At 41.2% G+C, this 243,793-nt stretch overlaps 3 protein-coding genes and 1 pseudogene across 4 annotated transcripts; 2 read left to right on the plus strand and 2 right to left on the minus strand.

Annotated features, from left to right (window-relative positions):
- The first annotated feature begins 36,516 nt into the window (after positions 1-36,516).
- LOC132493310 (UDP-N-acetylglucosamine--peptide N-acetylglucosaminyltransferase 110 kDa subunit-like) lies at positions 36,517-40,720 on the plus strand. The gene is made up of 2 exons (XM_060103675.1): positions 36,517-39,898; positions 40,630-40,720. Exon 1 carries the CDS (start codon positions 36,517-36,519, stop codon positions 39,655-39,657), a length of 3,141 nt encoding a protein of 1,046 aa, XP_059959658.1. The 3' UTR covers positions 39,658-39,898; positions 40,630-40,720.
- An 11,483-nt stretch (positions 40,721-52,203) lies between these two features.
- On the minus strand, positions 52,204-96,953 carry LOC132494222 (ferritin light chain-like; annotated as a pseudogene).
- A 298-nt stretch (positions 96,954-97,251) lies between these two features.
- On the plus strand, positions 97,252-243,271 carry LOC132493270 (forkhead-associated domain-containing protein 1-like). 2 transcript variants are annotated; one of them, XM_060103621.1, is made up of 12 exons: positions 97,252-97,263; positions 140,673-140,737; positions 197,552-197,677; positions 197,939-198,043; positions 211,994-212,139; positions 220,872-220,946; positions 228,824-228,947; positions 232,591-232,721; positions 234,953-235,042; positions 236,068-236,172; positions 240,372-240,524; positions 242,193-243,271. In XM_060103621.1, exons 5-12 carry the CDS (start codon positions 212,137-212,139, stop codon positions 242,307-242,309), a joined length of 798 nt encoding a protein of 265 aa, XP_059959604.1. In that variant the 5' UTR covers positions 97,252-97,263; positions 140,673-140,737; positions 197,552-197,677; positions 197,939-198,043; positions 211,994-212,136; the 3' UTR covers positions 242,310-243,271. The 2 variants fall into 2 exon arrangements, with proteins under 2 accessions (XP_059959604.1, XP_059959605.1); XM_060103622.1 differs by lacking the exon at positions 234,953-235,042.
- LOC132494223 (NUT family member 2G-like) lies at positions 203,144-205,822 on the minus strand. The gene is made up of 2 exons (XM_060105230.1): positions 205,807-205,822; positions 203,144-203,862 (listed from the first exon to the last, which is right to left on the minus strand). Exons 1-2 carry the CDS (start codon positions 205,820-205,822, stop codon positions 203,144-203,146), a joined length of 735 nt encoding a protein of 244 aa, XP_059961213.1.
- Positions 243,272-243,793: the final 522 nt, after the last annotated feature.

Here is a 243,793-nt window from a genome sequence, read left to right on the forward strand (position 1 = left end):
GTTTATTGCCTCATTTTGCTGGATTATTTCTATAAATAGCTTAAGGTGTAGCACAGGAGGTCAATTTTTCAAATTTCTTTCTGTACAAAATATCTTCTTCAGCCTCCACTTATGACTGATAGTTTGGCTGGATACAAACCCCTAGGGTGAAAAGTATGTGCCTGAAAAACTTTGGAGGTATCTTTCTAATGCCTTCCAGGATCCATGGTGCTCATGACAAGTATGATAAAGTCAGATTTTAAATTTTCTTTTTAGGTAGCCAGTATTTTTCTCTCTGGAATGGATGTATCCTCTCAGTATTTTATTCTATTTTAATTTATTTTTTCAGTATTTTAAAGTTTCACAAGGAAGGGTGCCTAGGTATGAGGCTATTCTTGCTCGTCTTGTATAACTATTTTCAGTCTGAGGCCTGATGTCTACTTTCAGCTGTGGGGAATTTTGTTGCCCTTTGATAGCTTCCCTCCAGTTTTTTTCTGGGTCTAGAGTTTCTAATAGTAACATGTGGGATCTCCCAGATGCAGCCTCTCTAACATATTTCTATCACATTTTCCATTGTGTCTTTCTTTTTTATACACTGAGAAATTTTTTAAATTCCTACTGAATTTATTTCAGCAACCATATTTTCATTTCCAGAATACCTCTCTTGATTTCTGACCATTCTCTTTTTAATTAACTCCCTAGTCTTATTTTATAGTTTCTAGGTGTGTTTAAACCTCTCTCAGGATATTAATTAAGGTTTTTCCTTAATTTATTTTGTTCCCTAAATTGTCCCTGGTCCTACTAGGATATGTTTTCACTCTTTTTCCCCCTCTCTGATGTTGTAAGCTTTACTCAGCTATCAGGTAAATGACAGTTATTTTCTATTTAAGAATGAGTGCAGAGAGCTTCCCTGGTGGCGCAGTGGTTGAGAGTCCGCCTGCCGATGCAGGGGACACGGGTTTGTTCCCCGGTCTGGGAGGATCCCACATGCCGCGGAGCGGCTGGGTCCATGCGCCATGGCCGCTGAGCCTGCGCATCCGGAGCCTGTGCTCCGCGACGGGAGAGGCCACAGCAGTGAGAAGTCCCCGTACAGCAAAAAAAAAAAAAAAAAAAAAAAAAAAAAAAGAATGAGTGCAGAAAGCTCCCTGAAGTCAACGATTGATTGGCTTCTTATGCAGGAAGAAGCGGGGAGTAACTGTAACAGGATCCCCCCCAAACACAATTTTCTCGGGTGTAAAAACTCACACTAGCTGCCCTAGATCTCGCCAGTTTCACTGTTTTCAAAATGAAATCATCTCATTTCAGGAGGGTGAGAGCGGGGCTGGGTGTCCACTCCTCCAAACACAACCCTTCAATGAGCTCCCCTATTTCAGTCACACTTTTAACTAACCCCACCCTCTCTCATACATGCGCATCAAAGCACGGAGCTACTTCTGCAGGTGGGGTCAGAATCCTCCTCAGTTGCACGTGGTCCCTGTGCATATTCTAGGTGATGCTTTTCCTCTGTTCTACTGCTTCGGTTTCACACTCTTCCACCTGTCTTCCGTCTTCCCAAACTATGTTGAAATCTCTTGATTATTGTGGGCTTATATACTTAAACACTTTGATACCATCATTTTTGTGTCTTGTCAAAATGGAGAAGAGCTAAAAGGGTTCTCATGCATTCTGAATCTGCTATTCTGTGGTCCCAGTGTTTAAACTTCTTGGTCTTCCCCAGTGTCTATCACTGCTTTTAGAAATACAATCTCCTGGTCTACTCGTGAAGGAAATGAATACACCACATCTAAAATGACAAGGAATGCGGGTTACATGCTCTAGGGTCTTGTCGTACTCTGCTATTTACTAAAAAACCACTTACGTGCTACAAATTGTAGGTGCTCATTTATAAAACGAAAGGGGGTAACTCTACGTGAACTAAAGATTTCTCCTGCTCTAACTCATAATTTTCTAAGTTCTTTTCTTAAAATTTCTCTATATTATCATTAATTTTCATTAAAAAAATAAAAATCGGGCTTCCCTGGTGGCACAGTGGTTGAGAGTCTGCCTGCCGATGCAGGGGACACGGGTTCATGCCCCGGTCCGGGAGGATCCCACATGCGGTCGAGCGGCTGGGCCCATGAGCCATGGCTGCTGAGCCTGTGCGTCCGGAGCCTGTGCTCCGCAACGGGAGAGGCCACAACAATGAGAGGCCCGCGTACTGCACAAAAAAATAAAAAAATAAAATAAAAAAAAATTCTAACTTTCTCTTTTGAAAATCAAAGAGTAATTCCCATAGTCCTACAATAATGGGATAATTAGTTCTGAAACCTGTCAAGTTTCATGTTTCATATGAAAAGAAAATCACATTAAATAATTTTTAAATTTAAATAATTAAATTTAAATAATTTTTTTAAATTAAACATGGACTTTGTAGCACAAAGACAAGGTCCCCCCAAATGGTGTTGCTTTATTTACTAGAAGTGTTCAGCTCTGCATTGAAGTTGAAATAAAATAAATATATTATTTTTGAGGTGCAAAAATTTCTTATGAAAATCAATTTTTCTTTTCTGTCCATACAAACAAAAGTATGGAATGACATTAGAGGTCAGGTTTATTTGGTAATAGAATGTAGCTTCTTGATATTTTTGATTTTAGGAAAGGAGAATATCAACATCGAAACGTTTTTCAACTTTACTTTTATTTAAAATGAGGCCATATTTTCCTCTTATAAAAAGAGAGGTCAACTAGAACTGTCAATTTTCTCATCTTTAAACAAGAGCACTGAATCAGCTGACTCTACTCATTCAGAACTCAATTTCTTTATCTTATGATCACTAAGCTTCTCCCTAAATCTAATATACTAAGGTTCTAAGGAAAGGAAAATATATTACTAACGACAATTTTGATTTTTATTTCTTAGAGTTCAAATGTCCACCATTCACCTTGGTCTAAGTTTAAGGAACCATTCAAGGGGATACAACGCAGATGGGAGGAGAAAACAGAACCCTCACACAAGCTGTGCAGTGTTGCAGTCAGGCTTCCATTTGAAAAATAATCTTCTCTATAGCTTTAAAGTGATAACTTTGTACCTGCAATGCTTCTTGTTTCAAACGGATTTTCTCTGGCTCCTCCTGAACACGTTCTGAGGAAACGTCGACCTCTTCGATTTCTGTGGAGGAAGGACTCTCTACTGCCACAGCCACAGGAAATTCTGATGCACCTGAGTGTCTGAGGAAGAAGATAAGAAATCACAGAGTTGTTACACTAAAGTGCAAAGAAAGAAGACAAGATTGTAAAATAGATAACACAAGCCAGATCCAAATATGCAAATATTAAAGGGCATTTAACAAAAGTGATCTGCGGTATCATTATTTATAAATGTCTCTCACTGCTCCTTAGTCTAAAACAGGCAATGACTAAGTAAAATTACAGGAACTTATTTTTGCTATGTTACTGTACAGACCTCTGTTGTACATGGTTAGGATTAGTAATGGGAATTTCCCATATTATTTTATTAAGTTGCACTGTTGGTGGGAATGTGAATTGGTACAGCCACTATGGAGAACAGTATGGAGGTTCCTTAAAAAACTACAAATAGAACTACCATATGACCCAGCAATCCCACTACTAGGCATATACCCTGAGAAAACAATAATTCAAAAAGAGACATGTACCAAAATGTTTATTGCAGCTCTATTCACAATAGCCCGGAGATGGAAACAACCTAAGTGTCCATCATCGGATGAATGGATAAAGAAGATGTGGCACATATATACAATGGAATATTACTCAGCCATAAAAAGAAACGAAACTGAGCTATTTGTAATGAGGTGGATAGACCTAGAGTCTGTCATACAGAGTGAAGTAAGTCAGAAAGAGAAAGACAAATACCGTATGCTAACACATATATAAGGAATTTAAGAAAAAAAATGTCATGAAGAACCTAGGGGTAAAACAGGAATAAAGACACAGACCTACTTGAGAATGGACTTGAGGATATGAGGAGGGGGAAGGGTAAGCTGTGACAAAGCGAAAGAGAGGCATGGACATATATACACTACCAAACGTAACGTAGATAGATAGTGGGAAGCAGCCGCATAGCACAGGGAGATCAGATCGGTGCTTTGTGACAGCCTGGAGGGGTGGGATAGGGAGGGTGGGAGGGAGGGAGATGCAAGAGGGAAGGGATGGGGGAACAGATGTATATGTATGACTGATTCACTTTGTTATAATTAAATATAATTAAAAAAATAAATAAAATAAAATAAAATAAGGCAAAAAAAAAACCAGTCTGGAAGAAAATGTAGTTTTTCAGAGGAAAATACATCAGTAAAGGGACTGATGAATAATCAGAAAGTCAACATATCTAAGCTGTAAATAATAGACATTAGAATTTTAAAAAATAAATCACATACACATACACAACTAAAACTGACCCATCAAAAATTTCATCTTCTCACCACCCTTAAGCCAAAACTAGGGCAACAGTAATACAATTCTCCCATCAAGCTTTACTGACACTGCAATGTTGTTCAATAGGACATTTCCAAACATTTAAAAACTGACCTGGCCACAACCCCATAAAAGTCTACAGATCATAAAGAACTGTGCTGGGATTATATAACCACGCAGAAGACAAGTCACTAGGACATCATTTTGACAACAAGCAGCAAACCCTGCAGCATAGGAAAACCCTAACAGGAGAACGAGGTGCACACCCCTCTCTCTGGGAATGCAAGGCCAGGACTGACAGCCAAGATGCTCTTCTCTCAACCTCAGCAGTGGTGCCATTCACAGAGCAACTATGCAGTCTCCCAAGACCACTGGGAAGGAGAATCTGATACTGACAGTATTCACTTGCCACGAGGCCATAAGCGAGGGAATGTGTGTGGCCTTGGTGAGAGAGCAGAGGTTTGGGAGATGTTGCTTTATATTGGCTTTCAGATCAGGAATTTGTACATATAGCCCTCAAACAACGTTTCTTGAAAACATGTGAACATTCTTGAGTATGACAGCTCCATGTGAGGGGTCAGAAATGGCAGTCAAGTTCGTTTCACTGGGTAACAGCTGATTTGCGGACTGGAAAACAGGCTTCCTTGTTTACAGACATAACCACAAGGCTGCCATTTATGCGCCAAATCCACACAACTACACAGTTGCGTTGGGAGAGCGACCAAACATGTTTTACATGGATTTATTTCAGAGAGGGAAATGCTTCATGTAAGGCTCTGTCAGTTTAAAAAGCAAGAAGAATGACCATCCACCTTTCCCAATTCAAGCCCTATATATCATAAATATGATAGCTACACACCAGCAACTGATTACATACATCACAAGCTTTGATGAATGGAAAGCCCCTAAAAAGATATCAACAAGACGAAGTTAGATCTTCATGTAAATACATCACCAGTTAAACCCAGTTAATACAACTATTTAGTATTATGTACAGTATCCATACAGAATTGTGTATAAAAATAAATAAGCTCAAAAGAAGGACCTGGAAAGCTCTGCTATGGAGAAAACTGAACAGCATTAAGCCGACTGGCTTGGTAATAACTCTCTGAACAGCTGAGAGCCCCCTTCAGTTCCTATGTTCAGGATGGTTGAGATTTCAGTCTCACTTCTTTAAATGGTGATATTAATTGTTCTCTAATTTACCACTCTGTGTAACGAGGATGGACCTGAGATTAAGTGTCTCAGGAAGAAGATAGGAAACCACAGAGTTGTTAAACTCAAGTGCAAACACTGGGGATTCAACACTATAGTTTAGGCAACAGCAATTCACATCACCATTTAGTCATATTCTTTCTACAAAACAAAAGCTGCACTCACATGTATGAAAAGACAAAAATTAACTGCCATCTGTATCAATATGTTAATGTGCTTCAATCACATATGTTTTCATGAAAGTTTAAACATCAAATCACCTTTAAGATCTTGACCATGTGATCTGTTCCCTGCCATGTCAGATTATACCCTGTGAAGTTTACTGTCTTAACAGTGATAGAGTTCTTTATACCTTGACAAGTAACTAAAAGGAAAAAAAAACCACACACACAATAAGATGAAGAGCCTATACATTTGTCAGTCTTGACTTATTTGCTTTTCTTGAGTCAATTGGAGGTTTATAGCCACATTCTTAAAATCATTAACTACAATCTTCCCAAACAGGTAATTGATGAACTGATGCATCCTAAAACTCGTCAGTAACAAAGTGTTATTCCAGTTTACAGCAACAGTTTAATTCTATTTAGGTACTAAAACTGAATACACTGAATACTGCAAACTTTATTCCCAACCACTCAGTAAAGTACTACATACTTTTGAGACAAAGGAAAAAAAAAGAAAAACCTGAAAAGCATACGATTCTTCCGATTTTCATTTCCAATGATACATGCCAATCTTGATGATCAATCAGCGATTTAAATGTCAACTATAAACCCAGTATTTTATTAGCTGCTATGCAGTATACTAGAGCAATAGAAGAGAGAGGACCTCAAACTCTCTGTTCCCTCAGATTGAAAGGCAGGCTTCCTGACCCCTCCAGACCACTACTGAACACAGGGAAGGCACACTAATCTTTCAGGACCCTAATCAAGAGTCACCTGCTTTGTGATTACTTCCATGACACACCCTCACCAACACCACTGAGTTTGCTGCTCCTACGGGACGTTACATATATTTCTTCTTTTAACACATACCACGGGGCTTCCCTGGTGGTGCAGTGGTTGAGAGTCCGCCTGCCGATGCAGGGGACACGGGTTCGTGCCCCGGTCTGGGAAGATCCCGCATGCCGCGGAGCGGCTGGGCCCGTGAGCCATGGCTGCTGAGCCTGCGCGTCCAGAGCCTGTGCTTCGCAACGGGAGAGGCCACAACGAGAGGCCCACATACCGCAAAAAAAAAACAAAAAACAAAACACATACCACGGTGCATCATAATTATGATTGCAGATAGATGTTCTAACAATTGAAAGAGAATGATGACTTTTTTGCTCTTCATCTTGCTATTTCCCTTCCCATAATACTTCTTGAAGAGAAACCATAAAAATATAAACAAACAGAGAAAACAGAAAATATACAAAACATGTAGTTTGTGGCTTAACACAAACTTAAGTAAGATTAATTCTGACAGTATCCAGCATGACAAACTTCCATGGTACAAATGAGAATGGACCAAGGTTTGAGCAGGTACAGGAGACAATCCAGGCCTGAACACTACCAACAAAAGGTAGACAGGAAAAGGTAGACAGACATGGTGTGTAGGAAATCACGAGACCAGTCTGATGGGAAGACACTTAAACAAGACTGAAACCCACTTTCTAAACCTCCATCCCCAACTGGACAATTCACAAGACACAGGTGCACCAAAGAAGCCAATTATTCAATCCCTTTAATGGGGAGGAACAGTTTAAACTTTTACTGGTTTAGTTAGCCCCAAAAGCAACTATCAAATGTTGGCAGGACACAATGAAGGCTCACGTTTGTTAACATAGTTAAGTCTCTCTCTCACACAACTAGCCCACTTAGCTCCATGTTCCTTAGAGCACCCGACGGACATACACAGCATTTATGAGCTTTACACAACTGAAAGGTCACATTTTTATTTCTTATCGCAGGAACACGACTTCTGAAAACTCTTTTTCTGTCACAACCTAAAGCAAAATTATTGTAAAATGAGTGATTTAAACCATACATTTTATCATCATTAAAAAGTATCTAGGGGCCTCCCTGGTGGCGCAAGTGGTTGAGAGTCCGCCTGCCGATGCAGGGGATACGGGTTCGTGCCCCGGTCTGGGAGGATCCCATATGCCGCGGAGCGGCTGGGCCCGTGAGCCATGGCCGCTGAGCCTGCGCGTCCGGAGCCTGTGCTCCGCAACGGGGGAGGCCACAACAGTGAGAGGCCCGCATACCGCAAAAAAAAAAAAAAAAAAAAAAAAAAAAAAAAGTATCTAAATAAAAACAAAAGCATCTGCTCTGGGCTAAGGATTAGAAACGACTCCTGCCCTTAAAGCCTTCATTAAGGAGGAAGATGTATAAACTCAAAATTTCAATCACATGAGATAAATAAACGTAACCTTTATGCACAGAGCTTCCTATGGAGGCAAAAAGTTATATCTAAGTGACGGCTTCATGATAACCCTGAAGTACAGTCTGGAAAGATGAGACTATGCAGAGTTGGAGTAGGAGGTGCATTAGCTGCAGAGGGAACATGTGTGAAAAGACACTCAAGCCTGACTCCTGCTGGGCACTGTAAATACTGCAGGTGGGGATGACTAAAGGCCAGGGGTCCAAGTGTGAGAAGAGACAGAAATGAAAATAGAGATGTTGGTCCAAGCAAGCCTGGGAGAGAGCATGGCTTGTATTCCACAGGTGGTGAGACCTGGGGCTACCACTAGCTGAGTAAGGATGCCTCTGCTGATTAGAAAAAGGCTTCCTGCTGCTGAAGGACCGACTAGATAAAGGGAGTGATCACAAAAAGCTCCCCTTCCTCAGGGCAAAGAGCCCTATAAGGCTTGGCCGAGCACAGTTCATATTACACGCCTCCGTGCAGAGCACACGCTGGGCGGCTAGTATGCACTAACTCTGTGTGGGCAAGCCATTAGCAGCATTATTTTAAGCACATCTTTTTCTGTTAGAAGATCACTTAACCCGAGTAGGCAGATGAACTTAGAGGAACTGAACCCAGGGGCCGTGAAACCACCCAGGTGTTTCTGCCATAGTCTGGGCAAAATGTAATATGGATGAAGAAGCAAATTTAGGAGGAGGCCAAAATTTACAAGCTAGACCCACTGGATGCAAGACATAAAGAAAGTTCAGTGAAGGAACTCTGAAGAGAATGGGCTCTACAATAAATTTTTCTTACATTCAATGTCAAATATCAGGCAAAATTAAGTACAGTGGCCTTTAAGGTCCCTTCCAGCTCTAATTTCTTTTGATTTCTAACTTATTACTCTGGTTAAGTAAAGTCCCTTCAGAGGTACAGAACAGTTCTTATACCTGAATGGGATGCAAAGAATAATCTGACTTCTCTTCACCAGGGGATGAGTTGAACTATCCTTGCAGAAGAGATAACAGATGGTGTGAACCCCAGATCCTAGAAAAGGGCCAGGCACACGATAAGTATTCAGCTTTTAGAAAACAAATGAACAATCATTTCCTCTCCTAGATCCTCACACCCTTTCTCTGCTGGCTGCTTTCTTTCAGCTTATAAACATCCTCAAATATACCCACTTAAAAATCTCTCAGACCTATGATTCTTTGGATCTTCTTGTGGATAACCTAAGTCTCTACCATGCCTTCAAACACCTGTCCTCCCAAAAAGCCCAGATCTGTACCTTGGGTCCAGACCCGTCTACCAGGCCCCTCTAAAGCACTGAAGATGAAGTAAGATCCTCTCGCCAGCCCCAATCCCTTCCTACTGGGCTCTGTATCTCTCAAAAAGATGCAGCTGTAAACTGTCACCCACGCTTGCTGCCCTCCCTTTTCTAACTGGTCACCAGGCCCTACCCATTCTCTCTCAGATATGCAAAACCCAGTCCCACCTTTCATAACTTCAGTGGGACCCTCAGATTACAATTCACCCTGCACCAAATCAACTGCCTCCCACATGGAGGTCCGAGTGAGCCTCTAAACCCCAAGTTCATCTCACTGTTCTTTGGTGTTTCCCACAGCCTTCAGGATAAACATCCAAACTTCTGACAGGACAAACAAGGCCCCCTTCTCTTGGGCCCCACTAAGTTTCCCGTATCAACTCTCATTTCTCTCCCAAACCCTGAGTTCCAGTCCTGTACAGTAGTTTTGCCATATTTTCTTATATTTCTCAAACTTCAACACACACTGCTCTCTCCTGCCACCCCAGGAGCTTCTACATATCCTTAGAAAGGATGGCACCTCCTCCAAAAATCCTACCCTGAACTTTCCCTTCCAAGATTCTGTGCTCTATAGCACCAGAACTCACTTCTTCCAGAGCACTGACTACTGTGCTTGTGTTTACTTGCTGCCCAGTAGAAGGGAAGATTACCTAGGGCAGAAGCATCGTCTCCAGCAGCCCTTGGTTCTGACAACTCATTCAAGTGCCAGGATACTTTACACACATAACCTGCTTAATTAATTCTAAGAACCCACAGAAAGAGTGGTTGTTAATGTCATTTTACAAGTGTGGGGATTGTAGTGCAAAAGAAACCTGCCCAGGCCACAGACACCATAAGCCCTGGAATTCAAACCCTAGGCTGCCTTCACACCAGTGCTCTTTCCACTATATGATACGACTACTGAAAAACAGATTTTTTCTTTCCTGAGCCCTGTTTTAATGGAAAGGAAATGAAGCTGGGATATATCCATTTCCTAATCGCTTTGGTGTGTACCAGGCAAAGTCATTCAACAGACCAGGTAACATCTGTGCAACAATTAACGATGCTCCAAACTGTGCTAAGTGTTCTACTTTGTACAGTCTAGAAGCATTAACACAGTGCATCCTTGTAACCGCCACAGAGACTGGGTCCTGTTAAGCCCACGCTACAGATGACAACACTGAGACCTTGAAGCCTTAAGGCACTCGGCCGGGGTCACCGAGCTGGCAGGAGTCCTAGGCCGCATGCCCCGTCTAGTGCACGCACACCCGGTCACTGGGCGCTGGTTCTAGTGCCCACCCTCCACCTTGCACCATTTAAAACCCCGCTTCTCAGCGCCCACACGAGGGGCCCTGGAAGCGGGAAGTACAAACCTGTCTCGACAAGCCGTGGCTGGAAGAAGCTCTGGATACAGATCAGGGGCAGCGGGTGCTCAGGAGCGGCGCCCAGTGCACCCCGCGGAGGCGGTCGGCCTGAAGTCCAGCAGGCCCTCCTGTAGGGAAGCGCGCACGGAGGGCAGAGGCACCGAGTCCTGCAGCGCGCACAGGTCCTCAGAGCGCGGAAAGATATCGACCACGCTGTCCCGGCGCAGCTTCACCAAGGGATCATGGCCCGAGCGCGGCCTCGGGGACGCTGGCTGCGGACACGATGCCCACACCCGCCTGGGGGCCCCGGCTCGCCTCCCGGCCCCTCGGGCGCCCACCGCCCGGCGGCTGCGGCCCCGCAGCGTGCGCAGGACCGGCGTCGCAGCCAGAAGACATAGGGCCACGGGCCCCAGCTACGCCAACCTCCCCCATGCCACGCTCCAGACACCCCGCAGGGCCTGGTGTTGGCGCACGCATCTACGCCCTCCACGCCGCGGGGCTGCCCTTTAAGTCAGTGGGCGGGACCGTGGGGGCGGGGCTCGAGGACGTCAGCACGCTCGCCGTGCGTCGCGTCCGCATGCAGCCTGTCTCCCATGGTGACGCGGCCTGAAGAGTAGGGGCTTGAGCTCTGAGACTAAGGCAGCGCGAAACGTTGGAGGTGTGGAGACTTTGGGGCTTCCAAAAAGCGTTTGCTGACTCATCCAAACAAAAGTGAGACCTGGTTGTATCAACGCATTTGAAAAGTAAACTCCCGTAAGTGTCTGTGCTCCCCCCGCCCCGGAGAGAGCGTGTATTCCGTGAGGGACACACGAAAGGCTGAGTGAACGTCTGCCTGTGGTCCCTTACCTGGTGCACGGGTGTGTGAATTTATGCGGAGAGCTCTTAATTTCTGTCGTTTCTGCTAACTTGACACGGTAGTTGGCAAATGGTGACGTGTTCCATGCATTCAGGACATGATCGTGGTTACTAATAATCACTTTGTTTTGTACTGACAACTCCACAGAGAATTTACTACTGAATATCCACTTTACAGAAGAGAAAGTGAGGCGTAGGAAGTGAAGTGACCGAGTAAGAGGAAGGACTCAGACAATTGGTGTTAGTAAATGAACCCTGCAAGGAGGCCGTTAGCCTGCGGTGGCTCTAGTGATGTGGCCGCCTACGTAAAGCAACCAAAATCTAAGCCTGTCAACGCCTCAGGGTGACGCACAGCGCTGAGGACAACCAGTCACAAACCACCAACTAGGCTTTAAAGCGATAGCAAGTCAGTCATTTCCTTGCTTTGCTTCTGCCCTTTGAAACTAAAAATCTCTGCAGCTCCTGTGGCTGGAGCGCTCCTCACCACTTCCGCTTTGGCGGTGCCTGAATTGAATCTAGTTTTGCTCACGTAAAGTCTTGTTTTAAACATGCCTCAGTTTGTCTTTTAACATTGGCCGTAGAAGTTGGATTTGTGTCCAGTTTCTAGAACAGTGGTCGTCCTCTGGTCAGGCCTTAGGCGTTATGCATACAACGTTCCTCTTCTACCACCACCTTCTGGATGCCTCCACCCACTACCAGCTCCCGCGTATCAGATCCCCTAGATGTGGTCAGCAATGGCTTTCACATGCAGCGTGCTCACATTATAACATTGCAGACACCCCTCCGTCCTCCAGCCAGCGTGTGAACTGAAACATTACCATTCCTGTTGAAGAGCCTGCTGTGACCACTTTCCCAAACACAGCCACTCCCCAGCTGACCCTGGGTGACCACTCTTCTGAACTTGGTCTCCATCACTGCATGGATGTCTTTCTACTTAGGCTACATTTTTTTTTTTTTTTTTTTTTTTTTTTGCTGTACGCGGGCCTCTCACTGCTGTGGCCTCTCCCGTTGCGGAGCACAGGCTCCGGACACACAGGCTCCGCGGCCATGGCTCGCGGGCCCAGCCGCTCCGCGGCATGTGGGATCCTCCGGGACCGGGGCACGAACCCGTGTCCCCTGCATCGGCAGGCGGACTCTCAACCACTGCGCCACCAGGGAAGCCCTAGGCTACATTTTTAAGTATTCTTAAACCTCATATAGTATTCTGCTATGTTTTCTCTTCTTACTTGCTTTTTTTAGTGTTATCTTTGCTAGGTTCATCCATGCTGACACGTAAAGATCTGTCTAGTTCATGTACTTTCCTCACTATGTAGGATCCCCTTGTAGGGAAATACAATAATTTATATGTGCATTTTCCTGTTGATGGATATTTAAATTGTTTCCAATTTTCAGTATGATTTCTGTTTTAAAAAAATTTTTATATACTTTTTAAAGGTTACTTTACATTTACAGTTATTACAAAATATTGGCTCTATTCCCTGTGTTGTACAATACATGTTTGAGCCTATCGTACACCCCGTAGTTGACATCTCTCACTTCCCCACCCCGTATTGCCCCCTCCTCCCCCTCCGCACTGGCAACCATTAGTTTGTTCTCTGTATCTGTGACTCCCCTTCTTTTTGTTGTATTCGGTAGATTGCTGTATTTTTTAGATTCCATATATAGGTGATATCCTACGGTGTTTGTTTTTGTTTGACTTATTTCACTTACCACAATGTCCTCCAAGTCCATCTGTGTTGCCGCAAATGGCAACATTTCTTTCTTTTTTAAGGCTGAGTAGTATGCCATTGGTTATATGTACCACATCTTCTTTATCCATTCATCACTTGATGACACTTAGGTTGCTTCCATATCTTGGTAATTGTAAATACTGATGCTCTGAACATTGGGGTGCATGTATCTTTTCAAATACATGTTTTTGAAATCACGTGTTTTTGTTCTTTTTGGATTTATACCCAGGAGTGGAGTTGTTAGGTCATATGGCAGTTCTATTTTTAGTTTGTGAGAACCCTCCATACTGTTGTCCACAGAGGCTGCACCAGTTTACATTCCTACCAACACTGCACCAGGGTTCCGTTTTCTCTAAAAATTGTAGATTTTCTTCCTAGGGGTAATTGAGGTGATAGTTGAATAATAACATAAGATCAGACGAAGTCTAAAGAAATTTTAGAAAAGCTGGATAGAGTAGGAGAACTTCTGTTCGCTGGTGTCTGAATGTTAGAGAGACACCAAGACATGTGGGCCAAGTTCTGGAGAGAAGGGAAACACAGACGCAAGCTTGACATTTGGTGCAGCTTTTCTCCTTGGGGCATTTGCTGATTGAAATGTTACAGCCTAGGAGCTGAAAAGCCAAAGAGTTCAAAGGACTCTAACGACAGAAGCCAAACGGCAAGAACCGTTTTCCATTGATAAACAGCATTTTAACTATGTAGAAGCAGAAAATGAAAAGAAAGAACTTTGCATTACATTTAATACAAGTTTAGGGAGATCTTTGTGGTATATTAGTGAACTTATTTGTGGAAATTTAGCCATGTACATTGTGTTGGAGAGGCACCAAGAGTTCAAGAATTCTCACAATTTGAGGACACAGTTGCCTTAAATGTAGGCATGGTGGCACCATTTACATAATAATGATTTGGAGGATGTGTTAGTCAGCTCTTGCTGTGATAATGCTTTGGAACTAATCACCCCAAACTCAGTTACATAATCAAGAATTTATTTTTCTTGGACCTATGGGCTAGCTGCAGTGGCTCTCTTTTAGACCTCTAGATGGCTAGTTTTGCTCCATGTCCTGGGTCAGTTTGAGGTCTCTCACACACCTCTTCCTCTGGAGCCCAACTGTGAGGCCTCAGCTCCCAGGCCCTGTCTTCTCTAAAAGTTCACTGAAACATAAGAGGTGAGCCCAACCGCACAAGCCCATTTAAGGCCTCTTCTGCTCATTTAAGGCCATCATGTCTGCTCATACTTCAGTGACCAAAACATGTCACAGATCTAAGCTGTATTTAGAATATGTGTATTTGTTTAAAGTTGGGTGCTCTCACAGAAGAATATTGCATTTTGGACAGTGTTAGCTTAGCATTTCCATCGGCATTTGCAAACGTGATAAACGTCGTGTGCACTTTTTCACCTTTGAGAATTTTTTGAAATTGTGGGACAATTTCTATGGGGAAAGAGGAAGGTACGTTTTAGAACTCAACTCTAGTTATGGCAGTGTTGGGAGAAGAATTAATGAGATAAGGTCAATACAAATGAAAGATTTGGGATTCACATATTCATAATTAACATTAGCATTCGAAAGAACATTCCTGGAGAATTGTGATGCTTGCTTTACGTGATTTCTATCATAAATCATTATAATCTGACCAAGCCACTTCAGTAAAACATACATCATACAGTACATCGCATTTTAGTTTTTCCCACCACTGCACCACTTATCATCAGGCACGAAAGGCTACATATGGTTTGGTTCCATTTATGCGAAATGTCCAGCAGTGGCAGATCCATACACACGGCAAATATTACACATTAGTGGTTGCCAGGGGTTTGGAACAGAGGGAAATAGGGAATGAGTCCTTAAAATGGGTGTAGGTTTCCTCTTGGGGTGATGAAAATGTTTTGCAGCTGGACAGTGGTGATAGTTGCACAACATTGTGACAGTACTAAATTCCACTGAATTGTAAAATGATCAAAATGGTGAATTTTGTGTTCTGTTCATTTTACTACACTAAAAAGGAGAAAGAATTAGGGAAAGACTTAGAGTTTGGGAAAGTAAGGTGAACTGGTCAAGAAAAAGACAGCTCTACTGTTCAGTTTTCTCTCAGCTCTCCCAGTGTGTTAATCCTCAGCAAAAAGTAGCCTGAACTTGTAGATGATAGTCATTCAACACAGTGCAGGGAAAAGTAAATAAAATAAAAGCCAACTCTTCTTCTTTAGCACATCTATGAAAGGTTAACTTCCTGCTCAGCCACATGGACATTGATGAAGACGTTTCACTTTAGGTGTCCTCTACTTCAGTACTTTACTCACAGCTCATTCACACATGTAGGCAACAGCATTCCTTAATTTGATGGAATCTGCAGTGCTGGTTGTGATCAGTCTCATGAAAAGAAAGGGAAGGAGGAAACAGCCTCCACACTGACTTGGTGGTCTTGACAAAATGGATGCAGAAGACAGCTTGAGTGTCAAACTGGAAACTTTTATTTTCCTTTTCCTTTGCTTTTTATCTTTCCTATCAGGTCTTCTGCCCACTTCCCACCCCCTTCTTTCAAACGGGAGAGACACTAATTAGCTGCTTTTTTGTGTTTGTGCTAAAACAACTATTGTTTTGGGTTTCTTGTTGTTCGGTGAACGTTATTGCTTTTACTGACAAATGAGCTTTGGTGGTTGATGTAGGGGGTCTCTTGGGAACTTAACTTTTTCCAGTTTAAGTGGAAAAGCTTTTTTGTTTGAATGGGCTTTTACTGGGTGCTTCAAGGTTTGCTCTTGGCTCTTTGATGGGGGACTGGATAGCACTGTGTTTCCTTTGAGGTTCCGATAAATAAAGGATCCAATGTCCTCCTGGGCACTTTTTGTTGATTTTGCTGTGTGTCCTCTCTAATAGCCAGATACAGATTCCAGGAAAATGACATATAAATGAATATAAGTAATCTAATATTTTTAGAATTTGCTTTGGCCATACTCCTGGTCTTATTCTACTTGTAGCAGAGCATTAGTTATGTATATAATTAACTATAATATACCAATATTAAATATTATATTGATATATAAATGTAATATACTAATATTTATATTAATGTATAACAATTATGTGTTATATTAATATATATTTTTGCCTAGCATATATTATATACAAAATATATGAGTAATGAAATGTATTTATATGGTTAATATGTTCATAATATTAATATGATATATCCTGTAATATTGATTATAAAACAATTATATCATAATATATAAATTATAAATATATATATTTATATATATATTATAAATATATAATTATTATTATCTGATATAATACACTATAGTTAATATATTCTATATAACACAATACATAATGTATTAGGATAAGACAATTTACTATGTAATATAAATATAATACATCTATGAAACTATATATATTTTAATTATACATTACACATACAAGTATGTATAGCTATTTATAATTTTACTTACATAGGAATCTGTTCATCATAACAATTGATGTAAAAATATGCAATATTTTCAATCAAATAGGCCTTCACCTCACTACCTACACATAACTACTTTTACAATCGTGAACCCTGTCTAACTCATGCTTCCATATCTCTCAACCTGCTTTTCTACAGATGCACATAGACACACATTTATACACTATATATATGTATACTACCAGTTTTCAGTTCAATGTATATAACTATATAATATATATATAATTATATTCCTGTGTATGTATACAAATATAAATCAAAGGTATGTGTATAGGTATGTATTTCATATGTTTATATAACTATATCATACAAATAATGTATGTGTATATAAATACATGACTATATACATACATACACAGAAATATACTTATTTAAACAAAAGGGACCTAAATAAACATAATTCTCTAAGAATAAAACTAGTTATGTCTCACTGTTTCAATAAGAGTGTATAGTTTTCTACTGTATGTGCTTCTATAATTGTTATGAACAATTCCCATTTGTTGAATGTTAAGTTGTTTTAATTTTTTGCCATTATTAATGAAGCTCTAAAGAATACGGTGGGCAAGATTACTTGAAAAACTCTCCTAAAGGAAAAGGGTTAGGTATGCTAGGTTAAATGTACACAACTTATTTTTAAGTGCGTGGTTGATTTTTGAAGTATGCAGTAGAAATTTCCAGGACCCATGAAAGAAGGGTGGTACATGCGTGAGAGTTATAGCTATATTAGGAGTGGATTGAAGATCTTGATAGCTTAGAACAGAAGCTGGAAATCCTGTTTTTATGGAGCCAAGTGGCAAATATTTTAGGCTTTGTAGACCAAAGAGGCAAAATTGAGGATATTATTAAGGTACTTAGGTAACCATTTAAAACGTTACCAGTTAAAATGTGTAAATTATTCATAGCTCATCGGCCATAAAAATAGGCATCTGTCTGGATGCCTTAGTTTAATGACACACCTGACATAGAGACTTGTTTTTAAATGGCCATGACCACGTGAGAGGCAGGAGGTAAGACTCCATCCCTACTAGATGGGAAGTTAGAACTAAACCTATCTATCCCTAGCTTCACCTTCAATGAAAGGGTGTGCCAGGAGAAAAAATATCTGCTGGCAAAGGGAGACTAAGACCAAATTCTCTTGGCCTCTGCTCTGGGTAGGAAACAGGTAGGAAATCTTGAGAATTCTGAACCCCAGATCTGTGTTCCCAGTGTTTGGGTTGCAAATTTATGTGCGGTCTTGCAAACAGAAGCTAAGAAATTAACTTAAAATGCTCCCAAATCGGTGGTATTCCAAACACAAAACTAAACCCTTTCTGGAGAGGTAGACCTTCAACACAGGCCTATAGCATTCCCACAGATAAAGTTTAGCTAAACATGAGCTCATGATCTAAATTTACACAATAATGAAGAAATCAGCTAGAAGTGAAGAGAATCAGCAAAAAGCAATCAATACCAGAATTAGATTCCCAAGGCCATCCATCAGATGTTGGAATAATCAGGTGCAAGGCAGAAAATATACATAAAACTAGAACTGAAACAAGGAACAAGGATGTTTTAAAAGACTGGGTAGGATCTTTAAAACATTTGTCAAGTACATGTCATTGATAAAGCTAAAAACTCGAAGGTCGTGTAATACAGCAGATTAATCATGGAGAAGAGTGAATTTATGCTGTTTTTAAAAATATGGCAGATCAGATTTTCTGCCTAATTATATAAGTAGATCTATCTTTAAAAAATACACATTATTTTAAAGACTTATTGGCTGTAAAATAAGTTAAGGGTATTTCAAAGGGCTTCTCTCCAAAGAAAAGTGAGAAGTAGCAAAACACAGAAAGTTGAGGGTAAAAATGTCAATATATACATTGCGATAGGGTGAACTAAGCCTTAGGCTAGCAACAGTGTGGGCGAGCTGACCCTTAGATACAACTAAGCTGGAATCTTCAAAAAGTTCAACTATTTATAACTAAAAAGATTTCTAAAAATTAATAATCAAGTGTTTTAATTGATATCAGAAGAGTAAAACAATAAACCCTGAGAACATAGAAAAACAGATAATAAATACATGAGCAGAACTTAATAAAACAGAAAAAAGTATAAAATTGAGGTGATTTAGAAAGTCAAAGGAATATTCTTTGAAAAGATTTAAAAAACACACTTTGATTAAGCAAAACAAAAACATAAGTAAATAATATACAGAAAGAATCAGGACAATGTTATAGCAGAGAGTACAAACAGAGAATATATAAAATGCAAGTAAATTTGAACATTTCTGTAAAGTGGACAATTTCCTAGCTCCTAAAGTTTACCAAAACTGACACAAGAGGAAATCTATAGCTAGAGTTCTTTCACCAGTAAAGGAATTATGTCAATAGTTTACAATCTTTCACCAAGAAAATACCAGACCCAGCCAGATCATTTGGGAGGTCAATTCTATCGAACTTCTATTAAACAGATAACGTTAATATTAACAAAGAAAAACTCCTAGAGAAAGCGACGGAAGAATGCTCCTTTATTCATCTTATGAAGTCTATATAATCCTAATACTGAAAATAGATTAGGACTGTAAGGAAAAAGAAATTTACAGGTCAAATTTCCTTGTAAATATAAAAGAAAAAATTTTAAACTATGATATTAGCTACCCAAGTTCACTAGAGTAAGAAAAAGCATGAGCAAGTTAGGTCATCCAATGAATGAAAAGGTAGTTTAAAGTCAAGAATATATATCAATAGATTGAAATGACCACATTTTATTTCTTTCATCTGTCTCTTTAAAAAATTGATAAGTACTTATATTGATCTCTCTTGTACTAGGCACTGTGCTAAGGCACTTACATATTTACTCCTTTAAACCTTCTATCATCCCTGTGGGAAAGTTCTATTTTGCTTCCATTTCGTAGCTAAGACTCTAACCCCCAGGAAAGTGAAGCAACATTTGTAAGTTTTTGTGGATGGTCAGTGATGGGACCAGTACAGGAACATCCAAAGTCTGTGCTTGGAAACACTGCCCCATGTTGACACTCACATTACAGATGAAAGGAAAGGAACCATGCACTTACCATATGGATTAAATCTCACATTACAGGTTAAAGGAAAGGAACCATGCACTTACATTATAGATTAATACCCCCATAACAGGTTAAAGGAAAAAGAAACATGTGCTTCTCTCAAAAGTTGTAAACAAAGCATATCCATTTCTTAATATATTTCCCAATTTCTTTTGCTTGTTTTCTGACCTTTGTAGTGCATTTTGCCATGAGGCAAATTTTAATTCTTATATAATTAAATGTATCCTTTTTTCTTTGTATCTTAGAAAGGCATTCCTCATGAATACTTTATTTCATGTCTCCCAGGTTTCTGATACTTTTACAGTTTCATTATTTTTTTAACTTTTAACTAGTTGCTGTATCGAGAATTTAGTAATGATAGCCATATTTTCCCACTCTTGTTGAATAATTTTTGCTACTGATCCAAAATGTGAATTTTATTTTAATCTCAATTCCCTTATGCTCTTGCATTTAATTTTAAGATGCTTCCTATTCCACTGGTTGTTTTGTCTATCTAAAACAAAATGCTACCTTAATTATAATGTAATTATAATATAATAAATGTAATTAGTAAACATAATATGAAATATAATAAATAGCATATATAAAATAACAAAATATAATTTACCATATAACAAGGTCCAAGGAGAGCCAAACTATACAATCACTTGAAATAGCCCCCAAAAGATAGTTTATAAAATTCAATATTCATTTGTAATTTACAAGAAAGAGTAAAATAGGGATTGATGAATGCTTCCAAAATAAGAAGAAATTATATGTCTAAAAGAGAAAGAGGTAAATGATAAACTTTAGTAACACTGGCAATAAATGCAGGACAAGATGAGGATGCCTGATATAATGTTAAAGAAAAAGTATTATGTAACATTGTTTTTGCAGCACTGATGAGTTCACTGAAAAGAGAATCTCATAGAAATGAGTATCTCGTTCTTCTTAATGTCTGTACACTTGTCCATTGCATGAACATAACAGCTTATTTAGCCAATATGTTACTGATCTGCATCTGGATTTCTAGGTTTTCATGGAATTTTATGATGCACAACTGTTTCAAACACTAGGACTTCCTCTCATGTTTATATCTTTTGAAAGAAACAATATCTCCACAGATGATTTATCTGTGCTGGCTGCTAGCTGACTTTGGGTACTTCTCAGTTCTTCCCTTTACCTTCCTTGTCAATATGAAAATGGAAGGCAAGAAAGTCTCCTGTTTAGAGACTGTAAAGATAGATCTTGGTGATAAAGTCTTGGTGGTAAAGGCTAAAAGTATCAACCCAGAACAAACGTTTTTCCAGCTGTAACTATGTGTGATTCCCTTGGCTTGATTCCGTAGAGGATGTAAGACAACACTGTAGAATCTGCGTCAAAGTGCTTCCAGTAGGATGGGCTAAGTCAAGTATGGTGGCATATGTAATTCAAGACAAAATATAATGTCTCCTTTTCTCTCCTAGCAAAACTTGGTGGAGTGAATGTAGAAGTCACTGTATGCTTTGAATTAAAGGAACACAATAAATCTTGTTTTGGAAGGTAAGTATTCTGGTCTCTTTGTGGAGATGAATTGGAAATTGTCTAGAAGAAGGAAAATGAGGTTAACCAAAGTTAAACTCATAAATAATTGAGCATTAATTAAATAACTGTGGTCCATGTTTGTCTTTGATCATAATTTCTCCCAATTTATAGACCTCTTTGCTACTTGATGAATCCTTGTCAGAGATGCACTTAACAATGATTATTACTTGTGTATTAGGTTTTGCCTGGGCCCTGAAGAAACTACCCTAAATTACCAGCTATGATTGCCACTTGATTTCCTCACAGAGAACAATCAGAACTCCTTGTCTTAAGTGGCTTGGAATGTGAAACTAGTTAGTCTCTTAGATATTGTTAGAGGACCCTACAGAGCCCATTGGTGAAAGTTTGGAAAACATTGGGCTTCTTAAAATTGATTCTTGTAGTGCTTTAGGAAAGATCACTGAACCAAAAGGATAACGGTGTTTCTGGTTCTGTTGTTAGCATTCTCCATAGAAACATTGCTGAAGCTTCTGGACTCAATTTCCTTCCCCATGTGTGAATGTCACTGAAAATATCCAACTCCATTCTATCCCCATATAACTTCAGAAACTAAGCAAAATGAGGACTCAAAACTCATTTCAAATAATGAAATGAATATATAACGTAGAATGGAACTGGAAAAATACCTGGTTTAAATTCTGGAAAGTACCAACTATACAATTCTGGATAAGTTGCTTACTCTTGCTTAGTCTAATTTAATGCCCATCTCACAGGATGTTATGATGATTAATTTAATATCTTTGTATAACACACAGTGTTATGTAATTTCTTCTTGTTTTTCTTGAGTAAATTCATATCCTTAAGCAACTCACTGTAAACAATAGTTACTTACTTGCTTAAATTACTCTTATCTTCTATTATCACCTGAACTGTGTCCTGCTCAAGTTAATATGTGGAAGTCTTAACCCCCAATACCTCATAATCTGACTGTATTTGGAGATAAGGCCCTTAAATAGGTAACTGAGGTCAAATGAGGTCAAATGGGTGGGCTCTAATTCAATATGACTGGTGTCCTTATAAAAAGAAAATATTAGGACACAGACATGCACAGAGAGAAGACCATGTGAAGACAAAAGGAAAACATGGCATCTACAAACCAAGAAGAGATACCTCAGAAGAAATCAATGCTGTTGACGCCTTATCTCAGATTTCTAGCCTCTACACCCGTGAGTGAGTAAATTTCTGTTCTTTAACCTCCTCAGTCTCTGGTACTTTGTCATGGCAGCTCTAGGAAACGAATACAACTTTTTATGGCCTCCTTGTCTCAAGTTGAAAGTTCAATATTTGGCATCACAGCTAAGAAACAAAAATATCATCTACATTCCTTGTTGTAGTCTTTCTTCCCCATTCTCATTGCTAGTAATTTTCATATTTGGGTCTGTTTTCTGTATCTTGTAAACAGAGCATTACACTCATTTCTAGTCTTACTGCTAATATACAATAAATGTGCAGATACCGAATAGATTTTGGAGAAGTGCAACATATAATTGGTACATGTGTGAAATGTGTGTATTCATATAATTTATACTTTTTCTCTATTTTCTTCCTTTGGTGTGAGCTAAGATTCTCTGCTTTTGTGACTAGTGCTCCTGAATACTAATCCCTGAATTTAATTCACCAAAAATTGTCAAAAATAATAATCATATGGGGAAAGAGAGAGTGATAGAGAGAGAAGAACAAACCATCAGGCAAGGGCAGTACTGTGAATTATTAGGGTCTTATTAATAACATTATGTTAGTCTAGAGGAAATGACCGTAAGTATCATCAGTGAGCCCAGTTGGTCTTTACTGACTGCTAGACACATCCCTGAGTTCTGTTCTTAGTCTCCAACTGTATGATGACTACTGTCTGGAAGTATTATCTGAACAACTAAAGTCACTTAATGGAAAAGGAATATGTCTTTAGAGAAGCAACAGTAATTTTTCTATCTGATTAAAAAGCAATGTTGACTGTCTGGAAACCTCAGTCATATTTGTAAGCAGAAAAGCGTTGGCTATTAAAAGTGGATGATGTAAAGAGATGAGCAGAAACTTTGGTGATAGGTATACCTGGATTTAATTCTCACTTCTACCACTTGGCAGCTGGATGGCCTTAGGCAAGTTTCATACCTCCCTGAAATTCACTTAATTCAGTCTGTAAAATGGCATAATAACTTATTATAGCATCCTTTTAGGAATTTTAAATCAGTTATTGAAATAAAAGTACACACTATATAGACAAGTATGGATTCCTCAATAGGTGTTTGACCTTTCATTTCTCCAGTATCCCACCCCCATGAAATAAAGAAAAATACTTTTTAAAATTTATGAATATTTCATTGTTCTAAAATTAAAGCCATAAAAATAAAAATAATCAAATGGCCTACTATCATACCATTAGAAGAACAAAAAAATAGGTGTTCATGAGAGTTCCAAATTAGAATACAAGTTTTCATTAGGCACCTGTTTATGTATGCTATTCTGCTCTTTACAATAAATAATTAAATTTAAAAGACTTATTTCCTCACTTTTAAGACTTTATTAGTTTACAAATTACATATCGACCTATGCTAAAGTTTATACCGACCCATGCTAATGAATTCAGTACAGAAAACAAAAAACACTGCACTCAAGCAAACTACACATATATATATATTACTTAAATGCATTTATATCCTACCGTGTCTCATAAAGCATTGTGGTAACTCACCGGAATACAGACAATCAAATATAACTGCAAAAGCACTTAATATAAACAGGGCCAAGGATACATAGACAGAAGATGAAGAAAAGATGAGAGAAATGTGAACAGGAGGAAGTGTAGTTAATTGAGTTGTATGTTTTGACCTTAATATTCTCTGTGTGGGGACTTCCCTGGTGGCACAGTGGTTGGGAATCCGCCTGCCAGTGCAGGGGACATGGGTTCGAGCCCTGGTCTGGGAAGATCCCACATGCCACGGAGCAACTAAGCCCGTGTGCCACAACTACTGAGCCTGTGCTCTAGGGCCCATGAGCCACAACTACTGAAGCCCATGTGCCACAACTCCTGTAGCCCCAGCGCCTAGAGCCCATGCTCCGCAACAAGAGATGCCACAGCAATGAGGAGCCCGCACACCACAACAAAGAGTAGCCCCCGCTCACCCCAACTAGAGACAGCCTGTGTGCAGCAACAAAGACCCAACACAGCCAAAAATAAATAATAAATTTATTTTTAAAAAAAGATTCTCTGTGGATAAAACAACATGTAAATAATTGGTTACAAAGCCACATTATTTGAAGGTGCCAGACTGCACATTAACAGTCTGACACAAAAGGACAGCACAGGAAAACTATTCAAAGGTAAAGATTTTTAAATCTTTGCAGTTTGATCCTTTTAGAGCAACTATAATGAGCTCGACACACATTTCAACACTCAACATTTTAATCACATGTTCAAAGTATGTCTCAGAGTCATTGGAAATAGCTGTTGTCTCTGTCCCTGATATCCAAAACTGATCTGTGATGTGTAAAACTCAGGAGGTATTGATATCCACTTTTTGGCATCTGAACAGGAAACAAAGTTGTTTCGCAGTGATAATAAAGAATGAAGTAAATGCAAAAGGTTACAAAAGACAAAGTACTGAGGGAATGTATTAACAAAACGAGTCAAACTAAATTCTGGTGAAGTGGGGCCTACGATTGTACACACTCCATGGAAATACCCCAGCCTAAATACTGGCATAGGAGGAAGGGTACTGCGAAGCCCATCACAGTATAATCCTTTAAAATGTCCCTTTCAAGGTTGGCTCCACTCAACACTGAGTATAGGAAATCTTCCCATCAGGCAGAAACACTGGCTGCCCAATGATTGACCAAGAAATTAACACACTAATGAATAAATGATGCTAATTTATTTCTATCCCTGACAACGGAAAACAGCACACACTCTGGGTCAATGGTATGTCCTCTTTCCCACTTTTCTAAATGGTAAATTATGTTTTTCCCTTCATTGCTTTATATCATGTGTGGCAGGCATGATGGGAAATGGCTATCAATGGTTCTGTTATTGATTTCTACCTTCATTTCACTGTGGCTAAAGAAGATACTTTGTATGATTTCAATTTCTTAAAAATGTATTGGTACTTGTATTGTGGCCTAACATATGGTCTTTCCCGGAGAATGTTCCATGTGTACTTGAGAAAAATGTGTATTCTGCTGTTGTTGAGTGGAGTGATCTATATATGGCTGTTAGGTTTAGTTGATTAAATGTGTTATTCAGTCCCCCTACCTCTCTACTGATCTTCTGTCTAGATGTGTTTTCCATTATTGAAAGCAAGGTATTGATCTCCATCTATTATTTTAGAACTATCTATTTCTTCCTTCATTTCTGTCAATGTTTGCTTCACATATTTGGGGGTTGTTTGGTACATATGTGTTTATAGTTGTTATACCTTCTTGATAGATTGAACTTGTTATCAACATATAGTGGCCTCCTTTTCCTCTTGTGATAGTTTTTGATTTAAAGTTTATTTTGTGTGATAGTAACATAGCCATCCCAGATCTATCTTCCTTCCTTCCTTCCTTCCTTTCTTTTTCTGTCTCTCTTTCCTTCTTTTTTGTTACTATTTGCATGGGATATTTTATTCTGTGCTTTAACTTTCAAGTAACTTGTGTCTTTTGAAATCAAGTGAGTTTTTTGCGGACAGCATATACTTGGATTATGGTTGTTTTTAAAGTCCATTCTGCCAATGTTTATCTTTTTATTGGAGAGCTTAATCCACTTACTTTTTCAAAACTTACTGATGAGGAAGAACTTAATTCTGTCTGTTTCCTGCTTGTTTTCTGTATGTCTTATGCATTTTTTGCCCCTGATTTACTCCATTACTGACTTCTGTGCTTAGCCGATTTTCTTGTGGTGAACTCTTGATTCCCTTTTTTTTTTTTTTTTTTTTTTTGCGGTATGCGGGCCTCTCACTGTTGTGGCCTCCCCCGTTGCGGAGCACAGGCTCCGGACGCGCAGGCTCCGGACGCGCAGGCTCAGCGGCCATGGCTCATGGGCCCAGCCGCTCCGCGGCATATGGGATCCTCCCAGACCGGGGCACGAACCCGTATCCCCTGCATCGGCAGGCGGACTCTCAACCACTTGCGCCACCAGGGAGGCCCTTGATTCCCTTTTCATTTCTTTTTGCATATAGTCTATTGATATTTTCTTTGTGGTTCTCAAGAAGATTACATTTACCATTCTAAAGTTAAAACAATATAATTTCAATTGAAACCAACTTCAGTAGCACACAGAAACTCTGTTCCTCTACAGTTCCATTCCTCCTCTTTACATTATTGTTGTCACAAATTACACCTTTATACTTTGTGAGCCCAAAAACATGGATTTATGATTATTTTATGCATTTGTTTTTTCAGTCATGTAAGAAATAAAAAGTAGAGTTACAAGCCAATAACACAATACTGGCTTTAGTATTTGCCCATGTATTTATCTTTACTGGAGATTTCTATTTCTTTCTACAGCTTCGAGTTGCTGTCTAGTGTCCTTTCATTTCAACCTGAAGGTTCAATTTAGCATTTCTCCTAGGGCAGTGGTAGGAAGTTGTAAAATAAATGCCCTCAGCCTTTGTTCATCTGGGAATGCGTTAATTTCTCCCTAAGTTTTGAAACCAGTTTGGCCAAATATAGAATTCTTGGTGGACAATTTTTTTTCTTTCAGCACTTTAAATATGTCTGGCCTCTTGCTTCCATGGTTTCATATAGGAAATTAGCTCTAATCTTTCTGAGGATCCCTGCTTTGTAACAAATTTCTTTTTTCTTTCTCCTTTGGGAGAAAAGATTCTTTCTGTGTCTTTTGGCTTCTGAGAGTTTGATTGTACTGTTTCTTGCTGTGGGGTTCTTTGAGTTTCTCTTAGTCCTGAAATCAGCCAAAGATTTATAGCAACCAAACACATACTGAACCAGGGAAGAGGCAATTTGAAAATGGCAGGAAAGCTTTGTGGCATTTTTAGTTGCCCTTGCCCCATCCACTGTTAGTGTAGTGATGGTCTTAAAGTGGTGGAGTCTTAATGCAGTGATAGTCTTAAAGTAGCAGCAGACCATTCCTAGTATGGGACCCTCAATCCTGCTTCAGGAGGGAGCAGAAGAGACCGTACTGTCAGATTATCATGTGTATCTGTTCTAACCTGTCTGGGAGCTACCTGAAGGACTGACACAAGATGCTTATCTCTGCCTTAGCTAACTTGGAACACAGTCTGGAAAAGCAGCGGTCATTGCTCAAAAAAAGTGCAAGGTGAACTAACAAAGCACAGATGGCTGGGGCAGAAGACTGTGCATTGAAATACAATAGACCACAGAAGATGCAGGAGCCAAAGTTGGGGGAGATTCTTTGGGAAATTAGAACCTACAAAAAGTACACATGTGCCCAGAGAAATTCAGAAAGCCACATGCATACTCAAGATAAGATGCATGTTCTGAAAACACCAGAGGAGTCCCTAAGCTTTGACCATGGGTTGAGCCCTGAACTCAATGCAGGTCAGCTAAATGTTGAAGGAGTGATCCAGCAATCTGCACAATGGGCAGAGGTGTGTGGTTTTGAGTGTGCATGTGGATGTGCTTGTGTATATTTGTTTTTGTTTGTTTTAGTTGCAGGAATTCAAGGAAATCTCTGTCAAAACATTAGCTAAACATGAACTAAAGGAACAGAGACTTCAGTGCGTACATACAATAAGGAAAACAGTCATTGCAAAAATAGTTTGGAAAGGTCCCTAAACAAACAGACTACTACAGCCTTCAACAATCCAAAGCCCAGAAAACCCTGGGAAAGTGGGAGAATCTGATTTCCATAGATACCACATTATAATATTTGAAAGACAAATTTTCAACCAAAAAAATCACAAGGTATACAAAGACATGGAAAAGTATGGTCCATTTAAGAAAACAAATTAATTGATGAAAGCATCCCTAAGGAAGCCCAGACATTTCTCCATTGCATATTCTTGCCTCCTTTTTCATAGACTCATTGACCATAAGTGCATGGGTTTCTTTCTGGGCTCTGTATTCTGCTCCAGTAATTGATGTTTTGTGCCAGTACCACACTGTTTTGATTACTGTAGGTTTGTAGCACAGTCTGAAGCCAGGGAGCATGATTCCTCCAGTTGTGTTCTTCTTTCTCAAGACTGTTTTAACTAGTCAGGATCTTTTGTGTTTCCATACAAAGTTTAAAATTATTTGTTCTAGGTCTGTGGAAAATGCCCTTGATATGTTGATACAGACTGCATTGAATCCATAGATTTCCTTGGGTATGATGGTCATTTTAACAATATTAATTCTTCCAATCCATGACCATGGTATATCTTTCCAGCTGTTTGTGTCATCTTTAATTTCTTGTATCAGTGTCGTATAGTTCCCTGGGTACAGGTCTTTTACCTCCTTAGGCAGATTTACTCTTATGTATTTTATTCTTTTTTACGCGATTGTAAATGGGATTGTTTCCTTAATTTCTCTTTCTGATAGTTCACTGTTAGTGTATAGAAATACAATAGATTTCTATATATAAATTTTGTATCCTTCAAATTTACCAAGTTCATTTTTGAGCTCTAATAATTTTTTGATGGTGTCTTTCAGATATTCTATGTATCATGCCATCTGCAAACAGTGACAGTTTTACTTTTTCCTTTCCATTTTGGAGTCCTTTTATTTATTTACTTTCTTGTCTGATTGCTGTGGCTAGGACTTCCAAAACTACCTTCAATAAAAGTGGTGAGAGTGGGCATCCTTGTCTTGTTCTGGATCTTAGGGGAAATGCTTTCAGCTTTTCACCATTGAGTATGTTAGCTATGGGCTTGTCATATATGGCCTTTATTATGTTGAGGTATGTTCCCTCTATGCCCACTTTCTGGAGAGTTTTTACCATGAATGGATATTGAATTTTTTTCAAAAGCTTTTTCTGTATCTCTTGAGATGATCATATGGTTTTTAGTGTTTAATTTGTTACTGTGATGATGAGAGACCTAAGACAGCTACAGAGGCTAAGTGACCTTTCCTTCCCTGAATGGGTAGGTATCCTTGTTCTGCCTTCTAATTGAGTTAGTATCTGAGTAAAGAACTGCCAGGTGTCATTTAGTTCACAATACACTGCTGTGGCAATATAGAAATGAATTTGCCTAAATCATTTGGCTTTTCTAAATTATAGTAAATGAATATACTGAATGAATACTTCAACTTAAGGAAATGTTCTTAAAAATATATTAATGTAGGCAGTTCAGCAGAGAATTGAAAGCAAAACAAATAACTCAGGTAAAGGGTTGAAATTAAGGTACACTCAGTTGTATCCAGTTTCCTTTTGTAAATCTCTCTTTTTAATTAGAGTGGACAGTCACTGGAGAATATCTGACTTGGGGCTAAGGAAATCTAAGCCTTCTTGGCCACACTGTATTCTCTTATGTCGTTTAATAAAGACACCAGTTGGGTTGCTGAAAAAGTAGTGGGAAAAATCAATCCCTCACATCCAAAGGGCGGCTCTTGAAAATATGTGGATTGTTGTAGTCATTTTGCTCTTCTGGCCTCAGAAGTTCTAATCTTAACCTTAGCCCATCATGCAGAGAGACTTTTTAAACCAATTCCCACATTACTCATTATGTGACTGTTGAATAAGAGAAACCCAGCTCTTTTCTTTGTTTTTTTTTTTTTTTTTTTTTTTTTTTTGCGGTATGCGGGCCTCTCACTGTTGTGGCCTCTCCCATTGCGGAGCACAGCCTCCGGACGCGCAGGCTGAGCGGCCATGGCTCACGGGCCCAGCCGCTCCGCGGCATGTGGGATCTTCCTGGACCGGCGCCCGAACCCGCGTCCCCTGCATCGGCAGGCGGACTCTCAACCACTGCGCCACCAGGGAAGCGCCCCAGCTCTTTTCTTATGCTTTCAACCAGTTATCTTCTTCAAAAATTTGTTTGGATTGTTATACCTTAATCTTGCCTGGCAAGGGACTTATGGGAAGGTTCTTATTGTTTGAAAGTTTGGTGCCAGTATCTGCAAAGAAAGAAGAAAGTAAAGAAGGAAAGGTGTGTTTATCAAACATCCCAATAGTGACGGTGTGTGAAAGCAACTTTTGAAAAAGTTAATCTGTCAGAGTTTAGCTGTATTATTACATTTTTTTTATTCATTGAAAATAAATAATTATCAATGAATCCTTTCTAGATTTTCTAGTTTCCCAAAGTTCCCTGTATTCACATTCTAAGCTGAAAAATGGTATTTTAAGTCACTGCTCTCCACCTTATATTATTTATAATCACTCCTCATGACCTCTTCCTTCAAAGAAACGTGATCCTGAGAAGTGTCCTTTGTTTGTCTTTGTGGAATAAGTGATGGGGATGCATCCTGGAGACCTGTGAGATGTTTAAATTGTGGCCTAATTAAACTAGGATGGAGAGTTCTGGAAAGATCTGGAAAGATGGCTGGTAGAGTGTGGCCAGATGTGGGAGAAGAGAGATGTACAGAGAGAGGGAGAGGAAATTTTCAGAGGGAGAAAATTAAACAATTCAATAAGTTTTGTCGTGTGGTGTGGGATGCAAGCCTTTCTCTCTCCCTGTCCTTCACATTCTCTTTGTTAAAGACTGTGTTTTTCATTAGTTTTACTAAGATAGGATTTGCCGTTTTGTTTGGATACTGAGAATGGACCCATGGAAACAGTTACATTTGGGTTATCTCTGACTATCTTTAATGAAGAACATAAATATCGGCCACACTATCTATGCACATGCTATCACCATGCCTTTTTTCTTCTCTGTTCATATATCTAAGTCCTCTTCTTTAAGGTCAATCTCAAATCTCATCTGAAATATACATTTATTGATAGATTCAACCCATAATGAACTGTCCCTTCTTTGTCCTCCTTATGTTCTGATTATCTATAAAAACTAATTTTTGAACTTAGAAACTGTCCAATATGATATATTAGTTATTTTATCAGCATCTGTTATATCCTCAACACAGTTATAAGCTTTTGTGGGGCTGGGATCATACATTCTGTAATTTTTCTCAGTACTTACACTTACTTTTATAAAAAGCACATTCATTCATCTAAACATCATTTATTGAGTGTTAATTAAATGTCTCAACTCAGTAAATATTGTTTGAATAAATGCATGCATTAATGAGGGAGTATGCAATAAGTAGCCTAATGTACCGCCCAATGTGAAAAAACCAAAAACATAAACACAAAAGCAAGCCAAAAAGTGGACCAGGACTTTCTGTAAAATATCCTGCTTTTTGTTGGATGAGGCCATGAAAATCAAGATGCTCCTGAAAGGTCTTAAGAGCTGACCAAGAATAGTAAACAAATGAAATTCTCTCAGGCTTATTCAACCCTATCACTGGACACATTTATACCTCTCAGGAATGTTATTAAAATAAGAGATTAATAAAGCTTTTATAGATGAGTTGATAAACCTGTAAATATTTAAATCTTCATTTCCTCCTAGGTTTCTCTATTTTGGGTTTCAAAAGATTTCAAGAAACCACAGGATAATTAAAAAATTAGACATTATCTTTCTTACCTTCATGTTTTTTGATGGCAAACACCGTTTTATTTTCTCCATAGTGCCGCCCAATTTCCACCAGTACAGTTCTTAAGTGAATTTTGCTTTGGATGGTGGGATATATAAGATGTAAATGAATTGTTTGTATATGTTTTAGAATTCTTCAAAAGGGCCTGGCCATGGAAATGCATTGAATATTACGTAAATAACTAAAGTAACTTCCTCAGAATTATTATTCTTTTCTGGTTAGGATACTCTCTGCTCTGGTTTGTTAAAATTTCCCTCTAGAGTGGTTTTAATTTTGTTTCTGATAGGGTCCTAGGATTTATTGCCACACCCATCCTGCATCTGTTTTTCTTTGAATTACTCTCCTTGCAGTTTCTGATTCCTACAGGGCCTTCCAGGTTAGTGACAACCTGGCCATCACAACTCTGGGAAGGACAGGCCTACTTTTCAGAGGTGTTGATGTTTTCTGTACCTGAAGGTTTTCAAGAGATATCAGTCTTCCTCACCACCTCCCTTGGCCCTCTTAATGGACTAAGCAGTTCCTCATGAAATTTCTGTAGGATATCTGTACTAACTTCTCAATATTGTTCCATCCTGAGTCTAAATTCCTGGCCTCAAGGTAATGTTGGATTTCTAGCTCCAGCCCCTATTTACATAAGGCCTATACTAAGGAACGGAACCCATACACATCAGTCTGCTCTTATTTCTCTGGATTTAATTTCTCTGTTACTTTCTGAAACATGCAGGTGTTCCTTTCTTTCTTTTAATCTCAGCTATGTGCTTTTAACTTTTTCAAAATTGACCCAGAATTTACATGTGTCTCCAATAAGAGTACATTAAATTGAGCTTAGTCTGCTCTTCTACTGGCATATTTGATATCCAAATAATTTGCTACTTAACTGGATTCAGTTACCTGTATTTTCAGGCACCTAAAACTCACCATGTTCCAAATTTCCCCTTTTATTGTTAGTAATTTTCTTGGGAATCTGGATATCATTAGACAGAATAAAGTTAGTGAGTGGCCCAGGAATGCCTGAAATTTTGTTTGTCAGAGTGGCCAGGGAAAGTTAAGCAAAGAAGAAAACCAAATGAAAAGCAGAATCACATTATTATGGCTGAGACAAGATTCCATGCAGAGCTCTCTGTGGAGCTGGGTTGGGTCATAACTTATGCCAGAGCTCTAGGAGGGGTTGACACCATCTCATGCCAAGCTCTCAGTTCTGGGCTAATGTCAACTCTGGTCCACTCTATGGAGTGGAAACTTTGGAGGAATGGCCAATGTGTTCCACGGTGTAGGAAGAGGGAAATTGTGAATGTTACTTTCTAAATTGTGGAGGAACTAACCACTGTAGATGTGCCTTGAACTATGGTGTTTAATTTGACCAGTCAGATCAATGGCTTTCCCCTTGAATGAAATGCTGCTACGTATATGAGCAGAAAAACAAAACTGGTGTAAGGAATAGATAACTAGTGGGAAGCAGCCGCATAGCACAGGGAGATCAGCTCTGTGCTTTGTGACCACCTAGAGGGGTGAGATAGGGAGGGTGGGAGGGAGGGAGGTCCAAGAGGGAAGAGATATTGGGACATATGTATATGTATAACTGATTTACTTTGTTATAAAGCAGAAACTAACACACCATTGTAAAGCAATTATACTCCAATAAAGATGTTAAAAAAAAAAAACTAGTATAAGGAGATGGAGAGACTGGGAGTCTTATTTTCCCAGCAATTAAATTTTCCTCGACCATGACCTTCCCTTTGAGTCTCCTAGACCTTGGGGATGATGGCAACCCCATCTTCACTAGAACCTCTATAGTTAACTTTGATTTTTCCCACTCCGTCTATCCATCCCATGTATGCAGTCAGACATTTGATCTTGGACTTTTACTGACAAAATATCCTTGAATATAACCATTTCTTTTCACTCCCACTGCTACTGCTTTTGTCACTGCCTTAACTAGGGCTTTATCTTTAAGTCCTTTATATAAATATATAAATAAAATATACAAATAAATAAAATATAATATTAATTCTGATGATTTTAAAGTCTTTTCTTGATAAAGACTTTTCCTGATAAAGATACACAATATCTTATATAACTATTTTTGTATTATCTGTTCCTTTCTTAGAATTTTAGTCATATGATTCTATCTCTTGGTATGTCTAGAACTTTTTGATTGAATGCTGACTATTTTATTTGGCTTTTTTAATTTTTCTCAGTGGAAATGTTGTTTTGCTTCCAAATATTTTACTCTACCTGGAAGTAGCAAATCTTCAAATTACAATTTTTTAAATGCTTTCAAATATCAATACTATAGGTGTCACAAAATCTAGAAAAATGACATTTGAAAATTAACTACTGCCAGATGTGTCTCTATAAAACTTTTTCCCCACTCTTGTAGCTATATATTCTTTAACTGCCTCCTCATATGACAGTTTATGTGTTTTAGAAATAAAATTTTCAGAAATAAACTTTGTAGTTTATAGACATAGATTTCTTTTAACATGGTTGATTAGAGTTTGCTTTTAGTTATTAATAGTTTAGAAAAGTTTATTTCAGCGTCACAATTTATTATTGATAATGTCACATTAATTTTCATTGTTAACTTTGAGAAAACCTCTATGGATTACTTCCTCATAAATATTTACTCTTATAAATGCATTACTGATTTCAGTACTGCTATAGGATTGTGCATTACAGGAATTCTGATAAAATACTCATTCACACCATTCCATTACACACATTATTGATGGGGTCTATTCTTTTATTCATTTATTCATTCATTCATTTATTTATTTATTTATTTATGACTGTGTTGTGTCTTCGTTGCTGTGCGCAGGCTTTCTCTAGTTGCAGCGACTGGGGGATACTCTTTGTTGCGGTGTGCAGGCTTCTTATTGCGGTGGCTTCTCTTGTTGCAGAGCACGGGCTCTAGGCACGCAAGCTTCAGTAGTTGTGGCTCGCAGGCTCAGTAGTTCTGGCTCACGGGCTCTAGAGCACAGGCTCCATAGTTGTGGCACATGGTCTTAGTTGCTCCGCAGCATGTGGGATCTTCCCGGACCAGGGCTCGAACCCGTGTCCCCTGAATTGGCAGGTGGCTTCCTAACCACTGTGCCATCAGGGAAGCCCCTGGAGTATATTGTTTTTTGGTTTTTTCTTTTTTTTTTTTTGGTTTTGCAGTATGCTGGCCTCTCACTGTTGTGGCCTCTCCCCGTTGCGGGGCACAGGCTCCGGACATGCAGGATCAGTGGCCATGGCTCATGGGCCTAGCCGCTACACGGCATTTGGGATCTTCCCGGAACGAGGCATGAACCCGTGTCCCCTGCATCGGCAGGCAGACTCTCAACCACTGCACCACCAGGGAAGCCCTGGAGTATATTCTTGACAGAAGGAAATGTCCGTTTTGACTAAGCATTGAAGAAAACTGAATCTTTGACTTATCTTTCACATGCCTGATGATTGAAATAATTTTCCACAGAATAACTTCTGGTTTTATACTTTTCAGTTCTTTTTTTCTTCTTCAAATGCACATGCTTTGAGAGCTGTGAAGTGCAAGACATGGCTATATTGTAAGGTGGTTTTTGTCCTTACGCTTCTGTGTCTTGTGCTAGTTAAGTCAGTAGAGTAGTCAGTAAGAGTACTGGAAGTTATTCCTGTAATGGGATATTATATAGTCAATTACATATGGTGGTGTCTGAAAATCACATAATAGCCTCACTTAAAACATCTCCTTAGCCAGGTTTCAAAAAAGCCTGTGACCAATCCAATATGATCCAACATAGCAGACTATGATAGAAGGAAAATTGGCAAAGAAATAGACGCTGGTCTTACCTGATGGAAGTTAAAATATCTCACTTTTGACAATTTTGCAAAAACCTATAATTACATGAACTAATTTCTAGGGTTCTTCGTAGGACCTAAAAAGGAACCCATAGAGTTGTGGAACAACAATAGAAGCTACTGTGATGAGAAGCCCCGGCACCACAACAAAGAGTAGCCCCTGCTCACCTCAACTAGAGAAAGCCTGCACGCAGCACTGAAGACCCAATGCAGCCAAAATAAAAATAAATAAATAAAAATAAATAAATTTATCTTATAAAAAGTAATACTCAGGTTTGAGTCATGAGAAATTTATGAGGAGAAATTAGCTAATGTTTTCAGAACTTTTAAAATATCAAACTCGGTCTCTAAGATTTTAGCATCATATACAACATCGGTTACTTATTAGTGGTTTCGGAAGGCCAATTTAAAATTTTCTCATCTTACTGTATTGAAATTCATGGGCCTAATGTTTTCCACGTTGACTATATGAATGATGAAGAAAAGTCAATCATGTATTTCATTTCCAACTGGACAGAAAACAATATTTTAAAAAGTGTTTGGACTACTGACTTGATTTCTTGTAAGGCAAATGGATAGGTAATTTTTATTCCCTGATTAGGAGAAAAATGGTGGAAGAGGGCAGGGTTAAGAATTAAGATTTCAAGAGCATGAGAGGTAGATGGCCAACCAGAGTTCCTAAGGTTCGGTGCCTGTAACTGTTGCTGCCGCTTAAGCCTGCCAAAGCAGTGGTACGGCTGCTGCGCTTGTGTTTGCTCCCTCTAGAAACATTCTTGCCAGTAGTGGCGGCAGCGGGACTCAATTACCCCCTTTTTTCACTCTCTCCAGAAGCTCCAGATGGCGTCTTCTGTGGGCAACGTGGCCGACAGCACAGAACCAACGAAACGTATGCTTTCCTTCCAAGGGTTAGCTGAGTTGGCACATCGAGAATATCAGGCAGGAGATTTTGAGACAGCTGAGAGACACTGCATGCAGCTCTGGAGACAAGAGCCAGGCAATACTGGTGTACTTTTATTACTTTCATCTCTACACTTCCAGTGTCGAAGGCTGGACAGATCTGCCCACTTTAGTACTCTGGCAATTAAACAGAACCCTCTTCTGGCAGAAGCCTATTCGAATTTGGGGAATGTGTACAAGGAAAGAGGACAGTTGCAGGAAGCAACTGAGCATTACCGGCATGCATTGCGTCTCAAACCAGATTTCATCGATGGTTATATTAACCTGGCAGCTGCATTGGTAGCAGCAGGTGACATGGAAGGGGCAGTACAAGCTTACGTCTCTGCTCTTCAGTACAATCCTTATTTGTACTGTGTTCGCAGTGACCTGGGGAACCTGCTCAAAGCCCTGGGTGGCTTAGAAGAAGCCAAGGCATGTTATTTGAAAGCAATTGAGACGCAACCGAACTTCGCAGTAGCTTGGAGTAATCTTGGCTGTGTTTTCAATGCGCAAGGGGAGATTTGGCTTGCAATTCATCACTTTGAAAAGGCTGTCACCCTTGACCCCAATTTTCTGGATGCTTATATCAATTTAGGAAATGTCTTGAATGAGGCACGGATTTTTGACAGAGCTGTGGCAGCTTACCTTCGTGCCCTAAGCTTGAGTCCAAATCATGCAGTGGTACATGGCAACCTGGCTTGTGTATACTATGAGCAAGGCCTGATGGATCTGGCAATAGACACCTACAGGCGAGCTATTGAATTGCAACCACATTTCCCTGATGCTTACTGCAACCTAGGAAACGCTCTCAAAGAGAAGGGCAGTGTTGCTGAAGCAGAAGATTGTTATCATACAGCTCTCTGGCTGTGTCCCACCCATGCAGACTCTCTGAATAACCTAGCCAATATCAAAGGAGAACAGGGGAACAGTGAAGAGGCAGTTCGCTTGTATCGTAAAGCATTAGAGCTCTGCCCAGACTTTGCTGATGCCCATTCAAATTTAGCAAGTGTATTGAAGCAGCAGGGAAAACTGCACGAAGCTCTGATGCATTATAAGGAGGCTATTCGAATCAGTCCTACCTTTGCTGATGCCTACTGTAATATGGGAAACACCCTATGGGAGATGCAGGATGTTCAGGGAGCCTTGCAGTGTTATACTTGTGCCGTTCAGATCAGCCCTGCATTTGCGGATGCCCACAGCAATCTGGCTTCCATTCACCACGATTCAGGGAATATTCCAGAAGCAATTGCTTCTTATCGCACTGTACTGAAGCTTCAACCTGACTTTCCTGACGCTTATTGTAATTTGGCTCATTGCCTGCAGGTTGTCTGTGATTGGACAGACTATGATGAGCGAATGAAGAAGTTGGTCAGCATTGTGGCTGACCAGTTGGAGAAGAATAGGTTGCCTTCTGTGCAGCCTCATCATAGTATGCTCTATCCTCTTTCTCATGGCTTCAGGAAGGCTATTGCTGAGAGGCATGGGAACCTCTGCTTGACTAATATAGGTGTCCTTCATAAACCACCGTATGAACATCCAAAAGACTTGAAGCTCAGTGATGGTCGACTGCGTGTAGGATACGTGAGTTCTGACTTTGGGAATCATCCTACTTCTCATCTTATGCAGTCTATTCCAGGCATGCACAATCCTGATAAATTTGAGATATTCTGTTATGCCCTGAGCCCACATGATGGCACAAACTTCCGAGCGAAGGTGATGGCAGAAGCCAATCATTTCATTGATCTTTCTCAGATTCCATGCAATGGGAAAGCAGCTGATCGCATCCATCAAGATGGTATACACATCCTTGTAAATCTGAATGGTTATACCAGGGGTGCTCGAAATGAACTCTTTGCTCTCAGGCCAGCTCCTATTCAGGCAATGTGGCTGGGGTACCCTGGGACTAGTGGTGCACTTTTCATGGATTATATCATCACTGATCAGGAAACTTCACCTGCTGAAGTTGCTGAGCAGTATTCTGAGAAACTGGCTTATATGCCCCATACTTTCTTTATTGGTGATCATGCTAATATGTTCCCTCACCTGAAGAAAAAAGCCGTCATCGATTTTAAGTCCAATGGGCACATTTATGACAATCGGATTGTGCTGAATGGCATCGACCTCCAAGCGTTTCTTGATAGTCTATCAGATGTGCAAATAGTCAAGATGCAATGTCCTGATGGAGAAGACAACGCAGACAGCAGTAATACAACTCTTAATATGCCTGTCATTCCTATGAATACTGTTGCAGAAGCAGTTATTGAAATGATTAACAGAGGACAAATTCAGGTTACAATTAATGGATTCAGTATTAGCAATGGACTGGCAACTACCCTGATCAACACTAAGGCTGCCACTGGAGAGGAGGTTCCCCGTACCATTATTGTAACCACACGTTCTCAGTACGGGTTACCGGAAGATGCCATTGTGTACTGTAACTTTAATCAGTTATACAAACTTGACCCATCTACTTTGCAGATGTGGGCAAATATTCTGAAGCGTGTTCCCAATAGTGTACTGTGGCTGTTGCGTTTTCCAGCAGCAGGAGAAGCTAATATTCAACAGTACGCACAAAATATGGGCCTTCCCCCGAACCGTATCATTTTTTCCCCTGTTGCTCCTAAAGAGGAACATGTTCGGAGAGGCCAGCTGGCTGATGTCTGCTTGGACACTCCACTCTGTAATGGACACACCACAGGGATGGACGTCCTTTGGGCAGGGACCCCCATGGTGACTCTGCCAGGAGAGACTCTTGCTTCCCGAGTTGCAGCTTCCCAGCTCACTTGTTTAGGCTGTCTTGAGCTGATTGCTAAAAATAGACAAGAATATGAAGAGATAGCTGTGAAACTGGGAACTGATGTAGAATACCTGAAGAAAATTCGTGGCAAAGTCTGGAAGCAGAGAACATCTAGCCCTCTGTTCAACACCAAACAATACACGATGGAACTAGAGCGGCTCTATCTACAGATGTGGGAGCATTATGCAGCTGGCAACAAACCTGATCACATGATTAAGCCTGTTGAAGTCACTGAGTCGGCCTAAATAATGACTGTGTGCCCAGGAGAATTACCCCTGTAGCTGAGCCTCAGCCTTCTGGGGGAAAGGGAACTACTTTTTCAATATCATGTTGCAGATGGGTGACACACAATGATAAGAAATAGCACAGCCAGACTTGCTTCCTGCATGATCATGACAGGGAGAGACACAAGAGATGGGAAACTGCTGTTCCACAAGGAGATTCCATCGAATTTTGCCGCAGCCAGGTGTCTGGAAGGTCTGGAAGGTAAGTCTGGAAGGTCTGATCTCCCTTGGTCTTCCAGGGGATGGATGGTTAGTGTGGAAGGGAGATAGAGATTGCCCAGCCGTTTTGTGATTATCATGGATGGATTGAGTCTTCTGAATTAATTTTTTTCTTTCTATTTTGGGTATTGGAGCTTTTAAAAGTGTTTGGTTTCAGGTATTTTTATTCATGTGAAGTGTATATGATTCTATTGAGATCAGGTGTTAAGCTGAAATATTCCTTGTTTTAGTTTCTGAACTCTACAGATAAATGGGGACTTTGCTGGTGTAGTCTTTTTCTAGGTTTTATAAACCGCTTGAGCCTGTATCAGTCATTCTAGTGTCTGACATAACGTTTGGAACTCTCAGTGCTTTGTTGGTTTGTAGATGATGGCTTCAATTCTTTTTCTGGTCCGTTTCCTTCTTCCCTTCCCCCCACTTTAAAAATTCTCCTGTAACTTGGCTAACAAAAAACCAAGTCTGATTCAAAACCTCCCAGAGTGTTTCTCTTAAACACATCATCTGGTGCCAAATGAAGATTCTTAGGAGTGCTTATTAATTATGAAGGGCACAGTTGTGGTACTGTCACTGATGATAATAATAATGGATTTTTGGCCTAGAGTTTTGTCCTATTTCACCAGTGTTTTACTGTTGACTGCCCCTCTATGCTGCTTCCAGAAGTGATAGTGTGTGATAAGATGTTTACTTTCATTTCTAAAGTTTGTTTTGTTTTAGGTGAGTCCTGTTCTTCCTTTTTCTTTCAGCAGAAATGAAATTCCAGGTAAGTATAAGTATTCAAATATTTGATCAGTAATTCACAGTTATCTCCAGTACATTAAATAACTTTCATCAAAAAATATGTTATAGGTAAAAAGCTCTGAAGGACCAGCTATGTATATGATAATTATGTTTCAGGCCTTCTAGGGTATTATATATAATAACTTGTCTTCTGGTCGTGGTCTTGAAGTCTTTATGGATCCAGCCTCAGTAGTAGCGAACTGCACTGCTACTTGGTTTGGAGTACAAATTAGACTTTAACCCTCCTGGAGGTAGAGTTTTTGGTATTGAAAACCATAGGAATGAAATTATTGTATTTCAACAAAGGATCGAGGGCTTGAGGCTTAAACAAGCCAACATATGTGTGGGAAGCAGTCAGCCTTGAGAGCACCTTCGGACATGCCAGGCATGCCGCTGCTGCTCGAAGGGACTGTCCCTACTTGTTCCCCTCCTTGTTCCATTCCATGGGAGATAAATCACCAGGGCCCAGAAATCAGAAAGAAAGTAAAATGAGACAAGCAAAGCTGTCTCCCCCCTGCACATGCAGGTTATTTTGGATGATTCTGGGTTTATGGGTTTTCTCCCAGGGAAGTTAACCTTGAGCCGAGACAGTCATTAGATAATGTAAACCACCGTCTGGCAACCTTCCCTTTTCTAGTCTATATAATCTGCACCTGTAGCATAATAAAACTTACCTTGCAACCATCAGTTGTCTTGGTCCTTCTGACCCCATTCGTTGGTGCTACTTCAGTTCCTTACCCCGTCCCTTCTGACCCTGGGCGGTGAAATCCTCTTTCTGAGGCTGGTCCATGGCAAGTGGCGCCCGAACAGGGACCTGAAGCGTGAAGGCAATTAAAAGGAAAAGAAAGTGCAGGTAAGAGAACCCTTATGCAAAATATGTGTGGCCACGAGTAAAAGTGAAACTAATAGAGGCATAAGGCAACAGTCAGAAGTAAAAGAAGATGGGGCAAAAGGGCTCAAAGGAGCGTGAATTATTTGCTCAGGTTTTACTTTCCATGCTTATAGCTCGGGGTAATAAAGTTTCTACCTCACAGTTGACTGAATTTTTGCAGCATATCCATGATGTATCTCCCTGGTTTCCTGATGGCGGCTCTGTGACACAGAAATCTGGCAGAAAGTTGGAGAAGATTTAAAAACTTATTATGAGTCTCGAGGGCCTACTCATACTGCTGTTGTTACATTTAGTTTGTGGAATCTGATAAAAATATGTTTAGGTTCTTCTCATGATAGTGTTGATTTGAATGTAAAGTCAGAAAAACATAAGCCTTTGACAGAAGACAAGACTGTATTATCAGCTACTGTGTCGCCACTTCGTAAACCGAAAGAGCTAATTAATTTAAATATTTCAGATGAAGAGGAACATTTTAACTTAACCAATGAGGCTTTTAAACATAAAAGAGAGAGGAAAAAAAACATAAAAGAGAGAATCGTCCTGAGGATGATTTTCTAATGGCTATGATAGATAAGTCAGTGAAAAAGCTGCACATTAGTAAGGACTGTCTTCCTCAAAAATCTACATCTGTAAAAATGCTCAGTCTCTTGCAACGTGCTGTATAAGCAGCAATAAAACGAGGAGAAGATCCTATTTTCTGTTGTCCTGTCATAGAAAGACCTGATCCTAATCATCCTCAACAGGCTATTAGGGAGCATCAGGCTCTTCCTTTTAAAGTTTTGAAAGATTTAAAATCTGCTTGTGCTCAGTATGGGCCCACTGCTCCTTTTACTACTGCTATGGTTGACACTATTGCAGGAGAAGCTCTTTCCCCCGCTGATTGGAAGTCTATTGCACGAGCTTGTTTAAATGGTGGAGATTATTTAATATGAAAGTTTGATTTTTATGAACGGGCTGCTGAAGAAGCAGAAAAGAATGCTACCCATGATATTCCAGTGGATTATCATATGCTGATTGGGGAAGGACCATATATTTCTTTACAAGATCAATTAACTTATACCTTTGTTGCTTATCCTCAAATAAATCATTTGGCATTACAAGGCTGGAGGAAATTACCTTCTACACACAAAACTGAGGATCTTTCAAAAATGAGACAGGGACCTGATGAACCATATGCTGATTTTGTAGATAGATTGTTACAGGCGGTGGGGAGACTCATTGTGGATGGACTCACTGGTACAATTGTAGTTAAGCAACTTGCTTTTGAAAACGCTAATAATGCATGTCAGGCTGCGATTCGACCTTGGAGAAAACGGGGAACACTGGAGGATTATATTCGCCTTTGTGCAGACATTGGGCCTGCTTATATACAGGGTGCTGCTAGGGCTGCAGCATTAACTAAAGTGGGGTTTAAAAACAATCAAAAGAGAACAAAGACTAGTTTTCAATGTGGAAAGGCAGGTCATTTTGCTGGAGAATGTGGATCTTTTCATTGTAACCCTGCTCCTTCCTTCCCTACTCAAAAACCTCCAGATGGTCCGAAAATCCCTGGTTTATGCCCTAAATGCAATAGGGGAAAACGTTGGGCACGAGATTGTCGCTCAGTGGCCCACAGGGATGGGACACCACTGTCGGGAAACTCCTCCCGGGGCCTTCCCGGCCCCAACAAATAATAGGGGCAACGTCTGTGTATCCTCCTCAAACTATCAATCAGACATTAACCAAAACCAAAAACATACAATATCTTCGCTCTCCAGAGCAACAGCAGGAAGCACAGGACTGGACCTCAGTACCTCCGCCCGATATGTATTAACTCCTGCAATGGGTCCTCAGGCCCTCTCTCTGGGCATCTATGGACCTTTACCCAAGGGTTTGATTGGACTATTATTGGGAAGAAGTAGTGTCGCCATGAAGGGTTTAACTATTATGCCAGGACTCATAGACTCTGAGTACGAAGGAGAAATAAAAATCATGGCACAAACTATTAAAAATATAATAACGATTTCTCCTGGTGATAAAATTGCACAATTGCTACTTTTGCCCTTTGTACCTCATGGACAAATTTTACAACATCAAAAGAGAGAAACAAAGGCTTTTGGATCATCTAGTGCTGCCTACTGGATTCAGAAGATAGGGAAAGAACGTCCAGAAATGAAATGAACCATGAATGGAAAGGTTTGTTCAGGTTTGTTAGACACTGGAGCTGATGTCTCTGTTATGACGCAGATGCACTGGCCTAAACATTGGCCCGTTAGTCCTATTATTACAGAACTTCAAGGAATAGGACAGAGTTCTCCTATGCAAAGTAGTCAGTTATTATTATGGCAAGATAGTGAGGGCCATTCAGGATACTTCCAGCCTTATGTTTTGCCTGGGCTGCCTTTAAACCTCTTGGGCCAAGATATATTAAAAGAAATGGGAGTATTACTTTATAGTCCAAATTCTCACATCTCTAATATGGTGTTGGATCAAGGATTTCTTCCCACAAAAGGGCTGGGAACAAATCAAAAAGGAACTGTCTATCCTATTGATGTGAAAATAAAAAGTGATAGACAAGGTTTGGGTTTTTCTTAGGGGCCTTGGATTCTCCTCCACTCACTGCTGGTCCAATTACTTGGCTGAGTGATGACCCTGTATGGGTGGACCAATGGCCCCTCACAAAGGAGAAATTAGAAGCTGCAGAACAATTAGTACTGGAACAATTCGGGCATTTAGAAATTTCCAATAGTCCTTGGAATACTCCTATTTTTATTATCAAGAAAAAGTCTGGAAAATAGAGGTTATTACAGGGTCTAAGAGCTGTTAATAAAACTATGCTAATAATGGGAGCTCTTCAACTAGGCCTACCCTCTCCAACAGCCATACCACACAATTATCATCTTTTAGTTATAGATTTAAAGATTGTTTTTTCACTATTCCTTTGTTTCCTGAAGATAGAAAACATTTTGCTTTTAGCTTGCCTTCCTTAATTTAAGGAACCCATGAGGAGATTTCAATGGAAAGTATTGCCTCAGGGCATGGCAAATAGTCCTACATTATGCCAAATATATGTGGCTCAGGCCTTAACTCCTGTGAGAAAAAGGTTTCCAGCGTTATATCTCATACATTATATGGATGATATACTTTTAGCCACTGATAATATTTCTTGATTAGAGACTGCTTCTCAATTTTTACAACAATCCTTACAATCATTTAGCTTGGTCATTGCCTCAGAAAAAATTCAAAGACAATCTCCATTTTTCTATTTGGGAAAATATATTGATAACTCTACCATTAGGCCTCAAAAACTGCAAATTCGAGTTGATAATTTAAAAACATTAAATGATTTTCAAAAATTACTTGGAGATATTAATTGGCTAAGGCCTTCCTTAGAACTTACTACTGCTCAGTTAGAGCCTTTATTTGATATTCTTAAAGGTGACTCAGATCCTTCTACTTCACGATCTATGACTCCAAAGGATTTCAAGCTTTCCAAATAGTTAATAGAGCTATCAGCTCTGCACAATTAACTCGAATACATACTCACCTGCCAATGTCTTTAGTTGTTTGTCCAACACCTCATGTGCCTACTGCCATCTTATGGCAAACTGTTGGAATTATTGAATGGATTCATATGAAAACTCCATCCTCTAAAGTTATTAACCCTTATTATGAACTTATTATTAAGTTAATAATGCAAGGTAGAACTAGATGCTTACAACTTATAGGTATAGAACCTTCTCAAATTATTATCCCTTATTCAGTTAGTCAACAAAATTGGCTTTTTCAACATAGTAATGAATGGGGTCTTGTTCTTGCAGGATTTTCAGGTACCTTGGAATGCCATTAGCCTGCTGATAAATTGATCCAATTCAGCAAACTTAACTCTTATATCTTTCCTTCTATAATTAGGCAACAGCCTATTCCTCATGTACCTTTGGTTTTTTACAGACGGTTCTTCTTCAGGAGTGGCTACTGTAATCATTGACGATGGAACAAAACTCATTAAACAAACTTCCTTGACTTCAGCTCAACGTGTTGAACTGTATGCTGTCATTATGGCTTTTAAACACTTGCCTTCTATATCTTTTAATTTGTTTTCTGATAGTAAATATCTTATTAGCTTATTATTTCTTCTGGAGACTGCGACCAGAGGATATATTAATGACCCTGAATTATCATCGTATTTTCGTTTGCTTCAACAGCTTATTCGTTCCCACGATGGTCCTGTTGCAGCTCTGCATATCCGTGCTCATTCTAACTTGTCTGGTCCATTGTCTAAAATGAATGCGACTGCAGATGTTTTAACTCGATCTAAACGTGATCTTTATCCTGTGCATTTTCCTCCCAAAAATAAAGTTAAAGTTACTCTTCCTCCTCAATCTCTTTTCCCTAAAGCAGGACATATCCCAATTTACCGTCCTCCTCCTTTCCGTTCGTCATACTGTCAAGAATGGCTAAGGTATTGTATTCATTATCTTCATACTGTTGATACTCATGGTCCATGTCCTGGACACCCTCATATTATGGTAAGTTATGATCAAACTGCTTCACGAGCAGCACAACAATCGCATGCTTTACACCATCAGTCGGCGGCTACATTACGCAAACAATTTTCCCTTCCTCGTGAAGCCGCCCGACAAATTGTTAAGCAATGCCCACAGTGCTTACCTCACCTTCCTGTTCCACATTATGGTGTTAATCCTCGTGGATTATTACCTAGTCATTTATGGCAAATGGATGTTACTCATATCCCGTCTTTTGGGAAATTACAGTTTGTTCATGTCACTATTGATACTTATTCTGGTTTCCTCTGTGCTACAGCACAGACCCGAGAAGCTACTAAACATGTTATCACTCATTTATTACACTGTTTTGCTTTCATGAACCTTCCCAAAATTATTAAAACAGACAATGGGCCCACTTACACTAGTGTTGCTTTTGCAACATTTTGTAATTCATTACAAATTACCAATATTACAGGCATTCCATGTAACCCTCAAGGACAAGGTATTATACAACGTGCAAATAGATCTTTAAAGCTAACTATTGAAAAAATAAAAATGGGGGAATTATATAGAACAACACTACATAACCTTATAAATCATGCTCTGTTTATTTTAAATTTTCTCACTGTTGACAGGGGAAAGGTTGGTGGCTGAGCCAAGATTGGCCTTTCAATCTCTGGAGGTCCTCGGGAAAGATCTGCTAACCAGCCCTTGGCGTGGTCCTGATCCTGTGTTGATTTGGGAACGTGGTCACGTGTGTATATTTCCCAGATCAGCTCCTGGACCTCTCTGGCTTCCTGAGCGCTTGCTTAGTCAAGCAAATAGATGGCTCGCCACAGCTCACAACTAGTTCAGAAGATGAAGAAGCTCTGCATCTCTCCCGAAAATTTGACAGTGTTGATTCAGAAAAAGAAGAAGAAGAGGAGACCACTTGCCAGGACGACTCAAAGGAGTGATGTTCCAACTTGGGGACAAATTAAACAATTGGTTTCATGAGCTCAAGAGTTAGTGAAACAACAGAATAATCCTGTTACACCTGTGACTTTATTTTTGGCTATGTTGGCAACCATTTCATGTGTTCCCTCTGTTAATGCAGCAACTTACTGGGCCTATGTACCTGATCCTCCACTATTAAAACCCATATCTTGGTCTGAAGCAGAGTTTCCTGTATTTTACAATGATACTGTTTATGGGCCTCTTATTGGGAATATAAAACAAATCGATATGTCTATAAATTATACTAACTGGTTTAGTACCTATCCTGTCTGTCTTAGCCCATTGAATCTGGAAACTGGATGTGTAAAGGCTATTAGTTATGAGCATACAGATGTTTATGAGGGAACGGATCAATCGATTAGTTTGTCAGGCTCTCCATGCATCCTTCATTTTACAGGAACCAACATTACTCTTACATGCCCGGCTACCAGCCGGCGAGAGGATCTTAAGGATACAATCATTTGCTATAAAAATGGGCAACCTATTAATATTAGAGGTCAAATCTCATACGCCTCACCACTTAGGGATTCCGCTATTACTATAGCCAAGGTTACAGGTGAAGATTCAGGAAATTATTTGTGTATGAAGTGTTTACTTGGAGGACAAGGGATACTTATGGCTGGACATATGGTTACTATTCTTAAGAGAAAAATCAAAAAATCAATTTCCTCCTTTTATGACCATTAACTTTCCTGGATCCAATTTTGAATGTTGCAATGCATCTTGGAATAATAACCAAATATGGTGTACTATAGATTATACCAAGGGGTAAATTCTTATCTCTTGTATTCCCGTCATAGATAGGTTTATCGCATTTCAAAAGAACTGGGGTATATGGAAACTAGCTCTAACTTATTCCAGTACACCTGTTATAACTTGTGTCGCTCCTCCATATACACTTTTGATTGGTTCTATTAACATTGGTAATTCTTCCAAAGGAGGATATAATATTAGCTGTGTTCATTGTATTTTTACAGTTGTATGTTCCCTTCTGCAGGAACACAATCTGTGCTTATACTAAAGTAACCCATATATGTTATGGTGCCTGTACATCTGAGAGAACCTTGGTAGGAAGATACTGGAGTACAGGCATGGGTGGAACTCTCTAAAGCCTTGCAGAGAAGGAGACGCTTTATTGGGTGGCTAATAGTAAGTTGACTTGCCTTGGCTGCTCTGTCTGCTACCGCGGCTACTGCCCGTCTTGCTCTTTCACAGAGTATTAATCATGCTCACTTTGCTAATCAATTATCTCAAAATACCAGTCTTGCTTTATCTTTACAAAGTCACATAGATTTACAGATGAATAACAAGTTAGATGAATTTAAAAACGCAATTTGGGGGATTGGAGATCAGATGGCAGCATTAAAATTGAGGATGCGTGTAGCTTGTCATGAAAAGTATACATGGATTTGTGTTACTCCTTACAAGTACAATGACTGTATTTGGGAATGGGAAAAAGTAAAAATGCATCTGCTGAGTGTTTGGTCAGATAATAATATTAGTCTTGACCTTAAGAAATTAAATGCTGAAATTCAGGATATGCAAAATGCACATCTTGATGATATTTGGCAAGAAGATGTAATTAAAACTTTACTGGACCATTTAAAGTGGTTAAACCCTCAGTCGTGGATTACTGGAGGGTTGTCAGGATTTATTACCCTGGCCATAATTTGCCTATTATTGATAATAATCTTCTCATGTCTGTTTCGTATCCTCACGCAACAATATACTACTCTCGGCACTACGCTTCATGGAATTATTTTGCAGCAAAAATTAAAAAATAAAAAAGGGGGAACTGAGGGAAACAGTCAGCCTTGAGATCAGGCTACGGACATGCCAGGCATGCCGCCGCTGCTCGAAGGGACTGTCCCTACTTGTTCCCCTCCTTGTTCCATTCCATGGGAGATAAATCACCAGGGCCCAGAAATCAGAAAGAATGTAAAATGAGACAAGCAGAGCTGTCTCCCCCCTGCACATGCAGGTTATTTTGGAAGATTCTGGGCTTATGGGTTTTCTCCCAGGGAAGTTAACCTTGAGCCGAGACAGTCTATAGATAATGTAAACCACCATCTGGCAACCTTCCATTTCTAGTCTATATAATCTGCAACCGTAGCATAATAAAACTTGCCTTGCAACCATCAGTTGTCTTGGTCCTTCTGACCCCATTCGTCGGTGCTACTTCAGTTCCTTACCCCGTCCCTTCTGACCCTGGGCGGTGAAATCCTCTTTCTCCGGCTGGTCCGCAGCACATATGAATAGATGTTTTTGTCTTGCTGTACTGCACATATGCTGTCTAGTAACAGATATTTTGTCTGCTAGTAGTGTTGTAGATTATGTCTTTCCAAAGCGCTGAGGCAGTGCACCTATTCTGTAGTTGCAGCTGATGCCTGAATGTATCCTAGCTGACAAATTATTGATTAATAAGAACTTGAATTTCTAAAGATTAGTACTGTTAACCAAATCTGAGCAAGGAGTCTCAAATGTAATTCTTAGCCAGAATTACATGTTAATGAAACATTTAACAGTGTGAATCGAGGAACATCAGTGTAGGGATTTCTTTTCATTTATTTTTTACCTGTTTGAAATATCAGTTAAAGGTTGGCAGCTTGGTTGCAGACGAACGGTCATTTGAAGTTCACCAAACTACTTAATGTGGAATAGGATAACAGACTTCCAACGCCCTCAAGGCTGTGACCTTGCAGCCATTTTACACAGCACATCATCATCCTATAGGGATGAACCTTTCCCTGGCCCGAAAAGTAGCCGCTCTGTTGAAGCTTTGCTTATTGGAACAGGCTTTTGTTTCCAGGTTACATGTCTGTGGAAGACTTAATTCTGAATAGAGATATAGATATTACTGGAAACTAATTGTTTTTCTATTATACTCTGCTTTATCAAAAAAGTAAAACATTTAAATTGGGCTACAAAAATTCAGATGTTGTCTTGCAATCTTTAAACAATAAATGAATGATTTGCCCTTAAAAAAAAGAATTAAGCAGTTAAGCTGTTGGTCCCACATCAGACAAATCACCCTTATACCTCCTGTCAATATTGTTAACAGAGACTGTTATTTTATGAATCCTTATGATCCCGTGATTCTTTCTTTCACGTTTCAGGGCACAGCAGGTGAGAGAGTGGATTTGTTAAACTGGGTGGGTTTATCCTTCTTTTATGCGTTCATTCAATTTTATGTTCATTTACTTAGTATACACATATGGCAATAGAAGCTGCTAAAGCAATCATTGCTATTGTGCAAAACAACAAGGCACAGAAGCAGATGTCTTCTTTCCGAGATTTCTCCCCCCAGGATTATTGTGATTAAAGATACCTTCCCGCAGTTTCCTGGAGAGGACAAGGGGCTACTCGCTGGAGGTTTTTTAATGACTTGGAGAAAGGCTCAAATATGCCCCCATTATGGTAATCCACCCCAAGGGCAAACCACACAAGAATATTATGAATTTATTTTATTTTTCTATCCTTGCAAAGGTAATACTCAGCTCATTAGAATATGAAAACTATACTGTCAAATTTCAGAATTACATGGATGAAGAAAATCACCAAAGTGGCATCATATCATGTGTGTTATAGTTGTATTGACTATATTAACTATGTTGTGTTAACAATGTATTGTATAACTATATATTGAAAAGGCAAGATGCTGTACCTTATTTCAGAGAAAATAATTATGTTGGCAAACCCCAAACTGTACATTGTAGACGGGTCCTAGGAAAAGAAGATTTAATTCATAGTGGACAAGAGGTTAGCTTCTGTTTTCAGCCATGTGCTATTTCAAGAATTAAACATCATGAATAATACAGGATATAAGAGGAATAGTCTAAAGACGGAAAAGCACATTTTGATTAGGAAAGAGAATTTAAGGCTTAAGTCTTTATTTTTTTTTTGAGGAAAACTGCCTTATTACTATGAGATAAGAAAATTGTTTCCTTCTTTTCTTCCTTGCTTTCTTCTTCTTCTTCTTTTCTTTAACCTTTTTTACTTTGGATATTTGGATATTTGACCTCTAAGCTGAGATGACTGGAAATGCCTCCTCTGGGCACTAAATGCTGACACCTCCGGATAAGAGGGAAGCTGCAAAGTAGAAGAATTGAAGGTCAGTATGTTGATGTTGGTCTCAAGCACATTGATGTACATTTGTGTATTGGGGAAGGGGAGTGAAGCTTGAGAGTGGGCCAGTGGGGAGGGGTAAATATTTTGTGATGCTGTCTACCTATGGGCTTATAAAGTTTACAGCTGCATTAGGAGGACAAGCACTACCATTCGCATGAAAAGTAGGGCAGACGTCAGTTGCAAAAGCTTCTAGCCATACACATAGGGAAATACATAAATGATACACCTTATTGCATTCACCCATTCACCCTCCCCTGTTCACGCTAATTGGAAATTTCTATCCATTTCAGAAAAGTAACACAACTATCCATCATTTTCCCTGGCACGAATCTTCCAGGAGGAAGAAAATGGAACACGCCTAGCAGCAGAGCTCACGCACTAGCCCATGTGTCTTAGATTTAATATCTGATCACTAGCTGGATTGAAGCCAAGAGGTGGTTCACAAAGTTGCTGCATATTAGAATCACCTGGGGAACTCTGAGCCCTCCCTGTGCCCAGGCTCCTCCCTAGACCTACTGAATCAAAATCTCTGGGGCTGGGACCCAGACACCAAAGTTTCTCTTAAAAGCTCTTTAGGGGAAGGGATATGGGAACAGATGTATATGTATAACTGATTCAGTTTGTTATAAAGCAGAAACAATTTTAAAAAATATTTAATACTAAAAAAAAAAAAAAGAGCTCTTTAGGTAATTCATACGAGCAGCAAAGCTTGAGAACCAGCCCAATAACGGGAACAAACATATTTCACACAGATAAAGTGGGGCAATTCATATGTTAAAAGAACATGAATATATATATATATATATATATATATATATATATATATATATTTCTTTTTTTCTCTTTATTCTGTTTGTGTTTCAAATAGTCTTTTTTTTTCCTTCTGCAAAAAGCGTTATTGTTTCCATTTGGTCCAAGGCTTGGGAGAGGGCTCCAGGGTGGTTACAAAGCTGCCTAGTGGCTGCAGAGCTGGGCTTCAGGCAGAAGCTCTGACGCCAGAGGGGCTCCTCAGAGGCCGCTGGACTTCAGAGACTCCTGTTTGTGCTCGAGCGTGAGCCTTTCGAAAAGATACTCGCCCAGCACAGCCTGCGGACCAGCCAGCCTGCGGAGGTTGGTCAGGTGGTTGCCCATCTTCTTGATGAGTTTCAGCTGCTCCTCCAGGAAGCAGCTCTCCGGGAAGTCACAGAGGTGGGAGTCTGCGCGGGCAGGACCCAGGGCGCGCAGATCCGATAGTGCCTGGTTCAGGTTCTTCTCCCTAAGAATGGCGGCTTGCACAGTGTCCTGGGTTTTACCCCACTCATCTTGAGAAGGCTTACGCGCATCCTGGAAGAGGGCGCGGCCGCAGCACTTGTTCTGCATTTTCAAGAGTCGCTGGGCGCCCTCACACTTCTCTTCAGCCAGTTGGCGAAAAATGTGGCCCCCATTGTCCAGAGTCCCACTGTTGCTGTGGAAATAGAAGCTTAGAGAGAGGTAAGTGTCCACAGATGCATGTTGAACAGGCGGTGGATGGCGGCCTCCACCTCGATGGAATAATTCTGACGAACCTGGGAACTCGTGGTTGATCAGTGATAAGGAGCTAAGCTCCAAAAACGGTGTTGGCCTGTCCTGGAGGCTGAGGATAGCTGAGTGGCTGATTCCAAAGGTTGCGACAGGAAGAAATGTTGGAGGGTGGTCGGGGGCTGGAGCAAGGAGCGTCCCTGGGTCTGTTCATTCCAAACACCGTTGAAGCCAAAGACAGATCTGCAGGACTGCCGAGTGCACTGCCTCAAATAGGCTTTGATATAAATGAACAAGAAGTCCAAGCAAGGACAAAACTTACCCTTCCCCCCACCAAAATAGCTGGTGATACTAGAATCTAGATCTGGGAAGGGATTCTTCCATTACTTTAACATTCCAAGCCACTAGAGCAGTGGTTCTCAAAGTATGGTCACCTTGTAAACAAGCAGTACCCTATGGGGCCTTCCTAGGACAGACCCATCCCCCATAGCCTCTGCTGTAGTTCCTCTCTGAAGTACTCAGATAATAGTATCTCAGGCATATTTCTTGAGTTTTCAGATGCTAAAAACCACCACCCAATGGAAGAAATTAACTCTTTGATGATCATGAGCACACAGCCCCCAGACCTTCTGGCACCTCAGGATGGATAATGTTACCTGCCCTGTGGCCTCAACATCAGCCAGTCAGATGATTGTGCACAAGCTGATCACATTCCCTGGGACGTCCCTCCCTCACGTGGCCTTTAAAAATGCTTTGCTGAAATCCTTTGGAGATTTCAGGGTTTTTGGAACACGGGCCACCCCTCTCCTTGCTCGATCCTGCAATAAACCTTTCTCTGCTCCAGACTGCAACCTTTCGGTTTGTTTGGCCTCACTGTGCTTCAGACACACGAACATGCATTCGGTAACAACCTGACCAGCTTTACCAGCATCCCCTGATAATGTGTCAGATATTCAAGTTTCAGGGCCCTGTCCCAGCCCTATGGAATGAGCAACTCTAGTGGGGCTCAGTGATCTCTGTTATAACTGGCCCTCCAGATGATTTTTATTCACCTTAAAGTTTGAAAATATCTGCATTGTCAGCTGCCAAAGTGTCCACCAGCAGGTGAAGGGGAGAGACGCCTGGAAAAGATAGGGAGTAGCCAAGGCAAGTACAGCAGCATTTGCCGTGGTAGTAATGGAGAATGCCTTTTCTCCACTGGTTGGCACAGACTAGTATCTGTGGGCAGTGGCAGGGTTATTTAGGATGCTTTACATTTCAACGTAGACTGACCTCTGTCCTGGTTTGCCAGGGACTTCCCCTGTGTGAGCACTTAAAATCTCATCCTGGCAAACCCCTTAGCCCTGGATTTGAAAAACTTAGGAAATAACATGAAATTTAGGGGAAACCTGATCTAGGTTTTGGGCAAGTCACAAGTGCTAATTAAAGCTAAGCAAGTATGGACAACATCTGGCTTTCTTTACCCCTTTGCAGGAAGGTAAATCTGATTGAGTGAAAGAACCTATTGTTAAGAAATCTTTGTAGAAACATCCCCTTCTGCTTAGTCCGCTGGTTCTCACTTCTGGCTAGACAATGGCATCGTCTGAGGAGATTTAAAATGATTTTATTGGTTTAGGATGACCAACTATTGGTGTGAGGGTTTTTAAAAAGTGCTTCAGATGATTCTAATGTGCAGCCAAATTTAGGTGCCACTGCTTAAGCTTTTGAACCGCTGCTACATATTTTCACCTCATCTTCCTATGAGAATATCCAACTGTCGTTGGTTTGTTTTTTTTTCTTTTTCTTTTTTTAACTGTCTTATTATAAGATTTACTGTCTTAAATAAGATTGAATGTACAGAAAATCCTGCTAGTCCATCTGGTATAGCTGGATCCTTAGAATAATATCGTTAAGATATATACCATTTAAGTATTGTGATTGGCCTTTTAAAAATTAACATATGCATTGAATTATTACCATCTGTTTTAAAGCTGTCATGTTGGGTAGCTATACCTCTAATCTGCTGCCATTGCTAAATATCTGGACACCTCTTATTAGGAATTGCTTTTAAACATCTTTCGGGGTTAAAACCAAGATTGCTGTATTATTTGTACTGGGACCACAAAAACCTCACAAAGATCCCCCGCTGTACTTTCTACCCCCATCTCTAACCCTTGGCAACTTCTAATCTGTGCTCCATCTCCACAGTTTTGTTATTTTAAGAATAATATGTAAATATGATCATGAATTACTTAATCTTCGGAGATTGGCTTTTTAAAATTTTTCCCTCGGCATCATTCCCTTGAAGTTCATTTCAATTTTTGCATATATTAATAATTTGTTCCTTATTGTTGCTCGGTAGTATTCTATCATAAGATTTTATCACAATTTGTTTCAACATTCATCCATTGAAAGACATTTGGGTAGTGGCCAGTTTTGGGCTGTTATAAATAAAACTGCTATGAACATTTATGTGTAAGTTTCTGTGGGAACTTAATTAAGTTTTTGTTTCTTTTGGATAAATGCTCAAGAGTACAATTACTGTGTTGTAGGGTGAATCTACTTTTAGGATTAAAAGAGACTGTCAAGCTGTTTCTCAGAGTGGCTAAACCATTTTATTTTCCCACCAGTGATGTGATATCATTTTTCTATGTACTCACCAGCATTTGATGTTGTCACTATACTTTAATTTTCGTTATTCTCTGATATCTCATTATGGTCTTAATTTGCATTTCCCTAATGGCTAATGATGTTGAGCATCTTTTCATGTGCTTCTTTGCCATGTGTATATTCTCTTCCATGAAATGTCTGTTCCTGTCTTCTGCCTATTTTCTAGTTGGGGTTTTTTAAGTTGTTTGGAGAGTTCTTTGTATATTATAGATACAAGTCATTTGTCTCATGTGGGATTTTCAAATATGTTATCCCACTGTGTAATTTGAGTTTTCATCCACTTAAAATGATCTTCTATGAAGCATTTTTAACTCATTTTGATGAGATCCAATTTATCAATTTTGCTTTTATTGATCATACTTTCGGTGTCAAGTCTAAGAATTATTCACGTAGTTCTAGGTGCCAAAGATTTTCTCCTATTTTTTTTCCTAAAAATGTCCTGCTTTTACATTGAAGATTATGATCCACTTTGATTTAATTTTTGTGTAAGGTGTGGAGGTTTAGGTTAAGGTTCATTTTTTGTTTGTTTGTTTTTGTCGAGGGATGTCCAACTGTTTCAGTACCATTTTTTGAAAAGTCTATTCTTCCTTGATAGCTTTCACACTGCTGTCAAAAACAAGTTAAATGTATTTATGTCAGTCTATTTCTGGGTTCTCTATTCCATTCCATTGATCTGTGTATCTACCCTCCATCATTACTGCAAAATCTTGAAATTGGGTAGATGAATTCCTCCCATTTTAATCTTCCTTTACAAATTGTTTTAGCTATGCTTCAGCCTCTTCTTACCATATAAATCTTAGAATAAGCTTGTCTATATCCACAAAAACCTTGAGGGCCTTTTAAGAGTAACTCTGTTAAGCCTCTTAACTTGGGGAGAATTGACATCTTTATTATGTTGTGTTTTCTAATCCATGAACAAGGTATGTCTCACTATTTGTTTGGGACTTTTACATTTTTCTTCATCAGCATTTTGTAATTTTCAGTATAGAGGACCTATAAATGTCTTATTGGGCTTATATTTAAGTATTTATTTAGGTCAGTTGTAAATGGCATCACATATTTTTATTTAAGCTTCTACACATTTGTTATTAATATATAATTTGATAAAACTGTGTTGATTTGTACTCTAAAACATTTACAAACTAATATTATTTCTCAAGCTTTTTGTGGATTCCTTGGTATTTTCTCCATTTAGATTATCATCTCCTCTTCAGATACCGTTTTACTTTTCCTTATTTAATATAGTAGTATATATTACTATTCAACATTCAGTAGGATATATTCCTTCCTATTCAAAGTAGTAGGAATAGTCCTTTTATCTTTTAAATAAATGTTTTAAAATTTTAACTTTTAAATTTATGTATTTATTTATTTTTGCTTTATTTTCTTACTAGAACCTCCATTAATATATTTAATAAAAGTGGTGAGGGCAGATATCGGTGCCTTGTTTCTGATCTTACAGAGAAAGCATTCAGTCTTTCACAGTTAAATATAATGTCGGTATAGGTTGTTTGTAGATGCTCTTGATGAGTTTCAGTATGTTCCTTTTCTATTCCTAATTTTCTTGGGTGTTTTTTTCTTCTTTTTTAAAAATTTTTAACTTTATTATTATTTTTTACAACTTTATTGGAGTATAATTGCTTCACAATGGTGTGTTAGTTTCTGTTTTATAACAAAGTGAATCAGTTATACATATACATATGTTCCCATATCTCTTCCCTCTTGCGTCTCCCTCCCTCCCACCCTCCCTATCCCACCCCTCCAGGCAGTCACAAAGCACCGATCTGATCTCCCTGTGCTATGCGGCTGCTTCCCACTAGCTATCGACCTTACGTTTGGTAGTGTATATATGTCCATGCCTCTCTCTCGCTTTGTCACAGCTTACCCTTTCCCCTCCCCATATTCTCAAGTCCATTCTCAAGTAGGTCTGTGTCTTTATTCCTGTTTTACCCCTAGGTTCTTCATGACCTATTTTTTCTTAGATTCCATATATATGTGTTAGCATACGGTATTTGTCTTTCTCTTTCTGACTTACTTCACTCTGTATGACAGACTCTAGGTCTATCCACCTCATTACAAATAGCTCAATTTTGTTTCTTTTTATGGCTGAGTAATATGTCATTGTATATATGTGCCAAATCATGAATGGGATTGGATTTTGTCAAATGCTTTCTCTGCATTAATGGATAGGATCACATGACTTTTCCCCCTTAATCTATTGGATATGGTAGATTACATTGTTTGATTTTCAAATATTTAACCAACTTTGCATAACTGGAATAAATACCACTTGGTCATGATATATTATTCTTTTTATATATTTCTGGATTTAATTTGCTAATCTCTGGCTGAAGATCTTTACAGGCAATTTCATAAAACATATTGGTCTATAGTCTTCTTTTTATAATATTCCTGTCTGGTTTTGGTATCAAGGTAATACTGGCTTCATAAAATTAATTAGGAACAGTTCCCTCTACTTTTATTTCTTATCAAATCATGTAAAATTGGTTTTAATTCTTTAAGTCTTGGGTAAAAGTGAAACATCTAACCCTGAATATTTCTTTTGGGGGTTTTTAGATGAAAAATCAGTGTTTCTAATGGTTACAGGAAAATTGAGATTATCTATTTCATCTTGGCTGAGTTTGGGTAGTTTGGGGTGTAGAAGAATTGGCCCATTTCATCTACATTTTTGAATTTATAGTGTAGACTTGTTCATAATAACTTGTCCCTTATTAACCTGCAGGATATGTCATGGTATCCCTGGTTGCATATCTGATATCTGTGATTTGTGCCATCTCTGTTTTTACCTTTATCAGTCTTGCTAGATCTTTATTGATTAAATTGTTTATTTCCAAGAACCAGCCTTTTGTTTCATTGATTTTCCCCCCCATTTTCCTGTTTTCAGTTTCATGGATTTCTGTTTCATCTTTATTATTTCCTTCTTTCTGCTTGTTTAGTGTTTTTTCCTATTCCTTTTTTACTATTGTAATATAGAAAATGAGATTATTGCTTTGAAATATTTTATTTCCCAATTTAGTTCTATAAACTTCCCTTTTAGCATTACTTTCACTTCATTCCACAAACTTTGATCTGTTATATCTCCATTTTCTTTTATTCTATGCATTAAAAAATTTTTCCTTGACGCTGTCTTTTTTACCCATGAGTTCTTTGGAATTGTGATGTTTAGTTTTCATGTGATTGAAGATTCTCCTGTTGTCTTTCTGTTATTGATTTCTAGTCTGATTCCATTATGGCTAGAGAACATACTCTCTATGATTTTAATTCTTTTAAATCTGCTGTTTTTTATCACCCAGTATATGGTATATGAGTGAATGTTCCACGGACACTTGAATATGTATTCTGCTCTTATTGAGTGTGTTCTTTAAATGTCAGTTATGTCCTGTTGATTGATGATGTTTTCAGCTCTTCCATCTCCTTGCTGATTTTTCTGTCTGGTAGTTCTATAAATTGCTGTGTTGAAGTCTCCAATAATAATTGTGGATTTAAAATTTTCTCCTTTTACTACCTTTTTCAGTGTTTGCTTCATGTATTTTGAAGTTCTGTTGTTTGGTGCACACACATTTCGTATCACTAGGTCATCTAGGTGGATTATTCCTGTTATCTTTATGTAATGACCCTGTTTGCCCCTAATAATTTCCTTTGCTCTGAAATCTACTTTATCTGATATTAATTTATCCATTCCTGCTTTTTCTGATTAATGTTCACATGATATATCATTTTCATCCTTTTACTCTGAACTACCTATATCAGGATGTTTAAAGTAAGCTTCTTATAGACAGTGTATACTTGGATCATGCTTGTGATTTTTTAATCTACTCTTCCAATCTCTGTCTTTGACTTGGTTACTTAGATCATTTACAGTGAATGTAATTATTGCTATGTTAAAGATTAGGTCTACCATTTTATTTTTTGTTTTGTCTTTTACCTTAGTTTCTCAATCTTGTGTTTCTCTTATTTTGCCTTCTTGTGGGTTACTTAAACATTTTTTAATAAGCCCATTTAAATTTATTTATTTATAATCATTTGTGTATACTGTGTGTATAGTTTTCTTAGTGGTTGCTTTTGGCATTACAATATACATATGTAACTTATCATAGTCTACTGGAATCAGTGTTTTCAAAATTTCATTTCTTTTTATGGCTGAGTAATATTCCATTGTATATATGGGCCACTTTTTTTTTTTTTTGTGGTAAGTGGGCTTCTCACTGTTGTGGCCTCTCCCGTTGTGGAGCACAGTGAAGTTTCAAAATTTTACTTCCATTTAGGTCTCTTAATATTCCCCAGTTTTAAAGTATGATTTTCTGTAGTATTTCCTTTCTCTACATTGAGAACCACATCAGATGGTGTCATAATGTTTGCTTTGACCATCATATAGTATTTAAGAAACTCATGAGACTAATGATAGTCTCTTCTATTTACCCCATTTGTTTTCACCCATTCCATTGTTCCCCTTTTCTTTCTGAAGTTCCCAGTGTTCTGTTTTTGTTTTTTTATGTTTTCATAACTGTAGGTGATATCTGTTCTTTCCAGTGCCATTGGATATGAGTTTCAGGAAACCCTGAGCCTGGCTCACTTAATGCTGCTGAGTTGGAGGGTTTGTATAAGTGGGGCCTGTTGGCTCAGCAGATGCTAGCAGATTACACTAATGTTGATGGGACTAGTGCCACAGGAGGATGGGTTCCCATTCAGGCTATGCTGCTGCTACAGTAGAACAAGTGCCCCTCTACTCCAAGTGTGGGGCAATGACCTGCTGCTGTCACTGCTTTGTATTAGGCTGCTTTTCCTCAGGTGTGTGATGGGATCCCATGGAAGCTGCTGCTGTTGCTGTCAGTCACAATGTTAAATTCATTTCAGAAATACTTAAGTATAAATATATAGCCTGGCTCTTGTAGAACCTCTGTATTTGTTTTTTATTGCTTTCATACAAATTACCAAAAACTGAGTGACTCAAAACAAGGTAAATTTATTACCTTACAAGTCTGACATTGGTCTCAATTGAGTAAAGTAAAAGTGTTGGCAGGATCGACAGACGAATGGATAAAGATGTGGCACAGGGATTCCCTGGAGGCGCAGTGGATGGGAGTCCGCCTGCTGATGCAGGGGACACGGGTCATGCCCCGCTCCAGGAAGATACCACATGCTGCGGAGTGGCTGAGCCCATAATCCACAGCTGCTGAGCCGGGGCTTCCGGAGCCTGTGCTCCGCAACGGGAGAGGCCGCAACAGTGAGAAGCCCACGTACCACAAAAAAAAAAAAAAAAAAAAGTGGCCCATATATACAATGGAATATTACTCAGCCATAAAAAGAAATGAAATTGAGTTTTTTGTAGTGAGGTGGATTGACCTAGAGTCTGTCATACAGAGTGAAGTAAGTCAGAAAGGGAAAAACAAATACCATATGCTAACACATATATATGGAATATAAAAATAAAGAAAAACTGGTTATGAAGAACCTAGGGGCAGGGCAGGAATAAAGATGCAGTCATAGAGAGTGGACTTGAGGACACAGGGAGGGGGAAGGGTTATCTGGGATGAAGTGAGAGAGTGGCATGGACATATATACACTACCAAATGTAAAATAGATAGCTAGTGGGAAGCAGCCACAAAGCACAGGGAGATCAGCTCTATGCTTTGTGTCCACCTAGAGGGGTGGGATAGGGAAGGGAGGGTGGTAGGGAGAGGCAAGAGGGAGAGGATGTGGAGATATATGTATATGTATAGCTGATTGACTTTGTTATGAAGCAGAAACTAACACACCATTGTAAAGCAATTATACTCCAATATAGATGGTTAAAAAAGAAAAAAAAAGTGTTGGCAGAGCTACATTCTTTTCTGGAGGCTCTTAGGGGTGTTTCTGTTCCCTGGACTTTATCTGCTGCCAGCGGTCACTTATAGTCTTTGACTCAGAGTCCCCTTTCTCCACCTACAAAACCCAAAATGTTGCATCGCTGTGATTCTGCTTCTATTAAGTCATCTCTATCTTTCTCTTTCTACAGTTGGGAATGGTTTTCTGCTTTTAAGGACTCATGCAATTAGATTTGTTCCATGAGGTAATCCAGGATAATCTTTCTATCTCAAGGTCTATAACTTCAGTCATATCTGCAAAGCCCTCTTCACCATGTAAGGTAACATATTAATAGGTTCCAGGGATTAGGGTGAGGGCATTTTTAGGAGCCATTATGCTGCCTACCACACCCTTAACAAGTGACCTTGAGAAAATGACTGAGATTTTTAAAGCCTTACTTTCCTCAAACATAAAATGGAAAGAAAGATAACTAGTTAATATCATGAAAGTGAAACAGTATATATGAAATCAGCTAATTCAGAAAATAAGATTTCTTCTTTTTCTTTATGATTTACATGATTCTCAGAGTTCAGTTACTTGACGAGTTACTTTTTTGTAAACAGAACTAAGGAATTTCAGGGTTCAGATGCTGTAAGATTGTCTGAATTATCTGAGTAACAATTAGCTAAGCACAGGTGTAAAGCATTTGATTTACTCCCTAGTGTTCTTTATCTTCTCATCCCACTAAATGCATATCCCTTGTCTAGCTCCAGCCAGTGGAGTCAGAGCTTGTTTTACTGTTTAACTAAAGTTCAATTTAAATTCTCTCTACATCTCCAGATTCTCAGCCCTGGTTGCATATTATATTCACTGGGGAGATTTCAAGAACTACTGATGTCCAATTTCTACCTATCATGGATATTTGAGGAGGGACCTGGAATGAAATGCTCTAGCTTATGGCTTTGGGCGCCAAATCATGTTACCTGTAGAAGGTATCTTCTAGGTATGAAAATAGTTCAGATAAGTCAAATTTCTCAGTAAAAGATGCCAAAACTATGGCTTAGGTGGTAAATTTTCCATGTCAATTTGTCTGGGCCACCATGCGCAGTTATTTGGTCAAATATTATTCTGGATATTTCTGTGATGGCGTTTTTGTGTTTTTTTAATTCTTTCTTTCTTTCTTTCTTTCTTTCTATTTTTGGCTGCGTTGGGTCTTCATTGCTGCCCGTGGGCTTTCTCTATTTGCAGCAAGCGAGGGCTACTCTTCATTGTGGTGCACGGTTTTCTCATTGCGGTGCCTTCTCTTGTTGCAGAGCATGGGCTCTAGGTGCACGGGCTCAGTAGCTGTGGTGCATGGGCTTAGTTGGTCCACGGCATGTGGGATCTTCCCAGACCAGGGCTCAAACCCGTGTCCCCTGCATTTGCAGGCAGATCCTTAACCACTGTGCCACCAGAGTAGTCCCTGTGATGGTGTTTTTGGATGAAATTCATATTTAAATTGGTGGTGGACTTTGAGTAAAGCAGATTATCCTCCATAATATGGGTGGGCCTCATCCAATCAGTTAAAGTTCTAATAAAACAAAGACTGACTTCCCTGTGGCAAAAAGGAATTCTGCCAGAAGACTTACAGAAATTGAACTGCAACTCTTCCTAGAGTCTCTAGACAGCCTAACCTGCAGATTATGAATTTACCAAGCCTCTATTATTGTGTGAACCAATTGTTTAAAATCTCTCTCTCTCTTTCTCTATGTTTATATAGATATGGATATAGATCTAGGTATCAATATTGATATCTAGATCTATATATGGGCACATTGTATAGACCTGCTGTTGGTTCTGTTTTTCTGGAGAAACTTGACTAACATAGTGGCCCATATAAATAAAAGGATGAACCCAAGTTCACCCAGGTAGAAAGTAGTACAATGAGAACTGGAACTTAAGGCCTCATGACTCATTCAGCTGTGAACACTGACCCAGAACTGGGGTCCGCAAACTCTGGCCCACTGATCAGATCTTGCTTGACTCCTGGTTTTGTGCATAACGTTTTGCTTGAACACAGCCACACCCATTCATTAAGGTATCGTGCATGGCTGTTTCTGTGCTACAGCAGCAGATAGGCAATTGCAACGGATACGTATGGTACACAAAATCCAAAATATTTACTCTCTGACCCTTTACAGAAAAGATCTGCTGACCCTTGCTCTAGGATGCCATCTGATTTCTGATAGCCCCGAGGAGAATAATTCATGCACATTGGGATAGATTGTTAATCTCATGTCCTCCTTATGTCAAAGATCTCTTAAATGCTCACCCTTGCAATAGCCAGCTTGGGGAGCCCCGTTTGAGGATGCAGAAATATTTCTTGTCAGGTCTTTCCAATCCACACTGCTCCCTGACTATGGTTCTTAAAACCTATTTTTGAAAAAAACTTTATTGGAGTATAGTTGATTTACAGTGTTGTGTTAGTTTCAGGTGTACAGAAAAGTGAAACAGTTATACATATACATATACCCACTTTTTTTTTTTTTTTGCGGCACTCAGGCCTCTCACTGTTGTGGCCTCTCCTGTTGTGGAGCACAGGCTCCGGACGCGCAGGCTCGGTGGCCATGGCTCACGGGCCCAGCCGCTCCGCGGCATGTGAGATCTTCCCGGACTGGGGCACAAACCCGTGTCCCCTGCATCAGCAGGCGGACTCTCAACCACTGCGCCACCAGGGAAGCCCCACTTGTATTTTTTTTTAGAGTCGTTTCCAAATAGCCCATTACAGAGTATTGAGTGGAGTTCCCTGTGCTAATAAGAAGAGCAGGTTCTTATTAGTTATCTATTTTATGTAGAGTAGTGTGTATATTTCAGTCCCAATCTCCCATTTTAACCTCCCCTCCACAATCCCCTGGTAACCCTAAGATTGTTTTCTACATCCGTGCCTCTACTTCTAAAACCTGTCTATTTTAACCAACTACCACTCATTGCTTACTGTCTCTGGCTTCATGTACTTGATAATAAATCTACTTCTTGTTCTATCCTGGATGACCTGTCCCAAGGACTGAGATAATATCTTATTCTACATAACTTGTCCTTGATATTGTCTATCTTGGGGTCTTCATCTATGTCCCAAAGAAGACAGTCACACTGTCTTCTAGTACTACTAATAATACCACCTTTTAGGGCATGAATTTGACCCAATGCACTGAACTATCCCTTTAGAAGCTGTATGCAACCTGTCACTGGGTTTTAGCACAGGGGTAGAACTCAGATTAGTGTTCCTATTTAAACAAATCTACTTGACCAGAAACCTTCTGTCTCACCATTTATTTTATTACACAAGTAACTTCTGTCTTTGCATCTAGGATGTAAATATTTTTAATTTCCTAAATTATCTGAAAAATTATTTAGAGCTTCTGTTTCAGTAGGCATTGGAATTGCTGTGTTATGACTATTTCATTATTTTATTTCCAAATGTTAAATCAGGCTTCAAGCTTTGGCCAAGAGTAGACAGGAAAGGGTTTAAAAAGAAATGAAGAGTGGGAAAGACTTCTGATGCAAGGGAGACATGATAAAGATTTGATTTTGAATCAGTAATTTATAGTAAAGGTTTGATTTTGAATCAATAATTTATGTCATTGCAAAATAGCTCCCTGGTAAACGTCCACTCTCTGGTCATCATTAAGTCCAGAAATCAACTATCAAAATGTGCAGTGCTCTTTTTCATTTTCTAAACACAAACCTATATCTAGATGACAGGAGAAGTCATTTCATCACTCAGGCTCTGGACTTACGACTCCAAGTCCTGTCTTCTTTCAACCATACCTGCTAAGTTTCTGTCTAACTTCTTGAGCATGAGGTAATGGCTTCAGCTTTCATCCCCTTCCTCAGTATATAGCTTAGTGACTATGAGTAAAGGATCTAAAACTTAAGAACTTGGGTTCAAATCTTGACTCTCAAATTTACTTGTTGAGTACTCTTGAGCATGTTATCTGTTTTTGCCTCAGTTTTCTGATCTATAAAATAGAGATAACATTACTTCTCTCAGCTTGTTACTATGAGGGTTAAAAGAGAAAATTCATACAATGAAAGAATTTATCAGTTCTTGGAACACAATAAATACCAGAAAGAAATGTTAGCCATTATCAAGGGCCCCTCATTTTATGGATAATATAGATTAATTTATATAGGTCTAATATTTACATATACATAAACATTTTGTACCTATATGTGTGTATACGTTCTTCTTAGAAATTGAGCAGTCAACATTCACATCTAAAAGTATGTGTTCTGTGAAATGTAGATCTCCTGTGTACAGACACAGTGCTATATTATGTATTAGATAATAGATATCTAACTGTGTTATCTAATAGATAACACAGTTATGTACTGCTACATAATTAAGAAGTCCAAACCTAGTGTTGAAACAAAAAAAAATGTTAATATGTTCCCAGATTCTGTGGGTCAGCAATTCAATCAGTACACAGAGGAGATGGCTTGTCTCTACTCCATGACTGATGTCTGAAACCTCAGCTCATGAGGATTGAAATGGCTGGGGCTGGAATCATCTAGATAATTTTAATTCCCATTTCTGGCCCTTGAGATGGGATGTCGTGAAGACTGGGCCCAACAAGGACTGTTGACTGGAGTGCCTATAGGTGGCTGCCCATGTGGCTTGGACTTCTCATAATGTGGTAATTAGGATTCAAGATAGAGTATCCCAAGAATGAGTGTCCAGGGTTCAAGCATTCCATGAGAATCATGCAAAAGCTGCATGATCTTTTATGACCTAGTCTTAGATGTTACATGGCATCACCTTCATTATATCCTATTGCAGGCGTTGGAGACCTTTTTTTTTTTTTTTGCCGTAAGCGGGCCTCTCACTGTTGTGGCCTCTCCCGTTGCGGAGCACAGGCTCCGGATGCGCAGGCTCAGCGGCCATGGCTCACGGGCCCAGCCGCTCCGCGGCATATGGGATCCTCCCAGACCGGGGCACGAACCCGTATCCCCTGCATCAGCAGGCGGACTCTCAACCACTGCGCCACCAGGGAGGCCCGACCTTTTTCCATAAAGTGTCAGACAGTCAATATTTTAGACTTTACAAGCCATACAATCTCTTTTTCAACTACTTAGCTCTGCTGCTGTGATGTGAAAACAGACACAAACAATACATATACTGAGGAACATGGCTGTGTTCCAATAAAGCTTCATTTATAAAAGCTGGTAGAGGACTAGATTTGGCCCACTAGCCATAATTTACTGACCCCTGCTCTATTGTTTGTTAGGATTTGGGAGCCAAAATGTTCCTCAGTATTTACTGCTTTGCTAGTCCATTTAAGAAAATGGACTATTGAAAAAATAGCTTCAGACACAGTATGGCATTTTATGATTTAGCGTAAAACCTGAGAAATATAGAGGTTATCTGAAGCCTGCAATGGTAAAGTTCCCTCTGCTATTGAAGTTATTGTCTTTAAACAAAGATTCTACATCAGTAATGCCATATATATATATATATATATATATATATGATATTCTGTTTAATTTCCTATTCTCTCTAAGGAAGTAATTGGTTGGTTGGTATGAGAGATGGTGTGGCTTCCAAAGGTGAAAAGTATTATTTTGTTGTAATTTCCGGCTACCTAAGGATGGGAGAGGCCCAGGACACTGAAGTCAGTATATTATGTGGAGCAGGTTATATTGTGGTTTATTCATGAACTTTTACATGTTTATTTTCTATGCAAGTTTGTGTGCTCCTTTTTGAGTTTTGGTAGATAAGTGTTTTATAACTTTCAAATACTTGGAGTTATATATATATATAACTTTTATATATACATATTTTAACGTAGTAGTTAAAGCATTGGAGAGTGTATTATAGTCTACCTAGGTTCAAATTCTGGCTTTACCCTATGACTTCCCTGTGGCTTCCTCTGCTCACCTATTAAAAAAGAGTATAGGGCCTCCCTGGTGGCGCAAGTGGTTGAGAGTCCGCCTGCCGATGCAGGGGATACGGGTTCGTGCCCCGGTCTGGGAGGATCCCATGTGCCGCGGAGCGGCTGGGCCCGTGAGCCATGGCCGCTGAGCCTGCGCGTCCGGAGCCTGCGCGTCCGGTGCCTGTGCTCCGCAACGGGGGAGGCCACAGCAGTGAGAGGCCCGCATACCGCAAAAAAAAAAAAAAAAAAAAAAAAAAAGAGTATAACAAGACTGCTGTGGTGAGTTATATACTAAGTGCTATTTAAGCATTTGCTATAATGATTATGTATACTCAAAGGCAAGAAACTTGCCCCTTGATCGTGTCTGTATTTCTAGTGCTTAAGAATTCCTAGCGCTTTCCTAGTGCATTGTCTTTGGATAGAGATAGCTCAGTATAGTTCTTCTCACTATAAAGTACTGTTATGTTGAAAGTCTTTGCTTGTGTACTAATAATCTATGACATATCTGCTGAGGACAAGGAAACAAATAGTTTTAAAGCGGCAATGGATTACAAAAGATTATATGATGTAATGCCTTTATTATGTAATTATAAAACTAACAAATGATCATGGTAGAAAATTTGAAAAACTCCTAGACAAAATAGAGATCAATAAAATTTGGAGTAACTTTCAGAATGTAGAGTTGTCCATGAATGTTAGTGCTTTCACATTTTCCGGGACTTTAAGTAGACTCTGCTTCTTAAGAGTCTATTCATGATATCTTATTTTAATGATGTTTTCATCATGGGGACACACACACACAGAAATCTGCTAAAAAAAAAAAAGAAAGACATGTAAATCACTGATGTTTCAGATAGCCACATGAAATAAAGTGAGAAAGGTCAACAAGCTGAAAGAATGTGCAGTAGCATCTCCTTAATTGCTTACAGAATTCTGATAATTACCTCTTTGTGGATAAAGTAACTAATGGGGAATCTAATTCAAGAAAAATGTATGAACTTCAAGCCCTCTCGAAGCCAAGTATTTCTTTCCATAGGAGGTTACTTTCCACGGCCGTGCTTCCTTATTACCTGACAGGGAAAGAGTATTGTATGGCAAAGGATCTTCCTGAAGGAGGGTGCTTCCCACACTGATTGTCATAAACGACTTCGGAATTACTGTTGCTGTATTACCAAAATCTTAAACTAGGATATTTTGGACAAATGTGGTCCTTAGTTAATTTTTAGAGCTACAAACTGTCAGATGGCTCTGCAATAGCAATTGTCTGGCTATTCTTCAGGGTGATCACAATATGGTAATGACCTTGAGGTATCACTAAAAAGCAGGAAGGTGGAAGTCTTCCTTTGGTTCCAGAGTGAAATGTGAGTTGGAGTTGGAGTTGGAAAAGAGGCCGACAACCAAGTGATAGAGAAGGAAATGTGAGGTCATTAGTGAAAAACCAGGTTTAAGTTAAGGTGAAGAGGCATGAGGAAATGGTCAGCTGTTACAGTATTACAAAGATCATCAAGAAGCAAATCCATGAATGTGGTTTGTATTGCAATCTGCTGAAAAAGAGACAAATATCCTGGCCTGGGCTTCATGGAGATTATATTTTATTGATTCTGATAATAGAGTATTGTTGAAAAGGGCCTCCTATAAATTATAACCATGCAAAGGCAGCAAGATAATTTTTTTTCTTTATGTATCTGTTTCTCATTCATACTCACTTCTCACTTAAGGGAAGAGAAAATCACAAAAAACAAAAATGTCAAATCTCAGCTATTCATTTTCAAAATATTTTTTTTCCAAATTCCAATGGAGGCAATAGGTTAACTGTTAAGATTTGTAAGGCTCAAAAAGCTAGATTTTTACAAAGTGTAGCCAAATTTTATTCCATAAATAATAGCTTTGGAAAGAATATGTGATGATGCAAAGTTGGAAAAAGCGGGTTTTTCTTCCGTAAATGACTTCACCATGTTGGGAGAAGAGGCAGAGAAGAAATCAAAGTAATAAAACATGGGGTGAGTTTTTCTGATACGGGACTCTAGTGCTGTAAAATAGACTAGATAATCCTAGGGATAATCTGAGGTTGAACAGACCAATGCCTCATTTCCAATCTGGTACCCTGGAAGAAAACAGTGTATTTCCTTTGAGGTCTTGAGAGGTTTTTCTTCTGCTTTGTTTTGGTTTTGGTTCATTTTGTAATCAACCTTATTAAGGTATCATTTACCTAAAATAAAATGCAGACATTTTTAGTCAACGGTTCAGTGACTTTTAATTAATGTATACATTTGTATAACTACCACCCCCATAAAGATCGATAACAATTCTAAAACCCTAGAAAGTTTCCTCCTAGGCTTTTGCAAAAGTATCCCCATCTCCCAACCCAAGGCAACCACAGATCTGTTTTTTATCATTAGAGATGAATTGTGCCCAGTTTAGAATTTCATGTAAGTTGAATAATACAGTAGGTGCCCTTTTGATCTGGCTTCACTTGCTCAGCATACGGTTTTTGAGAGTCATTCATGTTGGGATGTTTTAAACCAGGACTTTAGCCTGGGTGGCGATGTTGTCTGAAGGCACCTATAGGTACATCTGAGTCTCTGGCATTGTCACTGTCTGTTCTTGGCTTAGTATTTTCAACTTTACTAAGAAGCACAAGGTTGAAGTAAGGAAGACCATTGTCAGTATAATGGAGGTGAAGTGGGTTCTGTTATATAATCGTCTCAGCATCAATTGACCTGCTTGGAATCATCGTGTTGATAATCGACAAAGATACTCTTCCTCCAAAAACTCTGATACTATAAAACTTCTAAAGGACGCTGTCCTAGGACTCTTTTAGTTTTCATTTTTTGGGAAATATTTCCGGAAAATTCAGATGCTCACAACCTGAAAGAAGCAGTTATTCACCTGAAGGCTAGCTCTGCTAAAGTTGAGTTGTCCGACCTTTACATGCTGATAGAACCCAAATAGCCTTGCAAAACTATGCTCTCTTATTGGACATGAGCATATAGATTATTTAAGTTGGACGTGTATATGCAATAGAGTGAAAAAAACAAAGAATCTTTGAGTTTCCCTTGCTGGGTTTTTTTAATTTTTTCATTTAAGTTTCTATAGCATACGCTAATAGTTTAGGGTAACCTCAGGTTAGTTTTAGGTCCACTCTTTATGTAAATGTTGAAGTACTCCATACCCACCTTTTTTCTATCTTCCTTCTTTTCTTCCATCTTTCCTTTCTAACTTCTTATAATCCATTCTACTTAATCCTGCATTTGTTGAGGTGGCAATTACTGTAGGAAAATTGAAAGCAGTGTGAAATTTTGCTGTTCAGAATGCATGTTGACCAAATTCTATATTGAGAAAAGGTCTGAATTTACCCACAGTAACCCTTTCTCAGCGTCTCTGAATAAGGGCCATAGAAACTGGGCTATATATAATATCCTGACAGGTATGTAGAATTCATAGCAATTGCCCTCAAAGAGCTTACCTAGCGTAGATGCATATGAATGCATTTAATGATTGCTTTATTGGCAGCAGTGCCAACATACACAGTCTATTTTGTTTTATATCATTATCATTACCTGCTGTTTACCACTGTATACATTGCTAATGGTGTGGTTTCTATGGCTTGTGAATTTCATGGCCAAATCATATGAAATTTATGGCACACTTTATTGTAGAAGATGGAGACTCCATAAATTTTCGTGTGCTCTTTGCCCCTTTGGAATGTATTACGCTGAGATCAGGCAAAGTAATAAATTTATTTCAAATGTGCGTGATAGCTAAACATCAATTAGGACTGATGGGCAATATTTCACCTTCCAGCAACAGAACAGTTTTTAAAGACTAAGCCATTGAACGTGGAGTTCCTGAACATGGGACTCAGTTCACTGGGATCCCTTTTTAGAAAAATAAAGGAAAACTTGAATTGGATATGTGTGGCTTATTCAAGTAGTAATTAATCAGCTACATCTTTGTTAACTTAATTTGTCACAATCGTTTGGTATTTTATTAACTCTCTTGCCCTTCTTCCCCTGACTCTCACGAGAATGGATCATGAGTATCTTAAAATATACTAAGTCGTCTTCCATTCCTGTTAACCTAACTACAAAAGCACACTTTCCTTATCCAGTATAACTTACTGTCTTTTAGAGTAGCTGTGGTTTTAATTCTCTACAAAATTAAAACCAGCAAAGAGAAACATTTTCAAGGAGCCAGCACATTGTAGAGCTTTAGGAAGAAGACTTTAGAATTAAGGGCAACTATATCATTTTATAGCTAAAGCACCTGAGGCCTAATGTAGGAAGGTAACCATCGAGGTCAGGGAAAGGGGTTGAAGATCAGGTTTCAAGCTGAGAAAGAGTCTACAGGGACTCAATCTGAGCAGGTCAAAAACTGAAATGAGACCAAGAATGTTCTGGGAAGGCTGGCATCTGGCCTCAAGTGTGGGATTCAGACAGGGAGTGGGCCCTGGGGGAACTGAGCTTCTGCAGTAGGCAGAGAAGTCCACCTCATCTCCGGAAAGTGCCACTGACATCAGGGAGTTGAGGGGAAAGAGCAGTGAATTCCAGTCCACCTGAGAAAGCAGGCCAATCTGATTAACTCTGAATTTAGGCTTATTTCAGAGACTTCTTGAGAAAGAACTTGGACAAGAGCAAGTCCCACACAGCCTCTTTAAATCCATGCCCAGTATTTTCTGGTGGAGCTGCTTAAACCCTCCAAGTGACTCCAGTATTTTAATTTCACTCTATATTTAATTCCGACAGTTCTATGATTGATTATTTAATGGGCAAATAAGTAGGGTCACAAAAGAGTGTGAATGTATTTTACAGGATGAGGATGGGCAGAGTGGAACAGTCTGGAATAGGACACCAATAAAAAGGGATCTTGGTAAATAAGAAGGTCTATTAGAAATGGAGAGGAATTCTCAAGGAAATTCGTGCCTGACACCACGCCCTTCTCTCTGCATGTTTAGAAGCTAGTTTCTAATTTTATTTTCATAGGAGATGTCCCTGTGATGAATTGTCTTTTACCTCCACACTACTTATCCCATGGAAATATTGTGAAGTTTGTGTGAGAGAAAGTATTAGAATTTCTCTTGGAAGCAGCTATAAACATTTCCTGGAACAATCTAGGGTAGAAGGAAAAGGAAAGGAAGGTGGAAACAAAGGAGAAAGACAGCTAAGGCTGCTGGAGTCTCTCGCTGGGATTTGTGGTATCTCTTTTTGAAAGTAAGTACAGAAAGTCAGAACTTGACTGATTGTTTCTTGATCACGGTTTGTTTTCATTTTTGTTTTCTTGCTCTCTCATCAGTTATTCCAGCCAGTGATATGTCATTTTCAGTTTCAGTAAGCATGCCTGTCTTGTTTCCATCTGCATTATTCATGCAAACGTTGATTGAACTGATGACCCCGAGTTATCACGGAAACATTAGATACACCAGTGGATACATTTCTTAATTTTAGAAAAAAATTACCGAGTGAAGGTTAAAATAACTCCTCTTAAATTTGTCATTTTAAAAAAACTTCTCCTAACATACAATACCTCATTGCCTAATAATGCCAGATAAATGAAGAATTCCTATGTATTCATGAATGCAGGCTAGTCTGTATATTTTTGGGCAGGTATGGCCGAGGGTAACGGCCTGGTTTGCTGGCCATGTCCTGTCTCCTAGAAAGTTGTAGTTTCTGTTGTCTTTAAGTTGGTCCATTGGATATCAGAGGTGAATTTATAAAACTATACTTCCCTTTCCACTTATTTTGTTTTGTTTTGTTTTGTTTTACTAGAAGTATAGTTGATTGACAATGTTGTGTTTCAGGTGTACAGCCAAGTGATTCAGATATATATATTTCTTTTTCAGATCCTTTTCCATTATAGGTTATTACAAGGCATTGAATATGGTTGCCTGTGCTATACAGTAGGACCTTGTAGTTTATCTACTTTATATATAGTATACACTTACCTTGTGTGATCCAGGCTGGTCAGACCACATGATTATTTTCACTTTTGATATAATTTTTTCAGGTCCAACCTCAAACCTTTGATAAGAAGATATTTTAAAAGAAGTTTAGCATCTGCATGCTCTAAATCCAACAGTAGTTATTAGAGATATGGTTTTGCACTAGGTATTCCTCTCTTTTTTGTTCTTGGCCAACCAATTGAAAATTAGCTTTTATTTTCTGGTTGGTTTGCTAGATGTTTATGACTATAATAAAAGTCTTAAATTTTGTCTCATATCTTAAAACACAATCTGAATTAGCAATGGATATTGTGCTATACATAGGGGCTGTGATATAAATATAGTTTCTAACTTCAAAAACATATAATCTAGAAGGGTACACAGACACATGTGCAGCAATTATGGCAACTGCATTTGTTTACTAAGTGAAATAGTACTGAGATGGATAAAGTGCTAGCAAGCCTTGAACAGCCAAATCAGCTTCAAAAATAGATGTGCAGTTCTTTAAAAATATTTTTAACATTTTTCCAGCTACATGTAGAATATAACAGCATAAAAACGGTATGGGTTTTATTTTAAGTAATTAAGCATTTTGACATCGTCATAATGAAATTAAATCCAGAAGGAGGTTTCTCTCCATGATCTCTTGAAATGGTCCTTGATCATCCACAATATTTCCCATCATCACAAAGGTGATAGCAAGGGCAGGGAACTCCAACATTATTAAAGTTTCATAAAGCAAAGTCAATTTTAAGAATATAATGTCCCCAAACTGATAAAGGTCTTGACAGATAATTTCAAGGGAAGCATAAATTATGTTCTGTTTGTCAGAGGGCAAAAATATTTAGATTGAGTTAATGAATGGTAGAGTTTTTGAGTGGAGAGTGTCCTTCAAATATTATGTAGATCTGTACTGTCAACAGATGCTAACTATGTGGCATTATTTATATGTAAACAAATTTAAAACTAAGATTAAAAATTCAGTTCCTCAGTTGCATTTGTCATATTTCAAAGATGTTTATTAGCTCCATGTAGCTATTGAATACTGCTTTGCATAGTACAGATATAGAATATTTTCATTATCACCCAAAATTCTATTGAGCAATACTAAAGTTATACCCAGATAGTCACAGAGAAGGCAACCAAGTCTCAAGGAAATAATCTAACTTCCCCAAGGTCACACAGCTATGTTTTTAAAGAAAAACAAAATGACACAAAGGAAATAGTAACAGAGGCATTAAAGAAACCCAGTAAGTTTCTGGAGCAGTCAAAGTAGGGTTTAAAAGTGCATACTTAGCTGTTAGCAGGGTTGAAGCTCTTGATGGTTGGTAAGATCTACCTGCCTGAATTTGGACATTAGCATTTTATGCAATGAATTAAAAGCAAAAAATCCTTTCAACGTGTGGCTGCCAGCTCCATATTTTTAGCCACTGCCATGCTTCCAGATTATGTTTATCACTTTCATATACAGGGCACCACTGTGAAATGTGATGGTTTATCTGACCCCAGAGAAATCAAGAGATCTTGTGGGGGCTATGGCTATATTTGAAAAGGCTGATTTTTAAATGCATCATGCAGACTGGCCCTGTTTTAAAAGGGATTCCTGACATCAATAATCAAAATGTAAACTCTCTTCTCACCTTGCAAAAGTCAAAGATAGTCCCTGCATCTTTATTATTTCATTGAAATCCAAATAGTATTTTTCCATTCCCTAACTTGTTTTCCTCACAGTGTGATCAACTATTGCTAAGGACAGAAAGGTTAGATTTATCAATCAAAGTTTGCTAAAGGCCCCCTAGGTAATTGAACACTCAGGAGAAACAATCCTCATGTATTCTTTTTCTGTTGTTTCAATAGCTTTGTTTCAGTATGTTTTGTTCTGTAGCAGAGGTTCTGTGACATGCTTATCTTCCTCAGAGGTCCAGAAAGCCTGCGAGTCTGTGGGTAAAGAAGGGTAAGGAGAGAGAGGGAAGGAGGATAGAGAGCGGCTCAGGGCTGACATAAGGACAGTGTTCTACAGCCTCCTGGGGTGAGGCTGGGGTGCACAGACACCCACGACTAATCTAGACAGAAACTGAGGAATCAAGGGGACGACCACTGTGAAGTCATGTGGTCACCTCTCCCTCTAGAAATAAACATTGCCCTCAGTAAGTCTCCTCCCACCCCAGAAGAGCATTAGGAAGGTCTGGAGAGGGGGATTATTGGCAGAAATGGAAAAATCAGGTTGAAGGGATTAGCCTGGAGCAGAGAGACCAAGAAACCCAAGCCAGTAGGTGGAAGGCAGACTTTTCATGGAAGTCTCCAAGCCCAAGTCAAGTTCTGGGACCACCAAGTACAAGTCAAAGAGTGCTCATTTAGCCCCTTTGGGCCCCCATGGGAGTGGAGGAAGACTGGACAGAGAGGGAGAATTGAAGGTACAGTATTTACTATGGGATTTAACTCCTGAAAGGCCTCCCAGTAGCTTCAGATCTGCTCAAGAATCCTTCATGTCCTGCTGGTTTGCAGTGAGTGGCTCACAGCTTCAAGGCCTCCTCTGCCAGATGGAGAACTATTTCAACCATCCTGCCTCTATTTTGGACTGTAGCAATGCAGACAGGAAACCTGACCCCATTTTCAGGTTCTAAAGAGAAATTCTAAGTACCTGAAGGACTGAGGAACATGGTGGCTTTTATTTAAGATGGGGAGCTAGAGAGCACATACCTGGACTTGGGCCTGCAGCAGCACCAAATTGCACCAAGAGTTCCCTTTAGTTTCTCTCGCATCTCTGTTTCTCCTTTTCTCTCTGCTGGATTAGCCACGGGGACTCCAAGTTCTTCATTGTGTGGTCCTGGTACCAAGATTCTCCTGGGACTTATAAAGCTATTCACCTTCTACACCGAGCACTTCTTATTTTTTCCCCAGCAACGTTAAGTCATCCTTAAGAGGAGACAGGTGCTAGCTCTTAAATATATTTTAGTCATCCCTTTGTACATGAAGTGCTCTTTCTTGGAGACTGCTCCTGACGTGGCGTTCACCGTGCTCTCAGCTGGCCTCCTGAAGTTCTGCCCTGCCTTCCCCACCAGGTACAGTTCAGGAGCTGCCTACCTCAGGGTGATAGGTTATCTTCTAGTTGCTTTATTCCTGTCCCTTTTACATTTAGAGAATCTAATTTGAATACATAAACTTCTCTGTGACCACAGCTTTATTTGCAACCCACAGGTTTTGTTATGGCATATTTTCATTATCATTCAATTAATAAAATTCTAATTCCCATTGCAACTTTATCTTTGACCTACATAATGATCAGAAGTATGTTTTTAATATCCAACTATTTGGTAAAATATTGGTTATATATTTTTAAATTTCTTGCTTATTCGGAGTCTTGTTTTATAACTGGAATATAGTCAATTTTATAAATGTGCCATATGCACCTAAAAATTTCTGCATAATATATATATTCCATCATTGTTGGTGCAGTGTTTTATGTAAATGTAGGCCAAAGTTTTTAATGATGGTATTCAGATATTCTCTAATCTGCTGATTTGTTCTTGTGGTTCTACGTTACTTATCTAGGTAATTTAGATTTTTCTATTTCTACTTAGATTTTTGGAATTTCCCTTCATCTATTGCATTGAAGTTTAGATTTATAATATATCCCTTGTAAAGTAACAGTGGGTTTTATTATCCTGCCTTATCACCAGTGATACTTTTTGCTTTCAAATCTATGTTAACATTAAAAAATCTTCTTCAATTTTACTTATTGTTGTTAGGACATAAGTTTTGAATCCTTTAATTTTCAATCTGACTCTTGTCTCTTGTAGGTGGCATAGAATTAGGTTTTTTGTTTGTTTCAATAATCCTTGTCCTTTAATTTGAGTATTTACGGTTAATGTATTTTCTTATAGACCGTTTACTCCTCGTTTACTATTTGTCCCACCTTGTTATGTTCTTTTTGCTCTTCTTTCTTCCTTTTAGATTTCTTCAAATTCCATTTTCCCTTGTATTAGCTTGTTATTTTTACGTAAGTAGCAGTTACACATGTACCATGACTTATTAGCTCTTTTACTGCTTCTCAAGCAATGCTGAGATCTTAAATTTCTTTTACTACTTTTCCTCTTCCATTTGTTTTAATACATTCTAATTTTTGATATATTTTATTATTACTCTTTTGTGCTGTTAGATTTTATTTAGGTTTATCCACTTATTTATCCTTTCTGTTATACATAATTCTTTATAAAGTCCTTATTTTCATCTGTGATAATCTTCCTTCTACCTGCGGGTCTCCCTTTATAATTTAATTCAGTCAGTTCTGATGAGAACATATTTTCTAAATTTTATTTGTCTGCAAATTTCCTTATTTCATCTTTCCTTCCAAACAACATTTTCTCTGCCTCTAGAATTCCCAATGGGCAGTTCTTTTCTTTAGCACTTAAAAATGTTATTCCATTATTTTCTAGTATCCAGTTTCATTGAGAAGAAAGCTGTAATCTTTTTTTTTTTTTTTTTCTTTTTGCGGTATGTGGGCCTCTCACTGCTGTGGCCTCTCCCGTTGCGGAGCACAGGCTCCGGACGCGCAGGCCCAGCGGCCACGGCTCACGGGCCCAGCCGCCCCGCGGCATATGGGATCCTCCCAGACCGGGGCACGAACCCGTATCCCCTGCATCGGCAGGCGGACTCTCAACCACTTGCACCACCAGGGAGGCCCGAAAGCTGTAATCTTAATCCTATTGTTCCTTTGAAAGTAATCTCTCTTTCCTCGGGCTGCTTTTAAGATGTCACGATTTTCTTTACTATCCATGAATTGTACTGTGGTGATCTTAGGTGTGCTTTTCTTTGTATTTGTTCTTGTTGCATTCTTTAGTGCTTATTGAATTTATGGCTCCACATATTCTTTTTAGTTTTAGAGAACTCTCAGCTGTTAATATTTCTGAAATATTGTTTTCATCCCAATCTCTCTCTCCTTTTTTCTTTGGACTCCAGTTTACACATATGATAAAAATGTTTACTGTGGCCCATATGTCTCAAATGCGCTTTTGTGTACTTTTTATTCTTTTCGTTTCCCATGTTTTAGTCTTAATATTGTTACTACGCTATCTTCCAGTTCCCTTACCTCTCTTTACCTGTTTCCAATCCACTACCGAATTTTAAATTTCGTATAATTTTTAATTCTATCAGTTCAACTTCAATCAGTTTATAGTTTCTAGTTGTCAAGTTAAGTTCTCCAATTTGTCATCTATTTTCTTGATCTTGATAATATTTACCAAAATATGTATGAACTTTAATGTTTAGGTCATCTATGATTTTGATTCTGTTTTGTTTTTTATTCTAATTCTCCTTTTCTTGGTAGTCTTGGTGGTTCTTCAGTGAATACCAGACTTGGGATATGACAAGTTGTAGGGAACCTGAATGACGTTACAGTTGCCCTTTGAACAACCTGGGTTTGAACTGCACAGATCCACTTATACATGGATTTTTTTTCAATAAGTAATACAGTACTACATGATCTGTGGTTGGTTGAATCCTCACATTCAGAACCACAGCTAAGAAGGGCCAACCATAAAGTTATATGTGGATTTTTGACTGTACAGGGAGTCAGTGTCTCTAACCCTTACCTTGTTCATGGGTCAACTATATTTTCTTGAGGAGAAAATTTCCTATTCTTAGGCAGGGAGCAGAGGGGAAGATCACCTCAGTCACTGGACCAACTTCATACTCATTTTCCTTCTTTATAAGGTTCAGTGTAGATGTTGCATCAAACTTCCTAACACACAGACACACAGACACACACACACACAGAGACACACACACACACACATATGTAGAGACTTTCAATGTCCTATTTCATATCATTCGTTTTCCATTGGGCCACAAATCTTTCATAGGTACTGAACCCCAATTTTGTCTCTTCAGCATTATGAGCCAACTAAGTCTTTGCTTTGACTTCAGTTAGCTTTTGTTTGACTTCTTAGCATCTTGCCTTATCTACCTATTATACATGGAAAATACTGCAAGGGAACACTGTTGCTGAATCCAGCTCTGTTCTCTGAATCTTTACTCTCTCTGTGAGTTTGGTCCTTAAAATTCTAGCTGCCTTGTTATTTCTCAATTCCAACTCTGGTTTCCTTAGTCCTATGACATTGTCCTAAGATCTACTGGCTTTTCTACCTCTTAGGAGCCACATTTGGTTTCTCAGACTTTTGCTCTTCATCAGTAGTTTCTAAATGACTGGGCTAGAAAAGCATGTTCAGAATATTGTTCTCACTTCAGTGAGTTTCTTTCTCTATTTTACTTTTCTAGGTCATGGCTACCTCAGTAGCTTTCTAACGCTCACAGTCCAATGTTGCTTATGATTTATTTGGCCTTTCTAGTACGTTTTCCTAAGGTAAACTGATATAGTTGGAAACAGAAGTTTGTACCCACCATTTAAACAATTCTGTTTTGTCTTTCTATGAATTCTCTTTTTGTCCCATCTTCTGTCACTTTTTCCTACCCAAAATTCCCATTCTCACAGATAGATTATTTTAAGATTAAAAATTAAGATTTTTAATTTTATTTTTAATTTTTAATTATTTTAATTTTTAATTATTTTAATTTTTAATCTTATTTTAAGATTAAAAATTAAGGTAATATGATAATTTGGAAAGGAATTAATTTTGCTATGAACAAGAACACAGATTGGTGAATGGAATACAGAAGGTTCCTTAAGAGCTTTCTCATCTCTAAGAGTAGTATCCAACCATCAGTACCATTATAAGTTTGTCAACTATGGAACAAAGCAGTCTTTATAAAATCAGCATTATTCAATAATCTCAAAAACTTCTTCACTTTCCTGCTCATGCCACGAATTTCCAAATGTTCAATAGGAGCAGGGAATCACGGGATGGGACATGGAGAAATGGCCTGTCTTAGTAACTATAAATATTGGAAGAATGAAATTACAAATAAAGAGGGTTTTCTATGAATATATTTGAAGTGTTTGTTCCTAAAGAACTTCTAGAATAAGACTCAGAAGTTTAACATAGAAACACCTCTTGATAAGTATGAAACTCAGTAAAATTTATCTCATCATAGTTTTTTCTTTTGTGTTATGTGATTGTCAGAGTCACACAAAACTGTGTTTTTCTGGACTTCACAGATCTTCTTATTTTTACTCTAGGATCAGTGACCCTACATTTTTGAAACGTGGTAAAATCGTTAAAATTGGAACATTTCCCCAGAATCCAGGGCATATGACTTACATTTCTGTAGAAGGCAATATTATATTTCTGTCTAGTTCTGGGGTAAACATTTTCATACCTGCCAATCCAATTTGACTAATGTATCGTTTTTACAGTGCATTAGTGTAAATTAAATGGTAAATTCAGTCAAACAGTCATTTCATACATCAAAAAGGAAAATCAGTCAACACAACTGTCTGACTGAAATGAATGAAGAAAACAATTCAAGGCAAACAACTGTCCCAGTAGACTTGTATAAATACAGTAGTGGTGTCATGTGCAGAATTAATCTTCCCTCACCCTTAACTGGAGAACACTCTGCCAGCCAATTCAGTCACTCAAATGATACTGAATTATAATATTCCAGTTTCATTTACTCTCACTTACTGGTGACTGCCCTTCCTTCTCCTTCATCTGTCCATCAGTGGAGAATGTCAGAGCAGGAAAATAGTAATATTGGCCTATTGTAATGTACTGTCTTGAATTCTACAGCTTCAAAATTCTTAGGCTAACTCAATGATCTTAAAGAGTCTGGTGCAGCAAGGATATGTGAATTAAATCGCAGACCACTGGCTGACCCTTGCAGCACTAACACCCCTTATTCCTGGTTCTAATATATCACAGAATACTCAAGAGGAAGGTTTTGAGTGGTCAGCATAAATATGGCTCCAAAGCAGGCACATGGAAAAGAAATGTTGTCATCTCTGATCCACTTTAAAGTTGACTTGTCTTTTACTCATAAACCAGATTCAGTGTGAATTCTGTTCTGCTAAAGGTTAGAGAATCTGTTGGAGGAGTGTGGCCAATTCTTTTGAATTGTTTTACTCTCTTTTTGTTTTTTTTAACATCTTCATTGGAGTATAATTGCTTTACAATGCTGTGTTAGTTTCTGCTTAATAACAAAGTGAATCAGCTATACATATACATATATCCTCATATCTCCTCCCTCTTGTATCTCCTTCCCACCCTCCCTACCCCACCCCTCTAGGTGGTCACAAAGCACCAAGCTGATCTACCTGTGCTATTCGGCTGCTTCCCACTGGTATCTATTTTACATTTGGGAGTGTATATATGTCCAAGCCACTCTGTTACTTCATCCCAGCTTACCCTTTCCCCTCCCCGTGTCCTCAAGTCCATTGTCTATGTCTGCGTCTTTATTCCGGTCCTGCCCCTAGGTTCTTCAGAACAATTTTTTTTTTAGATTCCATATATCTGTGTTAGCATACGATATTTGTTTTTCTCCTTCTGACTTACTTCACTCTGTATGACAGTCTCTAGGTCCATCCACCTCACTGCAAATAACTTAATTTCATTTCTTTTTATGGCTGAGTAATATTCCATTGTATATATGTGCCACATCTTTATCATTCATCTGTCGATGGACACTTAGGTTGTTTCCATGTCCTGGCGACTGTAAATACTGCCGCAATGAACATGGTGGTACATGTCTCTTCTAATTACGTTTTTTTAAGGGTATATGCCCAGTAGTGGGATTGCTGGGTCAGACAGTAGTTCTATTTTTAGTTTTTTAGGGAACCTCCATACTGTACTCCATAGTGGCTGTATCAATGTACATTCCCACCAACAGTGCAAGAGGGTTCCCTTTTCTCCACAGCCTCTCCAACATTTATTGTTTGTAGATTTTTTGATGATGGCCATTCTGACTGGTCACACAAAGAACTTTGGCATGGTGTTCATCATCTAGCTTATCCTAACATGCAGACATTTATGAGAGTAAAGTCAGGTCTTTGCCAGAGTAGGTGGCTTATTTTGGCAAGTGGGTCCAATCAAGAAGGACAAATGTAGGCTGCCAGAGTAAATAAGGAGAGGAAAAACAAAAAGAACGAGACATATCATTCATCAGTGATTTTCCCCCCAATATTCTTAGCCTCCACCTATCTCCATCTTACTGGTAACACAGGAACTAGACTGAACTATCAGGTAAAAGGTGTCTACAGAAACTGAGGTAATATAGAAAATAAAATAATAAAATATAAAATTGTAAATTTTCTTCCTAAGGATAATTGAGATGATACTTCAATAATAACATAAGATCAGGGGAAGTCTAAAGAAATTTTAGAAAACTTGGATAAAGTAAGAAAACCTCTCTTCACCAGCTTTCGAATGTTTGAGAGACACCAAGACATGTGGGCCAAGTTCTGGAGAGAAGGGAAACACAGATGCAAGCTTGACATTTGGTGCAGCTTTTCTCCTTGGGGCATTTGCTGATTCAACTCATACAGCCTAGGAGCTGAAAAGCCAAGGAGTTCAAAAGACTGTAACCACAGAAGCCAAACGGCAAGAGCTCAAGCTAAAAGCAACAACTAATGGAATGACAAGCTACACATATCCTTAGTTTCACGGGGCTGGGGGAACCATTACATTTAAAGCCTAACAAATACAAGGGTAGTTGGGAATAGGGAGAATCCAGACTTTCACATGGTAATCCCAAAGGGCAACACCCATAGAGGAAGGACAAGACAGAAATAGAGCACCCTTCACACAGACTGAAAAACAGCTTTGAATGAGCTCAAACTGAGAATGGACTAAGGTTTCCAATCCCTATAGTAACTGTGTGCCATGGGCAAAAGGAAATCGTTTCAAGAGAACAATAATAACATCCAGAATGTGGAGGTATCTTTATAGTTTCCTAAAATAAGTTAAGCCCAATTTTAATATACAAAATAATTGGACATACCAGGAAAAAGACTAAATGATCAAAAGCTCAAAAAAAAATAAAAGAAAGAAAGAAAAAAGACAATATAAATGGACAAGGAGGACAAGAGTTAGTAGGCTTTGGTTAAAAAACAAAACAACTAAGATTAAACAAAGAAAATAGACACACGGCAAATATGCATATGAAAAGATGCTACACATTCCATTTCATCAGGGAATTTTAAATTAGAACAATAATGAGATACCACTACACACCTATTCAAATGGCTAAAATCCAAATACTGAAATACCAAAGTTGTTGACAATGCAGAACAAGTGAAATTCTCATTTGCTGCTAGCAGGATACTTGGCAGTTTCTTACAAAACGAAACATACTTTTACCATACAGTGATCGAGTAATCATGCTCTTTGGTATTTACCCATAGGAACTGAAAAGTTATGTCCGCATAAAACCTGCACATGGATATTTATAACAGTTTCTTCCATAATTGCCAAAACTTGAAATCAACCAAATGTTTTTCAATAGGGGAATGGATAAACAAACTATGGTATATCGGTACAAAGGAATAGCATTGAGCAATAAAGAGAAAAGGCTATGAAGCCATGAAAAGACATGGAAGAAGCTTAAATGCATATTGCTAAGTGAAAAAAAGCCAATCTGCAAAGGCTACATGCATATTATATGATTGCAGCTATATGAACTTTAGGAAAAGGCCAAAGTGTGGAGACAGTCAAAAGATCAGTGGTTGGCAGAGGTTGTGGGGAGGGAGAAAAGGATGGGTGAAGCACGGAATTTTAAAGGCAAAGAAACTCCTGTGTATGGTTCTGTAATGGTGGATTCAGGTTATTGCACATTTGTCAAAAAATCATATAATGTACAAAACAAAGAATGAAGTTTAAAGTAAACCATGGACATTAGTTAGTAATAATGTATCAATATGGGTTCATTAACTATAACAAATGTATTACGCTAATGTAAGATGTTAATAATAGGGGAAACTGGGTAGAGAGGTAAGGAGGTATGAGAACTCTGTCCTTTCTGCTTAATTTTTCTGTAAACCAGAAACTGCTCCGAAATAGTCTGTTAATTGAAAAAACAAATCTAGACCTGCATACAAAACTTGCACGTAAATCCAACCACAGCAGCATTATTCATAAGAGCCCCAAAGTGGAAATAACCCGAATGGCCATTTACTGTGAATGGATAAATGAAACATAGTAATATCCACACCATGGAATATTATTCAGCCATAAAAAGACATCAAGTACTGGTGCATGCTACAACATGGATGAACCTTGAAAACATGCTAAGCAATTGTATGATTCCATTTGTATGCAATGTCCAGTCTAGACAAATCTGTAGAGACAAAGTATATTAGTGGCTGCCTAGGGTTTGGAGAAATGGGGGAGTGAGTGACCTATAATAGATTCTTCTTCTTTTGGGGGGTGGATGAAAGTTCTAAAATTGATTGTGGTGGAAGATGCATAACACATTAAATTGTACATTTTAAATAATGTGGAAAGTAAATTATATCTCAATGAAACTATTATTTAAAATTATGATTTATGTATTAAGAAAAGGACAACATGTACAATTTAAGCAAAAATGATCTGTGAAATGCAACCAAAAGAAACTTCTAGAATTAAAAAAGCTGAAATTAAGCACTCAGAAGATCGGTTGAACAGTACCTTAGTCAAACAAAAGAAAGGAATCCAAATGTCAATTAAAAAATAACTACACAAAAATTTGGAGGGAAAATGATGGAAAACAGAGAAATAAGTACTTAAGACATATAGAGTATATGTAAAACACTGTGTCTAGCTAGCCCCAAGTCACACAGCCTAGGGAGGAGACACACAGCCTACCTGAATCACAAGGACTTCTCCAAAGTAAAAATGAGGTTCTGATGCCAGAAGTGGAAGGAATGAATTACAAAGAAAAAGAACAATGGTAAACTATAATGTAGATATACATCGGTAAATACATAGGTTCCCTGGGGTTGTGATCTGGTACAACAATAAAAAAAAAAGATAAGACTCATAGTAGAGGCTGCTAGATTCTGCTGAGGAAAATGTCCAGGGAGGGAAGAGTTGATTTATTTCATTATTTTTTTAGAGTCCACATATAAGTGACATCATGCACTACTTGTCTTTGTCTTATTTCACTTAGCCTAGTGTCCTCCAGTTTTATCCATTTTGACTTAAATGATAGGATTTTCTTCTTTTCTAAGGTTGAATAATATTCTATTGTATATATATACCATATTTCCTTTATCCATTAATCTACTATGGACACTTAGGTTGTTTCCATACCTTGGCTCTTGTGCATAATGCTACAATGAACATGGGAGTACAGATATCTCTTCAAATCATGATGATGTTTCCTTTGGATATATACTCAGAAGTGGGAGTGAAGAGGAACTTATGACACAAATCGACCATGTGTAAAAGATGTTGTAGGAATGAAAAAGTCTGAACACCTAGGAAGAGTGTGGAGTATGTGGAAAGGTCATTGTTCCAGGTCATACATAGTTTAAAATTATGACATTTCAGTGAGCCTGTGTGCATGAAGGCTTGCTTGTATTTTGGGATTTGAATACAGTGCAAAGAAGTGTTGCTAAATTTTCGATCAACATCAAAAAAAGGGTGGAAATGTTTTTTCTTTGATTATGAAACTACAGGAAAGGCAAGCCTAGAATTCTAGGCCCACTAGAATTTTCCCTGATGATAGTGCTAGTTTAGGAGAAGAAGAAGGATCCAAGGCCATAGAACAATTTTGAAAGCAAAAGAAGACTGCTGAGTCTTCACCCCGTGTATGAGGTTCAGTTTTACTGGCGTATGATGAAGTGGCCTTGACACAGCCGGCAGAGCTCGCTGAGTTGTGGAAAATGGCTCTTGAAGCTACAGGAAATGGACAGGAGACATAGGAAAGGAACAAGGTAAATCCCCAAGAGTGGAAGGACAAAATCAGTCAAGAGGAAAGTCAACAGTAGAGAAGAAAAGCAGTCAACTTGACAAATAAATCCAAAAGCTTGTTCTTTACAAAGATCAATAAAATAAGCAATATTTGGCAAATATGATAGAGATGGGACTAGCTATAAAACAGAGTGAATTTTTTTTTAATTACAAAAGAATACTATGGTAGCTTTATACCAACACATTTGAAAATCTGGACAAAATGGCTGATTATTGATTAGTTACATGCAGCCATTATTTATACCTGTTTTGAGTAGAGAATACAAGAAGCTTTATGAAAATAGAAAATATAATCAAAGATATACACCTTAGAAAGACATGAGTTACTTTCCAATGTATATAAAAAATTAGAAGAGTCCTAATACAAAAATCAGATATGGGGCTTCCCTGGTGGTGCAGTGGTTGAGAGTCTGCCTGCCGATGCAGGGGACACGGGTTCGTGCCCCGGTCCGGGAAGATCCCACATGCCGTGGAGTGGCTAGGCCCGTGAGCCATGGCCACTGAGCCTGCGCGTCCGGAGCCTGTGATCCACAACGGGAGAGGCCACAACAGTGAGAGGCCTGCGTACCGCAAAAAAAAAAAAAAAAGTGAGTGACAACTTAAATGATATATGGAATATTTTGCTGACTTACAAGAACATGCAGAATTAACTATGACCCAGTTGAAATGTTAATTTTATTTTAATGTGTATGTTGGGGTGGAGTCTTCAAGGTGCCAGAAGACAAGCATTCATCCATCCTGTTTGGAACTGCAGCACACAGACACCTACAGTTACCAGTTCTGTTCATTCCACAGAATCATCTTGAGAAAACATACTGTTTTTTATGGACCTGGTATATATTTTAATTAGTTTGAAGAATTTCCCAAATACCTGTTAATATGTAGTTCTCCAATTCCAATCTTGCCACATCCTGTACCAGTGACACAGCACATATGAGTTTTATTTCTCTTTCTTTCTCTGGGTTGTTCAGAACCCAACAAAAGAACAATGGAATGTCATCAAAGAGATCAGGGTTCTTGACTCAGATTTACCATAAAATAATAGTGTCCTCTTGGGAAAATTATAGTTATTCTAGGCCCCTTTCCTTTTCTTTCCTTTGACAGAGCTGCACTAGATGACCCCAAGTAACATCGCACTCTTTGCAGTAGTAGCTTAGATGTTATTGGTTTTCTGAAACAAATGAGGACAATGACACATGAAACTGTGCAACATCTGTGTAACTATGTTTTCTTAGAGTTGCCTCCATTTTACAGATGATAAGATGGCTGAGCACAGAAGTAAATGTTTTGACCAGAGGTTCCAGAGTAGATGGAACTGAACCACAAGTTTCCTTCTTTCCTGAAGCTCACTTAGCCAAAACATAGGCTTCTGAATATTAAGCTGTAAAGCATATTATCAGTATGCTTTAAAAGAAGTGGTTCTTCTAGGATTTCCAGTTAATAGCAGGAGGTTTTGAAATTCTTCAAAGATGATCTAATTTTGTGAGATTTACAGCTCTATTTTCCTGTCAAGCAAGTTGTATTAGTGCCAATCATCTGAGCTTCTGGATGCTTCTCTGAACCTCTTGAAGTTTTCTTCTTGCTATCTGAAATTCATGCCAGATAAGCCTTTTTCTAGAGCGTATATACAGACTTGTGTATTTTTTTACAGAAAAGCGATGCAGTGAGTGAGGATGGGGGTTAAGCCCTCATTCTCAGAGTGGTGTTGAGCTCCTGGTGAAATATAATCATCGTTTCCTCAGAATCGAAAAGCAGTTATCTCTAGTTTTCAATCCCATTAACTATTTATACATTTATGTATGATACATGTATTTATTGTACCTACTAGGTGTGTTCTCTTTGGGAAGTACAAAGCTCTTTGAGACATAGGTTGTTCATTTTTTTGTTTTCCCACAAATACTGCGATCTTTTGAGCAGGAAGGTCTATATTTTACTAACATCTAGAACCAGCAGTTAACAAGGTGTCTAAGATGTAGTCAATAAATATGAAATACATAAATGAACACATATTTAAGGAAGGGCCAGGACATGAACAAATAGAAAATTTTCATTTTCAGTCACAAAGCAACCAGAGACATAAAACTGATACAGACAACAAGTGCTACGGTCATTCAAAGAAGGCATAGAATAGATACAACAAGGATCTCCTCTATGGCACAGGGAACTCTACTCAATATTTTGTAATAACTTATAAGGGAAAAGAATGTGAAAAAGGAATCACTGTGCTGTACACCTGAAAGTAACACAACATTGTGAATCAACTATACTTAAATTAAAAAACAAACAAACAGACAACAACAACAACAAAAACCCAAAGAGGTCTTAGAAGTTTTTATGAGATTCCATAAGAGAAGCCATATGAGGATGGGAGAGATGGCTTTTGAATCAATTCAGAGGAGAAGTCACAGAGAAACTTGTGTTTGACCTGAACTTGAGTCTCCATTAAGATTGCAACGCAGGGATATTACAGATGAAGGTAATCACATAAACTTACTATACTGAAACTTGCAGAGGTTATGAGCGTTGTTCAAGATCCCAAAGCAGGTGCATTGTGGAATCAGAATTTTAAGTGAGGCCTAATGAACTAAAAACAAACAAACAAAAGAACAAGCCCTTTCTGTGATACCATGTTGCCTTTGAAGTCGTTCTATTGGTGGGTTCGTAGAAACTGGTTCCAGTGTTTCTGGCAGGAATGACTAGCTCTGTCCCCCCACTGTCCTCCGCCCCCGAGTTGATCCTCAAAGTTTCCTTTAGAATGGACTTGCTAAAATGCAGACCTGCAAGTATTCATGACGCCTGTGTCCAATCATTTCTCCTGCCATTGCCTACTTCACTTCTGGATTATATGAACAATTCACTGTCTTCTTTTATGCTTTTCCCTCCTCCAGGAATTCCTTTCTCCCTATGGGGCACCTGGGAAACCCACTTCAGTTTTCAAACCTCAGTTTGCATATTATTGTCTTTTGTGCAGTCTTCTTTTGAGTGTTGTGATCACACGCTCCTTTTTGCTACCCTTGCACTTCTGCATGCCTGATTGCTGCACTCGCTACACTGTATTATAATTGTATTTTTTACATATCTCTATCTTCTCCTGGGCAACATTCCTTGGGGCCAGGGACTACCTTTTTTCATCTATTGATGTTGTCTTAGCATGTTACTTGTTGTGAAGTAGTTAGTTATAAAAAGGAGATTTGATTAAATTGAAAATTGTTATGTACATATTAGTTATTATCATTTACAGATATAACAGGAAAAAATATTAATGTTGGTGCTGAAAGTTCACTTCTAGTGAATGGTGGTGGTACTTGACTTCACATATTATTTTCCCCACTATTTTATATCTTTCTACCTGATATGTCTTCTTTATTTCCATCTATGTTTCTTTATTACTACACCAAGAGAAACAGGGATAAGAGTAGGGCTAGGCCATACTTGGCTGGAATAGTAAAGAAATTGTGTGGGGTTTTGGTGAGAAAATCCTGAAGCATACAGGTCTGCATCTTCCCTTTGCTGCATGTGGAGGGTTCTGCTTCTAAAGACTTTTATTAGCAACTAATCAAGATGGGAGTTTGGGTTTTTTTTTGTGTGTGTGGTACGTGGGCCTCTCACTGTTGTGGCCTCTCCCGTTGCGGAGCACAGGCTCCGGACGTGCAGGCTTAGCAACCATGGCTCACGGGCCCAGCCGCTCCGAGGCATGTGGGATCTTCCCGGACCACTGCGCCACCAGAGAAACCCAATCAAGATGCTTTTGCACAAGGCTCCTGATAAGCTTTTGGTATACTAAGAGTAAATCAGAGTTAACGTAGCTTCTGATTTCTTTTACATTGTCAATGTGGATGATCATTTTTTACTGCTGGGGGTGGTGGTGGTGGGGAGTGAGGGAATGTTCCTTTCGTGCTCCTGATGTTTTAGTCCTGTCAAGAGAGCTCGTAGGGTCCTATCAGCACTGCTTCTTTACTGACTCTGCCCCAGGGTGATCAGGTGACTTATATAGAAAGCTTGAAAAGAATTAAGCGTGCATGCTTGCCTTGACTAATTCTGTTCTCTCCCTTGAGAGTGTGAGTGAGTGTCTTCTGTTTCTCTCATTCTGTGTATTACTAGTTAGTAAATCTGCCCCATTCTGGGGTTCAGTTATGTGATCACTTCATTCAAACTGGATTCTCAAGCCAGGGTTATCAACAGTAACAGGAATATTCGGCCCTGCATCTTTTCTCTTATTTTCTAATTTATGCCAAACCAAATGGAATTAAGGCATTGTAGCTGCTGAAAGGTAATTAAAAGACCCTAACATTTGGTGCATTACCTGGGAACACTGAGAAATAAAAAGAAAGGAGCAGACATTTTGGAGAGGAAAATGCCCACGTGGAAAATACTTTGGTACTGCCAAGGAAGGTATTCCAGTGCCTTGGTCTTTAATGTATGGTGGGATGTTGGGACCTTTGACTGTTTGAAAATATTTAAGTTTGTGCAGTAAACTGCTGAAGCCTAGAAAAGGTTTAAGACATGCTGTATTATTCTCCCGTGCTTTTTGTAACATACTACCACAAACTTGGACGCTTAACACAATAGAAATTTACTATCTCACAGTTGTAGAGGCCAGAAGTCTGATATCAAGGTGTCAGCAAGGCTGCTCTCCCTACAGATGCTTTAGGGGATATTCTATCCCTTGCCTCTTTCAGCTTCTGGTGGTTGCCAGCTTCCTTGGCTTGAGGCCACATCACTCAGTTTTTGTCTCTGTCTTCACATCACCCCCTTTCTGTGTCTGTATCTTCTCTTTTGTCTGTCTCAAATGTCCCTCTGCCCTTCTTGTATAATAAGGACAATTGTCATCCTATTTAGGATCCATCCAGATAATATAGGATGGAAATCCCATGTCAAGATCCTTAATGACATTTGCAAAAACATTTTTTTTTTCAAATGAAGTAACCGTCAAGGATGAGGACATGGATATATCCTTTTGGGGGCCACCATCCAACCCACTCTACCAGCCGTAAGATACTTTGATTTTGGCTGATGGCTGCAGCTTATGGTGTGGGAAAGTGGCTGTTTCTTTCGAGCCACTTAAGTAAAGGTCTGACATAAAGAAAAGGGGCATTAGGGAGTTGCAGGTGACTGAGCAATACCTGGAGTGGAATGAATAAGGCACCTGGAGGGTCTTTAGTATACCTGGCACTTGACTTGAGAGTGTGCAGGAGTTTACAGGGCAGAAAAGTCTCAGGCAGCTGTCCATCAGCCAGCTGCTGCAATAGCAGCCACAGCCAACTGTACCCTTCAGGTACAGTTTTTCCCAAGCAGGCTTGACTGAGACAAAGACTCAATTGTAAGGAAAACATGTTTTATAGAACTTGTCGGCATTGACACATATGGTCTACCGTAGGCTCAAGTGACTCCCCTTACATGTGGACCCAAGCTGACACTGGATTTGTCAATTATGTTGGAGAAAGAAATGTTCTCTTCAAGGCAGCTGCCTTTGGTCTAGGCAGTTCCATAGCAGAAGGCAGTGAAAATGGCCATGGCGGCATAGGACTGTCTAATCTACGCCTCAGAACTGGAGGTGTAATGTCACTAGACAGAACCCATAATTAGTTCAGTACTGCAGTATGAACCACAAGGTCATCAAACAGGAAGGATAGCTCAAGAGTCCACGTGTGATAGATGCTCAGGGCTGTGCACTGCACATGGCAAATTCATAGTGACAAATCAACGTCAAGCTAAAAGATTCCTCCTGGTTCGAAGTTCGCAGGTCAGAAATTTCAAAGAAATGGCATAGACTAATGGACATCCTAGTGAGGCTAAAACCAAAGAGACTTTCTCTTTCTCTCAAATGCCATTGAGTTTCTGCTATGTTCCTTGGTCAAATTCTGTACTGGATTCTGGGAACAAAAATGTGCCTAGTTTCACTCTTCTAGGAGTGGGGGATTGGCTTGCTTTTGAGATTGTTTTTAAATTTTGGGGATAGTGCTGTAAAATCAAATTGTATCGTAGTAACTCTTCAGACTCAGCATGGTTCTTGAGAAGCTTGATAAACTGATAAAACAGCCAAGGCCCTGAGAGACCCAAACCCGTATCAGTCTGTTCTCTGTGTCTGTGAGTCCGTTTTTGTTTCGTAGACAAGTTCATTTGTGCCGTATTTTAGCTTTCACATATAAGTGAGATCATATATTTGTCTTTCTCTTCTGACTTACTTCACTTAGTATGATAATCTCTAGTCCATCCACGACGTTGCTGCAAATAGCGTTATTTCATTCTTTTTATGGCTGAATAATATTCCATGGTATATATGTACCACATCTTCTTTATCCATTCATCCATCAGTGGACACTTAGGTAGCTTCCATGTCTTGGCTATTGTAAATAGTGCTGCAGTGAACATTGGGGTGCATGTATCTTTTCTTTCTTTCTTTCTTTCTTTTTTTCTTGTCACAATGCATGTGGGATATTAGTTCCCTGGCCAGAGATGGAACCCATGCTCCCTGCACTGGAAGCACGGAATCTTTTTTTTTTTTTTTATTTTTTTTTATTTTACAAATTTAATCAGTTATACATATACATATGTTCCCATATCCCCTCCCTTTTGCGTCTCCCTCCCACCCTCCCTATCCCACCCCTCCAGGCAGTCACAAAGAACCGAGCTGATCTCCCTGTGCTATGCGGCTGCTTCCCACTAGCTATCTACCTTACGTTTGGTAGTGTATATATGTCCATGCCGCTCTTTCACTTTGTCACAGCTTACCCTTCCCCCTCCCCATATCCTCAAGGAAGCACGGAATCTTAACCACTGGACCACTAGGGAAATCCCAGGGTTGTATGTATATTTTTGAATTAGAGTTTTCTCCGGGTCTATGCCCAGGAGTGGAATTGCGGGACCCTATGGCAGCTGTATCTGTTCTCTGCACGTCTCACATCAACCACCTGCACTCCAATCCTTGCTCTCAACGTCATCTTCAGGGAACCCAACCTGCGACAGGGACCTTGACAAGAAGAAATGGCTCAGGGAAAAGCTACCTGCACAGGGAGGAGATAGAGGCCATCGACCCTGGGGTGTGGCGGGGAGAGTGGGCACAGAGATTTGTCATTTCACCCCCGATACTCAGCCCTCCTGGCTGCCCCACTCTAGGTCACCTCGGGATACAGAGGTGACCCGGTTAGAGTCCCTGCCTGTGCAGGAATCTAGGGGCACCAGCAGGTCTGAATAATATTAGTGCAGGGTCTCCCCCACGGCACTGGGTTTATTTGGGGCGGGTCATCCTCTGCTGGGGGCCCCTCCTGGGCACTGTGTGGGGTTCAGCAGCATCCCTGGCCCCACCCATTTGATTCCAGGGTCCTCTCCCACCCAGTAGTGACCACCACAGATTTTCCCAGGCATCACCAAAAAACTGGGGGAGGCGGGGGCAGGATGGCCCTGGGTGAGGACAGCTGTGTTGAAGCAACCAGCCTGGCCCAGGGCAAGGTCTGCCCCAATCCCGTCAGAGCCTGCATTTAGAACTGCCCCTTCCCTCTCCCACCTCCCCTGCCCTGCAGTGGTCTCCGAGACATCATCCCCATGTAATCCATCACACCTTCTCAGTTTACTGTCCCCAGCACCTAGAGGAGTGTCTGATGTGTAGTAGATGCTTCATAAATACTTGCTGAATAAAGGAGTTGAATAAAGGGATGAGTGGATGAATGAATGAAGGTTACCATGGAAGGAGGGGGGAGATTCCCTTTCTGGCTCTCGGGGGTTGGGAGATCAAGTGAGAGATCCGTGCTAAATAGGCTGACCAGCCTTCTGGGGTTCCCTGGGAATGAGGGTTTCCCCACAGTTCCAGCTCTCAAACCTGAGCGGTCCTGGGCAAACTGGGGGGGTGGGTGTTGGTCACCCTATGTAAACAGTAACAATTCCAACTGCAATAGCAATGGCCAAGGACCTCTAGGGTCTTACTGACCAGGCAGAGTTCTTTACCTGGCGGGGAAAGTGACACAGGAGGGAGGGAGGAGTCTAAGGAAGAACATCCCACACGACAATGTGTGCCAATGGCCCTGGGCCCAAGGTCACACCTGACCAGGGCTTGCTTTTTTTTTTTCTAGTTTACTTTTTCCCACGTGGGTATGCAATTGTCCAAATGCCATTTATTGAAAACTCCTTAATTTCCCCACTTTCTGTCATATCACGTTCTCATATATCTCTTTCTGGACCTTTATTCTATACCATAGAGCTTTACGTCCCATCCTGGCACCACTAGGGTTGTTTCATCACGCTAACTTTATTTTTTATTCATTTATTATTTTGGCTGTGCCGTGCGGCATGTGGGATTTTATTTCCCTGACCAGGGATTGAACCCGTGCCCCCTGCAGTGGAAACTCGGAGTCTTAATCGCTGGACCTCCAGGGAAGTCCCCAGGGCTTGCTTTGACATCCATCGAATGGTGGCGGGTGGACTCGGGGAGCAGCTGTCTGTGAGCCATCCTGTGTAGAAATGCAGGGTGGAGGGCAGGACAGCTGGAGCGGGAGGGGAAGAGGCGGAGGAGGGAGGGAGGGAGGGTGGACGAGAGACAGACAGAGAGTTTCCAGAGACAATAGCTCTGGCCATGTCCTAGGGCATGAAAGCTGAAAATAGCTTCTAGTGCCAGGAGCCTTGGAGCCGCAGCCTGTGAGCCAGGGTGACTGGCTCTCCTCTCTGGTGTGTGTGTGTGTGTGGGTAGCTCTGGGCTTCTCAGGCTGGGAATGGGGTGCACGGAGCAGGGACGGAGTAGGGACCCTTCTCTCTGGGACCTCGCGGGCCATCCTTAGCTCACAAAGCTGAGCCACTCCTGGCCCTACGAGTGGGGGGCTTATCCTCCCTGTCCCCTGGATCACACCCCCTCACACACAACTTCCCCATGTGTGCTCCCAGCAGCCAAGAGAATCTGTTTTTAAAAGATTTGGGGGAGGGGGGTAAACATACAAACAAGAGCAGAATGGATACTTTTTCAGAATGGGAATGGCTCTGTGTAACCCCACCCCCAGGGAAACCACAGTCCTGACCTCTAACACCCTTGACGAGTCAGCCTTGGTCTGGGCTTGCGGACCCATGGAAGCTTCCTCATCCCCTCTTTCAGACCCTGTCTCTCCCTCGGCATCTTTGTGAGAAGTACCTGGGGAAGTGGCACTGCTAGGCTGTACTGCTGCTAGAACTCCACCTGGGCTCCACCAGGCTCCAGCCCCCCGCCCTGTGCACCTCTCTGACCCTGAGGCACCTCAACTGGTAGGAGTGGCATCACCTTCCCTCCCGGGACTTGTGACACTTAAGGGAGACACGGAAAAGACAAGCGTTTGGCTCCCTGGCTGGCAAAGAGCAGGTGCTCAATTGTATTAAGTGTCCATATCAGTGAGGCTTCTCCAGACAAACAGAATCCATAGGGTGTGTGTGTGTATATACACACACACACGTACATATGTACACACATACAAAAATATACAGCTGTGTATATATGCAGTATGCATACAGACATATACACATATAGTATATGCAATACACACATACATATATACACACATATACAAAATGCATCGTTTGTATATATACAGTATGTATACACACATACAATACACATATACACTATACATACACACATATAAAATGCATAGTTTGTATATATACAGTATGTACACATGCATATAGCATATGCAATAGACACACCTAGGTACATATATATCATACATATATACACACATACAAAGATATTTAGATGTGTATATATACAGTATACATACATATATAATATATGCAATACACGTACATACATATAGACACATATATACACCTACATATAAAAGCATGTAGCATAAAAATATATATGTACTGTACATATAAATTCATCATATATATACATATATATCATATATATAAGATATATACACATACATATACACAATGTATACACACACATACACACCTATATGTAAATATGCGCATGTAATACACATATAAATACATATGCAAGTGTGTCTATATATAGTATATACGTATATACATATAATACCTATGCAACATATACACATACAGGTATACAACATATATACACACCTATATATAAATATACACTGTATACATACATACGTACAGCGTACATATACTGTATATATACACACACCCATATATCAATACATGGGTGTGTGTATATATACAGCATGTTCACATTTATAATATGTATACTATATATACACACATACATACATGTATACAATATATACACACACATATATAGGCTTGTATGTATACTGTATATAGTACTTACACATATAATACAAACGCACGCACATATAAACATGTGTATACATATATATAATATGTATACACACATATACAAATTAATAGGCTTGTATATATTCAGTATTTTTACATATATAGTTTTGTTTTAAGGAGTTGACTCATGTGACTGTGAGGCAGGCAAGTCCGGGCAGGACTCTGGGCTGGAGACACAGGGAAGAGCTGATGTCCCAAGGCCACTGGAGGAACAGTTCCCTCTTTCTAGGGAACCTCATTTTTCTCTCCAGTCCTTCAACTGATGGACGAGGCCCACCCACGCCGCGGCATTGACAGTCTCCTTTACGCAAAGTGGACCAATTTCAGTGTTAATCTCTTCTGAAAAATACCTTCCTGGCCACATCTGGAATAATGTTTGTGGTTGCCGGGGCCCCACGCAGTGCGCACATGAGATTAACCATCCCCGTGGCGATGATGACACTTTCTTTTCTCCCTTGAACATTGTCCCTACTATTCCAATTAAAATGGCAGTGCCATGAGGGCAGGGCATTTCCTTTTTTGCCAGTACTGAGCGTCCGCGGTCTGGTGCCTAGCATAGGCTAAATACACGGCATTTTTGTGAACAGAAGCCGGGATTCCAGCTGTCATATTTAATGAGGAATTATAGTCTTCTTATTGGGGGGGAGGGGGGGTGTCACGGTACTTCAAGGGCGGGAGTCGAACCCGCTACCCCAGGCCCCGAGGGGTCTCCTCGGGTCCCCACTTCGGGCCGGTGGGTGTGGCTGGGGGCAGCCGAAGACGTGCGTGCGTGCGTGCGTGAGAGCGGGCGTGTCCACAGGGTGGGCCGCGCGCGCCGTGAGTGGTTCGGCCCGGTCCCCGGCTCATTGTGCTCGCCTCACGCAGGCCTGAGTTCGCAGCAGCGCTGGAGGCCCGGGGCCTGTGACCACAAAGAGGGAGCCGGGGGCCGGACAGGAGCGCGGCGGCGGCGGCTGAGGCCCAGGCCAGGCCCCCTCCCCTCACTGCCCGGCTGCCTGTTTGCTCCGCCCCCGCCGGCGGCGCCGCGCCCCTCCCCCAACCGCCAGACTAGCACGGTGCGGGGGCGGCGCGCGAAGACATGGGGGAGAAGCTGGAGCTGAGGCTGGAATCGCTCGTGGGGGCCGAGCCCGCCGTCTGCCCGTGGCCGCTGCCGTTCTACGTAAGTGCCACCCGTCCCCTCCTCCCGGACCCCCGCCCCTCTTCCCCCACGGCGCGCGCTGAGCCCACCGAGAAACGGAGCGACTCGAGTCGCCAGACCTTCTTTGGAGCCCCCCTTCCCGCCCCGCCGTGGTTCTCCGCGGCCTTTTCCAGCCCCCGCGCGCAGGGTGGGCAGAGGGGAGCCGGCGCCGGCCGGGGGCGCAGACTCGGCCGCGGGGACCCCGGGCTTCTGAGGGGCGCCCGAGCCGGTCTTCGGTTGGCTCTGCAGGGCTGGGGACCCCGGTCTCCCCGGGCCTGGACTGCCGGCGGGCTTGCCCTTCTGTACTTTAGGATTTGACATGTAGGGTTTCTTTTGCCTGGTAGTTTATTCTTAGCGCTGTCAACGTGCTTAGGTTTTTTTTTTTTTTTTTTTGAGGGCACCCTTTCCTCCCTCTCTCCAGTTTTTTGTGTTTCTGTTTTGTTTTGTTTTAGTTAGGCATTTTGTCCCTCTGATCTTGAGTGGGTGGGCTGGCAGGACACTTGGAGAGGAGGCGTGATCTTGAGTGGCCTTTGGAAAATGACACGCCAAAGGGAAATTTACACACAAGTCCGGTGATTCCAGAAATACAGGGTGTCCGGCCAGGTGGGCGCCCGGCCCCTCGTCTCCTGTGGCGGCGTGGTGCGCGTGTACCTTGTCTCAGGGTTTACGCTTGGGCCCCGCAGCCCACCTTCCGGAGGGAAAGCGCAGCGGGCGGCTTGGGCCGGCGCCTTTGGGGCGCCCTTTCGTGCGCTCAGCTTGCGGGGGACCGGCCTCCAGGCGACCCGGCGGGGAAGCCCGCGCGACCCGCGCGTGTGTGTCAGTTTTGTGGAAAGTGTGTCGCGGCCGGGGTCGGGACGCTGGGACCGCCTGGAGCCGATGTTGACTCCGAGACCCGGTTCTCCGCAGTTATCTGAGGTCCGAGGGTTTCCAGCCCTCCACTGCGCACTGGCGCTTTCTATTTTTGCCCTTCCTGTGCGTGGAGGCGCGGCTGAGCCTGGGCTCTGGCTTTTCCGGTTGGGTAACTCCAGGCGGCCCGGGTGGGCGGCCTGAGCAGCAGTGGGCCGGGCGGGGAGACATGCCAGGGGAGGGAAACTGCAAGTGGGGAGAACCTTCAGAACTCCAGCTGATCCACTTGCCTCGCCTCCCCGCCCCTCTTACTGCACTTGTCATGCACGGGCACATTTTTCAAAATGTACTAATTTGTGTATCCTTAGTAGCCGTGAAGCATAGTTCACTTGTAGTGCACAGTTGTAGGAGTTTTGATCGCCATCAGGCGGCAGAGCAATCCTGTCATCCCATTTGCTGCCCTTTGGCGCCAGGGTGCCTCTAGCCTCTTGGCCACTAATCTCCTCTCCGTCCCTAAGGTTTTGGCTTTTCCAGAAAGTCAGATAAACGGAACAACAGCATGTAGCTTTTTGATTCTGGCTGCTTTGGCTCAGCAAAACCTATGCGAGATTCCTCCCGGGTTTGTTTTTTGTTGTTGTTTTAAATATTTATTTAGGTAGTTATTTACTTGGCTGTGCTGGGTCTTGTTGCGGCACATGGGATCGTCATTGCCGTGTGCAGTATGTTTTAGTTGCGGCGTGGGGGATCTAGTTCCCTGAGCAGGGATGGACCCCGGGCCCCTTGCATTGGGAGTGTGGAGTCTTAGCCACTGGACCACCAGGGAAGTCCGTCATCCCTGTTGTTGCTGGTATGATAAGCCACTCCTTTTTCTGGCTGTGTTGTATTCCATTTTCCGTTTGTCCATTCGCGTGCGGGTGGCAGGACTTGTGGGATGTTTCCAGTTTTGAGGGGATCAGGAATAAAGCTGCTGTAAACATCCCAGGGCAGGTTTCCATGTGAACTTGGGTTTTTACCTCACTTGAGAAAATACTCAGGAGTGGGACTGGGGTCTGTGCTAAGTGTATGTTTAACAACCCTTCTGCATCTTAGAAATTGGTATTTTTGAATATTGGAAGAGTTTAGAAATCCACTGTGACCCAGCACCCAGGCACTTGAAACGAAGTTGAAAGTTCATCTGGAGATGGTCACGTTGTCCCCGTCACTGTCTTTTCTTCGAGGCAGAGCGAGGCCACAGATGTGTAACCCCTGTAAGGAAGGCCTCGTGTGTCCAGGCCCTGGCGGGACCTGGCTGTCTAGTGGTGGGCGGTTCTGCAGTGGAGAGCGTCTTTCCCTTGCTGGCCGGACCTCGCTTGGCAGGGTGCGGGGTGTGCTGCCTGCCTGGCCGGGCGCTCTTTGTGCCGGTCAGCAGCCATTCCTGGTGTGTCTGTCCTACTACCAGGCAGGCGGTCAGGGGCCCTAGTGACGTGCTCAGCGAGCCGCAGCCTTCCTAAAGCTTTGCGGGTAATGTCTGCTACCCTCCCATTTCCCTGCTGAGGAATTTTGCTTTCTCATGGGAAGTGAGGGGCCAGTACTTTATAAGAGTTCATATTTTGTGATGACTCGATGCTGAATACATTAAGAAAATGGGCTCCTTCCAGAAGCTTAACTTCTCAGAAGGTCAGATTTCGCATGTGACTGCACGTTTGAAATGAGTGAGCTTGTTTGTTCATGGATTCATTCATTCTGCAAGCACCTCCTGGATATTTACAGTGAGTGTTCCAGGGGGCGCGGAGGACAATAGACAGTATTCCTTTTTTTTTTTTTTGATTTTTGAATTTTATTTTATTTTTTTATACAGCATGTTCTTATTAGTCATCAATTTTATACACATCAGTGTATACACGTCAATCCGAGTCGCCCAGTTCAGCACACCACCATCCCCACCCACCACGGCTTTCCTCCCTTGGTGTCCATATGTTTGTTCTCTACATCCGTGTCTCAACTTCTGCCCTGCAAACTGGTTCATCTGTTTGAGACAGCTTTGTACTTCCCGCTTCCAGGGGCTCTTGTGTGGGCGCTGCGAAGCGGGGTTTTAGATGGTGCAAGGTGGAGGGTGGGCACTAGAACCGGTGCCCAGTGTCCGGGTATGCGTGCGCTAGATGGGGCGTGTGGCCTAGGACTCCTGCCGGCTCGGTGACCCCGGCCGAGTGCTCTAAGGCTTCTAGGTCTCAGTATTCTCATCTGTAGCATGGGCTGAACAGGACTCACTCTCTCTGGAGGTTACAAGGTCGAACTGTGTTAATGCTTGTAGACCCTACAATGTAGAACACTTAGGACAGTTTGGAGCATCGTTAATTGTTCCACAGATATTACCTGGTCTGTTGAACGACTTTGCCTGGTACACGCCAAAGCGATTAGGAAATTGGTATATCCCAGCTTCATTTCCTTTCCATTAAAACAGGGCTCAGGAAAAAAAAATCTGTTTTTCAGTAGTCGTATCATATAGTGGAAAGAGCACTGGTGTGAAGGCAGCTTAGGGTTTGAATTCCAGGGCTTATGCTGTCTGTGGCCTGGGCAGGTTACTTTTGAACTGCAATCCCCACACTTGTAAAATGACATTAATAACCACTCTTTCTGTGGGTTCTTAGAATTAATTAAGCAGGTTATGTGTGTAAAGTATCCTGGCACTTGAATGAGTTGTCAGAACCAAGGGCTGCTAGAGACGATGCTTCTGCCCTAGGTAATCTTCCCTTCTACTGGGCAGCAAGTAAACACAAGCACAGTAGTCAGTGCTCTGGAAGAAGTGAGTTCTGGTGCTATAGAACACAGAATCTCTTTTTTCTTTAATTTAATTTTTATTTTCTATTGGAGGATAGTTGATGTACAATATTGTGTTAGTTTCAGGTGTACAGTAAAGTGATTCCGTTATACATGTATCCATTCCTTTTCAGATTCTTTTCCCGCACAGTTTGTTCCAGGCAATGGAGTAGCGTTCCCTGTGCTGTGCAGTAGGTCCTTGTTGATGATCTATTTGATATAGAGTCGTGTGTCTATGTTAACACCAAAGTCCTAATGTATCCCTCCCTCCCACCTTTCCCCTTTGCAGAGCACAGAATCTTGGAAGGGAAAGTTCAGGGTAGGCTTCTTGGAGGAGGTGCCATCCTTTCTAAGGATATGTAGAAGCTACTGGGGTGGCAGGAGGGAGCAGTGTGTGTCAAAGTTTGAGAAATATAAGAAAATATGGCAAAACTAAGGTATAGGACTGGAACTCAGGGTTTGGGAAAGAAATGAGAGTTGATACTGGAAACTTAGTGGGGCCCAAGAGAAGGGGGCCTTGTTTGTCCTGTCAGAAGTTTAGATGTTTATCCTGAAGGCTGTGGGAAACCCTGAAGAACAGTGAGATGGACTTCTGGTTTAGAGACTTACTCGGACCTCCATGTGCAAGGCACTTGATTGGGTGCAGGGTGAATTGTAATCTAAGGTTCCCACTTAAGTTATAAAAGGTTGGACTGGATTTTGCAGATCTGAGAGAGAATGGGTGGGGCCTGGTGACCAGTTAGAAAAGGGAGGGCAGCAAGCGTGGGTGACAGTTTACAGCTGCATCTTTTTGAGAGATACAGAGCACAGTAGGAAGGTATTGGGGGTGGGGAGAGGATCTTACTTCATCTTCAGTGCTTTAGAGGGGCCTGGTAGACAGGTCTGGGCCCAAGGTTCAGATCTGGGCTTTTGGGGAGGAGAGGTGTTTGAAGGCATGAGAGAGACTTAGGTTACCCACAAGAAGATCCAAAGAATCATAGGTCTGAGGGCTTTTTAAGTGGGTATACTGAGGAAGTTTATAAGCTGAAAGAAAGCAGCCAGCAGAGAAAGGGTGTGAGGATCTAGGAGAGGAAATGATTGTTCATTTGTTTTCTAAAAGCAGAATACTTATCGTGTGCCTGGCCCTTTTCTAGGATCTGGGGTTCTCACCACGTGTTACCTCTTCTGCAAGGACAGTTCAACTCATCCCCTGGTGAAGAGAAGTCAGATTATTCTTTGCATCCCATTCAGGTGTAGGAACTGTTCTGTACCTCTGAAGGGACTTTACTTAACCAGAGTAATAAGTTAGAAATCAAAAGAAGTTAGAGCTGGAAGGGACCTTAAAAGCCACTGTACTTAATTTTGCCTAATATTTTACATTGATTGTAAGAAAAATGCAGAGCCCATTCTCTTCAGAATTCCTTCACTGAACTTTCTTTATGACTTTCATCCAGTGGGTCTAGCTTGTAAATTTTGGCCTCCTCCTAAATTTGCTTCTTCATCCACATTACATTTTGCCCAGACTATGGCAGAAACTCCTGGGTGGTTTCGCGGCCCCTGGTCTCAGTTCCTCTAAGTTCATCTGCCTACTCGGGTTGAGTGACCTTCTAACACGACAAGATATGCCTAAAATAATGCTGCTAATGGCTTGCCCACACAGAGTGCATACTAGCCGCCCAGCGTGTGCTCTGCACAGAGGCCTGTAATCTGAACTGTGCTTTGCCAAGCCTCCTGGGGCTCTTTGGCCCTGAGGAAGGGGAGCTTTTTGTGATCACTCCCTTTATCTAATTGGTCCTTCAGCAGCGGGGCGCCTTTTTCTAATCAGCGGAGGCACCCTTACTCAGCCAGTGGTAGCCCCAGGCCTCATCACCTGTGGGATACAAGCCATGCTCTCTCCCAGGCTTGCTTGGGCCAACATCTCTATTTTTATTTCTGTCTCTTCTCACTCTTGGACCCCTGTTCTTTAGTCATCCCCACCTGCAGTATTTACAGTGCCCAGCAGGTGTCAGGCTTGAGTGTCTTTGCACAGCTGCTCCCTGTGCAGTTAATGCACCTCCTACTCCAACTCTGCATAGCCTCATCTTTCTAGACTGTACTTCAGGGTTATCATGAAGCCGTCACTTAGATATAACTTTTGGCCTCCATAGGCACTTCTGTGCTTAAAGGTTATGGTTCTTTATCTCATGTAATTGAAATTTTGAGTTTATAGATCTTCCTCCTTAATGAGACTTTAAGGACAGGAGTCATTTCTAATCCTTAGCACAGAGCAGATGCTTTTTAACGGTGATAAAATGTATGGTTTAAATGACTCATTTTACAATAATTTTGCTTTAGCTTCCGATAGAAATAAAGTTTCCAGATGTTGTGTTCCTGCAATAAGAAATAAAGATGTGGCCTTCCAGTTGTGTAAAGCCCATCAATGCTGTGTAAGTGCATCGGGTGCGCTAAGGAACGTGGAGCCAAGTGGGCTAGTTGTGAGAGAGAGAGACTTAACTATGTTAACAAAGGTAAGCCTTCATTGTGTCCTGCCAACATTTGATAGTTGCTTTTGGGCAAACTAAAGCAATAAAATTTTAAACTGTTACTCCTCATTAAAGGGATTGAATATTTGGCCACTTTGGTGCACCTGTGTCTTGTGAATTGTCCAATTGGAGCTGGAGGTTTAGAAAGTGAGTTTCAGTCTTGTTTAAGTGTCTTCCCATCAGACTGGTCTCGTGATTTCCTACACACCATGTTACTTCCTGTCTACCTTTCCTTGATGGTGTTCATGCGTGGATTGTCTCCTGTACCTGCTCAAACCTTGGTCCATTCTCATTTGTACCATGGAAGTTTGTCATGCTGGATACTGTCAGAACTCATTTTACTTAAGTTTGTGTTAAGGTGCAAAGCACACGTTTTGTATATTATCTGTTTTTTGTGTTTGTTTATATTTTTATGGTTTCTCTTCAAGAAATATTATGAGTAGGGAAATAACAAGATGTAAAGAGCAAAAAAGTCATCATTCTCTTTTAAGTTGTTAGAACATCTACCTGCAATCATAATGCACTGTGGTATGTGTTAAAATAGGAAATATATGTCATGTCCCGTAGGAGCAGGAAAGTCAGTGGTGTTAGTGAGGGTGTGTCATGGAAGTAATCACTAAGCAGGTGACTGCTGGTTGGGGTCCTGAAACATTAGTGTGTGTTCCCTGTGTCCAGTAGTGGTCTGGAGAGGTCAGGAAGCGTGCCTTTCAATTTGAGGGAACAGAGGGTTTGAGGTCCTCTCTGTTCTATTGCTCTAGTATAGTATACTGCATAGCAGCTCATAAAATACTGTTTATAGTTGATATTTAAATCGCTGATTGATCATCAAGATTGGGATGTATCATTGGAAAGGAAAATAGGAAGAGTCTTATGCTTTTTAGGTTTTTCCTTTTTTTCCGATGTCTCAGAAGGCTCTTTGATGGGGGACTTTTTATTCTCCCATACAATTCCATGAATACTTATACCCTGGCACTTATTTTAATGGCATTTTCAATTTATAAATGTCTCTGAAACACATACTGTAAACTATTTGAGGGTAATGACCATGGCCGTTGATGACACATCTTAAATGTGCATCGTGTTAATATTTGAGTGTCAGGTGGTCTACCATCAGTGCTTCCTTCTTTCACCCAGTTTTCTTCCTCATTTCCTTCTCCAAATTTGTCTCATTTTTCTACTCTCCCTTTTGCTTCTCTATTCTTGCTTTTTCTTTCCCATTGCATGTGTCATTCTTCTTCTTCTTCTTCTCCTTCTGACTTCATTATTATGGCCAACCAAAACCTTTTCCAGGATTGTCTCTATCTTCCTTTCCTCTTCATTGCCATCCACAAACTCTTAGAGAATATTCTTGCTTGACTCCCTTACTTCCTAGCATACCCATGTACTTCCTGATCACTTTAGAACATTGAAAAGGGTTGGAATTTTTAAAAATAGGTAATTATAATCAGTCTTCTTTCACCTCTGGCATAAGACTCTTCTTCCTCAATCTGACCATTCTTAAATCTAGAAGTACTCCAGCTCATTGGTCTCCCTTACCCCCATGTTTAGGCCAAAGAACTTGTGAAACCTTAGCCCTGTTTAATACTTGAATTTATCAAAACATAAGAGGGCTAATTCTGCCTAAGGGCACCAAAGAAGAATAAAGATGCCACAAATAAATGTTTAGTCCAGATTTATAATGGACTCTTAAGTGCCTAGTTGAGTGCTAACCGTTAACTCACTTGAACACCAGGGAGGTCAGGACACACACTAACATGTTAATTGTAAAGACACTTCACTTCACCATTCCTCAATGTAGCTGGTAAACTGCATCCAGTTAGCTTAAATAACATGAATGATGAATTTCCCTGTGTATATAAATTGGGAGTTTCTAAAGTTTTCTTTTTCCCTTTGTACAACTACTGACTGGCACCTCGCTTGGTCAGTGCAATAGGAAATGATGACTAAGAAACACATTGTCGGGGCTTCCCTGGTGGCGCAGTGGTTGGGAGTCTGCCTGCTAATGCAGGGGACACGGGTTCGAGCCCTGGTCTGGGGGGATCCCACATGCCGCGGAGCAGCTGGGCCTAGTGAGCCATGGCCGCTGAGCCTGTGTGTCCGGAGCCTGTGCTCCACAACGAGAGAGGCCGCAGCAGTGAGAGGCCCGCGCGCTGCCATGAAGAGTGGCCCCCGCTTGCCGCAGCTAGAGAAAGCCCTAGCACAGAAATGAAGACCCAACACAGCCAAAAATAAATAAATTAATTAATAAAAGAAACACATTGTCTCAATATCAGTGGACATAATGTCCTAGTAGTCTATAAAAATCTCAAAATTCTTAATCTAAAAGGTAGGTCTGCCAATCCTATATCCTTTTCCTTTGTTAATATAAGTATCCAATCTATGAAGGTCTCAGTTTCCTTACTTAGAATATGAGGTGGATAGATTTGCTAATATCTAGGGACCTTTCCAATTTTAATATTCCCTAGTTATAAGGGCTGAGCCAAATACAATGGCTCACTTAATCATTAACCTCGCTCATGATGAAAGTTATCAGCAAGTTCTACTTGTAAGAGATCAAATATTCATATCCATGTATATTGTAGCACATTGACTTTTACAGAACTCCAAGTAACACAACATAGTTACATTCATAGACTTAAGGTCACTGTGGTATACTTTACAATTTTTCTTTTCCCTAGGAAGGAAATGTAGATCCCTAGGAAGGGATTTCTTTCTCTGCCTTTCAGTAATGTAAGCCTTTTATTATCTCTTGGATCCTAAAAATGGGTAGGGTTTTGGCAGGTGGAGCTTAGGACAGACATTCCAGGTGACAGGGACAACAGGAGAAAGGGCAGAAGGAAGAATGGATTTTCAGAAAGACTTGATATCTTACACGATGAGAGCAGCGTTTCACAATCTCTGTCCTGCAGAACACTGGTTTTAGATGATGTTAATGTAGTTACAAGACAGAAGCATTTGGGAAGAACTGTACTCTACATCCTGACATGAAATTCAAGTTTCACTTTGTTTCATTACATACTCTGGAAAGTTTTGGAGGAAGGAATTGATTTATTTTTGTTTAATTCAGTCTTACTCACAGTTACTTGACAAACCTATATTCAGCTGATGGGACTGTATTTTGTGAAAGGCCAATCGGAGAAATGGTGAGATGGAGTTTAGGATATTTCTTTGTTGGGACAGGCATGTGAGTATTTTTCTTATAATTCTTTACTGTTTGTCGTAACAATTGTTACTTTGCAGGAGTCAGTTTTTTTTTTTTACATCTTTATTGGAGTATAATTGCTTTACAGTGTTGTGTTAGTTTCTGCTGTGTAACAAAGTGAATCAGCTATATGCATACATGTATCCCCAGGATTCAGTTTTAAGCCCTCTGTTTTTATCTGAGTTATTGGGACTCTTAGAAAGCTCAACAATCCTGGAGTCTTCATCTCTGATGTAGTTTCCAGAAGCTCCTGGCACTTACCACTATTTCCTCTTGATTCTTTTCCTCCGACTTCAGACTTCTTACAATTATGAGCTGATGGTTTTCTCAGCCTCTAGTGTCAAAACCAGCTACCTCACTCATCTTCATTGTCTCAGTTACAAGGTGCAATATTTCCCATGTTTATATGTGTCAAAATAGAAGTCAGGGATTGATACATAGCATATGAGTAATAAAAATTGTATTTCTTTTTTTTCTTTGTTCGAAGGTATCCAAACACTGGCCAAGTTCTTAAATTGAAAGTAGAGTGATCTAACTTATTCAGCTCATCCAACCATCAATATTGAATATTTGTCTTTTTTCTTACACATATTTCTTGTATTCCAGTTGTGACATTCTAGAGCACAGTGAGTACATTTATAACTTCTTACTGCATTACTACCTTGGCTATTCCTTGACCAAAATTTACTTCACACAACTGACAACCTAATTAACCTACTAGAGTTTTTTTTTAATGTACGCATATATTAAAAAAACTCTAGTAGGTTAACTGCATGGCTAATAACTGAATTTTTACATCTCTATGCACCCATGTATCCAACACCAGATCAAGATATTATAAAATATTTCTAACACCCTACACGGTTCTCTGTTACTTCTTTCTGTTCCATACTCTCCCAGGGCAACACCTAAGCTGACCTCTATCACCATATATGACATACGTGGAAACACACAGTGTGTATTCTTTGGTATCTGGCCTCTGGTTACATATCATTATATCAGTAGTTTATTCTTTTATTGTGTTTTCCTGATTTTTTTAAACCTAGACATTCATACAGTGTCAAAGTACCACTGAGTTCTTCATATTATTATGCTGACCTCCATCTTCAGGGGCTTTCTACAGTCTTCCATGTGTCTTTGCACCTACTTTCTCTTCCGTCTAATTATGTTTCATTTAACCAACCTCAGCCAGCCTTCCCGCATATTCCCCAACATGTAGCACTCCTGTGTTCAGCTTTTCTTTTTTTTTTGTCCCCTATTCCAGAAGCCCTTTGTGCCATTCCTGACACTGTGCCTGTTCCCTGCCCGGAAGGCCTGTTCCCTACCCTCTATATACTTGTTCAAGACTCAGTTTAAATGCTACCTGTTCTGAGAAGTCTTCTCAGAAGAAGCCAGTACTTTTTGGAATCCTTCTTTAATGAAATCCCATAGCAAGTGTAATCTGTCCTCCCTGATCTGGTAATTAATTATCCATTGTTCCTATCATATAGTGTTTGTTTTCCTTGTGTGCTGTTATTATTTATTGAAGCAGATTACAGTGACTTGAACCAGGAACTGGGTCATTTTCCTCTTCATTTTAGTGCAAGTTTCTGTGATATGAAGTTAAACTCTTTTTCCCTCACTTCCCATTCACCCTCAGCAGTTGTTAAACATGAAGTACAAGTGAAACTTATTGGTTAACAGGTTTTTGTGGTCCTTGGTTCTGGTCCCTAGGTCTAAGCTGCACTTCTGTAGTGCTGATTTGACTGATTTCTTATTGTCACATAACTCAGGCATTAACTAAATCCTTACAAATTTAGATACATATAAGATAGTATTAAAAAAACCCAGTGGAGGGCTTCCCTGGTGGCGCAGTGGTTGAGAGTCCGCCGGCCGATGCAGGGGACACGGGTTCATGACCCGGTCCGGGAGGATCCCACATGCCGCGGAGCGGCTGGGCCTGTGAGCCATGGCTGTGGAGCCTGTGCGTCCGGAGCCTGTGCTCCGCAGCGGGAGAGGCCACAACAGTGAGAGGCCCGTGTACCGCAAAAAAAAAAAAAACAAAAAAAAACCCCAGTGGATATCAAAAGTTTTGGCCTGGAGGAGAGTGTTGTATGAGTCCTAGTTTGGTGGAGCTCACACTTAATGATCGAGCCTTCCAATATTCCACTGTAAGTAAGAAAGAGGTATGCAAATATATGGTTAATATTTAACAGTGTTGATAAAAAAGAGAAGAGAGAAAGGGACGACAGATACTTTGAGGGCCTTTTGGAATTCATGAACAATTATGATTGGATGGGGGAAAAAGAAGAACCGAGGGCTAACCTCCCACAAGTGAAGTCAGGAAAGAGAGAAGGGCTCATCTGGTATGCAGGTAGAGAGGTTTGACCTACAGAATCTTAGAAAACCTCAACAATCTGAGCAGCGTTGGCAAGAGGCAAACTAAAGGGCTAACAAAAGTCTGCAAAAGTCTCACCCAAAGAACTCTGGCATGGTGTTCATCATCTAGCTAATCCTAACATGCAGACATTTATGAGAGTAAAGTCTGGTCTTTACCAGAGTGGGTTTCTTATCTGGGCAACTGGGTCAAATGAAGAAAGGCAGGTGTAGGCTGCCAGAGTAATAAATAAGGAGAGGAAAAACAAAAAGAGCGAGACATATCATTCATCAGTGATTTCCCCCCAGTATTCTTAGTCTCCACCTTATCTCCATCTTACTGCTAACACAGGAACTAGACCGAACAGTGAGGTAAAAGGTCTCTACAGAAACTGAGGTAATATAGAAAATAAAAAAATAAAACATAAAATTGTAAATTTTCTTCCTAGGGGTAATTGAGTTGATAGTTCAATAATAACGTAAGATCAGGTGAAGTCTAAAGAAATTTTAGAAAAGCTGGATAAAGTAAGAAAACATCTGTTCGCTGCCATCTGAATGTTAGAGAGACACCAAGACGTGGGCCAAGTTGTGGAGAGAAGGGAAACACAGACGCAAGCTTGACATTTGGTGCAGCTTTTCTACTTTGGGCATTTGCTGATTCAAATCTTACAGCCTAGGAACTGAAAAGCCAAGGAGTTCAAAAGACTCTAACCACAGAAGCCAATGGGCAACAGCTCAGGCTAAAGGCAACAACTAGTGGAATGACAAGCTAAGTGTATCTTTAGTCTCACAGGGCTGCGGGAACCATTACATTTAAAGCCTAACAAATACAAGGGTAGTTGGGAATAGGGAGAATCCAAACTTTCACATGGTAACCCCAAAGGGCAACACCCGTAGAGGAAGGACAAGACAGGAATAGACCAACCTTCACACAGACTGAAAAACGGCTTTGAATGAGCTCAAACTGAGAATGGACTAAGGTTACCAGTCCCTATAGTAACTGTCTGTCATGGGCCAAAGTAAATCTTTTCAAGAGAAAGATAACAACATCCAGAATGTGGAGGTATCTTTATAGTTTCCTAAAATAAGTTAAGCCCAATTTTAGTATAAAAAATAATTGGACATAACCAGGAAAAAGACTAAATGATCAAAAGTTCAAAAAAAGAAAGAAAGAAAAAAGACAACATAAATAGACATAGGAGGACAAGAGTTAGCAGGCCTAGGTTAAAAAAAAAACAACAAAACTACTATGGTTAAACAAAGAAAATAGACACATGGCAAATAAGCATATGAAAAGATGCTACACATTCCATGTCATCAGTGAATTTTGAATTAGAACGATAATGAGATACCACTACACACCTATTTAAATGGCTAAAATCCCAAAACTGAAATACCGAAGTTGGTGATGATGCAGAACAATTGGAATTCTCATTTGTGGCTAGCGGGATACTTGGCAGTTTCTTACAAAATAAACGTACTTTTACCATACAGTGATCTAGTAATCCTGCTCTTTGGTATTTACCCATAGGAACTGAAAAGTTCTGAAAAGTTATGAAAGTAAGAGCCTTTACAGTGAGAAAATTCTATGATTCTATGGTTTTTCAACTCATTAATTTGTGTAGTTCATCCATTTTACTCATTGTATACACTTAAGTATATTGTTCCTTGAAATGGCCATTCAAAGTTGTTTCCTGCGCCACACACTATGAATGTTAGGGTTGGTCCTGTGTAAATCTTACCCCCATTGATTTAGTATTATCCCTAAACAAGCAACTTTCTTCCATACGGAAACAAAAAAGAGGTTCAGAAATGTCCAAACTAAGGTTTTATAAAACTGTGTTATCAAATCTTATTTATCAAAAAACTTAAAACATAGCAGTATGAGTTCCCATATACCCTTTACTCAGCTTCCCCAAATGTTAACATTTTATATTACTAGAGTATAATTATTGAAAGCAGAAAGTTTACATTGTCACAATGCTACTAATGATTTATAGACTCGTATTCAAATATTGCCTATTGTCTTGCGGTCCAGATTCAAATCTAGGATCCCTTATTGCATTTGCTTGTCATATCTCCCCATTCTTCTCTAATCTAGGATAGTTCCTTAGTCTTTTTTGTCTGTTATGACCTTGAACTAAAGGAAAATCTTAGCCAGTCATTTTGTAGAATTTTTCTCAAATAGGGTTTGTTTGATATTTTCTCATGGTTAGACTGAGGATATGTATTTCTTGACAAGAACACTTCAGGAGAGATATTATGCCATTTTCAGTACATATTAGAGGTACAAACAAATCTGTATGTCTCACTACTGGGGATGCTAACTTTGATGACTTCGTTATAATGATAGCTGCAAAATCACTATTTTTCCCTTTGTAATTATTTGAGATTGTTCAAATATTCTGCTTCTTGTTTAATTTTCCCATACTAATTTTAGCATCCATCAATAATTTTTGACTCCAGCCATTACTGTGGTGTTTGATGATTGTTCATTTTCTATTCCCATCATTCCCTCTACATTTATTAACTATAATTTGAGTATAAGAAAGAGCTGTTCTTCTCCTTCATTTATGTATTTATCTGGTTATTTGTTCATATATATACATACATCAGTGTGAACTTGTGGATAATTATTTTATTCTACGGGTTAAAATTTATTACTATCATTAATTGTTTTGTTTCTCAAAGTGTTCCATATTTGGTCACTGGTACTCCTTCCAGCTGTCTCCTATATTTTTCCTACATGGCCATACAATTGTTGGAGTAATATCTTACTTTCTGACACCACAAAATGCTCCAGACCCATCTTTTACTTTCCTCTGTCTCAGCCTTGAATCAGTCATTTCTCCATGGAGTTCTTGTTCCTTGCATTAATAATGGTATTCAGAAACCAGAATCTTGGTATGAGGTGGATTTATCACTATCCAAGCTACCTCATTGTGTTTTCATCAGAGAGAGCTAAAAATATATATACGAATACATAAAAATATACAAGTATCTCTATTTTCATATTATCTATCTGGGTGTGTGTGTATATACACACACGTGTGCATGCACACACATTATCATCTGTCTATCTACATATATATATAACTTCAAATTGATATATGAATTCAAATTGATACCTTGATTCCAATCCAACAGCACAGGGTTTGTTCTAGCCTCCCTTACCCTTTCCTTATTTGTCACTCTTTAACAATTAGAAACCTGATTCTCCTTATTTCAGTCTATTCATTTGCTCAATTCTGGAATACACATAAAATATTTAAAAATCATTAACCTGTACACGTGTGAAAAATAAATTTACTAACAAGTTCAATATTTGTGTACATTTCTTTTTGTCTTTAGCTTTTCAGTATATATTGTGCATGGTTAATTACAGTATATTAAAATACTTTTTTCCAAAGTTACTTAGGTTAGCTCTTTCCCACCTCCTTCAGTGTGTTTTTTTTTCTTCTGCAGTGTGAGAAAATCTAGTACTTTGTGTTCAACTCAGACTACCAAACCAGAAGTTCTAGCAGAAAAGGTGATAATCCATATGTGCAATAAGATCCCCAGGTGATTCTTTTCATTGGAGAAATATGAGGAACACTGCTTGACGTCTCTACAACTAAGATGTCTAAAATGAAACTTCAATTATTCCTTCTTCCAAACTTTTCCATCCTGCAAATCTTTTCTTCCTCAGTGAATGGTGCCATGATTCACACAAAAAGTAACTCCATGCAAAAACCTGGGAATGATCCTCAGTTCCTTCCTTTTGTTCACTTTCTGCATAGACTGCATCATTAGGTCCTCTGGAATCTCATCTCTCTCTCTCTCTCTCTCTCTCTCTCATCACATATATAATGTTTCTCTTCATCTTCATTGCCACCGTCTTAGCCACTACCATTTCTCCTTTGCTCTACTTGAACAGCCTAGTATCTACACAACTATCTTTTCATTTAATTGCTTTCTCTTGCATCTAAGATAAAGTCAAAATCCTTAGCCTTATAGATTCTGGCCTTGCCTTTTCTTGTAAGTTGTATTTTCATACTTATAAGTACAGGCACACTCACACACACACACACACGTATAGTTGGTATTGTTAGTTTAGGTTTTGTTTGCCCTCCTATCCTAGCATGAGAAAATTAAGAAACAAAGTCAAACCAAAGAAAAACTTTAAAAATAAATTTGAATAATATCCTTTCCCTCCAGAACATTTCTCTAAAGCAGTATTATCATTAATAGCAGTACAGACCAGAATTTTTTCCCTTAGACATAAAGACATGGTGAAGAAGTCTCATTAAAAACTTGAATCTAAGCTTTCAATGTCAAATTCTGTCTCTAATCTTCTGCAGTAAGCCATAATGATTAAAGTATAGGAATCTGAATCAGAGGTCTGGTTTAGTATAATCTTTTTTGTAATAAGCTTTGTACCTTAGACAAGTCATTTATCTCTCCATTCCTTAATTTCTTCATTTATAAATGGAGATGTTAAGAGTATTGATATTCAAGGCTAATGAAAAAAGAATGCATCTAAGTACTGTATCAAACACTTTAAAAAGTGACCAGTTCAGGTTCTCTGCCCATTTTTAAATTGGAATATCTGGGGTTTTTTGATATTAAATTGTATGATTTCTTTAGATAATTTGGATATTAACTCCTTATCAGATATATCATTTGAAAAAATCTTTCATTCAGTAAGTTACCTTTTCATTTTGTGATGGTTTTCTCCTCTCTGCAAAAGCTTTTTAGTTTGATATAATGACACTTGTTTAATTTTACTTCTGTTGGCCATGGCTGAGGAGATAGACCCCAAAAAAATATTGCTAAGATCGATGTCAATGTATTTTTCCTAGGGGTTTTATGGTTTCAGGTCTTAAATGTGAGTCTTTAATCCATTTTAAGTTTATTTTTATATATGGTATAAGGAAATAATTCAGTTTCACTCTTTTGCAAGTAGTTGTCCAATTTTCCTAACACCATTTATTGTCTTTATTTCATTGTATGTTCTTGCCTCCTTTGTTGTAGATTAATTGATCACATAACTGTGGGTTCATTTCTGGGCTCTCTATTCTATTCCACTGACCTATGTGTCTGTTGTTATGCTAATACCATACTGTTTTGATTACTATAGCTTTGTAGTGTAGTCTGAGATCAGTGCATGTCATACCACCAGCTTTGTTTTCCTTTCTCAATATAGCTTTGGTTATTGGAGGTTGTTTGTTTGTTTGGATGATTCTATACAAATTTTAGGATTATTTGTTCTAATTCTGTGAAAAATGCCATTGGTATTTTGATAGGGGTTACATTGCTTTGGGAATACATACAAATGACCAAAAGACACATGAAAAGATGCTCAATATCACTAATCATCTGGGAAATGCAAATCAAAACCACAGTGAGCTATCACCTTACACCTGTCAGAATGGCCATCATCCAAAAGGGAACCCTTGTGCACTGTTAGTGGGAATGTCAATTGGTGCAGCCACTATGGAAAACAGTACAGAGGTTCCCCCAAATGTTAAAAATAGAATTACCATATGATCCAACAATTCAACTTCTGAGTATCTATCCAAAGAAAACAAAAACACTAATAAGAAAGGATGTATGCACCCCTCTGTTCATTGGGGCATTACTTATACTAGCCAAGATATGGAAGAAACTAGTGTCCATAAATAGATGAATGGATAAAGAAGATGTGGTGTATATATACACACATATATAATGAAATAGTACTTAGTCCTAAAAAAGAATGAAATATCTTCACTTGCAACAACATGGATTGACCTAGAGTACTAGGTGTGCTAAGTGAAAATAAGTCAGACAGAGAAGAACAAATACTGTATGATTTCACTTATATGTGAAATCTAAAAACTAAAACAAAGAAAACAAAAGAGAAACAAACTTGTAGATACAGAGAACAAACTGGTGATTACTAGAGGAGAAGGGGGATGGGGACTGAGAGAAATAGGTGAAGGGGATTAAGTGGTACAAATATCCAGTTATAAAATAAATGTCTTGGGCCTCCCTGGTGGCGCAGTGGTTGAGAGTCCGCCTGCCGATGCAGGGGATACGGGTTCGTGCCCCGGTCTGGGAGGATCCCATATGCCGCGGAGCGGCTGGGCCCGTGAGCCATGGCCGCTGGGCCTGCGCATCCGGAGCCTGTGCTCCGCAACGAGAGAGGCCACAACAGTGAGAGGCCCGCATACCGCAAAAAAAAAAAAATTTAAAAAAAATAAATAAATAAATAAATAAATAAATAAATGTCTTGGGGATGCAATCTACTGCATAAGGAATATAGTCAATAATACTGTAATAATTTTGTATGGTAATATATGGTTACTAGACTTATCATGGTGACCAATTCAAATGTATTTAGATGTTGGATCACTATGTTGAACACTTGAAACTAACATAATATTGTATGTCAACTCTACTTCAATAAAAAAGTGACCAGTTAACATTAATTGGTATTATAATTACATTTTCTCTTCATAAAGGCACATTTTATTGATTTTTTCATTATAAAGTATAAAAGTACCTTTTATTTTCAAGATGAGTTCTAAGATTACTTGTTAATGTTAATATGGTAATTTAAAATACGTCTAGATATAATTTAATTTTAATTGCCTAACACAAATATGTCTGATATTCACCATTATGAGTTCAAACCTTTTAGTAAAGATGTCAAATGAGTCACCAAAACATTTTTGTTTATTGCCTCTCATTGAACCCTAAATGCTAACAAGACTTTTTGTTGGAATGAGGGATCAACATTTTCTACTCTTTAAGAACTAATGCCATAGCTGTTTTATTTTTATAAATAAAGCTCTTTCCGTTTACTTTGTAGTGTACAATTTTTGACTGGCCTGGAAAGAGAAAAATTATTCTTTGGGCTGACAAAAATGATAAAGAGGCTCATTACTGATGAAGGGAAGAAGACAAAGAAGAATAGAGAAAGAAGGGTTAGTTCCTTTTTCAAAAGGGGGGCAAGATACTAGAGCTTCCTGCAGGGAAACTGAAGCACACCTTTCTTTCTGAGATTTGAAAGGAAGAGATGCCCTACATTTAAATACCTAGAGTATATCTTCCGTTTAAAAATGAACCTAGCTAATCATCCAGTGAGGAAGAAAAGGGTAAAATAGCCTTTGACCAAGTCTTTTCTGTGGTGTTAAATGCAACTAATTATAATGAATATCACATATCTAATGAGTTCAAGAATTCCCCTTGGAAGAATTGGTCTGTTCTTTACAAAAAAGAGAGTTCAAGTGAGTTATTTGCATTTGGTAGGGAAGCTCTACTGTCTAAATCATACTCATATAAAGGTGAAGTTCAGGGCTTCCCTGGTGGTGCAGTGGCTGAGAGTCCACCTGCCGATGCAGAGGACACAGGTTCGTCCCCCGGTTTGGGAAGATCCCACATGCCGCAGAGCGGGTAGGCCCGTGAGCCATGGCCGCTGAGCCTGCGCGTCCGGAGCCTGTGCTCTGCAACGGGAGAGGCCACAACAGTGAGAGGCCCGCGTATCGAAAAAAATAAAAGGTCCAGTTCAAAGTCTGCCATAATTTGTTATTATATATGTAATTTTTGAATGTAATATTCATTTACATATGTATATAACATCAACAAGAAAGTGACCCACTTTAGAGTCAAGAAAATATATAAGTGAAGTGTAAAAGGGTTGGAATAGATATACCATAACAGTAACAACAAAACAAAACAAGACAACAACAACAAAACTGGAGTGGCTAAGAAAATATCAGAAAAATATATATTTTAAGACGAAAATTTTTACTAGAGACAAAGATATTTTATTTATTTATTTATTTATTTTTCACTATTTATTTTATTTTTTTAAACAAATTTAATCAATTATGCATATACATATGTTCCCATATCCCCTCCCTTTTGCGTCTCCCTCCCACCCTCCCTATCCCACCCCTCCAGGCGGTCACAGAGCACCGAGCTGATCTCCCTGTGTTATGCGGCTGCTTCCCACTAGCTATCTACCTTACGTTTGGTAGTGTATATATGTCCATGCCGCTCTTTCTCTTTGTCGCAGCTTACCCTTCCCCCTCCCCATATCCTCAAGTCCATGAGACAAAGATATTTTAAACTGATAAAATGATTATACCATCTAGAATGTATAATAATTATAAACTTATATGCACCTAACAACAGAACTTCAAAATACAATGAAGCAAAATCGACACAACGGAAAAGAGAAACAGACAGTTCTACAATAATAGTTGGATACTTTAATACCTTTCTTTCAATAGCAGAACAGACAGAAAATCAACAAGAAAATTAAAAAAACTTGAACAACATTATCAATCAACTAGACCTAACAGCCATCTATAAAACATTCCACCCAACAGCATCAGAATATACATTCTTTTCAAATGCATATGGATATACTATATGCTAGGCCATAAAACAAATTTCAGTACATTTTAAAGGATATAAACAATACAAAGAGTGCTCTCAGATGACAACAGAATGCAATAAGAAATCGTTAACAGAAAAAAATGTGTTGAAAATCACAAATGGAAATTAAACAATATATTCCTAAATAATTCATGGGTCAAGTAAGAACTCATAAGGGGAATTAGAAATAATTTGAGATGAATTAAAATGAAAGTATAACATATTAATACTTGATTGGTCGCACATAGTCTTTTGAAAAGCAGAGAGGTTAGACAAAGAGATCTAAATTAATTAAAATATCATTTATTATTCTGGGAATAAAAAGAACTGGGCTTAGTCTCAGTTTTGCCTTTCTTTATCTTTGTGTCTGTTGATCATCTTGGAATAGTCATTACATAGTCAGAATACAGTTGCCATCTCAGGAATCAAATACTGTTATCTCTAGGGCTACCATAACAAGATACCACAAACTTGTTAGCTTAAAAGAACAGAAATGTATTTTATCACAGCTCTAGAGGCCAGAAGATCAAACTCAGAGTGTTGAGAGGGCCATGTTCTTTCTGACGCCTCAAGGGGAGGATCCTTCTTTGTCTTAACCAGGTTCTGGTGGTGGCCATCAATCACTGGTGTTGGCATTTTTTGATTTGCAGCTGCATCACTCTGGTCTCTTCCACTGTTGTCACATGGAATTGTCTCTGTGTGTTCCTGTCTCTGGAAACAATTTAAATAGAAATGTCAATTTTAAAAAAACAAACTGTTGATTACTATGCTCTATTTAGATAGTTCCTCTAACCCACACCCACCTCCATTTCCCCATATGTATTTGAGAAGGAAAGAGGAACTCCTGTGAGCTATCCTATTGGAAAAAATCAATGATACATTGTTTTACTAGCGATGCCTCTTACCTAAAATATTTGAATTAAATATAAAATCTGGGGAAATGATCACCCAGTTTCCCTCTTCTAGAGGCATGATCTAAATGATAGGCAGCAGAATATTTTATAGCCATGAGGTTTGCTGACATTATTGATTTGATCCAGAATCTGTATTTTCTCACTAAAGAAAACAGTATTCTCTCTTTCCTTTCTTTAATTTCTAATGTTGATGTCTTAAGATTATTGTCAGAGAGGATGCTTGTAGTTCAAATGATTTGGCTGTATTTCACCAGTATTATTACAAGCTAGTCAAACAATGGCTGGGCTCCAGTATAGACCTTGGTCCCTTTGTTCCACTGGGATACGGATGTGAAAGCCACTGTTTCCTTATATTCCAAAGACCAAATAAATAAAACAAATAAATAAACACACAAAAAAAACAAGTAAATGAAACTATCTTAAAACCAACTCTCTTTTCTTCCTCATCCATGTTAATTCTCTTCTACCTAAAATTACTTCCTGGAAGTGATTTTTATGTTTCTTAGAGCCTCTTTATGTATATATCCACACTAATGCATATAAAACTGTTCCTTGTAGATCTTTTACTTTTTCCATTTGAATAATTATTTTCACATGTCATATAGAGTTTATCCATTGTCCTAGATATGCATTTTTCCTGTGTATTTGAGAATCATAGGAAGATAAATTCTACTCTTGAAAATGTTAACTGGTGACTGAGACACAGAAAGCTATTCTTCTTATCATTTTTCAATAGTGAGTAGTAGATTCTGTAGGGGTGGAATTTTAAGATGTAAGTATACTGTTTTTCTACACTCCAATTATGTTCCCCTTATCATAGAAATTGACCAGTGAAGTGTGCTGCTGACTTTTCAGAATCCAAGTACATACAATCCATTAAGTTATTAGATATAACGTTGGTCAGAAAAGCATAGTGTGAAATGTTGCTTTTATTTAAACTCCCACTATTTTCACTCCAGGGTTTCAAGATTTGACTTCTTTATTGCCCTCTGGTGGTGGACTCTGTGAACTGCATATTTACGGGTCTAGAGCACATATCTTTCCGGAGGTATTCAACTCCTCAGGTACAAGCTAAAGAGTAGATGATAAGAAGCATTCATATTTATTAAAACTAATTAAGAATATCAGTAGCCTGACTGTTGTTTCTAAAAACATAAAATATTTATCCTTCTGTTGTCAAACAACCATATTTCATGAAAAGAAGTATAAATCCTTTTTTGCTTGCAATAAAAGAACAATGATTGAAGGTATTCTTCATTTGGACCAAATACCTTCTCTGAAAATATAAGTTAAAATAGGAGTTGAACTTTGCAAAATATTCTTTAGTAAATAAAACTCCACATATTTACCTTAAATTTAAATATCTATATTGACTTAAATGGTGTACTCTGTAATTTCGGATGAGTCCCTCCTTTATATCTTCTTCCTCTCTTCAACAAATAAAATACATATGAATGCCTAACATGAGGTAGGGTATTCTCTGTGAAATAATGATGTTGGTATACTTGATTTTGACTTAGCAGAGGGATTGAGCCTCTGTGTTGGTGAATTCTCCCCAGATGGTGCGTGGGGAGAGGGTCAGGCATGTCTCTGTGCTCCTGAAGTTTTCTCTGTGAAACTGTCAACCTCCAATATCAGAAATAACTTCCTTCGTCAGAAGGGATTTTCAGACATTAAAAGTTTTCTCTTAAAGTGCAAGTATTTTTAAAATCTATAAAATACAGGGCATTATACATTTTCTTTAGTTACTACAAGCTGAATTTTAACTGAGAAGACTGGGGACTCCATGTATGTGTACATGCATGCATGCGTGCATGTTTGTGTGCTACACACGTGTCTGTGTGTGTGTGTGTGTGTGTGTGTGTGTGTGTAGGTCTACTGAGGATACAGAACATATTCTGGACATGAACGAGCAGTGGTGTATCAGAAGGGAAAAGAATATAAAGGACCAGCTTCACCTGCTTAATTTCTCCCCTGACCTGGTGTCATCTTATTTTCCACCATCCTTTGCTGATCTGTATACTAAATACCCAGGGTTCCTGGGTACCCCCAGGTACCTCTGTAAGTTTTACAAGCCTATCAATATCCCATGTACAGTGGATGGAACCTGGACTTTTTGCCCATATAGTTTTCCTTTCCCTCAGAGTTTTTGTCTGAGTTATGTCATGGGGTAGGTACTGTTGTGAAAATTTGTGCTCACTTGTTAAACAGAAACTACTTATTTAACTGTTTAAACAAATAAACAGCATCTTGAGTCAGTTGCACGGCACCTCCAGTCTCCACAAAGCAGAGTTACTTTGGGACAGGAAGTTCTTTTAGTTTCCCCTTAAATCAAAATACAAAGTTATTGAGCAATTCTAGGACCAACCCTATAGTTGCAAACTTGGGAAGAAATCACAGGATTCTGTAATCGTCTGCTTATCCCCTTACTGGGACAGCAAATAGCTCAATAGTTCTTATACTGAAGTTAAAAGGAAGAATAATACCGGAACAAAGTCTGCATTTAAAGTCTGTGTCTTATTTTTATTTTCTCTTGGCACATAGTAGGTAACCGTTAAATGTTCTCTTGATAAATATTAAAAACACACAAGATACTTCATATACTAGGGGTCATAAAATTTCAACTTTTCTTTTGGTGTAGGGGTTGAGGATGAAAAGTTTGGAAACTTCTGGTCCATGTTAATGTTCCTGCTTTGAGAACTGCAGGGCGCAGCTTTTAGATGGAAAAAGTTGCCAAGAGGACCAGAAGTAGAATAAAGGCATTTATGTAATTCTTCCTTATGATTTCATTTATTGGTTTTCAGCATCTAACTTTGAAAAGTTGCCTGAGGCTGCCTAGGGTCTGCAATAAGGGTCACAGCTGTGCTGTCCTACCCCCTCTCCACACGTGGGAACAGAGCTTCCCCAGCAGTGCTAATAGAGCCCCATGGCTTTCCGCCCACCTCGGTACTGCTCAAGGCAGTGGCTTTTTTCTACCAGCCTCACCCTTCTCCATGTGAATCTTTTTCTTCTTTCCAGTTTTATTGAGATGTAATTGACATATAACACTGTATAAGTTTAAGGTGTACAGCATCATAATTTGATACATGTATATATTGCAAAATGATTACCACAATAAGGTTAGTTAACACATCCATGACCTTACACAATTAATTACCTTTGTGTGTGTGTGTGTGTGTGTGTGTGTGTGTGTGTGATGAGAACATGTAAGATCTACTATCTCAGAAACTTTTGAGTATGCAATAGTGTTGTTAACTATAGTCACCATGCTGTACATCAGACTCCCAGGATTTATTCATCTTACAACTGGAAGGTTATACCCTTTGACCAACAACTCCCCATTTCCTCCACTCCCCAGCCCTTGACGGCCACCATTCTACTCGGTTTCTGTGAGAGCAGCGTTTTTAGGTTACACGTAAAAGTGAGATTATGCAGTGTTTGTCTTTCTCTCTTTGACGTATTTCACTTAGCATAATTCCCTCAAGGTTCATCCAAGTTGTTGCAAGTGGCAAGATTCCCTTATTTTTTAAGGCTGAATAACATTCCATTCTACATATGTGCCATATTTTCTTTATTCATTTGTCTGTCAATGGACACTATAGAAACAGAAACTCACTCAGTTCCTACAAGTGTCCAAGGTAACAATAGACAAAATATGGATGTTGGTGGGTGTAGATCCAGGCAGTAGGTTAGACTACATCCCACAGGCAGGAAGGCCACTATTTTAGGAGGAGCTGCTTTGAATATGAATCAAATAATAATTGATTTATATATCACCAGTTCAGAACTAACTCATCTGTTTTAGACACCTCACCATAGATATGAAATGAGAATGAGTGGAAAAAGAGGCTTCTGAAGGCAAACAGTCATAAAACCCATTATTATTGTGTAAAAAGGAGACTATACAGTCTTACCTTTAGAACCTCAAATCAAACAAAGACATGTAGCAGCCTCAGTAGGATATAATCGCAACAGAAAAAATACAAGCAGAAGGCAGAGGAAAAAGAAGTGCCATTTGGTATGGGGATAAATAGCTCTGTATGTCTCAAAAGCCTCCTATAAACATGTCTGGGTGTCAGTATAGTGTAATAATTAATATCCATAAACCCTGAGTCTTAAGAAAAAAGAACTGTATCTTTTGCTTTCTTTTAGAAAGGGACAGAAAGGTAACTATATTTGCTTTAATAAATACAGAGACTTGGTGCACTTAAATATTTGATCACCTAATTTTAAAAATGTTTCTTACAGCATACATCATTTTCTGATGAAACGGGTAAAATAAGGTTCTAGGGTGTGAGGCAGGCATGAGGTATTATACACATTTTCTTTTCTGTCCTTTTGTAGCTGAATATCCTTTTCCAGGCCTAAAGAAGTAGTAAAATTATGCACCTAAGATTGAATAAAAGGTTTCATAGACATATTTTACATATATGCCATTAGATTTCCACAGAGTTATTTCAGGCTGCTGACAGGCTGCTTGCTTGAGCTGAGACCCCTCTAAACAAAGCCCAGGAAGAAACTAACAACTGTGAAAGCCAACTTATTTCTTCTGTGAGTAACTTGGCTGCAGAGCAGACTAATTACCCCTTTAACCACACTGTTTGAACTCATTGTCCTTATCTGGGAATCACTATTCTGAAAGTAGAGAAGGGGACTAGGGAAGTTAAAAGAGACAAAAGATGTAAATATGGTCTCTTTGCAGAATCTCAAAGGTCAGGCAACAGGCTTATTTCTGATGGTTTTAAAAAGAGAAGCTGAGCTGTGGTTTAAAGGTCCACTTTGGAATTCAAGTTCTACCTCAGGTGCAGCCTGAATGCTAGTCTCCACCTGGAGTGAATCACTGAAGGATCATTTCTCAGCACATAGTCAGTGTTTGTTAAATTTTCATATTATTTTATCCCAGTGAATAATACTGATGAGGGATTTTGAAACTATTAAATTCCGCCAAAGGACTTGATTTTGTAATGATACCAAACCTTGGAAAATAAAGGAAGTAGAGATTGGTGAATCCTTGACAAATTATTAGAGTTATAACTGATTGTTTCATAAGGAAAGATAGGGAATGGATCATTTAGGAACCTGAATGAATACTTTGAATCTCATCTATTTCTGTTAAAACTACAGGTTAGTTGAGCTCAAAAATTGTAGGTATAAAAATTGTGTTTTTTGGTAATAAAATTTGTTTTAACCCTTCTCTCAATTATGCATTTAAACGTTGACCAATTCACAAGTAACTGTTTACAGTCAATGGATTGGCAAGTGGCTTTGGGATCATTCATTTTATGGTCTGGGATTTCCAGTGTTATCTTTATTTTCCCATGTATACTCTATTTCATACATTTTATTAGCAGTAGTAGTAGAAATAGTAGTAGTAGTATCATTATTATTTAGTTAGAGTAGAATTGTTTCTGTAACTTCTTACGGTCAGACATATACTAAGCAACACACATTTTGAAAGCACTGGTGTTGGAGTAAATTCGATGTTGATGAGACTAGTCACTGCCCTTAAAGGAGCTTGTCTTCTAGTTGGAAAGATGTGACATATTCAATAATCTGAGGCATTAAGTAAATACATGGGTCTGAGGGCAGAAGATCCTGAAGGAAGCAAGCTACAGAGAACTCATTTTGAATCCTGGCATTAATATTGGCAGATCTCCTCACACCTTTTTAGGACAGTTATAGACAAAGCAAGTAGGACTGGAGAATACACTACAATGGCCAAAATAAGATTTAATGTCATTTCAGCCTAGGGGATTCTTTCTAGGCTTTGAGCATATGATAATTTAAATGCCACCTAAATAGTAAACTTACTTTAATGCTGACAATGTAGAAAAGATATTTTGCTGCAAAAGTATACACAGTAGTAACAAGTGGATTTTGGAAGAAACTAATATTTTGCCTTATAGTGATACTACACTATTGCCCTAGACCTAGCAGCAGCCTTTACTCTTTGTTGTTTTCTTCTAAGACTAAAGAGTTTCTTTATTTTCTTCCACCAACAGATCTCAGAGCACTCTGAGTGCACTGGCCAGTTGGGACACAATTATCATTAGAATTCTTGGCTAGAGAAGAAAGCTCCTAATTTAAGAATGGCTTTTTGCCTTCTGAGAGCTCAGAAGAGCAAATTGCAAGCCATCTACATTTATAAAACATGTTTTAGTATGGAAAATTTCAAACATCTACAGAAGTAAAAAGAAAGAAGTAGAAACTTTCATCAGTTGTTCTCATCAAATGTCAATTTCAGGCCAATATATTTTCTCTAAACCCTCTCTGACTACTACCGCCATAATCCCCAGCAATTTTAGAGCAAATCCCAGATTTCTTTTTCTCGGTGAAAACGTCAGTATATATATTTCTAAAATGCAAGAACTGCCCTTTTTAAGCTCAACTATGTCATTATCACACATCTGCAAATAATAATAATTCCTTAATATCAACAAATAGCCAGTCAGTTCATGTTTCCTTGATTGTCCTATAAATGTATTTTTATTTTAATAACCATTATTTATTTGCTTGCTGATCCAAACACAATTTCTTTTAAAGTATAGGTTTAAAAGAACTCAATTTGCTCATTTTTCTTGCAAGTATTTGTCATTGAATTCAAAGCATTCATCCAGTAGGGTTCCCAACTGTCTGGATTATGCTGATTGCATCCCCTTTATGCTTATACATTTATCATGCTCCTTTGGCCCATGTATTTACTGTCAGTTGGTAGATAGATCTAGAGCACTGACATAAATCAGGTGTGATTTTTTGTCAAGTTTACTTCATAGATAATATTGATGAATTCCAAAAGGAACTATAAAGTGTCTGTCTTACTGTGATGTTGCAGCCATTAATGATCAATGTCTAGATCCATTAATTTCTTAAGGGTACCAAATGGTGATATTCTACTAATTAGATTATTATTCATTTACTAGCTAGAAGATTATTTCATCAACTACTTGGTTGCCCTGAGTTACAGTTTAATTAGGAAAGGAAGAATAAATGTTTCTTTTATTTTATTTACCAGTTTTACAAAAAAAGAAAAAACAGGAGAGAGAAAGGTTGACTGCAAAGTACCTTCCGAAGATGACTAATGAGGTATTTTCTTTCTTTGTTATTGTTTTCAGTGAGGTTGTTATAAATATCGATGCAGAGATTGTCCCCTCTTAGGTTCACGGATCCTGTTCAAGTTGGCTCCTGAGTCCTTTCCACACAACCACAGTAGTCTTTGAAGTCTTCCCAGCTCTCTTGTACAACAAGGTGTAACAGGAACATGTAGTTCGTTCCTTATGCTGGATTTGAAATCAGCTATTTCTCCAAGGAGGCATTATCCACTGTGTTTATTCAAACTTGTGTTCCTTCTAGTTTAACCTTCTCTCGAGACATGATTTTTTTTTTTTTTTTTTTTTTTTTTTTTTTTTTTGCGGTACGCAGGCCTCTCACTGCTGTGGCCTCTCCCGTTGCGGAGCACAGGCTCCGGACACACAGGCTCCGCGGCCATGGCTCGCGGGCCCAGCCGCTCCGCGGCATGTGGGATCTTCCGGGATCGGGGCACGAACCCGTGTCCCCTGCATCGGCAGGCGGACTCTCAACCACTGCGCCACCAGGGAAGCCCGAGACATGATTTTTTTTAAACAAATTACTTACTGAATTTTTTCACCTTTTCAAATCTTGCTATTCTCCAATCACTTCATTTCTGATTTTTTCTAATTTCTTTTATGTTTTTCTTAAAACCAGTTTCTATTCCTTTTAAAATTTCTTTTACTTTTTCCGCAATATCAGGCAATAAATTTCATTTGTTCTGTGGACGTGTCTTTCTGTCACGTTTTCAGGGTTTGCTGGAACTTTCTTTTCACCCTTCTTTTTTTTTTTTCTCACTGATTTTCTACAGGATGTGAGTGGAATACTCTTCTGTCACTCATTTTTAAATGAAATAAGTTTCCACTTTAGGAGGGAATCATAGATCAGAATATAATTTCTAGCTTCAGAACTCCAGGGCTCACTATCTTCTATTATTTTCACAACATAATTTTTAAAAATGACCTTAAAATTTCTCAAATCTTCCTCCTCAGCCCTCCTCTGCCCATTTACCCAGGGCTCCTCTTTCTTGTCCTTGTTGAGTATGGGGATTTGTTCTGGAATGGTGCTTTGGTTTGAGAGGTGTCAAGGTTTCACAGACCCCAGAACACTTGGCATCCTCAGAACATTTCAAAGTTCTTGCACTCAGCTGCAAAGTGGAGCCTGCAACGTTCACTCCCGGTTTCTGTCGCTGTTCTCAGTGAGTTTTTCAATCTCAGTGAGTTCTTGAACCATAGTAACCTTTGGCTCTCCTAAAAGAGAGAGAGTCCTTCCCTCGTCTTCCTCCCACACACCTTGGGATACACATATGTAGGTCTTTTTCCTGTTGTTGATTTGTTCCTACCTGTCTGTATGTTGCAGTTCATGTGGACACCTTGTTGTAGATGTTGTCTGTGGGTTTTTTTTTTCCTATTTTTTTTTTATTTTACAAATTTAATCAGTTATACATATACATATGTTCCCATATCCCCTCCCTTTTGCGTCTCCCTCCCACCCTCCCTATCCCACCCCTCCAGGCGGTCACAAAGAACCGAGCTGATCTCCCTGTGCTATGCGGCTGCTTCCCACTAGCTATCTACCTTACGTTTGGTAGTGTATATATGTCCATGCCGCTCTTTCACTTTGTCACAGCTTACCCTTCCCCCTCCCCATATCCTCAAGTCCATGCTCTAGTAGGTCTGTGTCTTTATTCCTGTCTTACCCCTATGTTCTTGATGACATTTTTTTCTTAAATTCCATATATATGTGTCAGCATACAGTATTTGTCTTTCTCTTTCTGACTTACTTCACTCTGTATGACAGGCCATCCTGGTTGTAGGTCCATCCACCTCATTACAAATAGCTCAATTTCATTTCTTTTTATGGCTGAGTAATATTCCATTGTATATATGTGCCACATCTTCTTTACCCATTCATCCGATGATGGACACTTAGGTTGTTTCCATCTCCGGGCTATTGTAAATAGGGCTGCTATGAACATTTTGGTACATCACTCTTTTTGAAGTATGGTTTTCTCATGGTATATGCCCAGTAGAGGGATTGCTGGGTCATATGGTAGTTCTATTTGTAGTTTTTTAAGGAACCTCCATACCGTTCTCCATAGTGGCTGTACCAATTCACATTCCCACCAGCAGTGCAAGAGTGTTCCCTTTTTTCCACGCCCTCTCCAGCATTCATTGTTTCTAGATTTTTTGATGATGGCCATTCTGACTGGTGTGAGATGATATCTCGTAGTTTTGATTTGCATTTCTCTAATGAGTAAAGATGTTGAGCATCCTTTCATGTGTTTGTTGGCAGTCTGTATATCTTCTGTGGAGAAATGTCTATTTAGGTCTTCTGCCCATTTTTGGATGGGGTTGTTTGTTTTTTTGTTATTGAGCTGCATGAGCTGCTTATAAATTTTGGAGATTAATCCTTTGTCAGTTGCTTCATTTGCAAATATTTTCTCCCATTCTGAGGGTTCTCTTTTGGTCTTGTTTATGGTTTCCTTTGCTGTGCAAAAGCTTTGAAGTTTTATTAGGTCTCATTTGTTTATTTTCGTTTTGATTTCCATTTCTCTAGGAGGTGGGTCAAAAAGGATCTTGCTGTGATTTATGTCATAGAGTGTTCTGCCTATGTTTTCCTCTAAGAGTTTGATAGTGTCTGGCCTTACATTTAGGTCTTTAATCCATTTTGAGCTTATTTTTGTGTATGGTGTTAGGGAGTGATCTAATCTCATACTTTTACATGTCCCTATCCAGTTTTCCCAGCACCACTTATTGAAGATACTGTCCTTTCTCCACTGTACATTCCTGCCTCCTTTATCAAAGATAAGGTGAGCATATGTCCGTGGGTTTATCTCTGGGCTTTCTATCCTGTTCCATTGACCTATCTTTCTGTTTTTCTGCCAGTACCATACTGTCTTGATTACTGTAGCTTTGTAGGATAGTCTGAAGTCAGGGAGCCTGATTCCTCCGGCTCCATTTTTCGTTCTCAAGATTGCTTTGGCTATTTGGGGTCTTTTGTGTTTCCATACAAATTGTGAAATTTTTTGTTCTAGTTCTGTGAAAAATGCCAGTGGTAGTTTGATAGGGATTGCATTGAATCTGTAGATTGCTTTGGGTAGTAGAGTCATTTTCACAATGTTGATTCTTGCCATCCAAGAACATGGTATATCTCTCCATCTATTTGTATCATCTTTAATTTCTTTCATCAGTGTCTTATAATTTTCTTCATACAGACAGGTCTTTTGTCTCCTTAGGTAGGTTTATTCCTAGATATTTTATTCTTTTTGTTGCAATGGTAAATGGGAGTGTTTCCTTGATTTCACTTTCAGATTTTTCATCATTAGTATATAGGAATGCCAGAGATTTCTTTGCATTAATTTTGTATCCTGCAACTTTACCAAATTCACTGATTAGCTCTAGTAGTTTTCTGGTATCATCTTTAGGATTCTCTATGTATAGTATCATGTCATCTGCAAACAGTGACAGCTTTACTTCTTCTTTTCCGATTTGAATTCCTTTTATTTCCTTTTCTTCTCTGATTGCTGTGGCTAAAACTTCCAAAACTATGTTGAATAAGAGTGGTGAGAGTGGGCAACCTTGTCTTGTTCCTGATCATAGTGGAAATGGTTTCAGTTTTTCACCAATGAGGACGATGCTGGCTGTGGGTTTGTCATATACGGCCTTTATTATGTTGAGGAAAGTTCCCTCTATGCCTACTTTCTGCAGGGTTTTTATCATAAATGGGTGTTGAATTTTGTCAAAAGCTTTCTCTGCATCTATTGAGATGATCATATGGTTTTTCTCCTTCAATTTGTTAATATGGTGTATCACGTTGATTGATTTGCGTATATTGAAGAATCCTTGCATTGCTGGAATAAACCCCACTTGATCATGGTGTATGATCCTTTTAATGTGCTGTTGGATTCTGTTTGCTAGTATTTTGTTGAGGATTTTCGCATCTATGTTCATCAGTGATATTGGCCTGTAGTTTTCTTTCTTTGTGACATCCTTGTCTGGTTTTGGTATCAAGGTGATGGTGGCCTCGTAGAATGAGTTTGGGAGTGTTCCTTCCTCTGAAATTGTTTGGAAGAGTTTGAGAAGGATAGGTGTTAGCTCTTCTCTAAATGCTTGATAGAATTCGCCTGTGAAGCCATCTGGTCCTGGGCTTTTGTTTGTTGGAAGATTTTTTATCACAGTTTCAATTTCAGTGCTTGTGATTGGTCTGTTCATATTTTCTATTTCTTCCTGATTCAGTCTTGGCAGGTTGTGCATTTCTAAGAATTTGTCCATTTCTTCCAGGTTGTCCATTTTATTGGCATAGAGTTGCTTGTAGTAATCTCTCCTGATCTTTTGTATTTCTGCAGTGTCAGTTGTTACTTCTCCTTTTTCATTTCTAATTCTATTGATTTGAGTCTTCTCCCTTTTTTTCTTTATGAGTCTGGCTAATGGTTTATCAATTTTGTTTATCTTCTCAAAGAACCAGCTTTTAGTTTTATTGATCTTTGCTATCATTTCCTTCATTTCTTTTTCATTTATTTCTGATCTGATTTTTATGATTTCTTTCCTTCTGCTAACTTTGGGATGTTTTTGTTCTTCTTTCTCTAATTGCTTTAGGTGCAAGATTAGGTTATTTATTCGAGATGTTTCCTGTTTCTTAAGGTGGGATTGTATTGCTATAAACTTCCCTCTTAGAACTGCTTTTGCCACATCCCATAGGTTTTGGGTCGTCGTGTCTCCATTGTCATTTGTTTCTAGGTATTTTTAAATTTCCTCTTTGATTTCTTCAGTGATCACTTCGTTATTGAGTAGTGTATTGTTTAGCCTCCATGTGTTTGTATTTTTTTACAGCTCTTTTCCTGTAATTGATGTCTAGTCTCATAGCATTGTGGTCGGAAAAGATACTTGATACAATTTCAATTCAAAAAAAATTTTTTTTAGCTAAGTAGTATTCCATGGTATATATATATATATCACATCTTCCTTACCCATTCATCTCTTAATAAACACTTAGCTTGCTTCCATATGTTATCAATTGTAAATAGTGCTGCCATGAACATTAGGGTGCATATATCTTTTCAAATTAATGTTTTTTGGTTTTATTTTTTTCGATATATATCCAGGAATGAAAATGCTGTGTCATATGGTAGTTCTAATTTTTTTTACAAGTTTATTGGAGTACAGTTGATTCACAATGGCGTATTAGTTTCTGCTTTATAACAAAGCGAATCAGTTATACATATACACCTGTTCCCATATCCCCTCCCTCTTGTGTCTCCCTCCCTCCCACCCTGGACCCCTCTTTACCGCTTCCCAGCAGGTGTATTGTCCTGTCCCTGCTGGACTCTCCCTCTCCCTCCCATTCCTCTTCCACGGCCTGGTGGGAGAGTGGGGAGAGGGACAAGGAAACTTAGGGGAAGCAGCAACGTTTCAGCCTTATAAGAGTGAGATAATGGCTTCCGTGGTGGTGCAGTGGTTGAGAGTCCACCTGCCGATGCAGGGGACACGGATTGGTACCCCGGTTCGGGAAGATCCCACATGCCGCGGAGTGGCTGGGCCCACGAGCCATGGCCGCTGAGCCTGCGCGTCTGGAGCCTGTGCTCCGCAACGGGAGAGGCCACAACCGTGAGAGGCCCGCATACCCCCCCCCAAAAAAATAAATAAAGAGTGAGATAAGTTTGTAAAAAAAGATACCAGGTACATTGACTCACTGGGTTAAAAAGTTACGTTAAAACACGCAATTTGGCAAAGCTCTTTGGCTGAATGTTTACTGACAGTGGGTTCAGAATTCTGTACTGGGGGAGTACACGTCCGCTCCCCTCAGGCACCTTTGAGTCCAAGAGGCATTTGGAGAAGCTAAAATCATAGAAAACTACAGGTGCTCACGCACCCTTCAAAGGGTGTCTACAAACACACACACACACACACACACACACACACACACACACACACAAAGGGCACGTTTGGATGTCACAAAGTCCATGGATTGTCCAAAGCCTGCCCCTTGATTCCAGTTAAGAAGTTCTAGTCTACTTATCAAAATCTTGAGAATGTGGTGTCACTGTTGACCCAGAGATTTCACTACCTGAATAAAAATGTCACATGTACAAAATACTAAATGGAAAAATCTGCAGTTCAACACAGATTATTTTTCTGAATAAAAATGTCACATGCGCAAAAAGACTAAATGGAAAAATTTCCAATTCCAGACAGGTTATTTTTCTATGAGGGTAGGAAGTATATGGTAGCCGAGATGCAGAGAAGAAAATAGCCAACTCAGGGTCATGCAGTGTCACTGGAAGCTTCTTCTGAACCTCCCAACTCGTACTTCCACTCCTCCCCTTGGGGTCTGAGTCTTGCTTTTTTTCTTGGGTTTCCCTGGTGGCACAGTGGTCAAGAATCCGCCTGCCGATGCAGGGGACACAGGTTCGAGCCCTGGTCCGGGAAGATCCCACATACCGCGGAGCACCTAACGCCCGTGCGCCACAACTACTGAGCCTGCAAGCCATAACTCCTCAGCCCGTGAGCCACAACTACTGAGCCCACGCGCCTAGGGCCCATGCTCTGCCGCAAAGAGAAGCCACCTCAATGAGAAGCCTGCACACCGCACCGAAGAGTAGCCCCCGCTCGCCACGACTAGAGAAAGCCTGCGCCCGGCAACGAAGACCCAACGCAGCCGAAAATAAGTAAAACAAAAATCTTAAGGAAAAAAAACAAGAATTCTCATTGTTGTGCAACCATCCCGACCATCCATCTCCAGAATGTTTTCATCCTGTCAAAGTGAAACTCTGTCCCCATTAAACACTGACTCCCCATTCCCCTCCCAGCCCCTGACACCCACCACTCCACTTTCTGTCTCTATGAATTTGACCCGTCTGGGGACCTCACAGAAGTGGAATCATGTAACATTTGTCCATTTGTATCTGACTTATCCACTTAGCTTAATGTCTTCGCGTGTCATTTGTGTGGTAGCCTGTGTCAAAATTTCCTTCCTAGACCCCAAAGCCAGTGTGGACAGTACACAGTGAGTGAGAAGGAAATAAAACCGTGGGTCTGAAGAAGTTCAGATGTTTGCCAAGTGCAGTGGGAAAGCAGTGAATGAGAGGTGTCCTGATCCAGTTTGCACTGAAAGGGGAACAATTGATTTTGGCTGCTGCATAAATGGATGCGGTGGGGATTCAGTAAGAGTGGAAGTCGGGAGACCCAGATAAGGTTAGGAATTTGGCGTGGTAGTCCAGGAAGACGATGTCTAAGAAGATGGAGAGAAGTAAACAGGTTCTCTATGTTTGGAGGGAGAATCAGCAGGGCTCATCGGGGGATCAGATTGCGGGGAGGTAGCGGGGCGCTATTCTGTTTACTCTGTGTGCACGTGTGTGCTTACGCCTCTACTGCTGAGACTTAATTGTTTCTACAAAGAAACACTAACCTTTCCTCTTAAAAGTGGAATTGTTAAATTTTCACTGTTCATACAAAGAAATGTCAATCTTTGAAAAATACATAAATGGTCTTTGTATCAATTAGAAACTTTCCTTCCTGTTTGTGGGTGAATAATATCTGTTGGTGAATATACACACTACATTTTCTTGATCCATTCATCTGTCAGTGAACACTTGGTTTGTTTCCACATTTTGGCTCTGAATCTTGCTTTTGAATTATTGTTTGGACTTTGATGAGAAGTATCTCTGTTGTTCAGGATGTGCCCAGAGGTTTATTCTGTCTTCTGATCACTTCCATATTTCTAATTAGCCCAAGCAGTGCATACGTAGAGTCAAATCAGTTCATCCAAGGTGCAGGGACTGAGTGTCTCTTTGGTTTGCACTCGTGGACTTTCTGAGATGTTCTAGGTCTCAGAGGCCGTGCAAAGAGTGTCTGAGGTCCTCCAGAGCTGCCACAGCCTGGCTCTCCTCAGGGTCTGCACTGCTGGGAAAAGCACTGCTGCTTGAGGACCTGTGTCCCTCTGCTGTAGACGTTGCATTGTTAGGAGGCAAGTGAATTCAGATTTGCGTTCATCATGCTTTCAACCATCACAGCTGATTGGGTCCTTGTATAACAAAACAGAAGTTCACTCTCCCTCTTGGCTAACAGGCTTTCAAATATTAGAAGGTTGGTATTCTGTCCCCATGAAAATTTCTCTTGTATACTGTGAAATACCCTGATTGCTTTATCTAGTCTTCAGATCTGGATTTGCATAATCCCACCCCACCACACCTTGTCCAAATGTGCTACAGTTGGGTGGGACCCACCTTAATATGTGTTGGTATGTTGTCCAAAAATGGTGTAAACAGCCCAGATTGAATGTGATGTTGTAAGTGAGCAGGACCTTGTGGGGCCTTCCTGGGACAGATTCTCCCCATGTCTTCTGCCTGCTTCTTGTCTTTAGAAAATTTTAGCCTCCTAGCCTCCCGTGAGTTGGAAACAAACAATTTAATCAGAGAAGGGAGAAAGTGCCAAAAGAAAGGAAAAGAGTCCCAAAAGACCAAATAATACTAGTGTAGCCGTTAAACAAAGTCAAGGACCTTTAGTTCCTCCTCAAGGGCTGTAGATACTGTTCTGAGCCACATCCTTGGAGCTGTTTTGCAGAGACTGAAGCCCCCAGCAGGGGGGAGGAAGGTAACTGCATGCTGCCCACAAGCACGTAGACCCCAGACCAGCTGGAACCAGCCGGTTGATGATGTTGACCTCAGATTACCTCACCACCAACCAATCGGAAGAATGTCCACAAGCTGACCACACACCCCTCAACCTCCTCTCCCTCACCCCACTCGTTTGTAATTCACTTTAAACATTTTTAAAATTTTATATTGGGAGTATAGTTGATTTACAGTGTTGTGTTAGTTTCCGGTGTACAGCAAAGTGATTCAGTTATATGGACACAGATATCTATTCTTTTTCAGATTGTTTTCCCATTTAGGTTGTTACCGAATTTTGCTTTATTTTCGTGGTGCTGTGTGGCTTGTAGGATCTCAGTTCCCTGACCAGGGATTGAACCCGGGCCACGGCCGTGAAAGACCAGAATCCTAACCTCTGGGCCACCAGGGAACTCCCTAGGTTAATACAGTATATTGAGTAGAGATCCCTGTGCTCTACAGGAGGTCCTTGTTGATTTCCTGTTTTATATATAGTTGTGTGCATATGTTAGCCCCAACCTCCTGATCTATCCCTCTCCCCCACCTTTTCTCTTTGGTAAACCTCAGTTTTTTTTCTATGTCTGTGAGTCTGTTTCTGTTTTGTTGAGAAGTTCATTTGTATCACTGTTTTAGATTCCACATAGGAGTGATAGCATATGGTATTTGTCTTTGTCTGACATCCTTCACTTAGTATGATAATCTCTAGGTCCATCCATGTTGCTGCACATGGCATAATCTCATTCTTTTTTATGGCTGAGTAGTATTCCATCACACATATGTACCACATCTTCCCTATCCATCCCTCTGTCGATGGACATTTAAGTTGCTTCCATGTCTTGGCTATTGTAACTCGTACTGCTATACATATTGGGGTGCACGTGTCTTCTTGAATTATGGTTTTCTCTGGGTATATGCCCAGGAGTGGGATTGCTGGGTCCTACGGTAGCTCTAGCTTTAGTGTTTTGAGGAACCTCCACACTGTTCTGCATAGCGGCAGCACCAGTGTACATTCCCACCGACAGCCTCACCACATCTGTAAACACCTTTCCCTGAAAGCCACTGGGGAGTGGGGGCCTTTTGAGCCCTAGATACCTGGACGCCTTGCTTGTTGCCCTGCCATAAACGTGGCACTTTCCTTCACCGTGACCCATGTCAGTAGATTGGCTTTAGTGCATGTGGGCGAGTGGACCCAAGTTTGGTTCAGTAACAGCGTGTTTGGAGATAAGCAAAACTATCACCTCTCCTCCTCTCTTTTCCTCCTGTGGATGCAGTTTAATATAACAACGGCTGTAGCTCTAGTGCAGAAATATCAGTAGGGTGAAGCAGAAGTGCTTTGCCAATACAGTCCTTTGGGCATGAGAGTCATGTGGAGAAAATATTCCAACACAGATGCCTGGACCCAGCCTCACAGATTCTAATTCCACAGCACTGAGCCAGGGCCTAATTTTAACCTTCTCAATTGACATGCTTGTGATTTGGAAATGACTGGGTGGGATGTGCCACCCAGGCTGGTGCAGTAGGGGGTCTTCAAGGCGTCGTTGAATGCAATAAGCAGGAGGGAGGTGAACCGTGACCTGGATTTCAACCAGGCAGCCTCTGGCAGGGCTGTGGCCGGGCCATGGGTCCACAGCTGAGCGGACGTCTGTGTCAGCCTGCAGTCCTCCTGCCAACGGGTCCGTGACAAGCCCTCCAGCGGCCTGATGCTGCTGCGGATGAGCAGCCCTGGGATCGGAGTTCAGCCCAGGCACCTACGTGGTACATACATAGTGCATGTGCTTGTGAGGAAACCGCCCTCTCCACCAGGAAGCCTGGAGCACATCCTCCCGTACAGCCCTCAGAGGGGACCAACCCTGCTGACACCTTGATCTCAGACTTGCAGCCTGCGTAAATGTCGGACAGTGCATTTGTGTTGCTTAAGCCCGCCAGTGTGTCGTATTTTGTGACGCAGCCCAAGTAAACTGCTACGACCTGTATTTTGAGTAAGAAGGAATTCACATGAGACAGTCACTTTCCTGCTTCCCCTGCCTTTATTTTTTTTATTTTTATTTGTCAAAAATTATTTATCTCTCTTAGGCTGCATCGTGTCTAATTGCAGCACGTGGGCTTAATTGCCCTGTGGCGTGTGGGATCTTAGCTCCCTGACCAGTGTTCCCAGGCTTTGAACCCACGTACCCTGTATTAGAAGGCGGATTCTTTACCACTGGAACACCAGGGAAGTCCCTCCCCTGCCTTTAAATTAAGACGTGTCGCTGAGCTTCAAAGAAGAGCCTGTCCTTTTCTGTTAGATTACAAACTTGAGTTTTCTTCTTAAACATTGCGTTTCCTGGTTGTGGTAGATGTGTTAGTGTTGAAAAAAATGGTTGAGAGACTTTAAGAGGAAAATGATTTTACAAATCCTGAAGATGGGTGCCAGTTATCTTGATAAAATTGGTATGTTAAGAGACCCAAAATAAACAGGAGAAAACACAGGCAACTACTAAGGAAATGCAGGATGGGAAAGGCTTCTTCAAGTACAGTGTCCAAGCTGATGAAAAGTATGAAGTGAAAGTGAAAGATTTGAACACAAAATATCTTTTTAAGTGTCTGTATAACAGAATGTGAGAGTAAAAAATTAAGTTAAAAGATAAAGAACAGGGATTGACAGATACACACTTTTATATGTAAAATAGATAAACAGTAAGGACCTACTGTATAGCCCAGGGAACTATGTTCAATATCTTGTAATAACCCATAATGGAAAAAAGAACCTGAAAAAGAATACATATATTCTTACATAAATACATGTAACTGAGTCACTTTGCTGTACACCTGAAATATTGTAAACGAAGTATACTTCAATAAAAATAGATAAGTGACAAAGTAGGGAAAATATCTGTATTTAATAGAAATGCAGATACAAAAAGAGAAAGCTTTATATTGTAAATCTCCATATATATGAAGAGATCTTAATGAAAGCAAACTAAAAGGTGGCCATTGCTGCTTCTGGTCAAGGTGAAATCGCAGGGTCCAGGTTTACCCTCCTAGCTTCAACAACTTTAAAAAGGGGGAAATGTATATAATGACAGTTTTTCACCTTTTGGAGAGAGGGGTGAGTCGTGAGAGACATCAGCTCACTGCTGGACATCCTGTTCATTGGGATGACTCCATACTTATTATTCCCTTTTTTAGAGCATTTCCTCAAGACAACTTGTAATAGAAAGACTTCCAGAGAGTGTGCAGGGCAGGGGGCTGGGGAGCCCAGCATGTCTCTGGGCTGAAGGGATAGAGTGAGGTGTTGAGGTGGGCACAGCAGCTGGGGTTCACAGGCCACCCCAGTCTTCTGCTGAGACACGGTCAGTGCACGTGGGTGAGGTGAGAACTGGAGGCCTGGTGGCGTGCTCATGGGCGCACTGCCCTTCCAAGGCGCTTCCCAGCAAGGTACTCCGTGTAGCTGATGTCCTTACGTGGTGAACTTGGAAAATGCGAGAAATGCGCCCTGGAGGTTTGCCAGGCTCAGGCTCAGAGGAGGTGTGGTCGCTGTCATTCCCACACAAGCAGCATTTCATCGGTGAGAATTCAGGCAGAGGCCACAGTCAGCAGCAGCAAGAACTGGAAAAGACCATTCGTGGCTCTAAGCAGCCACTTCCAAGAGCAGTTTTGGGGAAGCACACATTTTGTGCAGGATTCATTTAATGTGGCAGTTCAGCTGGGGAAATCAGGAATGGGTTAGGTGCTTATTCATTTGCATGAATCATCACTTCTTATTTCCGTTTTTAGAGGATTTCCTCAAGATGCTTGTAATAGAAATACTTCCTCTGTCCCTTTCGTAAGTATCTAAATCTTTTTAAAAGCTAAATCAGTCTCTTGCCAGCATTACAACCCAGGAATGTTTATGTTAAGGACCTGAGAGCTATCTTCTTTATCTCTCTGTCACCAGGGGAGTTTAGGCTAGGTGTTAGGCACTTTCCTCTGAGCTATAAGTACGTGCTTGTCCTAGAGATAGGAGAAGTTGTCTTTCTCCTTTGGATAAAGGGTATTAACTAGCATGGACAACCACCGAGATGACCAGGTGAATTTAGGATGTACTCTGAAAGAATGTATGCCATTTTTATGGTGGTGTCAAGTCTATTCCCATGAGGCAAGTTCCCGTTTATCTTGAGAACCTGTATGCAACAGATTTTATCTGCTGAGCTATAAAAAAAAAGGTGAGGTTGATTTCATTTGCACAAACATTAGTGGTTCACCTGTGGGTGCACAGCACAGTCTGGTTTAATGGTTATTCAACAGTAAAACCGTTTTCTTTATCTCTACATTTGTGGAGAGGATTTTCTCGGTTGGTGAGAGATTTTATTTTTATTTTTATTTTGTGTGTTCGTTAATTAATTAATTAATGAGACTGTGCTGCACAGCATGCGGGATCTTAGTTCCCCAACCAGGAATCAAACACGTGCCCCCTGCAGTGGAAACTAGGAGTCTTCACCACTGGACCACCAGGGAAGTCCCTGGAGATTTTATTTTTACCTTTTCCCCTAGCAGCTTTTAAGGAACACTTGTCCAAGAACACAGTTATATTATTTCACCCCCAGTGATAAATAGTGATAAATCATTACCCTTCTGATTCCATTTTTGAAAAATGATATTTTTACCTAACATAAACAGTATCCTCTTTAAGAGGTAAGATCCCAGGTATCTGTTTTCTGTTTTCGGTTTGTGTGTACGTTCTGATTTTCGTACAGTTTTTAATGCGTTGGTTGTGTAATCTAAAGAGCTACAGTTTCTATTTTCTTTTCCTTCCGTGGGCAATATTAGTTTGTGTCATGGCTGGGCATTTATTGTATTCTAGGATTTGAATGAAAGTTGTAGCGTTTCAGTTAAGCGAACATGATACCCTCCTTCCCCTCTCCTGGTGGTGGGGGAATCTCAGATGGAACCCGAAATGTCCCAGGGCCGGGAAAGGACCAGGGACCCTGGAGACCATCACACAGCCCCCACTTGAGGCCACACCTTTCCTTGATCCCTAACAGGAGTGAAGACAAATGGGCAATGGAGTCCCTGGTCCAGGCGGCACACCCTCGCAGCACAGCAGCACTTGAGCGCCAGATGAGATGGAGACATTTCATACGCTCACTATCTTGACGGCACGGAGACTTCTGGGAGGCTTCTGGAGTCCGGGTACTTGTCCCGCGCTGCTGGCGGGCTTTGGCAGGCGGACTTCGGGCGTCCGCCTGCGCAGGTGCGCCTCATGATTTGTGCGTGTTGGCGCACGCGCACCGTCGCCGCCCCGCCCTCGCTTGCTGTGCGTGCCCAGGTCGTCGCTGGCCGTCGTTCCCCCATCTTGGCCTCTTGCGGGCGAGCATTTCGGGGCCTGCGGGGCGGTACGCTGTCCGGGCCGGTCGGCAGCCCGCGGGAGCGGGCTGTGCGGGCGAGGGTTCGCGTGGGCCGGGCGGAGGTTGGAACTGTGACCTCCGAGCTCGAGCCGCGGAGCCCGCGTTTGGGCCGGAGTGGCCGGGCGGCCGGCGGCGGTGCAGTGCCCGACCATGTGCAGCGCGGGGCCAAGCGAGGTCCCGGGAGGGACGTGGGCCCAGAGCCGGCTCCTCTGGTCTCGGGAGGCGGAGCGGAGGGATCCCGAGAGAGGAGCGCGCCCGAGGAGCAGCCCCCGGACCGGAACCTCGGAAGCCCGGGGCCTGTGAGCGAGTCCCGACGGGGTAGGTGTTGCGTCTGCAGGCCTGTAGTTGGTTGTGGAGCCTGCGGCCCTTGAAGAGCAGGGCTTGGGGTAGCCCGCCCCGGGCCCCGCGGTAGAGCCACCTGGAAGGTTTGACCGCTTCCCGGAGGTGGAGGGGCCTGGCTGGAGGACAGGGCTGGCTGCTCCGGATGGGGCTCCCCTGGGACTTGTGAGCTCTGGGTGTCCTGGGGGAGCAGGGTCCACAGGCTCGGCCGGGACGTGCCGCGTCTTCCCCTCCGTCCAACCCCGATCCTCCACCTCCTCCTAGTCCTCCCCGTCCTGTCGCCGTCTCGGCATCTCGCACGTGTGTCTCAAGGCGCGTCAGCACCTTGGTTGTCTAATGTAAGCTTCCGCCGCCCCCCTGGGTTGTGCCCTGTGGAGTCGCCCAGTGTAATCGGTGCAGGATGAGTCTGCAGGGCTTCTGTCCTGCTGCCTCGGGTGAGGAAGGAAGCGATGGGGCCTGAGAAGGGAGATGACTTGTCCTAGATCCTCACCAGGTGTGCACGTGGGGTCGCTCACAGGACTCCAAACTCCTAGGGCAGGTGTTCTGTCCACTTAAAGTCAGTTTTAATAAAAGATGTTTTTGAGCGTCGCACTTAAGTTTGTAAAGTTTGTACAAATCATGGCAAGACTGAAACGCACCTGAGTGTGTCCCTTTATTCTGGGTATCCTGTGGATGTTCTGATCTAAGTTGTTAACAGACTGAGAAGAGGTAAACTATAAGCGTTTTTAAATTTCATATTTAATGACGGAGGTTTATTTTAATAGGATTCAATGTACACTCGCTACGGAAAAATAAAGTATCCCCTCAGGTACCAGAGTCACGTGGGAGTTACAGACCTGAGGGCGGTTGCTCCCTCCTTATTCTCACAGGCCCTTCTGAAGGTGAAAGGACGGGTCTCCCACAGGGGTCTCTTGTGGAGCGCGGGGCGGGTGCTCGTGCACCCCGAGCCGCTTCAGTCGTAGCTTCACTGCCTGCGTTTTCCTTCTCCAGGCCCGCGTCCACTGTCACAGTCCTGCACGTTGTTCCAAGAGCAGCGGAAAATGAATCAGCCTCTGGTGAGTTTTGCTGTTTATGTGTTTTCCTGCTGCTGTTCTTTTGTGATAACACCTTGGGAGGCGAATAGTTCAAAAGTTAAAATGGGAAACTAGGAGTAGGTAAAAGATGTGGTTAGACAAAGCGTAGAGGAGCAGGTCAGCGCCAAGTGTTTCTGGCAAGTTCTACGTGTAGATCCCAGGATCCTCTTAGAGCCACAGTACAAGCCTCATGTTCTTGACATTTGTGGCAAAACACCATCCCTTGCTTGACTTACATGGTCCTGCCGAAGCACTTTTGTTCTCGAGCGTTAAAAGGTTTCCTTGAGGATCCCGCTGTAGGCCGCGAGCCTTCCTGAGTGGCAGCCCCTAACGTGTTGACATTGGTGCCTTCCTTGTGCTTCCTGTAAGCCGAGAGCGTGCTGTCCAGGGAGCACTCAGTGCATATAACTTGTCTGTTCAGTAGAACACCGTTGTCACATAGGTACATTGTTTTCAGTGCTCAGTCGAGGGATGCAATGAGGATCATCTGGAAGAACAGCCTTGTCACCCTTCCAGTAAATTGCGCTGTTTGTCTCTTACAATCTCAGAGGGTCGCGTTACACACCATGCAGTGAGGTCTCTGGCAAAGATTCTTGTTTCCCAGCTGAATTGTATCGTGCAGCCTGCGGTCTTGGTTCTGCCCCTCCACGGAACCTGACCTGGCATCCAGCATACAAAGCAGTGGAGATTTGCCAGTCGTCACCTCAGACCACTGTCGCCTTGCCATCTGCAGAGTCTGCTCTGTTGGTTTCTGTGACAGATCTCTCCTTGCTGTCTTCCTGACTGATTCTTTCTTCCGCCCTCTTTGTGTGTTGTCTTTTCACCCTTGGTTCATGACCCTTCAACCCGTCTGATCTCACCCTCTGGTGCTTTTCACCTCCAACTCTGTCAGTTCTCCCACCTGGACCAGATAGATGCCTCTGTCCAGCCACTTGCCAGCATCTCTATGGAGTTTGTCCAAAGGGCACCTCGGATTACTAGATCCAGTAGATCCAGAAATGATTATTTACAGCTCCCCTGCCCCTTGCCTTGTCCTGTTGTCCCTGGTGGCTCATCGTTGCATCATCCAGCCTGTCACCTACCCAGAAAAATGAGTTCATTCTAAAGTCCTTCTCCATCCTCTGTTACCACGTTGTAGTGTGAGGCTTGTTAATGTCGTATTCTGAATGGTTTTTATTCGTTCTCCTTCATCCCATACTTGCTACCATTAAAACAGCTCATCTGTTCATTCCTGTAGTTACAGAAACTTTTCTTCTGTGCCGCTACCTCTTTCCTCCAGCAGCTCAAGTGTATTCTCCATGCTGAGTATTTCTCCTAAAATATTAATCACAGCGTTTTGTCTGCATGTGGGAAGCACTTTAGAGGTTCCTTGGGTGACTGGACAAACGAGGTTGCCGTTCCGCGGAGCCATTAACCATCGAGCCCAGCACTGGGGGGAGGTCGTACCTCGCTGATGATGCGTTTGGATGGATCTGTGGGGTAAAATCCTGATCGGAGAGGCTTAGGAGAGAGGAGTGGGAGAACTGGGTTTGTTCTGGTCCCAACTTTTTCAAGACATTTTGCTGTGACGGGGAAAATAGAAACTGGACAGTAGCTGGGGTAGGAGCTGAGGTCCGGGGAGGATGTTGTGTTGTGTTGTGTTGTGTTGTGTTGTGTTGTGATGGGAGAAATAACAGTGGGAATGATCCAGTAGATGCGTGTTGGGGAGGGGAGAGCTGCTGCCCGTGGTCCTGGAGTGGGGAGGGGATGGCTGAGCAGGGTTGCAGGTGGGGAAGCCCTCCGATGGCTTCTCTGTTCTCAGGGAAGCAGCTCCTCAGCTGAGGGTGAGGGTGAGGTTGGGGGTTTGAGGGGAGAGCAGAGCTCTGGGGCCCAGCCCCATCGTGACCATCAGCACACACAGTGCAGCCAGCTGGGAAGACTGTACTTGCCTTCCCTGCCTGAAAAGCATCTCCTTTCTTAAATCTGGGAGTAATTACTCTTTGGGGAGCCTATGTAATTACATGGGTGCTTCTCAGCTCAAAGCGAATTGAGTGCCAGTTCTGGCCACGGACATTTTCTTCTCTGCTGATGGAAGGGTCCCCAGAGGAAGTGTCCTGCTTGCCTGGCTCTTGGCCTCGAGGACCCTTCACACCATCTAGTGTTCTGTCTTTTATCTTTGACATAAGCATCAAACGTCTTCAGTTTCTGCATGTGATCTTAAGAAGCAATTCTCTGCTTCCAGGAGCTTCTGTGCTCCTCGGGAAAGACACTTCACAGACCTAATTAGGGGAGAGGACGGGAATCCTGCCCGTCGATACGTAGGGAACTCCAGAGTGCTGACAAAGCAGAGCCTGCTTTTATTTATTTATTTATTCATTCATTTTAATTTTTTATTTGTTTACTATTTAACTTATTCAGTTTCAGCTGCGTTGGGTCTCTGTTGCTGCGCGCGGGCTTTGTTCTCTAGTTGCGGCGAGTGGGGGCTACTCTTCGTGGCAGTGCGTGGGCTTCTCATTGCGGTGGCTTCTCTTATTGTGGAGCACAGCTTCTAGGCATGCGGGCCTCAGTAGTTGCGGGTCGTGGGCTCAGTAGTTGTGGCACGCAGGCTCTAGAGCGCAGGCTCAGTAGTTGTGGTGCACGGGCTTAGTTGCTCTGCAGCATATGGCATCTTCCCGGACCAGTGTTAGAACCCGTGTGCCCACCATTGGCAGGCGGATTCTTAACCAGTGTGCCACCAGGGAAGTCCGAGAGCCTGGTTTGAAATGCATTGTCAGAGCACGTGGCTCAGTGACTCGGGGAAGGGGGACGGCCCTGAAGTGACCAGGACTTGGGTAGCTGCAGAGGTTGGTGAGGCTCTCAGAGCAGCGTGAGGTGGACTGGATGAGGCTCCTGAGGTGCTGGTAAGGACCTCCTTCCTTAGGATGTGGGCCTCCCGTCAGGAAGAGCGGGACGTGAAGGCAGGCAGACCCTGAGGTTGACTGAAGAGCCTCCCCTCTGTGCTGGTTTTGGTTTCTTCCTGTGGAGAAACTGAAACCTTGTAATTGGGACAGTGAGTCATCTGATCAAAAGATGTCATGTGTAGAGACTGTGGACGGCGTGAAACGTGGGGTGGGGTGCGGTGGGTCAAGTCAGGGGGACTCTGGGCTCCAGCGCGATGCCCGACAGGAAGGGGCGAGGCCGCGGCGTGTTCCCGCTCATCCTAGGCCCCGGTAAGCAGTATGGACGTTCCCTTGGGGTTTTTCTGAATCGTGAATGAGGTTGAGAGTATTTTCACGTGCTTAGAAGCTGTTTCTTCTTTTTAATTGGTAGACAGTCTTTAGAGCAGTTTTAGGGTTAGAGGAGACTCAGAATCGAGCAGACAGCACTTTCCTACACCCGTCCCTCTGGGTTCCCTCCCTTGGTAACATCTCTGGCCTGTGTGGCACGTCATCTCAGTGACGGATCGGCATTGACACCTAATTCTCCCCTGGAGTCTGTAGTTTATATCAAGGCTCACTCTCTGTGTCCTACTGTTCAGGTTTGGACAGGTGTGATGACCTGCAGCCACCACTGCAGTGCCACCCAGAACCATTTCACTGCCGGAAACATCCCTGGGGGCCAGCTGTTCACCCGCCCAGTGCCCCCAAGCCCCCGACAGCTGCTGGTCTTGTTACTGTCTGTGTATTTTTGCCCTTTCGAGAATGTCACGTAGTTGGAGTCCTTCATTCTGTGGTCTTTTCAGACTGGTGTCTTTCTGTTTTTATATGAAGGGCCTGTTCATGTCCACTGCCCGTCTTACTGCCCCAATTCTTTCCTGTGTTTTTTTTTTTTTTTTTTTTTTTCTGTGCGCGCGCCTCTCACTGTTGTCTCCTCTCCTGCTTCGGAGCTCAGGCTCCGGACGTGCAGGCTCAGCAGCCATGGCTCAAGGGCCCAGCCTATCCGCGGCATGTGGGATCCTCCCGGTCCGGGGCACGAACCCATGTCCCCTGCATCGTTTGGCACTGGAAGGCTTCCAGAAGCCTCCCCCTTCCATTGCAGCTGAGGAAGCAGCTCCTCAGCTGAAGGTGTGGGTGAGGTTGGGGGTTTGAGAATAGGCAGTTGGAAGAACTCCTCAGTCTGGAAGACACGATGTGGGAGGGAATCTGAGTAGCTCATGTAACGTGTGTATATTTTATTCACTAAATCTTGAGTTAGCTCTTAAGATTGAGAAGAAGCAGCATTAGGGAATAATAAGCGAGCTGTCCTCCACATCCTAAGACACGGTACCAACTGAGACTATAAATCTGCAGGTCCAGATTCATTCACAGATGGTAGGCTGATGGGAAGCTGTTAGCCAGAGTTAGGGGGTTAGGGAGCAAATCCCCAACTTAGATTCTGTAGAGGGTAACAACCTGCCTCTCTCATGCAGGGGGAGATGGAATTCTCAGCTCAATGCCTCAGGACTCCGGTCCATTATCATGGCTGTTGTAATCTGTTTCTGAAGTGGTCTTTTCTACAACATTGAAAAAAGTGACTGCATTATCCTGAACATTTTTATCAAGTAACAAATCAGCTGATATAAATGCATAAAGTTGGCTGAAAGCAGGCCAGGATTTCAAAGCCCCTTCGGCATGTCTAGGTTGGGCACACGTCATGGAGCCTAAGAGTTTATTTAGATGGGGAATCTTAAAAAGCTGCGACTAAAAGTGACCATGAAATCATCCAACTTTTAAGTTTGAAAAAGGCTCATTCTTTTTCATATGTAAAAAAGCATTAACTGAGTCATTAAATGAGCTTTTAAAAAAGCCTCCTGTCAAGAGAGTGACAGATACAGAACTTTAAACCCATGCCTCTGGGGCCAGTGCTCTTTCTGTCATAAAATGTTTCTCCCTAACATTTGATGAATCAAAACACACACACACACACACACACACACACACACACACACACACACACACACACACACACACACACACACACACACACACACACACACACACACACACACACACACACACACACTGTTAAGACCCAGTGTTCACTCTTCAACTTGCTTTCAACCATATGGAAACTTTATGGATTGAGTCTTTCAGATATTATTTCAGAGCAGATAAGCCAAACGCTATTTCTCTCACCTGGCTCCAAGCCCTGTTTAGTCTTCTCCAACTGGGTGTAATTATTCACTAGGGATCTCACCTATTGTTCAACATTCAAACTTGTGATGGCCATGCTGTGGACTCCATTGTCTTGAGAGGAAAGTTTACACACCAAAACATTTGGGTGGGTGAAAGGAACACAGGAGAGGAGACTAGAGGAAAGGTATCGGTAAATATGTAGTGAGTTGTTGCTTTTCTACCTTGATTATGCCTGAATGGCTATTTTTATTAACATGAGCTTGTGCTACATGCCTGATGCATGACACACGCAGACTCCCTTAACTTAGAACATAATTGTGGCACATGTATCTCTAGCTACAAATATAGATACCAAAGAGCCTAAGGAGCTCTGAGAGTCACATACCTTCATTTATTTTTTTGACTTTTTCTTTTTTTGTGAGAATTGAATAGAAATAAAAGCTAAAAAATATCCCTTATTCACCTAGCAATTTCTTCTCATCTTCCTTTTCTCAGGTAACATCTCTAGGAATCCTCCCATACCCAGGAAAAGATAGTTTCTCCTGCTCTTTACAATCAAAACCCCCTGGGCAACCCTTTCTCATACCTTTTATAGTAGAGTGTTGAATTGTGGATTTACTTGTCTGAATCTTCTTGAACCTGTGAGAAAATTGAGTGCAGGGGCTGAATCTTCCAACAGTGTATCTTCCAGTGGGAAGCACAAAAGAGTCAACTAACATGTAGCTTTAAAAAAAAGGATCTTGGGGCTTCCCTGGTGGCGCAGTGGTTGAGAGTCCGCCTGCCGATGCAGGGGACACGGGTTCGTGCCCTGGTCTGGGAAGATCCCACATGCCGCGGAGCGGCTGGGCCCGTGAGCCATGGCCGTTGAGCCTGCGCGTCCGGAGCCTGTGCTCCGCAATGGGAGAGGCCACGACAGTGAGAGGCCCGCATACCGAAGGAAAAAAAAATTATCTTGTACATATTGTAAGTGTTCAATACATTTGTACATCAAATACATGAAATAATCAAGGCTGAGAAATATGATAGGAAAAAATTAATATTAAGGAGGATTTATAAATGAGTAGAAAGGGATTTTAGGGAAGAAATCATGATTTAAGATTATTGGTTTTTTTTAACCTGGTATATGTTGCGGATTGCTATAGAAGAAAAGGCAGTTCAATACTTTGAAAATGTGTGAAGTCTATATTCATTAGTTCATCAGCTAAAATAAGGTGGTATGCCCATAGCTGCTCATCTTTCAAAAATTTTCATAAATGTCAACTTGTTGAAAATATTTTTGAAACTAATTTTTCTTTACCTTTTAAATTCTCTTGGAATTAAACATGGTGATTTACCACTAAGACCTTCAAGATGTATTAATTTATTTAGGCCACCATAATAAATTTGAGAGAGTCTTTGTACAGAGATGCATTTTAAAAAACAGTTAATCACCCAAAAGTAATTTATAAAGGAATTCAAATTTTAACCATTACTCATAAAAAAGGTGAAAAAAGGAATTAAATTCATAAAAAGTTGAACATTCCTAAATCTTCATCCCCCTACTCAATTTTCTTGTAGTTCACAGTGCTGCAGAATTCCTAATGCAGAAATCCTCAATTATATCCAGCACTTTTTTTTTTTTTTTTTTGCGGTACGCGGGCCTCTCACTGCTGTGGCCTCTCCCGTTGCGGGGCACAGGCTCCGGACGCACAGGCTCAGTGGCCACGGCTCACGGGCCCAGCCGCTCCGCGGCATGTGGGATCCTCCCGGACCGGGGCACGAACCCGCGTCCCCTGCATCGGCAGGCGGACTCTCAACCACTGCGCCACCAGGGAAGCCCATCCAGCACTTTTTGGCTTTTCCCTTTTCTTTACAAACCCTCCATTATTTTCTTTTTCTTTTTTTTAAATATCTTTTTTGGAGTATAATTGCTTTACAATGGTGTGTTAGTTTCTGCTGTATAACAGAGTGAATCAGCTATATGTATACATATATCCCCATATCCCCTCCCTCTTGCGTCTCCCTCCCACCCTCCCTATCCCACCCCTCCAGGCTGTCACCAAGCACCGAGCTTATCTCCCTGTGCTATGCGGCCGCTTCCCACTAGCTCTCTATTATTCTGTATTTGGTCGTGTATATATGTCCATGCTACTCTCTCACATCGTCCCAGCCTAACCTTCCCCCTTCCTTGTGTCCTCAAGTCCATTCTCTACATCTGTGTGTTTATTCCTGTCCTACTCCTTGGTTTATCGGAACCTTTCTTTTTTTTTTTAGATTCCATATATATGTGTTAGCATACAGTATTGGTTTTTCTCTTTCTGACTTACTTCACTATGTATGACAGAATCTAGGTCCATCCACCTCACTACAAATAACTCAATTTCGTTTCTTTCTATGGCTGAGTAATATTCCATTGTATATATGTGCCACATCTTCTTTATCCATTCATCTGTTGATGGACATTTAGGTTGCTTCCATGTCCTGGCTATTGTAAATACAGCTGCAATGAACATTGTGGTCCATGACTCTTTTTGAATTATGGCTTTCTCAGTGTATATGCCCAGTAGTGAGATTGCTGGGTCGTATGGTGTTCTCTTTTTTAGTTTTTTAAGGAACCTCCATACTGTTCTCCATAGTGGCTGTACCAATTTTCAGTCCCACCAACAGTGAAGGAGGGTTCCCTTTTCTCCACACCCTCTCCAGCATTTATTGTCTGTAGATTTTTTGATGATGGCCATTCCGACCGGTGTGAGGTGATACCTCATTGTAGCTTTGATTTGCATTTCTCTAATGATTAGTGATGCTGAGCATCGTTTCATGTGTTTGTTGGCAATCTGTATGTCTTCTTTGGAGAAATGTCTATTTAGGCCTTACGCCCATTTTTGGATTGGTTTGTTTGTTTTTTTGATATTGAGCTGTGTGAGCTGCTTGCAAATTTTAGAGATTAATCCTTTGTCAGTTCCTTCATTTGCACATTTTTTTCTCCCATTCTGAGGGTTGTCTTTTCGTCTTGTTTATGGTTTCCATTGCTGTGCAAAAGCCCCATAGCAGTATTGTGAGTGTCACTGAAGCAGACTTGGGTCCACTTATCCACGTGCAGTAAACCCAATCTACTGACACTGGGTTGTGGTGAAAGAAAGTGCCGTGTTTTATTGTAAGGCACCATACAAAGAGTCCGGGACAGCTAGTACTCAAAAAGCCTCATTTTCCTGATGGGTTTCAGCAAAGTGTTTTTAAAGGCAAGGTGAGGGAGGGGAGTCCCAGGGTATGTGATCAGCTTGTGCACAGTTCTCTGTTTGGTTGATGGTGAGGTTCCAGGACAGTGTCACAGGGGTTAACGTCATCAATTCTTCAGCTCCAGTAGGCCTGGGGGCTATGTGCTCATGGTCATTAAGTAGTTAACCTTCCATTTGGTGGGAGTTTTAGCATCTGTAAAGCAGGAAATGTACATCAAATACTGTTATCTATGTACTTCAGAGAGGAGCTAAAGTAGAGGATATGGGGGAGGGGTCTATCCTAGGAAGGCCCCATAGGGTCCTCCTCTGTTACATGAGCCCTGATGTTCTTTCCAAAATCCTCTTAAAGTTGAAGACAGACAGATTGGGTTTCCATTTTTTTGCTACCAAAAGCATCCTAACTTATACACTTGGCATAAAAATACTCTACTAATTTGGTACCTGCTCAGAGGTCTTGCTCAGGGCTGTACACAACTCCAGCTTGTGTCATTCACATTGACATTATTATGAATGGTACCCACTGGAGTTGTGCAGTCCCCAACTTTCATAGTTGTAAAAGGCTGTGCTGCTTTGTATCTGCTCATCTTTCCAGCTCCCCTTCAGTTGTCTTACATATGTGAGCTACAGTTGAGTCAGTTCCAACTACTTTTGCTCTCCAGAGGAACCATGGTATTACTTGGGCTTTTTGTGATCACTTTGTTCCCAATGCCAAATACAGATTCTTCACAGTTTGTTCATCTGACAGAGTCGTGTTTATTCTTTGATGGTCTTCTCAGATATCACCTTTACTCTAAAACTTTTCTGGTCACATCATTTTCCTGCCATAGACCCTAGGCACTCATAGTAAATGACTTTATCAAATGTAAACATAGCACTTTGTGTACATTTCTATCAATGCATCTCATGATGGTTTTATGTTAGTCTTCTGTACTGACCTATGTGCTTTTTGAGCAAACAGATTTTTCTAATTGTGGCCTAGTAGAGGAAACCCTAGCACACAGCAGATGCTTAAAGGACTCTCTCTTTGTGGACTGTTTATTGTATTCATTAACACTCATAATTCACGGAATGAACCAAATCATTTAATATTTACAGTTTTCCACAGCAAGATCTTTTTCGACCCACCGCCTAGAGTAATGAAAATAAAAACAAAAATAAATAAATGGGACCTAATGAAACTTAGAAGCTTTTGCACAGCAAAGGAAACCATAAACAAAATGAAAAGACAACCCTCAGAATGGGAGAAAATATTTGCAAACAAAGCAACTGACAAGGGATTAATCTCTAAAATATACAAACAGCTCATTCAGCTCAATATCAAAAAGACAAACAACCCAATCAAAAAATGGGTGGGGGGCTTCCCTAGTGGCGCAGTGGTTGAGTGTCTGCCTGCCAATGCCGGACACACGGGTTCGAGCCCTGGTCTGGGAAGATCCCACATGCCACGGAGCAGCTGGCCCCGTGAGCCACAGTTACTGAGCCTGCGCGTCTGGAGCCTGTGCTCCGCAACAAGAGAGGCCGCGATAGTGAGAGGCCCGCGCACCGCGATGAGGGGTGGCCCCCACTTGCCACAACTAGAGAAAGCCCTCTCACAGAAACGAAGACCCAACACAGCCATAAATTAAAAAAAAAAAAAAAAAGCTGGTGACACGTATGTGTGCCGCGACAGCGCGAATTGGAGAAAAAAAAAAACCTCAATATGTTACCAGAGTAATTCAAGGTAAACTACAAATAAAGGATAATTGAGACAGAATTTTGAAAAAAAAAAATGGGTGGAAGACCTAAATAGACATTTCTCCAAAGAAGACATACAGGTGGCCAACAAACACATGAAAAGATGCTCAACATCACTAATCATTAGAGAAATGCAAATCAAAATGACAGTGAAGTATCACCTCATACCAGTCAGAATGGCCATCATTAAAAAATCTACAGACAATAAATGCTGGAGAGGGTGTGGAGAAAAGGGAACCCTCCTACACTGTTGGTGGAACTGTAAATTGGTACAGCCACTATGGAGAACAGTATGGAGGTTCCTTAAAAAACTAAAGATAAAGCTACCATATGACCTAGCAATCCCACTCCTAGGCATATATCCAGAGAAAACCATAATTCGAAAGGATGAATGCACCCCAGTGTTCACTGCAGCACTATTTATAATAGCCAGCACGTGGAAGGAACCTAATTGTCCATCAACAGAAGAATGGATAAAGAAGATGTGGTACATATATACAATGGAATATTACTCAGCCATAAAAAGGAATGAAATAGTGCCATTTTCAGAGATGTGGTTGGAGCTAGAGATTGTCATACAGAGTGAAGTAAGTCAGGCAGAGAAAAGCAAATATTGTATAGTACCATTTATGTGTGGAATCTAGAAAAATGGTAGAGATGAACTTATTTGCAAAGCAGAAATAGAGTCACACATGTAGAGAACAACCTTACTGTTACCAAGGGGGGAAGGTTGGTGGGTGGGATGAATTGGGAGATTGGGACTGACATATATAACTACTATGTATAAAATAGGTAACTAATGAGAACCTACTGTATATCACAGGGAACTCTACTCAGTGCTCTGTGGTGACCTAAATGGGAAGGAAATCTAAAAAAGAGCAGATATATGTGTATGTATGACTGATTCACTTTGCTATACAGCAAGAAACTAACACAACATTGTAAAAGAACTATACTCCAATAAATATCAAATAAAAATTTTAGAGTTTTCAATCCCCCATTATCACATATATCCAGATGCAGCAATATTTACTTCTTCTGTCAGTTGCCAATGTCAACTAAAAAAACCCAAACAATAGCAGCATAGTAAGGAGAAACTTTACTCAAAAGGGTAAGTGTGAGGAGGGGCCTATTGCAATTGGGGGAGGAGAACTATTGCATTAGGGAGAATGCTGTGACCCTAAGATCTGCAGGCCTCTCAGTGGTTAATCAAAAGGGGTTTTTCTTCTCTTGAGAGGAAGTAACAAGGGTATTAAGTGTAGGGTGTGGGAAAATGGGATAAAAGAGTAGCTTGAGTGGATGGTAGATCAGAGAATATTTTACCCTGAGGTCAGATGTTCTTAGGAGAGATTATATGTTGACTCAGTCTGACAGTGTGTCAGAGTTCTGGAGCCTGGAGTAAGGAGTGAAACTTTACAGTTTGATTAATAAGCAGTTTGTTCCAATTGATTAGTAGGAATAAACACTTCAGATGATAATTTATGAGACCAAAAAAATGGCAATTTGGAATATCTTTGTCTGGCATTGCCACAGGTAAACAAGAGGAGGCATCTGTGGTGGTTCTTAGGAATAAGCTGTTTTCCACAACACAAAGGGCAGAGGGATATCTTAACTTTTGCTGTTTTCCAGGATTCGAGGGCTCAGGTAAAATTCCACATTGTCACTAATAATAGTTTTCAGTATCGAAGGACACAATTAGACTATATAAAACTTTATTTTCTTTTCCAGTGGTCATCACACAGCCAAGCAAATGTATCCACTTGTTAAATTTAATTACCTTTTATCTTAGAGAGTTCCCCCAAATTAAATAGGTCGGAAATTTTTTTTTTTTTTTTTTTTTTTTGCTGTACGCGGGCCTCTCACTGCTGTGGCCTCTCCCGTTGCGGAGCACAGGCTCCGGACACACAGGCTCCGCGGCCATGGCTCGCGGGCCCAGCCGCGCCGCGGCATGTGGGATCTTCCGGGATCGGGGCACGAACCCGTGTCCCCTGCATTGGCAGGCGGACTCTCAACCACTGCGCCACCAGGGAAGCCCCGGAAATTTTTATAAAGAATCAAATATTGCTTTCCTGTCTGAAAAGTGTGGACTGAGTATCAGAGACTTATCAGATTCCTTTCAAGCTAAAGTCACCTTCATTCACTTGATAATACTGTAGAGGGCACAGTTGGACTGAAACAAAGCTTGAGTGAAAGAGTGTGAGAACTTTATTACACCTAGCTAATATCCAAATGTGTGCTGTCAGTGATTCATATCTGCCTTTCAGAGCAAAGGTTTTTTAAAAAATCTTTTTGAAAGAGGGTTTTCTTATTTGTCACTTTACTTTCTTTTTAATTAATCCTAACAACATTTCATGTGAGAAAGTGTGTTTGAAGAGATAGAATTATAAATTGAGTCCAGCATTATTGTTATAGTCCCTGTATTAAAATGTTACTGTAAGCTAAGGCAAGGAAGTCAAAGATAGTAGATTAAGAGAAAACTGCTGGGGAAATGAGCAAGCATTATTAAAAACAAGTGACAGGTTTGTATTACTCTATTGGAAGTAGCATATAGTAGTGGAAAGACTAAGGAATTAGTTGGGCTATCCGTAAGCTATTTGAAGCACAGCTTTTCCAAAGCTAAGTAAAGTTTTCTCTAATCATCAGCTAATTTGTGGTTTCAAAATCCTGTAGTGTTCTTGATGCAGTTACCACCAAAATGAAGCATGCCCTTCTTCCTAATGGTCTAGTCCTCCCCTTCCTTGTACTATATGTGCAAAACAAATGACATATACGAACTCTTTTTTTTTTTTTTTTTTCTTTTGTGGTACGTGGGCCTCTCACTGTTGTGGCCTCCCCCGTTGCAGAGCACAGGCTCCGGACGCGCAGGCTCAGTGGCCATGGCTCACGGGCCCAGCCGCTCCGCGGCATGTGGGATCCTCCCAGACCGGGGCACGAACCCGTATCCCCTGCATCGGCAGGCGGACTCTCAACAACTGCGCCACCAGGGAAGCCCACGAACTCTTTATGTTCTCTTTTCACCCTGCTTTCATTCCACATTGCACCAAGATTTCATTTTCCACATGAGTAATGGCTTTATAATTTCCAAATTCAGAGGTTTTTCTTCTGTCTCATTTACCTTAAAATCTCAATTGCTTTTGATTTTTTGCTCCTCACAGATGACTCTTGTCTTTTTGCTGTAATTGTGTTGACTATGTACTACCTGTTACTCTTTTCACATATTTAGCAAATCAGTTTGTTACTTTGAGTGCTTCTTTTTGATTTTTCCCATTCCACTATTTTGGGAATTCACCATACTTCCGTATTTTGTGTGCTGGTTCTCCTTTATCAGACTATTGATTCAATTTTATGTTTCCAGCTAAAACCTGCCATTGGATTGGCTATTACCTCAGTGGGAAATGGCTATGGTATCCATGTAATGTACTCTCACTAAAGCCCCAACTTTGTATTGCTAATTGCCTTCTAAATATTCATAAATGGATGTCTTGCTATTCCTTGAAAGATAGCTATTCAAAATCATTTTTCTCTCCAAACCTAGTCCCTCTTTCTGATTTTCTCATTCTTCTATCTCTGCCATAGCCTTTAGATAGAAAAAAATGTTGACTGTTTTTTCAACTAACACTCTGTAGGCTCCTTGCTATCCTCCTAGGCCAGGTCTTTGGGCCAAGGTAACTAGTCTCTGGATCCATTAGAAAGTCCAAGGGGGCAGAATTTTCTTTATGCTTTGTTCATTAATGTAGCCTAATCACAAAGGATGATAACTAGCTCAATTAATATTCATTAATAAATGAATGAGCCCAAATACCCAAAGTTAGGTTCTCCTATTATTTATTTGACATTAATTACCAGATGAATATTTTTAATACCACTTTTGTATTGCTGCTTTTCTGATCAGAAACTTCATTGAGTCTATTTTGTCTCTTTTTTTCTGACTTTTAAGATTGTCCATTTTTCTATTCTAAGGAGGTCGTAAGAAAATGAATTAATGTTGTGGGTAAGAGTGAAGGTACTGGAGTTAAACAGCCTGAGTTTGATTATTGTTCTTTCATTTACTAACTGGGACAGGTATTTAATTTTTCTGTGCCTTGATTTCTACGTCTTTAAAATTGAGATAATGATCACTGGATTGATATTAGGATGAAATAAGTTAGTGCGTCTTAAGCACTCAAACAGTGCCTGGTATTTAATGAATGCTCAATATGCATTATTATTATTATTATTATTAACCTCTACATTTGAAAAGCGTCTGTACAGTCAGTGACATCCAGATGTTTAATAGAACATATCCCATCTTTCAAACAAAATTTTACATGTAATCCCAATAACTTTATGAAATACAAAATAAGTGTGGCTTTGATTATTTGTACCCTCCGCTCTTTCATAAACTCATAAATGTCCTTGACAAAATCCCCAAACTCCAAGAACTACAATTTAAAAACCCCTGGTCTCAGTAACTTTTTTTCTTTTTTTTGAATATTTATTTTTTTGGCTGCACTGGGTCTTAGTTGTGGCATGCAGACTTCTTAGTTGTGGCATGTGGAATCTTAGTTGCAGAATGTGGACTCTTAGTTGAAGCATGCATGCGGGATCTAGTTCCCTGACCAGGGATCAAACCCGGGCCCCCTGCATTGGGAGCACAGGGTCTTACCCACTGGACCACCAGAGAAGTCCCTGGTCTCAGTAACTTTTGCTGTAAGTATTTACTGATTGACTAAGTCATGTTGAAAACCATTAGATTGTAGAAAGAGCAGGCATTTTAATAATACATCTATTATATTGCCTGTCTCAAGTGAGGGTATTGTAAGACAAGGAAGTTACATTTGAAAATATTATGTAACACAGACAATTTATATCTATTTTAGTAAATTTACATCAAAGGAATAAACTTTTTTTTATAATAAATGAGGGGTAAGTTTGAATTACAAATCATACTTAAGGAATCAAAGTGTTGTGTTAGTATAATTGTCATATATAGAATAAATTATTTGCCCTTTGAGCATTTGGAGATGACTTAAAACATTATTTGTTTCTGAACTAAACCTAAAAGATGTAAAAAGCATTTTCTAAATGATAATATTGATATTAACAATACTTATCCTTTTACTTTCAACTCTGTAAGCTTAGTAAAACTTCAGTCTTTATTGATATCCCCATATCTAAAAGATATTTATCTCTACTGCTTAACTGGAAATTTTTGAGAAAAAATTAATTGATGTTATTAAAAGAAAGGTGTCATCTAAAATTATACTGTCTTATTCTTAGAAAAAATTTGCTGAGTGATCCAATGAACATCTGACTAAGAGTCATGTACTCTTAAAGGGGTTGAGAACAGGTTCATGAGATATTTGAGTCCCTTCATTTTACAAATGAGAAAAATATGAGCCTGCTTAGCTAAGGAATTTACCAAAGATAGATGATTGCATATTAAATATTAAGAAGTATTAAAATCTCTGTTCTCAATCCAGTACTCTTTCCACCATTTGGAAAATTAATCATACAGTCTCAAACATCAAAATATTTTTTCCTATATCCAAAAGAGAACAGAATGTCATGTTTTAGAATCCAGATGTCATATCAACTTAAAAAGCAACATAAAAAACAATTGTAAAGTAAAACTTTGGATTAAGCAGATGATGACTGCTTGATTGGTAGTGGCTTATACTGGAATATAAAGTAAATCAATAAGCAGAAATACTGCAGTCATCTGTTTTTCTGAATGTCAGTCAACAGAGCTGTTCTAAGAAGGATTGAGAAATAGCAAAAGGCTGGTCTTTCTCCAATCTGTGGTTGTCTTTATTGAACTCATTTTCTTTTTACTTGCCCTTTTTGGTGCCTCTTATCTCTGTTCTCTCCTTCTCCTACCAAAACTTCTTCTAGGAAACTTGTATCAAACTTGTACTGAAATGTAAATGGCTTACAAGCCTTAAGGTGCTGCCTCTCCCAGGGAAGTGTGAGGAGTGAGATTTAAGAGGGGCAAAGAAAGGTAAAGTTACAGAATGTATATCTAAATATGAAATTTTAAGCATCAATGAGGAAGAGAGTAGCAGTTTTAAATTGTAGGAGGACACACTTCCCAGTGATTTTAAAACCATTGTTAATCTCCCCAAAGAAATAAAAAGCAAACAGACAAACAAATATGCAACAAATATAACAGCCAAACACAAAAACAAAAATAAAAAACCCCAAATTAATGGGACTTGACTATGTTGAAACTGAGATTAATATGTGGAGTATTGATTTCTCTAATAAGTTGAGTCCCTCAGTCCATGAACATGGTATATCCCTTTATCTAGGTATTCTTTAATTTTTCTGAGTATTGCTTCATAATTTTGCATATAGAAGTCTTCGTATCTCTCATTAGATTTATTTTTATGTGTTTCACTTTTTAGATATTACCATCAAGAGCATCGTTTTCTGAATATCCTATTTGCTGTTGGTCTGTACAAATACAATTGATTTTTAAAAATATTGACCTTGGATTCAGCAACCTTGTTAAATTATCTTATTCAAATGGCTTACCTGTAGAATTTGTTTCAAATACCATAAGGATTAAAAGATCAATTCTCTAAAACAATGTAATAAATCTAAGATTTCATACAAACAGTAATGTTTTTAAAAATTCATACAGCAAAACTTGACAGGAAAAGAAGAATAAATATGTAAATCCACAATCATCGTGGGAGATTTTAACACAACTCCCTCAGTAGTAGGTAGAACAACCAGCCAAAAGTCCATGGAAGATTTTTAACACAAATATCAAACTTGATCAATTTGAAATATATAAAACGCTCTATGCAACAATGATGGAAATCATACTTTTAACAAGTATATATAGACTATATTACAAAATTAATTATATGGTTGTACATAAAGCAAGTCTCAACATATTTCAAAGACTGAAATACAATAAAATATGCTTTCTGACCATTGAGATGTTGAGTTAGAAATCAGTAACAAAAATTATTTTAAAATAGATCCAAATGTTCAGGAATTAAGCATTTTACTTTAATAATCCACAAAGAAGAAATCACAATTAGCATAAGAAAAGCAAAATTTTAGCTATACTCCCATGGTTTATTACATATGTGTGTACTCTAACACCATCACAGTTTCCCCCACAGGCATATGCACTAACAGAGTTTGTATCCTATCTATCTAGTTTCCTTTAGGGTCTGATAAGGCCAGTTGAAGATGCTTACTAAATGCTAATTGGGTGTATCGGCAGAACTCTTGGTTTTAAGCAACATGATATGACTTAGATAACTTTAAGAAAATGAATTTATTACAATGATACAGAGTAGATCACAGAATGGTTTGGAGAGTCAGAGAACCGTGGGTCTAAACTATCAGCCAGGAGAAATGTCTAAACTTATTTCATGGTCTGATGTGGTGAAGATGAGATTGCCACTACTGCTGGATTACTTGATTACTCTGCAGATTGTAATGCTGAGCTCACAAACACAGAATTTAGATGCTGCTGGAAAGAGGGTATTGCTTCCACTAGGGTTCTTTTGTGTGACCAGTATAGACTCTACAATTAACTGTTTTCCACTCACTCACTGGCAGCTTTTAATTGCAAATCTGGGGCATATGCATCCAACTGATAGAATTCCGTTTTTGTGCTAATGCCCTAGTTTCAAAGGAGGCTGAGAAAACAAGTACTTGAGATGTTTAGCTTCTATGGTGAAAGGTGGATTTGCCTCATAAAGTGGGAGATTCCTAAAACATAGGGAATGGACAAGGTTCATGCAATTTATCTATGACTTTCAGGCAGACATGGGTCTTGCCAAGACACTTTGGATAGTCTATTTACTGATCTGTAGGTTCTCTGAGCATGATGTCATTAAAATAGAGGATAAGTGTGATATCAGAAGGTCAAGGTCCCTATGAACTAAGCTGTGATGCAGAATGAAAAAGTTGAGACAATACAGTGAAATTAATACTGCTGCCTTGTGATTTGCAAGCAAATTGTTCTGATGTTCTCAGCTTTTTAGAGTAAAGGAATAAAAGCATGTGCCTAATCAATAACTATTGATTACTTAGAAAGCAAAGCAGGTTCCTTAGAACCTTACTGATTTGTTCTAGTGAAGAGACCACATATAGAATAATGGCCTCAATTTGCTGTCTCTAGCTGATCAAATTTATAACAATCTTCTGTTTTACTCCTGAATACTCTGACTTCTACACTAGACAAATTGAAATTTTAAAAGGGAATATGATAGAAATCACCAACCCTGAATTTGTAAAATCTTCAGTAGTGAAACTAATCACTGTGATTCTCTTAGGGATTTAATCATGCTTTTGACATATTATTATAATAAATAGAGGAAGCTCTTGGGGCTTTTATTGAGCTCTTCCTAATAAAAATATTATTCCCTGAGACATGCAGCCAAGGTGGTGATTCTGCTTGTGGCTGAGTGTACTACTTTAATGATATACTAAGAAACTAATGAAATATTTATGGAATTTTGGGGCATCCTACTAGTCCTACTGGGAGGCAGACTTAAGTCAAACTGCCATTTATCATTTCATCTTCATGTCTCCACCCTGACTAGTGGAGAATAGTGGTATCGAAGGTACCAAGAATCAATACAGGGAAGGGTAAAGAGGTTGGGATGGGAAAAATTGACTTCCATTTTCTAGGTAACTCTTCTTGGCTAAGTCATTACATGTCTCCAATCATGGCGAAACAAATGTTACTATATATCGTAAAATTGACTTCTCTTTAGAAAGATGGCAAGTGAGGGTTGGAGAGTCCTTTCTTTATTGGAATCTACCATTATATCCTCATCCCACTACAAAGAAGTCCAGTTCTTTTTCAGTCAATGCCCCATTCCAAGATGCCAATTAAACTCTCATAATAAAGCGGTCATCAGAATTAAATGTTTAGTGTTATTCTATCTCAACCTTTGGATGCAAGAAGTAAGACTTTTATCACATTCACAGAAAGTTAATGATATTTTGGCATTATCTTGAGCTGGGAATTTAAGACTAGAATATTACATTCTTATTACATTGGTTTATCCTGTTTTCTTTATTTTTAATTTATTTTATTAATGTATGAAAAGAAATTTTATTGTGGTAAGAAAACAATATGTGATCTACTCTCACATTTTTAAGTGTATAATACAGCCCCTGGCAACTATCATTCTATTCTTTGTTTCTACGAGTTTGACTATTTTAGATATCTCATGTAAGTGGAATCATGCAGTATTTGTTCTTCTGTGACTGGCATATTTCACTTAGCATAACATCTTCAGATATATCTATGTTACTGCACATGGCAGATTTTCCTTCTTTTTTAAGGCTGGACAGTATTCTATTGTATGTATATACCACATTTTAAAAATGTATTCATCCATCAATGGATATTTACGTTTTGTCCATATCTTGGCTATCATGAATAATGCTACAGTGAGCATGGTAGTGCAGAAATATCTTTTAGATCTTGATTTCCAATCTTTAGACTATCTACACAGAAGTGGCATTGCTGGGTCACGTGATAATTCTATTTTTAAGGTTTTCAAGACCCTCCATACTATTTCATAGCAACTGTACCATTTTACATTCTTACCAACAGTACCCAGTAGTTCCAATTTCTCCACATCCTTACCAATACTTTATTTATTTTTATAATAGCCATCCTAACAGGTTCAGGATGATATCTCATTGTGTGTTTTCTTTTGTTGTTTTTTGGGGGTTGTTTTGGTCTGTGCTATGCGGCATGTGGGATCTTAGTTCCCTGACCAGGGATTGAATCTGCACCCTCAGCAGTGAAAGCACAGAGTCTTAACCACTGGACCACCAGGGAATTCCCTCATTGTGGTTTTGATTTACATTTTCCTGATGGTTAGTGATGTTGAGCACCTTTTCATATATCTGTTGACCATTTATATATCTTCTTTGGAAAAATGTCTGTTCAAGCCCATTGCCCATTTTTAAATTGGGTTATTTGGGGGTTTTTTTGCTATTAAGTCATAGGAGTTTCTTATAAATTTTGAATATTAAGCCCTTATCTGATACAGGGTTTGCAAGTGTTTTCTTCTATTCCATAGGCTGCCTTTTCATTTTGTTGATTGTTTGCTTTGCTGTTCAGAGGGTTTTTAGTTTGATGTAGTCCTACTTGCCCATTTTTGCTTTGTTGCCTGTGCTTTTGGTGTCATATAGATAGGACATCATTGCCAAAATTAGTGTCAAGGATCTTTTCCCCTATGTTTTCTTCTAGGAGTTTTACAGTTTCAGATCTTATGTTTAAGTCTTTAATCCATTTAGAGTTGATTTTTGTGTATGATACAAGAGTCCAGTTTCATTCTTTTGCATGTGGATATCCAATTTCACCAACACCATTTGTCAGTTCTGAGAAAGAACAAAGTTGGAGGCATAAGAGTTTCTGATTTCAAAAAATATATTACAAACCTACAGTACTCAAAACAGCATGGTACTGGCAAAAAGACAGACGAATGGAACAGAATAGAGAGACTAGAAATAAACATATGCATATACAGCCAACTGATCTTTGACAAAGGAGCAAAGAATACAATTGGGAAAGGATGCTCTCCCAGTGCCCTTAGAAGTAACCATGACACCCTACAGATTTGGAATATTCAGGGCCTCCATACTTTTTAAAAAGATAAATTTATTTATTTATTTTTGACTCCATGGGGTCTTCGTTGCTGTGCACGGGCTTTCTCTAGTTGTGGCGAATGAGGGCTACTCTTCATTGCAGTGTGCGGGCTTCTCATTGCGGTGGCTTCTCTTGTTGCAGAGCACAGGCTCTAGGCTCATAGGCTTCAGTAGTTGTGGCACACAGGCTCAGTAGCTGTGGCTCGTGGGCTTAGTTGCTTCCCGGACCAGGGCTCGAACCTGTGTCCCTTGCACTGTCAGGTGGATTCCTAACCACTGCACCACCAGGGAAGTCCCAGGACCTTCATCCTTTTACATGTGAGTTACTACTTGGTTTTCCCTAGTCAGGTCACTAGTAGGCTTTAAGTTCCAGGAGACTCTAAGGTTAGTTTTTCTCCATTTGTTGCTTATTGCCAACTAGGGGTTTACTGTCTTCAGTGCCAACCAGGCTAGATAAGTGATGGCAGTTTCCCCTATATCCTCAATGATCTGTTGTCTCTGATCTCTCCTGGTATCAATTTTTATGTTAGAGCAATAGATGACTTACTCTGGGTTAATGAAGTAGAAAATAAACTACTAAAAAGATATTGGACAGTTTATGGAATCTCTAAATAAAAGATTCAAGAACCAGGATTGGTGTTTGGAAGTTTAAACTTATGCCTAGGAATCATGCTGTAGAATTGGTCCAGGGAACAACCTAGTGCAAGAGTCACTGGGCAGAGACACTTCAGCTAGAACTACAAATATCAATGATAGGGGATGCTAAATACAGTAATATGAATCACTGATACATTTGTTCTGGATACTGAAAACTGTGTGTGCTTTCCACTTCCAGAATATATTCTAAGCAGTCTTTTCTTCTTGTCAGTAGCTTCTAGTCCAGTCTCCAGAATGGATATAACTGATTGTCAGAGCTAAGGTCATATGCTAGCCTATGGCTTTAAAGGTTACTCAGAGATTAAGTAGCTGGCATTTTCAATCTCAATAGCGAGAGACAGATTCTTCCTCATAAGATGGGGATTTCCATAACTTATATATGGGTTCATACACTGGACAAAAACGAAGAGTAGAACTCTCCATTAGAGTTTATTCATGAATAAATACCACATAAGTCATAATTTTCTTTACAATAATATTTTGGAAACAAGAATAAGGAAGTTATATATATACACACACACACACACACACACACACACACACACACACACACACACACATATACACACACACACGTACACATATATATATATGGGTGTGTGTGTTTATAAATTCTGACTTTATATAAAGTAGGCCTTTGTTTTTTACTGTTACTGTTCTGAATGCAGAATGGGGATTCTTTTAGTTACAAAGAGGAAAATGAAAACTTTTTTCTGAACTAAACTACATGAAATGTGAACATGAAGATTAACATCATCTCTGAGGCAGGAACCTCAAAATTATACTCCTTCTCAATCAATGTTATTGTCAGTTCTTAGTTTTATTAATTATTAAAGGAAAATATATATCCAAGACATTACTGCAAATAAATATTTTAGAATATGTCTGGCTTTTCCTGTACAGTGAAAACATTTGTATAATATGAAATGTAAGAACAGATATTTTTCCAACGTAAGTTCTCGTTGCACATTCTCACATATTATAACCATATGTAATTACTGTTAAGTGAAAAGCCTGAATTAGATGAGTAAATTGTTAGAGCCAGTGGTAAGAAAATTATATATATTTTTTAGCACAGTATTTAAATTTTATATTTAAGAAACTTTTGAGGGACTTTTCATCTAGCTAGTAAGTGAGTTAATTAAAAACAGAGGAACGTTGTGAAGAGTGACACCATGGTGTTTTTAGAATCAGAGGGGTATGAATTCAAATTATTCAATGATAATTTTTGAGATCCTACCACAGCCAGGTACATGGCTTTTACATTTTCTCTAGGAATTTCATTTTCATCATCTAAACAATAGATATAAAACATTTAACTAATGAAGTTTTTGAGAGCAGGGCAAATCTTAAAGGCAAGACACAAAAAGGTGAAAACCTTTCCAAGTAACTTGACTATGTTCCAGAGCAAAACTCAATAATATTTATAGAAATACAAAAATATTCATCACTACTACAAGGCAAAATTAATAAGTTATGGCATCCAACCAAAGATTACCAGGCATACAGAGGGTCAGGGAAAGATGAACTATAATAAGAATAATCACTTGAGAGTGACCCAAAACTGGCACAGATGTTAGAATGAGAAGATAAGGAAGTCAAAATAGCTTTTATAATTGTACCACACATGTTAAAAAAAGTTATGTCGAAATACAGAAGATATAAAAAAGAACCAAATTTAACTTCTAGAGATGAAAGCTACAGTTATTGAGATCAAAACAAAGCAAACAAATCATTTGATAGGTTTTGTGTGTTTGAAAGTTTGTTGTTTGAAAATTTGTTTCATTTGTTCTACCAGTTAGACCTGGTAGAAGAAACAGTGTTTCTGGGTAAGAGATGATAAAAATACCAGTCCTCCAGTTAGTTCACTGTCACTCTCAGAGAGCTTAAAAGAGAACTCAGTGTGGTCGAACAGTAGCCCAGAGAATAAGTTGGAGGGGGTTATTGCTGGAAGTGACAAAAGTAAGACATGGCTTCCACTTTGGGGTGTCTTCTGTTGTAAAAGAGGCAAGAATGAGGATGAACCTTAAACTCTTCCCATGCTCAAGCCACAGAGTGAACCCATCCCATGTTATTAGAGGCCACTGATATCAGAGGCAGAAGACCAGGATCATAACTGCTAATGGGCAGCTAATTGTGCTTGTAGTCAGAGGAGGGTCTCCCTCTTTTCCCCTTTTTCTTTTTAATTCTAAACTCAGGGTTATAATTAAACAAAACAGGAATTTAGAGAAGAGCATGTGGGAAGCTTTTTGGCTATTTGGAGTTGTTGCTTTGAACAAATATCCCCCCAATAAAAATAATAACATAATAATAGTAGTACATGAAATGTCCATATATTTACTTAAATGAATTCTTTAAAATTAGATGTAGTTTTTGGTCTAGACTGCAAAAGCATTAAACTTCCCTTGTAGCAGTTACTGAAAAAAAATTAAACATTTAAATTTTTTTACTTCATCAAGATTGAATTTCTCAATCAAACCACATATGATTAACCTGGTTTTCCAATGTATCTTTTATAACAGACACATAATCTGATAATAAACATGGCATTGCTTTCTAAATTATTTTTAATGACATACATGATAGAACATGAGAGGATCTTGGCCCATTTAGCAACCCCCATACTTTTATTTTAATGGAACATATAGTTTAGGTAGAAAATATAGCCTAGTGGATTTAAAAAAAATTATCTTTGGAAATGAAAAATAATGGAACTGAAAGATTATGTATAAATTAGAGACTATAAGGATTTGATTTATTTGAAGTACAGAGTCCTTAAATTGTGCTTCTTGTTAATAAACTGGCTTTAGACATTGGACAAAGGTCTGTAATTTCTTCTACTACAGTCTGGTATTTCAAGAGCTACCAAGAAAACACTGCTGAATGGCTTTAGGTCTCAGAAGTTAAGACACAAGAGAAGTCAGATATCACCACTATGGTGGTAAATTCCCTCTATGCAAAACAATTTTTAAAAATTCCACTTCTCTTATTAGAATACCACAGTGCAGAACTTCCGTGGTGGCGCAGTGGTTAAGAATCCACCTGCCAAGGCAGGGGACATGGGTGCGAGCCCTGGTCCAGGAAGATCCCACATGCCCAGAGCAACTAAGCCCGTGTGCCATAACTACTGAGCCTGCATGGCACAACTACTGAAGCCCATGTGTCTAGAGCCCGTGCTCCACAACAAGCGAAGACACCGCAATGAAGAGTAACCCCCACTCGCCGCCACTAGAGAAAGCCCACGTGCAGCAATGAAGACCCAATGCAGCCAAAAATAAATAAAAATTAATTAATTAAAGAAGAAAAAAAGAATACCACAGTGCAATGTCATCATCTCCTCAAGAAAAAGTGCCATATAATTCTGTTCTCTGTCTTCAGTGTTATGCAGTAAGACAAGATTTGTTTTCTCCAAGTCCCCCCTCCCTTTTTTTGGTCATTTCCCCCTCCTAGAAGAGAGCCTTAGCTTAGATGAGAAAAGAAAGTTTCTATTATCATAACACCAAATAAAGGCTATCAACATTTGCAAGGGAAATTTTGATTGTAGATGTTTAACTGAAAGATTAAAACATATTTCCGTAGGACCTTCAAGGTACCTGACCTCTCCCACAGCGTATCTTGCTGAGAAGATGAAAGGAGCCTGTTGACTGCTGATCAAGCCTTGCAGAGTAAGAAGACAGCTGAAAAAACCAAGGTCATGGTGAAGAGGAGAAAAGTTAGGGAGAACCTACAGAGATGCAGCTTTAAGCTGAAACCTGTATAGACTTTAAATGGAAAAGAGGAAAACACTATCTGTGCTCTCCACTGTTCTCTATGTGTTTTGTATTGTAAAGTAGGCTTTTCTTCTAATAACAGACCCACTTTCATGCTCTTCCAGATATTCAAGTCTACATAAATAAGGATTTATATACTTGTGGTCTTGTCTGAGATTACTGTACTGTGACATAACATATGGCTGTGCCTCCATCTAAGACTACCATAGAAATTAGCCAAGAAATACTCCACCGTTTATCTAAACTACCAGATTGTTGCTGAGGAAGGGGAGTGCTCACAGCTTTTGTAAATTGATGTAATGAATACTCTTTCAGCAGGGGAGTAACTTGAGAAAAGTAGTAATCTTGGCCTGGAAGCACTGGCCGAGAGAATGCCTGGTTTAACATGAATGCCTAGGTTAATGCTTTCTTGTGAGTTTATTAGTTTCCCATAGGAAAATTTCACAAGCTGTTATCAGGCTATGAAGAGAGGGAAGAAGTCTGGGGAAGGTCATATGTGTGTCTGCGTCATCCAAAGTGGATGATAGAAGGGAAATTAGATTGTTTATGAAGGCGGAGGAAAAGTCCCTTAATGACATGGCAATATTGATGGGGGCAATGCAGTTGATGCAGTATTTGGCTCCAGCTACATTTGAAACAGGGCTTGAAACTAGTGAAAAGACAGCCAGTAGGTACGTGAGAAGAAGAATGCATTATTTAGGAATTCATGATTCTCTGCCATTCTCAAATAATTCATTGAATAATTAATTGAGAGGATGGGTAAGGGAAATTGATTAAGCTTTAGAGAAACTGATATAAATTATTTAGTGGACAGTGTATGTTATGATTGATTTAAGAGATTTTCAAGGGTAATTTTGACTTTACTCCCTTAAACAATATTTTCCACTGATTTTAGCACCTAATCAAATATCAGAGTAATATTTGACTCCAATTTATGGACAGATTTGAATATACAAAATCTTAAGTAACCTAAGAATGGAAGGCAAGTTTAAAGAGAAGTTATAAGGTATGAATACAAATTTTTCCTCTCAATAAGCAGTGCAAAAGGAGAACTACAGCTGTAGAAGCCTAGAGTTTGTAGAGCTTTTCAGTGTGATTGAGCCATCAGAGATCAATGTTTTATGGTACCATAGTAGGAAATCCTATATTATGATATCGTAGTATCGAAGTTAGTAATCTTATTCAATTGTGATGGTATTTTAAAAGACTAAGAAAATTAGGATGTGTGTGTGTTTGTACTAAAGGAAGTTGAAGAAGAAACTATTAATCATTAATTTACTGTATCCCAAATTCAGAATTCAGAAGTTGGCATGGTATAGATTCAGGAATTTTTTGGTCTGTGTTAGACTTAAGGAAGGAGTGAATATTATTTGATACCCATAGGAAGACTAAACCTAAAGAGAATATAAATACTTTTTTCTAGGGAGATTTTTTTTCCTTTGAAAAAATGCTTCAGGGTAACACTAGAGTCTAAACTCTTTGGGGACAGTGGCTATTGGTGAGAGTATTTGGAAGTGTAGGTATAGTTAAATAATAAACTTGATTCTTGGAGTTAAGGACTCTGAAAAAGCAAGAAAAGTTACTTCTCTAAGGGCAAGATCACCTTAAGGAAGTTAATTTGAAAATGTCATTTAACAGGTGTGAGTTTTGACACACTTCAGTGAATATGTGCACCATGTTGTTTATTGACAAGGGGAAAAAGAATTACTATGTCATTAACAAGACCACTTCTTACCAATCTGAAAGAACTAAAGATATTTGGAGAGTTCAGATGGTATTATAATTGATTCATCCAAGATTACTCCTAGAGTGAAATAAGTGGATTGGCATTCAGCATCTATTTGATCTATAGTCATTTCCCTTTATTCGAGGTTTCATTTTCTGCTGTTTCAGTTACCCACGGTCAACCGAAGTCCAAAAATATTAAATAGAAACTTCCAGAAATAAACAATTCATAAATTTCTGAGTAGTGTGATGAAATCTTGTACCATCCATCCACCCACTGGGGTATGGACCATCCCTTTGTCTGGCGTATCTCACCCCTTAGTCACTTAGTAGCCATCTTGGTTATAGAACTGACTCTCAGTATCACAGTGCTTGTGTCCAAGTCACCCTTATTTTACTTAATAATGGCCCCAAAGCAAAAGAGGAGTGATGCTGGCAATTTGGATATGCCAAAGAGAAGCTGTAAAGTACTTTCTTTAGGTGAAAAGGTGAAAGTTCTTGGTTTAATAAGGAAAGAAAAAATCATTTGCTGAGATTGCTAAGAACTATGGTAAGAATGAATCTTCTGTATGTGAAATTGTGAAGAAGGAAAAATAAATTCATGCTAGTTTTGTGGTCACACCTCAAATTGCAAAAGTTATGGCCACAGTGCATGATAAGTGCTTAGTTAAGATGGAAAAGGCATTAAATTTGTACAATAAGATATTTTGAGAGAGGAAGGGACCACATTCACGTAACTTTTATTATAGTATATTGCTATAATTTTTACATTTCATTATTAGTTATTGTTAACCTCTTACTGTGCCTATCTTATAAATTTTATCATAGGTATGTAAGTATAGGAAAAAAACACAGTATATATAGGATTCGGTGCTATCTGCTGTTTCATGCAACCACTGGGGTCTTGGAATGTATACCCTGAGGATAAGGGGGCTACTGCATTTTCTAGTATACCTTCCTAAGGCAGAGGTTAGAAGTTAAGAAAAAAAAATCCCAAGCCCTCTTTCAGCTTGGGATCTTTATATAAAAGAAATTCCACAAACTCAGTGCATTTATGTGAGACTTGGAATTTGAAAATAAGGAATGGCAGTTATCCTGGTGCTTTAGCTTTTGTGGCCAGCAAGCATCGCTGTGGAGACATAAGTATTCATCTGTAGCATCATTCCTGTGTACTTAACTCCCTAGGTAGTAAGCACAATAGCTGTTTCTCTTTGTGAGTTTAGATGGAAAATCTATAGACTCTATGTACATTTAATGAAAATTATGAAGCAGTAACAATTGTTACAATCACACGGGTCAAGAAATGGAACATTGGCAACAACCAAGAATCCCCTCCGTGCCTTGCATCATCACAAAACCCTCCCATAGCACAAACAATAACCACTTACCTAACTTTTATGTTAACCCATTCATTGTTTTTCTTTGTAGATTTATTACTTATGTGCACATTCCTGTAATACTGTTGATAGATATTTGTGTTGTTTTCTATTTATGGCTGTCATGAACAATGCTGAACAAGATACATGTTTATATATGTATCCTAGTACACAGGAGAACACATTTCTCTAGGGAGTGAACTACTGGGTTACAGGGGAGTTTCAGGAATGAGATGCTGAGTCACAGAGAAAATATGTCCTTAAACCACAAGATAATGACAAGTGGTCAAACCAACTTACACTTCCAACAGTGGTGGTGACTCATATTTAAATTCCTTGACATTAGTTGTTATCATTTATTTTAATATTTCCTATCTCATCTGTGTGTAGTGGTACCTCATTATGGTGTGAATTTTAGTTTTCATGATTACTAGTGAAAATATAAATATTTTACAATTTTAAATATAGTTATTGACTTTTGGGATTTGCTGTTTTTTGAAGGGTCTATTGAATTTTTGGCCTACTTTTCTATTGGGTTATTTGCCTTTTTATTCTTGCTTTTAAGAGTTTATTTCATTTTTTAATTGAAGTATAGTTGATTTACAATATTATATTACTTTCAGATGTAGAACATAGTGATTCAATATTTTTATAGATTATACTCCATTTAAAGTTATTATAAAATATTGGCCATATTTCCTGAACTGTAAATATATCTTTGTAGCTGATTTATTTTACACATTTTATACCTCTTTATCCCCTACCCCTATCTTGCCCCTTCCTCCTTCTCTTTCCCCACTGGTAACCACTAGTCTGTTCTCTATAACTGTGAGTCTATTTCAGTTTTGTTATATTCATTCATTTTATTTTTTAGATTCCACATATAAATGATAACATACAGTATTTGTCTTTCTCTGTCTGACTTATTTCACTAATCATAATACCCTCCATGTCCATCCATGTTGTTGCAAATGGCAGGGTTTCTTTCTTTTTCATGGCTGAGTAGTATTTCTGTGTGTGTGTGTGTGTGTGCGCGCGTGTGTGTGTATCATACCACATGTTATTTATTCATTTGGCTGTTAGCAGGCACTTAGGTTTCTTCCATATCTTGGCTATTGTAAATAATGTACATAATGCTGCTGTGAACATTGGGTGCATTCATCTTTTTGGATTAGTATTTTCGTTTTCTTTGGATATATACCCAGGAGTGGAATTGCTGGATCTTATGGTAGTTCTAATTTTAGTTTTTGAGAAACCTTCATACTGTTTTCCATAGTGGCTGCACCAATTCATATTCCTACCAACAGTGTACTAGGGTTCCCTTTTCTCCACATCCTTGCCAACATTTGTTATATGTAGTCTTTTTGATGATAGCCATTCTGACAGGTATGAAGTGATATCTCATTGTGGTTTTGATTCGTATTTCTTGTTGATTAGTGATGTGCATCTTTTCATGTGCCTATTGGCCACCTGTATGTATTCTTTGGAAACATGTCTATTCAGGTCTTCTGCCCATTTTTAATTGTTTTTTTAACATTGAGTTTTATGAGATGTTCATATATTTTAGATATTAACCCCTTATAGGTCATATCATTTGCAGATATTTTCTGCCATTTAGTAGGTTGTCTTTTCATGTTGTCAGTGGTTTCCTTTTCAGTGCAAAAGCTTTTAAGTTTATTTAGGTCCCATTTGTTTATTTTTGCTTTGGTTTCCTTTGTCTTAGGAGACAGATCCAAAATAATATTGCTATTATTTATGTCAGAGTGTTTTGCCTATGTTTTCTTCAAGGAGTTTTATGGTTTCTGATCTTGTATTTAGGTCTTTAATCCATTTTGAATTTAGTTTTGTATATGATGTGAGAAAGTGTTCTAATTTAATTGTTTCACAGGTAGCTGTCCAGTTTTCCCAGCACCACTTATTGAAGAGACCTTTTTCCTATTGAACATTCTTGCCTCCTTTGTCTTAGATTAATTGACCATAAGTGTATATAGGTTTATTTCTGGTCTCTCTATTTTGTTCCATATGTCTGTTTTGGTGTCAGTACCATACTGTTTTGTTTACTGTAGGTCTGTACTATAGTCTGAAGTCAGGGCGTGAGATACCTCCAGCTTTATTCTTTTTAAGTTCTTTTCATATTTTGAATAGTAGTCTCTCTATTGGTTTTATATGTTGCAATGATCTTTTCAAACTCTGTGGCATGACCTCTCTTTTAACTATCTTTGTGTTTTCTTTTGTTGGAAAATATTTCTTAATTTAATGTGGGTAAATACATCAATCTTTTCCTTTAAAGCTTATACTTTTTTCCATCTTTCTACTTTGTGGCTTAAAGATAGCCTCCTATATTGTCTTTTAAAATATGTTTGGTACCATTTCACATATAGGTCATTAATCCATCTGGAAATAATTTTGTTTACAATATGATACAATTTTAATTATTTTTTCTTTATGGATACCCTAGTGCTCAGCATTTTTTAATCGAAAAGTTTGTTATGTCTTTGTTGAGGTGCTGTGATATCTCTGTTATACAGAGGTGCCATATGTATGTGTGTGTGTGTGTGTGTGTGTACATATATATACATATGATTTTGTTTTAATAATATATGTTTTGGTTTGTTTTTCTGTGTCTCTATTAAGTCTTCTTTTGGTTCATTTGTTTGTCTCTATATCAAAACTGTACCCTTTCTGTTACTATAGCTTTATAAGAACACTAAATATTCAGTAGAACAAGTTTTCCCACATTTATATTATTCTTCAAGTGTGTGGTGGGCTTTTGTAATCTGTATAAATTTTTAAAGAAGTTTTTCAGGTCCAAAACAAAATCTTTGGCATTTTCACTTAGATTTTGCTTACCCTATAACTTAATTTTTAGAGACTTAACATCTTTTCACTATTAAGATATCCAACTTATAAACACAAAATATATCTCTTCATTTCTGATTTCTTCAAGGTCTTTGAAAAACTATTATAATGTTGTCTGTCAAGGCTTTGTATATCTTATTGGATTTATTGCTACTTCAGCTTTTTGGTGCTATCTAAAAGGATTTCTTTCTTTTTAATATTACTTTCTGTTTGATGCTATTATATAAAAATACAATTTATTTTTATTGATTTTTATCTAGAAATCTTATGAAACTCTTACAAATCCTAGCAATTTCCTGTACATTATTTTGTATTTTCTCTGTACACAACAATATCATATATAAATAGAACAAGTTGTGTGTTTTCTTTTCTAATCCTTAGACATTTTAGTTCTTTTTCTTGACTTTCTCCACTGGCTAAACTCTCAAGTACAATACTGAATAGAGTGGTGACAGGGGGCATCCTTGTCTTCTTCCTGATCTTTAAATCTTTAATCATCTCACCTGTATCTGTAATGTTACTCTATGGTAGATAGCTAATTTTCATTTAAGAAAGTTTCTGTTTCTACTTTGATAAGATTAGCTGCAGGTTTTTGTAAAATCATACATGACTGCTGAAATTATAAGCAACTTTGGATTTAATTTTGTGTATCTTTAATTTTATTAATTTTGTTATGTAAAATAATTTTGGTTGTCTGTCATGAAATTAGCTTTTTATGTTGGACTCAGTTTGCTTATATTATATTTATCATCTGTTTTCCTGGGTAAGGTCACCTCTAATTATCCTTTCTTATACGGTCCTTTCCTGTCTTGAAATGAAGAAAATATTAAAAAGTAGTTGAATAGTGTTCCCTCTTTCTATTCTCAAAGAGTTTGTGTACTACTGGAATTCTTCCTTTCTTTAGAACACACTAGTGAAAAATCTTGGATTTCAGCTTTCTTCATGGTGAGAATAGTGAGTGCTGATTCAGTGTCTGTAATGTATAAATGTATGTATAAATTTCTATTTCTGTTTGAATCTATTTTGATATTATATTTTTCTAGGGGACTGTGATTTTTATAAAATTTAAAATTTATTTGAAAACACTTTGTTCATTTTTTCCTTTGTAAAGTCTGTAACATGTATGTGATATATGACCCTTTTACCTTTCTGATATTGGCTTCTTGTCCTTTGTATCTTTTTTTTTTTCTTTTTTGGTCTTGAGAAGACTCTCAAGTAGATAGCCATTTTTATTAGTATTTTCAAAGAACCAAGTGTTAGCTTTTGAATTTGTATTGTTTATTTCCTATGTCATTAATTTCTGCTCTTGCATTTATTATTTACTTCTTCCACTTTCTTTGGGTATGTCTCTTGAAGATAGCACATAGTTACATGTAATTTTATACAATCTGACACTTCTTTTCTTTTCATTTGGAGCAGCCAATCCATTTGCATTAAATGTAGTTACTAATTTGGTTTAAATCTTCCTTTTTTTCCTACTTGTCTCAATTCTTTCATATTTTTCTTTTTCTTCTGGAATCGTGAAATATTTATAGCAGTCTACTTTGACTCTATTAAGTTTGAAACTGTAAGCTCTATTTTATTATTTAATGACAATTTCTGTCAGAATTTACTAAATATTTATAAAAATATTTTTATTTTTATAAATATTTTTATAAAAAACCTTGCTGGGAACCTGTAAATCAATACTTGTAATCTGTGTCTCACACACACACACACACACACACACACACACACACACACACATATACATATGTGAAAGGAAACTTATTAGAAATTAATTAAGTTTGCAACATAAGAATTAAATAGATTGTGCCATAGAAGAAGAGATAATTAATAAAACAAGTAGGACAAACAGAAAACAAACTATAGAGGGTATCAATAATCTCCAACTTGTAGGAGGACTCACACTTCACACTATTTAAAACAATAGTGGTAGGACAGTAAAATGGCGTCACTCAATTGAAAACCATCTAAGCAGTTCCTCCAACAATTAAACATGAAATTACCATATGACCCAGCAATTCTACTCCTAGATGTATACCCAAGAGAAATGAAAACATATGTTCACACCAATTAAACAAGAATGTTTATAGCAACATTTTTCATAGTAGCAAACAAGTGGAAACAGCCAAAATGTCCATCAACTGATAAATGGATGAACAGAATTGGTATGTCCATACAATGAAATATTACTTCGCTATAAAAAGGAATGAAATACTGATGCATGCTATCACCTAGATGAAATATTATGCTAAGTAAAAAAGTCAGTCACAAAAGACCTTATATTGTATGATTCTCTTTCTATGAAATGTCCAGAATAGTGAAATCTACAGAGACAGAAGATAGATTAGTGGTTGCTTAGAGCTTGTGGGAAGTAGGGTGGGAATACAGGGAGGTGATGCCTAAAGAATATTAGATTTGTTTTTTTAAGTGATAAAAATGTTCAAAATTGACTGTAATGATGGTTGCACTTATATGTGAATATACTCAAAATCACTGAAATATATAAATAGGTGAATTCTATGGTATGTGAATTATATGTCAGTAAAAAATGGGATCTAAATTGACAATAGAGAGGATCAGTAAACTTCAATTTTGTTTCTTTGAAAATATAAAGAGTGGTATTTTTTTATGTTCATAGAAGAGGAAGGCACAAACAAAACTATGAAAGAATAGGGGTTTTACTTACATATATTTGGAGTTTTACTAATTATAGGAATAAAGTAAAGAGTATCATGCCATTAATATGAAAATTTATAAAAACTTGAATTAAAAAATAAAATTAGCAAAATTGTCTTAAGAGGAAATAGAGAAACATAGTATACTAACAACTTTTACATGAATAGGATAGTCTGGTCAAATGTCTAGAAATCAGCAAACAAAAACACCAGGACCAGACATTTGAAAAGTGCTTTGCAAATCCTTGAGGGATCAAATTAACTTTTATCTTATATAAAATTTTTCAGAGAGTGAAACAAGAGGGTATACTCACTTTTTCAATATACAATAGCCAAACCAAAATAAATAAATAAATAAAATATACAACACATCCATTTATAGAGATCAATAAAACTATTCCAAATAAAATATTAACACAAGATTAATTTATATGTACAGAAGCAAAAGCCAGTGGAAAATATATTTGAAAACAAAAAAAGAGGTGGAAAATGTCTGCATACAAAATACAAGAAAATCTGTAATCTCTGAACTTGCTGGATACAAGACTGACGTACAAAAACCAATAAGAATTAAAAATATTAGCAACAACCAGTAAGAAAATGTACTACTATTAGTAAATACTATTCCATTAATACTTTTACTATTAAGTAAAAATATCATTCACAATAAAATAATAAATATCAGGTATTTGAGAATAACTATAATAACATGAGTCAAATATTCATGGAGAAAATGATGCTTTCTTAAAGGATGTAAAAAATTAAATGGAACACTTTATAATATTCTTTGTAAAAATGAATCAATATCTTATAATTGACCATGCCACTAACTTGTGTATGCATTGCTATCACAGTGAAAATTGCAATAGATATTTTCATAAGCCATGACAAGCTAAATCTAAAGTTTATATGGGAGAGAAGTGTATTAGGCAGAGTTCTCCAGAGAAACAGAAGCAGAGCCAATAGGAGATGTGTATGTGCAAAAAATCTGCAGGGCAGGGCAACAGGCTGGAGACCCAGGGAAGAGCTGATATTTCAGTGTGAGTCCAAAGGCAGTCTGCTGGCAGAATTCCCTCTTTTTGAGGGGACGTCAGTCTTTTTTCTATTAAGACTTTCAACTGATTGGGTGAAATGTTAATCTCATCTAAAAAAATTCTTCACACAAATATCATGAATAATGTTTGACCAAATGTCTGGTTACCATGTCTTAGGCAAGGTGACCATTACGTATAAGTAGGGAGTTGAAAGTAGCCAAAAAATTTTGAAGAAGATATGAAAACATTAAGAAACATGAAGAAAGGGCAACCTATGCTACCTGATATAAACATTTAAAGTCGTATTAATTAAAACAGTGTGGTACTGGCACAGCAAAGGTATAGACAAACAAAATTGAACAGAATATAGGGCCCAGGAACATAGATAGATTAAAAAAAAGACTATTGTGGTAACATTACAGATTTGTGGAGAAAGGATGAACCTTTTAATAAATGGTGTTGAACCTTTTAATAAATGGTTATTGGAAATTCATATGGACAAAGGATTAGACCCCTATCTTAAAGAAATGAGAAAATAAATTCCAGTTGAAATCAAAAATTAAATATGAAAGAAAAAACATGAATACTTTAAGAGCAAAATATGGATATAGCTTTATGAAATCAGGTTAGGGAAAGGTTTCTTAAACACAACATTTAAAGAATCACAAAGTATGAAGAAAAGCTGAACAGATTATATGATATTCATATGAAACATTTCCACAGCAGTATAGACAAATGGACAAATAAAAACACAAAAGAATAAATCTGGGTGGCCACGAAACTTATAAAAGAAAGGTTAGCCTCTCTATCATTAAGGAAATTCTTATTTATCTACATTAGAAGCTATGTGCATTGGAATCTTAATGTAGTGCTGTTTATAATAAGGTGGATGTTACCTAAATTTCCTTCTTAAAGGTAATAAATAAATTATGGTTTGTTCTCAGAAGTAATATTATACAATAGGTAAATTGAATGAAATGTTTTTGTGTGTATTAACATGGGTGGATCATAATAACATAATGTGAATTTAAAAAATAAATTGCAGTTACAAAAAGTATGTAGGTTTACAAATATATGAACTGAAGGGATGGGTGTGTGTGTGTTTGTGTGTGTATGTGAGAGAGAGAGCGAGAGACAGTGTGTACATGAGTTTTTGTGTGTGTTAAATAAGAATATATATGTAGTCAGATATGGCAAGATGAACATAGAAGATTCACATACCTTTTGGATAGAGATCTCTCTAATGATTGGGGATGATCTGAAGCGAAATGCAGGAATCAGATCTTTGGAAATACCCGTCAGGCTCCACGTGAAGTTTTGAAAAATTTACCACTTTAAGTAAACATTTTCTTCTCTGAGTCTGTTAAGATGTATTTCAAGTTCGATCTAATGAGCTGTATAGTAGAATGAACTTTTCAAAGTATGCTTGGTTACGGATAGATTTCAGATCATTGATTGTTCCCCTAAAGACTAAGGCTATTTGGTGAGGAGGCTCCAAAACAAGGATTTTGTCGATATATAAATCTGTTTTCTTGAAGAGCTAATTATTTGTAGTTATGGCAGTATAATTTACTGAAGCTTTAATTTGTTTGTTTTCCCCAATAACTCTATTACCACCACTTCAAGATGGTAGTCAACATTTGCTGTTCATTACTTCAGGGGAGATTTGTGTTAGGGTGAAAAGCTGGTGTTTCCTGGAATTGACCGATTTTCCTTTGTTCTTTGAAAAGCACAAATACTTTGAAAGAATAATGTTAGGTGAGAGAGAGAGAGAGAGGAAACAGAGGAGAGCCATTGAGACTCCAAAGGAAGAGGGATAGATGTCCCCGAGGCTGGAGAGAGGGACATATCTTCATGTAGCAGAAAACTTAAACATTCACTATGGCAATGTGAAAATAGGGCATGTCTCCAGAGATACAGAAAGATTTCAGAAACAGTGGTTATGCACTTCATGCAAGTAATGTGGGTTCAGGCACCAACTTTCCTGTTATTCCAGTTTATCAGTGAAGCAGTAGAGTCAGCAGATTTAAAGCCACCATGAAAGTTCAACAAGATGTATCTTTTGTTTAAGGCCCAAATACAGAGCCTCTACCACACTTTCTAGGGTTATTTTAAGCCTCTAGAATGTTCATGTGACCTAACGAAAGAAATGGATTCTTGAATGATGACAAATGGTAGAGTTTCTTCTTCGCCTGATGGGATGAGGGCTTACATTATTATTAAATTTGAAATAAAAGAAGTAAATGAGCCTCTTCTTTTTTTTTTTTTTTTTAAGATGCTGGGGGTAGGAGTTTAGTAATTTATTTATTTTTGCTGTGTTAGGTCTTTGTTTCTGTGCAAGGGCTTTCTCTAGTTGTGGCAAGCGGGGGCCACTCTTCATCGTGGTGCGCGGGCCTCTCACTATCGCGGCCTCTCATTGCAGAGCACAGGCTCCAGATGCGCAGGCTCAGTAGTTGTGGCTCACGGGCCTAGTTGCTCCGCGGCATGTGGGATCCTCCCAGACCAGGGCTCGAACCCGTGTCCCCTGCATTAGTAGGCAGATTCTCAACCACTGCACCACCAGGGAAGCCCGAGCCTCTTCTTGACCAAACACTTGAAATTCACTTTAATGAGAATACCAATATGGTGTTGTAGAATAACAAACTCTCATGCAAGAAGGGAGCCTAGTGATCACTCCATCCAGCCTACCATTTTGTAAATAAGGAACCTGAAATTGATCAAATGTGGACAACTTGCCTGAACTTAATATTCTGGTAATTAATCAAGCTGCGATTCAAACTCAGGTCTTTTGATTCCAGGTCTAGTTTATTTTTCCCATTATATTAGGCTTTGTTTAAATAGATACAATTTTAAAAGTACATGATACCTTTACTCACTGTGGGACAGTATTCCAACATGAAGGTTTTATTTCTATTTGCCTTTCCTTGAACCTAGGACAGTTGAGGAACACACACACACACACACACACACACTCAGTAAATCTTCATTGCTTGGACTATCAATCCATTGGTATTTTAGCGTTTCCTTCAGAGATATGATGCATCCTAAGAAGCTATATTTCAAATAGCATATTTCAGATAAATTATCTAAATGTGTGGGGGTTAGTTCCTGAAAATCTATTTCTCAGTTAATTGCTAGTTAATGTTTTTCTATTTTTACCACCTTAATCTGCTGTCCGTTACCTGGACTCTTAAAAAGGGCCTTCTAAAGTTTCTTCTTGAATCCTTGTTTACTTGTCTATAGGAAACTCCCCATAGATAATCTTTTTTTTTTTTTTTTTTTTGTGGTACACGGGCCTCTCACTGCTGTGGCCTCTCCCGCTGCGGAGCACAGGCTCCGGACGCGCAGGCTCAGCAGCCATGGCTCACGGGCCCAGCCGCTCTGCGGCATGTGGGATCTTCCCGGACCGGGACACGAACCCGTGTCCCCTGCATCGGCAGGCGGACTCTCAACCACTGTGCCACCAGGGAAGCCCTCCCCCCATAGATAATCTTTAAAAATTAAATTAGATCATTTTTCTCCCATGTTTAAGCCTCCAAACCCAACTCTGCATTGCACTATCCTATTGTAATTGAATAAAATCAATATTTCTCACCATTGACTAAAAAGCTTACATGATACGGCATCTCCCAAATACTCCTTTGTTTGGTCTGCTATGACAAAAATACCATAGACTGTCTTTTTCTGTCTTATATCACTTATATATGGAATCTAAAAAAGCCAAAGTCATAAAAGCAAAGAGTAGAATGGTGGTTTCCAGGGGCTGGGGGTGGGGAAATTGGAAAAATGGTGGTCAAATGATATAAACTTGCAACTGGTATTGATAGATAAATAAGCCCTGGAGATTTAATGCACAACATAGTGATTACAGTCAACAATACTGTACTATAAACTTCAAAGTTGCTAAGAGACTAGATCATAATTATTCTCACCACAAAAAAAGAAATGATAATTGTGTGACATGATAGAGGTGTTAGCTAATGCTACTGGTGGTAATCATACTGCAATATACAAATGTACCAAACCAACAAGTGTACACCTTGCACTTACATAATGTTATATTTCAACTATATCTCAATAAAAAATACTATAGGCTGGGTGGCTTAAACACAAATATTTGTTTCTTATAATTGTGAAGTAGTATTTCCCCCAAATACTACTTCACTATGGAGTTGTAAGATCATCTTACATATCCTGGATGCCAGTCTATGTTATGTATATATCTATATCTATATCTATATCTCATGAATATTTTCTCCAATCTGTGGCTTGCCCTTTCATTTAAATTTAAAATTTTAATGTAGTTATAATTTTTTTTATAATTATCAAAATGCTATTTTAAAAATTCTGAGGTAACATGGTTTTAATTATAAATTGAAAAGCAGATAGTATAGGTATGTGATTTTGTATCTCATGCAGAATTTGGCAGTCTGGTAGCTTGTGAATATTTTCTATTTGTACTATTATTGCATGTATGAATTTATTTACAATAAATATACTTATGTGATACATAGAGAATATTTAAATTGTCAGGATTTGCTATTTCCCCATAACCTTTCTGCTCTCAATACTCTGAAGACTTGAAATGTTTACTTTCTTAATTGGTACAAGGCCTTTGTTGAGGTGGGGGGTGGGTCGGGAGAGAGATATAAAGAATGTAAAGAATACAAATAATAGCCCAGGCTATTCTCTATGAGGAAGAATGACAGAGGGCAGAGGGGTAAGAAGGATAGGGAACAATAAAGGAAGGGTGAGGACAGGAGAGAAGAGGTCAAAGGAAAGAGCAGTCACTATCAGGAATGGGATTGAGGAAAGGGAGTGTGTAACAAGTCTTTCGGAATCCTAGCTGTGTGCTGCCTCCATCTTTAAAACAAATCAACATGACCTTCAGTGCTTTCTGGAGGTTGGTTTCTGTTTGTGTGCATTATCATACTTAGGCTGTGATATATTTGACATCCTAAATTTTCATGGAGTTTATTTCCCACTCTTTGACATCTGTGTATCTTACTGACACAACTTGAGTACTTCCTACTTTTTCTCATGTCCAATCACCATAAACTCATCAATACAGTGGACTATCATAATGCTTTTGTGATATCCAGATGACTAATCTCCCTATGGACTATAATATTATAGACATCGGGAGACTTGGCATAGCACTCAAGTAAGACAGAGTTTGAGTGTACTTCTGTCTCTGTCAGATAGAAGTCAACTGCTCCATTACCTTTGCTGTTTGATGTGGAGACAACTATTCACCAGATGAATAGCTGTGTATCAGGAGTTAGAGATGTTTTGATTTGTTCCAGGAAAAAAAGGCCCATAAAATCCAGCAGCTTTGATTAGAATTAGTACCTCATTATCTTATGATAATCAACAATCATTGTCCATGACTTATTTGCCTTTTTTACAGGCCAAACAGATTATTTAAATGGGGCAGGTGATGGAGATTCCCATCTGCATGGTTATTTTAGTCTCTGCCAATTCCCCAGATATGTGCTATTGCTATTTTTTGGTATCGTTTTCATGTAGGGACAGTTCCAGGAGCTTCCACTTGGCCCTTCCTATGTATTTTTTTCCAGTTGTGGCAAAATATGCATGACATAAAAGTGACCATCTTAACCATGTTTAGGTGTACCATTTAGTGGCATTAAGTACATTCACGTTGTTGTGCAACCATCATTACCATTCATCTCCAGGACTTTTTTCATCTTCCCAAACTGAAACTCTGTACCCATTAAACAACACCTCTCCATTCATCACTGCACCCAGACCCTGGCAATCACCATTCTATTATCTGTCTATATAAATTTGACTACTCTAGTACCTCATATGACTGGAATCACAGTATTTGTGTTTTCGGTTCTGGCTTATTTCATTTAGCATAATGTCTTCAAAGTTCATCCGTATCGTAGTGTGTGTCAGAATTTTTTACCTTTGAAGGGTCATTAATATTCCATTGTATGTATATACTACATTTTGTTTATCCATTCCTCTGTTGATGGACATTTAGGTTGTTTCCATCTTTTGGCTAATGTGAATAATGCTGCTAAGAACGTGAAATTACAAACATCTGTTCAAGTCCCTGCTTTTAATTCCTTTGGATATATACTCTGAAGTAGATAGAATAGCTAGATCGTATGGTAATTCTGTTTAATTTTTTGAGGAACTGCAATGGAGAAGGGTTCAGATTTCTACACATCCATGCCAATACTTGTTATTTATTATTGTTTTTAATAATAGCTATCCTAATGGATGTCAGGCAGTAGCCGTTCTTAATAGCACTGACCTTGGTTGAGAGTTCTGTCATTTTCCAAGTATGTGTACTCCAAAAATACATTCAGATATGGGGAAATATAGTGTAGCTCACTGCACAGGATTTCTAGTGAGATGAACTTGTGTCAAAATTCCAATTATCACATGGCTTCCATAAGCCCTATTATGACCTGAAGACCACAGTGATGTTTTGGAACCTCAGGTGTGTAAATTTATCTTAATAATCTCTGAAAAATTCTGAGTTTTCCACTTTTCTTTCTAAACATTCCCCCTGGAAAATTGTAAACCCCTTTGAGGTAGACCTGGAGGAAAAATAATCACACTCTATACTTTTGACAGTGTTGCAGCAAAGTTCCTGAAGCTATTGTAGCCACCTGATCTCTGGTTTAGGTCTGGGCAAGGCTGTAATTTTCATTCCTGGAAAATCAATGCAGGTTTCTGCTCATTGTGCTTGAATTTTATTTTCATTTATACAGTTTAAGCCTGCTCATCAATGTAATTCCCAGTGTAAATGTGATTAATCTGTTACTGCTGGAAATCATTTTGGGTGAAAATAGTGCCACTCTGCCCTGCTGACCTTTATGATAATTGCAGTCACCTTGTTTCTCACATTAAATGCTACCACTTAACCTCTGCTACTCTGTAACCCCATATTCCTGTTAAAAGCACGGGGGCCATTTCATTGGTGCTATCCCGCATTGTCATCTTTAGCCCACAGAAGACAGATGCCACAGAGGTTTTCAAGGATGCTTGTATTTCTCTCATCAAAGAATGTCTTAATGTCTTGAAGAAGAATGTTATCAGTGACCTCTGTGGGGGCATAAATGTGGGATAGTTGAGTGGGTTTTACATAATTAATCCACTCCAACATTCTCCTTTTAAGTACATGGATTCCTTTGTCTACATTCTGTCAGATAAATTATGGCATCTTGCCCTCTTTGAATGTTGCTGACTATTGAATCTATGTTTCAGTCAGCCAAACAAGCCAACGATTAGAGCCAATTCCATCAGCTAGAGCTAATACTTTGAATCTCAGGTATGTTCTTTATAATAAGTTCAACCCCTTCCAACTTTATATTCCATCTTTCTCAGTCTAGCACTTATAAAACATATGCCAGGGCTTCCCTGGTGGTGCAGTGGTTGAGAGTCCACCTGCTGATACAGGGGACATGGGTTCTTGCCCCGGTCCAGGAGGATCCCACATGCCGTGGAGCGGCTGGGCCCGTGAGCCATGGCCGCTGAGCCTGCGCGTCCGGAGCCTGTGCTCCGCAACGGGAGAGGCCACAGCAGTGAGAGGCCCGCGTACCGCAAAAAAAACAAACAAAAACCCCCCCAAAAAACATATGCCACACACACATTCTACAGATTTCTGCTGATACACATTGGCAGGATATAGCATTTCTTTTGATGTATATGCTAACTCCTACCAGGGTGGACATTATACTTGCCTCCTGGGGCCTGCTGGAATCTGACTGTAGTTATTAGGATGCAATAAGTGCTGATGTGGGTGGGTCTTGAGAAAAGTAGAAATTTCCTTGAAAACTAACCTATTTAGATGAGGTCTTTAGAGATATGTTAAGTAAGGGAAGGTTAGTTTCCTCAAATGGGGAGGAAGAAGGATGGCTTCCTTTGGTGAGGAAACCACAGGAAGATTTGGGTTAAAAATTTTCATATGAATCTGAGTCTGCCTACCTGCACTTATCCTAAATACTCAATATATCCTTATCTTAATACCCAGCTCTTCCTGATCAGTGTCCTGATATTAATCTGTGAGGCTTAGCACAGATGTACGTTGAACTTGCATTTTAATTCTGCAACCCACACTTTTAGATTTGAAACTTGATCCTCAGCCATGTCTGCTGTGTGGCTCTAAGACATGAGAAAATTTTAAGGCCTTCAGTGTGGCTCTCTGTGTCTTCCCATGCCTCGATCTGAGAGTTTAAACACCTAACACCTTTTAACATTAAGTGTAAACATTTTCATTTTGTAAGCTCTCTGGTGCTATAAGAAGCAGCTAATGGTCCCCGTGGTGCTTGTAGTTATTACTGCTGTAATAGACAAAATCAGCTGCTGCTTGAGATGTAAAAGTATTGTCTTCAACTGGCAATATGTTCAAAGCAAATATTGCTGGTAATTTATTTATTGCTTCCACTACTCGGAAGAAGCACTTGTCTTTGCATTGGCAATGGAGTCACTACTACATTCAAGCTCAAAACCTTATTCCAGAGTCCCATCTTGAGCATCTTTTTCCTGGGATTACTCATGCAGGACAGGAAATCTGCTTCAGGAAGTTTAGAAAGTAGATTTTAATAAAAGGAGCTTGTTTCAAAAGTTATAAAAGCTGGAGTCAAATGAAATAGGAAGGCAACCTAGAGTTTGGAAAGACTGAATCCCCTAAGCAGAACTGGAATGAATGTAGAGACTGCTGGTGGGTGCTGGGAACATGGAGGGAGAAGCCCTTGAGCAGGAATTGGACGCATGAGGGAGACGAAGCCTCAGTTGTATGTACAACTCAAAGAAAGAGGGCATTCTGGGTTCTCCCCTATCCCCTTCTTCCAAACTCTCACCAGTCCTTCCTTTACTCAAAATTAATTGGAAGCTAGTTGTCAGTGAATCCTGGGAAACCGAGTTTTCAGGAGTCAGTCCTCTAAAATAAAAATCAGAGCTGGAAAAAGAGAAATAGTCTTTAAAAATTATTCACACAAATATGCCATCCCTTTACAATAACTTCTCACATTCCAGTTCACTTGTTCAAGTACCCCACCACTATGATAGTACTTTGATGCAAGTCTGTTTACTCCCTTGCTTTCTCCTGATACTGCCTTTGTATCTCTCCTTACTCTCTTACATTCCCATGTCCATCATCTAATAGTGTGTTTGTCCCTAGCCCTGTTCCAGTGTCTTTTAATTATGCTGGATCAACCCAAACCATTGCTTTCTCTTTTCTTGATCTCCAGCTTTCAAAGTCTTCCCAAGTAAAGTGTATAATAGTTTAGATTGTTTCCTTTATAAATTCATGATCACTAACCTAAAAGGTCCTTTAATATTGCCCTTTAATTCTGCTACATTAATCTGGACCCATCATTTCCCACTCTTTACACTTTGTTCTCTCTTTCTGCACTCTTCTTTGTTTTTTTAAAAAAAATCTTTATTGGAGTATAATTGCGTTACAGTGTTGTGTTAGTTTCTGCTGTATAACAAAGTGATTCAGCTATTGCACTATTCTTAAATGGCATGTCCCCACCATTGGCTATAATATCAGGAGATAATCTCTTTTAATTCACAGAAAAGAAAAGAAAAAACATTAGGAGAACTTTCCTGTTAATTAACATAATAGAGTTACTACATCTGCTGCCATCTTTATCTCCTTTGGTAATTTAACAGAACAGAAGCTCTATTCCTACTAAACCCAATTCCCTTACTCCTGATTTGGATTGCATCACCTTGCACTCTCTAAGGATCCTTATTTTGTTCAATACCTTCTCTAATCTGGATCTTTTCCACTATCTTTCTTAAACATTCTAAAATCTTCCAAATTGGGAAAAATAATAAAGAAGAGTAAAGCAAAAAAGAAAAAACCAAACTCACCTTTCTCCACCTGACTTCTATTACTAATTACCACACTATCTCTTCTTGAAAGGCACAGTTTTTAAAATAATTCTTGAAAATGTTTTCCTATATCTTGGCAATTGTGAATAATGCTTCAATGAACATGAGAGTGCAATCTTTTTGAGATCCTGATGTCAGTTCTCTTATACATATATATATATATATACACACACACACACACACACACATATATATACATATATATATACATATATCCATTCAGAAGTGGGATTGCTAAATCATATGATAGTTCTATTTTTAATTTTTCGAGAAGCCTCCATACTGTTTTCCATAGTGACTGTATACCATTTTGTATTCCCACCAACAGTGTACAAGAGATCCAATTTCTCCATATTCTCCCCAGTACTTGTTACCTTTGTATTTTTGAAACTAAGCATCTTTTTTTTTTTGCGGTACGCGGGCCTCTCACTGTTGTGGCCTCTCCCGTTGCGGAGCACAGGCTCCGGACGCGCAGGCTCAGCGGCCATGGCTCACGGGCCCAGCTGCTCTGCGGCATGTGGGATCTTCCCAGACCGGGGCACGAACCCGTGTCCCCTGCATTGGTAGGCGGACTCTCAACCACTGCGCCACCAGGGAAGCCCGAAACTAAGCATCTTAACAGGTGTGAGGTGATATCTCTTCGTGATTTTGATTTGCATTGCCCTGATGATTAGCAATGCTGAGTACCTTTTCATATACATTTTGGCCGTTCATATGTGTTCTTTGGAAAATGTATATTCAAGTTCTTTGCCCATTTCTTGATGGAGTTATTTGGTTTATTTGCTACTTAGTTGTGGGAATTCCTTATAAATTTTGGATATTTACCCCTTACCAGATATATGATTTGCAAATATTTTCTCCCATTCCATTGGTTACCTTTCCATTCTGCTGGTTGTTTCCTTTGCTGTGCAGGAGCTTTTTATTTTGATGTAGTTCTACTTGTCTATTTTTGCTTCTGTGGTCTGTGCTTTTGGTGTCATAGCCAATAAATCATTGCCAAGATCAGTGTCAAGAAGCTTTTCCCAGAATGTTCATCAACAGATGAATGGTTCAAAGCATGTAGTATATATTTACAATGGAATATTTTCAACTTTAAAAGAAGGGGGTTCTACCATTGTGGCAACAGGGATGAACCTGGAGGACAATACGCTAAGTAAATAAGCCAGTCACAGAAGGACAAATACTGCATAATTCCATTTATATGAGGTATCTAAAAGAATCAGACTTCATGGAAGCAGAGAATAGAATGTTGGTTGGTTGCCATGGGGCTGGGGAAAGGGAGAAATGGGGAGCTGTTGTTCAACAGGTATGAATTTTCAGTTATACAAGATGAATAAATTCGAGAAATCTGCTGTACAAATAGTGTCTGTAGTTAACAATAGTGTTAAGCACTTAAAATTAGTTAAGAGGGTCAATTTCATGTTAAGTGTTCTTACCACACACAGAAAAAATGGGACACAAGGAAGCTTTTGGAGGGGACAGATATGTCTGTTACCTTGATTGTGTTAATTGTCTCATGGGTTTATGCATATGTCCAAACTCATCAAATAGTATACATTAAACATGTGCCATTTTTTGTGCATCAGTTGTACCTCCATAAGGCTGTTTAAAAATGTTTCTCTATATTTGATATCTTCACTTTATGACTTCCTTCTCATGCTTCAACCCACTCCCAATAGAATCCATCTTTTATTACTCCAAGAAAAAGGTACTTCATAAGTTATTTCCAAATCCATGGATGCGATGTGAAAATTTTATCTCCTAGCTACTTGACCTGTAAGTAGGATTTGCTTCTGTCTTTGAGACTTGATTTTCCTTGACCCAAAAACTCCTCTGGTTTTCTTCTAATCTCTGCGGCAGTTCATTCTCTATCTTCTTTGCAGGTACGCATCTTTCTCCTCAGACATTAAATGTTGAAATTCTTCAAAATTCAGTTTTAGGCCATTATGTCCTCTCACTCTAGAACTCATAATATGATTTCACAGAAACACACAGCTTCAGTTACCAACTCCATAAAGTTTGGACATTTGTGTACCTGAGACCTCTAATCTGAATTCTGTAAATCCAGTTGCCTATTTAACATCTAAATCTGTTCATTTAAAATATACATAAAGCTAAATACTCATGGTCTCCCTAAACTGCCGAATCTCTCCTCCTTCATTTTCATTTGTCTTAGTGTGTAGTGACACCATTCGCCCAGTTGTATAAACCAGGCACCTAACAATAATCCTTGAATTCAACCTCTCGCATCAGCCACTGTATCCTATCCATTATCAATCTTATCCATTTTACCTCCTAGATACTTCCTTAATCTATCTAATGTCCTCTATCTACTCATCGTTGTAAGTGGTAAATTAATGCATGAATATACATTTCCCTGATTGCTTTGCTTGGTACCTATAGTTTTTATGGCAGAAAAATTTATATTAAAAAAAATCCGTTCATCTTCCGTATATCTTCCCTTCTGTTCCTCCATCCTCCTGTCCCCATTTCAAGCAAGTATACAGGACCCCCTAGAAACCTCTTCCTCAGGAAATATGCCATTTCTAAGCATCAAGGTGTGAAGGAGGAGATTACAAGGCAGTTGGAGGATTAAAAGCCAGTGAGTACAACAAGCACTGCCTGACACTACCTTGTTACTGGATAGAGCCTTGGAGCTGCACCAACTCATTAGAGGGATGTAGTTGAGAGAGATATAGGGAAGGCATGTAATAGGCATGAGGTATCTATCTCATCAAATATTTCAGCATCCCAAACATTATAGAGGAGCATATTTATAAATGGGACATAAAGGTACAGGTGTCCCGGTCTCAGAAGACCAGAAGGACCTCCACAACACTTTCATGTTACAGGGTTTATATACCACTTTGGTTGTATAAGGTACCTCTCATAATGGCTGAGTCTAAATTCTCTACCTGCTCAGTTATTTAAAGAATTAAATTCATTTAAATCAAGTAAAGAAACAGCAGGTTTATAGCAGCTCATAACTGCTTACTTTATAAAATTATTTATTTATTTATTATTTTTGGCTCTGTGTTGGGTCTTTGTTGCTGCACGTGAGCTTTCTCTAGTTGCGGAGAGTGGGGGCTACTCTTTGTTGCAGTGTGCGGGCTTCTCATCACGGTGGCTTCTCGTTGCGGAGCATGGGCTCTAGGTGCGCGGGCTTCAGTAGTTGTGGCACACGGACTCTAGAGCGCAGGCTCAGTAGTTGCAGCGCACGGGCTTAGTTGCTCCGCGGCATGTGGGATCTTCGGGAACCAGGGCTGGAACCCGTGTCCCCTGCATTGGCAGGTGGATTCTTTTTTTTTTTTTTTTTTTTTTGGTACGCGGGCCTCTCACTGTTGTGGCCTCTCCCGTTGCGGAGCACAGGCTCCGGACGCGCAGGCTCAGCAGCCATAGCTCACGGGCCCAGCCACTCCGCGGCATGTGGGATCCTCCCGGACCGGGGCCCGAACCCGTGTCCCCTGCATCGGCAGGCGGATTCTCAACCACTGCGCCACCAGGGAAGCCCCTTAACTGCTTACTTTATGTAGAAAAGCTGTCACCAATATATGGCAAGAACTTTGCTTGTATAATTTACACTAACTGGTATAATACACCTTCTACAAGAAAACTAAACAAGAATGAACTAGGGAGCATAACATTTTTATCCTTTGAGCCATTCTGTTTTTAAGGGTTCTTGTAAGCTCTGATGTTTTATCTTTGAGAGAAAGAAAAAAAATTTTAATTGGAAATTTAGAGATTTTTTTTTTTAAACTTAAAATGAAAGATCTTGGTAGTAATTGAGTGTATAGTATTGTGTCATATGTTTTATCATTCAATTTATAGAACTAATTACCCATGTGTTCCTATAATAGGGGAGGAAAAATAACGGTTTTAGTCCCAGTATAGATATTGCATGATAAAAGGAGAATGATGACCGTCTCCATTTCCAAAGGGAGAACAGGAATTCAAAACATGCTATGCCATAAATCGTTTAATTCAGCATTTTAAAATATTTTGAGCATTTTGAACTCAATGTTTTATAACTTCTAGAAAAGTATAATGTATATACATAATTTCCACACATTTAAAATGAGTTGTTAAATTGTTAAGACCTGACTTCTTTCTCAAAATTAAGGTATGCTAGTCGGACCTGAGAATAGCCTCCAGAGGGCGACCAAGTTTCATCCCTGCAAACAACTGCATCAAAATTTAACATTGCTTCCAACAAAAGCAAGGACTTTCTAAAGTTAAAATTTGAAAAGCCAGTGATAATAGTTAATCCTTGAAAAAATACCATGACCCAAAGTCTGACTAGCTCTGCAAATACTGTTTGTTTACGAAGGAGACCACCTCTAATTTGATGGTTTAGTAGAGCAAGGGCCTTTGAATCTAGACAAATCTCACAAAGCTACTAGATCAGCAAAACTTGTCATCAGTTCACGCATGCTCTAATTTTCCTGCTCACTGAAGTCTACCTCTTCTAAGCACCTTGTATTAGCAGGGTTTGGCTCTTGCATTACAACAGACGTAAGGCCTTAAATTCAAGGGTCAGCTCTACAAATGGTTGATATATTACTTTGTAAACAGAGTTTCATCTATGGAATGGGATAAATATCTTCCTTATGTCTCATTGTTTTGTGAGTATTAAATTAGAGAAATATATGAAAACACTTGACACAATGACTGGTAGGTAAACTTACTTTCTGCCCATTTCTTTTGCCCTCCCTTTTTTTCTCCTTAAATTGAGAAAGATAGGATCTTATTATGTCATTCACTTCAATGTTTTAGTGCTATATCACTCTTCCATTACTTTTCCCCAAAGTATATTTTGAAAAATCTCACAGAAATAAAGTAGTGATTAAGTTTAAATAATTGATATTTCTCAATCCTTAGACAGAAGTATATCTAATAAAAGTAGGTTTGTTAATCCTTGACTGATAATGACTAGAAAATAAAGAAGTATTTCTAATTGGGCAATCCATCCAACTGGCTGTCACCGTGTACCAATGGATTATTTTTTTTCTACTTACTTCATCTTTATTAAAGCTACAACACAGAGAACATTAGTTGAGTTTACTTTGTAACTGCCCTTTCTCATTATTCCTGACCTGTATCTAACTAGCAGACAGTTACTTTTGATTCTTCTGAGAAAGTTCCTAAAGCATTGCTTTTCTTTATAAAATAACCTTCCTGAAGGTAATGTTAACTACTGATCAAGATGGCCTTAATGTGTCCCTCAGTTTGGCTAAACTTCAGACAGGATTTTTCTTTACCATAGGCCTCTAACCTCCCTTTTCTGAAAACATTTACTTTAAGAAACTTGAAATTGTAAATTCTTTCTCTGCCCCTTTGAGATGTAAATTTTCTCCTAGTCACTTGATAATTTTCCAACCCAGAAATGTCTTTCTCAAGGACCTGGGAGTCAGCTCTTTGAAATATAACCTTCAAGAAAGGTATTGCCCCTAGTTCCCAGTCTTTTTGGGGAGTACAGGAGCCTAACTTTGATAAGAGCCAAAGCAAACAGAGATGGTCTAATTATATTGACCAACCTCTTCCCCAGCATCCTCTACTATTTTTCCTACAGCTCATCCTGGCATCTAAAAACTTCCATGCCTTTTGTTTCAGCAGAACGGAGTTCAGTGTCTCTCCCCTATTACAGAATCATCTTGAGTAAAGTACTCCTTGCCTGTTTAACGATCTGGTGCAATTTTTCTTTGACATCACTCCATCACTTACTCCAAACTGCCTACCACTTTCAGATTAATCTTATAAAACTTTGTATATGTGCTGCTGAAGTGAGCTCAATCTTTATAGAACTTTGAATCACTCCCTATTTCCTGTGGCATGAAGCCCACCATTCAAACTTCTCCACAGTCTTATACCTTCCAAACTCATTAGTGTTATCTTCCAATTCCTGAATTCTCTCCTCCAATAATATTAGTACATTTTCTTCCTAAACGTGGCTAACATTTCCCCATTTTGAGATTTCATGTGTCTTCTAATTTTTTTAATATTTGGAAATTTTATTATACTGTATTTTCCCATAACAAATAAAATAGAAATTGTTTCAAGTCTTTGCAAATAAATTTAATACAGGGTATTAAGAACACCAGTGATGAAACTTCTGAGAAGTAAAGAAGGGCCACCTAGATAATGGAGTGATTAGTAGGAACAGGAATTTACTTGTACCCCTATGCTGGAAAGGCGAAGTTAAGGAGATGGTTGTAAAGGCGTCCAGGGCCAGGTTAAATGATCATCAATGTCAGACCATACCAGTTCTGTCTCATTGGAGTTGGAGCCGTGGAAGTTACACAGTTGCTGCTGGAGAATCTTCACAAAGTAGAGGAAGAAAGGGAGAAATCTTGTAGCTTATCCCTAAACTCCCATATACCATCAGTTGCTTCTCTTTGGCTGCGCCTGATCAGAAGTAAGCTGCCTCTATGAGTCTGCTATCATGTGATACAAAACAGATTCAAGAAGGAACAATGATTAAATTCAAGAAAAAGCAGTCCCAAACTAGTATTTTTGCTTGAATGTTGGGCAACAGTCTGTTTTCTGTATTTTTTCTAACTTTATTGAGATGTAATTGACATATAGCATTGTGTAAGTTTAAGGTGTACAACCTGTTGGTATGTTACATGTTGTGAAATGATTACCACAGCGGAGCTAGTTAACACTACTCCGTTACCTCGCATAAATACCATTTTTTTTTTTTTGGTGAGAACATGTAAGATCTACTCTCTTAGCAACTTTAAAGTATATAATACAGTTCTGTTAACTGCAATCACCATGCTGTAGATTAGATTCCCAGAAATTCATGTGCTAACTGGATATTTTACCCTTTGGTCAACATCTCCCCATTTCCCCCAACCCCAACCCCTAGCAACAACCATTCTATTCTCTGTTTCTCTGGGTTTGGCTGTTTTAGAGTCTACAATTTAGTTACATCATACAGTATTTATTTTTCTCTCTCTGACTTATTTCACTCATCATAATGCCCCAAGGATCCATAAATGTTGTTGCAAGTGGCAGGATTTTCTTCTTTTTCATGGCTGAATAATATTCCATCTATGTACATACCACATCTTCTGTATCCATTTATCCATGTATGGACACTTTGGTTGTTTCCATCTCTCAGCAATTGTGAATAATGCTGCAATGAACGTGCGAGTGCAGATATCTCTTTGAAATAGTGATTTCATTTTCTTTGGATATATATATACCCAAAGCAGGATTGCTAATGTATGGTAGTTTTCTTTTTAATTTTTTGAGGAGACTCCATATTGTTTACCATAGCGGCTGTACCAATTTACATTCCCACCAACAGTGCACAAGGGTTTCCTTTTCTGCATCCTTGTCAACATTTGTTACCTCTTAGTCTCTTTGAGGTGATATCTCGTTGTAGTTTTGATTTGCATTTCCCTGGTGATTAGTGATGTAGAGCATCTTTTCATGAACCTGTTGGTGATCTGGATGTCTTCATTGGAAAATTTTTTATTCAGTTCTTCTGCCCAAGTTTTAATTGAATTGTTTGAAAATCTATATCTGTCTATATCTGTATATCTATATATAGATATAGATATAGCCATTGTATGAGTTCCTTATATATTTTGGATATTAGTACCTTATCACGTACATGATTTGCAAATATTTTCTCCCATTCTGTAGCTTGCCCTTTCATTTTGTTGATTGTTTATTTTTCTGTGTAGAAGCTTTTTAGGTTGATGTTATATAACAAGTTGTATAACAAGTTGTATATAACAAGTTATATAACAAGTTGTATTTCTCTTGGTGATTTTAAGATTCCCTTGTTATCTTTAACGTTGACATTTTAATTTTAATATTTCTTGGTATGGATCTCTTTAGGTTGATCTGCTTTGGAGCTCTCTGGGCTTCCTGTATCTGGATGTCTGTTTCTTTCCCCAGGTTAGGAAAAGTTTTCAGATATTATTTCTACAAATGTTTTCTGCCCCCTTTTCTCTTCTCCTTCTGGAGTTCCTGTAAGGTGAATGTTATTCCATTTGATGTGCCATAAATCCCTTAAGCTATATTCATTATTTTCATTCTTTTTTCTTCCTTATTCTCTGATTGGATGAGTTCCTCTGACCTGTCTTTGAGTTCACCTATTCTTTCTTGTGCTTCATCTACTGTATTTCTAAGTTCAGTTATTGCATTCTCCAGTTCCGTGACTTCTATTTGGAACTTTCTTATATCTTCTATTTCTTCGTTGAAGTTCTCACTGTTTTCATCCATTTCCCTTCTGAGTTCAGTGAGCATTTTTATGACCATAACTTTGAACTCTTTATCAAGTAAATTACTTATGTTCATTTCATTAAGATTTTTTCCTGAGGTTTTATTTTGTTCTTTTTTTGGAGTATAGTCCTCTCTTTCTTCATTTTGCTTGACTCCCTGTGTTGGTTTCTATGCATTAAGTGAAATAGCCACATCTCCCAGTCTTGAAGAGCTGTGTGACAGATGAACCTTGTCATTTAACCCTGTCTACTCTTGGTTGCCTCTCAAACCTTTGTGATTGTCTAAGCAGTTTATTTTTAATAGACCTGGCACACCATCCCAGCAGTTGAGGGTGTGCCAAGACAAATGAGCAACCCAAAGTGGAGGATCTCAGGCAACACCTAGATTCAGGTTGATAGGAAGCCAGAAAACTTGGTAACAGCTTTTAAAGAATGCAAATGTATTTAGTCTTGTATTGCAAGTGGAAGCCCTGCTGCGCCCCAGAAGCAAGCAATCTGAAGGTGTTCCCTGGGGAGCAGTCACAAGAAAACAGTGCTTCAGATAAGTGTACAAGCTCCATTCTGGGAGATACCAGTGAACTGTAGTAAGGCAGAGTGAGGGTGGAGAGATGGCACCCCCAGCCTACCTTCCCCGAGAGCACATCCGTAGCCTCTAGATGTGTGCTGAACCTGAAGCCTGCTCTTAAGTCTTGTCCCTACTAGCAAATAGGCCTTTTTCATGTAAAGGCTGGGGCTGTGTCTCAGTCTACCTCCTGGGGGTGGTATCCTGCCAAGAACTGTCTCTCCAATTGTTACAGTCCCATGGGACCCAGAAAAGAAATCCCTCCTGGCCTCCAGAGCCAGGTGATCAAGGAGCATCCCCTGAGTGGAGGCCACAAAAATGGGATCTCCTGTCTTGGAGATTCTGGCTCTCTGGAGCACATCAGAAGGAAAGTGTGAAGATGATGCTTACTGGCTGAGTGAGGCGGTAGGAAGAGTGCAAAGATGACACCATTTGAATAAAGGGAAAGAGGGAAAAGAAAAAAAGAAAAAGAAGAAGGAAAAAATATATATATAGCAAGACAGAGGAAGAGCAGGGAAGAAGGAGCCAGCTGGCTGGAGCACAAAGTTGTCACCTGCAGGAAAGGAAAAAGGGGAAAAAAGATGGCACCTTTCAGTTTTATCAAGGCAGAGAGAGAGCAGGAAGATGGCACCTGCCAGCCTCTGTCCCTGGGGAGTATTCCATCAGGCCCCTGTTCCTCAGATTAATGCTTTAAAATTGGGAAGTGAGTCTCTTTCACCAAAAGTCAGAGTGCTTTTCAAAGGGCTGCTTCTACACTTGGCCCTGGGACAGGTGAGTCTGTGCACAGGCCCTTTAAGAGCTGTTCCTCAGTTCACCACAGCCCTGTGGGTCTCATGGGATGTGCCTTGTTGGCCTTCAAAGTCAGATGTTTTGAGGGTCTATCTCTCAGGTGCCAGCCTTAAAATTTGGAGTGCCCAATGTGGGGTCCATACCCTTCACCTCTCAGGAAGGAGCTCCAGGTTTTGAGTTCCTTCCTAATTGTGTGTCTCCACACCATGGGGTTTATGGCAAAATTGTGTCTCAGCCTTTCCTACCTGTTTTGATGTGGTTTCCCTCTGGTTTTCCTGATGTGAAGGGGTTGCTCCACCATCTTTTAGTTTTCTTCAGAGGAAATTTTTCCATATGTAGCTGTAGATTTGGTGTGTTTGTGGGAGGAGGTGGGTTCAGGATCTTCCTATGTTGCCATCTTGAACTGGAACCTATTTAATATGTTTTAAATTTTGGTTTTCAATCGTTCAGTTTGTTACTAGTATATGGAAATATGATCAATGTTGTGTATTAATGTGTATGTATTGATTTTATATTCTGAGATCCTGCTAAAGCAAGTTATTATAATTTATTATGAGTCTACTTATACATTCCTTGGAATTTTCTATGTAGACAATTATGTCATCTGTAAAGAATGACAGTTATATTTCTTCTTTTCTAATATGTATGCCTCTTTTTTCCTTTTCTTGCTGTACTACACTAACTAGAATCTAAAGTACTAAGTTGAAAACTAAGATAAGAGTGGACATTCTAACCTTGTTTTTGAACTCAGGGAAAAGCATTCATTCTTTCACCATTTCGTGTGATGTTAGAAGTAGGTTTTTTGTAGATGTTCTTTCTTAGGTTGAGGTAGTGACCTTCTATTCCTAGTTTTCTGAGCATTTTTAATATGAATGGGTGTTGAATCTCGTTAAATGCCTGTTCTGTATTAATTGGTGTGACAGTATGTGTTTCTTCTTTAGACTCAATATGGTAGATTACATTGATGAGTTTTTACCATTGAACAAGGCTTGCATCCCTGGAATAAATTCCACTTGGTCATAGTCTGTTATTCATGTGGATTCTGATGGTAGGTATTCTTGTGGATTTCTTCTGGTAGGGTAAATTCTGGTTCCCCCAAAACGTCCGTGTTTAACCCCTCCTATGACAATATGTGAACGTTACCTTGTATGGAAAAATGGACTTTGCAGCTGTGACTAAGTAAAAAATCTTGAGATGAAGAGATTATCCTAAATTTTCTGGGTGGGCTATATATAAACACAAAGAGCTGTATAGGAGGGACACAGGGAGAGTCAGAGTTGGAGAGACCATGTGATGAGGGAAGCAGAGATTAAAGTGATGCACTTTGAAGATGGAAGAAGGGACTAATTCCAAGGAATGCAGGCAGCCTCTAGAAGACAGAAAGGGAAAGGAAACAGATTCTCCTGTAGGGCTTCCAAAGGAACAAGCCCTGAGACACCTTGACTAATATCAGACTACTAAGCTGCAAAAACTTTCTTTCACAAAGGGTCAAGGAGGGCTGGGAGCACATATGTGCTGCCCACCTGGGCAGAGGGGGACCTGTGAGGCTGACCTACAGATTCTGTGGAGGTGGAGAGACATGAGCCCCTTTCTTCTCCAAGCTCTTTGCAGGGTCCAGCAGAGAGTCATGCCACCTGTGGAAGCCTGCGGCCCCAGTTTTGCATGCTGGTGGTGTAGGGGTCATGTTCAGGGAATCTCTGTTGTCCTAACACCTGCCTGGGTCCTGGGGAAGGAATCAGAAGTCAGAAGCAGGAGAAGAGCCTTTGGCCAGCAGGGAAGGGGGTGGTGAGGCCCAGGGCAGGTCCATAAAAGATCAGAGCATCTCAGTGCTTTAGGAGGAAGGGGCTTCAGAGGTGGGCCAGCACAGGCTGTGACGGAGGCTAAGCAGACTGGGAGGGGAGGCACTTCCGGGAGACAGCAGGGGTCTACTCCCTGCCCCTCATTGTTTGCTCGTCTCACTCTAATGAGGGGGTCAGTTCCCCTGCTCTGATGATTCGAAGTCTCTGCCGGCACCCACAGGACGGTGACTGAGGCCTCCACACTCCTCAGCATGGATCCCAGCTCCCACTCAGATCTGGGGCCACAGACACCTCTCCCACCCCCTGCTGGCCCTGTGAGCAAGCTGTTCTTGTGAAACGTGGTCATAGTTTGTTAGGAGGATCTGTTTTCTATGGGGATACAAACCAGTGTTGATACCAGAACACACACATGTCCAGCCATGGGTGCAAAGGGAAGGGACAGTAGTTCTGGGGTGTCTTTGCAGACCCGTAGGCCCCGAACGCCAGTCCCCACAGCCACAGCCAGATGGGTCCTCCTCCCTCAGTTGAATGAGATGCTGCTGCACAGAAATCCCACAAGTTCCACAAAGGGGCCCAACTGTCCTTTCCCTTATACACACCTTTAACGGGTGCCCCATGAATTTCCCCACACCCATTCCCCTTGTTGCATCCTCATTGGGATTAAGAGGTAGCTGCCTCCACCACTCTCCACATTGCAATAATCCCAGTGGAACTAGAGGATGCTCCCGCTACGATGAGGCAGACAGTCCTGTCTCCATGGCCAAGACTTTTCGTCTCTGGTCAGGCCACCCACACAGGAAACCCTGGATGAGCGGAGGGTCATCCCAGTGCCGTCGTCTGGCCACATGAGGAAAGCAGAGAGAAGCTCCATAATGACAAGGGCCGTCTCCAGGCTCCATCCTAGAAACTGGTGAGTGTCCAGAGGGCTGAAAGGCACAAGAGCAGCTCTGCCTCCCCAGAAGGTTCAGGGATGCAGAAGACGGTACAGATGCCCCAGAAGGGCCCTAGCCAAGCAGGCGTTAGAGAAGGGGCTGATGAGGGGTCCCTGGGGAAAGTGAGAGCTGTGCGTTCCCAGGGGCAGCCTGGGGAGTCCTTGTCTATGTGGAGGAAAGGTGTGGCCACCTGTAGACCCAGAGCTCCTGTGACCTCCCTCATCCTTCCTTCCTCTCAGGATCGCTCTCTGTGGAGCAGCTCAACACCAACAAGATGACAGTGGCCTGAGAGCATTTCCCACGAAAACGATCTTTGTTCACAATTTACATACATCACTCCAAAGGTCCTGCTCCCACCCACACCTGGCCACACCCACCTCCCCCACCTCCCTAACCCCCCACAATTCCTCTCCCCCTCCCCACCCTGGTGGTCCTGCCCCCCTCCCTTCCCCCCCCCCCCCCGCATCATCCAGGATCAGCACTGGGAGGAGGAGGAGCCCCTAGGCTCCCCAGGGGGCTGCCCTGGGGCCTCGCCCTGGAGGGCCAGCCCAGCTGTTCCCTACTGGCTGCAGTGCTTCTTCCTCCTCTTCCCACGCTTCTTTGTGTCAAACGCGTCACGCTTTCTCTTTCTCAGCTGTGAGGGGCGAGCCAGCCCCAGAGCCAAGGCTGGCCTCCCAGAGACGCCGAGGCCAGCCCCGGGGATGGGCAGCTTCTCAGCAGCGGCTGGGCGTCCACACAGAGCCCGCTTCCTGGACTTGGGAGCGGCTGGTGGAGCTGGGCTGAGGCCTCTTCTCTGAGAGGAGGGGGACTGGGGAGCACTCTTGGGCCCCCCAACCTCCAGAGGAAGCCAGGGTTGAGACATGCGCAGGACTGAGGGACATCCCGAAAGGCACCAGTATATGCTGAGAGTCTATGATGAAGACGCTTTGGAGCACCTCCTCGTTCTCACTGGACCCGTCCCTGGGCACTCGGGCCTCCCGAAGAGGAGAGGCCTTTCTGAGAACAGACGCATCCCTGGATCTCAGTAGAGGGCCAGTGCGCCTTTGACCCTGGGGAGGGGAGAGCCATACGGGCCGGAATATAGAGAACTCCTGACGTCCTCCAGAGGGAACAAAGACTTTGGGCCTGCACAGGGCAGTGTCTGTTTGGATGAGCCTACGAAGAGCCTCAGAATCAATCTCTGGTGGGCAGGCTTCATCACTGACCCCTAGATGGGGGTCTTGGTCGTGCCTCTGGGCACCTTGGCCGGCGTCGGACTCAGAAGGACTTGAGGCCATTCCGGGTGCACTGTGACTCGGGGCTGCCCGCACACCGTCGTCCTCTTTCAAGGCCAGGAGTCGTTTCTGCACCAGCTGGTAGGAGGGAGGAGGACAGTGACGGCTCCACACACACGTGTGAGAGGAGGAGCACTGGGCAGTGGGACAATGTCCCTGGGGGGGAGGAGGGGACGGGCGACCTCAGGACTCGAATCCAAATACAGACACTGGCAGCCTGCCATCCTCCTGCAACTGATTCCCAGCTTTGTGACCTTCCCTCCCCTCCCGGCTCCCTATCCTTTCCTTCCTTTCACCCTGCACTGCACCCACCCCAGAACGGGCCCTTCCCCATGCCAGGCGTCCCAGGCAGGGGAGGGATGGACAGCGCTATGTGGCCCTCCTGTTCTGGGGCCCTACCTCTCCCCTGTTCACTGGGGTCCCTCCGTGCCCTGGTCTTCTGGGTGTCCTTTGTGTCCCCTGTTCTACCGGGGATCCCACCCTCCTCTGGCTCCCCTGGGTCATCTGGGTTCCCCTGTCCCCTGGATCACCTGGGGTCCCCCTCCCGTGGGGTCCCCTGGCTCCCTGAGTGTCCCTCTCCCTCCCCTGACTCACTTCTTCGGGGGTGAGCCCTTCCTCCTGCTCCAGCTCCTTCTCTAGGGCCAAGAGATCCAGCTGTGGGTCTGGGGAAAGCAAATCTGCCAGGAATCCAGGGTGAATGACTGCCTCCACCTAGAACAGAAAGAAGAGGCTGTGAGCATCCTTGGCCAGGAGTGGCCTGTGAGACAAGAAGGCCAGGAGGGAAAGTGAAAAGCAGAGACCCACCCCACTCTCCTGCACAAGGCGGGGATGGTCAGCGCGCGCGCGCGCGCACACACACACACACACACACACAGACACGCAAACATGCACATACACAGTCACACACAAAAGAGCACATATACAGAGGCACAAACACAGACACAAAGGCATACACACAGATAGACACAAACATATACACACAAACATCTGCGTAAACCTCCCCTAACACCAGGCTCAGGAACAAGGAGCTGAGCTTAAGTCCCAACGGCCTGAGCAGAACCCAGATCTTGGGTGCTGAGAGTTCCATGCCCTGGCATCTTGCAGACCCCAGTCTCCAGGCCTAGCCTACTTTGGTGACAAAGTCCTCCTGGGAACACAGCTTGTCAATGTAGCTTAAGAGATCCGGGTCCGAGTAGGTGCCGTCCTCTTCCTGCTGCAGCTCATTTCCGTCCTCTCCCCATTCTGCATCTGAGTCGCCTGTGGCTGAGTGGACGGGCCCCACCAGCGCCTCCATGATGTCCACATACTCCCTCACAGCCTCAGGTGGAATCTCCTCGGGTGCCTTGGGCTCCGGGGGTCGCTGGGACCTGTGTGGCTTCGGGTGGGAGGGCTGGGCCCTGGGGCCGGACATCCTGGGAGCACAGGCTGAGGCAGAGCAGGAGGAAGGGAAGGAAGGTGAGGGGCTCCCGGTCCAACTCCTGACCACCGAGCGCACGCTGGTGAGGGCATTGTTGGGGGACATTGATGTGGGTGTGGGGGTTCAGGGCCACCTGAGGCTTCATGCACAGTTGGAGGGGGGAGGTAAGGGGGCATCTAAGAGAGTCACATGTAAGGAAGTGGGGAACCTCCAATTTTCCAGGGGTGTCCCCATCAAGCCCACTTCTTAGGCAGACTTTGTGTGCAGGCCTTTGACAGGGAGGCGTGAGAGAAGTTACAAAATTGACCAAGTCAATACCCCGTAGTGACAAAGGGCATCTGAGACCCCACCCCCCCACCCCCCGCCTCGGTGGCTGTTTTGCTTGAAAGACCAATGCCCCTGTCTTGAAGGAAGATGATCCACATGGGAACAGTGGCCAACCCTGGGGCCCTGTTAACCTGTGCGTTCAACTCCAGTGGGAACCTGGGTGGCTGGCTGAAGGCCCACTTTCAGGGCTGGGGGCCCCCGAGGATCCAGCTTCGGTGGGGCTGGAGGAGGCAGGCCCTGCGCGCACTGCATCCACTGCAGCTGCTGAACCTGCATCTCCTCCTCGGCCTCAAATTCCGTGAACCTGGGGGGTGACGGAGGCACAGGCCACCCTGAGAAAATGGCCTGGGTTCTGGAGCCCAACGAAGGCAGCCAAGAATGAGGGATTGGGAGAGGATGTGCCTTGGGGCTGTCAAGGCCCTGTGAGGTGCTGTCCACAGCAGAGAGCTGCTCCTGGAACTGATACAAGATCTGGGACCCTTCCTGCCTCACCAGCACTGGAGAGCATTCAACAGCATAGAGCCAGGTCGCTGCATTGAACCAGGTCAACGGGACACGTGGCTGACCCAGGGGGCACCCTCCTCATGCCCCCCATCCAGAGCCACATGAAGGGCTGACAGCCAGAGGCTGGAACAGGCATGTGTTCCCCACAGGGGTCCTTGCCCAAATCCAGGACCCTGGGTTGGGACTGAGAGTTCTGGAACGTAGACCTGGAGACAGGGCTCAGGAGAGGCTGGACGATGTGGATGCTGAGCTTAGAGGACAGGCCTTCCTTTCCTCTGAGAGGTGCTTGTTTGTTTCGTTTTGTTTCTTAAACCAAGGGGATTACCGTGGAGCAAACACTGGAAGGGCCAGAGACCCTTGGGCTGATGACAGCTGGCTTCCCCAGCCTCTTGAGGGATGCCAGGGTACCCACTCAGGCCACTTTTTGTGAGGAGAGGGGGTCCCAAATCTATGTCAGTGGCCGCCAGCCAGCCACCACTAAGGAAGCAGCAGGCTGGCGGGTGGAGCTCTTTCCCCGGCCCAGCCCATATGGCCGGAGTTGGACCCCTACTGGACTCACAGCTTCACCCTGCCCCGTCCTGAGACCTTCATGTGAGGGCAAGGGTAGGTCAAACTCGGGGGAGGGCAGAGCTCGTGGTGGAGGAAGGACAGAAGACCCAAACTCTCAAGGTGAGGGAGGGGTTTCTGGAGGACTGTAGGGCCTCTGGGCTGCGGGCCCCCCGTTCCGAGCGACAGCCCTTCTCCTTTGTCCTCTCTGATGAGCACCCCCACGGCCAGACCCTGCCCTCACCCACTCGCCTCACCCTCCACGCAGCCCCTGGGCCCAGGACGCTGACTCACTTTTGCGCCATCTCGTAGTAGATCATCCGGTCAGAGTTGCTAATGTGCTGCCATTCCTGCACGGCCCTGCACAGTCCCTCCTCCAGTGTCATGGTGGGCTTCAGGCGGGCCAGGGATCGAAGCGCTGGGCTGTAAGCACTCGGGGTCAGTCTCTGTGCCCAGCCCAGCCCCCACCTGCCTGACACCACCCACCAATGTGGACCACACATCACTCAACACAGCATGACTGAGCAACAGGAGAGTGAGAGGCAGGTGTCCGGGAGAGCAGAGACAAGCCTTCCCGGCTACGGCTGTCACCACCTCACACTCCCTCGAGGATGACCATCCACTCCCAGGCTAGAGCTGGGACACTGTGCCTTGGGGAGCTCTTTTCCTCTTCAAGGCTGCCTTTTCATAATAAAAATCACCATCATCAATGAGGCGTGGCATGTGCCAGGCAATCTGCTCACACTTCATAGATTAGCCCAAGGAGTCTTCTGCACGGTCCTCTGAATGAAGTGTGATTGTCCCCTTTTTACGAGGGACCGGAGGTTTAGGATGGAAATGCCTGCCACGCTCACAACTCTAGTGGGAGAGAGCCCATGCCCTTAGGAGAGCTCTACCATCACCCTGTTCCTAGTGGAATTCTCCACATCAACAAAGTCGAGGCGTGCATGAAGCGCTCTCCTGGGCCCCGCGCTCCTCCCCCTTCTCCGAAGTGACCTCCCCCGGCCACGTACACTCAAGTGCTGTATGAAAGGAGACGTCAGCACAGGAGAGTGTGGCATCCACTCCTTGGCTCCTCAACTTACACCACGACCCTCTCTGACTGCAAGTCTTCAGGCCATATTACCAGGAGAATCATGGAAGAGCAAGCTGGCTAGACTCACAGGGGGGTGGGGTCCGTTGAGATAAGGCACATTTCAGTCATGATGTCCTGGACTGGCAGGCTCGCCCGTATGACCGACAATGTGCCTTCTCATGGCGTGGACATCGCCCTCACACCTCGCTTCCAGTATCCCTAGAAACCTAACCTGCGAGTCCATCCCCAGTTCCTCTTTATCTAAGAGCTCCGATAAGCTCATGACCCCCTGAGCGTTCACTCACATGAGAAAGCAGGAAAGAGCTTCCGCATCAGGACTCTGGGGAAGGTGTCTCCGGGCCAGTGGCTTGAGGCGCTGCCACCGTCGGAAGTGACTGCCCACGCTCTGGTGGTCAGAGCAGTCCTCCTGCGAGGCGTAGGGCTGCTTGGTGTCCAGGCTGCCCTCCCTGGAAGTGCCGTGTGGCCATGGCCCAGAGTTCACCGGGCGAATGTTAGGGGCCATCTGGGCAGCTGGTGGTGGAGCTTGAGGAGGAAAGCCTGGGGTCCAGCCTCCCCTGCCAGCCTGAGTAACCCCAACAGCTGGAGCAGTCACAATGGTCTCCATCGCAGGGGTGGCTAAGAATATGGGTGCAGGACATGCAGCACTCCCGCTGAGGGCCCCTGGAGCGCTCCAGTTGAGGGGGCCCTGAGGAACGATAAAGGTCGGAGTCTGGGGGGCCTGCACTGGCCTCCCTTGTGACCTGACTCGGACAGTGAAGTTGCAAGCCCCAGGGGCACTGGGGCCACGGCCACCAGTAGCCACCAAAGGCGTCCTGGGGAACGCCGGCAGCAGCAGGCCGCTGCCGGGAGGGAATGCGGGGGCGATGAGAGGTGGCAGGTGCTGCTCCCAGGGGGGCCAGTGCTGGGCGCCAGGAATGGGTGGAGGAAAGGACGCTGCCATGAAAGTAGACAAGGAGGCACCGGGGTTCATGGGGACATCCGTTGCCAGCAGTGCAGATGCTGTTGAGGCAAAGGAAAGGAGTGAATGGAGGAGGAGAATGGGCAAGTGGGACTGAGGCTTTCTGCGGCATCAGAGTGTAAATCTCCACAGATGAGAGACTCTTGGACAAGGGAAACTGCAGCGTGCAAATGTCTTCAAGTGATTTTCATGCCCTGACCTCCAGTTGAGAATTATTCCACTGGTGACCCCACGCCCATCCACCAAGCTCCCTGACCCCTGCCTGCCGAGAAGAAATTGCCTCAGCAAGCACTCACTTGGAGAGCCTCCCTAAGGCACACCCTGGCACCTAAGCCTCACAGGCTGTCTCCCAAGACCTGGAGCTGTGTGGACATCCGCTCTGTGAGAAATGCCCCTCAGCCGGCGTACTAGCAGGTAGGGGCCTTCTGCAAGGTAAGTTCTAGGCCCCCAAAGGCCCTTTGTGGACAGGCACTGTGTAAAATATTAGGGCCCCACCTCCTCCTCAGTCCTCCTTTTCCTGATGCTCAGTATAAATCCCCTCTTTCTTTCCTAGCCTCACAAAACAAAACAAAATGCTGAAAAATATCTCTAATGGAATCCTGATACAAACCCATGACACTGGCCCAGAAAGCACCTGCATCTCCGAACAACCCACAGCAGATACGTAACATGGGCCAGGTCCTGCCACCCCTTCCCCAGTGCCCAGAGTCACTGTCATCAGTCAGGAGTTCTGTTCCTAGGGGCTTGGGGTGGTCTGAGAAGTAGGCGCGTGTCCCTTAGATTCTGTCATTTCACAGACAGTGATGGCTGCAGTGGATTAAACAAGGGCCAGGGAATTGTCATGTTACATTGGTCGTGGGAGTATAGACTGCCTGTGGTCCTTCCCCTTCCAGCTCCCAATAACGGAGAGACAATCTGAGATGCAGGCATAAGCCAGATGCCATGGCGATCAAGTTGTCTGAAACACATCCCCGTTCAGGAGAACAAGGTACACACCATGGTGCACCTAACTCACCAGAACAGATGTCATAGGACGTTTAATAGTAACACAGAAGATCATCTTCCTGATCCTGGGCTACACTCCTTCCCCCTTTAAAAGAGGAAGCAGCCTTCATAGACATTCCACCCGAAGGAACCCCACTCCACATCTGTTCCCTGTCCATGAAGGAGTGACATGAAATAGGAACAACCTCTTCCTCTCAAGGCAGCCTGAGGGTCCACCATGAGATACTGGACAAGATGAAGTAGGTCTGAAGTACTGCCATTCCACAAAAGGAAGAACAATTCAGAGCAACTCAGGAACCTGAGCCCTCTCTTGGCTGAAGTTACACGTAACGGTTGCCCATCCCCTGTTGAATCCAAGGCAACAGTTACCTGAACTGACAAGTGAGCTCTGGGCTGGGAGGAGTGGACGAGGTGTGGGCTGCGGCAGTTAGAGTAACCCCCTGCCTAGCTCTCGGAGAGGACACTTCACTGCAGGTGTGGCCACACACAGCCCCATTGAATAGTTTTCTCACCAAGACCATCTCTCCCCACGGCCCCCTGAGATACAGTATGCTCCTGTTCAAATCCCTTTGAAAGATATGGTGAGGCAAGCTTCAGGTGCCTCAGGAACACAATACAGCTCTAGGCTTTCCTCATGACCCTCCCTGTGTCACCACCAGGACATCACACACATCCTTACACACACGTTTCAAAGTGGCTTGTCTCCCTTCTAGAAAGAATCAGACTGTCTGCTGCCATCCTTTCTCCATAGCCAGGGCAATTCCTCTTGATCCACCTGCAACGACCCCTCCTCCCCAGGGCAGTCTCAGGTTTCTTCAGCCTCCCCAGTCTCCCCAGGTGAAATGTCCTTGTGCGTCCAGTGCTCTGTTCTCCCTCTACTTCAGTCCAACTGTGTGCCCACAGTTAAGTGTAACGTGTGAACCTGAAGGATGTGAGGATGGCAGGGTCTCTGAGAACACACCCCCAGCCTATAGGCTTACCTCCTATTGAAGCCATCCTGCAGGCTTGGGCACGGACTACTGCTGCCTGGTAGCCTCAAGGAGAAAAGTCAAGACCAGGAGCCAGAGAGCGACCTGCTTCAGCAAACGCTCGGGATCCAAGTCAACGAGGGACACGTTTGAAAGTAAACCGGAAAATGCGGGCTGAACCGTTCTGCGGTGGGGGAGGGGCAGAGGGCACGTGGGTCGGGGTGGCGTGCGCTGGGGGGACATTCCACGAGGGCTCTGGCAGGTAGGCAAGGACCGGAAGTTCCTTCCACCTCCCACAGTGGCAACACAATTGGCGTGTGCCTTTTTAGGCAGTTTATAAACTGTTGTTTTGATTCACGGCACCGAGGTTGAACATGACAGTCCCTTCCTTTCACGTCTTTATCCATCAACCTAGATTTTGGGGTTTTTTTGTTTGTTTGTTTTTTTGCGGTACGCGGGCCTCTCACTGTTGTGGCCTGTCCCGTTGCGGAGCACAGGCTCCGGGCGCGCAGGCTCAGCGGCCATGGCTCACGGTCCCAGCTGCTCCGCGGCATGGGGGATCTTCCCAGACCGGGGCACGAACCCGTGTCCCCTGCATTGGCAGGCGGACTCTCAACCACTGCGCCACCAGGGAAGCCCTGGAGCTTTTATAATGAAGGAAAACTTAAATGATGTGCAACCAATAACTTCATACTAGAGGAATGGTGAGGCAAAATATTGTACCCAGGCACTCGAGAAAGGCAGGCTTCCTTGTTGCTTCCTCCCTTTGTTCAGTCATTCAACCAATTATTTACAAGATTCTCACTCATAATTCTGATACAGTATTTGAAGGACTCTTCTCAAGGCCACTGATACAAAAATTGCGCTGTGCAAAAATTAGCCAGTCCCAATTCTGCAGTCACTTTTGTAATACTTCAAAATCCTACACCCCACAGACAGAGAGAATCAAATTAGCCCAAATGTAATTTGGGAAGACCAGTCACAGAAGGGAATATCTAAAAGTCCTTTGGATCATGATCTCTGACTATTCCTGCACAGAAGGTGGGGGCAGGCATTGACTACTGAGAAAAAACAGCTCTGGACATGCATCACAAGCCTCAATGACAGTTCATCTTCCACTCAATCACGAAACATTAAAGAAACGAAGAGATACCATGTTTGTGTCTTGTGGAGTTTTCAAGTCTGCACTTGGAGGCGCTTAGTGCTGTTACATGTGAGGGGTCTTCAGAGGCATCCTGTTGAGTGAGAAATGCTCTAATCTTGCATTTGACCAGAAAGCGGATCTGATGATTGAAGTTTGTTTGGGAAGTATTACAAAGTCAGGTCAGTAAGTTGATCCCGCTACTATTTTTGTTGTTGTTGTTGTTGTTGTTGTTTTATTTTATTGTCAACTGAAATTCTGCAAGATATTATAAAAAAGGAGGGAGGGAAAATAAAATTGTTCCCATACTACCTGTTGAAATTGGCCCAGATTGTCAACTCTTTCTCAAAATTATTTTTTAAAAAAACCCCAAAACCGTACAAAGGAAACACCTGTGAACACTGAGAAAAAATATTCTAGTAGAGTAAATGCGTTGGAAAAACTCTGGGAACGGAATCAGGAGACAGTATCTTAAGAGTGTTTCCCAGGTCTGAAATTCTTTGCTAGCATTGTTTTTTAACGGAAACTTGAGGTGTGCTAGGAAAAAGGACCTACTGTTTTTTGAAAGGCATTAACAAGAACCAAGGAACGGCAGTCCAAAGGGCATGAAAGTACTTGCCCCAATTTGAGGCTACTGTGCTTACAGCGGAGCTCTCCAGAACTCTTTGTAGCTAAGTGCATGGGTTTCACGAGTGCAATATAAAACTCACGAGTGCACATTTCCCAAGAGCTGGTTTTAAGAAGAGACCGTCACGAAGGTTCCCAGCGAGGAGCGTCGCCAGAGAAGTTCCGCAGCTTGCCCGACCCTCCATTTCTGTCCTCTCCTGCAGAGACCTCCTAGGCCCGCGCACCCCGCTGCACGCCCGCGCACGCCTGTGCACGCCCACTGGGGCGGGGCTCTCGGGCACGCGAACCGCCGTCCTCCAACAGCTCCCGGCGTCTGCTGGGGCAGTTTGCTCCGGAAGACAGGAGCGCATGCACGAGCGCGGAGGGTGGGGCTTCAATGGGTGTCCGGCGTGGGAGGGGCCTGCCATGGCGGCCTGTAGAGTCAATTCTAGGAATCCTGAGGTAAGGGGTACGGGGACTTTTCACCCCTCAGGTGTCACTGCTCTGCACTGTTGTTCACCCTGTGGGATATTTGTGCCCTTGTCCATGTAAGGAGACTCCCCACAATGTGGATTCACGCCCCCATAGAGCTCGATTCCCTTGAGATGTTTACCCCAGGATTATTGGCACCACTGGGGAGCCGGCTGCATGAAGGGTTCAGTGATTGCGGGGCCTACAGTGGGGGCTAAATAGTGTGTGCGAGCTATTAAACAGGTGCCGTTCTAGTCTGCGCGTTGTGAAGAGTACAAAAGCTAGAGGGAAGTTCTTGTGAGTTGAAAACCCTCATCTGGTTCCGAAGGTGTAGCTCAGGTGATTGGAAAATGAGTGAAGATGGAAGGAACACACTCATCGTTTCACTAGTGTCTTCCTTCTTATCATAAAAACATCAGTCAACACTTACGTTCAAACTGCATTCTTTTGTCAGTGATGCGAGCAACTTTGCTGAATGTGGTAATAAACATGTATTTGTAGTCTGGTGTCAAATCATGATTGATTTGCAAGCATAGATGGGGTCTGTACATACTTAATTGGTTGGTGGGAATCTGATATGTAGTCAAATGTGTGGGTTGGTTTTGTCTGTGGATATTTGTGTTTGAAGGGAGGTCATGCCTGTGTTTTTGTGAGAGTGTGTAAGAGTGAGTGTTGTATTTGGAGGGTGTTGAGATGTGACGCAGGCATACTCAAGGAGTTGGTGGTTAGGTGTTTGTAATTTGGTGTTTGGGGAATATGTTTACATGTGTTTTTTTCACCCCTGAATTTGGGGATTTGTGTGTGTGTAATGGTGGATTTGGAAGGATTATCTGCATATGCATAAGGGCAATGTCAGGAAAAGTAGTGGTGTATGTTACTTTGGGTGTCCAGTCTGTTAATTTTGTATATCTGGGGAATGTAGGCTGATCATTTGTGTATTCAGGGCATGTTGTATGGTTATGGGGTGTTTGTGGGTGTGCATTTTCAGGAGCTGTCTATGTATATTTGGATGTGTAGAGGGCAAGTCTGTGACTATTTTATGGGGCTGGTGGATGTTGAATGTGTAGGTATGTTGTGTTTGTATGATCGTGTATTCTGCAAGATGGCAGAGTTCATTCTGTGTGAGAGGTTGGGAATATGGGGTTATGTATACGCCAGTAGTGTGGTACTGTATGTGTATTTGGAACAAAGGGCGTATAGGGTGACATTATTGCCTATTTGTAGTGTACTGGGTAATTGTGGTTCTATTTGGGACTTGTGGAGAGTTGTGTGTTAAATGAGTTTGTGTGTGTATTCAAGGGGCATGGCCACTTGGAGGAGTATTTGCTGAGGCTGTGCATTTGTAATTTTCAGTAGGAGCCTCTTAGGCTTATGTATTTTGGGAAGTGAGTATATGTGTATCTGATAGAGAGGTGGGGTTCTATGTTTCTACAGGGACGATGGACAATTGCATTTGTATGTATTAGAAATATGTGATACGGGTATTTGTTAGTACTTACATATGTGTGAGCTGGCTCCTGATAGCTAGGGATAATTTGATATATGGAAGTTGTTTCATAAATGGTTTGCTGGAGATATTTCCATGTATCTTACTTGTGTATTCTAATCCGTGTGCGTGTCCATCATCAGGTGCATGTATTATCAGAGTTTGTTCATAAGGTATGGAGTTGTTAGGAGTATTCAAAGTGTATTTCTTTGGAGAACGCTAGGGTGTTTATACATGTGTTTGGTAGGAGTAAGAGGTGGTCTGTCTTTATATTCAGGGTAAGGGTAGAAATATATATATGTACACACACACACATATACAGTTTGTATGTTGGAGTAGTGGTGGGGAGCTTGTATTCTGGAGAGGTAGCATAATGTGTAGTGTTTGGGAGGGGATCCATATGTTCAGGGGTTAGGAATATTTGCATGTGTGTGTCCATAGGTGTGTGAGAATTGTGTATGTATCTTAGTAAGACTGCAGAGGTTGTCGGTGTTTTTCTGTTTTGAGTGTGTCTGAGCATTTGGGGTGTATACTCATGAGTAATTTGTGGATGTGTGTATTTGTGATTTGTGAGTGTAGCAGGAGGCTTAGAGTCCTCTGTGTGTCTATTTCAAAATGTAATGCCTGAAGAATTTAGTGGTGTTGCTTGTATGTGTGTTCTCAGTATTAGTGAGGTGGACTTACATGTACACTTGACCCTTGAACAACATGGGTTTGAACCACATGGGTCCACTTATAGTGGATTTCTTTTTCAGTAAATACTACAGGACTATTACAGGATCCATGGATGCAGAGCCACTGCATGGAGGATTGGCGCCCTAACCCCCAAGTTGTTCAAGGGTCGGCTGTATTTGATAAGTATAGATTATTTGTCTGTGTGTGTTTTTGAGTTCCTGGGGCTTCTGAGGTATGTATTCTGTGGGATGTGAAAGTTTAGTTTGTGTGTTTGGAAACCAGTAGGCTGTGTAGGTTATGTGTGTGTGCAGGAATCTTGCAGTATATGTATTTTAGGGGTGTGGGATTGCATATGGGTCTTTTTTTGGGTTGCACATGAGACAGTTGTGTACTTGGTGACCCTGTGTGCTTAGGTACTCAGTGTGTACATCTGGATGGCATATTGGTTGCACATGTTTGTTTTCAGGCCCATGTTGTGTGTGTATATATAGTTGTGAGAGTGGAATGTGAATATTCAGGGTGAGTAAGGTTTCATCTGTAAAAATTTAGGTAGTAAGAGGTGGTCTGTTTGTGTATTTATTCAGGGTGAGGGTGTGTGTTCAGGAGATATATATATATATATATATATATATATATATATGTACAAACACAAATGTATCTGTGGTATCCTTTTGGTTATATATCTGTGGTGGGAGTTGAGAGTTCTCCTTGGGGTGTAAGTGGATTCTGTGCACATATTCACAGGAAAAGTTATGGGATGTGTCTTGGGAGAGTCAGTGGTGCATATCTCTTCCCAGCTGTGTGTTTAGTGATGTCAGGTGGGTAGCTTAAAATTGGTCATGCTGGGAATATTTGTACCATGTAGATACCATAAGTGAAGTCTTTCCCGCCTTTCTCGGAGAGCTTTTTATCAAGCACTTAGCAGCGTACCATGTGCTAAGTGTTTGTGTTTGGATTGTGTATGTATGAAGCAAGAATATTTGGGCATCGGTGGGTATGTATGGGACCCTCATGTGAATTGTGAGTGGGGTATCTGGGGCTATGGGCCCTTGTATATGTGCATTGACCCTGGTAATTGTGAATCATTGCATTGCTCCTATCAGGTTGGTCTGTTCTTTAGGGCCAGAGAATCCCCATAAATGTTGTTGATTCCCAGTAGAAATCATGCAGATGGATACAGGGGTGTCTGTACCTTAGGCAGGTGGACACTCCTTCAGCATTTGTGTGGTCCTAGCACCTGGGTCCCTAGAAGGGGGCGCCTGGTGGACAGATGGCCATGCAGAGCAGAACCTTCACAGGTGTGTTGTTGGCATGACAGGCAGCAATCAGAAAGTCATGGGGCTTCCTGGATAGGAGGTCAGATGACCAAGGGCTCTCCCAGGAAAACCCCCTGAGAATCAGTTGGACAGCTACAGGCGTTCCTGGCTCTTCTGTGGCACAGCGGACGTGCAAGGACACCCTCCACATGGGGTCCAGAGCCATGTGTCCCTGAGCCCAACTGCCCCAGGGTGGTGGGAACTGTTGCATATCAGGCTGGTCAGCTGTATCACTAGGTCTCAACCAACCTGTCTCATGGAAACCTAAGTCCTCACGGATAGGCAGGACCTCTAGGGATCACTGAGCTGACAAGGACAGAGGTAGGGAGGCTTTGTCACTGAGGGAGAGTTGGGGACTGAGACCTGGAGAGCCTGGGGAGTCCCACTCAGGAGATACGGCTCTGATGTTCCCAAACCCTTTAGACATGTTCTCTGTTCTTTTCTGAAGGCTCAAGATGCTTCTAGCAGTGGGAAGCTTATCTCAGTTTCATGTTTCTCTGATAGGATGAACTGACCCTTTTATTCACTCTTCCACATCGAGCTGCAAACCCATCAGAGGGAACCATGTGATCGTTGTAGCCACCAGCTGACCCCACAGCCACCTTGTGCCTCCCTTGGACCCACCCAAGCATTTCTGAGCCTTCTTTATGGTGAGTCTTGTGGCCTTTTCTCCCTCATTGTGACTCCTCCTGCCAATAAAACATGCTGTGAATGTTAACAAAAGGAAACCTGCACTAGAATTGGAGTCTGGAAGGCCCGTAGAGGGAGCTCTCATGCCGTGCCACTCATCATCAATTACCCCAACAGGAAGAGGTCATTTACTGACCCCAAAGAGGAAGTGCAACCACTTTACTACCCCAGCTGGAGGAGGGAAGACTTCCTTCCTGGCCAGCAACAAGAAATAGAAAATAGAAATAGCTAATAGAAAATTCCGCAGTTTAGCCAATGAGACGCCGTTGTCACCTGAAGTTTTACTTTCCTCCAGTGAACTTCCATTTTTTCCCTTGATGATGACTTTCTTTCCTTGTCCCACCCTCCTTACTATACAAGTCTTCTGGGACTTCCCTGGTGGTCCAGCAGCCAAGACTCCGCGCTTCCAATGCATGGGGCATGGGTTTGATCCCTGGTCGGGGAACTAAGATTTCCACATGCCATGTGGCCTGGCCAAAAAAAAAAGAAAGCCTTCCATGTTGTGTAACCCGTTGGAGTATCTCCCTTTCTATCAGATGAGATGCTGCCTGATTCATGAATCGTTTAATAAGGCCAATTTATTCAAAATTCAAAGTAAATCTTCCAATTTACTCCGTTAAATTTTGTTTTTTAATACATTGGGGGTATGCAGAGGTGGCCACTAACAGTTTAATATGTATCCCTCCAGAAATGTTCTGTAGAAAAATATGTATGTGCACTTTTCTAAAATCCACTCTTATGATTGCTACTGCTAACAAGATGATTTTATGATTAAATGCTTATCTTTTTAAAAAGAAAAAGGTAAATATATTGGTGGCAGTGATGGGATCTGAAGCAAATTTCTGATAACATCTGGGACAAGGAGAAACAGGTGTGGTGCCCACAACTCCTTTGAGTTCACTGTCTTTCTGGCCATTCCTGAAGGTTGTTGGTAAGCTCCTCTTGGTTTGAGCTCCATTCTCTTTGCGTTTGTGCTCCCAATCTAACTGGCTTTCCTTTACAGGGCAGGTCAGTTTGGCTGGTAGAGGATTTCCCTGAGGCCAAACCCCTAGCGTTTCAGATGGAAATTCCCAGGACACAGTAACATCCCTTGGTGATTGCCAGTATATTTTTGAGTGGTAAACCACAGCCCCTAATTTGTTCCCTGGATTCCACACTGCGCACTGCTGACAGTGTAGTCTGCACTTGCCCATCTGTTTGGAATCAGCCCCCAGTTTCCATGCTTGGAGCTGTTGGTGGCGGCTGTAGTTCTCCATTTTGTTTGGAATCCGTTTGCAGTCCCCCTTCCTTGGGATTTGCCGTTTGGATCTTTTTCCTCAGTCCAAGGATCCCTGGGGATCGGTGGTGGTGCATACCAGGCCTTCTTTTGTCCAGGACATAGTAACATCTCTTTGTTACTGCTGATATATTAAGGTGCGGGTTTTTTGTGTGTTCTTTTGGGTTGACAAAGGCTAGCTAAGGAAATGAGATCCTTTATCGCCAAAGAGTTGAGAATGCCAGCTTCTGGCACACCTGCTTATTTTATATTTAAGAACTATGGTCCTGGAGGTTGTAGATATTTAGAAAGATGGAAAAATTATACTAATATTGGTCTAGAATTACAGTGGTCATTGTGGGGCATGTTCCAGTTAGAGAAGATTGTACATTTAAGGAAAACACTAGAGAACAAGGGTTCACAGATTGCACAGGGAGAATGAGATGCCTGCTTTACTTGGTATGTAAAAGTTTACAGAAGGTTTCAAGATTCCAAAATAGCTTCGTTTAGAGACTTAGAACAAAAAGCTGATGAAAAATTAAAGAGACAAAAGGTACCTGAAACAGAAGACCATAGGACGGATGTGACTGCAGATTTAACTCCTACTGTCCCCCCCTTTCCTTTTTCACCTGAGTACTCTTGTTTTACTCATTTTCTGTCTGAAATACTTTTCTATTCCAAAAAGAATATTTAACAATTGCCATTTAAAGTAAAACTACCTGAGGTTGCAGGTGAGCCCCCTCAGGTGTCCTTTACCCCTTGGTCAAAGACTGAACTGAGAGCTGTAGTCAAAGAATTCTCTAAACCTTGGAGGAACCCCCAACATTTTTTAAAGACTTTAGAGTCACTGTCAGGGCGTATGTCCCCAAACTGCTAGATCTTTATCCACTTGTACACATGTTGGTAGGACTGGTGGAAGCCCCAGAATGGATGTGGGAAGCAAAATGACATAATCCCTAGGATGATATTCAAGATCCTCAACCTAAAAAGGCTTGCAGAATAACAACTAACCTTTTATAAGCTATTCCTAAAATCTTCCCTGCTCACACTTCGTCTATTATTAATTGGCCTAATAATGATTGCTCTATTATTCACTCATACAAACAAAAGAGGGGTGAATCTGTGGAAGACTTTAGAGCCAGTTTGGAAGCTCTCTTTTTACAGCAGTTGGTGTTCCAAGGAATAAAAAGGCCACTCAGCCTGCTTTAACTGCCCTCTTTGTAAGTGGATTATCTTCTGAGATTAGTGGATTGATAAAAGGGCAGAAAAGAGGGTGGGAGGCTATAGGCCTGACTGAACTCGTGACTATAGCTGAGCATTTTGAAAGGACCTTGGAGCAAGATCACAAACAGAAATCCACCAAGCTCATAGCCTTACAGTTACAACAGCTCTAAGGCAAGGGACACAAAATGACACCTGGGCCTCCCCCATTACAACCTCCTAGGGGTCCATGATCAATTTGATGACCCAAAGTTGATGTTTCATTTGTAATCAGTGAGGACACTGGAAAAAGAGGTGTCCTCAAAGGTCCTATGCAAACTCTTCACAAATGCTCTCATATCTGTCTCAAAGGGAGGGCCCCCCGTGACCCTCTCCCCTAGTTGGCAGAACTCCAGAGGTTCTCTGGTAAACTATTACCAGCAATGACTTTAAACAGCCCAGAGGAAAATATAATGAAAAACGGCCAAATTTTAGTTGATACTGGAGCTATGCTTTCTACTTTAAACCCCACTCTCATATTTTACTTTGAAATCTACATTAAACTCTAACCCTAACTGTAAACATAATTACCTAACCCTTTAACACCCTACCCCTAGCCCTAACCAGAGCTGTGCTTTCTACTCTAAATCCCACCCTCAAAGAACAACAGGTCCCTCTGAGTAAAGAGGATGTTTCCATAGTGGGAGTACCTAATACAGTTCAGAGAGAATTTTTATCTCAACCAAGATTCCTTTCTGCTATGCAGTATAGCCCCAGTTAATCTATTCAGTAGAGATCTCTTTTCTAACTTCAAAGGGCCAGTACATTTTGCCTCCAGTGGAGATCTCACCTTAAAATTTCCTGATCAACGTGAACCTGATCAGTTATGTTCCTTACAATCTGTCCTGGACCTAAAAGCGGAAGTTCAACAAAAGTTCCCTAATTGGATGGAGATGCCTGCAAATTTGGGGGCTACTTCTGACAGTGTTAACATGAGAAGAATAAAAAAATGCAAACCTATAAAGATTCAGATAGATGTAGCTAAACCTCTCCCTAGGTTTCCTCAACAGCTATTAAAGCCTGCGGTCATACAAGGTCCCGTAGCTATTGCAGAAGACCTAATTGCCCAGGAGGTAATCATTCCTGTACTCGTCCCTGCAGCATGCCAATCTTGCCTGGTTGGAAACCTGGCAGGACGGCGATTTGTCCAGGACTTGGGAGCTGTTAATAAAAATAGTTTTTCCCTGTTTTCCTGTTGTTCCAAACCTAGCCACCCTTGTGTCACAAGCTTCAACTGACTTGAAATGGTTTACAGTTGGAGACCTTTGTTCACCTTTCTTCAGCATCCCGGAGACCCAACAGCCAGTATCTACATGGCTTTACTTGGAACAATCAACAATATACCTGCACTTTTATGCCTCAAGGGTTCACTGGGACTCCTTCTTTTTTCCTCCCAAGTACTTCACCAAGATTTAAGTACCCTCTAGTTCCCTGAGAAATCAGCCTTTTTACCATATGGAGATAACCTCCTGCTGTACTCAGCTACTGTAAAGGTTCCATAAGGCATTCATAAAAGATTCCATTTATTTGCTGCAACAGTTAGCTGAGAAAGAACACAAAGGAAAAATTACAATTATCCGTAGACGCTGTTCATTACCTAGGACGTAATCTAAGCACTGAAGGAATGCAGCTATCTCCAGAGAGAATTAGGGTGATACAGGAACTTCCTAGGCTCACAACTAAGTGCTAGCATTGTGGATTTCTAGGTTTAGCTGGTTATTGCAAGCTCTAGGTTCCAAATTTTTCTGTTACCTCTTCCACTCTATGAACTTATTAAAGATTTAGTTCCTGAATCCTTTGCTTGGGAAGATAAACATAAGCAGGTTTTTATAAGGCTAAAACAAGCACTGCAAGAGCTGCCTGCCTTAGGGTTACCCAAATGATCAGGTTCAGGTTGATCCGGAAACTTTTTTTTTTTTTTTTTTTTTTGCGGTACGCGGGCCTCTCACTGTTGTGGCCTCTCCCGTTGCGGAGCACAGGCTCCGGACACGCAGGCTCAGCGGCCATGGCTCACGGGCCCAGCCGCCCTGCGGCATGTGGGATCTTCCCGGACCGGGGCACGAACCCGTGTCCCCTGCATCGGCAGGTGGACTGTCAACCACTGCGCCACCAGGGAAGCCCGATCCGGATACTTTAAGGTGAGATCTCCACTGGAGGCAAAGTATATTAGCCCTTTTAAGTTCGAAAAGAGATCTCTACTTAATAGATTAACTTTAGGTTATTCAAAACCTTTTCCTTTATTTGTGCATGAAAGGCATAATCAGGCTGCGCAGAACTGTGTGAGCATGGTAGTAAACATAGGCCTATTGCCTGTTACAGCACACAACTTGATTCAGTTGCTTTTGCCTGTCTCAGGTGTCTTAAGGTTATAGCCACAACTGCAAATTTAGTGGAAGCCTTGGCAGATTTGACTCTAGAAAATGAAGTTTATTTGCAAACTCCACACCTTGTCCACAGTCTTCTTAACGCTGAATTGACAACATTTCTCTGCAAGTATCCCTAGATGAACTTCCTGTGAAATCCTGCTTTCACCACCTCATCTTTAAACGTCACAACGTTCTCAATCCTGCTACACTACTCCCTCTGCCTCACAAAGGTGAGGGCCGTGACTGCCAGGTAACAGTGTCCCATGGGGATTCCCTGGTAGTCCATTGGTTAGGACTCCGAGCTTCCACTGCAGGGAGCGCGGGTTGGATCTCTGGTCGAGGAGCTAAGATCCCACGAGCCACATGGCGCGGCCCAAAACAAAAACAAAACAAACAAACAGAAAACAGTGTCCCACTTTGTGACACCGTGTCCTGAGTAAAGATGTTACCAAGTCCAAGCTTGCTCTGCTTGCCGCACGACAGGCCGTAAATCGGAGATGAGGTGTTGAGGCAAGGAATATGAGTTTATTCAGAAAGCCAGCAGACCGAGAAGATGGCAGAGTAAAGTCTCAAAATAACCATCTTATCGGGGTTTGGGTGCCAGTTTCTTTTATAATACAGAGATGGGGAGGAGATGAGGAGGTAAAGTAAGAAGGCCATAAGTTTTGCGAATAGCCCCTGGAATGGCCAGCCTCGGGGAGGAGATGTGTTAATTTCTTCTTAATTGTAGCCATCCACAGGTGGAAGGAGTCCATATGTTTCCCTGAACAAAGGCACTTTGGTTTAACATTCAGACAGAGGGACAGGGTTCCCCGAGGCAGGCCATTATGTACAGGAACAGACAGTATCCTTTTAGTGAACAAAAGCAGCAGAAGGCAAAGGTTAGAGTAAAAGGAACAGATCCCATGTGGAGTCCGATTTGGCTCTTCCCTGTTACAGTTCCCTACTGTCAATGTCCATCCCACAGTCTTGTGGATAAAAGGGGGTGACGGCCCTTCTATTGCGTCATCAGGTGGATCTTTCCGGGAGTGTCCACCATTGCTGCCAGTGTTCCAAACGTTGGGTTTTTGGTTTTTTTGTTCCTCTCTGGAAAGTGTCTCCTTTACACCTGTAGCCTTAAAAAAATATTCTCAGCCTAAAAGTTGAGAGTTACGATCTCTTTGATGGGGATTTTGAGGGCTTCAAGCCTGGGAGGCAGCATCTCCAGTTAAGGAATTCAGCACTTTTCCATGGACAGGAAGATGCCAGAGTCTGGGGTCACTGAAATCAGTCATTTGATGTGTGCCTCAGCTCTCCGGCGCCTGTATCCTATATTCTCATACCCTGAGTTTTGTCGGGGCTGCAGTCGCTAATGACTGATGTGTCAGGAAATATTCCATTTCTCAGATCCTCTCCTCTTGGTCAGGATTTTGACCGATATTTGGGAGACGTTTCAGCATCAAATTTTGTCCCACGGCGCTGGGAGGCTCATCCCAGGTCAGGGGAGAATTCTTGATAGGCCACTCCAGGTGCTAGTTTTTGGATTAGGCCCTACTGATAATTAAAGATCTTCTGGATCCTCTATCTAATTATGATCCAGGAGACATTTTCCCTTGTTGCTTCCTCCTGTACCTAGAATCACACTATTACAATTATTTCATGTTATAAATGTGGTCTATTTCCTCAAGATGTTTAGCCATTGAAGTATTGTTGGAGGCCTGGTTCCATACTGGGTACTGTAAGAGACACCAATCTTATAAAGTAGACAGGATATAAGTAATGCAGCTAGGAACGTTAACAAAGACACAGTACAGCAGGGAGACACAAAGAGCAAACAATCTGGAAACAAAGAACAATGATCAGTATAACTACTTGTAATCCAATTGCAATAGCGAGCGACCAGAGGTACCATAACTGATTTAGTGAGCCATCCGCTGTTTCAGTGTACCAGCAGTGCGGACTTAGACGTGCATGGCTTAATCTTTGAGACAAGCATATGCTACTGGCAGGATCACCCAGGTAGAGAGAAAAAGATAAATGTTTCAGTTCTGCTTACAAGGGTATAATTTAACAAATGACTGTAAATCATAATCAGTTTAAGGGGAGCGTTTTGCTTACACCTGGAAAACACAGATTGAAAACAGTCATTTTTCAGATAGAAACCATAAAAATTATAACCATAATTATAACCAAAATTATAACCATAATTATAACCCTTTTACCCAGGCATGTGCAACTAATCGTTTTTGTTAACAGCTTTATGAAGCCATCAGGTTTCCCATTAGAATTCTTCAAGTTCTTACCCAGTTCACCTTTATGGTTTGAAAATCAGAAACTTGTATTTATGCAAAGGTCCTTTCTATAAACCTTCTTGAAGAGGAAGCATTTTTGCAAAGGCATCAGAGTGAAACCATGACTGTGTACAATGGTGAAAGACTTAAGAAGGCACGTGTAAATCTGATTACAGTTCAATTGAGAAAGTAACGTGGTTACTGCGGTGACATGCAACACTTTCAGCTAATAAAGAGAATTCTGACTGGTAACATTTTACCAGGACATACCAAATTTTAGGAACTCCATATAATCTGTAGAATACCTGTGTCATTTGGCATACAATAGAACCTAAGAAGATTTATTGCTTATTTGACAACACTTCCCGTGTCATTCAACCTAATTAGTTAATATCTCTCTTTGGGGTGTTTCAGGGGCCCTTTGAAGCCCCCCAAAGTTAGCTAGAGGTCAAAGGAACTTCATTATAATTTGATTTGGGAAGTTTTGTCAAAAAAATAAGAAAAGGGTTTAAAACAGTCAGATAGGATCCCATGTCACTGTGAAACAATAGTTATTCACTTAGCCAAAGTAACAATAAAAGATTTCAAAGGCAAGTACAGAACAGATCTCTTAAAAGGTAGAAAAACTTAAAATCTGGTATCAAAGGCAGTCCAAAATCTTAAGAAACCTTGTCTTCTTAACAGAGAGAAAAGCGAAATTCAAGTTGTGCACCAGCTTACTTTTAAAATGTATTTACTCAATTAAACTTATTTTAAACTTAGTCCTGACCACGTACAGAACTGTTTTTTTCAGGGTCCACTTTCCATAAACCTTCTGTCACTTACTTTAGCACAATTCTGACTTTCAAGTGGTCAGATATCTGGAGAGATTAATTTTAGATAGACCTTCCTAAAAGATAAGTATTTTAAAAAGTTCACCTAAAGCTCTTACCTCATTTGCATTTTCTTTCCTTAAAAGTTTCTTCACATCAAGTTATTTCCTTGCTGACAAATTTGCAACAGATATAACAAGATTTTATTTAGCTTATATTAAACCTAGGCACACTAAAAGTATTATACTTAATGTTGATGACTCTAACAGCATGTCTATATTAATTAGATCAACAAACGAACGTTAATACCAGGTCTTAATTAATACTGAATATTTCCCAGTTCACATGAACCTGAAGCTCATGTAGCTCAGTTTCTCTTGTATTTAGAATAGTTTGGTGTGTAAGTGCTTACTTTTCTTTAAGCCAATTAAATAGAGCTCATCCACAAATCAACCTCAGCAATGTTATCCAAAGACAAAGACACATACAAGGACACAAACATACAGAGACGTCATGGTTGTCATTTCAGAATTTCAGCACTGAGTCAGGTACAGCCATGTGAAGCCCATCAGTTTACAAAAAGAGGTTGGATTCAAATTAGGTTTCTGGCAGATGGAACAAATCCAACTCACTTGTCTAGATGGCTGAATTTTTACAGAAAAGACACTTAGGTTTTTTATTTATCCTTGATAAGTCAGTTTCTAAATTACTTTACCCTCTTTCAAAAAGGTGCATTTTAGAAAGATGGCAGAGATGAGAGTTCCTGAGAAGACCAGAAAGGACATTTGCATCTCAAAGATACAGGCAAGTTTTTCCTAGGATGACTTTGTTTCCCTTTTGTTTAATATTTACAAGCCTCTTAAGATAAACAGGGAGGGTTTGGGGAGTGGTATCTATTGGAGAGTCAATCAACTCGTTCCCCACTGTCAAAGTTCCCCGGGGCTCCTGTGGGGAAATTAGAATCAGACGCCTCAAGGCCAAGGGAGTCCCCTGGCCTCTTACAGGATGTCCGCACAAGGGAACTTGCCCTGCTGTGGATGTGGCTCCCAGTCCAAATTGGGTGGCTTGTGGAGTCTTAGATGGTGATACTAAATCAGGCTCCTGTCCTCTGGGGGTTAACACAGAAACTTCTATTTGATCCCCGTGGGTAGGGGAAACAGGAGGTGGTGAATATGATGGCGGCATGGGGGGAGGGTGGGCAGGTGGAACAACTGCCGGTGCAGCTTGCTGTTCTGCAAAACACTTCTAACTGCGAGATCCTATAAAAACTGAGTGAGCCATTTAGGGGCTACCGCCCTTGTGATCCTATATTTTGGGTCCACACCCTATTACAATAGTATACATGTCTTTCTTAGTCATAGGCTCAGGGCTATGTTACACCCATTTATCTACTATAGGCCCCACCCAAAGGGCTCTCCTTCAGGGTTGATGGAGTATTTCCCATTTTGTACACCCAAACGCAAAAGACGCAAACAAATTCTGGCATCAGTGCACACAAAACCAAGACCAAAACCAACGAACCAGTTCCCAAATCGGTTCTGAGGGGGTGTAGTGGTGTAGAGAGCAGCCGTCTGGTGCAGAAGCCCACAGGCAGCTAGGAGGAGCTGTGTTAGTCCAAAGGCTCCGGGACACATAGTCCATTCTCAGCCCAGAAGGAGCAGTCAGGGGGAACCAGTGGGAGGGCTTGACTAATGGAGCTTTGTGCCTGCTATAAAGCTTATTGTTTAGCTCTTGGCCAGTAAACTATGGAGGGTTTGTACGTGGCTGCATAAATGGGTCTAAGAATGATGGACAAGTGTGGTATTCGTTGCCTCCAAAGTGTGGAGAGACCTAAGTAAGATGTGTTGGGCTTGCTATAGTGTGTTGGGGGGCTGAATAGTTAACAGCTGAGGTTTAGCTGCAAAAGGAATTTCCTGGCTTTTAGAGGATCAGTTAATGCCCAGAAATTTAATAGTTGTGGACAGCCCTTGAATTTTATGTGGGGCAATAAATAGCCCACCTGTATGTTATAGATGGGTCACCAACCATGTTAGGGCCTTGTGCACCAGTCTCCTGAGGGGCTCTGGATTAGAACCTCAGTATAGTGCCAGACGGTGCAAGGGGACACCAGGTCTTGCCAGCAAAGACTGTGGGCAATAGCTGGGCTGTTAAGATAGCCAGTAGGCAGACAGGTTAAAACATACTGGGTGCTTTCTGAAGTAAAAGTAGACTGCAGCTGGGACTCCTTAATAACTGGTACTGAATAGAACATAATAGCTAGATTGTCACAGCAAAGTAATTCCCTGGAGCCCTTTGGATATCCTTAATGAACTGGACAATGTTGGAAATGGGAGCCTTAATAATGGGGATCAGCACTTATATTTCAGTAGTTGATTATAAGTCACCACTCATTAATAGCAGGCTTTAATAGCAGCCAAATGGGGAAATTGAAAAGGAGAAATGGTGTGTTTAATGACTTCTTCTTTTCATAAAATCTGAATTATGGGCTGCAATCCCACAGCCCCCTGTCATACATGTTATTGGGAGATATTTACTGTCTTAGGTGGCAGTCTTATGGGCTCCCAGTTTCAGCTTCCACCAGGAAGGCCAGGAATTTGGGTTTGTTCCAGATGGCGTTGCAGTACATCAAGGCATCCATAGCTGTAACGGGAAAGGGTAGGGCCAAAGGGGCTACCACCACTAAAAGATTTTTAATAAAGATTGTTTCAATAGTGACATTCAGTGGAAGTTGAATGCTTTCTACTCCCCTGACTACTATGCCTTGTAATCTAAAGTGTGGCCCTTGCTTATAATTGGAGGGGTTCCCAGGAGGCACTGTAATTTGAGCTACCGTTGTCAATGAGAGCCATAAGAAAATTTGTTTATGTGTGTCCCAAGGAAAATTAGAGAAGTATATGGGCAAGTGTCCCAGAGAAGGGCCACGCTCCAGGGATCTGCCAGGTCCCTAAGGCAGAGGCGTTGGCAGAGGTCAGGGTAGAGGATTCGGAGAGGTGACAGCTACCCATCACTCCAGTCTCCTGAAGAGTCTGCAGCGCCTGAGCAAAAATTTCTAACTTGTGCTTGGGCGGTCTCAAGTTGACATCATTAGGGACCCCCGATCTCCAGAGCTGCCAATACAGGGAGGTCTGTTAGTCATCTCATGAAGGATGGAGCTGTGTGATGGCACCACCCCTTGGTGGAGATCAGTAAGGGTCCCAGAAGTCCCTATATCCCTTAAGGGTCCTCTGCTGGGTTCCTGGCCAGTGGGGCAGCGGGGCCCATGTGCCTTTACTGGCAAGCGAGATTTGGGGCTTCCGAAAAATTATCTTTTTTGTATCCAGCTACAACATGGATGCAGCCCCACGCCTGTTGGACTGTATCTGCCGTTTCTTTGAATCGTAACAGCGTGGCTCTACAATTAGGGGGAGCACCCTTCTCCCCCTTCCCTTGGACAAATATTTTCTAGAAAAATTTGCCTTTCAACCATGGTATAGTTACATGTCTCTGTTTCTTGTTCATGCTGGTCATCTGATGTTTTGGTGCAATGGATGGTGACAGGGAGCACCTGGAATGGAGTTTCCTCTTCCTGACTCCTATGCTGCCACTTCCTGTTTAGGGTGTCCCAGTCAGCCTCGGTGGGGTCAAGGGATGATTTGCGACAGCAGCAAGAAATGCAGCAACGTAGGAGGCACTTACCTCAGCGGCATTTGCCCGTTCAGAGTACCGTGATGCCCCTGGTACAGCTGCCTCTATCATCGGTTACGGCTGTGTGGGGAACTCTTGGATGTATGTTTAGGGCATAGGATGGTTTGGGGTAATAGTAAAGCTGTGTAGAGACTGTGTATGTGTGATGTGGGGAGAGATGAGGGGCATGAGTGCCTTTGTGAGTGTACGGTTGGTGTAGCATGGTGTGGCTGGGTGGTGGGCTGCTTCTGGGTGTGTTGAGGCTATGTGTGCAGGCATTTGAGAAGAGGTAGGGGTATGCATTTTAATGCTTTGTGTGTTGGATCTGTGTGTATTCAGAGTGCAGGGGTTATACACGTGCTCATCCTGTAGGGTAAGAGTTCAGGGAGTGTATTTTTGATGTGGAGGAATTTGCAGAGATTGGGGTTGTCAGTGTAAATTGGGGCTGCTAGCTGTGTGTGTATAATCAGGGGATGTGACAGAGGCTGTTTATAGTATCTCAAGAGGGAGATGGGTGTATGTTTGTATTGGGGGTGTGAGGTCATGATGTGTTCTGGGGGGAGTATATAGGAGAAGGTTGGAAACATTGTGTCTCTCTGATGGTATTTTGTGTTTGTCTCAGCTTCTGAGGCATTGTACATACGTGGATGTTGACAGCTGTGTGCGGACTGTATGTGTTCTATTTGGATTTGGGGGGTTGTGTCTTATATTAAGAAGTATGTGAGTTTGGTTTGAATATATCTGGCTATTGTTGAAGGGTTTGTGTGTTTGCATTGAGGGGTTATGTGGGGTTGGGTGGATTTTTGTGGGGTATGAGGATTTAGGTGTTCGATTATCAGGGGCCGTTGGGGGTGTGATTTTGTATTCAAGACTGTGGCTGTGGTTTTATTGGGGTTTGTAGTGCATGTATATTGGAGCAGGAGGGTTCTGGGCACACAGTCAGGCATTTGCTTATAAGTAGGGAGTTTGTGTGTTTGAGGATGTTTGGAGCTCTGTGGGGCTCTGTGATGGTGGCACAGGTGACTGTGGGCAGGTGGAGTGTGTGTTGGGCTGGAAGGGAAACCCGAGGGCCTGTTGGGGACTGTGAGGCACCCATGTGAACTCCCACGTGGACTGACCTTTGTTCCTTCTGATCTTCTGTGGCTTGTCCGCATCCTGATCTTCTGTGGCATCTACTCCCCTGGAGTGGTCAGCGATCCTCTGCTCATTCTTAGCCAGAGGAGTCAGGAAATGTCACTTCCTCTGGCAGCTGGATGTGCCTCTTGCAAGTGAGTGGTCCTGGAGTCCAGGGTGCAGGACTGGTGGACAGATGCAGAGTGAAGCTGATTCCCCCATGAGCCCTCTCCTCAGTGAGGTGGCCAGGAGGTCAGGGCTGTATCTCCAGAAGGTCAGACCTGGCCAGTCCTCTCTAGAATGTGCTGGAGCGGCCAACTCGTTGAACGCACCCTGCCAGGAGATAAACAGACCCTGAGGACAATTCCTAAGGGAGAAGTCTATACCTACCCATCTTCCACTTTCTCCTTTGGATGACCTCTACCACAAGGTAAAAGCTAAGCCCCCTCACACGGCCTTTCTTGGCCTGGTCTTACTGAGCGGCCAGTCTCTCCCCACATCCTGGCTCACTATGGGCCCTCTGGTGATACCAGCAAGAGGGCTCCCTGCATGTCAGTTCTCACCTCCTTCCCTTGGCCCACGCTGCCCTTGCTGTTTGTCCTGCTCTTACTCTCCCAAGGCTGTTAAGTCACCCTGTCCAGGTGGGAAGGATCCACTGAAAATGCACATTTGAGTAATTACTGCATCACCTGAGTCTCTAGCATGTACCAGGCACTATGACGCTTGCCAAATCCCTAAAAACCCCACAAAGCGGATATGCTATTAGTTGCACTTTGCAGGTGATGAAGCTGAGGTTCAGAGGTGAGCAACCATGACCAAGTACCCTGTATGTACCAGAATATCAATCAGACTGGTCAACGTATCCAATAAAGCCAAACATTAGTCTGATCAGTACGCCTAGATGCAAGGCTGTAAAGGCGCAAAATATGTCCCAGCACGAGAAAGAGCAGTGCCAAGTACCCCAGCAAAGAAGCAGTGTTCATATCTTGCTTTCTTAATCGAAATAACTGCACATCAGCCCACAATTTCCTACTCTGTTAATAGGAGAAAAATACCAATGTGCGTTGTCCTGTAAAACTACCTTAAAAGAATATGTATGATCCCGAGTGCTTTAGTAATGACCCCAAATCACCATCATGAAGTTGGTATACTTCTTAAAACACTGCAAGTCTTACACACTGGCATATAGAATCTGTAAAGTCAGTTCTTTGGGTAATGATGGTAGATAGAAGTGGCCCAGAAGGACAGAAGACAGAAAATAGAGCAGAAACTATTTGTCCAGAGGTGACAATGGGTCATAGCCAAGGTTCAAGCATTACGAGTGAGGTGGTGAAAATAGTAATGGGCATAGAGTGTAATAAGTCAAGCATATCTAATGTAGTTGTGGCTCTCAGGCTCAAGAACGCAGGCTCAGTAGTTGTGGGGCACAGGCTTAGTTGCTCCGCGGCATGTGGGATCTTCCTGGACCAGGGCTCGAGCCTGTGTCCCCTGCATTGGCAGGCGGATTCTTAACCACTGCACCACCAGGGAAGCCCCTCATTTACTCTTAATGCTTCCCCCTGTTGAGGACAAACAGGAGGAAAAAAGAAAGGGCCGGGCTTCCTTGGTGGCGGTGGTTGAGAGTCTGCCTGCCAGTGCAGGGGACACGGGTTCGTGCTCCGGTACGGGAGGATCCCACATGCCACCGAGCGGCTGGGCCCGTGAGCCATGGCTGCTGAGCCTGTGCGTCCAGAGCCTGTGCTCCGCAGCGGTAGAGGCCGCAACAGTGAGAGACCCACATACCGAAAAGAAAAGAAAAAAAAAAAAAGGGCAATAGCAAGGTTCCAAATGAGCTGAGAATTGACCTTCTAATAGGGCTTTCAATCTGACCTCTGGTAGATGTCTGTCGGGGTTTCTGCCCAGCCTAGACCCTCCTCAGGAGAGAAGACGTTTAGGGCTTACAGTGGGCTGACTGGTGGCCCCAAAGATCTCAGGCTCTAATCCCTGGGACCTGAGAATGTTACCTTACAAGGTAAAGTTTTGCGGATCTAAGGATTTTGAGGTGAGACTATCCTCGCCCTAAGTGCCATCTGTAAGTGTACTTATAAGTGAGAGACAGGAGGAGATTATATACAAAGAAGAGGCGGAGGCAGGGACCACAGAGGCAGGACTAGAGTGCTGCACCTACAAGTCAAGGGATGCCAGCAGCTTCTGTGGTTAGAGTCTTTTGAACTCCTTGGCTTTTCAGCTCCTAGGCTGTAAGATTTGAATCCGCAAATGCCCCAAGGAGAAAAGCTGCACCAAATGTCAAGCTTGCGTCTGTGTTTCCCTTCTCTCCAGAACTTGGCCCACATGTCTTGGTGTCTCTCTAACATTCAGATGCCAGCGAACAGATGTTGTCTTACTTTATCCAGGTTTTCTAAAATTTCTTTAGACTTCACCTGATCTTATGTTATTATTGAACTACCATCTCAATTACCCCTAGGAAGAAAATTTACAAGTTTTAGAGAAAATGGAACCCTGGTACAGTGTTGGTAGGAATGTAAACTGGCACAACCACTGTGGAAAACAGTAGGGAGGGTTCTCAGAAAACTAAAAATAGAACTACCATATGACCTCGAAACTCAACTCCTGGGTATAAATCCGAAAAAAACAAAAACACGTGCTTTCAAAAACATGTATTTGAAAAGATACATGCACCCCAATGTTCAGAGCATCATTGTTTACAATTACCAAGATATGGAAGCAACCTAAGTGTCATCAAGAGATGAATGGATACGGCCGTCCCTGGTGGCGCAGTGGTTGACAGTCCGCCTGCCGATGCAGGGAACATGGGTTCATGCCCCGGTCCGGGAAGATCCCACATGCCGCGGAGCGGCTCTGCCCGTGAGCCATGGCCGCTGAGCCTGCGCGTCCGGAGCCTGTGCTCCGCAATGGGAGAGGCCACAACTGTGAGTGGCCCGCGTACCGCAAATAAAAACACAAAAAAACCCCAAAACAAAACAAAAAAACACCCCGTGGGTAGTCAGAGGAGAGGACCGTCACAGCTCATCCCCCTGTGCCGTGTGCCAGGCATGATCTGAGCACTTGTACACATGTTAACTTATTAAAATACTTCTAACAATCCTATCAGGTTGGGACTACCATCACCCCGCGTACAGACTGAACAAAAGGAAACAGAATATGGTGTCCTCCTGGTGTTCACAAAGCCCGTTAACTGGCAGAGGCAGGACTTGAAGGCCACAGTCTGGCTCCCGAGTCCATGCCATGCTTTACAGCCTCCAACTTCTCACGCTCATTCCTAGAGCCACCTGGGAAGGAGGAACCAGGCGACTAAAGACTGGGTTTGAATCAGACTCCACGTGTGACCAGCCACGTGATCCCGAGCAGGGGGCCTCGCCTCTCTGAGTCTCAACCTGGCTCCCTTGCAAAATGGGCACATTAATGGGAACGTCAGCCTTCAGCAACGCTGTGACGAGTATCAGTGTAGCATGTGTGAACGGGCTCTGTAAACTCTGGAGTGTTCTGTGAGGTATAAACTACCCTCTATTCTCATTAGAGGGAATTCATTTCATAACCTGCTCCCGGCTCTTGAACTTTGCTGTGCATCCAGTCAGTGCTGGATGATCTGGAACCAACAGCTGGTCTATTTATGGCTGAAAACCCACAGGTCATAGGAAGACAGCAGCACCGGAGCCCCTGGGTGGCCACAAAGATAAGGTCCGTGTCTCGAAGACCGATGACATGGTGGTCACTGAAGGAACAGGCCCCCTCCTGCCCCTTCCACTAGTGACAACGGAAAACCTTGGTTTCCCCAACACCCCGATCCAAGATCAGCCCGACTCTTTGCCCAACGTTGGAGAAGTACCGGCGTGTCCTGCAGGCCTGGCTGGCCCCCTCTGACTGTGTGTTGCCTCTTTCCACAGATCAGTGCCCTACAGCAAGGCTACAACCAGGTGCTGTGCCAGACCCTGCCTGAGAGAAACTTAGAAATCACCTCCCTGAAGCACGAGGCCAAGAACTTAAGGAGGGAGACCGCCATCACGTCAGGTGAGGCCCTTCTGCATTCAGGCTCCAGAGCTTCTGCCCTCCCCCTGCAGACATCACCAGTCAACCAGCGCACCTGTGCCTGTGACCTGGGTGCAGCCTCAGGGATCACCCGTGTCGGTGCATTAGAGTTCTCCCTCAGTGGAGGTTTCTTGCCACCCAGTTCCGAGGGCAGGGCCTGGTAAATATTTGAGAGAATGGTATCTCTTGGCTACAAGGTCTCCTGAGCACTGGCCCCACCAGGGAGAACACAGGTCGCCTTGTGGCTTGGGTGGTTCCACAAAGCAGCGTGAGTGCAAACTAGAGCGTGGACAAACTGGGGTCACTCCTTTAAGGCACCCATGGTCTCACCCATTTCAGCCAAGTGCACTTGGGCCCAAAGGAAACCATTTTCTAATTTGATCTGAGGTGGTTCCCTGATAAAGGGCTTGGGTTGGCAGAGGGGCAGCCAACGCACAGCTGTGGCTGAGCTTTGATTCCCTGGATTCCTTCATTGCTTCCACATGTTTCTTGAGCTCCTACTAGGTGTCAGGCCCCGTTCCAGGCTCCGGGGAGGGAGAGCCAAGCAAGACAGTCAGATTCCTGTACTCACAGATTCGGGAGGGGGTGACAGACAATAAAAGTAAACGGATGAATAAACAAGCCCACGTCAGAGAGCAGTGCTGCTGTGGAGAAAATAAACTGTGTGTCGTGGTGGCCAGCGCTTCAAGGGGGGAGGCCAAGGGGGACCAGCTTAGTGGGTGTGCAACCATGGAACTCAGGTGGGACTTGAACCCGTGGGCTGGGACTCGAACCCAGTCAGACCCCACTATCTTTTAATCGAGATCACGCATCTGGTCTCGGGACTTACTAAAGCTCAGGTTCTTTATGTCTCATCGCAGAAAGAATTCAGTGAGAGACAAAGTAAGAAGTGGATTTCTTTAGAGAGAAACACACTCCACAGACAGAGTGTGGGCCATCTCAGAAGGCTAGAGGCCCCCAAATATCGAGCAGTTAGTTTTTATGGGCTGGGTAATTTTATAGGCTAATGAGTGGGAGGATTGGGTCAACTCTAATATTTTAGGGAAGGGGCGGGGATTTCCAGGAATTGGGCCAACACCCACTTTTTTTTTTTTTTTTTTCTGTACACGGGCCTCTCACTGTTGTGGCCTCTCCCATTGCGGAGCACAGGCTCCGGACGCGCAGGTTCAGCGGCCATGGCTCATGGGCCCAGCCGCTCCACGGCATGTGGGATCTTCCCGGACCGGGGCACAAACCCGTGTCCCCTGCATCGGCAGGCGGACTCTCAACCACCGTGCCACCAGGGAAGCCCTACCACCCACTTTTTGACCTTTAAGGTCAGCCTCCGAACTGTCCTGGTGCTGGTGGGTGTGTCATTTCGCTCATGTATTACAATGAGCCTGTAATGAGGCTCCAGTTCCCCTGGAAGTCGAATCTTACGCCCCCTTGGACCTAGCTGATTCTAACACTTTATGTTGTATCCTCCAAGGCTATGTCCTTCTTTTAGAGAGGACCTGTTTCAGGTGGGCAAGGACAAGCCAAGGGCAAGAGAGGCTGCATGGAGTGAACAGGGGATTGTGGGGCTGGGCAGGGTCGGGGGGTCTGGGTTTTTATTCCAAGGGTGTTGGGAATCCAGTGGAGGTTTTTAAGCAGGCACTGACATGCCTAGAGACCTGAAGAGGATGGGACCACTCACAGACGAGGGGCGTGAGAGAAGCAGGTGACAGGGTGGGGGCAGTGAGCCTCGGAGGGGCACATCACTCTGAAAGCAGCCAGCGCGTAGCAGGAAACATGCCCACAGCTGTAGAAGCCAGACATAGCATTGAGTCGCACGTGAATCCCCATCTCTGTATGAATCTGTGCTTTTCTTCTGCCTCACTCTGCAACTTAATCACAGCCACACCCACCCCCTGCTGCCCCCGGGTCTCTGCTTATGCTCCTCCCTCACTTGGGATGTCCTCAGATATTTTCTGAGCACCTCCCCCAGGCTAGGCGCTGTTCTGGGCACCAGGAATGAATGGAAGGATGAACCCTCTGGTCCTCACCTTCCTCCCGTATGTCAGCCAGTGAAACCTCATCCAAGCATCAAGCCTGTCTCAGATCCCTCCTTCTCCGATCAGGGAGTCGGACAGACCTGGGTTGGGATAACGCTTGAGATGGGCTGGACCCACTCAAAGTGTGGCAAGCCCCAGAGGGATTTCCAAGTAACTGAACTGTGTCCTGGAGGCAAAGCTCATTTTTAAACTGAAATTCTGGAGCATTTTGTGCTTTATTTCATAGACATTCTTGATTGATACCTACCACTAAAACTGGGCCTGATGTTCTTTCAAGAAAAGAACCGTAGGAGATAACCCAATACCACTGCATTTATGCACCCTTCTTCCCACTTTTATTCAAAATGATACTACAATGCAAGAGGGAAGAGATATGGGGATATATGTATACGCATAACTGATTCACTTGGTTATAAAGCAGAAACTAAAACACCATTGTAAAGCAATTATACTCCAATAAAGATGTTAAAAAAATGATACTACAGTAATGGAGTAGTTATCTATTGCTGCATAACAAGTTACCCCAAAATGTAATGGATAAAACCCCAACCAATATTTATTATCTCGCCCAGTTTCTGTAGTTCAGGAATTTGAGCGGGGGGTGACTTAGTTCTCATGAGTTGCAGTCAAGATGTCGGCTGGGGCCTAAGTCATGTCATCTAAAGCCTCGGGTGGAGCCGGAGGATCCCCCTTCAGAATGGCTGGAGGCCTTAGTCCCTCAGCACACATGCTTCTCTCTAGGGCAGCTTGAGTGTCCTCACGACACAGTAGTTGGCTTCCCCCAGAGTGAGTGATTCAAGAGGGAGCAAAGAGTTGGCCACAGTGTCTTTTATGACCAAGCCTGAGAGGAAACAGTCCGTCCTTTCCACAGTATCATATTGGTTACCCATGGCAGCCCTATTCAGGGTGGGAGGAGCTACACAGGGCATGAATTCTAGGTGGCAGGGATCATTGGGGCCATTTTGGAAGCTGGCTGCCGAGAAAAATCATAGGCGCCATGGAACAAACATAATTTAGCCACTTTGTGTTCTTGGGACATACCGTCTCATTTGACCCTTACAATAACTCTGTGTGGACAGACAGTGGGAGGTGAAATAGCTTGTCCAAGACCACCAAGCTAATAAGTGGTAGAGAGGGGTCCAAACTCCGAGGACTGTGAAAACAACCACCCCATCAATAGCGTCCAGCAGTGCCCTCTGCCACACGCCCGTCTCCTGGCATCTGGAGAAGAATTCCTGGACATTCCCTGTGCTGGGCCTCTGTCTCCCAGGCCCATGGTGTGGCCTCTCCTCCCAGCTTTGCCTGGCCTGTGCCCACAAGGGGCCCCCAAAGGTTTCTCCTCTCGCTGGTGCTGACTGCCCCTCATTCTCACTGAAGCCTCAAACCCTGTTCCGTGGACTTTGCTCTCATTCCCATTCCTGCTCTGGGACCCTTGGAAAAAGCCTCCCCAGTTCTAAGCGGGCACCGGTGGTGGCCCAGGCTTGGAAGGTCTTGTCCAAACGTTGGCTGACAGCCACGGTGTTGCCAATAATCCTTCCTGCCTCTTTGACCTCCATGAGTCTTTTGTTTTGGTTTGTTTGGTTCTTTTACAGAGATGGTGTCATCTTTGCAAAGAGATGTGTTAGTAAAGGATGGTCAAGTTCAACAACTACAACAGGAGGTGAATCAACTGAAAAGTGAGAACAAAGAAAAGGATCACCAGCTCGAAGCCCTCAGCTCCAGAGTGAGTGTCGGGTCATCAGCAAATTGTAGCTGCGAAAAGCAGACACAGTGGAGTCACATGACACACGGTGGTGAGATGAGGCCAGTACCCAAGGACACAGGGAGGGTGGTTGCTGGGCAGGTGGCCAACTTCTCTGAAGCCTTTCAAAGGACAGCATGTATGTGTCTCAGAATAAGCATAATAGATTTTTAAATCCAGCAAACATTTTCTAACCCCTATTATAAATGAGTTTGTTTAATCCCAGCAACAAACACACCTATGAGCATATACTGCCATTGCAAAGTTTAATATTAAGCAGAATACGATCTCTCTGTGAGCAAGGATGACCACACGGCTGCATCGTGGTCCCAGCACCACTGGTTCTCATAATTGTCTTCAAAGCAGAACGTTTGAAGATCCAGATGCAAACACGCAGACTCTCATTTCTTCCTTAGACTTCAGTGTGTAGAATGTCTCTATGGAAGATGAACGTGGTAGGCAAGCAAAGAGCTTTTTACATGTAACTTTGACTATTTGCAAATCTTGCCTTCAATGCTAACTTTAGAATCCTGCCTCTATAGGATAAGATTTCTCAGTATTTGCATGATGTGCCTGTTTCTGTGAGTCAAGGTAAAACCTCAAAACTTTCATCTCAGGTGGCAACTCAGAGATTCCCAGAGGCTACCCGATAGCTAGGTCTGCATGGGGATAGGGTGAGAACAGATCTTGAGGTTCCAAGGAAATGGCACAGTAAGTAATACCTGGTATGTAGTACCATACCCAGTTTGGAGCTGGTGAAAGGCACTGCATGAGCTTTGGGATCAGACAGACCAGGGTCCAATCCCAGAGCTTTCTTTTATTGTAACTTATTTGGCCTCCATTTCCCCATCTGTGAAATGGGGATGACAAAAACATTTTGCGAGAAGTGGGAGGCTGGTTTTAGTTGTGCTCTTCTGCCTCTGCCCGAGGTCGGCTGCCTGGCCAAGCCCTCTGCATTCGTTTCTCCCAAGCAGAGTGTCTTCCCAGGCATGTGCTATAGCTGTTTAATGTGGTGTGTGTGTGTGTGTGTGTGTTGGGGACGGGAAGGGGATGCAGAGCTGGTGCTAAGTAGAAGGAATCTGCAAAGACAGCACCTGCTTGGCTCTTCTACCTCCTGAAGTGCATTTGGATGGTTTATGTCCCCGTTTCCCCTTCCTCGTTGACCTTGGAATGAGGTCCCTTCTCCTCTAGACTGTGCTGGCGAATAGCACAAGGGTTCGTCACCACCAAGGGTACTGCTCTTGTGAACATTTGAGATGCCTTTTTTTTAATGACATACATCATGTGTGTTAATTTTAGAAAAATAAGTAGATGACATTGAGAAGAAAAAATAAAAAGAGAGGAGAGGAAATGCTACCTTGAGAAATCAGTGTTAATATGTTCATGTCTGTTTTTCCAGTCTTGTTTCTATATATTGCCTAGAAATCAATCAATCATTTTATAGTGAATTTATACTATGCACATTTTAAAAATTTATAAATACTTATTATTTTCCCATTCTAATAAATCAACGCTCTTATCGTTCGTCTTAAAAGCTACATACTTTCTCCTGGATGTACCCAGTGTTATAAAGTGGTTTGCTGTTCTAAACAACACTTGGGTTGTTTCCTCTTTTTTTTTTTCTTCCACTGTTACTGACAATTCTGTGAAGAGCATCCTTGAAACTACAGATTTACTTATTTCTCCAGTCATTGTCCTTAAGGTACATTCCTAAAGTGGGAATTGCTGGGTCAAAAGAAGGCACATCCATCCTTATGCCCTTAATGCCAGTTGCCAAGCCGCCCCCGGGCAAGACAGCTCCGTTTACCCCTCCACACCAGTCGGGGCAGTTGTGTCTTTGAGATGCAACCTGCACAAAAGCCCTAAGATGGACCCGAGCTCACTGGCTCGGCCCCCTCCACCCTCACTGCTCACAGCGTGAAAACATCCCAATTCCTGCACCCTAAGTACCCAGAGTCTACAAAGCTGGATTACCCCTCCAGTGAAGTTTGCTGGCTTTTGAAGAGGAATTTAGACGTTCTATTCCTCAGAACTCATGAGAGGGGTGAACTGGGAACGACTGAAGGATCCCGTGCTCCCATCACACAAATGGTCTCGCCTCTCAGAATTCAGAGGTGTGATTGGGTTATACAGCAGGAAACACTCCTGGGCGTGAACACAGGTACTTGGGACCCCCAGCCAAGCCCCCGTGGCCTTGTCCTTTTAATCCACAGTGCTCAGTGCTGAAAGAAGAGTTACAGAAGGAAGATGCCCAGAAGGAGAACTGGGAAGCCCAAGAGAAAGAGTTAAAACTCTGCAAAACCGTGTGTTGAACCTCCTGACCCCTCGGTGTCCAATGAAAGCCTAGATTTTGGCCTTGAGGGTTTTGGAGGGGTTCCTTGGCCCATTAGCTAGCACAAGCTCTGGGGCTTTCTGGGTGTTTGTCTGTTAATGTAGTCTCCTAATTCTTTGATTTGCTGGCCTCAAAGAGATGGGTGAAAAGATCATGGAAAACACACTCTCCCAGATTTTCTGGGCAGTTGGCTCAAGGCCCCTCATCAGGTTTTCCCTGGGGAAAGGGACGGGAGGTGGCCACCGTATGCTGCTAGAAATTCACCATGGTCCCTACCCCTGGACTTGTGATGCCCAGACTTTCATGATCCACTGTCACAAATTTTATCACGGCCCTGAACACTGTTATTAACACAACTCTTCTTGAAGTACTTTTGCTTAAATACATTCAATTTTACAACAATCCATAAAAACAAAATAAAAAGCAAATGTATCACTGGCCTTGTATGGAAGGTGAACATAAAAATGAATACAATGGAAAGATGACCACTAAATGTAAATGTTCACCCCCTGTAACGGCCCGAACCCTCGTGCACATCACCAGGCATACGTTTTCCATCCATTGGGAAGGACGGTGCCTGGGATGGGGGCAGGAGACGTGTGTTCTTCTCTCTGTCAGGAGCACACTTCTCTGCCTCAAATGAGAAAAAAGAAAAATGTCATTGTTCTTTTCTTCCAAACTGTGCCCATTGTGTCTTCCAAACAGCCCTTATTTTGATTGAACTCAAACATATACCCCAAGGAAAGAGATTCTAATGAGTGGATAGGTATCTTGTACTGTTTAATCCAGGATCCATGCTGATCTTCAAAAGAAACTCAAATTTTCCCTCACCCAGCCCTTTCTTGCATCCGTTGAAAGAAAGTCTACTTTGCCTCAAACATGTGGAATTGTCCCCAAAGGGAAGGAGTTAAGCAAATCCCAGACTAGGTTTCTGCCTTAATGAACCAGATGAAATGAGTTGTGAAGTTGACTTCCCTGTTGTTGGAACTCTTTCAGCAAATCCATGACATGGAAAAAGAAATGAGGAAGCTCAGGGTGGAGCTGAAAAGGAGCAGTACCGAGGAGAGCCTGATCTCTATGACGCTGCGGGAAAAGAGCAAGGTATGGCAGGGACAGGTCGGCCTGGGAAGCACTCTGGGGCAAGCACTCCACCTGCATCATCTCTGTTCATCCTCACAATGACCCCATGCGGTCTATACTGGTATTAACCCCACTTTACAGTCGGGAAAACTGAGGCTCACAGAGGTGAGGGAAGTTATCCAAGTTCACTTGCATAAAGTAGTTGTGGCAGAACTTGAATCCAGGTCTGCCTGACTGCAAAGCTCCTGTGTGTAACCACTACCCAAGACTGCCTTCAGATCTTAATTGTGAAATTATCTAAGAAAGAATTGATCCATTAAATCAAGTTTGCCAATGATGTTGTTCCAACTTAAATTCTCATATTGATTTTTTTGTCTTTTTGTTCCATCATTGAGAATGTTTTTAAAAATCTCAACATGTTTGTAATTTGTGTGTTTCTTCTTTTAATATGAACGATGTTTGCTTTATATATTTTGAGGCTGTGTTACTAGGTGCATATAAATTTAGAATCCTAATACTTCCTGTAGAGCAAAACTTTAGATCATCATGAAATGTCCCCTTTCATCTCTAGTAGTGTTTCTCCCTTAACGTCTCCTTTGTCATTTAGCTTCATCACTGGCTTTCTGTTGGTTAGAGTTTTCATACCATATCTTTTTCATATGTTCTCTGTCAATTTTTGTCTTAAGGTTTAGACATATGCCTTCAAATAACGTATCATTTTTACAAAATCCAGTTTGACAATCTTTGGCTTTTAGTCCATTTATATTATGTAATTACTTGTGTACTGGGGTTTAAATCTACCTTCTTGCTCAATACCAGTTGTACCATCTGTGCTATGTTCCTTTTTCTGTCCTTTCTTGCCTCCTTCTGAGTGGATGGTTTTCTCTTATTCCACTTTCCCCCTCTATTAGCTTGGAAATGTTTCACTTTTTTACTATTCTCTTAGTAATAGTAAGACAATAGCATTCATCCTTGACTCACCAAAGTCACACATTACTTAAGTTTTTCACTCTTCTACTATTTTCTTAGTAGTCATCCTGAAGACTACAATATGCATTCTTTTTTTTTTTTTTTTTTGTGGTACGTGGGCCTCTCAATGTAGTGGCCTCTCCCGTTGCGGAGCACAGGCTCCGGACGCACAGGCTCAGGGGCCATGGCTCACGGGCCCAGCCGCTCCGTGGCATGTGGGATCCTCCTGGACCAGGACACGAACCCATGTCCCCTGCATCGGCAGGCGGACTCTCAACCACTGCGCCACCAGGGAAGCCCTGCATTCTTAACTTCCCAGGAGGCACTAGTAGTTGATAATCCTGCCCTTCTCCTTGACAGTGCAGTGAGCTTCAAACACCTTAACTTCACTGACCCCCTCCAGAGTTAGAAGCCTTTGCTGTCATTTTCTAAACTCCTCTTGGTAGTTAAAACCCCACAAGACATTATTAGTGTTTTGCTATCGTCAGTATCATATCCACACATCACCCTTACTGTTGCTTGTCTTTTCTGCATCTCTGATCACCCACCTGGGTTCATTTTTCTTGTGTCTGAAGAATACCCTTTAATGTTTTCCCTCATTGTGGCTCTGCTGATGACAAATTCTCAGATGTGCCTGTGTGTCTGTCTGGAGATGTATATTTAACCTTCATTCTTAAAACACATTTGACTGCGTATTGAATTCTACAAGGGCAACTCTTTTCTTTCAGCACATTAGATACAGCATTAGATATGTCACTATTGTCTTGCGGCTCCTATTATTTCTATTTAGAAGTCATCTGTAAGCCTAACTGTTGTACCTTTGCATAATCTGTCTTTTTCTCCGGTTGCTTTTAAGATTGTCTTTTCCCTTGATTTCCAGCAGTTTTATTATGGTTTATCTAGGTGTGGATTCAGTTTTATTTACCTCATTCAGAGTTCGTAGGGGCTTCTTGAATCCCTGGTTTGGTGTTTTGCCTTAGTTCAGGCGCTTGGGCTCTGTACCACACAGGCAGTGGGGAGCTCCTAAGGCTTCTGAACAAGTGACTGATGCAATGACATTCGTGGACAGTAATCAGGGTGAAAATGATAGTTACAGTTTCTCACGTACTAGGCGTTACCTTGAACATTTCATTTCTTCATCTTCACAACAGCGCTGTGATCTAGAAATCATCCTCTCCATTTTACAGATGAGAAAGTCAAGGCTACTAGTTACTAGTAAAGTAGCCCAGTTGCACAGTCGGTTTTGTCTGACTCCAAGTTCGTCTGACTTCAGTTACCCTGGCGTAGCAAACAGCCACATGCTACTGTTTACACTGAAATTAATGAAAATTAACTAAAATTTTTAGTTCAGTTCCTCCGTCACACCAGCCACATTTCGAGTGCTCGATCCCCAGATGTGGCTGATGGCTGCCATATTAGACAACACAGCCTCGCTCAGAGTACCTGTCCCGTTGCAGAAAGTTCTGTTGGACAGAGCTGCCTTACAGCTGGGTAACTCTCCCAGTACCGTTAAGATTGCACTGGAAGAAACTAAACTCGAGGCGAGAAGGCCAGTTGTCACAGTCCAGCTTGCATGTGAGAGGGGTTGGTGGACAGGCGTGAGACCCCCGAGTGTGAGAGAGGGAGCAGGGCGGACGCTGAGGGTGACTCTGAGGCTTGGGGACGGGAACGGGGTCTGTTCATACAGAACACAGACAGAGGCAGAGTCCAAGGCTGGACTTGGCTTTTGCAGCACATGAAAAAGGCTGCTGACATAGAAGTCAGAGCATGTTTAGACCTGGGAGAAAACTAAGGCCCAGAGAGCTTAGATGACTTTTCCAGGGTAACGGAGCTGAGTAGAGGCTCTTCCACTGGACCACACTACTCAGAAGAAAGCTCTTAAGGGCTCTTCTGGGTCTTTTATTACATCCCTGTGATCCCCCTCTTCAGATCCCTAAAAAAACAGCCTGTGAATTTGTTTCAGCACAAAAACTTTCCATTTATTTACGAGAGTTTGCCTCATTTCCTGTTAGTGCCAGGGCCCAGGGCTCAGCAGGTGCATCCAAGAATTGAGCAGCTGCGAGGCCTACACTGGCCAGCCAAGGGTAGCCTGGAGCACACCCAAGCTTACCGTGCATTGACTGTTACCTAAGCAAGGGGGGAAAAGTAGGCAAGCTTCTCCACTTTAAATGCCTTCGTTTGCAGGCTGCAATTCTTAATAGACATTGCTTTAGCAAGCCTCCAGAGAGGTTACCACCTGTGAGTGTGCTCAAAGTGGTAACGACAAACAGTTATGATAATAAACCCAATCATAACATTTCCAAGTCCCCATTGCGAGTTATTAGAACGAGACTGTACGGCGGACATTCCCGTCCACCTTTCATAGGTTACAACAGTACTTAACACAACTCACAGAGCCCTTAAGCACTATTCCAAACATTGAATCCCCACAATAACTCTATGCAGTGATACTAGTATCATCATCCCCATTTGACAGATGAGGACACTGAGTCACGGAGCAGTGAAATAACTTTCCGAGTGTCGTACGGCTTGTTAGGGACCGAGCTGGGATGGGAGTGTGCGGTAGAGCATAGTTGAGCCCCGGGTGTAGAGCTCGGCCCTTTCCCGTAGGGGGCAACTCCCTGTGAGTTTGCCTCCACCCTGTGCATGCCTGTGACCCCTGCTGCTGGGCTGCAGCTGTCCCTACCCCTCAGGGACTCCCCCACTGCCACTAGCATCCCCCCAGAAGAGTTTCCCCAGAGGGCATGATGATCACATTAGCAGCAAGCCCACGCTTTCATCATCCTTTCAGGTGGAAGAGAAGCTTCGGGAGGATTCCAGAAGGAAATTGCTTCAGCTGAAAGAAATGAGGAACAGAGAAAACCTCATTAAAGCCAATTTGGAAAGGGCAGTAGGTCAGATAGGCGTGCTGCAGAGCCCCTTCACGGGCCCGTGCTCTCCACGGAATCCCGCACCCAAGCGGCCGGCAGGGATGAAAGAGGAGGAAGACGGCCTGCCTTAGTTCACCCGCTTATTTTCTATACGAAGAAGTGTGTAGAAAGAACTAGAGCTGAGATTCTATCTTGATCTAGAGTCTGAGCTCTTAACCACGATGCTCTACTACTTCGCTATTAGTTACTAAGCTAAGCATCATTTTTCTGTGTTTTGAAGAAAGTTTCGTGAACCTTTGTCCCGCCCCCAAAGGTAGTGGAAATGACTCCTGCGTTAGTCCTGTCCCCCATCAGCTGCAGTTCCCCTTCCCCTCATTTCAGATGAAGATCAACAGTTCTCGGGAAACTCAGCAGTATTTGCTGCAAGAAGAGTTACGGCAGCATCTGGCAGAGAAGGAGAAGCTGACCGAGGAAAGGCTACAGCAAGAGGAGAAGCTGAAAGCCAGAGTCAAGCGGCTAATGGCAGAGAAATCGGTAAGGTGGTCCCAGTCCTTCTCTTTACCACTGGAAACTGATGAAATGGGCTTTCCTATGAGAAACAGAGGGCGCGTACTTAGATGGAGGAATCTCAGCAACTCTATTGGGAGCTAAATTAATTAAAGAGGGTGAATGATGTAGGAGGAATTAACATGAAGCTTGAATCCTAAAACTCAGAGATCAACTTGAAGATCAACTTGAAGAGGCAAGGTTATTGAAATGTCTAGAAATGGTACTTTGTTTATATACCGCAGCTGATTTTATTGATACAAATCCCAGTCGTTACTGCGGGTCCTGGTTTGTGTCTAAGTGAGTGCAAGACCAACCAATATTATTTCAGTCTTTTGCTTTCTCTTCATGCATATCAGGGGAAACACATGGCCAAAACGGCTACTTACTTTTCCAGAAACCAGCCAATTAGAGGATAGTTTACAGTGGCGCCTCTCAACTCAAAGGTGTCCACGGATCATATGGGGATGTTGTTGAAATGCAGATTCTGACTCAGCAGATCTCAGGTTAGGGGAGCCTGGGATTCTGCATTTCTGAACAGCTCCCAGCTGGTACCGATAGCACAGCTCTGCAGACTACATTTTCAGCCACAAAGTCTTAGAAGAAGGTTTTCCCCAAGTTGGCCGATAAGAACCACCTGGGGCTTCCCTGGTGGCGCAGTGGTTGAGAGTCCGCCTGCCGATGCAGCGGACACGGTTTCGTGCCCTGGTCTGGGAAGATCCCACATGCCACGGAGCGGCTGGGCCTGCGAGCCATGGCCGCTGAGCCTGCGCGTCCGGAGCCTGTGCTCCGCAACGGGAGAGGCCACAACACTGAGAGGCCCGCGTACCGCAAAAAAAAAAAGGGAGGGGGAGGGGGCTTTTTTAAGGATATAGGGGTGAGTGCCTCATAAAAACTGGGAGCTGAAAGAGAGCCTGGCCTCGAAATAGAACTGGTAAGCCATCAGATCTCAGGCATCATCTCTTTTACACACACACAAGCATGCGCACACGCACACACAGGCCGTATCTCCTCTCTGTGTCTCTGTGTGGCTCCCCTGATCTCTGCTCTCTCCAGTCATGTGACAGGAAGGAATGACCTCATGGTCCCCCAGTTCAAAGGACCAGCCCAGGAAGCAAGTAGCATCTTAGAGCCCATAACCCCAAATCCTGGGAGTGACCATCTTAAAAGCCCAGCCCGTGCCAAGTGCCCGATCAGCTATGACCAGGGACAGAGTCACACACATGGCTGCCAGGATCCAGGAGTAGTGCTCAGAAAAGGGTTAGACAGACCCTCTAGAGTATGGTGCATTTTCCCCTCCTAAGACATCAGAGACATAAGGCATTCAGTTCAGTAACAGCTTTTCGAGAGAAAGTCCATCCCAATGAAATTGCCTAAAATCAGAAACTCCTGGTTCAAAAAAAGATGCAAATGTCAGAAGAAAACGTTATCTGTGTATCTGGAAGAGTGTACACCAAAATGTGAATAAGGTTACCTGTGGGTAGTGTGATAATGGTGGATCATTTTACCTTCGTTTTGCTCACGTCTATGTGTGTATATAAATATTTTTTACAACAAAGATTTTATTTTGAGTAAAAAAAAATGCCATTTGAGAAATATTTGGGGATCTCCCTACAATTATTGAGTTTGGGCATTTGTCGCTCTTGCTTGTTGTAGGTTGGAGCCAGAAAAGGCACCCCAAAGATGGACCAAGGAAGGGAGATGCTGAAGAGAGAAATGTCCAGCAAATCCAGCCAGAGCCTTCTGTTTTCTAAACCTGGTGGAAGGAACTAGAAACGTCATCCCGCTGGGCCTCGCGTGATCCTCCGTGAGTCAGTGTAACTCTTCTGCGTCAAACTACTAAGATGCTTTTTTAGGACATTAAAGGTTGCTACCCTAGTGTGTTGCTTCCTAGACTGGTATTTTGCACAATACTGTATTTTGGAGTGTGTGAGGAGAGGGGTTCTTTTCACAGATATTATGAATGTAAACATACACAGGCGTATGAAGAATAAGTTTGAAGTTCAGACTCCTAGGCCTGGTAGATGCAATTATGTGTTTGGGTAGTGACAAACCCAAATGTCACACCTCCAAGGAGCTCTGAGAAGCCCGCAGTTGAGAAAACCCAGGGCGTGTACTGGGGCCACAGGACAGAATGGTAACCTCAGGGCTGTTGGGGCCATGGTATAGTGCATTTATATCTGAATTGATTATAATAAATGTGAACAGCAACCAGTTTTATCGCTTCCATAACAGTGAGTCATGTTTATATGGCGCTCTGCGGTGTTCAAAACACTTCTCATCTAATCCTCTCTCAAGCCCTGGGAGGTAAATAGCATTATGTTCCCCATTTTACAAATGAGGAAGCTGAGGCCCAGAGAGGTTAAATGGCCCGTCTAAAGTCACACAGCTAGTAAATTCAAGAATTGAGTCTGGAACCCAGGTTTCTAACTCCATCTCACGCTGCCCATTCTGCCGCACCAAGACAGCCCAGTAGGTCAAGTCCCAGGCCATCAGGACAGACCAAGTACCCAGTCATCAAAGAACACACACTGCCCAGGTGGACACACCCCTTTCCCATGGTGTTTGAAGAGACCCTCATTTTTGCCTTCTCTCCAGCCATCTGTTCTCTCCCTGCCTTTCTTGTACGGCCAGAGACCACCAAACAAAACAGGAGGAAGAGCCAGAAGCCATGAATATCATTTATTTTTTATTTTTAAAAAGGCACAATAAAAGTATTTTGATATTTTAAAACCAAATGCATCCTTTATACTGATTAAAACTAGAAGGAAATGGGAAAAATGATTTGCATGATCTTCCACTAAAGGTACTTCTTACACAGTGAGAAGGGGGAGCATCACCTGACCTTAAAAATAATCTTGAAAATCCCAGCAGTTTTCCATAGAACATATTACTTATACTGTACCATATCCCCAAAATCTCCAGCACCAGAAAAGATCACTTGGTCAGGCAGTAGTTGAGTAGCTGGCTCATGTTTGGAAGCCAAATTGTGTGGGAAAAAAACTATTTTGGTTGAATACAAATATTTGAATTTGCATAAGTTAAATGTAATGCCTATGTGACTCCACTGTATTTGAGGTCTTTCAAAGGACGTGTTAATCTTTACCGTATCAACATTGCAACCCACAATGGCAATGTCCTTTCTTCACTCCTTGAACTAGATGGTTCTTTAGGTGTCTCCTCAGCCACACACCCCTTTCTCTGAGAATGCACATTCCCCAACCAGGTTTACCCTACCTAATGCTGCTCTCTTGGCC

Source organism: Mesoplodon densirostris, chromosome 7 (genome assembly GCF_025265405.1).
Source record: "Mesoplodon densirostris isolate mMesDen1 chromosome 7, mMesDen1 primary haplotype, whole genome shotgun sequence".
Lineage (NCBI taxonomy): Eukaryota > Metazoa > Chordata > Mammalia > Artiodactyla > Ziphiidae > Mesoplodon > Mesoplodon densirostris.

Excerpts from the sequence above, each read along its gene's own strand:
- LOC132493310 (XM_060103675.1), top strand. The coding sequence starts at position 36,517 with ATGGCGTCTTCTGTGGGCAACGTGGCCGACAGCACAGAACCAACGAAA.
- LOC132493270 (XM_060103621.1), top strand. Across the intron at positions 232,722-234,952 it reads TCGAAGCCCTCAGCTCCAGA|TGCTCAGTGCTGAAAGAAGA; the intron begins GTGAGTGTCGGG and ends TTTAATCCACAG. Across the intron at positions 235,043-236,067 it reads AGTTAAAACTCTGCAAAACC|CAAATCCATGACATGGAAAA; the intron begins GTGTGTTGAACC and ends GAACTCTTTCAG.